At 47.4% G+C, this 286,355-nt stretch overlaps 3 protein-coding genes, 1 long non-coding RNA gene and 1 other non-coding gene across 16 annotated transcripts; all 5 read left to right on the top strand.

Moving 5' to 3' along the window:
- The first annotated feature begins 21,861 nt into the window (after nucleotides 1–21,861).
- SYT12 (synaptotagmin 12) lies at nucleotides 21,862–65,537 on the top strand. Of its 5 annotated transcripts, none has more exons than XM_054523789.2 (10): nucleotides 21,862–22,257; nucleotides 24,982–25,225; nucleotides 36,925–36,969; nucleotides 45,220–45,276; nucleotides 49,738–49,931; nucleotides 54,754–55,146; nucleotides 58,597–58,812; nucleotides 59,552–59,672; nucleotides 60,703–60,836; nucleotides 63,239–65,537. In XM_054523789.2, the coding sequence occupies exons 3-10, from the start codon at nucleotides 36,939–36,941 to the stop codon at nucleotides 63,410–63,412; spliced, it is 1,320 nt and encodes a 439-aa protein (XP_054379764.1). In that variant the 5' UTR covers nucleotides 21,862–22,257; nucleotides 24,982–25,225; nucleotides 36,925–36,938; the 3' UTR covers nucleotides 63,413–65,537.
- A 6,038-nt stretch (nucleotides 65,538–71,575) lies between these two features.
- RHOD (ras homolog family member D) lies at nucleotides 71,576–86,117 on the top strand. The gene is made up of 5 exons (XM_002821453.4): nucleotides 71,576–71,791; nucleotides 80,310–80,397; nucleotides 81,153–81,262; nucleotides 84,503–84,637; nucleotides 85,534–86,117. The coding sequence occupies exons 1-5, from the start codon at nucleotides 71,660–71,662 to the stop codon at nucleotides 85,699–85,701; spliced, it is 633 nt and encodes a 210-aa protein (XP_002821499.1). The 5' UTR covers nucleotides 71,576–71,659; the 3' UTR covers nucleotides 85,702–86,117.
- Nucleotides 86,118–92,573: 6,456 nt separating this feature from the next.
- Nucleotides 92,574–97,415, top strand: LOC129048883 (uncharacterized). Its single transcript, XR_008511543.1, has 3 exons — nucleotides 92,574–92,916; nucleotides 94,150–94,350; nucleotides 96,912–97,415. It is a non-coding gene; the product is annotated as an uncharacterized LOC129048883 (long non-coding RNA).
- A 35,471-nt stretch (nucleotides 97,416–132,886) lies between these two features.
- KDM2A (lysine demethylase 2A) lies at nucleotides 132,887–283,030 on the top strand. Of its 8 annotated transcripts, none has more exons than XM_024255093.3 (21): nucleotides 132,887–133,705; nucleotides 134,914–135,038; nucleotides 203,910–204,048; nucleotides 205,138–205,216; nucleotides 205,661–205,707; nucleotides 231,194–231,372; nucleotides 239,078–239,184; nucleotides 239,594–239,687; nucleotides 241,483–241,636; nucleotides 243,041–243,156; nucleotides 251,951–252,077; nucleotides 255,331–255,725; nucleotides 268,448–268,531; nucleotides 270,646–270,915; nucleotides 271,440–271,571; nucleotides 273,686–273,775; nucleotides 275,504–276,216; nucleotides 278,113–278,276; nucleotides 278,870–279,028; nucleotides 279,620–279,835; nucleotides 280,291–283,030. In XM_024255093.3, exons 2-21 carry the CDS (start codon nucleotides 134,997–134,999, stop codon nucleotides 280,470–280,472), a joined length of 3,489 nt encoding a protein of 1,162 aa, XP_024110861.1. In that variant the 5' UTR covers nucleotides 132,887–133,705; nucleotides 134,914–134,996; the 3' UTR covers nucleotides 280,473–283,030. The 8 variants fall into 8 exon arrangements, with proteins under 8 accessions (XP_024110861.1, XP_063584128.1, XP_054381532.1 ...); XM_054525557.1 differs by lacking the exon at nucleotides 132,887–133,705 and adding an exon at nucleotides 145,224–145,345; XM_024255095.3 differs by lacking the exons at nucleotides 132,887–133,705; nucleotides 134,914–135,038 and adding exons at nucleotides 140,178–140,516; nucleotides 145,224–145,345.
- LOC112135670 (small nucleolar RNA U13) lies at nucleotides 244,679–244,785 on the top strand. The gene has a single exon (XR_002916923.1). It is a non-coding gene; the product is annotated as a small nucleolar RNA U13 (small nucleolar RNA).
- Nucleotides 283,031–286,355: the final 3,325 nt, after the last annotated feature.

The following is a 286,355-nucleotide window of genomic DNA, read 5'->3' as shown; positions in this document are numbered from 1 at the left end:
ACCATGTCTCCCACTCACCATGAGCAGCTCACCCTGTACAGTGGCCGCCACATTGTAGGAAGAAGCATTTGTTGAATGCATTGAGGCTGAGACCTGGAGAATGAGCAGGAGTTGGCCAGATAAAGGGAGGGGATCAATCTTTCATGTGAAGGGAAAGGCGGAGCGGCGTGGGAAAGGTCCAGAGGCTGGAGAGAACAGAGTTCACCTGGGAAGTGCCAACCCATTCAGTGGTCTAGGACGCAGCAGATGCCCCCTGGCTCAGGCTCTGCACACGTTTACTGCAAATGATTCCCCATCTCCTCTCCCTGCTCCCTGCCCCACTCAAGACTTCTTCAGGTCTTGCCCATCCTGGTTTTGTCTGCACATAAGAACATCACGGTCATGGGGCAGGTGGGTGGCTGGGAAAGACACTGACTGGGCCTCAGGCCAGGCTCCGTGACTGCCACCCACACACTCATGCCCTTGGGCCTCCATTTCCTCCTCTGTCAAAGGCAGATGATAATTTTCCTTGCCAGCTCTTAGGGCGGGGTGAGGTGACAGGAGGAGGCGTGGACCGCACTGAGCTGGGCCAGAGCCATAGCAGGGCTGGGTTCAAACCTGGTGAGAGGAAGGCCCCAGGCTGGAGTGTGGTGGCGCGATCTCGGCTCACTGCAACCTCCGCCTCCCAGGTTCATGCCATTCTCCTGCCTCAGCCTCCTGAGTAGCTGGGACTACAGGCGCGCGCCACCACGCCCACCTAATTTTTTGTAGTTTTAGTAGAGATGGGGTTTCACCGTGTTAGTAAGGATGGTCTTGATCTCCTGACCTCGTGATCCGCCCGTCGCGGCCTCCCAAAGTGCTGGGATTACAAGCATGAGCCACCGCGCCTGGCGGTCGAGTCCATTTCTATGTTCTCTTTCAGCTGCCCCCAGTGGGCAGAGCAACCCAGTGGGCAGTCCTCTCCCATGCCATGGGGTCTCAGGTACCCCTCATGGGGTCCTACAGACAGGATCTGGAGGAGCCTGTGACCCCCTCAGTCCCACTCCACCAAGCTCCACTCTCTCCTGCTCAACATCCCAACATCCCTCACCCAGCCTCTCCTCACACGTCCAGGGCTGGGGAGCTCACTACTTACCAGGCTTTGATCTGCGCATATGACGCCTTCCCTCAAGGAGCTCACTGTGGCTAGAGAGGCAGACAGACCGACAGACACATAACCGGCTGCTCTGCTACGAGGCAGAATGGAGTAAGTGTTCACTGGGGCAGCAAGGTGAGGATCACACAGAGGTCCCCATTCCTGAACCAGTGCGACATTCTGAGCCTGGCCAGACATCTTCCCCAGCTTCCTGCAAGCTTCCTGTGAGGGCAAAGCCTTCGAGAGGTAGAAAAAAACCATCTTGCAGGGGCAATGGGCCTGCTCGGCTGCACCAATAGGGGAGGCGGCGAAGCAAGCAGGGAACGCTGTGCCCCCACCCACCTCTCAGAGTGAAGACTGCGAACTCAGGCTGGAAGGGCCCTAGGAGTCCAACAGATGCAGCCCATTTATTTTACAGACGAGGAAACTGAGGCTCCCACAGCAAACCAGAGGCAAAACTGGGGGTCCTCTTCCAGAGCTCCTACCTCCCAGCCCAGAGTTCTCTGCCTGCACTGGGTATCCAAAGCCCCCTTCCCTGGGAGGCACCAAACTCAGGGTGCCCAGCCAGTCAGGAGAGCCAGGAGGGGCTCAGGCTTGGGCGGAAGTCTGAGTCCAAGCCTCCAACCTGCAACTAGCTTGCTGAGTGACCCTGGGGACACCACTGGTCTTCATTTTCTCCTCCGTAAAATGGGATCATGATCTTTGTTTCTCCCTTGGGCTGAAGGACAGATGAGATGCTGAGTGTTGCAAACGCTTTGCAAACTGCAGATGCTGTGTCCAGAGAGGCAACACCACCGTCACCCGCTCCTCACCACCCTCTTCATCATGCTAGAGAGTAAAAGCTCTGTGGCCAAACTGCCCAGGTTTGAATCCTGACTCTGCCACTTGCTAGTTGGGTAACATCGGGCAAGTCACCCGATGTCGGGCAAGTTCACCTTGCTGCCCCAGTGAACACTTACTCCATTCTGCCTTGTAGCAGAGCAGCCGGTTACGTGTCTGTCTCTCTGTCCCTCGAACTAGTTGTCCCTCCTTACAAGGTTGTTGAGTTAATACATGTAAAACCCTTGGAGCAGTTGGTTCTTGGTTCTTAGGAGCCAGTTCCAGGATGTTCTCACCGTGCAACCCAGGGCAGGTCTCATCTCTGAGCCTCAGCAGCCTCCTCTGAAAAATGGGGATGTTAATAATAGCACCTGGCTGGGGGCGACCTGGAGGATGGAGCAGGGCCAAGGCACACACTGTGCTGAGCCCAGGGCCAGCCCACAGAAGCACTGGCTCAATGAGTACCTCAGAAGCCTGGCATTTGGAGCCCAGCGTGTCCTCAGCTCACCTTGGCTGGGCTTGGCCTTGGCAGGCCCATGGGTGGCAGGGAAGGGCCATCAGGATCTGGGAAAGCAGGTCCAGCCCCAGACCAGATGGCCACCCTGGGGCCTCCCAGGAGGTAGGCTCTCCTTTAGTGACCTGCATGGTCATGAGTTTGGGAGGAAGGAGCTTTCTCCCCGCCCCCTGCTCCCACTGTGGCTGCCAAAGAACCCTCCCTGTCCCACCCCAGCCAGGCCATGTCTCCCTTCTCTGAGCTTCAGGTACAAGCCGTCAGTTAGTCAATAGCTGGCAAGGCTCACTCAGAGCCCTGCTAGGGCGAGGACTTCAGCAAAGATGAGTCGCGCCTGCTCACTGAAGTCCAGCCTGGTAGAGCCCACATCCCAGCACAAAGGTGCCCTGAGAAAGGCAAGGTTAGCTCTTGGAGGGTGGGCACCAGAGAGCCTCCTGAGGAGGGGCCGGCAGAGCTGAGTGTGGGCTACCCCAGTGGAAGAGTTGGAAAGGCACATGAGGCAGAGGGAACAGCAGGTGCAAAGGCATGCAGATGTGGAACAGCTGGAATATTGGGAGAACAAGGCAAACTCAGTTTCTTGGGGAAAAGGTGGAACCGGGGAATGTGAGGACAGAGAGGTTGGCAAGGGACAGAGCTCAAAGGACCAGGAAGGGCCGGGTGTGGTGGCTCACACCTGTAATCCCAGCACTTTGGGAGGCCAAGGTGGGTGGATCACCTGAGGCCAGGAGTTCAAGACCAGCCTGGCCAACATGGTGAAACTTCCATCTCTACTAAAAATACAAAAATCAGCCGGGCACGGTGGCACACACCTGTAACCCCACTTACTCGGGAGGCTGAGGCAGAATCACTTGAACCTGGGAGGCAGAGGTTGCAGTGAGCCGAGATCATGCCACTGCACTCCAACCTGGGGGACAGAGCGAGACTCCCTCTCAAAAAAAAAAAAAAAAAATTTAGCTGGGCATGGTTGTGCACGCCTGTGGTCCCAGCTACTTGGGAGGCTGAGGTGGGAGGACGGCTTGAGCCAAGGAGGCAGAGGTTGCAGTGAGCTGACATTGTACTCCAGCCTGAGAGACAGAGCCAGATGCTGTCCCAAAAAAGAGAAAAAAAAAAAAAAAAAAAAGGACTGGGAAGACAAGAACAGGAGTTTGAACTTGGCCTGAGGAGCACCAGGGAGCCATTGTAGAGTGTTCAGCAGAAGAGGGAGAGCAGCAGCTTAGAAAGATTCCTTGCGGTCAGGTGAGCACAGAGGGTGGGTGGGGCCCACTGGGAGGAGTGCAGAGGCTCAGAGGGAGGCGCAGGCTTAACCGGGCCACACACAGCTGAGTGCCCTATACCCAACACCCCATCTGGCCTCCTTGGCATAGCTTTACCTTCTGTCTCGTTTCCACTTGCCTGAGTTCCACCTCCCCCAGTAGCTGCTCCCAGAGGCCAGGAGCACTTGGGCCTCCCCTCCCCGGCCAAGGCATCAGCCCTGACAGCAGGAGGCGGATGTGTCAGTGATGGCTGGTGGCATGCCTGCGCCCCTGCTTCTGCCTGCGCCTGTGTGGGACGCCTCCTGGGCCTTTCCCTGCTCTGTCCCCGTGCCCAAGCTGGAGCCACGGGCCCCACCTCTCCATCCTCACTCTCATGGTTGTCACCTCCTGCACATAGACAACAGACAATGCCTAGTTAGTGTGATGACATTAAATGTCCGCAGACAAGAGACAGTTGGAAGGATGGAAAACTCCATAGTCGGTGACTCTTTCCCGACTGGTTGCTCTGCCACGAAGCAGAACAGAGTAAAGTGCTAACTGGGGCAGTGAGATGAGGGAGATTAAACAGAGGCCCCACTTCCTAAACCAGTGTGACACTCGGCCTGACCAGACACCTTCCCCAGCTTCCCGTGAGCTTCCTGCGAGGACAAAGCCTGAGAGATGGAAATAAACATCTTGCAGGGAAAATGGGGCTGCTCGGTTGCACTAATGGAGGAAGCAGCGAAGCAAGCAGGGAACGCTTTTCCTGGCATTCTACATCCACACCCACCAGCTAACCTTGTCAGCCCCATCTTCAAAATAAAATATATCCACACTCTGAGCTCCTCCCCTCACCCTCAGCAACACAGCCCTGGGCTGAGCCACCGTCATCTCTCACTGGGATAATTTCTGCAGCCTCCTAGCTGGTGGCCCATGTTCAGCTTCACCCTCTGCCATTTACTTACCACACAAGGTCCAAAACAAAAGCCAGGTCCAGGCACTTCTCTGATCAAAATTCAGAAATGGCTTCCCTGTTCATGCAGAGTAAATTCCATGGCCCACGACACTCTACCCTCTGGGTGCCTCGAAATTCATCGGGAGGCCTCTGCCTCGACTCCACTCACCCTGGCCCCTTGTTGTTCCCGGAACCCAACACACATCCCACCTCAGGACCTTTGTACTTACCGTTCCGTCTACCTGAAATACTTTCCCCGAAATGCCTGCCTCACTTCCTTGCCTCTCTGCTCATTAATTGCCTCATCACAGAGGCCTTCCTTGACCTCTACCAAAAACAGGTCTTGGCTGGGCGAGGTGGCTCATCCCTGTAATCCCAGCACTCTTGGAGCCTGAGGTGGATGGAACACTTGAGGCCAGGAGTTCGAGACCAGCCTGACCAACATGGCAAAACCCCATCTCTACTAAAAATACAAACATTAGCCTGGCATGGTGGCATACTTCCTGTAATCCTAGCTACTCGGGAGGCTGAGGCAGGAGAATTGCTTGAACCCGGGAGGTGGGGTTGCAGTGAGCCAAGATTGTGCCACTGCACTCCAGCCTGGGCCACAGAGCAAGACTCAGTCTCAAACGACGACAACAACAACAACAACAACAAACCCAGCTCTCCCCAACCCATCCTTTCTCTCTGCTCCTTACCTGTTTATTCTGGCTGACATTTACTTATTGTCTCCCCCACCAGAATGTCAGCTCCATGAGGCAGGAATTTGATATGTTTTGTGTCCTGCTGTATTCCCAATACCTAGTGCTTAATAGGTGCTCATTTAATAGTTGTTAACTGAGGCCGGGCATGGTGGCTCACACCTGTAATCCCAGCATTTTGAGAGGCTGAGGTGGGCAGATCACCTGAGGTCGGGAGTTTGAGAACAGCCTGGCCAACGTGGAGAAACCCCGTCTCTACTAAAAATATAAAAATTAGCCAGTCGTGGTGGTGTATGCCTGTAATCTCAGCTACTTGGGAGGCTGAGGCAAGAGAATCGCTTGAACCTGGGAAGTGGAGGTTGCGGTGAGCCGAGATCACGCCATTGCACTCCAGCCTGGGCAACAGAGTGAGACTCCACCTCAAAAAAAAAAAAAAAAGTTGTTAACTGAATTGAGTGAATGAATGACTTATTGAATAAGGCTTCAGCATCCAAAAGAGTTTAGGAAACTTCATGGAAGGAGGCTTACTTGGGTCAGGTAGCGGAACTTGCAAACTTGTGGTTCCCTCTCTAATCTTTTGAATTTACTGGCACATGTCTGCCCTGACCCTCTTTTCAAAAAAATATTTTTTATTTATTTTTATTTTTATTTTTTTTAGATAGAGTCTTGCTCTGTCGCCCAGGCTGGAGTGCAGTGGCGTGATCTCAGCTCACTGCAACCTCTGCTTCCTGGGTTCAAGTGAGCGGCCTCAGCCTCCCAAGTAGCTGGGATTACAGGGATGCACCACCATGCCCAGCTAATTTTTGTATTTTTAGTATAGACAGCATTTCACCATGTTGGCCAGGCTGGCCTCAAACTCCTGACCTCAGGTAATCCATCCACCTCAGCCTCCCATAGTGCTGGGATTACAGGCATGAGCCATGGCGCCCAGCCCCCAATATTTTTTTTCAATAAAAAGTAGAGATGAGGTCTTGCTATATTGCCCAGGCTGGTCTCAAACTTCTGGGCTCAAGGGATCCTCCTGCCTCTGTCTCCCAGAATGCTGGGATTATGGGCATGAGCCAACATGCTCAGCTCTCAAGCGTCATTTGTTCATTCAGCAAATGTGTACCCACTTCTGCTCTGGGTAGGACTCTGGGAGCCCAGAACAATCAAGCTCCAGCCCTGTAGCTATGAAAACAAGACAAATACAAGAATGGAAATGAACACTTAGAACACTAAGCAGCTCAGCTGTAAATGATATTTACATAGTAAAATAATGTAATCAACAAATATTTATTTAACCAAAAATCACGACGGAACTCTGTTGGGAGGACCAGAAGAAAGGATAGGTGTGTATGTATGTGGGGAGTGGGAGGGAGATAGAAGAGCTAAGCTCTCATCTTCCATAGTAGGAAGTCAATAGATAGTGTCCAAATTTGAAAAACCAAGAAATTGCAATGCAAGCATATTATCTAGAAATACAGAGGTAAATCTCAGAGGAAATACCTCCCAGAGCAGCTGCCCTGGGGGTGGCATGGGATAGGACCAAGTGCTGCTGGTTTTCTTAAGTCTTCAACTATTTGATTTTTTTTTTGGAAATCAGCTTTCCCAGGTTGAATTCAACTATTTGATTTTGTAAATTAAGCACACAGGTTGCTTTGATAAAAATTTAAATCAGGCCAGGCTCAGAGGCTCACACCTGTAATCCCAGCACTTTGGGAGGCTGAGGCGGGTGGATCACCTCAGCCTCCCAAATCAATCCCAGCACTTTGGGAGGCTGAGATCGGGAGTTCAAGACCAGCCTGGTCAACATGGCGAAACCTCGTCTCTACTAAAAATACAAAAATTAGCCAGGCGTGATGGCTAATACCTGTAGTCCCAGCTACCCAGAAGGCTGAGGCAGGAGAATTGCTTGAACCCAGGAGGCGGAGGTTGCAGTGAGCCAAGATCACGCCATTGTATTCCAGCCTAGGCAACAAGAGTGAAACTCTGTCTCAAAAAAAAAAAAAAAAAAAAAAAAATCAAATCAAATCAAATCAAATAATAGATTTAACATAGATTTATAAATTACTTATGAGGCTATGAATTCGTGGCTGCAAGAATTAGATGTTTTGGAAATAAGTCTTTTAAAGGTCATTTCAAAAGGCAACACAGGGCTGGGCATGGCAGCTCATACCTGTAATCCCAGCATTTTGGGAGGCTGAAGCAGGAGTATCACTTGAGCTCAGGAGTTGTGTTTTTTTTTGTTTTTTGAGATGGAATCTCGCTGTGTTGCCTAGGCTGGAGTGCAGTGGCTCAGTCTCGGTTCATTGCCACCTCTGCCTCCCAGGTTCAAGCGATTCTCCTCCCTCAGCCTCCCAAGTAGCTGGGATTACAGGTACCTGCCACCACGCTTGGCTAATTTTTTCTATTTTTAGTAGAGACGGGGTTTCACCATGTTGGCCAAGCTGGTCTCGAACTCCTGACCTTGTGATCCGCCGACCTCGGCCTCCCAGAATGCTGGGATTACAGGCATGCTCAGGAGTTTCAGACCAGCCTGGGCAACATAACAAGACCTCATCTCCACTGCTAAAAAAATAATTAGCTGGGCATGGTGGTGCATGTCTGTAGTCTCAGCGACTGGGGAGGCTGAGACGGGAGGATCGCTTAAGCCTGGAGATGGAGCTGCAGTGAGCGATTATTGAGCCTGTGAACTCCAGCCTGGGGAACTGAGCAGGACTGCGTCTTAAAAGAAAAAAGGCAACACAGGATAATTGGCAAAATTGCAATATGATCTAGATATTAAAGAATGGAATGGTATCGCCATTACATTTCCCAAATTTGATGGTTATGTAAGGGAGTTCTTACGAGATGCATGCTGAATGAAGTTTTTAGGGGACATAATGTTTACAACCTATTCTCAAATGATTTAAGGAAATATATACACATATACACATATTACATATTCATATAAAAGAATGTGAACGATAAAACAAATGTGGCAAAAATTGGTGGATCAAGGTGAAGGGTATATGAGCATACGTTGTACTACCCTTGCAACTTTCCGTATGTATACATTTTTTTTCAAAATAAGGCCGGGCACAGTGGCTCATGCCTGTAATCCCAGCGCTTTGGGAGACCAAGGTGGGTGGATCACCTGAGGTCGGGAGTTCGAGACCAGCCTGACCAATATGGTGAAACCCCATCTCTACTAAAAATATAAAAATTAACGGGGTTTGGTGGCACGCGCCTGTAATCCCAGCTACCCAGGAGGCTAAGGCAGGAGAATCGCTTGAACCTGGGAGGCAGAAGTTGCAGTGAGCAGAGACTGCACCACTGCACTCCAGCCTGGACCACAGAGGGAGACCCTGTCTCAGAAAAACAAACAAAAAAAAAAACAAAATAAGAAATTAAGAAAATAAAGCAATATGATAACATCACAAAAAGAGAGATAGCCAGACAGTATGTACCTCCTGATGGGAGCAACAGTACTATCTATAAAACATGCTTGCCCAAATAAGTCATGGCTGCATTTTATCAAGCTTCTAGATCCAACCCCAATTTACAAGAACCCCTGGCAATGGATAAACATATTAAATCACACCATGGGGCTGCAACCAGCAAAATGCAGGTGTGGGGATCCCTACAGAACAGCCCAGCTTTTTTTTTTTGAGACAGAGTCTCACTCTCACTCTGTCACCCAGCTTGGAGTGCAGCGGCACAATCTCGGCTCACTGCGACTCCCACCTCCCAGGTTCAAGCAATTCTCCTGCCTCAGCCTCCTGAGTAGCTGGGACTACAGGTGCCCGCCACCACGCCTGGCTAATTTTTGTATTTTTAGTAGAGATGGGGTTTCGCTATGTTGGCCAGGCTGGTCTCGAACTCCTGACCTCAGGTGATCCACCTGTCTCAGCCTCCCAAAGTGCTGGGATTACGGGCGTGAGCCACCACGCCCGGCCACTTTATTTCAACAAATAAATTACGAAGAAAAAAGAGAGATGGGAAAACTCTAGATGAAAAGAAACCTGACCTATTAACCAATTGCATTGCTTCTATTTGGATATTAATTCAAACAAACTGCAAAAAAAAAAAATAAAGAAAATATTTATGAGATATTTGGAACTTTGAACATTGACTAGAAATTGACGAGATATTTGATATTATACAACTATTCCTTTTTTTAGGAGCAAAAATGATATAACAATTTATTTTTTCTTTTGAGACGGAGTCTCACTCACTCTATCATCCAGGCTGGAGTGCAGTAGCACGACCTTGGCTCACTAGCCTGCATCTCTTTGGTTCAAGCGAGTCTTGTGCTTCAGCCTCCCAAGCAGCTGGGATTACAGGTGTGCATCACCATGCCCAGCTAACTTTTTTTTTTTTTTTTTTTGAGACAGAGTCTCTCTCTGTCGCCCAGGCTGGAGTACAGTGGCGCGATCTTGGCTCACTGCAACCTCCCAGCTTCAAGTAATTCTCCCTCAGCCTCCTGAGTAGCTGGAACTACAGGCACGTGCCACCAGGCCCAGCTAATTTTTGTATTTTCTGTAGAGACAGGGTCTCACCACGTTGGCCAGGCTGGTCTTGAACTTCTGACCTTGTGATCCACCCACCTTGGCCTCCCAAAGTGCTGGGATTACAGGCGTAAGCCACCGCGCCCGGCCTAATTTTTGTGTTTTTAGTAGAGACAGGGTTCACCATGTTGGCCAGGCTGTTTTCAAACTCCTGACCTCAAGTGATCCACCTACCTCAGCCTACCAAAGTGCTGGGACTACAAGTGTGAGCCATGGCATCTGGTCTATTTTTTCTTCTTAAAAAATGTTTTGCTTTATATGTTCAGAGAAACTTCTTTAGTAATAAACTATAGAAATGATCCTTGAAATTACAGTCCTTATTTATTCTTAAAAATTTTTTTTTGCTTGATATAATAGTTATGCTGAGGCCAGGCACGGTGGCTGATGTCTGTAATCCCAGCATTTTGGGAGGCCAAGGCGAACGGATCACGAGGCCGGGAGTTCAAGACCAGCCTGGCCAATATGGTGAAACCTCATTTCTACTAAAGATACAAAAATTAGCCGGGTGTGGTGGCAAGCGCTTGTAGTCCCAGTTACTCAGGAGGCTGAGGCAGAAGAATCGCTTGAACCCGGGAGGCAGAGGTTGCAGTGAGCTGAGATCGCGCCACTGCACTCCAGCCTGGGCGACAGAGCGAGACTCCGTCTCAAAAAAAAAAGTTACGCTGATAAAAGACTCCTCATCTTTTAGATTATTTTCCTTGTGATGAATGGAATAATCTAATGTCTGGGATTTGCTTCAAAGGTGAGGGAAATGGACAAGAATGTACATGAAGCAAGATCAGCTTGGGTGCTGGGTGGGGCTGGGAGTATCTAATTTTGTATATGTTCAAAATAGAGAGGGTTTTTGTTTGTTTGTTTTTGTTTTTTGAGACGGAGTCTCACTCTGTCACCCAGGCTGGGGTGCAGTGGTGTGATCTCTGCTCACTGCAACCTCTGCTTCTTGGGTTCCAGCAATTCTCCTGCCTCAGCCTCCTGAGTAGCTGGGATTAGAGGAACAACCACCTTGTTCCAAAACTCACAAAGGGGCTCCGTCTGATGGTGAAGATGCTTCCAAGATGTCTGTGAAGACTTTGCTCACAATTGTTCTATAAAATGTATTCAAGACCTAGCTACTCATGTATGGGGGCTGAGGCTGGAGCATTGCTTGAGCCCAGGAGTTCAAAGCTGCAGTGAGCTAAGAAGGTGGTACTCCCAGCACGGGCAATATGGTGAAACCCCATCAAAAAATACAAAAACTGTAGCCCGGCATTGTGGTGCGTGCCTGTAGTCCCAGCTACTTGGGAGGCTGAGGTGGGAGGATCACTTGAGCCTGGGAGGTCAAGGCTGCAGAGAGCTGAGATCGCGCCACTACACTCCAGCCTGGGTGACAGAGCAAGACCCTGCCTTAAACAACAATAATAACAATAACAAAGGCCGAGCGTGGTGGCTCACGCCTGTAATCCCACCACTTTGGGAGGCCGAGGCGGGCAGATCACGAGGTCAGGAGACCGAGACCATCCTGGCTCACACAGTGAAACCCCGTCTCTACTAAAAATACAAAAAAATTAGCCAGGCGTGGTGGCGGGTGCCTGTTGTCCCAGCTACTCAGGAGGCTGAAGCAGGAGAATGGCGTGAACCCAGGAGGTGGAGCTTGCAGTGAGCCGAGATCGCGCCACTGCACTCCAGCCTGGGTGACAGAGCGAGACTCCGTCTTAAAAAAAAAAAAAAAAAAATAACAAAACAAGGTCCCACTGCATTCCTGCCTGGGTGACAGAGGAAGACCCTGTCCCTAAAAATAAATAAATAAATATAAAATGCATCCAAACCAGGACTGTGGCTGTTAGTTCCTACTACTGCCGTTGTTGATGGTGACTATGCCGCACGGTGCAGGTATCACCTCCACCATACACAAGAGGCCACGTGCTGTTCCAATGACAACTCAGGACCCAGAGCCATCACTAGGAAAAGCAGAAGCTAAATGAGATGTTTAGAATTCCAGCCAGTCTCAGCTGTGGCAAGAGGGAGCACTTATCTCTGTATATTTGGACATCTGTAGGCGGTGTTTATTTGCTGGGAAGTCTGGGTCTTTTCCCCTGGGGCTGCTGGAAGCCATGGCAGCCGAAAGACACAAGCTGGAGGAGGCTCAGGAATGGGCAGCCTGAAGTGGACACTGAGGTCAGGCCTGGCATGGTGGGTGAGAACTAACCGCAGACTCAGTGGTGTCAGAGGTGGCCTGGCCATAGGGAGGGCCCTGGGCAAAGCTTGGACAAGCATCTCTGGGCTTTGATTCTACATTGAAGCTGTTATGTGCAGGGTTACACAGATCCGGGTATGAATCTTGACTCTGCCACTTGCCAGCTCCAGTGTGGCTCATGGCTGGAAGATCCTGTGTTCTCATCTCTGAAAATGTCTCATCTATGACAATGTCGAGACCAAGCTTATGGGTTGTCCTGAGGGATCAGTGAGGTGATGTTCGGAAGCTCTTAGCACAAGGCTAGGTGTGCCAGGAGCACTTGAAACCTAGAGGCTGCCACCGCCACAGCTGCTCTCTTTTAGACGACAGAAGTCCAGCTCTAACAAGACTGAATATGTCAAATTTCTGTATGAAAGGCGCCATAAACACAGTAAAAGACAAGAGACAAGGGAATAAAAGAGTAACTTACAGTAGAGAAGTCCGGGCACAGTGGCTCATGCCTGTAATCTCAGCACTTTGAGAGGCTGAGGCAGGCAGATCACTTGAGGTCAGGAGTTCAAGACCAGCCTGGCCAACGTGGTGAAACCAGGTCTCTACTAAAAATACAAAAGTTAGTTGGGCGTGGTGGTGGGCGCTTGTAATCCCAGCTACTTGGGAGGCTGAGGCAGGAGAATCGCTTTAACCCAGGAGGTGGAGGTTGCAGTGAGCCAAGATTGTGCCACTGCACTCCAGCCTGGGTGACAGAGCAAGACTCCCACTCGAAAAAAAATAAAAATACAGTGGAGAAGCCTGACAAATACTAGCTCAGCCAGGTGACCAAGGCCGACACCAGCAACATCAGGGTTATGATGAAAGAGGCACTTTCCCTCTATGATCTTTTCACCTAAAACCCATAAGCCTTCCCTAATCATGAGAAAGACGAATGCCAATTGAGGGACATTCTGCAAAACAGATGGCAGTCCTCAAAACTGTCAAGGTCATTTAAAAAACAAACAAGGAAACCTGTAATCCCAACTACTCAGGAGGCCAAGGTGGGAAGATCACTCAAGCCTGGGAGTTTGAGACAAGCCTGGGAGTTTGAGACCAGCCTGGGCAACATAGCAAAACCTCCTCTATAAAAAATAAGTAAAATTTAAAAATGGTTTTAGACTTGGCCCGGTGGCTTATGCCTGTAATCTCAGCACTTTGGGAGGCTGAGGTGGGCCGATCATTTGAGGCCAGGAGCTCGAGGCCAACCTGGCCAACATGGTGAAACCCCGTTTCTACTAAAAATACAGAAATTAACCTGGCGTGGTGGTGGGCGCCTGTAATCCAAGCTATTCAGGAGGCTAAGGCAGGAGAATTGCTGGAACCCAGGAGGCAGAAGTTGCAGTGAGCCGAGATCACTCCCACTACACTCCAGCCCGGGCATCAGAGCAAGACTCCATCTGAAAAAAACCCCCAAAGCTGGGTGTGGTTACTCACGCCTGTAATCCTAGCACTTTGGGATGCCCAGGCAGGCAGATCACCTGAGGTGAGGAGTTTGAGACCAGCCTAGCCAACATGGTGAAACCCCGTCTGTACTAAAAATACAAAAATTAGCCAGACATGGTGGTGCACGCCTGTAATCCCAGCTACTCGGGAGGCTGAGGCAGGAGAATCACTTGAATTCAGGAGGTGGAAGTTGCAGTGAGCTGAGATTGTGACACTACCCTCCAGCCTGGGCGACAGAGCGAGAATCCGTCTCAAAAAAACAACAACAACAAAAAACCAAACCCAAAACAAAAAACAAAACCAGAAAAAGGTTTTAAATGAGGATAGCTGAGAAACTGTCACAACCAAGAGGAGCTTATGGAGACATGATGAGTAAATGTAATGTGGTGTCCTGGGAGGGACCCTGGGACAGAAGAAGGACATGTGTGGTAGATGCATCTGACCCAATAATGTAAGCATACCCTGAGAAAGACGTAAGAAACACTTGTGACGGTCCTGAGCTAAGGAATCTGAGAGTGGCTGCTCTAGAGATTCACCCCTTATCTATGAAGAACCCTTGGCCCATCCCTTGGAACTCAGGTCATGTACAGGGTCAAGGCCCTCTGCTTTGGGTTAGGTGGAGGTTGCTAAGTAAAAATGCTATATAAACTGCATGCCGTTTATAAACAGTGCAGTTCTCTTGTCCAGCCTGCTGCCACTGGACTGTTCTTGTATGTAAGTTCCCCTCAATCAGCCGTGTGTCTCAGCCAGGCGTGGTGGCTCGCACCTATAATCCCAGCACTTTGGGAGGCTGAATGGGAGGACTGCTTCAGCCCAGGAGTTCAAGACCAGCCTTGGAAACTCAGTGAGACTCCATCTCTTTTTTTTTTTTTTTTTTTTGAGACAGAGTCTCGCTCTTTTGCCCAGGTCGGCGGGTAGTGGCGCGATCTTGGCTCACTGCAGGCTCCGCCTCCTGGGTTCACGCCATTCTCCTGCCTCGGCCTCCCGAGTAGCTGGGACTACAGGCGCCAGCCACTGCGGCCGGCTAATTTTTTGTATTTTTAGTAGAGACGGGGTTTCACCGTGTTAGCCAGGATGGTTTCGATCTCCTGACCTCGTGATCCGCCGGCCTCGGCCTCCCAAAGTGCTGGGATTATAGGCGCGTGCCACCGAGCCCAGCCAGAAACTCAGTGAGACTCCATCTCTACAAAAAATTTAAAAAATTAGCCGGGTGTAGTGGCATATACATGTAGTTCTAGCTACTCGGGAAGCTGAGATGGGAGGATCACTTGAGTCCAGGAGGATGAGGCTGCCGTGAGCAGTGATCATGCCACTGCACTCCAGGTTGGGCAACAGAGCAAGATCTTGTCTCAAAAAAATAAAAATAAATAAATAAACAAACAAACCCTATGTCTTGTTCACTGCCTCCAGGTCTCTTCTTCAGCCTCTTGGACACGGTGCCATCGCTATTGGCATCAATAGGGGTCAGGCATGACAGGACAGTAGGTAAAAACTAAGGAAATAGAAATAGTTACGGACTTAGCAATAATGTATCAATATTGGTTCATTAACTGTGACAAATGTATAATAATAACATAAAATAATAATAGAGGAAGCTGGGTGTGGGCTATATAGGAACTCTGTACTATCTTTGTGATTTTTCTGTCAATCTAAAACTATTCTAAATTAAATAATATACTAAAAAAGAAAACAGACAAGAGACAGCCTGGGAGAAAATATTTGCCATATAAAAAACAAGGACACTTCATCTATACAAAAAATAAACAAAATTAGCCGGGTGTGGTGGCATCCGCCTAGAGTCCCACCTACTCAGGAGGCTGAGGTGGGAGGATCCCTTGAGTTCAGGAGGTTGAGGCTGCAGTGAGGAGAGCATTTATAGGCAGAAAACATAAGAATGCCTATAATTTTTTTTTTTCAGATGGAGTCTTGCTTTGTTGCCAGGCTGGAGTCCAGTGGCACGATCTCAGCTCACTGCAACCTCCGCCTCCTGGGTTCAAGCAATTCTCCTGTCTCAGCCTCCCGAGTAGCTGGGATTACAGACACCCGCCACCACGCCCGGCTAAATTTTGTATTGTTAGTAGAGACGGAGTTTCACCGTGTTGGCCAGGATGGTCTCAATCTCTTGAGTCGTGATCCACCCACCCCGGCCTCCCAAAGTGCTGGGATTACAAGCGTGAGCCACCGCTCCCGGCCTACAATTTTTTTTTAACCCAGTAGAAAACGATCCAGCAGGAAAATGGGCAAAGGAAGGAAATGGCAAGTTCACAGAGGAGGAGACAAACAGGTCAATACACACATGAAGAGATGCCTGGCCACCCTGTCATCAAAGAATGCAAACGAAAACAACAATAAACCATCATTTCTCCCATTGAGATTGGTAAAAGTTAGAGTAAATTGATGACGTCCCCTGTTGAAGAGGGCGTGGGGAAATGAGTGGTGTAGGCAGATAAAATGGTACCACCTTTGGAGAAGGCAATTTGGCTATAAGATTTTTTTTCTTTTCTTTTTCTTTTTTTCTTCTCTTTTTTTTTTTTGTGAGACAGAGTCTTGCTCTGTTGCCCAGGCTGGAGTGCAGTGGCACGATCTTGGCTCACTGCAACCTCTGCCTCCCTGGTTCAAGCAATTCTCATGCTTCAGCCTCTGGAGTAGCTGGGACTATAGGAGTGTGCCACCAAGGAACAAGGGGACCAAAGAAATCATTGCTCAGCTCTGGGTTTGACCTGATCTGCACCATGACTGGCTAATTTTCGTATTTTTAATACAGACAGGGTTTCATTGTGTTGACCAGGCTGGTCTCGCTCTCCTAACCTCGTGATCCACCCGCCTCAGCCTCCCAAAGTGCTGGGATTACAGGCATGAGCCACCACGCCCAGACTATGACTTTTAAGATAAAAATGCACATGCCCAGTGTGTTCCTTGCTGCATTATTTGTAATAACAAAAATCAGAAACAACCTTAGTCCATCAATAGGAGACTAGGATGCACACACACAATGAAATACTCTGCAAATGACAAAAAGCCTGAGGCGCGCTTACAGTGCTAATAGAGCAATGATCCCCGTTAACACTGTGCAGCACTCATGTGCCAGCCTCTCTCAAAATTAACTCTGTGAGTTAATTACTATTGTTATCCCCATTTTACAGATGAGAAAAACTGAGGCAGAGAGGGGTTAAGTAACTTTTTCAAGATTGCACACTTAAATAGCAGAGTGAGGATTTGAACCCAAGTAAGCTGCTCTAAACAACAACAGGCTGGGTGCAGTGGCTGAGGCCTGTAATCTCAACACTTTGGGAGGCCAAGGTGGGAGGACTCCTTGAGTCCAGGAGTTCAAAACTAGCCTGGGCAATATGGTGAGACACCCATCTCTACCAAAAAAAATTTTTTTTAATTAGCTGGACGTGGTGGTACACACCTGTAGTCCCAGCTACTTGGAAGCCTGAGGCAGAAGGATCTCTTGAGCCCGGGAGGTTGAGACAAGCCTGGGCAACATAGCAAGACACTGTCTCTACAAAAAAAAAAAAAAAAAAAATCACCGAGCATGGTGGCACATGCCTGTAGTCCCAGCTACTTGGGAGGCTAACGAGGGAGGATCCTTTGAACACAGGAGATTGAGGCTACAGTGAGCTATCATCACACCACTGCACTCCAACCAGGGTGATGGATCGAGGCCCTGTCTCACAAAAATAAAAATAAAAACCACGACCACCAACTATATACACTCTCACACACACACGTACTCACACACACATACCCACACAAATCTATGTGCATCTGCATACATATTTGCAAATACATAAACAATACCTGAAAGGTCTCCACAGCCCAGCAACCTGATGAGCATCTTACCTTTCCAGGGCAAAGTGAGAGGATGGGGGAGTGGATAAGACTTTGACCGCATCTGCGTGAAAGAGGATTATTTTGATTCTGTGGTTTTTTGTTTTGTTTTGTTTTGTTTTTCCTTTCATTCCTCTCTTCCCTGAAGCTGCCCCACCCGCAGCACACAGACACTGGCCACTGGACCAGCTCTCCCAGCACTACCTCCTGGGAGGGTGGATGCAGGGGAACAAAGAAGTCGTTGCTAAGCTATGCGTTTCAAATCAGACTTTTTCAAAGCCCACAGCAGGAACGATGGCCTTGAGAACAAGCCTCCCATGTAGGAGCCTTTCATGGCTGGGCTGTTGAGGGAGAAGAGGTTTGTTGAGAAAAGAGCCACAGGCTCACAGCTAAAGGTGTACAGCAGCCGCATAGGAATAGAAGAAGCTGGGGGCAGGTAGGCACATTTTCCTGCTTCTGAGTTAGCCTGAGGCCTTGCCCCAACCCTGCCCCTGGGAGTGCTGAGTGCCTTCAAGCCCCTGGGAGAGTAACTTAGCCATGCCCAAAAAACCAGAAATAAAAAAATAAAACCAGAAAGGTCAGGAGGCTGAGTCTGGGTCCTCAGGCCTCAGGAAGCTGCAGGGGGACCCCTGCCACCACCCTTGTATCCCATGGAGATGGAAGAGCTTCTAAATGTTTCTCGAGCCTCATAAGGATGGGAGAGGGTTGCAGGACTAGAGGACCTGGCACCAGGAAGGGAGGCGGCTGCCCTCCCTCATGTGGCCTGCCTACCTGTTAACAGAGGCCTCGTCAAGCCCTGGCCAGCAGGGACCAAGGCCAATGTTCAGGAGCTGAGAGGCAAGAGGCCCTCAGGGGAAGGACAGAGAAAGGTGTGGGGACTAGGTGCCCCCTTCCTAATGCTAGGACCAACTTAAACCTGCGGTGCTTGGCTCTGCCCTGGGACAAGAGGATAAGGGGCAGGGAGAAAAACTGGTTTCATGAAATTCAGTGGGTTGACAAAATACAATAGAATCAAATCAAATAACAGAGTATTACTTTATGAAACTTTTGCTACATGATTATTGATTAAATGTTGTGCTGGTTTCAAAGTGCACTGGATTTCCCACTGTTAGTCAAGGCCAAAAATATGAGAAAAATTTTCTCAAAGACTACAAAAAGTCTCCTTGTAGGTCAGGCTGGTGAGATGAGTTTGGTTATTAGAGAGTTAGAAAGGGTTACATTTTTCATACCAATTCTTATCTTTAGGATCTTAAACTACAGCCATTTGTTTGATTTTTGGCACAGTGAGGATATAAGTGTACTACTTCTGTAATTTAAAAATGTTACTGGCCTTGTTCGGTGGCTCACGCCTGTAATCCCAGCACTTTGGGAGGCCAAAGTGGACAGATCACCTGAAGTCAGGAGTTCGAGACCAGCCTGACCAACGTGGCGAAACCCTGTCTCTACTAAAAATGCAAAAATAATTAGCCAGGAGTGGTGGCAGGTGCCTGTAATCCTAGCTACTCCGGCAGCCAAGGCACAGAACTGCTTGAATTCGGGAGGCAGAAGTTGCAGTGAGCCGAGATCACGCCACTGCACTCCAGCCTGGGTGACAGAGCAAGATTCTGTCTCAAAATAAATAAACAGATAAATAAATAAATAATGTTACTGAATGTCCCTGACATCAAAAAGGGACTGGTGGGCCCAACAGGCACAAGGTTGGCCATTGTGATAGGGGATGGTAGGAGCTCTAATCGGTGAAGATAAAGGCATATATAAAGGACTCTGAACCCAGCCATGGGGGCAATGGGCAGTGGGTAGAAATGGCACGTGGGATGAAGAGGGGTCTCAGCCGAGTTGAGTATGAGTTAGGCAGATGGGGAAAGCACTATCGAGGCAGATGATAAAGTTCCTGGAGGGCATGAGATCTCCCTGTCCGGTGGAGTACAATGTGTGGCCCCATCCTCCTCCAGGCCGGCCCTAAAATGCTGTGTCGAACAAGGTCCATGATAGACTGGGTAGGGCAGGCGGGTGTCCAAAGCAAGGTAACCAGAGGTCAACCCCAAAGGGCAGTGCCACCTGGGAGATCCAAGGCGTGGGCACCAGGCGAGGCACAGGGTACAAGGTCGGTGTTAGGATTTCATGTGTCCCCCAAAATCCACGTTAAAGCTCTACCCCAATGTGACTATTTTTGGAAATAAGGCTTTTCAGAGGTAATTAAGGTTAAACAAGGTCATAAGAGTGGGGCTCTAATCCAACAAGACTGGTGTCCTTATAACAGGAAGAGGCGGCCGGGCGCGGTGGCTCACGCCTATAATCCCAGCACTTTGGGAGGCCGAGGCGAGCGGATCACAAGGTCAGGAGATCAAGATCATCCTGGCCAACATGGTGAAACCCCGTTTCTACTAAAAATACAAAAATTAGCTGGGTGTGGTGGCTCGTGCCAGTAATCTCAGCTACTCGAGAGGCTGAGGCAGGAGAATCACTTGAACCAGGGAGGCGGAGGCTGCAGTGAGCTGAGATCGCGCCACTACACTCCAGCCTGGCGACAGAGCAAGACTCTGTCTCAAAAAAAAAAAAAAAAAGAAAAGAAAAGAAAAAAAAGAGGAAGAGGCTCCACAAGGCAAAGAGAAAAAGACCAGGTGAGGACATAGGGGAGGGCAGCCCTCTACAAGCTAGGAAGAGGGCAGAAACCAACCCTGATGGCATCTTGATCTTAGATTTCCAGTTTCCAGAGCTGTGAAAAATAGATTTTTGCTGTGTAAGCCATCCAGTCCATGCTGTTTTGTTATGGCAGCCCCAGAAGACTAATATTGTCAGGTTGGGAATAATGACTCAAGATGGCTCAAGAAGAAAGGCAGGACCAGGTATGTAATTTGCAGGGCCTCGTGCCAAATGAAAACGCTGGACTCCTTGTTCAAAAATTATTGAGAATTTCAAGGCACTTTGGGAGGCTGAGGCAGGAGGATCGCTTGAGCCCAGGAGTCTGAGACCAGCCTGAGTAACACAGTGAGATCTCATCTCTACAAAAAAATTTTTAATTAGCTGGGTGTGGTGACACGCACCTGTTGTCCCAGCTACTCAGGAGGCTGAGGCAGGAGGATCCCTTGAACCCAGAAGGTTGAGACTGCAATTGTCAGAGGTGTTTGAACCAGAGCAACTCCATCTTGAGTAGGGGCTCGGTAAAATAAGGCTGAGACCTACTGGGCTGCATTCGCAGGAGGTTAAGGCATTCTTAGTCACAGGATGAGACAGGAGGTCGGAACGAGATACAGGTCATAAAGACCTTGTTGATAAAACAGGTTGCAGTAAAGAAGCCGGCGAAACCCACCAAAACCAAGACGGCGATGAGAGCAGCCTCTGGTCGTCCTCACTGCTACACTCCCATCAGCGCCGTGACAGTTTACAAATGCCATGGCAATGCCAGGAAGTTACCCTATCTGGTCTAAAAATTACAGGCATGAGTAATCTACCTCTTGTTTAGCATAAAATCAAGAACTAATCTCATGCCTGTAATCTCAGCACTTTGGGAGGCCGAGGCAGCCAGATCACTTGAGATCAAGAGTTCAAGACCAGCCTGGCCAACATGGTGAAACCCTGTTGCTATTGAAAATACAAAAAATTAGCCAGGTATGGTGGTGCACACCTGTAATCCAGCTACTCAGGAGGCTGAGACAGGAGAATTGCTTGAACCCAGGAGGCAGAGGTTGCAGTGAGCAGAGATCGTGACACTGCATTCTAGCCTGGATGACATAGTGAGACTCCTTCTCAAAAAAAAAAAAAAAAAAAAGGACCATAAAAATGGGCAACCAGCAGCCCTTGGGGCTGCTCTGCATATTAAGTAGCCATGCTTTTGTTTCTTTACTTTCTTAATAAACTTACTTTCACTTTATAGACTCATTCCAAATTCTTTCTTGTGCAAGATCCAAGAACGCTCTCTTGGGGTCTGGACTGGGACCCATTTCCGGTAACACCATGGGTGGTGCTTGCGCCACTCAACTCTAGCCTAGAGCAACAGAGCTAGACCCTGTCTCGAAAAAAAAAAAAGAGACAGAGAATTTTAAGACAGCAACAGCAGAGCATTAACCATGTACTGGGCCCTGTGTGCAAGCTCAGGTTTTACACCTGTGAAGCCAACCCTAAAGAGAGGTTCAGGATGGAGGCCTTGAACTAGATACAGAGGTCAGGGGTCCGTGCGTAATGCAGGCTGGAATCCTCATATGTGCTCATGCACAGAGGTAGGCACACATACAACCAGTTCAAACAGCAAGCAGAACGCAAGCAGAGAGGAAATCGAGTTGCAAAGGCAGAGAGATTACTTCCACAGGAAAAGTGAAGAATGAGCAGCCATCAGACATGCATTCTTAGCTGTCAATATCCCTCACTCTTCCCCTTGTCAAGGGCAGGCTTCGGCAGCCATGTTCGTATGTATCACGTGACCCCCACTCTCTTGGTCACTGTGGGTTGGAAGAGGGCTGATCACCTGACCCAAGTCAGCCAATCAGAGCTCTCTCCTGACACTGGCTGTGGTTGAAGGTCTAGAAAATGTTAATTGGGAGAGCTGTGGCTGGCAGAGAAGGAAAAAGGAAGCTGAAGGGCACTTGAGCTCATAATGGTCTCTCCAACCCTGATCCTGTCCTTTATGGACATTTGGCAGTGCTGCTGCCTTGAGGTGCCTTGCAATGCTGGATCTTTTTGTTAAAGCCACCTCTGTTGCTTCAGCCAGCTTGAGTGGGTTTCTGTTACTTGCTAGGGGTTGGGAAGGCTTCACCAACGAAGGGAAAATTAGTCAGGTCCTGAAGGATGAGCAAGATACGGGAGTGGACCGCATCGTGAGGGAGTGGACTTCCTGGTGGGGTTAAGGGTGCCTGAACACCTGGGAGGCAAGTTGAAGCCAAGACCTGGAGTGATGGAGAGGCAGGGTAGGCTACCCGGTGAGTAGGAGGCCGAAGGAACCACAGCAGGGCTCCACATCTCCTGGCCCAGAGGGGCTGGGACGTGAGGCCCAGAAGACACTCGTCCCTAAGGGGAGCCTGAGACTGAGGAACTCTCATGCCCTGCATCGGGCTCGTGGGCGAAGGGCCTTCCCAGGGACTGCACCATGGCCTGTCCCCAGCCTTACCCAGGGGCCTGCCTCTCAGGTTCTGCAGGTCCCAGGGGTCAGAGCTGTGTGGGGTGCTCCACTGAGTACTTCCTTCAAACTCCTTCAGGTTTGCTATTTTTATCTTCGGAGTTCTCAGTTCCTGAGTGGGAGGCAATAATAAAAGGGAGTGGGTGGGGAGAAGGAATTCGTATATTTCTTTTCTTTTTTTTCTATTATTTCTTTTGAAACAAAATTTCACTGTTGTTGCCCGGGCTGGAGTGCAACAGGGAGGCCTCGGCTCACTGCAACCTCTGCCTCCCGGGTTCAAGCGATTCTCCTGCCTCAGCCTCCAGAGTAGCTGGACTTACAGGCATGAACCACCACGTCCGGCTAATTTTGTATTCTTAGTAGAGACAGGGTTTCCCTACATTGGCCAGCCTGGTCTTGAACTCCTGAACTCAGATGATCCGCCCGCCTTGGCCTCCCAGAGTGCTGGGATTACAGGTGTGAGCCACTGCACCCCGGCCTATTTTTTGAAAAGTGGATTTGGAAAGAGGGTTTTTTCCTTTTCATTTTTGACAAGGAGCACTTCCTTCCTGATCCTGAGGAAGCCCTTCCTTTTTTTTTTTTTTTTTTTTTTAAGACACAGTGTCGCTCTGTCACCCAGGCTGGAGTGCAATGGCCTGATCTCGGCTCAGTGCAACCTCCGCCTCCCGGGTTCAAGCGGTTCTCCTGCCTCAGCCTCCCGAGTAGCTGGGACTAGAGGTGCGTGCCACCACGCCCGGCTAATTTTTGTATTTTTAGTAGAGACGGGGTTTCGCCATGTTTGCCAGCCTGGTCTTGAACTCCTGAACTCACGTGATCCGCCCACCTCAGCATCCCAAAGTGCTGAGATTACAGGCTTGAGCCATCGCACCCGGCCCGGAAGCCCTTCTTAATCTGATTTTTCCTCCTTTCAGTTCTTTTATTCACGGCTTATTCATCAACTCTTTACTATTCCTTGTTACCATTGGTTTGAATCCCACCTCTGCAACCTGCTGGTGTTTATTCTTGGCTACATTTCTTCTTTTTTTTAGAGACAAGTTCTTGCTCTGTTGCCCAGGCTAAGTGCAGTGTCGTGATCATAGTTCATTGCAGCCTCAACCTCCTGTGCTCAAGTGGTCCTCCCACCTCAGCCTCCATAGTATCTAGGACTACAGGTGTGAGATGGCTACATCTCTGTTTTTTTTTTTTTCTTTTTGAGACAGTCTCGCCCTGTTGCCCAGGCTAGAGTGCAATGGCATGAGCTCGGCTCACTGCAGTCTCCACCTCCTGGGTTCAAGCGATTCTCCCACCTCAGCCTCCCGAGTAGCTGGAATTACAGGCATGCGGCATCATGCCCAGCTAATTTTTGTGTTTTTGTAGAGACGGGGTTTCAACCATGTTGGTCATGAACTCCTGACCTCAGGTGATCCGCCCGCCTCAGCCTCTCGAAGTGCTGGGATTGCAGGCGTGAGCCACTGCACCCAGCCTGGCTACATTTCTTAATCTCTCTGTACCTCAGGTTCCGGATGTGTAACCTGCGGGCTGATAAATGAACCTTGGTGATAAGAGTCCTGGGAGGATTGAATGAGCCAATATGTATAATGCACTGAGAATGGTGCCAGGTATATAAGGACTTCATGCATGTGGGTTCTTGGGGCTTTTGTCGTTGTTGTTGTTGTTCTGGGACAAGGTCTGGCTCTGTCACCCAGGCTAGAGTACAGTGCATCTTGGCTTCCTGCAACCTCGCCCTCCCAGGCCCAAGTGATCCTCCACCTCAGCCTCCCGAGTAGCTGAGACCGTAGGCATGTACTATGACGCCTAGCTAATTTTTGTATTTTTTTGTAAATATGGGGTCTCACTTTGTTATCTAGGCTGGTCCCAAACTCCTGCACTTAAGTGATCCCCATGCCTTGGCCTCCTGAAGTGCTGGGGTTACAGGCGTGAGCCACTGTGCCCCGACCTTGATTGATTTTTTTTTTCTTTTTTTTTGAGAAAGGCTAGAGGGCAGTGGCTTGATCTTGGCTCTGCAACCTCTACCTCCCAGGCTCAAGCAATTCTCATGCCTCAGCCTCCCAAGTAGCTGGGACTACAAGTATGCGCCCCCACACCTGGCTAATTTTTGTATTTTTAGAAGAGACTGGGTTTCACCACGTTGGCCAGGCTGGTCTCGAACTCCTGGCCTAAAGCGATCCACCCACCTCAGCCTCCCAAAGTGCTGGGATTATAGGTGTGAGCCATTGTGCCCAGCCTCAGCCCTTGATTTTTAAATACTGACAAAACACCCGCTATATGCTGGGCCTGAAGGCTAGAGAGATGAATAAGACACCTCCTCTCTGCTTCAAGTTCCCAGCATCTAGTAGGAACAGGCACAGAAACAAATAATTCCAGGACAGACACTATAAATGTGTTAAAGGGAGGGTCCAGCTATTGTGGGAAAAGGGAGTGAGTGGCTTGCTGGAGCATTATGGAAGTCTTCATGGGACAGAGTTTGTTTTTTGTTTTTTGTTTTTTGTGTTTTGTTTTTGAAACGGAGTCTCGCTCTGTCACCCAGGGTGGAGTGCAGTGGCGCAATCTCGGCTCCATGGGAGAGAGTTTGAAAGGATGAAGAGTTTACATCCTCTGGAAAGAAGCAAATAGAAGGCATTCCAGGCAAAAGGAACTGCATTGAGTAAAATCATGGAGGCAGGAAAGGGCTTGGTGTGTTTGAGAAACAGTGATTAGGGCATGGTGGTGGTGGAAGCTTAAATTGTATGGCCCATGGACAGTGACAGCCGGACAAGAAGCTGAAGTGACAGGTGAGAAAACACTGAAACCATCTGACCTTTGATTTCTGGCTTTACGGAGACATGTAGAGAAAAGGTTTTGTCCCTCCCAGGCTAGAAAAAGACAGAACTGAGTCCTAGGGATTACCCTGAAGCAGCATCTCCACTCATCCACTCTGCCCCACAGCAACATCTGTGCCATTTCTCTCCCAGACTCCCTCATGGTGAGGCGGGTGGTGACAGTGTGGCTTCTGGAGCTAGCCACCTTGCCCAGGTCCAGGCTCCAGCTCTAACATGCTGGGCCTCAAGGGCCGGGCAGGAGAGATTGCAGCCAAGACAGGGATAGTGTCCAGACAGTGGACAGCATGATGTAGCCAAGCCCCAGTAACCCTCAGGTCCCCCCCACCCCTCCCTGGGCTCTGTGCCCAACCCTGAGCTCATGCCCCTTCATCTTGCCAGGCCTGTTCCGGCTCTGTGTTAACTGGCTGCCCAGTACCCTGCTGGTGACACCTGCCACCACCTCCAAATGCCTTCTGTGGCTGCCCTGCATCCTGCTTATGTCAGTGAGGCCCTGGGACCTGTCCCTAGGCAACCTGGGAAAGGGCAGGTTCCAGCTGTGGCTCAGAGCCTGGGGAGGGGTCAGGAGATGGGTTCCTGTGGTTCTTCTGGTTGTCCTGTGTTAACAGGCGTCTGTTGGTGATGGTGCCCACACCTTTTTTTGTCTTGACTCCTAGAACAAGTTGAACCAAAGGAATTCCAGACCTGGGAAAGTGGAGAAAGAATTTTGGGGTCGGGGTCAGAGCCATTTACGACTTTGCCTAGGGCCTGGGTCTTCTTTCTCCTAAAGGCCTCATCCCACAGCACGCCACACAAACATGTCACATAACACACAAACACATGTCGTATTTCACAGTAAGTAGAATTCTTTATCACACTATGTTCAGGTGCAGTATTCTAGTTGACAACATATTTGTGTACGGTCAATGTTAAATTTAGCTAGGTGCAGTGGAACCTACCTGTAGCCCCAGCTTCTTGGGAGGCTGAAGGGGAGGGTCATCTGAGCTCAAGAGTTTGAATCCAGCCTGGGCAACATAATGAGACCCCCATCTCTAACAAAATGAAATGAAATAGTAAAGTGTATGTATATTAACTTTTATTTTCTTTTCTTTTCTTTTTGAGATGGACTTTTGGTCTTGTCACCCAGGCTGGAGTGCAATGGCACGATCTTGGCTCACTGCAATCTCCACCTCCTAGGTTCAAGCAATTCTCCTACCTCAGCCTCTTGAGCAGCTGGGATTACAAGCACGTGCCGCCATGTCTGGCTAATTTTTGTATTTTTAGTAGAGATGAGGTCTCACCATGTTGGCCAGGCTGATCTCTAACTCCTGACCTCAGGTGATCCGACCGCCTGGGCCTCCCAAAGTGCTGGGATTACAGGCGTGAGCCACCGCACCCGGCCTGATTTTCTTTTCTTATTTGGAAGCCAATCATTTTCCCCAGATGGCAGGCATTGTCGGCTCTTTCCACACTGGGTCTGAGGCAGTAGGCTATGAAAACGCTTCCGCAGAGGCTCTTGGTATCTGCCCGGTTTCCTCTGCTTGGACTGTCTTTTCCCACCCACCTTGCCTGGCTGATGCCTGATCATCTTTCAGGTCTTGGTTTTGTTTTTTGTTTTGTTTTTTTGAGACAGAGTCTTGCTCTGTCCCCCAGACTGGAGTGCAGTGGCACAATCTCGGCTCACTGCAACCTCCGCCTCCCGGGTTCAAACGATTCTCCTGTCTCAGCCTCCCGAGTAGGTGGGATTAATGACGCCCACCATCACGTCTGGCTAATTTTTGTATTTTTAGTAGAGACAGGGTTTCACCATGTTGGCCAGGCTGGTCTCAAACTCCTGACCTCGTGATCCACCCACCTCAGCCTCCCAAAGTGCTGGGATTACAGGCGTGAGCCACTGTGCCCGGGCCAGGTCTTGGTTTAAAAGTCACCTCCAGCCAGGCATGGTGGCCCAAGCCTGTAATCCCAACACTTTGGGAGGCCGAGGCGGGCGTATCATCTGAGGTCAGGAATTCGAGACCAGCCTGGCCAACATGGCGAAACCTTGTCTCTACTAAAAATACAAAAATTAGCCAGGCGTGGTGGTATGCACCTGTAATCCCAGCTACTGGGGAGGCTGAGGCAGGAGAATTGCTTGAACCCGGGAGGCGGAGGTTGCAGTGAGCTGAGATTGCACCATTGCACTCCAGCCTGGGCGACAGAGCGAGGCTCTGTCTCAAAAAATTTTTAAAAATAATAATAAATAAATAAAAGTCACCTCCTCCAAGAAACCCTCTCTGAAGCCCTCCCACCTCAGACTGACTGAGCTACCCCACCTTTGTGCTGCCACATCACACTGCCTTGTAACTTCTTGGCTACGAGTTGGCCTCTTCCATCAGATTATGAGTCCAAGAGGGTAGGGTCTGTCTCATTCATTGGCCCTCAGACCAGCATCCCTCTGAAAATGTAAGTGCTTATAACTATCAGCAGGGAAACGAGGCAAAAGGACCTTGAAGTCAGCACTGGGGCTGGTTCTCTATCAACCTTAAAATGCTAAGAGCTGTCACATTTCAGGGTCTCATTTCAGCGTCTCACTCATCTAGGAGGTTGGCATGGTTATTAACTACATTTTGCAGTTGAGGAAACTGAGGCACAGAGAAGGTAAGAAACTAATCCAAGGTCACACAGTGACTTTAGTGTTCTGAACCGCACATGCTGTGTCAGGGATTTAGCATGAAGTAACCACACACTGAAAGAGGGCTGTCGTGTTTCTTCCTTCAGATGGAGGGGACTGTGAAGAGAGAAGGCTTTTGAGACCTGGGGGGTCATCCTTTCCTTTGGGAGGACATTGGGAATCTGCCCGTCATTCCTGAGTTCCAGGTCTCCAGGAGTGAGTCCCTGTCCTCACAGGTGCAGGCCCCAGAGTCCAGAAGGAAAGTGGGTATAAGTGGCTTGAGCCGGATCAAGTCAATGTAATTGACACGCAGAGTGGGGAGGAGCAGCCCAGCCAGGCAATATGTAGTGTCTCAGGTTGCAAACGGGTCTTCAGGGACCACCCATAACATAACTTAGTTGGGGCTAGGATCCCTACCAGGCACTTTTATTTACGTATCTCCCTTGATGGGGAGCTTGCCCCAACTCGGGGTCATTTTCACTGTGGGGGCCCTGGCCATGCAAGCTCTTGTGTCTGCCGAGCTGATACCTGCCTCCCTGCAGCTTCCTCAGGGTGCTAGTCCTCAGGGCACTGGTGCTCAGGGCCTGGCAGGGTTGCACCTTCTCTCCTTTCTCCCTGCGGCCCTTCCAGGAGCTGAGTGAGTGTCTGGGCCTTTCTGGTCTTCAGCCAGGGCTCCTGCCTCTCTCCTCTTTGTCCCAGCCCCCAACCCTGACAGTCAAGGCCTTTAGTTCTTGAGCCCATCCCATTCACCCTTCGAGGCTCCTGGCCCACAAGCCCCCTCCCTGGGCCCGGGTCCCACCAGCAGTTACCTCGTTACTGAATGGATCCTCCCCTGTCTGTGTGTCTTCCCATGAGGTTACAGGCCCCTGTCAAGTGTGGCCCCCGGGGCAGGGCCTCCCTACCCTCCACTCAGCTGCAGTCTGCTCAGCGCCTTCAGCACAGGCTGGGGCTAATGCCGTCTGCATTCCTTTCCTGGGGCTGCCATGACAAATTACTGCAAATTTGGCAGCTTACAAAACCAGAAATTAATTCTCTCACAGTTCTGGAGGCCAGAGCCCAGAATCAAGGTGTTGGCAGGGCTGGTTCCCTCCAGACGCCCTCCGGGAGAATCCATCCCAGGCCTCTCTCCCAGCTTCCGGGGGCTGCCAGCAACCCTTGGTGTTCCTTGGCTGAGGGTTTCATAACTCCAGCCCCTCCCTCCGTCTCCACGTGGCCTTCTCTCTGTGCCTTCGTGACTGAGATGTCTCTGTTTTCTTTCTTATAAGGACACCACCCATCGCATGTAGGACGCACTGTAAATCTAGAGTGATTACAGCTTGAGATCCTTCACTTAATTGCATCTGCAAAGACCTTATTTCCAAAAAAGATGACATTCGCAAGTGCTAGGTGTTAGGACTCAGATGTATCTTTTTGAGGGGTCACAAGTCAACTCGCTGCAACCATCCCATCAGCCTAGATGTGCGTAGATGTGTCCGGGATCAGGGAGGGTGTCCCCTTCACCTCCACATCCCATGGAAAGTGCTCATTGGAAGAAGTGAAGATCTTGTTAATGGATTTGATGACTGGGAACCCAAGCAGTACGCCCAGAGCAGATGCCTGGGGGAGCTGAGTATGGGGGCGGGGAACAGGTGAGGACCCACAGATCCAAGGGCTGGCTTCCCTGACGCACCCAGCACCAGCTTCTCTGGAGAGGGTTGGAGAAGCGGCTCCTGCCGGGCTGCCCTCTGCCAGGCACTGAGGCCAGCCTGTGAGCCAGGCAGGGGACCCAGCAACTGGGAGCTGGTGGGAGCTTGGGGCCTTGTGGGTGAGACCCAGACTGGACAATAAGGGGCTGAGGGATCATAGTGGGGGTAGGACTAGGGGTGGAGGTGGGGGTAGCAGGCAGGCCCCAAGGCTGTTTTGACTTATATGGAGGCAGCATCGAGGCATGGCACGGGGGTCTGAGAACCCAGAGGGGCCTAGGTGCTCTGGCTGGCTGTCCGTGGCCCGCAAACCTGGCCAGGTTCCCTGTCCTGCCCTCCAGGTCAGCGGGGATCCTCGTGGCCTCCTCATTGCCACTCTCGACGCTCCCTGGAGGCTGGTGGCAGTCAGGCTGCCTTGGGTGTATGCAGGGTGGCTGGAATGAAGTAAAAAAATTTAAAAAAACATTATTTTTCACTGTAAAATATTCCTGCGTCACGTAGCTCCCGCCACAAACTACTTAAAAGACAGCTGCTTTCTTTGTCTAGTGCCAAACTTTCTAGATGCAAGTCCACTGAGCCAGTGTACACCTTAAATAAACTCTCCTACACCCCATTTGGTCTCTCTGGCCCCTTACTTTCCCGCAACAATGGGAGATCCCTGCCTTGCATCCAGAGCTGCGGCTCCTTCTTAAGCTTCCCCCAACCAAGGGGATCCCGGTGACAGGTGGAAAGGCAGCTCAGGCGTCTTGTGGAAGTAGAGACCAGTAGTCCCTGGGCAGCAGGTCGCAACAGGAGGGCAGGGCAGCCAAGGCCAGTGCTGGGAGAGCAAGTCCCTGCCACCCCTGCTGGCCTCAGCCTGGCCCCATGAGTGCTGGCCCCCAACACAGGCCCAGCTCCTCAGCATCCTCTCTGCACCCCACGGGCTGCTCTCCAACGACCTGTGCTACAGACAGCTGCTTCCAGGGACCACATTCTTACCCTGGCATGGAGGCGGGGGGGCCATCAGGCAGGTTGTGGCATGATGGGAGTCCCAACTGGGAACAAAGGGAAGGGAAAGGGACTTGGAGCCAGGACTGGTGGGCTGCACATGGCCAGGCCCAGGGATTTTCGCTGTCCTGGACGTGGATTCCTCCTTAGCAATAAGAGTTAGAAACAGCATCACCTTCACGGCACCAAGGAGATAATGAATGTGGAGAGGGTTTGGGACATGTGTGACACTTCCCAGCTGTTGTGGCTTTCACTGCTAAAATCCCTTCGTGTGGTAAACGCTGGGATCTTCGTAAAGCTCCTTCATGTTCGTAGCCAGAACCCATGTGAGTGCAGGGGGGTCCACAGCCTCTCCCTCCTCCCTTGCTGGAAAGGAGGACTCTGGATCTCAGGAGGCTGGGAGCAGGAGGAAGGGGGTTTGAGAAGCCAGAGGCCTGGCCAGGTCACACTGGGAAGGCCAGTGGGCTCATGCTAGAGAAAAATATCATACACGAAAAGATGAGGGCCAGGCATGGTGGCTTACGCCTGTAATTCCAGCACTTTGGGAGGCTGGGGCGGGCAGATCACCTGAGGTCAAGAGTTCGAGACCAGCCTGACCAACATGGTGAAACCCCATCTTTACTAAGAATACAAAAATTAGCCGGGAGTGGTGGCACATACCTGTAATCCCAGCTACTTGGGAGGCTGAGGCATGAGAATATCTTGAACCCAGGAGATGGAGGTTGCAGTGAGCCAAGATCGCACCACTGCACTCCAGCCTGGGCGACAGAGATTTCTATCTCATTAAAAAATAATAATAATAAATAAATAAATAAATAAAAGATGATGGGGGAGGGAAGTGGGCTGCTGAGAAGGCGTGAACTGAGGGCCTGGGAAAGAGCTTGGAGCTGGGGCAGAGAGAAATTTGGGGAGCAGCAGAGATGGGTAAGAGACTATGGGAAGAAAGGATTCTTGCCAGGGATTATGAATGCACTTCTTTGGCATTTTCTAGAGAGGCTTCAGAAAGATGTAAATCACTTTTCGGCCAGTGTACATGCTAGACTGGTGTTTCTTTAAATATGCTAAAACAGAGCCTGAAAGTAGTGTATATTATCCAAAAAAAGAGTTTCCCAAAAACTTTCCAAGTTGGGCTTGTTCTGAAACCGTATGCCCTATTCTGTGAGCCTAGTAGAAGTTGGCACGATGGGACGCGGTGCTACGAGACCCAGCTCTGGAACTGTGGGTCTCAGCTGAGGGTGTCTGGGATCTCAGGAAAGTTCTCTGTGGCCAGACTCAGTTGTCTCATAAAGTGGGATCATCTGCCTCAACGGCACCAGCGCTGTGAGGATTACATGAGGTCGTAAATAAGAAAGCACTTTGCACAATGTCAAATATTACATAAATTCTGTAATTATTGTTATTTCAAAGAAAAGATGTGAGGAGGGTCACAGCTGCAGCTGTCATTTGCTGATGACTTGCTCTCTACCAGGCATGAGCTCCTTTAATTGTCCTCCAACCTCATGAGTGAGAACAGCTTCCTCCCCATTTTACAGGTGAAAGGCATTTAGCTCAGGGAAGGAAAGCCATTGGTCCAGAATGGTAATTCAAGTTCATGTTATCCTGACCCCATAGCATTAGGCTGAGCCTCTCTAAAAGTGAAAGAGTTGAGGCCAGGTATGGTGGCTCACACCTGTAATCCATATACTTTGGGAGGCGGAGGCAGAAAGATCATTTGAGCCCAGGAGTTCAAGATCAGCCCGGGTAACATAGGGAGACCCCATTTCTACAATCTTTTTTTTTTTTTTTTGAGACGGAGTCTTGCTCTGTCGCCCAGGCTGGAGTGCAGTGGCGCAAACTAGGCTCACTGCACCCTCCGCCTCCTGGGTACAAGTGATTCTTCTGTCTCAGCCTCCTGAGTAGCTGGAATTACAGATGCCTGCCACCGCACCCGGCTAATTTTTCATATTTTCAGTAGAGATGGGGTTTCCCCATGTTGGTCGGGCTGGTCTCGAACTCCTGACCTTGTGATCTGCCTGCCTCAGCCTCCCAGAGTGCTGGGATTACAGGGGTGAACCACCTCGCCCAGCCACAACAAAAAGTTTTAAAGGCCAGACGCAGTGGCTGACACCTATAATCCCAGCACTTTGGGAGGCCAAGACGGGTGGATCACCTGAGGTCAGGAGTTTGAGACCAGCCCGGCCAACATGGTGAAACCCCGTCTCTACTAAAAATACAAAAATTAGCTGGGTGTGGTGGCAGGCGCTTGTAATCCCAGCTACTCAGGAGGCTGAGGCAGGAGAATCACTTGAACCTGAAGGCGGAGGTTGCAATAAGCTGAGATCACACCATTGCACTCCAGCCTGGGGGACAAGAGTGAGGCTACATTTCAAAGAAAAAAAAAATTTAAAAGGCCGGGCGCGGTGGCTCACACATGTAATCCCAATGCTTTGGGAGGCCGAGGCAGGTAGATCACTTAAGGTCAGGAGTTCGAGACCAGCCTGGCCAACATGGTGAAACCCCGTCTCTATTAAAAAATACAAAAATTAGCCAGGCATGGTGGCACGTGCCTGTAATCCCAACTACTTGGGAGACTGAGGCAGGAGAATCTCTTGAATTTGGGAGGCAGAGGTTGCAGTGAGCTGAGATCGTGCCACTGCACTCCAGCCTGGGGGATAAGAGCGAAACTCTGTCTCAAAAAAAAATTTTTTTTTTAAATAACTGGGCTGGCTACTCTGGGTACACTGCCTATGGGGTAGCCCTGCTCCACAAGGAGCAGTACCAAAAAGAAAAAAAAATAGCTGGGCATGGTGACATGTGCCTGTAGTCCCAGCTCTTTAGGAGGCTGAGGTGGAAGGATGACTTCAGCCCTGTAATTCAAGTCTGCAATGAGCCATGATCTTGCCACCACATTCCAGCCTGGATGACAGAGCAAGACTCTGTCTCTTAAAAAAGAAAAAGAGGCCGGGCGCGGTGGCTCAAGCCTGTAATCCCAGCACTTTGGGAGGCCGAGGCAGGCGGATCACGAGGTCAGGAGAGCGAGACCATCCTGGCTAACACAGTGAAACCCCGTCTGTACTAAAAATATAAAAATATTAGCCAGGCATGGTGGTGGGCGCCTGTAGTCCCAGCTACTCGGGAGGCTGAGGCAGGAGAATGGCATGAACCTGGGAGGTGGAGCTTGCAGTGAGCTGAGATTGCGCCACTGCACTCCAGCCTGGGCGACAGAGCAAGACTCCGTCTCAAAAAAAAAAAAAAAAGAAAAGAAAACAAAAGTGCAAAAGTGAAAGAGTTGGGCCTGGGCGACAGAGCGAGACTCCGTCTCAAAAAAAAAAAAAGAAAAGAAAACAAAAGTGCAAAAGTGAAAGAGTTGGGCCTGTGGGATGCACAGGGCAGAGAAGTGGCTGGTGCCTCATGAGCTGAGCCGGGGCCTGGAAAGTGGAGAACTGAGGCCGAGTGCAGTGGCTCAACGCCTACCGTTCCAACTGTATTCATCCATTTTCATGCTGCTGATAAAGACATACCCAAGACTGGGCAATTTATAAAGAAAGAGTGGTTTAAAGGACTCACAGTTCCACGTGGCTGGGGAGGCTTCACAATCATGGCAGAAGGCGAAAAGCACATCTTACATGGTGGCAGACGAGAGAAAATGAGAGCCAAGCGAAAGGGGTTTCCCCTTATAAAACCATCAGATCGCCGGGCGTGCTGACTCACGCCTGTAATCCCAGCACTTTGGGAAGCTGAGGTGGGTGGATCACCTGAGGTCGGAAGCTCGAGACCAGCCTGATCAACATGGTGAAACCCCGTCTCTACTAAAAATACAAAATTAGCCGGGCGTGGTGGTGCATGCCTGTAATCCCAGCTACTCGGGAGATTCAGGCAGGAGAATCGCTTGAACCTGGGAGGCGGAGGTTGCAGTGAGCCAAGATCGTGCCATTGCACTCCAGCCTGGGCAACAAGAGCGAAACTCTATCTCAAAAAAAAAAAACAAAAAAAAAAACAGATCTCATGAGACTTACTACCACGAGAACAGTATGGGGGAAACCGCCTCCCATGATTCAATTATCTCCCACTGGGTCCCTCCTACAACACGTGGGAATTATGGGAACTACAATCCAAGATGAGATTTGGGTAAGGACACAGCTAAATCATATCACCAACACTTTGGGAGGCCGAGAAGAGGGGATCACTTGAGCCCAGGAGTTCATGACCAACCTGGGCAACGTGGCGAAACCCCGTCTCTACAAAAATACAAAAAATTAGCCATGCATGGTGGTGCGAGCCTGTAACCCAGCTACTCAGGAGGCTGAGGTGGGAGGATCACCTGAGCCTGGGTGGTAAAGGCTGCAGTAAGCCGTCTTTGTGCCACTGCACTCCAGCCTGGGTGACAGAGTGAGACCCTGTCTCAAAAAAAAAAAAGTGGCGAGCCGCTTGCTGGAGCACTGGTCTTGGGGCCCAGCTGTGTGGCCTTGGGCGCCTTTTCTTTCTAGTCTCTTCACCTTTAAGTGTCACTGACTCCACGCACAGCATCTCTGTGGTGCTCAGATGGAGCATCCTTCAGGCCAGACCTCAGGGTGGGGCCTCCCCTGAGGTGCCCTGCTCTTCAGGAACTGGTCCCAAGGGTCCCAGAGGCCAAGGAAGAATGAGTAGGGGCTTTGCTCAGAGGAGGTGACCTCTGTAGGGTGTGATGCATAGAAGATGGAGGAAGCTGTTGGTGACAGCAGGGAAAACACTCCAAGCAAAGGGACCAGCAAGGGAGAGTCCCCGAGGCGGAAAATGGCTTGGCAGGCGTCAGGAAGGCCAGAAGGCCCAGGAGGCAGGAGCTCAGCAGGTGACAGGGATGGTGGCATGAAAGTTCAGAGAGGCCAGCAGGGTCTGTAGGCCCCAGAAAGGAGTTTGGCTTCCATCTCCAGTGCAGCATGCAGCCACATGAGATGTTTTTGTTTTTGTAAATTGTACAGAAGCATATCACACATGCACAAAAGTGTACAAATCATCAGTGTACAATGCCATGAATTTTCACAAAGTGAACACACCCAGGAGATGGGCACTGAGATCAAAACCAGAATGTGACCAGCACCCCAGCATCCTCCCGTAGGCCCCTCTAGTCACCACCCCCATGGGGACAAGAGTCCCATGCACAGAGTAGTTTCGCTTGTCTTTGAACCTCCTGTAAACGGACCCATCAGCAGTGTTCTCTGTGTCCAGCTTCTTTTGCTCAGCAGTACGTTTGTGAGATTCACCCACCTTTTTTTTTTTAGACGGAGTCTCTGTCGTCCAGGCTGGAGTGCAGTGGCATGATCTCAGCTCACTGCAACCTCCACCTCCTGGGTTCAAGCGATTCTCCTGCCTCAGCCTGCCGAGTAGCTGGGATTATAGGTGCATGCCACCATGCCCAGCTAATTTTGTATTTTTTAGTAGAGACGGCATTTCACCGTGTTGCCCAGGCTGGTCTCGAACTCCTGAGCTCAGGCAATCTACCCGCCTCGGCCTCCCAAAGTGCTAGGATTACAGGCGTGAGCCACCGCACCTGGTGGATTCACTCGCCTTTCATCAGTGGTTGTAGTTTTGCTTCTCTTCTTAGTGGCACAGTCTTCCATTGTGTCACTACACCACAATGCATCTATGCATTCGATTCGTAATGGGCATTTGTGTTCTCCTGTTTGGGGCCACTGTCAACATTCTAGCCTTGTCTTTTGGTGCACCCGTGTACACTTTTCTGATCATTGAAGGGTGTTCAACATGAAGTTGACAAGATCTCTCATTTCAAGCTCACTCCCGCCCCTGCATCAGCTCCCCAGGGTGACACCAGAACTGAACCAGCCTCAACTTTGCTTTTTTTTTTTTTTTTTTTTGAGATGGAGTCTTGCTCTGCTGCCCAGGCCAATCTCGGCTCACTGCAGCCTCTGCTCCCAGGTTCAAGCAATTCTCTTCCCTCAGCCTCCTGAGTAGCTGGGACTACAGGTATTTTTAGTGGAGACAGGGTTTCACCATGTTGGCCAGGCTGGTCTCGAACTCCTGGCCTCAAGTGATCCGCCTACCTCAGCCTCCTAAAGTGCTGGGATTACAGGCTTGAGCCACTGTGCCTGGCCTCAACTTTGTCTTTTGTTGCTTGGGTAGAATACCCTATTAGAGTCTGGCCCCTTTTATGCCCTGATGATGTGTCTGACTCCCAGCTCCCTTCCAAACCAGGAACTCAGCCATTCATTCCCCAGGCCTGGGTGTCCTGTGAAGAAAATGGACTCAAATGGAGTCAATCGTACCAAAGCTGCAGCTGGCTGTGAAGGTTGAGTCAAATGGGAAATGGCAGTGAAAGCTCAGGGCCCATTACCCAGGCCCCCCGCCCCATGATAATGCCCTTTCTCTTTGTTCTGTTCCAGGTCCAGGAAATTAAATGAAGACAAAAGCGCCCCCTGTGGGTGACGGTAAGATGCAGCTCTCTTTCTTTTTTCTTTTCTTTTTCTTTTTTTTTTTTTTTTTTTTTTTTTTTTTTTAAGACGGAGTCGCGGGGATCTCACTGCAAGCTCCGCCTCCTGGGTTCATGCCATTCTCTTGCCTCAGCCTCCCGAGTAGCTGGGACTACAGGCGCCCGCCACCACAGCTGGCTAATTTTTTTGTATTTTTAGTAGAGACGGGGTTTCACCGTGTTAGCCAGATGCAACTCTCTTTCTAGGGCTCCCCAGCGTCCTGTCTTCTAGACCAAGGATGGCCGCACTGCACCAAGCCAGCACAGACCCAGCCTCCACTGAGAGGCCAGTGCCCACAGGCTGCCCTCAGCTCTAAAGGCCCAGAGTGTAGATGAGCCAGGAAGCACTGCCACCCTTGCACACTTGCTCCCCATCTGGGATCCTCGCCCCTCTTCTTCACCCCACCCCAGACCGTTGGAGAGGTCTCCCCAGGTGTCCACCCAGCCTGCTCCCCTGGTTACTGTGCCCACAACATGTGGCACCTTCCCCCGCACCCAGCCCCTCCCAGTGCAAGCCGTGCCTCACTGCCAGACTGCGCGGGCAGGGAGGGACCTGTCCCCTGTTCCCGGAAGATGGAAGATCGCCCACACCTGGCACTGTGCCCAGCCCCTGCGGGGGCGTCATAAATATCTCCTGAATGATTCATTCATTCCTTTGGGAGAGAAAGCACGACCCCTTAGTGGTTAAAGATATGGAGTTTGAAGTCACACAGACCTGGGTTCAATTCTGGCTCTGACCTTTGGCTCTGTGACCTTGGTCACCTCTCTGAGCCTGCTTCTTCATGTAAAAAATGGAGTCACCACGATCAGATTAGGCTACTGTGAGGACTGAGATGATGTTGTAAGGCACCAGCACAGAGCTGACCTACAGTTACAGCTCAATCGTGGTGGGAGGGAGTAATTATCCATTCAGAAAAGGGGAAACTTTCCGCTGCGCCTCCTGTTGCTGTTTTCTTTGGCTCCCGGAGGTGCGCAGTATCGGGTCCGTTTTTAAGGTAAAGAAACTGAGGCCTAGAAAGGGAACAGGATAACCCAGGGCGCGGAGGCTGGGGCTAGAACCCAGGCCGGTTGGCTCTGAGTCCAGTGCTTGGCCTGCCTCTCAGAGGCCTGTGGGCACGTCCCCACCCACCCCTGTCCCCAGGCCTGGGAGCGAGGGGTTGGGCTTGGCCTCAGGGCGTCCCTGGATCCCGGACGCGCTTGGGGATCTCCGGCTCGGACCCCGGGAGCAGAGACAGCGCTCGAGCTTGTCACTTTAAATTAAAGAGGGAGCGGGCGGGCGAGCGGGCGAGCGCGAGGGAGCGCGCGGCGGGCTCCTGGGAGCGTGCCCGGACTGCGGCGCAGCTCCGGTCCGCCGCCCCGGCCCGGCCGAGCCCCCGGCCCGCGCCGCGCTCCTCGGAGGCGGGAGCCCGGCGACACTGCAGGGGTGGCGTTGCCGCCGGCGGCCGGACTAGGCGCAGGTGCGTGCGCGCCGCGGGAGGCGGGCCGGCAGCTGGAGCCCAGCCGGAGCGGCGGCCCCTCCGCGGAGCCCGGGTGAGTACGCACCCCGCCGACCCCCGTGCGCGGCCGGGATCGCACCCTGATCGCGGACGCACGCAGCCCCTCCTCGGGCCCTGGGCCTGGGACCCCAGAGCCCCGCTCACTCCGCGCGCCTACACCTCCGCGCCGCGCTTGCACACGAACGAATGCCGGGCACCGGGCACGCCTGGCGCCCTTGCCTGGCCCGGCCACTCCGCGCAGTGCGCATCGCATCGCACGCCCCGAATGTGCACACACGCGGCTCACCCCGCCATTTACACGCCTCCCCGCGCCCACGCTGCACACACGCCCCTCACTTTCGCATTCAGCGCCCTGACGGTCCTCACTGTCCCTACTCTAGCTTCACACCCCCTCCCGACACTCCGGTCCCCATACACCCTGGAGGTTCCCGAGGCAGGAGCGCTGGGTCTGCAGGAACCGTCCCAATCTGGAGGGGAACGTTGCACCCCAGCCCGAGGAGGCCCTGGCTGTGTGAAGAGCCAGATATGACCCTCAGCCGCCTGTGGCAGCAGCCTGAGTGGGGGGCTTTCCAGAGCTTAGGAGAGGGGTATGGCGGGGCAGGGGAGGAAGCTTGCCCAGACTCAGGGCCTCAAGGCTGTAGATTTGGGCTGAAGTTGGGGGAGGGAGGTGGGGGGCCAGGAGCCTGGCCTATGGGTGGAAGGCCCTGAGCTGCCCATCCTGGGAGCCCTCTTCCAGGGGCTGCAGAGAGACTGTGTGCGCCCTCCTTCATTCCCAAAAGCCTGGGAAAGCTGCACCATGGAATGTCAGCTCCTTCTCCCCCTCAGGGGGTGACAGTTTTAGAGAGCAGCAGCAATAGCGCTTCGTATTAGAAATGGGGAAACTGAGGCTCAGAGAGGGCAGGAGACCCACCCAAGTTACCACAGCCAGTGTGAAGAAGGGTTAGGACAAGTCCCCAAGCCCCCAGCCTCCCTACTCTGAAGTCTGAAAGCTTTCCTAAGCAGCTCTGCAGAGTGGGGGCTCCCAGCCTGGGTTTCAAACCCGGACTCTGCCACTCGTCAGCTCTGGTGACTGACTGACAAATAAAACACATCTGTAGGCTGGCAGTGCTGCCCACACTGCACCTCAGTTTCCTCTCCAGTACAAGGAGCAGGGTAGCAGCCCCCTCAGAGGGCTGCGGTGCTGAGATAACACAGGGCAAGTCACACAGTAGGTGCCCAAGAAATGCCAGCCAGCACCTCCCAGCCAGTCTGCCCTGCGGTTTTTGTGGGCTGTTTGGGGGATGGCAGCAGGATGTGGTTATCTCAGAAAGCGGAGGAGGGGTACTTGAAAAGGTTTCAACCTAAAGATCCTGAAGAGACTCACAGCTTGAAGGGTGAGGCTTTCCTGGGCCCACCTCCCGACCCTTCCCATTGCCTTGCTAGCCAGAAAATGATGTGAGGACACTGGGCAAGGAGGTGGGGTGGAGCAGAGGGCAGGGACAGAAGGCCCCTCTCCCCTGCCGAGGCACAACGTTCTTGGAAAGCCAATTCTCTGCCAAGCCCAGGAGGGGCCTCTGCCATGGTCTGATTCCAGCAAAGCTGGGGGAAGTGGGGGGCTCTTCCAACTCCCCACCCCAAAAGCCTGCCTGATCAGGAGTCAGCATGGTGGCCAAGAGCCCAGGCCCAGATCCATTGCACCCTGGCACCAATCCCAGTGTTGCTACTTGTATGCTAGGTGACCTGGGGCCCCAGCTTCCTCATCTGTAAAAGGGGGATCCATTAATCCATTGAATCATCATGTCTGTAAAAGGGGATCCATTAATCCATTGAATCATCATGTCCGCATGATGTACCTACTACAACCAGGCACAGTGCTAAGCACTTAGCACATATTATGTCCACATGCATGCAGCAGTAAGGAGATATTGCTAGGTAGGTATGATCGAGCTGGAATTTGAACCTAGAACTGTTTTCAATGAGTAAGCTCTGTGCAGTTTAGGGTCTGGGGGTTTGGGACTGAACGAATTGGTCAGATGGGGAGGGGTGCTGCAGGGGTAGGGATGTGCGGTCTGGGAGCTCAGTGAGGGTCTGGAGCCACTCTGGTCCCCCATGTTATGCTCTTTGCTGTGTGTCTGGACACGGGGGATGCTCCGGTCACAGGCTGCCCTGGTCCCACTGTACCTCATTGCTATCCTCTTCTAGCCAAAGCCACAGTCCCTCTGCCTGGCAGACCTCCAGGCTGCCAGCGGGAGCCCACTGAGGTCGTCCCAGGTGAGACGGAGTCAGGGGGTCTCGGGGATAGTGAGCAAAGCCCTTGAGAAGGGCACTGGCTGCACAGCCAGCACTTGCGGCTTGGTCTCAGCTTCCTGCTCACTGGTTCGGGCCAATTCACTGCCCTTCTCTGAGCCTCCCTGTCCTCCTCTGTGGAGGAGGGGATAGTAACAGAATTTGCCCCATGGGTCTTACAGGTGATGGGGAAGATGGCATGAGGGTTGTCACTGCTAATGGAAGAGGGGCTGGACTGGGCTACAGGAATGGCTGCCAGGCCCAGCTCTACCACTGCTGGCTGTGTGGCTTTGGGCAAGTCACTTAACCTCTCTTAATCTCCCATAGCTTTGCTGGGCGTGGTGAGATGACGCCACTTCATTCCAGCCTGGGTGAAAGAGCGAAACTCCGTCTCAAAAAAATAAATTAATTAAAAAAAAAAGTAGCTCATTCAAAGTCCCCTTTACCAGGCTTATGAGCAGGGATGCTTCCAGGGCTCAACAGGTTCTAGCAGTGAACGGAAGGATGGGAGCAGCCAGGGAAGGGGCAAAGCTGACTTAGCTCCAACTCCTGTTGGAGTCAGGGGATGCAAACCCATTGTCCCCAAATCTTCTAACTTGCTTTTTTTCTTTTCTTTTTTTTTTTTTTTTTTTTTTTTGAGATGGAGTTTTGCTCTTGTTGCCCAGACTGGAGTGCAATGGTGTGATCTTGGCTCACTGCAACCTCCACCTCCTAGGTTCAAGCGATTCTTCTGCCTCAGCCTTCCCAAGTATCTGGGATTACAGGCATGCGCCACCAAGCCCGGCTAATTTTGTATTTTTAGTAGAGATAGGGTTTCTCCGTGTGGGTCAGGCTGGTCTCGAACTCCCAACCTCAGGTGATCCGCCCACCTCAGCCTCCCAAAGTGCTGGGATTACAGGCCTGAGTCACCGCGCCCAGCCAGATCTTCTAACTTTCAAAGGGAAGCTGGAAATCCTTTTTAAATCAATTTTTAATGGGAAATTCCCCCCCACCGTACACTTTTTTCTGAGGCACAGTCTCACTATGTTGTCCAGACTGGTTTTGAACTCCTGGGCTCAAGAGATCCTCCCACATCAGCCTCCCCAGTAGCTGGGACTACAGGCACGACCCACTGCACCCAGCTACATTTTTCAATTTTAAAATGTTGGCAACTCACTTAAATGTAAGACAAATAAACACATCTGTAGACTGGCAGTGCTGCCCACACTGCCCAGACTAGGGGTTAGGGGGCCTGTGTGGGCCATCACCAGGCTGCTAACCACAGCAACCAATATGTGCCAAGCCTGACTACACGTACCTTCTCATTCCACCCTCCTGGCAGCCTCACATCTGCTTTACAGATGGGGAACTGAAGCTCTAAGAGACTAAGAAAATTGCCCAAGGCCACTGCAGCTAGCCAGGGGCAGATATGGGAGTCAGAGCTGGGTGCAGCTGACTACAAACACTGTGCTCAGGATGATACCCTGTAGGAGCCTCGACCTCTCTTCCAGTTCTCTTCTCCCTCCACTCAGGCAGATGAGCTCTGCCTTCACAGGGCACCAGGCTGGAACATCTGTCTGGAGGCCAGGGGCGGTGGCTCACGCCTGTGATCCCAGCACTTTGGGAGGCCAAGGTGGGAGGATCACTTGAGGTCAGGAGTTCAAGACCATCCTGGCCAACATGATGAAACCCCATCTCTACTAAAAATACAAAAACTAGCTGGGCATGGTGGCTCATGCCTGTAATCCCAGCTACTTGGGAGGCTGAGGCAGGAGAATCGCTTGAACTCGGGAGGCAGAGGTTGCAGTGAGCTGAGATCGTGCCACTGCATTCAAGCCTGGGTGACAGAGTGAGGCTCTGTCTCAAAAAAAAAAAAAAAAAAAGGAGCTTCTGTCTGGGGTGTGCCTAGCAGTCATTCACACCCTCACTGAAATCTCAGCTCCCTGGGAAAGGATGTCGTGTTAAAGGGAGAGGAAAGAACAGACAGCGTGGGAGTCTGGGGTCTGAGCTGGGCCAGCCATGGAGGTGATGGGGCCCCCGACAGCCAGAGGCCTGATGCAGCTTGAGGCTTTGTCCCGTACCATGCCTGTTGTGCTGTGGGGTGTACTTTGCCATTGCATACCTTGCTCGCGTGCTGCTGGCATTGGCTGTCCCAGCTTGGCCCCACTCTTGCAAAGTCAGCTTGTGCCAGGTAAGCAAGAAAAAGCCGATGGCTTATCTGATTCCCGGCAAGGCAGAAGCAGGCTGGGAGGTGCACATTACCATGTGTTTCAGCGTATCCAGACCAGCTTCCGCCAGGAGCTAGGACCACCTTGGGCAGGTACACGGTGACCCATCTGACCTGCAGTTCCTTAGGAAACTTTTTGGAAACCATATGCCCACTTGCAGTGAGACACAGTGGTTAGGAGCATGGAGCCAGACGGCCTGGGTTGAACAGTTTATTAGCTGTGTGGCCTGGGGCAAATTACGCCCCGGAACTCTCACCTGCAAACCAGAGATAATAATAGTACCTACCTCATGGGGCTGTTAGGAGAATTAAATGAGGTCAGATATATGCAAAGTGCTTAGAACGGCGCTTGATGTGTAAGAAGGGCTTGGCAAGGTTGTCTATTACTGTCATTATCTCCAGCCCAGGCCCAGGAATGAGCTTCCACTCTAGTCAGGGTGGGTGAAGCCCTTCCTGGCTTAGCACCACCCTTCCATCACCATGACAACGCACATCTCCTTGTGGGAGTGGGGGCAGCATCAGGAGAACTGGGAGCCAGGAGCTGGCTGTGCACCTTACCTGACCTGCTTCTAGAGGCTCCTGGGCACCTCCAGGACTTAAGGGGGTGGACTAGGACTTATGGCACCCCAAATGTGCTGGATAACCCTGACTGGAGCATGGCACCCCAGCTTCTTGACTCCAAAGCCACAGATTGGGGAGAACCCTGGAGTTCCTGAAAATGTTGAGGGCCTTAGCTTTACCCTCTGATTCGACCCCAGTCCCAAAGGGAACCTACAGGATGCTCCGAGGGGTTGGGAGCTGGTGGGTCACACTCCCCGAGGACTTTTTATACTGCGCCTGAATGGTGTTTGAATTTTTTGCAAATTGGTTACTACCTTTAAAACTCAGGAAATGGCACATAAAAAATTCAGGTATCTGGCTTTTCTTTAAAGTGCCAGAAGATCAAGCCACGGTGGTTGGCATTCCTGCTGGGGCAAAAATGCAGCTGCCCTTGGGCCAGGCCATCACTCTGCAGTTCCTACCTCCCCCTCCCCTTGCCGTACCACCCCGCACCAGGCCTGCAGGCTTACCATGTGTAACCACCTCTCTGAAGTACAAGGGAATCCAGAAACTGGGGTGGGAGTTATCCTGGACCTCGGTGCCCTTGACCAGAGATCAGTGCAGCCCATCCCAATTTCCTTTTTCCAGGACTCCCCCCACACACCCATTTAGAACACATCTGCGAGCCAGATTTACTTCTTAGCACAATAATAAAACAATGAGCAGTCACCTAGGTTCAGGTAATGGGTTGTACGAGCTCCCAGACCTTTCTAGAACAGCTTAAGCCTCAGTCTTTCCTAAAAGCTGGGGGTGAAGGATGGGGTGGGGAAGAAACCATGCCAAGCAGTGAAAGGACTGATAATAGAATATTGCAGACACGCAGCCTTTCCTTCCCAATCGAAATGGAAGCATTTGAAGGAAGGCTCTGGCTCAAGCCAGGGGGTCCTTGCTCTAATGAGTCACCTACCGCGTCGCCGCTGGTCAGCCTGATGTTGTGAGGATGGAAATGAGCTGGGGTTGCCAGATTTGGCAAATACAAAAACAGGACACCCAGGAGCATTGATGTTTTGGATGAACAATGGAAGAGATTTTGGCATAAGTATGTCCTATGGAATATTTGGGACACACATATTAAAAACTTATTTGAAATTTGGCCCGGCGTGGTGGCTCACACCTGTAATCTCAGCACTTTGGGAGACCAAGGCTGGTGGATCACCTGAGGTCAGGAGTTCGAGATCAGCCTGGCCAACATGGTGAAACCCCATCTCTACAAAAAATACAAAAATTAATCGGGTGTGGTGGCACATGCCTGTCATCCCAGCTACTTGGGAGGCTGAGGCAGGCGATCACTTGAACCCGGGAGGCAGAGGCTGCAGTGAGCCGAGATCACGCCACTGCACTCTAGCCCGGGCAACAAAGAGAGACTCCATCTAAAAAAAACACAACAAAACAAAAAAATCTGAAATTCACATGCCACTGGGCATCCTGTGTTTTCTCTGGCAATCCTGAGGAGAGTCTTAGAATGCTTGAAAAGAGCTTTAAACATCATTTCTCAAAATGCCAAGCCTCCCTTTGGTGGCACTCCCCTTATAGCTGAGCGTAAGCTCTGGATGACAGGCACGTGGGTGCCAGGAGGCCAGGACCTAGGAGCGGGACGCTGACTCTCTGCAGCCCTCTCCGCTCACTCTCTTTTCCCTTCCAGTCACAGTCACCGCAGCAGACATCATGGCCGTGGATGTGGCAGAATACCATCTGAGCGGTGAGTGCCCAGGGCAAGCCCCTCCTGGATCACGCCTGCGAGACCCTTACACCAGGCCTGGGTGGGAGGTGTCCATGGGACATGAATGTCCTTGCCATTAATGTCCTTGCCATTAATGCCTTCACTGTCAAGGACAGTCAGTGTCTTGCCCAAGGTCAGACAGCCCTGGGGACATCAAGCTTGGCACAGTCTGAGGTCTCTTCGTCTTGCCACACAAGTGGCCCCTTCCTGTTAAAGTGACTTTCTCTCTCACTTGAAAGGGTCCCCGGGGAGACCCTCGTTCTGCTGCACCCTGGGGATGAGCCTGTGACTCGGAATCCACTCACCGAGGCCTTTTGTGGAGACTGTCAAGTAGGCAGGGGAAAATAAACCCAGGAAGTCAATGTTAGATTCATGGGGCGTTAAACTCAGAGACCACCCAGTCCAGAGGCAGAGGTTATAGTGAGCTGAGATCACACCACTGCACTCCAGCTTTCCAGCCTGGGCGACAGCGTGAGACTCCGTCTCTTTAGAAAAAAAAAGAGGCCATCCAGTCTAGGGCCATGACTCCCACCCTGTCACCCTATGCCTCAGCAGGGAGATGGGAGCTGGCTGGGAGATGCCTCAAGATTCCAGATATACTCCTGCAGCCCTCCCCATGGACGGCGGATGGGGTCAGAGCCGAAACATACCAGCTGTCTTTTCTCCCTTTGTTCCTCTCCTCATTCACAGATGGGAGAAGTGAGGCGCAGAGAGTAACAGGGTCAGGATGTACACTCAGGTCTCCTGACTCCCAGCCCCGTGCTCCCCATCACTCCAGCCCCTACCCTAACGCAGCCCCAGGGGAGCCCAGGGTTGATCTGAAGAGTGTGCCTGGGAATCACCTTTCCCATCACTTTTTCCCGAAAGTGAGCCAGGGAGCCGCACTTTTCACCCTCAGGCTCACAGGTCTTGCCCCCCCACACCCCGCCCCCTACCCGTATGGCCTTGGGCAAATGGTGAAACTTCTACTTACTTATCTGTAGAATGCAAACGATGAGTCTTGCCTCAGGGCCGTTGGGAAGATTTAGAGAGCTGATGGATGTGCAGCGCCCAGCATGGTGCAAACGCCACTCTCCCAGCGGCAGGGCTTTGCACATGCTGTTCTCCTGGCCTGGAGTCCTTCCCTGCCTCTGCCTCTGCCTGCCTGAGTCCTGGCGCCTGGTGGTGGGGTTATAGGTGCAGATCTGGACCCAGTCTGTCTGGAGGCAGATCTCTCTTCCGTCCCTCAGCTTCCTTATCTGTAAAATGGGGACAACGATAGAACCAACCTCACAGGATTGCCTTGACTTGATGGGTTAATGTACGTGACGTGCTTAGAACAGGGCCTGGCAAATCATAAATAGTAAGTGCTTCATAAGGGGAGCTATTCCTCCTCCTTCTCGTCCCACTCGTTTCCGGTCTTCGCCTAGACCCCACTTCCAATATCACCCCAAGACTGGTATTCCATAAAATCAATAATCAAATGAATGCGAATTGTCATTTCATGTCCCTTCCTGGGGCTTTTCCTTCTGTACCCCCAGCCCTGCCCCCTTTTCTGCCACCCCGGGCATGGGCTCCACCCTTCAGCTCCCAAGAGCCTCAGGCACAGGGGAGCCTGAACCTGCTTTGCCACCTGGCTGTGCCCACAGCCTGCTCAGAGACCTTGGGCCTCTGGTCCTGCCCTCTGGCCAACCCCGGGCTACCACCCAGCCCTGCTGTGACCCTGTTCCCTGGACTCCCAGAATACGCCAAGCCTTGGCAGGGCGGGGCCCGGGAGCCTCCATGGATCTCTTTGTTATGGGCATATGTAGACCACAGGTGACATTCTGTCAACAGCAGCAGGAGGAAGGAGGGTTTCTTCACAGCCCTTCCACCGTCATTACCCATTCCTTCTGTTTTTCCCTGGTCTGCGCAGCCCGTGACTATGTGCTGCGTGACTTTTGCGCACGTCACACAATTGCGTGATTAGACCATGTTGGGGATTCATTTTTTTTCCTCTCTTAACAATGCCAGAAATGTGTCTCTGCATTGCCACAGTGCCATCCTAATGACCTCAATTGTCATTCTCGAAGGCCAGTGACATTTCCTCCCAAGACAGAGCCACCAGCCCTCACTGGCCCCCTCAGTGGGACCTTCAGGCTGTTTCCAGATTTCTGCTGTTATAAATACAGCCTCGATGACTCATCCCAGACACAAAACCTGTTGGGATTTTCCCTTTAGAATAAATTCACCAGAGTGGGACCGCTGGATGGGGGATGTTCTTGTCATCCGCATTTTCCAAACGGAGTATGAAGCCCAAAGGTGCTGGGTGACTTGCCTGGAAGCCAAGGTACCGGTGCCCGAGCTCTGCCGTTTCTCACCGCTGGCCTTGAGTGGAGAAACAGATGTGCCTATTACCCTTCCTTGGTCTCAGTTTTCCTCTTTTAGAAAGTAGGGCCTTGGCCGGGCGCGGTGGCTCATGCCTGTAATCCCAGCACTTTGGGAGGCCAAGGTGGGCGGATCACCTGAGGTCAGGAGTTTGAGACCAGCCTGGCCAACATGGTGAAACGCTGTCTCTACTAGAAATACAAAAAATTAGCCGGGCGTGGTGGTGGACGCCTGTAATTCCAGCTACTTGGGAGGCTGAGGCAGGAGAATCGCTTGAACCCAGGAGGCAGAGGTTGCAGTGAACCGAGATCGTGCCATTGCACTCCAGCCTGGGCAACGAGAGTGAAACTCCATCTCAAAAAAAAAAAAAAAAAGAAAAAGAAAGAAAAGAAAGTAGAGCCTTACAGGGTGCTCAGTGCTGGGAGGGTGTCAGGGCTGGAGGCCAGTGAGTCAGTGCTGTGGACTCTGGCCAAAGGCAGCTCAGCAGACAGCAGGGCAGGCTAGGGGGGCTGCCCTACTGTGTGATCCATTCCTGTGTGGCCAGGCCTCAGGGCAGCAGTGATGAGGTACTCCTCTAGCCCCGGGTCCCCTCCCTCCCTCCCCCGGCCACTCTGCCCACTCTGGGCTTTTTATACCCCTCTATTCTTCCCGCCCTTTACTTCCAGCTCCTGTTGCCATGGCCTGGCACACTTCTTGTCCCTCCTCATATCTCAGCTTACATGTCCCTCCTCCGGGAGGCCTTCCCGGACTGCTCCCATTCCCGGTACCCTGATCTGTCTATTTATTTGCCTGCTCCACCCCACCCCCTAGACTGCCAGCTACTTAAGGACAGGGACTTGGCCTGGGGCTGACTCAACCCTGGCTACCCGTGCCCATAGGCTGCTGGCACACCAGGATGGGTGCTCAATGGATGTGCAGTGATCAATCTCCATCCCTGAGATGCCCTTCGCATCTCTCCCCACCTTGCTTCGAGGGAACTGTGCGGGGTCGAGGCTGGGTGGGGCAGTGGTTACCCCACTTGCTTTGGGGTCTGGCTGCCAGAGTTGGGGTCCCAGCACCACCCCTTCTGGGCTCTGTGACCTTGGGCAAGTTCTTTAGCCTTTCTGTGCCTCAGTTTCCTCAGTTGAATTGAGACAGACGCAGTACTAAGAACAGTTTAGAGAACTGTATTTGCCAGCACTGTGACCTGCACAGTGAATCCAGTGCCTCCTTGGCTTCCTTTGGGGAAGCAGAGCCAGGTTTCCTGGGAGAGGAAGGCAAAACCTTGGAACATGTATGGTCCTGCCACGTGCCAAGCACGGTGCTGGGGAGGACTCACTTGCCACAGTTGAGGGGGTTGTTAATTTCCGTTTTCGGGGGCAGCAAGGCTCAGAGAGGGAAGGTTATTGACTCATCAGCAGAGCAAAAGCCTCTGAGCATCTGGATTTGTCTCCAAGCCCTGCACAGCCTGCAGCCACCTCTCACTTGTGGCTGAGTTGTTTGTTTGTTTTGGTAAGAGATTCACAGAGAGATAAGATTCACATACCAAGCAATTTACCCACTTAAAGTGTACAATTCAGTGGTTTTTAGTATATTGTGCAACCAACCACACAATCTATTTTTAGAATATTTTCATCATTCCCCAAAGAAACCCTATTTCTCCCAACTTTCCAGCCCCTGACAGTCACTAATCTACTGTATAGACTGGTGTCAATTCTGTCTACATAGATTTGCCTTTTCTGGATATTATGTACACAGGCTGATCATCCTAAATCCAAAAATCCAAAATCGAAAATCTGAAATATTTTGCGGGCCGACATGATGCTGAAAGAAATGTCCATTGGAGCATTTTGGATTTCAGATTTTTGGATTAGGAATGCTCAACCTATAAGTGTAATGTAAATATACCCAAATCAAAAAAATCTGAAACCCAAAACACTTCTGGTCCCAAGCAACACAGGAAAGTGTATGTCTTGTTCGACATGGGATCTCCAGCACCTAGCACATAGTAGGCATTTAATAAATATCCATTCAATGAAGAAGTCCGTGCTGCTCCCCGGGTGGGGATCTGTATCCACTAGAAATCCCTAATGAGAGGCTGCCCTTGCCTTGCAGTCATCAAGAGCCCCCCTGGCTGGGAGGTGGGTGTCTATGCTGCAGGGGCCCTGGCCCTGCTGGGAATTGCGGCTGTGAGCCTGTGGAAGCTCTGGACGTCGGGGAGCTTCCCCAGCCCCTCTCCGTTCCCCAATTACGACTACAGGTACCTTCAGCAGAAGTACGGCGAGAGCTGCGCAGAGGCCAGAGAGAAGGTGAGGCTTCTGCTCCTGCAGGTGCACAGAGAGTGCAACCCCATGCCCCTACCATCCACTCAGATCAGCCTTCAGCCCCTCTCCCTCCATCACCGCCTCCTGCTGGTTAATGTCCTCCTTTGAATGGGGAGTAGACCTCCCTCCTCCCCTTTCACATCTTCAACTTTTTTTTTTTTTTTTTTTTTTTTTTTTCAGATAGAGTTTCCCTCTTGTTGCCCAGGCTGGAGTGCAATGGCATGATCTGGGCTCACTGCAACCTCTGCCTCCTGGGTTCAAGCAATTATCCTGCCTCGGCCTCCCAAGTAGCTGGGATTATAGGCATGCACCACCATGCCCGGCCAATTTCGTATTTTTAGTAGAGACAGGGTTTCACCATGTTGGTCAGGCTGGTGTCGAACTCCTGACCTCAGGTGATCCACCTGCCTCGACCTCCCAAAGTGCTGGCGTGAGTCACCACACCTGGCCTGCTTTTTAACTACTAAAGTTTTCTTTCTTTCTTTTTTTTTTTTTTCAAAATGCTCCTTGCAGAGCAGGGCTACCCCATAGGCCAAGTGCCCAGAGTAACCTGATATATTCTTCTTACTCTCTTTTTTTCTTTTTCTTTCTTTCTTTTTTTTTTTTTTTTTGAGATGGAGTCTCGCTCTGTCGCCCAGGCTGGAGTACAGTGGCACAATCTCGGCTCACTGCAAGCTCCGCCTCGTGGATTCACGCCATTCTCCTGCCTCAGCCTCCCGAGTAGCTGGGACTACAGGCACCCGCCACCATGCCCGGCTAATTTTTTGTATTTATAGTAGAGACAGGGTTTCACCGTGTCAGCCAGGATGGTCTCGATCTCCTGACCTCGTGATCCACCCGCCTCGGCCTCCCAAAGTGCTGGGATTACAGGCGTGAGCCACCGTGCCCGGCCCTTTCTTTCTTTCTTTTGAGACAGGGTCTCACTCTGTCACCCAGGCTGGGGTGCTCTGGCACAATCTCAGTTCACTGCAACCTACACCTCCTGGGTTCAAGCGATCCTCCCACTTCAGCCTCCTGAGTAGCCGGGATTACAGGCCCAAGCCACGATGCCTAGCTAATTTTTTTTTATTTTTTGTAGAGATGGGGTTTCACCATGTTGGCCAGGCTGGCCTCAAACTCCTGGGCTCAAGAGATCTGCCCGCCTTGGCCTCCCAAAGTGCTAGGATTACAGGCGTGCACCACCATGCCAGGTCCTTCTCTTTTCACCTCCCTTGTAGCTGAAGCATTTTGACATACTGTTGAACACACATCATAAACATTATTTTAATGGCTGTATGAGATTCCTTTTTGTACATGTGCCATGATTGACTAAATGTCATGATAAATAATGCAGTGGATGTTCTGTAGGTAAAACTTTGTCTTCATTTGGGATAGTGTACTTTGGATGGATGTCCAGATGTGGAACTGCTGTATCGGAGGCACACACATTCTTAGGCCTCTCACTATACCTTGCTGAATGTTTTATCATTTAACACATGGCAGGGAATTTTCCGAATGTCATGTAGAGTTCCAGAGAGCACAGCCAAAATCTATTACCAGATTAGAATCCCTCATGTTCACTCACTTAGGGTGTCTGGGGGGACTATCGCACACGCTGTTGGGGGAGTGTAAATTTGAAAAAATTTTTCCAGGCCTGGCATGGTGGCTCACGCCTGTAATCCCAGCATTTTGGGAGGCCAAGGTGGGCAAATCACTTGAGGTCAGGAGTTCAAGACCAGCCTGGCCAACATGGTGAAACCCTGTCTCTACTAAAAAAATACAAAAATTGGCCGGGCACAGTGGCTCATGCCTGTAATCCCAGCACTTTGAGAGGCTAAGACTGGTGGATCACCTGAGCTCGGGAGTTCAAGACCAGCCTGACCAACATGGAGAAACCCCGTCTCTACTAAAAATACAAAATTAGCTAAGTGTGGTGGTGCATGCCTGTAATCCCAGCTACTTGGGAGGCTGAGGCAGGAGAATCGCTTGAACCCAGAAGGTGGAGGTTGCAGTGAGCTGAGATCACGCCATTGCACTCCAGCCTGGGCAACAAAAGCAAAACTCTGTCTCAAACAAAACAAAACAAAACAAAAAAATTAGCTGGGCGTGGTGGCAGGCGCCTGTAATCCCAGCTACTCAGGAGGCTGAGACATAACAATTGCTTGAACCTAGGAGCTGAGATTGTGGCAGTGCCCTCCAGCCTGGGCAACAGAGTGAGACTCCATCAAAAACAAAAACAAAAAACCTTCAAGGGACTGTGTCCTCTGAGCCAGGATTTTAAGAAAGCTATTCAGTATTGCAGTATTTGTATTTCTGAAAAAGTAGAAACAACATAAATGTCCAACAGTAGAGAAGAGTAAATTAAATTATGATTATCTGCTCAATGGAAAATTGGGGAACCATGAAAATTATGGTAAACAGCCAGGTGCAGTGGCTCATGTCTGTGATCCCAGCAATTTGGGTAGCCGAGGCAGAAGGATCGCTTGAGCCCAGGAGTTGGAGACCAGCCTGGGCAACAAAGCAAGATCTCGTCTCTACCAAAATAAATAAATAAATAAATAAATAAATAAATAAATAAAATTAGCCAGGTGTGGCTAGGCGCAGTGCTCATGCTTGTAATCTCAGCACTTTGGGAAGCCGAGGTGGGCAGATCACCTGAGGTTGGGAGTTCGAGACCAGCCTGACCAACATGGAGAAATGCCGTCTCTACTAAAAATATAAAAAATTAGCTGGGCGTGGTGGTGCATGCCTGTAATCCCAGCTACTCAGGAGGCTGAAGCAGGAGAATCGCTTGAACCCAGGAGGTGGAGCTTGCAGTGAGCAGAGACAGCGCCACTGTGTACTCCAGCCTGGGCGACAGAGCGAGGCTCCATCTCAGGAAAAAAAAAAAAAAAAAAAGCAAAAAAAAAAAGCCAGGTGTAGTAGCTCACGCCTGTGGTCAGACAGTTGGGAGAGTGAGGTGGGAGGATCGCTTGGGCCCAGAAGGTTGAGGCTGCAGAGAGCTGTGATCGCCCTCCACCCTGGGCAAGTGAGACCCTGTCTCAAAAAAAAAAAAAAAATTATGGTAATGAAGGCATGGACGATGCTTGTGGTATAAAAGATTCTTGTTTTCTCAAATCCCAAGGTCAATTTAGGGAAAATAAAAATATTTATTTATTTATTTATTTTTGAGACAGAGTGTCACCCTGTCGCCCAGGCTGGAGTGCAGTGGCGCAATCTCAGCTCACTGCAACCTCCGCCTCCCGAGTTCAAGCAGTTCTCCTGCCTCAGCCTCCTGAGTAGCTGAGATTACAGGTGCATGACGCCATACCTGGCTAATTTTTGTAGTTTTAGTAGAGACAGGGTTTCACTTTGTTGGCCAGGCTGGTCTTGAACTCCTGACCTCAGGCGATCCACCACCTCAGCCTCCCAAAGTGCTGGTATTACAGGCGTTAGCCACCATGCCTGGCCAAGGCAAAAAAAAAAAAAAAAAAAATTAATATTTGGGTGAGTGTCACCCAACATGAAAGCTTCCTGTGTTGTAAACTTCCCTTGTGGCTGCTCCATCACCTCTTGAGTGGCTGGCTCCTGGTATTCTTACCCGTTCTTCTTCTGGGACACTTAGATTGCTAGCTGCTTTTCCTTTTTCTAAACATTACTGCAATCGACAACTCGATGTATGGAATTCTGTCCCTACAAATATACATATTAAGAAAAAGTTGAGGGGCTGGGCGTGGTGGCTCACGCCTGTAAGCTCAGCACTTTAGGAGGCCGAGGCAGGCGGATCACAAGGTCAGGAGCTCAAGACCATCCTGGCCAGCATACTGAAACCCCGTCTCTACTAAAAATACAAAAATTAGCTGGGTGTGGTGGCGGGCGCCTGTAGTCCCAGCTACTTGGGAGGCTGAGGCAGGAGAATTGCTTGAACCCAGGAGGCAGAGGTTGCAGTGAGCCAAGATCGTGCCACTGCACTGTAGGCTGGGCGATGCAGTGAGACTCTGTCTCAAAAAATAAATAAATAAATAAATAAACAAACAAACAAACAGTTGGCCAGGCGCGGTGGCTCGCACCTGTAATCCCAGCACTTTGGGAGGCCGAGACAGGCAGATCACCTGAGGTCAGGAGTTCCAGACCAGCCTGGCCAACATGGAGAAACCCCATCTCTACTAAAAATACAAAATTAGCCGGGTGTGGTGGTGTGCGCCTGTAATTCTGGGTCCTCAGGAGGCTGAGGCAGGAGAATTGCTTGAACCTGGGAGGTGGAGGTTGCAGTGAATCAAGATCACGCCACTGCACTCCAGCCTGGCGACAGAGTGAGACTCTCTCAAACAAACAAACAAACAAACAAAAAGTCTCATGTACCCCTAGGCTGGGCACGGTGGCTCACGCCTGTAATCCCAGCACTTTGGGAGGCTGAGGTAGGTGGGCGAATCACCTGAGATTGGGAGTTCGAGACCAGCCTGACCAACATGGAGAAACCCTGTCTCTACTAAAAATACAAAATTTGCCAGGTATGGTGGCGCACACCTGTAATCCCAGCTACTCAGGAGGCTGAGGCAGGAGAATCACTTGAACCCCGGAGGCAGAGGTTGCAGTGAGCTGAGATCATGCCATTGCACTCCAGCCTGGGCAACAAGAGCAAAACTCCGTCTCAAAAAAATGAATAAATAAATAAGTGACATGAAATAATATTAAACAACGACCTTCCTAGCTAAGGGATGCAGGGCTTCTGTGAAAGGGGAACTTGGAGATCCAAGAATGAACAGGCCTTACTCATCTCTTTGCCATCTCCCAGTGACCTTGCCTATGGCCCCCATGATGCTGCCACGTCCCTCTTTCTCACCCCTAGAGAGTGCCTGCGTGGAATACCCAGCGGGCCAGCACGCGGGGACCACCCAGCCGCAAAGGCAGTCTCAGCATTGAGGACACCTTTGAGAGCATCAGTGAACTGGGGCCTCTGGAGCTGATGGGCCGGGAGTTGGACCTGGCCCCCTATGGGACCCTCCGGAAGTCCCAGTCGGCCGACTCCCTGAACTCCATCTCCTCCGTGAGCAACACCTTTGGGCAGGACTTCACACTGGGCCAGGTGGAGGTGAGCATGGAGTACGACACTGCCTCCCACACGCTGCACGTGGCGCTGATGCAGGGCAAGGACCTCCTGGAGCGGGAGGAGGCCAGCTTCGAGTCCTGCTTCATGCGCGTCAGCCTGCTGCCCGACGAGCAGATCGTGGGCATTTCTCGGGTAAGTGGGGCTCAGGGCGGGGCAGAAGGGCGCTCTGGGCTCACTAGATGCCTCCCAGGCAGGCGGGGCGGTGGGGCCCGGCAGGATCCCAGAAAGGCACTAGAGTGCAAGTATGGATGCTGATCCCAGAGCTGAAGCTTCAGACTGTAGAGAGAGCTCTGTGCAGAGCCGGGAGGTGGGGGGCTCCACCTGAAGGCTCCCATTGTGTGGAGTTCTTAGCTCTCCCGCCAAGTGAATACAGAATGTGGCAACTGTCCCTGTCCACACCTGCCCTGTGTCAACATGGGGTCCCGGCAGAAAAAGGATGACATGCTCAAGAAGGCTAATTTAGGGAGAGCTTAATAACAAGATTGGGGCTGGGCACGGTGGCTCACGCCTGTAATCTCAGCACTTTGGGAGGCCGAGGCGGGTGGATCATGAGGTCAGGAGATCGAGACCATCCTGGCTAACACGATGAAACCCCATCTCTACTAAAATACAAAAAATTAGCCAGACGTAGTGGTGGGCGCCTGTAGTCCCCGCTACTCGGGAGGCTGAGGCAGGAGAATGGCGTGAACTCAAGAGGCAGAGCTTGCAGTGAGCCGAGATTGTGCCACTGCACTCCAGCCTGGGCGACAGAGCGAGACTCTGTCTCAAAATAAAAATAAAAATAAAAAAATAACAGGACCGTCCAGGTACAGTGACTCATGCCTGTAATCCCAGCACTTTGGGAGGCCAAGATGGGAGGATTGCTTGAGCCCAACCAGGAGTTCAAGGCCAGCCTAGGCAACGTGGCAAAACCCCTTCTCTACCAGAAAAAAAAAAAAAATTAGCAGGCTGTGGTAGTGCCAGCTAATTTATAGTCCCAGCTACTTGGGAGGCTGAGATGGGAGGATCACTTGAGCCCAGGAGGTTGAGGCTGCAATGAGCCACGATTGCACCACTGCACTCCAGCCTGGGTGACAGAATGAGACCCTATCTCAAAAAATAAAAATAGGGCTGGGCGCAGTGGCTCACACCTGTAATCCCAGCCCTTTGGAGGCTGAGGCAGGTGGATCACCTGAGGTCAGGTGTTTGAGACCAGCCTGGCCAACATGGTGAAACCCCGTCTCTACTAAAAATACAAAAATTAGCCGGGCATGGTGGTTCACACCTGTAATCCCAGCTATTCAGGTGGCTGAGGCAGGAGAATTGCATGAACTCAGGAGGCGGAGGTTGCAATGAGCCAAGATCACGCCACTGCACTCCAGCCTGGGCGACAGAGTGAGACTCCATCTCAAAAATAATAAATAAATAAATAAATTTTAAAAATGAAAATAACAAGACCATTTAGAGTGGCGCGGATGGGGTGTGGGGCATCCTCAGGGATGGCATGGTACCCTGGAAGGGCGTAACAGGAGGGGCGGTCCCACTCTAGATCTGAAGGGGTGAGGGGAAGGTGAGATTACTGGGCCCAAAAGGATAGAGGGCCACCTTGTGTGGAGAGGGCTACCTTGGTGGAAGCTCTGCCCTTTGGCCAAGGGACATGGTCATCCCGCAGCAATACTGCAGAGAGGGACTTCCCTCCCCCTCCAGTTTCCTTCTAGTGACCTCCACTGGCTGACCCAACCAGAAGCCAAAGGCCAAGGGAACCTGTTGACACAGCCCATGGAGGTCAACTCTCAGGGATAGAGCAGAGTGGGGAAGGGTGGAGAATAAAGCCTGAGGGGCAGGGAAGGCGCCCAGTCCCTTAGGCTACCCTCCACACATCGCTGTAACTCACAGAACCAAGCCAACAGAGCCACATCTGGGCTGAAGGGTGGGGATAGCCTGTGAGCAGAGTGCGAGGAGGGCGTGTTTAGGGCATCGAGTTGGGGTGGCCCAGCTTCTGAGACACAGTATAGTGGGCAATTAGGAGCAGGACCCTGGAGCCTGACTGCCTGGGTTCAAATCCTGGTTCCACCTCTTCCTAGCAGTATGACCTTGGATAAGTCAGTTTAGTACCCCATGACTCAGTTTCCCCATCTGTCAAATGGGCATCATGGTTATTGAGGAAGAGATGGGTTAATGTATGTGAAGTTCTTGCCCAGCCTGGGTCAGTGCCTAGCAGGTTGGCTCTCAGGACCGTGCAGAGCTCCTGTCGTGCCCAGCCATGTTGCCTGTGGTTTGGGCTGCCTAGAGGACTTTGGGTGGTTCAGGACACATTCCTTGAGGAGAGACATTGGCAGACAGCAGCCACCACAGCCTGATGTGTGCTGAGAACCTGGTTCACAGAGCCCAGCGCATCCATGATTCTCTCATTAGCCCGTGACGCCAACAGGACGGATTGTTAGGGCATCTTACAGATGAGGAAACCGAGGCTCAGGAAAGTGCTTTGCCCAAGACAACCCCAGTAAGGAAGCAGGAGGTCCGGGACTCGAACCCAGGGTTCCATCTTCCTCCACCCATGTGCGCATAAAGCACACGCTCAGAGAATGGCTGGTTGGGGAGCCCAGGCCCCCATGAACAGGGGACAGCTGAGAGGCTAATTTAGCCGAAAGAGGGAGAGGTGGAGCCAGATCATGAAGAGCCTGAATGCTGAGGTCAGGAGGTCAGGAGGCCAGGTGGGCTTTATCCCTTGGGGGCAAGGAGCCCTTCAAGAGCAAGGGATTGTGTAGGGAACGTGAGCACTGTGCGAGGAGCCTTCCCACGCCCAGGCAGTGACAGAAGAGTGTGGTCATGGTGGCTGGTGGCGCTGGGGGATTTATTCCGGGGAAGGCAAGCTTCCCAGCATAACAGCCTGGGCAATCCCACCAGGGGGTGCTGCCCCCAGGCTAGGCAGCCCCCCAGCCTCAGGCAGGGTCCAGGGATGAGAGCGCCTTTCTTTAAATATCGTCAGGCAGTGACTAAAGCATCCCCCTTACTCCCCAGAGACAGTGCCCGAAATGCACCTTCCCAGGGGGCCTGCCCACGACTTCCTGGGAGGAAGCCAGTGGTGCCCACCAGGCAGGACTGGGCTTGGAAACCGAGTTGGCCCAACCTCGCCTAGTCCTCCCTTCCATCCACCCATCCAGCCTATGGTGTTCAAACAGTCCTGGGCCAGGCTCTGCAGGAACCTGGGACGTCAGTGGCTCGTGACTCCACAGGCAACTGTCCCACTCCACTGCTTGCCTGGCCTAGGGCTAGACTCGAGCAGATGCAAGAAAGATGGAGACCAGCTCATCCAGGGCATCTTGAGGGTTCTGGGGTGCCACGGGCACTGAGGACAGAAATTAGTTGGGATCAGATTGTGGGAGCTTCAAACGCCAGGCCACTAGATTGGCCACCATTGAGGAGAGGACAGGAGGCTTTTACGCCTTCAAGGCTGAGCCACCAAAGGAAAGATTGGCATTGAGGGTGTCATGACAACAGAGCCAGGACTCTAGCCTGGGCCTCTAGACTCCCTGTCCAGTGCTGTCTCCCTGCTGTGGTCTGTCAGGCCCCTAGCGCCCTCCATGGCCTTTTCTCCTGCAGATCCAGAGAAATGCCTACTCCATCTTCTTTGATGAGAAGTTCTCCATCCCCCTGGATCCCACAGCCCTGGAGGAGAAGAGCCTGCGGTTTTCTGTATTTGGCATCGATGAGGATGAGCGCAACGTCAGCACGGGGGTGGTGGAGCTGAAGCTTTCTGTGCTTGACCTCCCGCTGCAGCCCTTCAGCGGCTGGCTCTATTTACAGGACCAGAACAAGGTAAGTGACTTGCCTGCCCGTCCACCTCGGAAGAGCGTGCACACACATACACTTCCAGGAAGGGACTCCATCATCCTCATCATCCTCTGCAATAGCCTGAGCCCCATCATCATTAGGAGAGCAGAGAAGAAGACCTGAGCCCCATCCGAGGAAACTGCTTGCTGCAGGCAAATTTCAAAAACATCCCGACCACTGTTTACAGCTCGTCTGCTGCTTTGCCACCAAAGCTTCAGAGGTTCTACCCCTACTGAGCTTCTGCTACAGAAACATTCCTCTAGCCTTAGAGGGGATGATTTCAGACAGGCCAAGCTGCACTTTAGTTTTATAATTGTAGGAATGCTCACAGAACATCATTGTTGTTTAATCAAAGAATCTAATTCCATTCCGCTCTGATCGCTGTGTATTACTACCGCAGTGTTTTCCTCGGCCTGCAGTGAGGGAACAAAACTACATTTGATAGCTACATTTGACAGGCCACCTCTGACCCTCCACCCCAGGCAGGGCCCACACCCGGTGGAAGGGAGGAGTGGGGCATGCTCCATGCAGTGGCGGGGGGTGGGTGGCTGTCCCCTTCTCCAGGCTGTCCCTGCCTGCCTGGAGCCCTGTGGTAAGGGACCCCCAGTGCAGCCACTTCTCTATGGAGAAGGAAGCCCCAGCCTTTCCTTGGCAACCAAGGCTTTCCCTGGACCCCTCAAGTCGGGTGAGGAGAAGCCCTCTGAGCCACCTGTCTGTCCCCCAGGCCGCCGATGCTGTGGGGGAGATCCTGCTCTCCCTCAGCTACCTCCCCACAGCCGAGCGCCTCACCGTGGTCGTGGTTAAGGCCAAGAACCTCATCTGGACCAACGACAAGACCACAGCAGGTAAGGCCCAGCTGGCAGCCCGGCTCCTCCACGTGGCTCAGTGGAAGCTGCGGCCCAGCTGCTGTGCTGTGGGCACCTGGAGGCATCAGCAGGTGTGGGACACAGAGCCAAGGTCCCCCTCAGCTTTGCTGAGCCCAGAAGTCGTGCAGATGGGTAGGGAGTGGCATGGGGACAATTAATCCAGCCGGGGCAACATGAGATCCCTGGAGGGTGTCAGGGGCCTCTGTGAGGGCAGAGTGAAGGGGGTCAGAGTGATGCGGGGGTCTCAGGGCAGGAGGCAGCACTCAGGGCTGGGGGCACTGGGCAGGGAACCAAGGTGGGCATCTGTTCCCTGGAACTGGAATTCATGGTGGAGGCTCCATTCCCAGAGACAGGGCAGTATCCCAGACTCCAAAAAGGGACCAGGGCCACGGGGTTGGGGTGGGTGCCAGGCAGGACCTGATGCCTTAGGTCTGCAGGAGTCCCCAGTCCCTCTCAAAGCAGTGACCGTGGAGGCAGCTGTATTCTAGAGAACTGAAGACCAGGGGCTGAGGGAGCCTGATCTATTGGGAGTTGCAAGTCTTGGGGTGGGGGTAGGTGGGGAGGCCAGCTGCAGGCAGGTGCGGCAAGGACACCCCGTGGGCAATAGGTGATGGGCAGACGGCAAGTTGTTATTTCAGAGCTGCACACGGTTGAGTCAGGCTCTGCTGTGCAGGCGCCCGGTGACTCAGGGCTGACGTCTGCACTCGGGCCATTTATAGAAGTAACACGGTGGGGCTGCTGAGTTCCCCAGAGCATCCTAGGAGGGGAGCGCGTGGGCTGTGAGGCAGCTGCCTAAGCACAAAGCCCAGCCCTCACCTGACGTGCTGTGTGAGCCTCAGTTTTCTCATCTGTGAAATGAGAAAAATAATAAAAGAGCAAGGTCAGCGCTGCAGGAGGTCACAGCAACAGCAAAGCATTGGGGAGTTTGGAGTCGGTGGGTGGAGCCAGACTGGGCAGGGCTGTGGTGAGTGAGTGTGACGCTGGCCCTCACCTGTCCGCCTGCCCGCAGACCCCTTCGTCAAGGTATACCTGCTGCAGGATGGGAGGAAGATGAGCAAAAAGAAGACAGCCGTGAAGAGGGATGACCCCAACCCGGTGTTCAACGAAGCCATGATCTTCTCGGTGCCAGCCATTGTGCTCCAGGTGAGGGGAGCTGGGAGACGGGAAGGGGCCAGGTCACCCCAGGGCTCTGGGGCTGCCACATCTCTCCACCTTCACTTCTCAGGGCCCCTGCAGGGGTAGTGGTTTGCCTCCAGCCATCACTTTCTAGCAGTTATTGAGTGCCGCTGGGGCCAGCCCTAGGGTGGGTGCTGGGGACACAGCCACAGCTTTCTCGGTGCTCACAAGGGACAGGCAGGAGAGTCCCTAATCCACTAAGAGCGTCTTAGACTCCCGAGGTCAGATAAGGGGGGATTCCTGCAGGAGGGGATACCCAGCTCTGAGGGAGGACCATTCCCGGGGGAGGGAACTGCAGAGGGCTGGAGAGGAGCCGGGGTGACCCAGGCACCCAGAGTTCCTGCTCTGAATCTCCCAGGCTCTATTTCAGGGTTCTGCTGAACTCCCCAAGTTCTCGTGGTCTTCAGAAGGTGACATGCTCCAGGGAGACCTCTCCCAGCAGGGACATCACAGACCACGGGTGGGCGGACTGCAGAAGATAGGGCTTGGGCCCTGCTTGCATGCCTCGGAGGATGGGGCTCGTACCACCTTCCCTCACTATCTCTAGCCCTCCTCGGCACTCCTGACAATGAGAAAGTCCTTTGTGCCTTGAGCCAAAATCTGCCTCCATAGCCCCAGGGCTGTTCAGAACCCACCTAATCTCCCCCAACCCGGGGACCCCGCCTGCATGTAAAGGCCCAGAACTCTGCCTCACTCTGAGTGTTCCTAACCCAGGCACATCCCAGCATCTCTGGCCCATCCTGGGTATCGTAGCCTTCGCCTGCCACCCTCGTGGGGCAGGCTGCCCATGTGTCCTCTGCCTCTCCCTTGGTGTCATAGTGCCACTTCTCCACAGCCTCTAAAAGCAAGAGACTTCTTGGGACCATGGGGGAAGTGGGGGAGGAGAGAGATGGGGCTGGGTTTGAGTTTCAGCTCCCGCTCTCATCTCAAGCACAGTCTCTCCCGTCCTCGGTTGTGAGTGCAACGTGGTGATATTAGTAATAGCAACACAACCTCTAGCATGTTCTGACTGTGCGCAGGTGCCGTTCTACACAGTTCACTTTTTTGTTCCTGAAACAGCCCTATGAGATAGAAACCAATTTTTTTTTTTTTTTTTTTTGAGACAGAGTCTCGCTCTGTTGCCCAAGCTGGAGCGCAATGGTATGAACTCAGCTCACTGCAACCTCCGCCTCCTGGGTTCAAGTGATTCTTCTGCCTCAGCTTCCTGAGTAGCTGGGATTACAGGCACCTGCCACCACACCTGGCTAATTTTTGTATTTTTAGTAGAGATGGGGTTTCACCATGCCGGCCAGGCTGGTCTTAAACTCCCAAACTTAGGCGATCCGCCCACTTCGGCCTCCCAAAGGGATTACAGGTGTGAGCCACCATGCCCGCCCCCAATTTTTTTTTTTTTTTTTTTTTTTTGAGACAGAGTCTTGCTCTGTCACCCAGGCTGGAGTGCAGTGGCGTGATCTTGGCTCACTGCAACCTCCACTTCCCAGGTTCAAGTGATTCTCCTGCCTCAGCCTCCCAAGTAGCTGAGATTACAGGCAAACACCATCATGCCCGGCTAATTTTTGTATTTTTGGTAGAGACAGGGTTTTACCATGTTGGCCAGGCTGGTCTCGAACTCCTGACTTCAGGTGATCTGCCTGCTTCGGCCTCCCAAAGTGCTAGGATTACAGATGTGAGCCACCATGCCCAGCCAGAACAAATATTATCATCGCCATTTCACAGATGGAGAAGCTGAGGTAGCAAGAGCCCAAGTCACTGCCCAAGGTCACACAGCAAGGAAGTGGAGGCCAGGCATGGTGGCTCACGCCTGTAATCCCAGAACTTTGGGAGGCTGAGGTGGGAGGATCACCTGTGGTCAGGAGTTCAAGACCAGCCTGGCCAACATGGTGAAACCCCCATCTCTACTAAAAGTACAAAAATTAGCCAGGCATGGTGGCAGGCGCCTGTAATCCCAGCTACTTGAGAGGCCGAAGCAGGAGAATTGCTTGAACCTGGGAGGCGGAGGTTGCAGTGAGCTGAGATCATGCCCCTGTACTCCAGCCTGGGCGACAGAGTGAGACTGTCTCAAAAAAATAAAAAGGATTGGGGGAAGTGGGGAGGCCAGCATTTGAAACCTGGCAGGAAGGTGCTGTCGCTGTGGCGGGAGGCAGCAAGAGAAACCTGAGGGCCTAGGCAGGCCTAGTTCAAACTCTTGCCTGCCATTTATTTGCTGAGTGACCTGGGGCAAGTCTCCTCACCTCTTAGATCAGAGGTGAGGATTCAGGGAGCTGTGCCTGGCACCCCACTGGGGCCTGACATTTGTAACCTGAAACCAGAGGCCAAGAAGTACCTCTGACTGCTCCTGGTCCTCAGCACCCATGTTGCCTCTTCCTCAGGACCTGTCTCTCCGCGTGACGGTGGCTGAGAGCAGCAGCGACGGCCGTGGGGACAACGTGGGCCATGTCATCATTGGGCCATCAGCCAGTGGCATGGGAACCACACATTGGAACCAGATGTTGGCCACGCTGCGCAGGCCCGTGTCCATGTGGCACGCTGTCCAGCGAAACTAGCAACCAGGGCGGGCTAGGTGGGCAATGGAGCTGCTGGAGCCCGGTACCCACTCAGCTCTGTCTGATGCCCTCTCCATAGCCCAGCTGGAGCCGTGAACACTGGGGTCCCCTGGCAGAGTCCTCATGACCCATCCTGGTCTCTCTGTCCAGATTGCAGCAGAGGAGTGGGCGTGGCTCTGTGTCCAGGGCCCCAGGGTCTTCTCCTGCTGAGGACCAGCTGTGGCAGGGCCAGGACAGAGGGAGGGTGCTGGGCACTGGATGGCTGTGCTGCAACTCAAGCTCACTCAACCCTGCTCCTCCTGGGAGGCCAGCTGCCTAGCCGGGCTATGTTCTGGAACCCAGCGAATCTTGGGGGCCAAGCACTGTGCTAGGCACCAGCAGGGGTAACACGAAGAAGACCCGGCCCTTAGGACATCAGGAAGACTAGCTCCCCTGCCCCAGAGGATCTGCTCAGTGCTGATGGCAGCCCAGCTGTGTGGACTCAGGGGGCTCTGAGGGCTAGGGAAACAGGAAGGGTCTCTTTGACAAGGTAGGAGCTGCGCTTGGAGGGGCAGGAAAAGAACTGAGCATGTTGCAGGCAGCAGGCCCAGCCTGAGCAACGGCGGGATGTGAACTTCCCCATCGCAAATGCAGTCCTCAGCCCACTGCAGTGGATACAAGGAAGGGCCTTTCTTGGGGCCGAAGAAGAGACCAAGAGACCAGGCCCGGGCAGCAGCCTGCCGGCCACGTGGAACACTGGCTCCGGAGTTATTCTCTGTGAAATCTACTCCCCGGACCTCAACCATGGCAAGAACCAGAGGTCCAAAGAGGCCCAGACCCAGGTCCTTGTGCCCAATCCTGCGCAAACCAGGCCCGGGCCCTGCAAGCATTTGTTGATGCCCTTCCAGGCCCACTGGGAGAAAGATGCCTCAGGCAGGTCTCAGCCCGGGGAGTGGCAGGGGTGGGGCAGAGAGAATACTGACAGCAGAGGTCTTGGTGGGCTGCAGGTGCCTGCGAAGATGTGGTGGACAAGGAGGCTCTCGGGCTGGGCCTTGGAGGGGTGGCAGCGGAAGGACAGCCCAGGTGGCTGAGGCCTGATGGGAAGCCGGGGGAGGCCAGGGTGGAAGGGCGGCTTGAGGGACGCCAGGAGAAGACTGAATGCCAGGCTAGGAAGGAGGTGGCTCTTGATCACGGGGTGGGTATCCCCAACCCTGGGTCTCCTAGCTCGAGTTCCCTAGAAGCAAAATCTGAGAGGGGGATTCTTGGGCAAGTAGCTTCTTGCGGGTGAGTGTTCTCAGAGAAACTTATCAGAGCAAGAAGGGGAGCTCAGGCTGGAGGGAGGAAGCCACGCAAGTGTGGCTTCAAGATTCATCGCCTTGGCCTGATCACTGTGGGGGCAGGGGCCTGGAGTGCGAGGGGCACCCTGGGGGCTCCCACCCAGAAGCAGAGGGGCCGGGCTGTTGCACCTCTACTGGCATCAGTCTTTGGTTACCCCCCAGCCCCAGTAGGAGGAGAGCAGGCAGAGCTTGTCATCCCCAGCCTGGTGTCCCGCAGTCCCAGGAAGCCGCTTCTCGCCTTCATAGCTGAGTGCTGGGAAGGTCTGAGCTCACCCAGGCCAGCAGGTGGGGTATCATCTGCTCGGTGGGGCCACCCACAGGTGACAGCATGGACCCTCAGGCTGGCTGCCCTTGTTCCTTGGTCCATAACTGGTGAGCTATGGAGACCCAGGCCAACAAGTTATCCCCAATGATATGGGGGGAGGAAGGGCTAGAACAAGGGCCCAGGGGACTGGAGGCAGGATGGTGGCTTTCCCCACCTGACGCAGCCATGGCCCAGCCCCAAGGCCAGGCTGTGTACCCTGTGGCCACAGCAGGAGGCCAGCCCAGGGCCAGGAGACACATGGCTGGACAAGGCTTTGCAGCCTGGGAGACCCCGACTCTCTCTAACCCAGTGGCTGTGCAGTGCAGGCCACTGACTCCCCCCCCGCCCTCTCCCCTCTCTCCCTCCCCCTAACTGCATGACGTGTTAACTGTGTGCCCAGGACGGCCGTGGTGGGGACCGGGTATGCCAACTGGAATGATTCTAGAACCAAAATAAAGCTGGGGCAGGAAGAGGGGGCTTCCAGGGAGCCCTGCTCGGCCCTGAATCACCTTCGTCTCTTCTCTAGGAATCAGGGACTCAGGCCTCCTATGGGTTACTGTGCATCCTCCTTCCTGCTACCGGGTGCCCAGAGGGGAGTGAGGCCCCGTCTGCTGGGGAGACCATCACAGGGACCAATGCATGCTGAGCATGGTGGCTCACACCTGTAATTCAAGCACTTTAGGAGGCTAAGGTGGGCAGATCACTTGAGGTCAGGAGTTCGAGACCAGCCTGGCCAACATGGTGAAACCCCATCTCTACTAAAAATACAAAAATTAGCCAGGTGTGGTGGCGTGTGCCTGTAATCTCAGCTACTCGGGAGGCTGAGGCAGGAGAATCACTTGAACCTGGGAGGCGGGGGCTGCAGTGAGCTGAAATCGCGCCACTGCACTCAAGCCTGGGTGACAGAGCAAGACTCAAAAAAAAGGTCTCAAAAAAAAAAAAAAAAAGGAAGGACCAATGCATCAGACTCCTCGGGAAGTTCAGAGGAGGGCCACTGAGCCAGCTCTGGCAGGAGAGAGTAGGGTGATGGGGAGTATCAAGGAAGGCTTCCTGGTGGTGACACCCAGCTGAGGCTTCAGGGCCAGAAGGGGGAGATCAGGTAGACACGGCAGGAGAAGAATTCCTGGCAGGGAACCCCATATACAAAAGGGCACAAGGGGGTGAAAACGTGGCCAGTGTGTCCATTTGGCCAGAACAAAGTGAGGATGGTGCAGGGAGTGGGGGGGTGGGAAGAAGGGAGCCAACGGAGAGAAGGGCCTTCCACATTCAGCGAGTGCTGGTGTTCAGCCTGCAACACTTCAAAGTAAGTGCTGCTGCCATCCCCTTTTTTGCAGATGTGGAAAAGAGTTCAGAGAGGTTAGGTAACTAGCCCAAGACCACACAGCCAGAAAGTCACAGAGTTGGGACTCAAGCTCAGCCTGTCTTTGCTACAGAGCCAGTGCTCTGGATCACTCAGCAACAACGCTCCATTCCCCAGCTCCTCGAACGTAGGGCTGAGGACGTAAGAGAAACCCCCCTGGGTCCCAAGCTGCTGACTTCCCCTCCCCACCCCTGGAAGATCACAAGCGTGTGACATCCGGCATGGATAAGGATGAGCTGATGGAGAATTCCCAGCAGCTCCCGGGAGGCCTGTCCACCGCAGGGACTGACTCTGAAGAGCTTCTGAGGCAACCAGTGAGACGGGCTGTGACAGGAGCCCGTAAGAGGGGCAGAGACCAGGGAGGGCTTCCTGGAGGAGGTAGAAGCATGAGAGCTGGCTTTGCAGCAGGGGGACTGTACACATGGAGGAGGGAGGGGGTCTCAAACTGCCTGAGCAAAGGTGTCACAGTGTCTGGGGTGTCACAGTCAGCTGGGCTGAGGCTTGAGAGGCCAGGTGGGGTTGGGCTGTGGAGGCTGTGTGTCCAAGCTCAGGGAGAAGCTCCTTGTCCTGCTGGCAGTGGGGAGCCATGGTGGGGTCTTCAGCGGGAGTAGGTCCAAGGGAGGGAGGGGTCACTCTAAGAAGCTTTGGAGGTGACACAGAGGGACATCAGTGAATGTTACCCTCGCCAGTGAGTGGCAGGACAGGCAGGCAGGAGGCCTCTGAGCCGCCTTTAGGTTTGGGTTCATTCAGCAGGACTCAAACCGAGGTGCCTTCCTGGAGAGAAGCTGGGACAACCCAGGCTCTGAGAAGCTGTCTTGCCTCCTTCTTCTCTCTTGTAATCTTCCCAACCTGTTTCCCTCCTTTCTCAGGCCACCCCACCTCCAGGGTCCCATCCCTCCCCACCCCTTCATCTCCCCTCCTCCAGCCCTGGGCCCAAGGACATGCCTCCAGGGTCCCAGGCCCCCTCTGTCTGGGAGCCCCACCGAAGAGGACAGGTGTGGAGGTCTCTGACCTGCCCAGCAGCATTGCCTGGGCCAGGCCTGCATGTGGGAGAAGCAGAGCAAGCCACTGCATCACAGTCAGCAGAAGCTCTAAGCTCCAAACTTCCCTTCCTCTCTCCCATCTGTCTGTGCCTGCAGACCCCCAAAAGGGACAAATCAAAAGGCTAAATAAGCACCAAGATGGGGCCACCAGACTTCCTCTCTCTCCAGCCCTCCCACCCTATTATCAGCCCTCCCTTCCCACCCTGAAAGATCAATAATGGTTTGGCAGGAAGAGAAGGCCAGGGCAGGAGGGCACGTCCCCGTGGCCCGGGGCTCCAGTTAGATGGCAGCCAGGCTGGAGCTGTCTGGGCGGGCTAGACAAAAGGAAACTTGGGAGCAGAAGCCCTCTGGTTTCCACCTGGCATAGAGCTGAGTCTGCTGCTCACTTGCTGTGTAAGTTCCTTCCCTTCTCAGGCCTCAGTTTCCCCATCTGAAGAATGGGGGTGTTGGATAAGATGGCCTCTAAAGAGCCCTGTACCTCTGACTTTTGGAGATTCTGTTTGTATGGACTCCGGAGCCCAGGGGCCTGGGTCCAAATCCCAGCTTCTCTGCTTACTAGCTGCGGGACCTTGGGCAAATTATCCAGCCTCTTTGGGCCTCAATTTCCTCACTTGTCAAAGGAGGATAAGAATTGAACATACTTCATAGGATGGCATGAAATGACATGTGCCAAGTGTCCCGCACAGGTAGGTGCTCAGTAAATGTGAGGTGAAGGCTTTGGGTGGAGGAGTTCAGGCTGAGGGCAAAGGCTCTTGGGATCCGGTATTTTGGATGAAAGTGGGCCGGGGCTGGGCGCGGTGGCTCACGCCTATAATCCCAGCACGATGGGAGGCCGAGGCAGGCAGATCACCTGAGGTCAGGAGTTTGAGACCAGCCTGGCCAACATGGTGAAACCCCGTCTCTACTAAAAATACAAAAATTAGCTGGGCGTGGTGGCAGGTGCCTCTAATCCCAGCTACTCGGGAGGCTAAGACAGGAGAATCGCTTCAACCTGGAAGGCAGAGGTTGCAGTGAGCCGAGATCGCATCACTGCCCTCCATCCTGGGCAAGGCTCCCCATGGAAAAAAAAAAAAAGAGAGAGAGCAAGCAGAGGACAGGGGATGCACGCAGAACCAAGAGTTTCAGGAGCTACACACCAGGGCCCGTGCACTCTGCCAAGCCACTCCAAGGGGAAAGACTGTATCTCTCCCCTTCATTCAGCCATCCACAAACACCCCACACCCCCAAGCCGGGAACCCCAAGCAGGGAGGCAGCCCCAGGTGATGACTGTGCAGGGAGCTGAGCGACCACATGAGGGCAGTGGAGATGCGATCAGGCCCGCACAGGATTTGGCCTCAGGATGGGGACGGGATGTGAGAAAATGGGGAGAGGGGTGAGGCCAGGGGGCCTTGGAGTAGGCAGAGGCTGGAGAGTGGCGGCCTGTCCACAGACTCCCCATTCATGTCACATGTGGTATTCTTCATCCATGCAAGCATTTGTTCCTTTATTCATTTCTTCAGTTTGTTTATTCTTGTAAGCCAGCCCCTCTTTCGTCCATCCTTCCTTCTTTCCTTCCTCTCTTCCTCACTCTGTTTTTTTCCTTCTTGTCCCTTTGGTTTGTCTGGCCAGGCGATCAACTGGACATACCGTCCTGAGCCACAGCTGGGTGCCAGCCTGAGAGAGGCACTTCTCTAGGGGGTACGGTGAGCCTTGGCCCGCGCCCTTGAAGGGTTCAGGGCAGTAGGCCACGGTGCTGGGCTCCCCACAGATCTTGGCCTGGGGTTGGTGGGGCCTCGAGGGGCCTAAGTCTCCCCCAGGCTGCAAGTCCTGAGAAGCCTCAGTAAACACTAAAACAGTAAACAGTACCCTGGCCAGGCAGACTGTGTGACCTGGGCCATCACTCTAAAAATAAATTCCAGGAAAACAGTACGGTCCCAGGTCCAGCAATGTCTGAGATTAAGGGACATTCCCTGCCGACCAGAGCCGATTTCTGTGGCCCAGTGACTAAGCTCCCTCTCACAGGAGCGTAAGCATGGTGGGGGAGCGGAGGCTGGGGCTTGACGTCAGGAGATTGAATCCTGGCTGTGTCCTGCTGGTCTAAGATACCCCTCTGCCTCTCTCTGAGACTCACTTCCCAAATCTGTAAAATGGGGGGAAGCAGGTCATCTGCTTGGTCCACCTCGTGGTCTGAGAGCTAAACGAAATTGCAATTGTGCAGATGAGGTGTGATGGAGGGAGACCGCCTGGCTTTGGGGTCACGCCTGGATCCAAATTCTAGTTCAGCTTCTTACTAGCTGTGGATGTTAGTCAATGACTTAGCCTTTCTGGGCCTCAGGCTCCTCATCTGTGAAATGGAGCTAAGAGTCCCTACCTCCTAGGGAACAGTGCCTACACGTGGCTTGCAATCCATTAATGGGTGTTGTTATTATTAGGAAATGTTCAGTGAAACTGTACAGCATGACAAACATCAAGTGTGTCATTACAGAGATTATCCCTATAGCAACCAAGGCCAAACGCCTCTGCCTGACTCTCGGCTCCCTCCACCCCCAGTCTGGCCCCACCTGCCTTCCAGCCTTGCCACCCAAGGCCTGATGACAGCAGCAGTGGGGAGGAAGACGCTGACAGCTGATCCGAGGGGGTGGGGCCCCTCTCACCACTCCTTGGGGCGGGGAGCCCTGCTCAGGAGCTACCTGCCCAGCCCGGTGTCAAGTCACTGCCGAGCCCTATGGCAGTTTCGGGGAGGAAGGGGCACCTGGAGGGCAGAGCTGTGCTGGGGAGGCTCCTTCCCTCCAAGTGGGGCTCCATCCAGCCTGCAGACCACACCCCAGAGCGGGAGCCGGGCAGAGGAGTCAAGGAGCTGGGCTCTGCCTCTCCACCTAGTGACTCCTGCCCTGGCTGCCTCTTTAGACCACAGTGAGTTTAAAGGAGGTTGAAGGTGCTTTTTCACCTGCCTGACCTGGAACTCCATGAGGGGTGATGTCATGACCAGCATAAATTAGGGGGAACCTAATGACGTCTGCCCCTTGTTCTTTTAAGCTTCAATAGAAACACGCAGTCCAAGATCTGGGAAGACCCTTGTGCCCATTTTTACAAGATTTCAACTCTGGCTATTAGGAGAATTGGAGAGATCAGGTGACAATGAGTTCCCAGTTCAATGCTGGATTTACTGCTGGCATCCAAAGTGCTCCACTGGGCAAGCACCAGCTCCTCTTGCTGCACCACTGTGCGAGCCAGCCTCACCCTCTGCGGGGGCGGGGTGGGGGGGCGGCATTCCGCTCCGGCCTCCGCACTTCGCACGTGCAGCTCTCTCCTGTGGAACACCTTTTCCCTCCCCCATCTGACTGTGTCTCACTTTTTCCTCAAGACTCTGAAAGGTTTCCTGACTCCCTCAACCTGGGCGAGGAGCTCCTTTCCCCTACTCCCGTCCCGCTGCCTGTCCCTACTCCCGCTGTAGTTCTGATCACACTGATGTCCTGCGTGTCTACCATTCTAAGCTGTGGGCTTCTCAAGGCAGGGCCTGGATTTTGTCTTAAACAGTTCAGGGTCCCCAGGCCGTTGGGCACCAGGGGGACATCTCATGGTGCAATAATAAGAAACACTCACACTTTACAGAGGGAAGGTTCCATCGCTTTCCCTAGATCGTGGCCAGCCAGGGTGTCAGGTGGCTGCCCACCTGCAGCAGAGCTTCCTGGTGCTGGCGGAGGGGGGCAGGCCAGGCCTGGTGGGGCCAGTGAAGCGGGTCATCCCCTTCCCACCTGGCATGAAACGCCTGTGTTGTGCTGCGTCCTAAGACCCCTGGGGAAATGCACCATTCATTCATTCATTCATTCACTAAAGGTCACTGGCTCCTGCCTGGGATCTGGGACCCAGCCCCTGAGCACACCCCCGCCCCCACTATCATGGTCCCGCTGTTTGTCTTCTCCCTTCCGACCTCCCGTGGCCCCAGCGCGGCCCGCTCACAGTAGGGGCTCGGGCAGCGTTTCTCGGGGGCCTAGACGGCCTGGAGAGGAAGGACCCCAGCCCAGCCGCCCGGGCCTGTCGCCTGGCTCTCGGGGCGCCTGGCTCTCGGGGCGCCTGGCTCTCGGGGCGCCTGGCTCTCGGGGCGCCTGGCTCTCGGGGCGCCCGGCTCGCACTTCCTCCCGCCGCCCCGCCCCTTCCACATTCCTGCCCCGCCGGGCCTGCCCCGCGCAGTCTGGGTCTCTGCGCCGCAGCCGCCCGCCCGCCCGCTCCGCGCCCGGCCCCGGGATGACGGCGGCCCAGGCAGCGGGTGAGGAGGCGCCACCAGGCGTGCGGTCGGTCAAGGTGGTCCTGGTGGGCGACGGCGGCTGCGGGAAGACGTCGCTGCTGATGGTCTTCGCCGATGGGGCCTTCCCCGAGGTGAGTGCCCCGCGCCTCCGCCTCTCCCGGTTCCGCTCGCGCGCCCGAGTGTACAGGTCCCTGCCGGAGCGGCCCACGCTGTGCGCCTACCCCGGCCTCCTAGGGGTGTCCCAGCGGGGCCTGGGGTCCAGGGCAGAGTTCTTCCGCCCCAGCCATTGGGAATGAAGGCTTCAGTGATGTTATCTGTAAAGCAGGAGGAATGGCATCTACCGGGGAGGGGTGTCACAAGGACTGAGTGAGGCGACCTGGGGGCACACAAGATCCTAAGACAGCATTTGGCCACACAATTCCGCCAAGAGGGCCTGAGAGCTTGGAAGCCAGACTGCCTAGGTTCAAATTATGGCTTTGCCACTCATAGCTGTGTGCCCTTGGGCAAGTCCCCTAACCCCGCTGTGCCTGTGTCCCTAACTACATCACAGGTGACAGTGCCCACCGCACAGGGTCACTGTGACAGCGAGTTAATAGACGTCAAGCACTCAGCCCCGGCCTGCGCACAGGAAGGACTCATGGAGAGTTGGCACATGTCGCTCCTGGGAAACATTGTCTCCCCTCCAGCTCCTCGCCTCTGGAATGCACATGCCATGGGCTCTGCCTTGGAGTGTGGGAGCACGCCAGCTGTAGCCTCAGCTGCTGGGCCCGCGTCTCTGCTCTCTTCTTATGAGCCCCGTGCCCTTTTGTAAACTGCTTAGCTTCTCTGAGCCTCAGTTTCCTCACAACAACCCTATGGGGTAGAGGGACTGTAGGGCAGTGGTGAGGTGGAGCCCAGAGGAGGCTGACAGGCAGCTCCCGTGCGGTAGCTGGCATGTCCTTGGTGCTGTAGGCATGTCCACCGTTAATCCTTCCTGACATACTCACTGACTGCCCAGGCAGACTCCACAGGCACCAGGTGGCCCCTGCTCTGCCGCCTCTCAGCCCTGTTGTCCTGGGAGTCCATGGAGTTGCTTCCAGCATCTCTTCTTCTTTTTTTTTTTTTTTTTTTTTGAGAAGAGTCTCACTCTGTCACCCAGGCTGGAGTGATATTGGCACAATCTCGGCTCACTGCAACCTCCGCCTCCCAGGTTCAAGCGATTCTCTTGCCTCAGCCTTCTGAGTTAGCGGGATTACAGGAGCCCACCACCACGCCTGGCTAATTTTTAAAATTATTTTATTTTGTTTTATTTTATTTTTGAGACGGAGTCTCACTCTGTCACCAGGCTAGAGTGCAGTGGCACAATCTCGGCTCACTGCAACCTCTGCCTCCCAGGTTCAAGCGATTCTCCCGCCTCAGCCTCCCAAGTAGCTGGGACTACAGGCACGAGCCACCATGCCCAGCTAATTTTTGTATATTTTTAGTAGAGACAGGGTTTCGCCATGTTGGCCAGAATGGTCTCGATCTCTTGACCTCGTGATCCGCCCGTCTCCGCCTCCCAAAATGCTGGGATTACAGGCGTGAGCCACCACACCCAGCCCATTTTTTTATTTTTAGTAGAGACGGGGTTTTGCCATGTTGGTCAGGCTGGTCTTGAACTCCTGGCCTCAAGCGATCTGCCCGCCTCGGCCTCCCAAAGTGCTGGGATTACTGGCGTGAGCCACCGCAACCGGCATTCTTCCTCCTTTTCTTCCCAGCATCCTCTAAGCCCCTATGGTTGTACAGGTGCTGGGGCATCTGAGCACAAGCAGGACGGGTCGGGCCTACCCCGGTTCTTATCACACTGTAGTTCTTATCACGATGATGTCTGTCTGCCTGTCTCCCACCCTTGGCCCATGTGCTTTCTGCTGCAGTGGCATTGAGCCACTTTTGTTTAGTTGTTTGTGGAGCTGGTGTCACCTCCTTTGACCAGTCATACATTTTTTTAAGTTGGGGGAAACATGTTTCTGGGCCCCTAGATGCTGCCCATGGGAACCCAACAATGAGGGCACCCGGGGAAGAGCACCACACAGCGACAGGTGGCCCAGGCCCAGGGGAAGGCACCTGATGGGCGGGGGCTGGAGGGCTAATCCTCACCACCAGCTCTGAGATGTCCTTGATGGTGAGACCATCCCAACTTCAGAGCAGTTATGACGTGGAAATGGGCCTCTTACAGTTGATAAGATGTGAATGCTTTGAGGGACGTGCTGGGGCTGGCCAGAAATGGGGGGAGGGCATGCTTATCACCAGGAAAATGGGCTGGATTTGTCCAGGCTCTTCCCCTGTCTGGGGCCCCGGGTTCCCTGGAGCAGGAGAGTCCTCTTCATTTAAAGAACCCACAATGGGCCGGGCATTCCCAGCTCTCTGGGAGGCCAAGGCAGGTGGATCACCTGAGGTCACGAGTTCAAGACCAGCCTGGCCAACATGGTGAAACCCCATGTCTACCGAAAATACAAAAAAAATTACCCGGGCACAGTGGCACGCGCCTGTAACCCCAGCTACTCGGGAAGCTGAGGCAGGAGAATCGCCTGAACCTGGGAGGCGGAGGTTGCAGTGAACCGAGATTGCACCATTGCACTCCAGCTTGGGGACAACAGAGCAAGACTCCGTCTCAAAATATATATATATATGTAATTAAATAAATAAATTAAAAGAACCCACAATGTGTAAAGTTGGAAAGGCTTCATTTTGCAGATGGGAAAACTGAGTCCCGAACCCAGAGGCTTGCCTCGGGGCACATGGCCGGGCAGTGGCAGCACTGATCTAGAGCCCAGGTCTTCCCCCTCCCGACCAGGGCCTTCTCCACAGCCCCCAGTGCTCTGCCTGCTGGACTCAGCCTCCTCCTGCCCCTGTCCCTAGCACCAGACTCTTCCTCCAGGCAGCCCTCGAAGCCCAAGGGGCCAGCAGCCAGGAGGCTGGAGTCCCATCTCCCAGACTTCCTGCACACAGCAAAGGGCTGAGAGCAGCCTGAGCATTTGGAGGGACCTCAGTGACCCTCATCCGGCTTTGGCCCAACCCTGGATTCAGGGCAGCAGGGGAGGGCAAGGTGGAGAGAGCTCCTAGGACAGGGGGAGCCCCAGGCTGGGGTGCCAGCCTCTGCCCAGTCCTGCCTGGCATTTGGGGCTGTAACCATTCCCACAGGTTCAAAGCCTAGCAGCCCCCACACCAGCATGGGGATAGGAGGTGGCAGGGAGCACCCGGCCCTGCTGGCTAGAGCCCCCTGAGTCCTTCCTGGTTTGCACTTGGACTCCCATGGGTGTCCTAACCAGGGATACCCCGACACTCCCTCTTGAGCCAGGTCCCCCATCTTGGTAATGATCCATTTTCTGTCTGTGAGCCCCTGGAGGGCAGACCCGAGCCTGAGTCATCTCTGTCCTGGTCCAGCACAGGCCCAGCCCTTCTTTTCTGGCTGAGGACAGCTTAACAGATAAGATTAGGTGCCATTGGTCCCATGGACAGAGGGTGACCCTGCCTGGGGGTCAAAGAACAACACAACAAAAGGTACAGACAGAGTCTCTAGGATGACGTCCCGAGTGGGGGAAAGGGCTGTGACAGTTACAAGCCAGAGGGGAAACCCAGCCCCTTTCCGTCTCCAGGAACTGGAGTTGGTAACCTCAGGAAAGGCAGGTGGCTGAGGACAGGGCCTGGTCTCTGCAGCCAGAAAGACCTGGCTCTGTCACTAGCCAGCTATTCAGTGTGTCCCCTTGAACAAGTCATTTCCTCTCTCTGGACATCATCAGAAAGTGAAGGTTGTACTGACGTTCCGAGCTTGCAAGGATCGGAGATGGTGCCAGTACACAGCCACACACAGAAGATCCTTAGAGAATGGTGGATGATGGTGTCATTACCATGGGCATTTGCAAAGCACTGAAACATGTCCCCCAAGAGATTTCCAGCAGGCTGCCCTGCAGCTCAGATCAAGAAGGTGACTGAGTGGGTGGTCAAGCTGGGAGCTCAGATGCAAGAGCACCAGTGCCCTTCACAATGACAGGCCCCTACTCTAGGACAAAGGTCAGAAGCTGCAGAGGGGCTGGGGGTATTAGTCCATTTTCACATTGCTATAAAGAACTACCCGAGACTGGGTAATTTATAAAGAAAAGAGGTTTAATTGACTCACAGTTCTGCATGGCTGGGGAGGCTTCAGGAAACTTACAATCATGGTGGAAGGTGAAGTGGAAGCAAGGCGCTTCTTATGTGGCAGCAGGAGAGAGAGAGAAGGGGGAAGCACCCCACTTTTAAACCATCAGATCTCGTAGGAACTTCTTCACTATTGGCCAGGCGTGGTGGCTCACACCTGTAACCCCTGCTCTTTGGGAGGCCAAGGTGTGCAGATCACTTGAGGTTAGGAGTTCGAGTCCAGCCTGGCCAACATTGTAGAACCCCATCTCTATTAAAAGTACAAAAATTAGGCTGGGCACGGTGGCTCACACCTGTAATCGCAGCACTTCGGGAGGCCAAGGCGGGTGGATCACCTGAGGTCGGAAGTTTGAGACCAGACTGACCAACATGGAGAAACCCCATCTCTACTAAAAATACAAAATTAGCCAGGCGTGGTGGCACATGCCTGTAATCCCAGTTACTCAGGAGGCTGAGGCAGGAGAATCACTTGAACCCAGGAGGCAGAGGCTGCAGGGAGCAAGATTGCACTACTGCACTCCAGCCTGACTCTGTCAAAACAAACAAACAAACAAAAAAACCTCCCTCACTATCACAAGAACAGCATGGGGGAAACCGCCTTCATGATTCAATCACCTCCCACCAGGTCCTTCCCTCGACACGTGGGGATTACAATTCGAGATGAGATTTGTGTGGGGACACAGCCAATCCATATCACTGGAGAAGGTGTCACCACCTGGAAGGATGGACGGGGGCTCGTGTGGACACTGCTCCTGGCCACCAGCTTTCCTGGTGGTGAGCATTTATGCTGGGGCCACACCTGCCAGTCCATCCTGCCTCCCACATCATGGCATGACACTCTCCCCTTTAACCAGTGAGGAGACTGTCCTAAGGACACATAGCTGGTGAGTGCCGGAGCCGGGTCTTAAGCCAGGCACATCTAAACCTAAAGCTAGTGCTCCTAGCTACCAGGTCACGCTGCCCTGGCAAAGGCAAAGGGCCTGAGGGAGGGCACCCTGAGCAGGCAAGGGGGAATGGAGAAGTAGGTGAGGCCCTTGTCTGTTCCTGTTGGTTCCTTTTCGTAGAGGGAGTGACAGCATGTCTAGAGTCTGGGGTGGGGCCAGCCCTTACCTCAAGGCTATCCCGACTTCTCCATCTTCCTCAGCTGCCCACTCTGGGACCTGCCTTTCTCCCCACCCCACTCCCTGCAGCTTACCTGGAGGACAGTGCTGACCCACTGCTCAGGTGCTGCCCCTCCCAGCTGGCCAGGGCCTGACTCAGAGGGCCAGCGGGCAGGCAGGCAGGCAGGCGTGAAATTCTCCTGAGTCACGAGCAGGTGTGGGCCCCACCCGGCATGGGAAGGGAAGAGGATAGGGGACCCCCAGACTGTGGCCCCATCAACCAGCCCTGAGCAGGCAGTCGAGGCTTAGGGACCCAAGAGCAGGCGGCCCATCATGCCCCTCAGAGCAGAGGGCACAGGTTGTGGCAGAGTTTTGCAAACACATCTTGCAAAAGCTCCCTCTTCATTCCTGCATTTTCATCTGTGTACAAAACCTGGCCTGCTGCCCGTTCATCTCACCTTCATGGAAAGGCAGCAGTGAGCTCAGGCTGGGCAGGGCTGGAGTAAGGGGCCTCTGTCCTGGGTGACCTCCTCCCAAGCCCAGGCAGGACAAAGAAGAAAGGCCCAAACATGGGGCACTGGGTTGGGCGTGGTGGCTCACACCTGTAATCCCAGCACTTTGGGAGGCCAAGGCAGATGGATCATGTGAGTCCAGGAATTCAAGACCAGCCTGGGCAACATAGCAAGACCCCATCTCTACCAAAAAATACAAAAAATTACTTTGGGGCTGGGCGCCGTGGCTCACGCCTGTAATCCCAGCACTTTGGGAGGCAGAGGCAGGCGGATCACCTGAGGTCAGGAGTTCAAGACCAGCCTCAACATGGAGAAACCCCGTCTCTACTAAAAATACAAAAAATTAGCTGGGCGTGGTGGTGCATGCCTGTAATCCCAGCTACTCAGGAGGCTGAGGCAGGAGAATTGCTTGAACCTGGGAGGCGGAGGTCGTGGTGAGCCGAGACTGCACCATTGCACTCCAGCTTGGGCAAAAACAGCGAAACTCAGTCTCAAAAAAAAAAAAAAAAAAAAAAATTACTTTGGGAGGCCAGGGTGGGTGGGTGGATTGCTTGAGTTCAGGAGTTCGAGACCAGCCTGGGCAACATGGCAAAACCCTGTCTCTACAAAAAAAGAAAAAGAAAAATTAGCCAGGCATGGTGGCCCACACCTGTAATCCCAGCTACTCGGGAGGCTGAGGTAGGAGAATCACTTGAGCCTGGGAGACAGAGGTTGCAGTGAGTCAAGATCGCACCACTGCACTCAGGCCTGGGTGACAGAGTGAGACCCTATCTTTAAAAAAAAAAAAAAAAAAAAAAAGCCAGGCATGGTGGCTCATGCCTGTAATCCCAGCACTTTGGGAGGCCGAGGCGGGTGGATCACTTGAGGTCAGGAGTTCAAGAGCAGCCTGGCTAATATGGTGAAACCCCATCTCTACTAAAAGTACAAAAATTAGCCGGGTGTGCTGGCGTGTGCTTGTAATCCCAGCTACTCACAAGGCTGAGGCAAAAGAATCACTTGAACCCAGGAGGCAGACGTTGCATTGACCCAAGAGATCACACCATTGCACTCCAGCCTGGGTGACAGAGCAGGACTCTCTCTCAAAAATAAATAAATAAATAAAAAAGCCCGGGCGCGGTGGCTCATGCTTGTAATCCCAGCACTTTGGGAGGCTGAGGTGGGCAGATCACGAGGTCAGGAGTTCGAGACCAGCCTGACCAACATGGTGAAACCCCGTCTCTACTAAAAATATAAAAATTAGCCAGGTATGATGGCACGTGTCTGTAATGCCAGCTACTCGGGAGGCTGAGGCAGGAGAATCCCTTGAACCCAGGAGGCGGAGGTTGCAGTGAGCCAAGATCACGCCATTGCACTGCAGCCTGGGTGACAGAGTGAGACTCCGTCTCAAAAAAAAGAAAAAAAAAAAGGAAGAAGAAAAAGAAAAAAAAGGTGGAGGGCGCATTGGGGCATTCTGGTAAGGGATCAGGAAAGGCATCCCAGAAAGGTGAAGGTAGCATTTAATAGCGGTCTTGTTTGGATTGTGAGAGGTTGAGAGGCAAAGGAGGAACCCCAAAAAGCTGCGAGTTCCCCAGGGCAGGGATTGAGTCTTTTGGTGCCTGCTTCCCAGTGTCCAGAACTGGGCCTAGAGAAGGGGCTAATGCTGCTGAATGAGTAGATGAATCAACAAATGAATAAAGCAAGGAATGAATAAACATGTAGGTTAATGTTGTTCTAGGAAGGGGGGATAACATGAATGAAGGCTCAGAAATGGGAGTCCCAGCGGCGTGTGCCTGTTGTCCCAGCTCTTGGGAGGCAGAGGCAGGAGGATTGCTTGAGCCCAGGAGTTTGGGGTTGCAGTGAGCTGTGGTGCCTGTGAATAGCTGCTGCACTCCAGCCTGGGAAACACAGGGAGACCCTGTCTGTGAAAAAAAAGAAAAACGGGAGTCCCCTGCCCCCAGCCAGAGGGCAATGATAAAAATAACAGTAGCTGGCATGTAGATGTGCTTATTTTATGCCAGGCCCTGAGCTAAGGACTTGCATGGAATATGTCACTGAATCCTTATTGCGGCATTGCGGTAGGGACTTTTTTTTTTTTTTTTTTTGAGACAGAGTCTCACTGTGTCACTCAGACTGCAATGCAATGGCGCGATCTCAGCTCACTGCAACGTCCACCTCCCGGGTTCAAGCTATTCCCCTGCCTCAGCCTCCCAAGTAGCTAGGATTACAGGCATGTGCCACCACGCCTGGCTAATTTTTGTATTTTTAGTAGAGACAGGGTTTCACCATGTTGGTCAGCCTGGTCTCAAACTCCTGACCTCATGATCCGCCCACTTCGGCCTCCCAAAGTGCTGGGATTACAGCCATGAGCCACCACACCCGGCGTTTTTGTTGTTGTTGTTGTTTTGAGACAGAGTCTTGCTCTGTCACCTAGGATGGAGTACAGTGGTGCGATCTCATCTCACTGCAACCTCAGTCCCAAGCAATTCTTGTGCCTCAGCCTCTTGAGTAGTTGGGATTACAGGCAGGCACCACCATTCCCAGCTAATTTTTGTATTTTTAGTAGAGACAGGGTTTCACCATGTTAGCCAGGCTGATCTTGAACTCCTGGCCTCAAGGCCCACCTCAACCTCCCAAAGTGCTGGGATTACGGGGTGAGCCATGGCGCCTGGCTGGTAGGGACTTTTAATATTCCCATTTCACAACTGAGAACAAAGCTGGGGAGGTTCAGGACTTTGCAAAAGCAGACAGGCTCTAGGCCGCCACCCCAGGCAGGCCAAGGAGGACTTCTCACAAACAACTACACTCCACTGACCCCCAAGGAGGGAGCAGCGCTGTGGACAGACCAAGTCCCCAGTGCCTCTCCGAAGCCTCCTCACAGCCTCCCCCGCCCTGCTTCTCCTCAGAGCTACACCCCCACGGTGTTTGAGCGGTACATGGTCAACCTGCAAGTGAAAGGCAAACCTGTGCACCTCCACATCTGGGACACAGCAGGTGGGTGTGCAGGGGTGGGGGCAGGGTGGGAGGGGCTTCCCTGGGCCCCAGATGCCTGGGACAGATTCCGCTCTGCTTCCTTCTGAACCAGGGAGGCCAGCCAGTCTCCAAGGGACAGGTGCAGGCCAGGAGTGGGCCCAGGAGTCTGAGCCCTCCTTGCATCTGCAGCAGTGTCACCTGCACCCCCAGCACCCCAGGGCCGCCCGCTACGTCCTGGAGGCAAGCGGGAGTCCAGCACTTTGCTTTCAGGACTGTTTCTGGCCTTCTGAGCACTCCACCCTGCTTTTAGTTTCTGTAGGATCTGCCCGTCCATGGCCTCTGCCCTCCAGCCTCCTGACCTTGCCTATACCAGGGTGAGCTCTAAGCTAAACTCAGGGCCTCCCAGCAGCACTCTTAGTTGGACGAGCTAAGATGTCTTTGCCAGGTTCCCACCTACCCCTTATTTCTCACTCCTAAGCTCAGGGCAAAGCCGGCTTCTGAGCAATTGGCCCCAGTTCCTCCAGGCGGTGCCAGGCCTGGCCTCTGCCTTGCCTGCCATCCCTTCCAGACATCCCACAGGCAGAGGTGAGCAATGCCCCAAGGAGGCACTCACATGGAGTAGCCACCTCAGAGCCAAATTTGTGCCAGACTCTGAGGCAAAAAACTAGGCCCTGTCCCCAGAAGCTCCCCATCTGATGAGGTGACCTCCTGACATTGGGGCGGTGCTGACAGGGGCCAGGAGCCCTGAAGGCAGTGACCACCCCCACTCTGCCCAGGGCAAGATGACTATGACCGCCTGCGGCCCCTGTTCTACCCTGACGCCAGCGTCCTGCTGCTTTGCTTCGATGTCACCAGCCCGAACAGCTTTGACAACGTCTTTAACCGGGTAGGTACTGGGGGACAGGGAGGCATAGCCCCCATAGCCAGGCCACTCCACTCTGCCACCCACCCTTGACCCAGCTGACTGTCAGAGCTTGGCAGGCCCGAAATGATATTGATTCCAGAGCCTTTGGCATATATATGGGGAAACTGAGGCCCAGAGTGGGGCAGTGGCTTGCCCAGAGTCGCTGGCACAGGGATTTGGTGGCAGCGTCTGCCCTTCTGACTCCCAGTACAGTGCTCCTTGCCTACCCTATGCTGCAGACTCCGAACACTGTGACTCTTCCCACTGCAGCTCTGCCTGAGGTTGCTGGGTGAGCCAGAGGCTGCTGCATCTCCCCAGCCTGTGCCTGCCCGAGGTGCGGGAACCATTAAGTCAGAGTCCAGCAGCTCTGCGTAGCTGCTGGTTCTCAGAGGCTGCTCATGGGCATCAGGGATGTGGCCCCTTGAATTCCTCTGCTCCAGCTGCCTTTAGCCATGGCACAGCCCCTCACCCACTGCTGCCAGGGCCTCTGAGGTTCCGCAGGGTACAGCCCATGACAGTATTTGCAACAACAACAACAATGGTGACAATTTTAAGGACTGACCACGTGCCAGGCAGTGTTCTTGGTACTTGCGTGTATTTACTTATTTACTCCCCCCGCCAACCTTATGGAGTATTATTATTCCCGGATCCAGTCACTCGTCCAGAGATACACATCTATTAAAGTGGTAACACTGGGATTTGAACCCGGGCAGACTGCTCCGTCCATTCACTCAGAACGAATGATTGGATTGAGCACATTCATTCTGGTGCTGTTCTGGGCATTGGGGACCAGGAGAGATGGTGGTGCCTGGGGCCAGGGTGCTAGCAGTGGGGGTGATGAGAAGGGGGTTGATTCTAGAAGGCGGAGTTTGCTGATGATCGGGCTTTCTTGTTGGATTGGATGTGGGTGGGAAGGAGGAGTTTTTACCAGAGCAGCTGGAAGGTGGAGTTGCCCTTGGCCAGGATGAGAAGGAGCAAGCTGGGTTCGGGAGTGGGACATCCTAGTGGAGATGTCCAGCAGGCAGTGCGAGGCATGTGTCTGCAGTTCCTCCAAGCAGGCAGTCCAGCTGGCCAGCCTAAATGCAGCCGCACATTTAGAAGCTACGGGTGCAGTAAAGCCTGGGAGAGGCTGCCCGGGGAGGGAGAGAAGTTAGAGGAGAGGAAAGACCACAGGCTGAACCCCAGGGAGAGGAGGAGGAGGGCAAGGCCCCATAAGACCTAGGAGAGCCAGGAGAGTGGGGTCCTGGGGTGAAGTGCAGGCTCAGTCAGGTAGGAGGGAGTGATGCCCAGGGTCAGGGCTATCGAGGGATGGGTAGGAGCAGGGCTAAGGATTCACTGGTGGTGGCCGGGTGTGGTAGCTCACGCCTTGTAATCCCAGCACTTTAGGAGGCCGAGGAGGGTGGATCATCTGAGGAGTTTGAGACCAGCCTGACCAACATGGTGAAACCCCGTCGCTACTAAAAATACAAAAATTAGCCAGGCATGGTGGCACATGCCTATAACCCAGCTACTTGGGAGGCTGAGGCAGGAGAATTGCTTGAACCCGGGAGGCGGAGGTTGCAGTGAGCCAAGATCGCACCACTGCACTCCAGTCTGGGAGACAGAGCGAGACTCTGTCTCAAAAAAGAGAGGATTCACTGCTGGGTTCAGTGGGAGCCACCAAGGAAACCTTTCTCATGGGCAGTTTCAGTGGATGGGGGGGTGTGTGGGGAACCTGCCAGGGACCCCACAAAGGCCCCATTTGCTTCCAGGAATGAGGTAGTTTGATGCCAATGTTTTTGTTTGTTTGTTTTGAGACGGAGTCTCACTCTGTCTCCCAGGCTGGAGTGCAGTGGTACAATCTGGGCTCACTGCAACCTCCGCCTCCTGGGTTCAAGCGATTCTCCTGCCTCAGCCTCCTGAGTAGCTAGGATTGCAGGCTTGAGCCACCAAGCCCGGCTGATGCCAATTTTTATCAGGCAAGTTTGATGCCTGAACCGGCCAACTTAGTGCTCCTGGAGATAGAAAGCCCCCTCCCGGGATCGCCGGCTCCCCGGCTGTAGTCCAGGCTGAAAGAACTCGGCCCTGGTGGCCTCACATGCCGCAGAGCACCCCTCCCTCCACCAGGCAAGCAGTTGAGGCAGACAGCTGCTGCAACCATTTTGTGAGCGGATTTATTTATTTATTACTTTTTGAGACGGAGTCTCACTCTGTCGCCCAGGCTGGAGTGCAGTGGCTCCATCTCAGCTCACTGCAACCTCCGCCTCCCAGATTCAAGCGATTCTCCTGCCTCAGTCTCCAGAGTAGCTGGGACTACAGGTGCACGCCACCACACCCAGCTAATTTTTGTATTTTTAGTAGAGACGGGGTTTCCCCTTGTTGGCCAGGCTGGTCTCGAACTCCTGACCTCAGGTGATCTGCCTGCCTCAGCCTCCCAAAGTGCTGGGATTATAGGCATGAGCCACCGAGCCCGGCCTGGATTGATTTATTTTTATCTTTCTTATTTATTTATTTATTTATTTATTTTGAGATGGAGTTTCACTCTGTGGCCCAGGCTGGAGTGCAGTGGCGTGATCTCAGCTCACTGCAACCTCCGCCTCCTGGGTTCATGCCATTCTCCTGCCTCAGCCTCCTGAGCAGCTGGGATTACAGGCACCCGCCATCATGCCCACCTAAATTTTGTATTTTTATTAGAGACGGGGTTTCACTGTGTTGGCCAGGCTGGTCTGGAACTCCTGACCTCAGGTGCTCCACCCGCCTCAGGCTCCCAAAGTGCTGGGATTACAGGCGTGAGTCACCACACCTGGCCCAGATTTGTTTTTAAAGGATCCCTTACTTCCTTATATGTTTTGCTCAGTTTGGTGGGTGTCCGTGAGGGCCCTTACCCTGCAGAGAGGAAGGATTCTAGAAGGGCAGGAGCAGGGCTCTGAGCCCCACCCCCAGGCTCAAATCCTGCCATTTCCAGCCAAGGCCAAGTTACATTGCCTCTCTGTGCCTCAGTTACTGCACCTGTACAGTGGGATTGGTTGTGAACTTGCTGCCGGGGCCTTGGGGAATTAATGGGTCCATACATGTAAATTCTTAGATGAGAGTCTGGTACCAAATAGTTTTCCCTAGATGCTGGCTGTGCTGATTATCAATATCAGAGCTCGGGCTGGGGAGCAAGAGAGTGGTCCACTGAGAGGGCCAGAACTCTCCAGGGCTCACACATGCCCCCCCACACGCCCCCTCACCCCCCTGCAGTGGTACCCAGAAGTGAATCATTTCTGCAAGAAGGTACCCATCATCGTCGTGGGCTGCAAGACTGACCTGCGCAAGGACAAATCACTGGTGAACAAGCTCCGAAGAAACGGATTGGAGCCTGTGACCTACCACAGGGTAGGAAACCCAGCCCGAGGTGGGAGTTGGGGAGGGCTGGGTGAGGGGACCTCTGGATGCCCCTCAGTGGCACCAGGCGTCCAGAACGCTCAGGGTGTAGGTCAGAGCTGGGGTTGTCTTAGAGGCTGTCAGAGGTCAGAAACTTCCAGCACTTGGAAATGGTCCCTAGAATATGCTGGGAGCCTCCACCGGCAGAAGGGAGAACAAGGAAGTAGGCATATCAGAGTCAGTTCCACCACCAACCTGAGACCCAGAGAGGGGGCCCAGGCAGGCACCCACATATTCAGACTGTGGGTCCCTCTCCGCTACACGCCTGGGTTCATGGGAAATTCATTTCTTGGTGCCTTGAGAGGCAAAGAGGCCCAGAACGGAGGTTAAAAACACAACGAAGGCTGGCTGGGCGCAGGGGCTCACGCCAGCACTTGGGAGGCCGAGGTGGGTGGATCACTTGAAGTCAGGAGTTCGAGACCAGCCAGGGCAAAATAGCGAAACCCTGTCTCTACCAAAAATACAAAAAATTAGCCAGGTGGTGTGGTGCCGGGTGCCTGTAATCCCAGCTACTCTGGAGGCAGAGGCAGGAGAATCACTTGAACCCGGTTGGAGGAGCTGCAGTGAGCTGAGATCGCACCACTGCACTCCAGCCTGGACGACAGAGCAAGACTCCGTCTCAAAAAAAAAAAAAAAAAAAAAAGAAAGAAAAAAGAAAGAAAGAAAAAAAGAAAAGAAAAGAAAAAGAAACATGATGAAGTGCATGAGGGCGCTTGGGCAAGCAGGGGTACAGGAGCCATGGGTGCTCCGCAGACCCCACCTTCCACTCTTGTCCGGGGGAAGGAAGCGAGGACGTGAGGCCTGCCCAGTGCCCCCTTCACGGCAGCCCCATCCACCTCTCCCTCTAGGGCCAGGAGATGGCGAGGTCCGTGGGCGCGGTGGCCTACCTCGAGTGCTCGGCTCGGCTCCATGACAACGTCCACGCCGTCTTCCAGGAGGCGGCCGAGGTGGCCCTCAGCAGCCGCGGTCGCAACTTCTGGCGGAGGATTACCCAGGGCTTTTGCGTGGTGACCTGAGCGGCTCGGGGCGTCCCAGCGACGCGGGAAGGGGCAGGGCGCTGACCTGCTGCCGAGCTGGCTGGGCTGGACCCGGTCCCTAGGCTGTGACCGCCGAACTGCACCGCAACAGACGGGCGCCACCAAGGCCAGGCCCTGAGGCCTGGGAGTCCTGGACTGAGAAAGGGGGTTCCTGGGCCCACCTGCTCTGTAGGGCTCGTCCTGCGGTGCCCGAGAATCACTCACTAACCCCTATGCCCGGTCCCTGACCGACATCCTGGAGCCGCCTGTGCAGCCTGATGCCCCCTCGTGGCTGCTCCCAGGGCTGCACCTGCCAGGACCTAATGTTCTTAGGTCCCTCCTGCCAGAACCCACACCCGGCCCCTTCCCACCTGTCATACTGGTAACTGTAACAAGGAAAACGACATCACTTGTCATTTGTGTCGTGCCTCTTTTTTCTTTTTTTGAGACGGAGCTCGTTCTGTCGCCCAGGCTGGAGTGCAGTGGCACATTTCGACTCACTGCAACCTGTGCCTCCTGGGTTCAAGAGATTCTCCTGCCTCAGCCTCCTGAGTAGCTGGGATTACAGGCGCGCGCCACCACACCCGGCTAATTTTTGTATTTTTTTTAGTAGAGACGGGGTTTCACCATGTTGGTCAGGCTGGTCTCGAACTCCCGACCTCATGATCCACCCGCCTCGGCCTCCCAAAGTGCTGGGATTACAGCCGTGAGCCACCACGCCCGGCCTGTGCCTCTTGTTTCAAGGTAGCTTTACACACACGCTCCAAGGTAGGTAAAAGCCCACCCCATCTAGGCAGTGGGATGGGACTGCTTGGATCCAAACCAGCTTTATTGCTTCCACGACCTTGGGCAAGTTCTTCTGGGCCTCAGCTTCCTCACCTGTGAAATGGATCACAGACTAAACCATGGAGCTTTTGGATGAGTGAGAGGGTCATGAGGACCAACACATGCAAAGAGCTTAGTAGGTGCCTAGCACGCAGTAAGTGCTCACAAAAGGTTCGGCCAGGGCCGAGCACAGTGACTCATGCCTGTAATCCCAGCACTTTGGGAGGCCGACATGGGCAGATCACGAGGTCAGGAGTTTGAGACCAGCCTGACCAACATGGTGAAACCCCCGTCTCTACTAAAACTACAAAAATTAGCCAGGCGTGGTGGCCCACACCTGTAATCCCAGCTACTCCAGAGGCTGAGGCAGGAGAATAGGTTGCAGTGAGCCGAGATCGCACCACTGCACTCCAGCCCGGGCAACACAGCGAGACTCCTTCTCAAAAAAAAAAAAAGGGTGTAGCCAGGTGCTGTGGCACACCTGTGCCAGCCACGATTGCACCAGTGCACTCCAGCTTGGGCTACAAAGCAGGAAAAAAAAAAAGAAAAAAAAAAGTGGTCGGGTGTGTTGGCTTACGCCTGTAATTCCAACACTTTGGGAGGCTGGGGCGGATGGATCACCTGAGGTCAAGAGTTCGAGACCAACCTGGTGGTCACATGGTGAAACCCGGTCTCTACTAAAAATATAAAAATTAGTTGGATGTGGTGGTATGCCCCTGTAATCCCAGCTACTCGGGAGGCTGAGGCTGGAGAATCACTTGAATCCGGGAGGTGGAAGTTGAAGTGAGCTGAGATCATGCCACTGCACTCCAGCCTGGGTGACAGAGCGAGACTCTGTCAAAAAAAAAAAAAAAAAAAAGGATCTTGACTTCTGACTTCAGAGCAGTTGAGGCTCGTGCAAGAAGAAAAATCTGCAAGAAGTCTGTGTGAAAAGCATAACAGCAAAAAACCCATCAAGGGCTCCAGAAACACAGGGAAGTTACAGAGGAGAGCTGTCTGAGCTAGGTTAAGCTCACTAGGCTTGGGGAGAATAGGGAAGAATATTCTGGGTGCAGGGTATGCTTAGGGGAAGAGCAATCAGGCTAGAAATGGAGGCTGGGAAAAGTTGTTTCCCATCCCTGAGCAGGTTAGATTAAAAATTCAGCGGGGCCTGGTGTGGTGGCTCACGCCTGTAATCCCAGCACTTTGGGAGGCTGAGAAGGGTAGATCACCTGAGGTCAGGAGTTCAAGACCAGCCTGGACAACATGCTGAAACCCCATCTCTACTAAAAATACAAAAAAATTAGCTGGGCATGGTGGTGGGCACCTGTAATCCTAGCTACTAGGGAAGCTGAGGAAGGAGAATCACTTGAACCTGGGAGGCGGAGGTTGCAGTGAGCCGAGAGCACGCCACTGCACTCTAGCCTGGGCAACAAGAGCGAAACTCTATCTCAAAAAATAACCATAACAATAAATTAATAAATAATAATTTTAAAATAAAATATATAAATAATAAAAAAATTTAAAAAAAAAAACCTCACAGTGGGGACTGGAATCCAGGTAGGGTTTTCCACGTTGGCCCCTAACACTATTTCACTTGCTGTAGCTCGGCCCGGTAATCTGAGCTGTGAGACCCCACGTTGCTGAAGCAGTCCCCCACCTGGAGCTGTTTCTGATGAAACTTCTGGGACAGGTGTCAGCAGCTGGTTCTCATTAAGGATCATGTGTATCAGTGCAAAAGAAATGGTCCAGTTTGGCTGGGCACGGTGGCTCACACCTGTAATCCCAACACTTTGGGAGGCCAAGGCAGGTGGATTGCTTGAGGCCAGGAGTTCAAGACCAGCCTGGCTAACATGGCGAAAACCCATCTCTATAAAAAACACAAAAATTAGCCAGGTGTGGTAGCACGCACCTGTAGTCCCAGCTACTCAGGAGGCTGAGGCAAGAGAATTGTTTGAACCCGGGACGCAGGGGTTGCAGTGAGCTGAGAACATACCACTACCCTCCAGCCTGGATGACAGAATGAGACTCCATCTCAAAAAAAAGAAAATATATGTTTGGTTTTGGAACTTCCCAAGAGCTTTAGGCTCACAGTACAGTTGGAGAATATTTGGGTTTGAGTCCAGAGCACATGGCCATAGAGTAGATTAGGGCAGCTTTGGCTGCTGGTTCATGGTTTGGTTCAGATCGAGCCTCCGAGCATAAGAAAGTTACTCATTCAGGCCAGAAATGAAGCTGTGGCAGGGGGGGTCACAAGTGCCCTGCTCACCTTGTGGCTTGGCCAGATGGGTAGACAGTGGGGGTGCTCAAACTGCATCTGATTCAGGACACCCCAAGATCTCTCTTAGGAATGACCTCCCCCTCAAGCCCCAGCAGGATTCTTTTTTTTTTCACAGACAGAGTCTTGCTCTGTTGCCCAGGCTGGAGTGCAGTGGTGCAATCATAGCTCACTGCAGCCTCAACCTCTGGGGCTCAAGCAATCCTCCTGCCTCAGCCTCCTGAGTAGCTGGGACTACAGTTGCACACCACACCTGGCTAATCCCCCTGCAGGGTTCTAAGTGCCATGGGGAGAGGAGATCATGGGGTGGGCTTGTCACTGAATTGGTGTCAGTGAGTTCACATTGACTTAAGACTCACTGAGGCCGGGCATGGCGGCTCAAGCCTGTAATCCCAGAACTTTGGGAAGCCAAGGCAGGTGGATCACCTGAGGTCAGGAGTTCAAGACCAGCCTGGCCCATATGGTGAAACCTCATCTCTACTAAAAATACAAAAATAAGCTGTGCGTGGTGGCACGTGCCTGTAATCCCAGCTTCTAGGGAGGTTGAGGCATGAGAATTGCTTCAATCTGGGAGGTGGAGGTTGCAGTGAGCTGGGATCATGCCATTGCACTCCAGCCTGGGCAACAAAGCGAGACTCTGTCTCAAAAAAAAAAAAAAAGAAAGAAAGAAAAGACTCACTGTGTGCTTAGTGCTGTGCTTAGTCATTTTCCATGAAGTATCTCATTTAGTAGTCACAGGCCCCAGTGAGCTAGGACTGGGTACACACCCACCTCACAGATGAGAAAGTGGAAGCACAGAGGGCTCGGTCAAATGCTCATGACCTTAAGAAGTAGCAGGGCCGCAGCCGGACGTGGTGGTTCAAGGCTATAATCCCAGCACTTTGGGAGGCCGAGGCGGGTGGATCATGAGGTCAGGGGTTTGAGACCAGCCTGGCCAACATGGTGAAACCCTGTCTCTACAAAAAATACAAAAATAGCCAGGTGTGGCGGTGTGTGCCTGTAATCCCAGCTACTCAGGAGGCTGAGGCAGGAGAATCACTTGAACCTGGGACGCGGAGGTTGCAGTGAGCCTAGACTGTGCCGTTGCACTCCAACCTGGGTGACAGAGCAAGACTCTGTCTCCAAAAAAAAAAAAAGAAGAAGTAGCAGGGCCAAGGTTTAAGCCCAGGACAGTCTGACTGTCCAGCATCTTGGCTGTCAACCACTACACTGGACCCCTGTCCTGAGTCACCTCTTCCCCGGACCCCCAGCCCTGGACCCCTGCTTTGTACCAGTATTTCCAGACCCCAAGGAGCTCAGAGTTTACAGAGACAAGAAGGTCTAGAATTGTCTTTCAGGGATTGGGAGCAACATGGCAGGTGCAAAGCTGTGAAGACCACGAGGTTTGCCCCAGACACCAGCAGAGCCACAGCTCACAGAAGGCCCGCTGAAGCAGGCTGAGCAGCACCTGAGGATCCCAGCAGAAGGAACCGGTGCTGGGATTTATTGGGTTCCCACCCCATGCCAGACACTTGATTGATGAGATGCCATTATTAGACCCATTTCAGAGAAGAAAATAAGGCTCAAAGCAGGAGAGTGGTCTGTGTAGGGTCATGTGGCCAGAGGTAGGGCTGAAGTTCAGCTCAGCCTCTCATGGCACTTCACTGAGGACACGTGCTGGGAGATCAAAGTCAGTGAGGAACTGAGCTCTGTGGGCAAAAGAGAAACAGGATGGTCTGGGGAGCTGAAAGATCCAGTGGTGTGCAGAAGTTGGGGAGAGGCATCTGGGGGCCACCACATAGGAGGAGGGAAGTCGGCACCTGCCTGCTGTGCGGGGGAGACAGTTCCTGGGAGAGACAGTGGGACTCAGGAGCACACACATCGGGCTTTCATTCCCTGCCAAGGGCTGCCCTCCTCTCCTTCTTTGAGAGCTCATCACCACCTGAAATGGTCCTGTCTGTCTCCCCACGGTCATGCCAGCTCTCTGAGAGCACAGGCTGGGCTTGTTGCAATCCCCTGTGCTGGCCGGGTGCAGTGGCTCACGCCTGTAATCTCAGCACTTTGGGAGGCCGACGCAGGTGGATCACCTGAGGTCAGGAGTTCGAGACCAGCCTGGCCAACATGGTGAGATCCCGTCTCTACTAAACATAGAAAAAATTAGCCGAGCGTCATGGCAGGCGCCTGTAGTCCCAGCTACTCGGGAGGCTGAGGCAGGAGAATTTCTTGAACCCCAGAGGCGGAGGTTGCAGTGAGCTGAGATTGGGCCATTGCACTCCAGCCTGGGCGACAGAGCGAGACTCCATCTCAAAAAAAGAAAAGAAAGAAAGGAAGGAAGGAAGGAAGGAAGGAAGGAAGGGAGGGAGGAAAGAAGGAAGAAAGGAAGAAAGGAAGAAAGAAAGAAAGAAAAGAAAGAAAGAGAAATTCCCTGTGCCTCAAACAATGCCTAGCATAGAGTAAACACCAAATACACAGTGAGAAATGAGTAAGTGAATGAATGAATGCCATGAATCAGTGCTCCATTCAGACCCTCATCCATTTGGGCTTGGACCATCACATAAGTCTCCCAGCCTACAGGCTCTCGGCCTCCTCCATCCTCCTCACCCTGGCAGAGCCATCCTCCAAAGTATAAGTGCGTCCCTGCACAGAAGCCTTCAGCAGCCCCCTCTGCCCAGAGAAGAAGGGCCGGAGTCCATGGCTGGGGCCTGGGGCTCTCCGATACCTGGTTCCAGCCCATCTTGATCCGGGCCTTATCCCCAGGACACCTCCCTACACCCACTCCGGCCACACCCAGGGGCCACATCCAAGGAGCACCAACCTCCTAGCCTTCGCTCAGACTGCTTCCCCACCTCGGCAAGCCCTGCCTCCCAGTCACCACCTGTTCAAACCTCCCCTCCTCCCCCAAATCCTTCAGGGTCCAGCTGGGACACCACCCTCTCCAGGAAGCTTGTGGGCCGGGCCTGCCGCCTCTCTCCCTCTTCACTGCATGCCCGCCTGTGCACACCAAAGCTCTCTTCGAGGGGCCCCTTGGCTAAGGAACTGGGCTTTTCTTCCTGTGCTGTGGGAAGAGCCAGGTTAGACTCCCTAAGATGACAGGTCTGGTGGTGGGACCAGGTGGGCTATCTGGGAGGACGGAGGTGGGAGCCTGGAGACCAGCTGGGCAACTGCAGATGTCCAGGCACAAGAAACAAGCCACCACAAGTCAAGGCTTGGTGACTTCTGGGCTGGGAGCTGTAGCACCAAGGGTGGACTTTGGGAAGGGTGGGGACGTTGGGAGGGAGGGAAGAATGCAGGCCTCTCCCACCCGGGGTCGGGTCGGGTAGGAGGGAAGAATGTGGGGAGGGCAAGCACTTCTCCCAGACCTGGCACTGGGAGAGGCGGGGACCTGAGTTGGGTGGCCACTTTTTCACTCTGGCCTCTCTCCCTCTGCCCCGCCTGTGTTTCAGGCCCCATCCTGCCTAGCCCGCCACACATAGCTCTCCAACGTGTCCAAGGAGGGCACGGGGGCGGGGGGTGGGGGGTCCTTGGAGACGCCTGTGAGGAGCCAGAGTTATTACTATTCTCCTCCTCCTTCTCCCCCCAACAATCCCCTCTTTCAATTCCTCACTCCCCAGCCTGGTAGGGCAGGCACGGCCAGATGGGTAGGAGCTGGGGAAGGCCCAGCCTGGAGGCCAGCCCAAGCCAAGAGCCACAAACCACCGTCTTCATTTCCCCACGCCGCCTCCGCCCAGCCTTGGGGTTGTCTGCTGGGAAGGCAGAGGGCAGGGGTGGGGACCTCAAGTCATCTCCTCCAGGACAGGCCTCTCCCTGACACTCTCAGGGTGAGGAGGAGGGCGGGGCACACACTGTCTGTGAGTCACAGAGCTTCCCTCTCCCCTGTGCCGGGGCAGCACTCTGCGCCCCATCCCATGTCTGGACACAGGGAGAGGATGGTGGCCAGCAGATCACCCTACTCCAGGCCACCCTCTGCTCTCCAGCTTCCTTTTCCTCCTGGGGTCCCGTCCTTTGGAGGATAACCACTCACAGCCCCCAGGAAGTCATCGCTCAGCTGCTGGCTAGGAAACCAACAAAGCATATGGCCAGGCTGAGGGCAGTAAGCGTCGAACGAGTGGAACAGCTGACCGCCCACCCCTGGATTCAAGGGTGTAATCTCCACGGTAATGCTGCTGATTAATAGGTCAGATTGCTGGGCGTGGTGACGCACGCCTGTAATCCCAGCACTTTGGCAGGCCAAGGTGGGTGGATCACCTGAGGTCAGGAGTTTGAGACCTGCCTGACCAACATGGTGAAACCCTGTCTCTACTAAAAATACAAAAAATTAGCTAGGCGTGGTGGCGGATGCCTGTAATCCCAGCTACTCAGGAGGCTGAGGCAGGAGAATCGCTTGAACCCGGGAGGCAGAGATGGCAGTGAACCAAGATCGCACCACTGCACTCTAGCCTAGGCACGACAGAGACTCCATCTCAAAGAAAAAAAAGGTCAGATTGTGACTAGAAGGGGATTTTCCTGGGCTCAAATCCTGGCTCTGCAACTTACCCGCTGTGTGACCTTGAAGGAGACACTAGGGCTTTCTTATGTGTCAGTTTCCTTATTTGTCAAATGTGGGTATGAGTAGTTCTGACCTCCTACATTGGTTGGATTCAATAAGCAAATAGTGCTTATTCACTCCCTCAGTGCTAACTCCTAACTAGAGCTATTAACTATGAAATGAGGATAATTGTTTACTGTGCAGGGTTGTTGCAGGGCCTGTGAAGCAGAAACAAGCATGTATGTGTTTGATGCTGGCCCCCTCTTCCCAATCTGGGTCACCAAGCCTGGGAGGAGAAGAGAGGGAAGCTTCATCAAGGAGACGGAATGGAACATGAGGCGGACTGCTGTTTGCAGGCCTGCAGGAGGGGGCTGGACCCTCAGCAGAACCAGGGAGGACGGGGCTGGAATTTCCTCCAGGGCTCCTATTTGCACGGGACACACCAAACTGAGCAGTCCTCAAACCAGGGCTGACAATGTTAATACATCTGATTAGGAAATGTGTAGTATCAGCTCCTACCAAAAAAATTTTTTTATTTTTATTTATGGTTTTTTGTTTTTTTTTTTTTGAAACGGAGTTTCACTTTTGTTGCCCAGGCTGCAATGGTGTGATCTCGGCTCCCTGCAATCTCAGCCTCCCAGGTTCAAGCGATTCTCCTGCTTCAGCCTCCCAAGTAGCTGGGATTACAGGCACCCACCACCACTCCCAGCTAATTTTTGTAATTTTAGTAGAGACGGGATTTCACCATGTTGGCCAGGCTGGTGTAGAACTACTGACCTCAGGTGATCCACTTGCCTCGGCCTCCCAAAGTGCTGGGATTACAGGCATGAGTCACCACACCCGGCCTTTATTTCTTTTTTAGCCAGGGTCTCACTCTGTCATCCAGGCTGGAGTGCAGTGGCACAGTCTCTGCTCACTGTAGCCTCAACCTCCTGGGCTCAAGTGATCCTCCTGTCTCCGCCTCCCAAGTAGCTGGGACCACACAGCACACGCCACCACAGGCCCTGCTCTAGTCACTGTGTCTACTGAGCACCAAGTGCAGGATGCAGGGTGCAGAGATGAGGTGAGCAGGATGTGGTCCTTGCCTTCCAAGCTTCCATCTTCCATCCTCCGTGGGAGCTCAGATGTGGATACAACCAGTAGGGGAGGGGAGTGTGCAACATTCACTCAGCAGCCCACAAGTGTGGGTGCCGGCTCCTGCCATTGAGACAAACAGGAGGAGTTCAGCTAAAACAGGGTTAGGTCAGGCACAGTGGCTCATGCCTGTAATCCTAGCAGTTTGGGAGGCCAAGGTGGGAGGATTGCTTGAGCCCAGGAATTTGAGACCAGCCGGGGCAACAAAGGGAGACTCTGTCTCCACAAAAAAAAAAAAGTATTTTTTCTTTTTGAGACAAGGTCTCATTCGGTCATCCAGGCTGGAGTGCAGTGGCAGAGTCGCTGCTCACTGCAGCCACGACCTCCTGGGCTCAAGCGATCCTCCCACCTCAGCCACCTGAGTAGCTGGGATCACAGGCTCAGACCACCACAGCTGGCTTTTTTTTTTTTTTGAGACAGAGTCTCGCTCTGTCGCCCAGGCTGGAGTGCAGTGGTGTGATCTTGGCGGCTCACTGCAAGCTCCGCCTCCCGGGTTCCCGCCATTCTTCTGCCTCAGCCTCCCAAGTAGCTGGGACTACAGGCACCCGCCACCACGCCCAGCTAATTTTTTGTATTTTTAGTAGAGACGGGGTTTCACCGTGTTAGCCAGCATGGTCTCGATCTCCTGACCTCGTGATCCACCCGCCTTGGCCTCCCAAAGTGCTGAGATTACAGTCATGAACGACCGCGCCCGGCCTCCAGCTGGCTAATTTTTAAATTTTTTTTGTAGAGATAGGGTCTCACTATGTTGCCAAGGCTGGTACATTTTTTAAAAATTAGTGGAACAGGCTGGGCGCGGTGGCTGTGCCACCGGGTGTGCTGGTGCGCACCTGTAATCCCAGCTACCCAGGAGGCCGAGGCAGGAAAATCGCTTGAACTTGGGAGGTGGAGGTTGCAGTGAGCCAAGATCACACCACTGCACTCCAGCCTGGGCGACAGAGCGAGACTCTGTCTCAAAAAAAAAAATAAATAAATAAGTGGAACAGAAAAAAATAAGAAAGATAAAGGGCAAGATCAAAAGCAGTGAGTGGCAAAGCTGGGCGCTTGGACACAGGACCCCAACTCTCAGCCTCAGCTCCTGGCCTCCCCCTGGGCACTGTCCAGGTGCTGGACCTCGACCACCAGAGGGCAGCAGGGCCCAAGGAGAGGTGCCCTCCCCACTCCTCTCGAGGCCCATGGGGCAGGTGTGGTGATCTGCCCCATCGCTCCTGCCTGGGGCATGTTTAGCAACACATCACTGCCACCAGCCCCACCCACTGAGCCCTGCCCACCCCACCAACATTTTACAGAAATAAAACTGGGGCTCAGAGTGGCTGAGTAAGTTGACCATTCAGTTAGTCTAGAAAGACCCAAAAGAGAATCATGCTCTCCTGAATCAGTTGTGGTTCTAAGGTCAGAGAGATGCGGGTTTGAATCCCTCCCCTGCAGCTACCAACTGGCAGGATTCTTGTCAAGCGTCAGGCGGGCCTGGCTGGAGTGAGATTAAATGTGGGAAGCGCAATAAGAGCACTGCTGCTGTTCTCTACTGACCCCACCCCAGAATTTGCAACGCAGTTCAGGGAGATGATTAAAATACTTAAGAGTGTTAAGGAACCCCGAGAGAGTGATCCTAAAAAGAGAGGTGCTATGGGCAGGCACCAGGGGGCACGCCCCACTGCGTGTGGCCAGAATAATCCTGGAGGGTTGCCGGAGAAGGGGTGGAGCTGGAGGACCCTGCGGGGCAGGCTGGATGGCCTTCCTGCTGGAAAACAAACCCATGCAGAGACCCAGCCCCTGTGTGGGGCACTGGGAAAGGTTTTGGAGCTGTGAACTCCTCCTCGCCCTCCCAACAGCAAAGGGCTGCTGCCTCCACAGTGCCAAGAGGTGACACCTCTCAGGAGCTTCTGTCTGGCCCAGCCCAGCCTCTTCAGACACTCTCAGCTCTCCAGCTCTTTTCACTTCCCCACCCCAACACCTCTGTTGAGAATCAAAAAAGAAATGGCCTGATAAAGAATTTTTTATTTTTAGCGACAGAATCTCACTCTGTCACCCAGGATGGGGTGCAGTGGCGCTATCCTAGCTCACTATAACCTCAAACTCCCCGGGCTGCAGCGATCCTCCCACCTCAGTTTCCTGAGTAGCTGGGACCACAGGCGTGTGCCAACATGCCTGGCTAATTTTTTTTTCTTCTTTTTTTAAGACAGAGCTTGGCTCTTGTTGCCTAGGCTGGAGTGCAGTGGCGTGACCTCAGCTCACCGCAACCTCCGCCTCCTGGGTTCAAGCGATTCTCCTGCCTCAGCTTCCCCAGTAGCTGGGATCATAGGCACATGCCACCATGCCCGGCTAATTTTTGTATTTTTAATAGAGACGGGGTTTCACCATGTTGTCCAGGCTGGTCTCAAACTCCTGACCTCAGGTGATCCACCCACCTCGGCCTCCCAAAGTGCTGGGATTACAGGCATGAGCCACCGCACTCGGCCAATAATTTTTTTCTTTTCTTATTTGAAACAGAGTCTTGCTCTGTCGCCCAGGCTGGAGTGCAGTGTTGAGATCTCGGCTCACTGCAACCTCTGCCTTCCGGGTTCAAGCGATTCTCCTGCCTCAGCCTCTGGAGTAGCTGGTATTACAGACGCGCGCCACCACTCCCGGCCTGCCAAGAATATTTTATACCGTTGTCACTCATCACATCCCCCAGGACCATCTCCCTGAAAGTTCCCAATCCCCTCACCTACATCCTCCCCTCCCCCCTGCCCTCAGGCCCACCATTCAGGAGGAAGTCATACCACTCTGATTACATCTTGGAAGGTCTCAGCAGAGTCCAGGCGCAGCCTTCACCTAGGGCATTAACAGACGACGTGAGCTTCTCTTTCCCCATTTCCTTCTCCCCCTCCCTCCCTCAATCCTCCTACCCGGGACCTCCTCCTAAATGAATTATCCCTCCTTATCCACAATTTTATTTACCCATGGTTAACCTTGGCCCAAAACTATTAAATGGGAAATTCTAGAAATAAACAATTCATAATTCTTTTTTCTTTTTTTTTTTTTTGAGACACAGTCTCACTCTGTCGCCCAGGCTGGAGTGCAGTGGCGTGATCTCCACTCACTGCAACCTCTGCGTCCCGGGTTCAAGCAATTCTTCTGCTTCAGCCTCCCAAGTAGCTGGGATTACAGGCATGTGCCACCACGGCCAGCTACTTTTTGTATTTTTAGTAGAGACAGGGTTTTGCCATGTTGGCCAGGCTGATCTTAAACTCCTGACCTCAGGTGATCCCCCCGCCTCAGCCTCCAAAGTGCTGGGATTGCAGGCGTGAGCCACCAAGCCTGGCCATAAGTTTTCAACTGTACACCATTCTGAGTAGCGTGATGACATCTCCCCAATTCCCACTCCATCCTTCCTGGTAGACACTACCTATTAGTTAGTATGGAATCATTACATCAGTTACTTAGTAGCTGGCTTGGTTGGGATCCACTGTGGTATGGCAGTGCTAGTTTCAAGTAACCCTTACTGTATTTAACAATGGCCCCAGGGCACAAGAGTAGTGATGCTGGCAATTCTGATATGCCAAAGAAACTGTAGAGAGCTTCCTTTCACTGAAAAGGTGAAAGTTCTCAACTTAAAGAAAGAAAAAAATCAAAAGCTGAAGTTGCTAAGATTTGTGGTAAAAATGAATCTCCTCCCAGGCACGGAGGCTCACGCCTGTAATCTCAGCACTTTGGGAGGCTGACGCAGGTGGATCACCTGAGGTCAGGAGTTCAAGACTAGCCCGGCCAAGACGAGGCCTGAAACCTCATCGCTACTAAAAAATGCAAAACATTAACCGGGAATGGTGTCCTGTGCCTGTAATCCCAGCTACTCAGGAGGCTGAGGTAGGAGAATCCCTTCAACCTGGGAGGTGGAGGTTGCAGTGAACTGAGATGGTGCCACTGCACTCCAGCCTGGGCGACAAGAGTGAAACTCCATCTCAAGAAAAAATATATATATATAGCGCTTACTACATGCCTGACACTTTTTTGAGACAGGATCTTACTCTGTTGTCCAGGATGGAGTGCAGTGGTTCAATCACAGCTCACTGAAGTCCCAACCTCCTGGGCTCAAGCACTCCTCTCACCTCAGCATCCTGAGTAGCTTGGACTAGAGGAGCATACCACCATGCCTGGCAATTTTTTTTTTTTTTTTTTTTTTTTGAGAGACAAGGACTCACTGTGTTGCCCAGCCTGGTCTGAAACTCCTGGACTCAAGCAATCCTCCTGCCTCAGCCTCCTAAATTGTTGAGATTATAGGCATGAGCCCCCGTGCCACGCTTTTTTTTTTTTTTTTTTTAATATAATGTTTAGTCCAGGTGTGGTGGCTCATGCCTGTAATCCCAACACTTTGGGAGGCCGAGGCAGGAGGATCACTTGAGGTCAGGAGTTTGACACCAGCCTGGCCATCATGGTGAAACCCTGTCTCTACTAAAAATACAAAAACCAGCCGGGCGTGGTGGTGGTGGATGCCTATAATCCCCACTACTTGGGAAGGTGAGGCAGAAGAATCGCTTGAACCCAGGAAGTGGAGGTTGCAGTGAAATGAGATGGCGCCATTGCACTCCAGCCTGGGAGACAGAGTGAGACTCCATCTCAAAAAATAAAACAAAAGCCGGGCGTGGTGGTGCTCGCCTGTAATCCCAGCACTTCGGGAGGCCGAGGCAGGAGGATCGCCTGAGGTCAGCCTGGCCAACATGGTGAAACCCTGTCTCTACTAAAAATACAAAAATTACCTGGGCATGGTGGCGTATGCCTGTAATCCTAGCTACTTGGGAGGCTGAGGCAGGAGAATCGCTTGAACCCAGGAGGCAGAGGTTGCAGTGAGCCAAGATTACACCACTGCACTCCAGCCTGGGCGACAGAGCAAGACTCTGTCTCAATAAATAAATGAGTAAATAAATAAATAAATAAATAAATAAATAAATAGATAGGCTGGACACGGTGGCTCCCGCCTGTAATCCCATCACTTTCAGAGGCCGAGGGTGGATCACCTGAGGTCAGGCGTTCGAAACCAGACTGGCCAATATGGGAAAACCCCGTCTCTACTAAAAATATAAAAATTAGCTGAGCATAGTGGCGTGTGACTGTAATCCCAGCTACTCGGGAGGCTAAGGCAGGAGAATCGCTTGAACCCGGGAGGTGGAGTTTGCAGTGAGCCGAGATCCCGCCATTGCACTCCAGCCTGGGCAACAAGAGCAAAATTCCAACTCAAAAAAAAATTATTTTTAACCCTCATTTCTTCTGCAACAACACTTTTAATACTAACTCATTAAACCTTCATGTCCACCCTGCAACGTAGGTACAGTTATCAGCAGCCCCATTTTACAGATGAGAAAACTGCTGAGGGGCAGAGGGGTTAAGAAATGTGTCCAAAATCACAAGCTGACAAGGGACATTTAGGATTTGAATCCAGGCTGGATGGTCCCAGACCGCACAATGTGTTCAGGCCATGGATGGGGACAGCAGGTCCACAGTGTCCAGTGGTCTGTAACCCAGGCTGTGGGGGCCTGCTCCCAGCCCTTTCACTGACTCAGAGTGATCAGATAGCCTTCCCACAAGGCCCTTTTCTGCTGAAATTAACAAGCCCTTTTTGATGTCTGAAGCTTCTTAAGAGCTCTCACTGGTTCTGATCCTATATTAAAGATAAATTCAGGCCAGGCATGGGGGGGCATGCCCATAATCCCAGCCCTTTGGGAGGCCAAAGCAGGAGGATCGCTTGAGGCCAGGAATTGGAGACCAGTCTAGACACATAGGGAGACCCCCATCTGTACAAAATATTTTTTTAAAAATCAGCCAGGCAGGGTGGCACGTGTCTGTAGTCCCAGCTGCTCGGGAGGCTGAGGTGAGAGGATCACTTGAGGCCAGGAGTTCAAGGTTATAATGAATTATGATTGCGCTACTACACTCCAGCCTGGGTGACGGACTAAGATCCCGTCATTTAAAAACAAAAGAAAAGGCCGGGCGCGGTGGCTCAAGCCTGTAATCCCAGCACTTTGGGAGGCCGAGGCGGGCGAATCACAAGGTCAGGAGTTCAAGACCAGCCTGGCCAACATGGTGAAACCCCATCTCTACTAAAAATACAAAAATTAGCCGGGCGTAGTGGTGCGTGCCTGTAATCCCAGCTACTTGGGAGGCTGAGGCAGGAGCATCGCTTGAACCCAGGAGGCAGAGGTTGCAGTGAGCCGAGACTGCACCACTGCACTCCAGCCTGGCAACAGAGCAAGACTCCGTCTCAAAAAAATAAATAAATAAATATAAATAAATAAATAAATAAATAAAAACCAAAAAAAAGAGAAGCTGGGCTCACTGGCTCATGCCTGTAATCCCAGCACTTTGGGAGGCCAAGGCAGGCGGATCACGAGGTCAGGAGATCGAGACCATCCTGGCTAACACAGTGAAACCCCGTCTCTACTAAAAAGACAGAAAATTAGCCGGGCGTGGTGGTGGGCGCCTGTAGTCCCAGCTACTCGGGAGGCTGAGGCAGGAGAATGGCGTGAACCGGGGAGGCGGAGCTTGCAGTCAGCCGAGATCGCGCCACTGCACTCCAGCCTGGGCAACAGCGCAAGACTCCGTCTCAAAAAAAAAAAAAAAAAAGAAGAGGAAAAACTGCAAAACATTTAAAAATAGTATATATATATATTAGACACAGTCTTGCTCTGTTGCCCACGCTGGAGTGCAGTAGTGCGATCTCGACTCACTGCAACCTCTGCCTTCCGAGTTCAAGTGATTCTTCTGCCTCAGCCTACTGAGTAGCTGGGATTACAGGCACCCACCACCACGCCCAGCTAATTTTTGTCTTTTTGGTAGACACAGGGTTTTGCCATTTTGGCCTTGAACTCTTCAGGTGACTCACCCGCCTCAGCCTCCCAAAGTGTTGGGATTACAGGTGTGAACGAACCACTGCACCCGGCCGTTTGTTTTTTTTTTTATTTTTTTTTATTTTAGATGGAGTCTGGGATTACAGGCAAGTGCCACCACGCTCAGATAATTTTTGTATTTTTAGTAGAGATGAGGTTTCACCATGTTGGCCAAGCTGGTCTTAAACTACTGACCTCAAGTTACCCGCCCGCCTTGGCCTCCCAAAGTGCTGGGATTACAGGTGTGAGCCACCGCACCCGTCCATCCAGCTAATTAAAAAAAATTTTTTTTGTAGGCTGGGCGTGGTGGCTCACGCCTGTAATCCCAGCACTTTGGAAGGCTGAGGCGGGCACATCCCCCTCGAGGCCAGGAGTTCCAGACCAGCCTGGCCAACATGCGGAAACCCAATCTCTACTAAAAATATAAAAATTAGCCCAGTGTGGTGGCGTGTGCCTGTAATCCTAGCTATTTGGGTGGTTGAGGCATGAGAATCGCTTGACTCCAGGAGGCGGAGGTTGCAATGAGCCAAGATCAAGCACTCCAGCCTGAGTGACAGAGCGAGACTATGTCTAAAAAACAAAAAATTTGTAGAGATCATATTGCCTGGGCTGGTCTCAAACTGCTAGCCTCAAGCAATCCTCCCACCTCGGTCTCCCAAAGTGCTGGGATTATAGGCGTGATCCACTACATTTGGTCTCAGAATTGTTAAAGGGGATCCAGGACAAAGGTTTGTTTGTTTATTTATTTTGTTGATGTTGTTGTTTTGAGAGGGAGTCTCGCTCTGTCGCCCAGGCTGGAGTGCAGTGGCGCTATCTCGGCTCACTGCAACCTCCGCCTCCCGGGTTCAAGCAATTCTCCTACCTCAGCCTCCCAAGTAGATGAGATTACAGGCACCCGCCACCACACGCGGCTAATTTATTTATATTTTTAGTGGAGACAGGGTTTTGCCATGTTGGCCAGGCTGGTCTCGAACTCCTGGCCTCAAGTGATCTGCCTGACTCGGCCTCCCAAAATGCTGAGATTACAGGTGTGAGCCACCACACCCAGTTATTTTTATTTTTATTTAAAAATTTTAAAATATTCTTTTGTTTTTTGAGACAGGGTCTCTGTCGCCCAGGCTGAAGTGCAGTGGCGCGATCTCAGCTCGCTGCAACCTCCACCCCCTGGGTTCAAGTGATTTTCCACCTCAGCCTCCAGAGTAGCTGAGACTACAGGCACACACCACCACATCTGGCTAATGTTTTTATTTTTGGTAGGGACGGGGCTTTGCCAGGTTGTCTAGACTGGTCTCAAATTCCTGCCCTCAAGTGATCTGCCCCCCTTGGCTTCCCAAAGTTTTGGGATTACAGGTGTGAGCCACCACGCCCAGACCAGGACAAAGGTTTTACAAAATAAACTTACTGAATTTTCCGATGACACCCCTGGTTTTAGATACATTGATTCATTGTCTGATCAAAATCAGATAATTATGGCCAACCCAGTGGCCATAATTAGGAGAATCACTTGAACCTGGAGGCAGTGGTTGCAGTAAGCGGAGATCGCGCCATCGCACTCCAGCCTGGGCAACAAGAGCGAAACTTCGTCTAAAACAACAGCAAAAACAAACCAAACCCTAACAAGCTGGTTGTTTTTTGTTGTTGTTCTTTTGTTTTGTGTTTTGAGATGGATTCTTGCTCTGTAACCCAGGCTGGAGTGCAGTGGCCGGATCTCAGCTCACTGCAACCTGGGCCTCCCGGGTTCAAGCAATTCTCTAGCCTCAGCCTCTGGACTAGCTGAGATAACAGGCATGCACCACCACACCGGCTAATTTTTGTATTTTTAGTAGAGATGGGGTTTCTCCACCCACCTCAGCCTCCCAAGGTGCTGGGATTAGAGGCATGAGCCACCACGCCCGCCAAGCTGGGTATTTTTTTTTTTCCTCCAAGACGGTGTCTCGCTCTGTCACCCAGGCTGGAGTGCAGTGGCTTGATCTTGGCTCACTGCAACCTCCGCCTCCCAGGTTCAAGCAATTACCCTGTCTCACCTTCCCAAGTAGCTGGGATTACAGGGGTGAGCCACCATGCCCAGCTAATTTTTGTATTTTTAGCAGAAACGAGGTTTCACAACGTTGGTCAGGCTGGTCTCAAACTCCTGACCTCATGATCTGCCTGCCTCGGCCTTCCAGAGTGATAGGATTACAGGCGTGAGCCACCGCACCTGGCCGACAACTTGATTTTTATATGAAAAGGTAACCAAGACCAGGCATGGTGGCACACGCCTGTAACCCAGCATTTTGGGAAGCCGAGGCGGGTGGATCACCTGAGGTCAGGAGTTCGAGACCAGCCTGGCCAACATGGCAAAACCCCGTCTCTACTAAAAATACAAAAAATTAGCTGGGCATGGTGGTGGGCACCTGTAATCCCAGCTACTCAGGAGGCTGAGGCAGGAGAATCGCTTGAACCCAGGAGGCGGAGGTTGCAGTGTGCCAAGACTAAGCCACTACACTCCGGCCTGGATGACACAGTGAGACTCCATCTCAAACAATAATAATAATTTTTTTAAAAAAAGAAAAGTTGGCCGGGTGGCGCGGTGGCTCACGCCTGCAATCCCAACACTTTGGGAGGCCGAGGCAGGCGGATCATGAGGTCAGGAGATCGAGACCATCCTGGCTAACACGGAGAAACCCCGTCTCTACTAAAAATACAAAAAAATTAGCTGGGTGTGGTGGCGGGCGCCTGTAGTCCCAGCTGCTGGGGAGGCTGAGGCAGGAGAATGTCGTGAACCCAGGAGGCGGAGCTTGCAGTGAGCCGAGATCCTGCCACTGCACTCCAGCCTGGGTGACAGAGCAAGACTCCATCTCAAAAAAATAAATAAATAGGGCCGGGCGCGGTGGCTCACGCCTGTAATCCCAGCACTTTGGGAGGCTGAGGAGGGCGGATCACGAGGTCAGGAGATCAAGACCATCCTGGCTAACGGTGAAACCCCATCTCTACTAAAAATACAAAAAAAAAAAAAAAAAATTAGCCAGGCGTGGTGGCGGGTGCCTGTAGTCCCAGCTACTCAGGAGGCTGAGGCAGGAGAATGGCGTGAACCTGAGAGGCGGAGCTTGCAGTGAGCCAAGATCACGCCACTGCACTCCAGCCTGGGTGACAGAGCAAGACAAAAAAAAAAAGAAAAGAAAAGTTAACCAAAGCAATTTACCTCTGTGATCTTCCTCCTAAAATCCCACAATCCTTGTCTAATAATGAGAAAAATACCAGACAGATCCAATTAAGGGACATTGTACAAATCTGACCAGTCCTCAAAACTGTCAAGGTTATCAAAAACAAGGAAAAGGCCAGGAGCAGTGACTCATGCTTATAATCCCAGAACTTTGGGAGGCCGAAGTGGGAAGACTGCTTGAGGACAGGAGTTCAAGACCAGCAGTCTCTGCAATGTGGTGAGACCCTGTCTCTACAAACAAAATTAACTTGGTATTGTAGTTCAAACCTCAGTCCCAGGAGGCTGAGGTGGGACGACTGCTTGAGCCAGGAGGTTAACACTACAGTGAGCCGTGATTGTACCATTGCACTCCAGCCTGGGTGACAGAGAGACCCTGTCTCAAAAAACAACAACCAGGAAAGTCTGAGACACCATCACAGCCAAGAGAAGCCTAAGGAGACATGACAACTCAATGCCATTGATGTAGTGTCCTGGATGGGATTCTGGCACAGAAAAGGACATTAAGTTAAAACTAAGGAAATCAGGCCGGGCGCGGCGGCTCACGCCTGTAATCCCAGCACTTTGGGAGGCCGAGGCAGGCGGATCACCTGAGGTCAGGAGATCGAGACCATCCTGGCTAACACGGTGAAACCCCGTCTCTACTAAAAATACAAAAAATTAGCCGGGCGTGGTAGCAGGCGCCTGTAGTCCCAGCTATTCGGGAGGCTGAGGCAGGAGAATGGCATGAACCTGGGAGGCGGAGCTTGCAGTGAGCTGAGATCACGCCACTACACTCCAGCCTGGGCGACAGAGTGAGACTCCGTCTCAAAAAAAAAAACAAAAAAAAACAACTAAGGAAATCAAGCTGGGCACGGTGGCTCACACCTGTAATCCCCGCACTTTGGGAGGCCAAGGCGGGAGGATCACCTGAAGTCAGGAGTTCGAGACCAGCCTGGCCAACATAGTGAAACCCCGTCTCTATTAAAAATACAAAAATTAGCTGGACGTGGTGGCACATGCCTGTAATCCCAGCTACTTGGGAGGTTGAGGCAGGAGAATCCTTGAACCTGGGAGGCAGAGGATGCAGTGAGCTAAGATTGTGCCATTTTACTCCAGCCTGGGCAACAAGAGCAAAACTCCATCTCAAAAAAACAAAATAAACAAAAACTAAGGAAATCAGAATAAAGTACTTTTTTTTTTTTTTTTTTTTTTTTTTTTTTTTTTACTTTAGGTTCTGGGATACATGTGCAGAACGTGCAGGTTTGTTACATAAGTACACATGTGCCATGGTAGTTTGCTACGCCTATCAACTAGGTTTTAAGCCCCGCATGCATTAGATATTTGTCCTAAGCCAGGCGTGGTGGCTCATGCCTATAATCCCAGCACTTTGGGAGGCCGAGGCAGGCGGATCACCTGAGGTTAGGAGTTCGAAACTACCCTGACCAACAGTAAGAAACCCTGTCTCCACTAAAAATACAAAATTAGCCGGGCGTGGTGGTGCATGCCTGTAATCCCAGCTACTCGGGAAGCTGAGGAAGGAAAATCTCTTGAACCTGGGAGGCAGAGGTTGCAGTAAGCCAAGATCACACCATTGCACTCCAGCCTGGGCTACGAGAGTGAAACTCCATCTCAAAAAAAAAAAGATATTTGTCCTAATGCTCTCCCTCCCCTTGCCCCCGACTCCCCAACAGGCCCTGGTGTGGGATGTTCCCCTCCCTGTGTCCATGTGTTTTCATCGTTCAACTCCCACTTAGTAGTGAGAACATGCGATGTTTGGTTTTCTGTTCCTGTGTTAGTTTGTAAAGTACGATCTTTAATTAAAAATAATGTATCAATATTGTATGTATCATTTCTTGTTTTTCCTTTTTTTGTTGTTTATTTGTTTGTTTTTGAGACAGAGTCTCACTCTTTCGCCCAGGCTGGAGTGCAGTGGTGCAATTTCGGCTCATGGCAAGCTCCGCCTCCCAGGTTCAAGAGATTCTCCTGCCTCAGCCTCTCTTTTTTTTTTTTTCTTTGAGACGGAGTCTTGCTCTGTCACCCAGGCTGGAGTGCAGTGGCATTGCAAGCTCCGCCTCCCGGGTTCATGCCATTCTCCTGCCTCAGCCTCCCGAGTAGCTGGGACTACAGGCGCCCACCACCACGCCCGGGTAATTTTTTGTATTTTTAGTAGAGACAGTGTTTCACCATATTAGCCAGGATGGTCTCCATCTCCTGACTTCAGGATCCGCCCGCCTCGGCCTCCCAAAGTGCTAGGATTACAGGCATGAGCCACCGCGTCCGGTCTGCCTCAGCCTCTTGAGTAGCTGGGATTATAGGCGTGCGCCACCATGCCTGGCTAATTTTTTATATTTTTAGTAGAGATAGGGTTTCACCATGTTGGCCAGGCTGGTCTGGAACTCCTGACCTCAAGTGATTTGCCCGCCTTGGCCTCCCAAAGTGCTGGGATTACAGGCGTGAGCCACCAGGCCCAGCCATGTATCATTACTTGTAACACACGTACCACAGTAATCTGAGATATTAATAATAGGGGAAACTGGGTGCAGGGCTATATAGAAACATACTTTTCCTGCAAATCTAGAACTGTTCTAAAGTAGAATGGTTATTTAAAAAATCAGGCCGGGCACAGTGGCTCAGGCCTGTAATCCCAGCACTTTAGGACACCAAGGCGGGTGGATCACGAGGTCAGGAGATTGAGACCATCCTGGCCAACATGGTGAAACCCCATCTTTACTAAAAATACAAAAAAATTAGCTGGGCGTGGTGACATGCGCCAGTAGTCCCAGCTACTCGGGAGGCTGAGGCAGGAGAATCGCTTGAACCAGGGAGTCAGAGGTTGCAGTGAGCTGAGATTGTGCCACAGCACTCTAGCCTGGCAACAGAGTGAGACTCCATCTCAAAAAAAGAAAAATCAAAGTAGCCACCAGAAATTACAGTAGTCAGGTGAAATCCCAAGAGTAGGTTGGAAGTCCTAGGACTTGCGTTAGCCCCCTTTTTAGATTGTCTTATCTGTGCTGGGATGGATCTATTAATCCTTCAGCACTGAAGAACATCTAAAGGCCCTAATCTGTTAGGGCCTGAGTTGCGTCCTTGAGTACCTATTCCTGCCTGCTGCACTGCCCTGGCTGGGTGGGCCACCTGAGGGCTTTCTCTACTGGTACCTAGACGGCATACTGGCTGAGGGTAGGTCCCAGAGACCCAATAGCAACCCATCTGCCTCCCTCAGTGCAGAGCAGTGTTCAGTAAATGCATGTGTGCAGCATAAGATGTGAACTGCCCCAATTCCAGGCAAGACCTATAGGACGGGTGCAATGCACACCTACTTGTGAAATTCTAGTCCTGGGTGGAGCAGTAACCCACCTGAACCGGGGGATACCTCCTGAGGTTTAAACAAACCTCAGCTGGCAGCTGACAATAGAAATGTAAACAGCCAAGCCGGGTGCGGTGGCTCATGCTTGTAATCCCAGCACTTTGGGAGGCTGAGGCAGGCAGATTGCTTGAGGTCAGGAGTTTGAGACCAGCCTGGCCAACATGGTGAAACCCTGTCTCTACTAAAAATACAAAAATTAGTGGAGCATGGTGGGGTGTGCCTGTAATCCCACCTACTAGGGAGGCTGAGGCAGAAGAATCGCTTGAACCCAGGACGTGGAGGTTGCAGTGACCAGAGATCGTGCCACTGCACTCCAGCCTGGGCAACAGAGCAAGACTCTGTCTCAAAAAAAAAAAAAAAAAAAAAAAAAAAAAGCCAGGCGCGGTGGCTCACGCCTGTAATCCCAGCACTTTGGGAGGCCGAGGTAGGCAGATCATGAGGTCAGGAGGTCAGGAGATTGAGATCATCCTGGCTAACACGGTGAAACCTCATCTCTACTAAAAATACAAAAAATTAGCCAGGCGTGGTGGCCAGCACCTGTAGTCCCAGCTACTCGGGAGGCTGAGACAGAAGAATGGCGTGAACCCAGGAGGCGGAGCTTGTAGTGAGCCGAGACACGCCACTGCACTCCAGCCTGGGCAACAAAGTGAGACTCTGTCTCAAAAAAAAAAAAAAAAAAAGGAAGGGAGGGAGGGAGAAGCGAGGGAGAAAAGGAAGGAGGGAGAGAGAGGGAAAAGGAAGGGAGAGAGAGAGAAAGAACGAATGAAAAGAGAAAGAGGAAAGGAGGGAGGGAGGGAGGAAGGAAGGAAGAGAAGGAAAGAAGGAAAGAAAGTAAGCAAGCCCCTGACAGATTTAGATTTGCTCACGCATTTTTCCCTCCTGGTGCTGTTCGCTCAAGTTTCCTTTGCCCACCCATCCTGGGTCTCTGGGCTGCAGGCAGAGCAGTTCCCAGGCTTCTCCAAGCTCACTGGCCCCTCTTCCCACCTTCAAACCAGCTGCATCAGCAGAAGAGATTATGCCAGGTATTAAAAGCCTGCCAGGGGGCGGGGGTGGGGTGGGGTAGGGATTGCCAGGCCAGCATGCTGGAGGCCCAGGCACCTGCAGGGACACCAGGAACAGCTGTCCACCAGCCAGAAGGGCCACTGCTCCCCTCCATGTGCCCAAAACCTGACCTTCCCTGTGCCTCTAGCTGAAGTTTGCTCCAGTCCAGGCTCACAAGGTAGTGGTCTGTGGTCAGCTGTGCATGGGGCTTGGGATGCTAGGGTTGTGGTGGAAGTGAGGGAAAGATTTAGGGCTGAGCCAGGTGAGGGGACACTGGAGAATTTTCACAGCTGGGCTGATCCTGGAGCAGGAGTGAGAGCAGCGGTGGGATGTGCAGGATGGGCTGGAGGGACCTGCAGACCTGTCTGGATGGATGATGCTCCAGCACCCGCTCAGGGTGAAGACAAGCAGGGTTCAGGATGAAGACCTCTCACCTAAGCAGCAAGGGCTGACCCAGCCCCTCTCCCTGCCCCGTCCCCTGAAGCTGCTAGTCAGTTGCAGCGTGAGTACTGGGGCAGAAACTGTCCTCTCTGGAGAAGTGCTCACACTGCAGGGGACACTGCTGGGGGTTCAGGGGAGAATGGGACCCTTGCCCCCATGAGTAACTAGGGATCAGTAACTAGGTAGCCGCCTTCCTGCAGCAGGCCACCCTCTGGCCCCTGCTTCTTAGCTGCAACCTCTGCAAGGTCCTGGCCATATAGGTGTGACCTGTGAGGAGGTTAAAGGAAAGGTACCTTAGCCCCTGGCTGGGGCTCTCTCTCTGAAGTGCACCTGTAGTCCCAGCTCCTCGAGGCTGAGGCAAGAGGACCACCTGAGCCCAAAAGTCTGAGGCTACAGTGAGCTATGGTCACGCCACTGCACTCCAGTCTGGGTGAAAAAATGAGACCCTTTCTCTAAAAAAAAAAAAAAAAAAAAAAAAGGAAGTCCAGGCATGGTGGCTCATGCCTATAATCCTAGCACTTTGGGAAGCCAAGGTAGGCGGATCACCTGTCGGGAGTTTAGAGACCAGCCTGACCAACATGGCGAAACCCCGCCTCTACTAAAAATACAAAATTAGCTGGGCGTGGCGGCACATGCCTGTAATCCCAGCTACTCGGGAGGCTGAGGCAGGAGAGTCGCTTGAACCCAGGAGGCAAATGTTGCAGTGAGCCAAGATCACGCCATTGCACTCCAGCCTGGGCAACAAGAGTGAAAGTCCATCTCAAAAAAAAGAAAGAAAGAAAAAGAAAAAGAAAGGGCACATTGGCCGGGCGTGGTGGCTCATGCCTATAATCCTGGCACTTTGGGAAGCCGAGGCGAGCAGATCACCTGAGGTCAGGAGTTCAAGACCAGCCTGGCCAACATGGCAAAACCCTGTCTCTACTACAAATACAAAAATTAGCCAGGGGTCGTGGCAGGCACTTGTAATCCCAGCTACTTGGGAGGCTGAGGCAGGAGAATCACTTGAACCTGCGAGGCTGAGTTTGCAGTAAGCAGAGATCATACCACTACACTCCAGCCTGGGGTGACAGAGCGAGACTGTATCCCAAATAATAATAATAATAATAATAATAATAATAATAAATAAAGGGCATCTTTAGCTTTGGGTGGAGCCAGGCTGGTGGCTGCGAGGGCCCCATGGGAGCAGGGAGGCCGGGAGACACTGCTACCAGGGGCCTCCACTCACCTGCCTCCTTCCCTCCCAACTCTGCCTTACAGCCCAGCAGGCTGCCTCCCAGCAGGCTGGCTCTTGCAGTGGGATGTGGCACAGGAGGTTTTCTTTCCAGCTGGCTTTCCTTCCCACATCTGCAAGTTCAAACTCAATGCCCATGATCCCTAGAAAGCCTTGGTAAAGGATGACACTAAGTCTGACATACTCTCAAACTGACCTTTTTTTTTTTCTGGTGCCCACCATACCCTACCCTAGTTCTCTCAGAGTATCCAAAGAACTCTCCAGAACTCTCCACTGCCCTCTGTAGCTCTGGATGTGGTGCCTACCATGGGCCATTGGCAGTCCCCATTCTGTGTCTCTTACTCAGGCCGCTGACTCTGCACACACATGGGGCAGCGAGTGTGCCAGGGAGCCAACAGCCTCTGGAAGCAGCCCACAACCAATGGCAGGTGGCCGCAGGTGGATAAGGAAAATGTGGAGTCCCTTTCTACACTGTCTCCCAGAGGTGTCCAGCCAGGCAGCACCAGCAGCCACTGCAGTGGCTTGCTCAACGATGCACCCTTCGTTGGCTCTCTTCCCTCCCTTGTCTTAATTTCCACTCCTCTGTCAGTATTTCCTAGGACCATTTCCCAAATAAACTTCTTGCACTTGAATCCTTGCCTCAAGGTTTGCTTCTGGGTGAATTCAAAGTAAGGCACAGTGGCTCACACCTGTAATCCCAGCACTTTGGGAGGCTGAGGAGGATGGATCACCTGAGGTCACAAGTTCGAGACCAGCCTGGCCAACATGGCAAAACCTTGTGTCTACTGAAAATACAAACATTAGCTGGGCATGGTCGTGGGTGCCTGTAATCCCACCTACTTGGGAGGCTGAGACAGGGAGAATTGCTTGAACCTGGGAGACAGAGGTTGCAGTGAGCAGAGATCACACCACTGCATTCCAGCCTGGGTGACAGAGTAAGACTGTCTCTAAAAAACAAAAACAAAACAAACAAAAAAACAAGACACACTCACTTGCTTACATTAAGAACAGGGTCTGGGCAGGGCGCAGTGGCTCATGCCTGTAATCCCAGCCTTTTGGAGTGTGTGTCTATGCGTATATCTGTCGAGGTGAAGGTGGCTCTCAGAATTGATTGGGGGCAGCTGGGCGTGGTAGCTCATGCCTGTAATCTCAGCACTTTGGGAGGTCGAAGTGGGTGGATCACCTGAGGTCAGGAGTTTGAGACCAGCCTGGCCAACATGGTGAAACCCTGTCTCTACTAAAAATACAAAAAATTTGCCAGGTGTGGTGGCAGACGCCTGTAATCCCAGCTACTTGGGAGGCTGAGGCAGAATTGCTTGAACCCAGGAGGCAGAGGTTGCAGTGAGCCAAGGTCACACCACTGCACTCCAGCCTGGGCAACAAGAGAGAGCAAAACGGGGCTGGGCACAGTGGCTCACGTCTGTAATCCCAGCACTTTGGGAGGCCAAGGCAGGCAGATCATGAGGTCAGGAGATTGAGACCATCCTGGCTAACACGGTGAAACCCCGTCTCTACTAAAAATGCAAAAAATTAGCCTGGCCTGGTGGCGGGTGCCTGTAGTCCCAGCTACTTGGGAGGCTGAGGCAGGAGAATCGCTTGAACCCGGGAGTGGAGGTTGCAGTGAGCTGAGATCACACCACTGCACTCCAGCCTGGGCAACAGAGCCAGACTCCGTCTCAAAAAAAAAAAAAAAATAGAGCAAAACGTCATCTCAATAACAAAAAAAAAAAAAAAAGAAGAAGAAGAAGAATTGATTGGGGGCTGGAGGACCAGGTTTGGGATGGGCAGGAAGCCAGGTGGGAACGATGTCCATCTTTCCCCACTTCCTCAGGCCACCTGCTCGGGAGTCAGCATCCTAAAAAAGGAGGTCTGCTGGGTCAAACCGAATTTGACCCGGTGAGGGAAGATGTCTCTATTCTCCCCAGTACCACCCACGGGGCATCTCCAAGGGAGACTGGGTACCTGTAGGAAAAACCTCACTGAATGGAGTTGGATAGGAACCACCAAGAAATGCAAATGTACCTCGGCCTTTATTACTCTTCTCCCAAACATAAGGCAAAGCTTAGACTACAAGTTTGCCACCACCCTCCACACCCCATGTCCTCTGCCACACTTCACACTGCTCCTTTTCTCTGACCCACTTGGATGCCTCTTCCCATTCTTCCGTCACTGTCTCACTCTAGTCGCTATCATCACTGCCCATTACCACCTCCTCCCTCTGGGTATCTGGCCTCCAGCAACTGCCTGCCATGTGCCCAGTGCTGGCTGCCAAGCTGTTTCTCCCATCTTTAGTGGCTGTCAGTGATCAACCTATTCCCATCCTGGGCTCTAAACTTGCCACCAGCTCTTTCTCCCCAGGGTATCCTGTACCTCTTCTTCCTCCAACTCCACCCCTACCGGCTGGGCCTTCCTGGCAGTGACTCGATGTCTTCCTCCTCCTGATAATTTCACTCCCATTTGAGTCTTTGCTCAGATGCAAATACTTTATGTGTCTGCAATGTACTCCTCCAATAGTTACTTTTACAAATTCCACCTCTTTCCTGGCAAACCCTCGTCTGTCTCCCCGCCCCCAACATCGGCCGCTACACCATGGGCCCCTCTCATGTAACCCTTTGCAAGCATTTAGTGAATGAGGAAAACTATTTTCGGGGCCTGATTCCAGACACGGTGGAGGAAACAGGCACACAGCAAGCCCATTCTGTAGGAAGCTTACTCCACTGGAGAAAGAACCAGACACACTCACTGGAGATTTTAAAACAGAAGTGAGGCCAGGCGTGGTGGCTCACGCCTATAATCCCAGCACTTTAGGAGGCCAAGGCAGGCGGATCACCTGAGGTCAGGAGATCGAGACCAGCCTGACCAACATGGTGAAACCCCGTCTCTACTAAAAATACAAAATTAGCCAGGTGTGGTGGCGCAGGCCTGTAATCCCAGCTACTCAGGAGGCTGAGGCAAGAGAATTGCTTGAACCCGGGAGGTGAAGGTTGCAGTGAGCTGAGATCCTGTCATTGCACTCTAGCTTGGGTGACAGAGCAAGACTCTGTCTCAGAAAAAAACCAAACACAAGTTTGCATGCAGTAATTGCCAAGCTGGGTGAATGGATTTTCAGGGCTGTGGGAATTCACAGGGTGCAGCAGGCAAGGCCTGTGCATGCGTTTGGAGGCAGAGGAAGGAGCAGGGAGGAGACAGTGTATCCAGTGCCTGTTTGAAGGGGAGGACAGCGTAGACCTCATTTCATACAGGAGGGTGCAGGGGAATCTCCAACAGAGAAGTCACTGGCCAGGTGGTGGGGAAAGTTCAGGGCCGTAGCAGCCACGGAAGACAAACCCACAGAGAAGACATCTGAAGTTCTGAGAATAAATGAAAGCCTCGAGAGAGAAGAGCAGAGGGTTGAGGACTAGGCCTTGCAGGAAGCCCAAAGGCAGGGGTGGAGGAGAGGGGCAGAGGGTGAGCCTGCACAAGGGAGAAACTCTTGTTTGTTAGCCTGGGCCATTGTGGCCTGTTTGGGACTCTACGCTCTCCTTCCTGTGTAGGGCACCTGTGCGCAGTGCCTGGACCTGCCTTGGTTCTCACTGACCCTCTGGCACAACTGGTGGTCACAGGAAGTTGGTTTCCTGTGGGCTTTCATGATGCTTCCCGAATCCACCCACTTCTCTCTCCACTTCTGTGGGGTAGAAGACTGTAGACAGAAAGTAGGAAGTTTAAAAAAGGAAAGAAAAAAAAGAAAGAAAGAAGGCCAGGCATGCTGGTTCATGCCTGTAATCCCAGCACTTTGTTTTGTTTTGAGAGAGTCTCACTCTGTCACCCAGGCTGGAGTGCACTGGCGCGATCTCAGCTCACTGCAACCTCCACCTCCCTGGTTCAACCTATTCTCCTGCCTCAGCCTCCAAAGTAGCTGGGACTACAGGCACGCACCACCACTGCTGACTAATCTTTTGCATTTTTAGATAGAGACCAGGTTTTGCCATGTTGACCAGGCTGGTCTTGAACTCCTGACCTCAGGTGACCCACCTGCCTCAGCCTCCCAAAGTGCTGGGATTACAGGCATGAACCACCACACCCGGTCATGCCTGTAATCCCAGCACTTTGGGAGGCTGAGGTGGGAGGACCACTTGAGCCTGGGAGTTTGAGGCTGCAGTGAGCCATGATCATGCCTCTGCATTTCAGCCTGGTCAACAGAGCGAGACCCTATCTCAAAAATATATATATATCATAGTAAGATCTGGCTTCTTTCAGAGAGAAAGGGGTCACCTTATTCACCCCTGTCTCAGTCCCTTTGTGCTGCTATAACAAAATAGCTGAGACTAGATTATTTATTTATTTATTTATTTATTTATTTTGAGAGGGAGTCTCGCTCTGTCACCCAGGCTGGAGTGCAGTGGCGCGATCTTGGCTCACTGCAAGCTCTGTCTCCCAGGTTCATGCCATGCTCCTGCCTCAGCCTCCCAAGTAGCTGGGACTACAGGCACCCACCACCATGCCCAGCTAATTTTTTGTATTTTTAGTACAGACGGGGTTTCGCCATGTTAGCCAGGATGGTCTCGATCTCCTGACCTTGTGGTCCACCCGCCTCAGCTTCCCAAAGTGCTGGGATTACAGGCATGAGCCACCATGCCCGGCAAGACTAAATAATTTATAAAGAATAGAAATTTATAGCCAGGAACAGTGGCACATGCCTGTAGTCCCAGTACTCAGGAGGCTGAGGTGAGAAGATCCCTTGAGCCTAGGAGTTTGAGACTAGTCTGGGTAACATAGTGAACTCTCATAGTTCTGGAGGTGAGAAGTCCAAGATCAAGGCACTGGCATCTGGTAAGGGCCTTCAGACTGCATGGTCACATGGCAGAAGAGCAGAAGACAGTGAACCCGCTCTCTCTTTTTTTTTTTTAAGACGGAATTTCGCTATGTCACCCATGTTGGAGTGCAATGGCGTGATCTCAGCTCACTGCAACCTCCCCCTCCCAGGTTCAAGCGATTCTCCTGCCTCAGCCTCCCAAGTAGCTGGGATTACAGGCACCCACCACCACGCCCGGCTAATTTTTGTAGTTTTCATTAGAGACGGGGTTTCTCCATGTTGGCCAGGCTGATCTTGAACTCCTGACCTCAAGTGATCCACCCACCTCGGCCTCCCAAAGTGCTAGGATTACAGGCGTGAACCACTGGACCCAGCCCCCACTTTCTTTTATAGCAACTTTAATCCACTCCTGAGGGCCCGAGCCCTCACGACCTAAACACCTCCCGTTAGGCCCCACCTCCAAAACTGTCGCACTGAGGATTGTTTCCAACACATAAACTGTGAGGAACACATTCAGACCGTGGCAACTCCCAAGAATATTCCAGGGGTTTTCAAGCCTAAACTCTCTCAATCTCCTGCACCCACATCCTCAAAATGATCAACCTGCACACGGCCCTGGCAACCTCTCCCCAGGTTCCGAGGAAGACATGTCCTCACCCCGCGGAAGTTACCTCAGGCCAGCTGGCTCTTCTGGCTGCTCCAGCACCAAGCACCTCTTGCTCTATCCCTTATCCCTTATTTGCAGTTTCTAGTCCCAGCCTCGCTCGCCCCCATCTCTACTGACATCTTCTTGCGGGCCACACACAAACTCTTTATGTTCCCACTACAACCCCCAGCCTGTCTTCTGCTGCTAGAACTTCTTTCCACAGCCAGCTCTTGAAAGAAGGATGCACAGCCGGGCGTGGTGGCTCTTGCCTGTAATCCCAGCACTTTGGGAGGCCGAGGCGGGTGGATCACGAGGTCAGGAGATCGAGACCATCCTGGCCAACATGGTGAAACCCGGTCTCTACTAAAATACAAAAAACTAGCTGGGTGTGGTGGTGCGCACCTGTAGTCCCAGCTACTCAGGAAGCTGAGGCAGGGGAATCACTTGAACCCAGGAGACGGAGGTTGCAGTGAGCCAAGATCGCGCCACTGCACTCCAGCCTGGCAACAGAGCTAGACTGTCTAAAAAAAAAAAAAAGAAGGCTGCACACTTGACTTCACCTCATGCCGACTCCCCACCCCCAACTTCACTGACACAGCTATCAAAGGTCACTGGTGATGTCATAATGGCTGCATCCAGGGGTGATCTTCCAGCTTCATCTTCCTCTCTGACTTCTCTCCTCTGCACTCTCCTCCCTGCCGCCTACACTCTGCCTCTGTCTTACCCATCTGGTCTTTCCTTCTCAGCTGCTTTCACAGGCTCTGCTTTCTCTCCTGGCTACTTCACATACCCATTCATTTTTCAAGCAGTTACTGGGCACCTACAGTGGGGCTGGGCACAGTTTTCCCTGATGCGCAGTCCCTGTTTTTTTTTTTTTTTTTTTGAGACAGAGTCTCTGTCGCCAGACTGGAGCGCAGTGGTGCGATCCTGGCTCACTGCAAGCTCCGCCTCCCGGGTTCACGCCATTCTCCTGCCTCAGCCTCCAGAGTAGCTGTGATTACAGGCATCAGCCACCACGCCTGGCTAATTTTTTTTTTATTTTTAGTAGAGACGGGGTTTCACCATGTTGGCCAGGCTGGCCTCAAACTCCTGACCTCGTGATCTGCCCGCCTCGGCCTCCCGAAGTGCTGGGATTACAGACATGAACCACCGCGCCCGGCCCCCTTTCTCTTTTTTTTTGAGACAGAATCTTGCTCTGTCGCCCAGGCTGGAGTGCAGTGGCTCAGTCTCAGCTCACTGCAACGTCCGCCTTCCGGGTTCAAGTGATTCTTCTGCCTTAGCCTCCTGAGTAGCTGGGTATACAGGAGCGCACCATGACGCAGGCTAATTTTTGTATTTTTAGTAGAGACGAGGTTTCGCCATGTTGGCCAGGGTAGTCTGGAACTCCTGACCTCAAGTAATCCGCCCGCCTCGGCCTCCCAAAGTGCTGGGATTACAGGCATGAGCCACCATGCCTGGCCTTCCATGCCCTTTCCATGGACCACCTTATTCCTCCCACAACCTGGATCTGGCACTGTGGATGCCCAGACCTCTGACTCCAGCGTGTGCTGCTCCCCTCCATCCCAGGCCTCATAAAGCCAGCAGCAGATGTCTTAGAGCCCCTCAGACTCAGCGTGTGCAAATGTGACCCTGTGTCTCTTGGCCCAACCATTGCTTCTCCTGTATTTCCCATTTGAGGGGATGGCACGGCGGATCAGTCAAGACACACACACACGGCAGACATCCATGACCCCTCCTCCCGCACATCCAATGTGTGCCCACATCCTGTTGAATGCTCCTCCTCCTATACCTCTCAGCTCTCCTCTCCATACTCTGCTTACTGCCTGAGGCCATGTCCTTCTCACATGGGGAAGATAAAACACCTTAATTTTCTCAACAGCATCTGCTTTCTTATCGGAGTTCTTTCTGAAACATAAACTTGACCTTGTCATTTCCCTACTTGTATGATCACCATGGGTTGCTCCTGCCTTAAGAGTACACTCCTGCCGGGCGCGGTGGCTCACGCCTGTATTCAGGCATGATGCAGTGGTTTATGCCTGTAATCCCAGCACTTTGGGAGGCCAAGGCGAGTGGATCACGAGGTCAGGAGATCGAGACCATCCTGGCTAACATGGTGAAACCCCACCTTTACTAAAAAATACAAAAAATTAGCCAGGTGTGATGGCCAGCGCCTGTAGTCCCAGCCACTCGGGAGGCTGAGGCAGGAGAATGGCGTGAACCCGGGAGGTGGAGCTTGCAGTGAGCCGAGATCGCGCCACTGCACTCCAGCCTGGGCGACAGAGCGAGACTCCTTCTTAAAAAAAAAAAAAAAAAAAGAGTACACTCCTGTCTTGCCACAAGCTTCGTGTGACTTGGCCAGCCACTCTGTGACTTCATCTCGCACCATTTTCCACCTTGGCCACTTTGCCCCAGACGCTCCGGCTGCTGCTGTTTGAGTACACCAACACCCGTTCCCACGGAAGGTCTTTGCTCAAGCTGTTCCCTCTGCCTAGGAGGTTCCTTTTTGCTATACAATCTCAACTCCTGTCTCCTGTGTCACCTCCTCAGAGAAGCTGACCCAATTTCTTTTTTTTTTTTTTTTTTTTTTTGAGACAGAGTCTCACTCTGATGCCCAGGCTGGAGTGCAGTGGCACGATCTCACCTCACTGCAGCCTCTACCTCCCGGGTTCAAGCAATTCTCATGCCTCAGCCTCCTGAGTAGCTGGGACTACAGGTGTTCACCACCATGCCCGGCTAATTTCTATATTTTTAGTAGAGTTTTGCCATGTTGGCTGGGCTGGTCTCGAACTCCTGGCCTCCAGTAATCCACCCTCCTCAGCTTCCCAAAGTGCTGGCATTACAGGCATGGAGATGGAGTCTTGCTCTATTGCCCAGGCTGTAATGCACTGGCGCAATCTCAGCTCACTGCAACCTCTGCCTCCCCGGTTCCAGCAACTCTCTTGCCTCAGCCTCCCGAGTAGCTGGGACTACAGGGTTGCGCCATCATGCCCAGCTAATTTTTGTATTTTTAGTAGAGACAAGGTTTCACCATGTTGACCAGGCTGGTCTCAAACTCCTGACCTCAGGTGAGCCACCCATCTCGGCCTCCAAAAGTGCTAGGATTACAGGCATAAGCCACTGCATCCAGCCCATAACCAGTAATTTCCAAGTCATCTCAAATGCTGCTTCCTCCTTGAAGCTTTCCCTGAGTTGATACTCCTCCCTACAGCAGAAGGGGCCTCTCCCACCTTTGCGCCCTCACAGATTCCTGTGGAAACTGTGTTTTTTGTTTGTTTGTTTTTTTTTGACAGAGTCTTGCTCTTGTAGGTTGACCAGGCTGGAGTGCAATGGCGTGATCTCAACTCACTGCAACCTCCCCCTCCCGGGTTCAAGCGATTCTCCTGCCTCAGCCTCCCGAGTAGCTGGGATTACAGGCATCTGCCACCACACTCAGCTAATTTTTTGTATTTTTTGTAGAGATAGGGTTTCACCATGTTGGCCAGGCTGGTCTCAAACTCCTGCCCTCAGGTGATCCACCCGCATTGGCCTCCCAAAGTGCTGGGATTACAGGCGTGAGCCACCACGCCCTGCCTTTTATTATTATTATTATTATTATTTTAAACAGGGTCTCGCTCTGTCACTCAGGCTGGAGTGCAGAGTTCATTGCAGTCTTGAACTTCTGGGCTGAGGGAATCCGCCCTCCTCAGCCTCCTGAGTAGCTAATTGTTTTGGTTTTTCATTGTAAAGATGGGGTCTCACTATGTTGCCCTGAATGGGAGACTTGTCTATATCCTGTACAGACCTGATGTCCATCATGGCACTCAGTCCTGGTTTACAACCGAGATGCACACATAGCTATTATTAGCCCCTTTCATTTTCTGAAAGTGTCTCAGTGTAGAGGCTAATTTCTTTGTTCACCTGACTTGCCCCCTGACAATGTGGCTTCATGTCACTCACACTGCAATCCCAGTGCCCCACACAAGCAGGTGCTCTTTATAGGGAAGGAAAGAATAAATGAACATTTGATCTGGTGGTTAGAAAATGCCATCAATTTGGGGAGTAGCAGAAAGTGCACTGGACTAGCTATCAGAAGACATGGTTTATAGTTCTAATTTCATCACGAAACTAGCTGCATGACCTTGGCCAAGCTGCTTAACATCTTTGGGCCTCAGACTGCCAGTTTTTAAATGAGCAAGTAGGATTAAATGACCTCTGCCCTCGATGCTAGCTCTAAGATTCTGTGATTCAGAGTTATCCCCTTAATAGACGAGGACCTCACAGACCCTAAATGGAAGCAGTTAGTGTAGCACTGAGTACACACACCAGGAAGTCTTGGAAGATGGAGAGTGTTGCTGCTGCTCTTGAAGCTGTGCAGGAACCATCTTCATTTTTCCCTCTGCCAGCTCTGTCATGCTGCTGTCTCTTTGATTAATATGCACGGTGCTGTTTTTTGTTTCTGTTTTTTGTTTCTCTCTCCAATTAAACTGTAAGCTTCTTAAGGATAGGCTCCAAGTCTTATGTTTTAAATCTTGAGGCCCTTTAAGTTAAGTTAGAACCTGGCATGTGTTCTGTGGTTGACAATAATGGTCATATGGAGATCCAATCAAATCAAATGTTAGACAGTGGATGGCAGGATTAGAAATACACCAGACAAGGCTAGGTACAGTGGCTCATGCCTGTAATCACAGCACTTTGGGAGGCTGAGGAGGGCAGATCACTTGAGGTCAGGAGTTTGAGACTCACCTGGCCAACATAGTGAAATCGTGTCTCTACTAAAAATACGAAAATTACCTGGGTGTGGTGGTGGGCGCCTGTAATCCCAGCTACTTGGGAGGCTGAGGCAGGAGAATCACTTAAACCTGGGAGGTGGAGGTTGCAGTGAGCCGAGATCACGCCACTGCACTTCAGCCTGGGTGACAAAACAAGACTCCATCTCAAACACAAGAGGCCAGGCGCAGTGGCTCACGACTGTAATACCAGGACTTTAGGAGGCCTAGGTGGGCGGATCACCTGAGGTCGGGAATTCAAAACCAGCCTGGTTAACATGGTGAAACCCCATCTCTACTAAAAGTACAAAATTAGCCAGGTGTAGTGGTGTGTGCCTGTAATCCCAGCTACTTGGGAGGCTGAAGCAGAAGAATCGCTTGAACCCAGGAGGCAGAGGTTGCAGTGAGCCAAGATCGCGCCACTGCACTCCACCTTGGGTAACAAGAGCGAAACTCTGACACACACACACACACACACAAGATAAAAGAAAAGAAATACACCAGAGAACAAAGAGAAAGCATTGTCCTATCAAAAGCATCAAAATTATATGCCTATGCCTGTGTATTAAGGAGCAACTTAAATACACAAGGAGGCCAGGCGTAGTGGCTCATGCCTGTAATCCTAGCACTTTGGGAAGTTGAGGTGGGTGGATCACCTAAGGTCAAGAGTTCCAGACCAGGCTGGCCAACAAGGTAAAACCCTCTCTTTACTAAAAATATAAAAATTAGCTGGCATGGTGGTGTGCACCTATAATCCCAGCTACTCTGGAGGCTAAGGCAGGAGACTTGCTTGAACCCAGGAGGTGGAGGTTGCAGTGAGCTGACATCGTGCCACTGCACTCCAGCCTGGGCGACAGAGTGAGTAAGGCTCTGTCTCAAAAAAAAAAAAAAGAAAGAAAGAAATATGGTCCCATCAAGAGGCACAATGTGGTTTCAGAAAAAGGAAGCCACTGAGGATTCCACATTATGTTACAGCAAGTCAGAATTGCGTATTCCGTTTGTCCACTTTTCTGAATTCATTGACAAGAAAAATGTATAAAATATATTATAGGATATATTACATGAGTAGTAAATAGTAAAATGAAATAGAAAATACTTCCGGTGGTGGGCATGGTAGTTCATGCCTGTAATCCCAGCACTTTGTGAGTTTGAGACCAGCCTGGGCAACATAGTGACACCACATCTCTACAAAAAATACAAAATTGGCTGGGCGTGGTGGCTCACGCCTGTAATCCCAGCACTTTGGGAGGCTGAGGCAGGCGGATCACTTGAGGTCAGGAGTTCGAAATCAGCCTGGGCAACATGGTGAAACTCTGTCTCTACTAAAAATACAAAAAAAATTAGCCAGGCATGGTGGTGCATGCCTGTAATCTCAGCTACTTGAGAGACTGAGGCAGGACAGTTGCTTGAACTCAGGAGGCGGAGGTTGCAGTGAGCAGAGATTGTGCCATTGCTCTCCACCTGAGTGATAGAGCAAGACTCCATCTCAAAAAACAAAAACAAAAACAATTAGCTGGGCATGGTGGTGTGTACCTGTAGTCCCAGCTACTGGGAAGGCTGAGGTGGGAGGAAGGCTTAAGCCCAGGAGGCAGAGGTTTCGGTGAGCTGAGATTGTGCCACTGCACTCCAGCCTGGGTGACAGAGTGACACTCTGTCTCCAAAACAAAAAAAAAAAAGAAAAGAAAATATTGAATACTGCTGGGCATGGTGGCTCACCCCTGTATCTCCGCACTTTGGGAGGATGAGGTGTGGAAGTCAGGTGGCCTCTCTTGAGGTCAGGGGTTTTGAGATCGGCTTGGGACAACACAGTGACTTGAGCCCAGGAGGTTGAGAGGCTGCAGTGAGCTATGATCGTGCTAGTGCATTCCAGCCTGCCTGGGTGACAGAAGGAGAGACCTTGTCAAAAAAAAAAAAAAAAAAAAAAAGGAAAGAAATGTAAAATACTAAGACATATTATAGAAACTACCAACATTTACGCAAAGCATAAACCTTCACCGATGGAAATATATAAACTAAAAATATATCAGGCCAGGCACAGTGACTCATTTCTGTAAACCCAAGCCAGGCTTTGGAAGGCTGAGGCAGGAGGATCCCATGAGGCCAGGAGTTCGAGACTAGTCTGGGCAACATAGTGAGACCACCATCTCTACAAAAAATTTAAAAATTAGCTAGGAGGCCGGGCGCAGTGACTCACACCTGTAGTCCCAGCCCTTTGGGTGGCCAAGGTGGGCGGATCACTTGAGGTGAGGAGATTGAGACCATCCTGGCCAACATGGTGAAATCCTGTCTCTACTGAAAATACAAAAATTAGCCAGGCGTGGTGGTGTACGCCTATAACCCCAGCTACTCAGGAGGCCGAGGCAGGAGAACCTCGTGAACCCCCAGGAAGCCCCAGAAAGCAGAGGCTGCAGTGAGCTAAGATTGCACTTCCGCACTCCAGCCTGGGTGACAGAGTGAGACTCCATCTCAAAAAATAAGAATAATAATAATAAAAAAATAAAAATTAAAAAAATGCAATAAACAGACAGATGGGTAAATCCTGTCATCAGCTCCAGTAAAAGGAGTGAGGTATAGATGTAGGGTCTCCCACATGTCTTCCACCAATAACATTATGCAGGAATAGAAAGTTAATGATATGAAGCTCACCAATAGGAAGATAATTTGATCAACAGTAAAAGTAGATCTAGAAATTATGACCAAATCGAACATGAACTCTAAGCTATGGCAAATCAAGTATAATTGCCAAAAAAAAATAACATGAAAATCTTACCTTAAACTCAGTCAATATTTTCTTGCAGTCCCCCAGAGAGTGTGAAAATAGATTTAGCCAGAAAGAAGGTAAAGACCAAATACATTTTCAGAGTTTAAATATTTAGCAAGCATATTTTTGGGGAAAAAACAACATTGTCATTTTAAAGTTACATTGTTTAAATATAATGTACATTATAATTAAAGAGATATAATGAAAAATAATTGATTGGAGACATTAAGCTTATAATATCACATCAAAAGCTGCACTCCTGTCTGGGCACGGTGGCTCATGCCTGTAATCCCAGCACTTTCAGAGGCCAAGGTGGGCTGAACACTTGAGGTCAGGAGTTTGAGACGAGCCTGGCCAACATGGTAAAACCCTGTTTCTACTAAAAATACAAAAATTAGCCAGGTGTGGTGGCGTGCAACTGTAATCCCTGCTACTTGGGAGGCTGAGGCAAGAGAATTACTTGAACGCAGAACCCAGGAGGCAGAGGTTGCAGTGAGCCGAGATTACTCCACTGTACTCCAGTCTGGGCAACAGAGCAAGACCTTGTCGCAAAAAACAAAAAACAAAAAACAAAAACAGGCGGGAGCAGTGGCTCACCCCTGTAATCCCAGCACTTTGGGAGGCCGAGGCAGGCAGATCATCTGAGGTCAGGAGTTTGATATCTGCCTGGCCAACACGGTGAAACCCTGTCTCTACTGAAAATACAAAAATGAGCCAGCCATGGTGGTAAGTGCCTGTAGTCCCAGCTACTCGGGAGGCTGAGGCAGGAGAATCGCTTGAACCTGGGAGGCGGAGGTTGCAGTGAGCGGGGATCACGCCACCGCGCTCCAGCCTGGGCAACAGAGCGAGACTCCATCTCAAAAAAAAAAAAGGCCGGGCGTGGTGGCTCACGCCTGTAATCCCAGGATTTTGGCAGGCTGAGGCAGGAGGTCAGGAGTTCGAGACCAGCCTGACCAACATGGAGAAACCACGTCTCTACTAAAAATACAAAAAATTAGCTGGGCATGGTGGCAGGCGCCTGTAAATCCCAGCTACTCGGGAGGCCGAGGCAGGAGAATTGCTTGAACCCGGGAGGCAGAGGCTGTGGTGAGCCGAGATCACGCCAGTGCACTCCAGCCTAAGCAATGGAGCGATACTCTGTCTCAAAAAAAAAAAAAAAAAATCTCGTGGCCAGGTGCAGTGGCTCATGCCTGTAATCTTAGCACTTTGGGAGGCAGGCCAATAGCTTGAGACCAGGATTTGGAGACCAGCCAGGGCAACAGGGCAAAAACCCATCTCTACTAAAAATCCAAATACAAAAATTAGCCAGGTGTTGTGGCATGTGCCTGTAGTCCCAGCTATTCAGGAGGCTGAGGTGGGAAGACTGATCACCTGAGCCTGGGAGGTGGAGATTGCAGTGAGCTGAGAGTGCACCACTGCACTCCAGCCTGGGTGCCAGAGCGAGACCCTGTCTAAAAACAAAACAAAACAAAAAAAGTTGCACTGTGACATGGACTCTAAAGTCAACATCCTAAACTGGAGACAGCAGAGGTAAGTGGAGCAGAAAGACAAGATCACAAGAGGAGCGGGAATAAAAAGACAGTGAAGAACCTGGCCTAAGATTCACATACCTCCTGGCTTGGTTTGCAGTAGTATAGGATTTGGTTTCTATCACTTCTATTCCAGCTGCAATGACAGCTGCAGGAACAGTTTCTCTGGAACAATTACTATTACATCAACCTTCTCTGCTCCAGAACATATGTGCCTCTCTTGCTCTCACAAAACCAAGCTTCTCTGCAAGGATTCAATGCTCTCCAGCCTGCATACTCCTTCCCTCAAAAGCAACACTGCACTACTTTATTGGCTGATTCAATAAATATGAAGGAATGAGTGCCAACTACGCCTGGCACTGTTCTAGGCATTGGGGAATCCAGCAATGAACAAAACTTCCTGCCCCACGGGGCTTATATCCAAGTGCAATTTGAAGACCAGTTCTTATGGTCTAAATTATCTTCCAGCAATTCATTGGAATGATGATTGTTCTCTGAGTATGTCACATCTTCATGGTGTCCTTTCTTTGATATGAAGTCTTCGAAGGTAAAAGCCAAGCCTTCTAATTTTTCAAATCTCCTTTCTCCAAGCACTTAATTTAGCACTGGGCACAGTGTACTCAGTAAGTACCCAAATCCTATATGTAGGAGAAAAAGAAACCGGACAACGTATTGTACACTTAAAACTTTGTTAAAATGGTAAATCTCACATCAAATGTTTTTACCACAATAAAATAAAAATAAATTTAAAATAGGAGAACTGGCCAGGTGCAGTGGCTCATGCCTGTAATCCCAGGCACTTTGGGAGGTCAAGGCAGGAGTATCACATGAGGCCAGGAGTTTGAGACCAGCCTGGGGAACATAGTGAGACCCTGTTTCTATGAAAAAAAATTTAACAACTAAAAAAATTTTAAAAAATAGGAAAACCAGAAATCCTTTCTTTTTTTTCTTTTTTTTGAGACGGAGTTTCACTTTTGTTGTCCAGGATGGAGTGCAAAAGCGCGATCTCGGGTCACTGCAACCTCTGCCTCCCGGGTTCAAGTGATTCTCCTGCCTCAGCCTCCCAAGTAGCTGTGATTACAGGCATGTGCCACCATGCCCAGCTAATTTTGTATTTTTAGTAGAGATGGGGTTTCTCCATGTTGGTCAGGCTGGTCTCGAACTCCCAACCTCAGGTGATCTGTCCACCTTGGCCTCCCAAAGTGCTGGGAATACAGGCATGAGGCACTGTGCAAGACCTCAGAAATCCTTTCTAAAATAAGTTGTCTTTTAGTTTCCAAAGGGTATTCATGTCCATTAGTCCATTTCACTCCACAACAATCCTAGGAGGAAACAGGGCAGGAGTCACTACTTCTGTTTTATTTATATACATTATATATATAAAATATACATCTGTTTTAAATATATATGTTTTATATATTTATATACATGAATTATATATATGTTTTATATATATAATATATATTTATATACATATATTATATATATATTTTTTTGAGACACAGTCTTGCTCTGTTGCCCAGGCTAGAGTGCAGTGGCAGGATCTCGGCTCACTGCAACCTCCGCCCGCCTCCCAGCCTCAAGCGATTCTCCTACCTCAGACTCCTGAGTAGCTGGGAATACAGGCATGTGCCAGCGCGCTCAGCTAATTTTTGTATTTTTAGTAGAGACGGGGTTTCACAATGTTGCCCAGGCTGGTCTTGAACTCCTGACCTCAGGTGATCTGCCCGCCTTGGTCTCCCAAAGTGCTGGGATTACAGGCTTAAGCCACCGCGCCCAGCCTACTCTGTTTTATTAAAGAGAACTGAAGTTCTGACAGGTTCAGAACCTCTCACAAAGTGGCTGAAGGAACACCAGCTTTAGCAGAAACTGATGAAAGGTCGTGAATGCCCTTGAAGAAGATAAACAAAGATCAGACTCATTGGGAGGGGCTGAACAGGTCTAAGTGCTTAAGCATTTGGCCCTTTGGGGAAGTGGCTGGAGCCCTGTATGACTGTCACCACCAACCCAAGCTGGGAAGCTAGTGCAAGGTTGCAAACAGACCCTGAAACCCCAGGGTGCCAGAAACTTCCCCCAGCAAGCACAGGTGTAGCTGAAGCACAGGCTCTGCATCTTTGAGCTCCACTCTCAGGCACAGCAGGAAGTCCCACCCTTTTAGAAGTGAGAAATGAGGGTGGCCTGGCCCCAAAGTGAAGCTAAGGCTGCTAAAGAGCAAGTGGGTCCCAGACACTGCTGCAGTTGTCCCAACAGCCAAAGTCCACCCCAGCGCTCAGGAGCAGTGGGTCTGCACAGCGGAAGGTCACATACCTGGAAAAGATGGCAGCAAGGAAGCACGGGGCCAGGGAGGGTGGTGGTCCCATGGTCCCAAGGAAAGCGTCAGCCACATTCCATGCAAGAACCTCATGTGACACCCATGTTTGATGATTCAAGAATCTGCAGGGCATTTCTGCTTCGTTTTTTTCCCCCTGATCAATTCAGGTTCCAAACTCAAAAAAAAAAAAAGAAAAGAAAAGAAAAAAGAAATAAAACTTTCAGCTGGGCATAGTGGCTCACGGCTGTAATCCCAGCACTTTGGGAAGCTGAGGTGGGTGGATCACAAGGTCAGGAATTCGAGACCAGCCTAGCCAACATGGTGAAACCCCGTCTCTCCTAAAAATACAAAAATTAGCTGGGCGCGGTGGCGGGCACCTGTAATCCCAGCTACTCAGGAGGCTGAGACAGGTGAATCGCTTGAACCCAGGAGGTGGAGTTTGCAGTGAGCTGAGATCGCACCACTGCACTCTAGCCTGGGCAACAGAGCGAGACTCCATCTCAAAAAAAGAAAAAAAAGAAAACTTTCTATCACTTAAAGCTTATAATCACCCCCCAACACCCTTTAACCCTAGGAGAAGTTTTTTTTTTCTTTTTTTCTTTTTTCCTGGGGTGGGGGGCGGGTAGAGGGAGATGTTCAGGAAATGGTTAAGTAACAAAATCAGAGAGCACGGGATTGAGGTGATTAAGGGCACCGAATGGATGGTAAAGGAAAGTGGGAAAGCCATTCAGTCAGATGATACTGGGCCAGGACAGTGAGATGAACATGGAGGAGGGGGTGGGCCAAATGATGGAGAGAAGGCTGGAAAGAAAGAGACTTCAGGAGGCAGGTGATGATGAGAAAGAGGCAGCTGGAGTCAGGGAAGAGGGAAGAATAGAAAGCGGAGACACCAGGGTCGGGGGTCGGGGAGAGAAACCAGGGTTAGGATAGGGAAGAGGGCCGCGTGCGGTGGCTCATGCCTGTTATCCCAGCACTTTGGGAGGCAGAGGAGGGCAGATCACCTGAGATAGGGAGTTTGAGACAAGCCTGGCCAACATGGTGAAACCCTGTCTCTACTAAAAACACAAAAATTAGCCAGGCATGGTGGCGGGTGCTTGTAATCCCAACTTCTCAGGAAGCTGAGGCAGGAGAATTGCTTGTACCCGGGAGGTGGAGGTTGCAGCGAGCCAAGATCATGCCATTGCACTCCAGGCTGGGTGACACAGTGAGACTGTCTCAAAAAAAAAAAAAAAAAAAAAAAGGAGGGGGAAGAGAACCGAAGAATAAGTCATCACACTTAAGGTCTATGCAAACTCTTGACTCACATGAAAACTTCAAGTTTCTTAAATATTGAAGCATCTTTACTTAAAACCTTCCTTCCCTTCTTTTTTTTTTTTTTTTTTTTTTTAGAGACAGGGTCTCACTGTCACTCAGGCTGTGCAGTGGCACAGTCATAGTTCATAGTCCAACTCCTGGGCTCCAGCAATCCTCCACCTCAGCCTCTTTTTTTGTTTGTTTTTTTTGAGATGGAGTCTCCCTCTGTTGCCCAGGCTGGAGTGCAATGGCGCGATCTCGGCTCCCTGCAACCTCCGCCTCCCGGGTTCAAACGGTTCTCCTGCCTCAGCCTCCTGAGTAGCTGGGATTACAGGCAGGCACCACAATGCTCAGCTATTTTTTGTATTTGTAGTACAGACGGGGTTTCACTATGTTGGCCAGGTTGGTCTCAAACTCCTGACCTCACGATCCGCCTGCCTCGGCCTCCCAAAGTGCTGGGATTACAGGCTCGAGCCATGGCGCCCGGCTAAAGCTTTTTAACCACTGATTATGCTACCTCCTGGGGAAACTTCACAACCAACTTCTCTATTTTAGTTTAGACCTACACTGTTTGGGACATCTTTACTTCCTCCTTAACATTTAAGGAGAAATTGGAAATAGTTTAGCTTAACCAGACTAAAGAGTTCTCTTTTCACACCCTAAAGTCTCCCAAAAGAAATGGGTGGGCCAGGCGTGGTGGCGGACGCCTATAATCCCAGCTACTTGGAGGCTGAGGCGGGAGAATTGCTTGAACCCAGGAGGTGAAGGTTGCAGTGAGCCGAGATTGAGCCACTGCACTCCAGCCTGGGTAACAAGAGCTCCATCCCAAAAAAAGAAAAGAAGAGAAAATAAGAGAAAAGAAAAGGGTGACTAGATTTTCACTCTCAGCATTTGTTGAGTCTTAGCTTTGCTCAAAAAGGCAGTGATTTATTAATATCTTATTAAGGTGCCAATTTATTCCAGTCAGGGACCCTGTTCTCAATGCCTCTAGAATGCATTTTTATTTCCTTCTTCCCATATACCATTGTCAGGGTTCAAGCCATAGAGTTCATAGTTGGGGAATCCCCCAAGCTCTATTCTCCCTGCAAATGGCTGTTTTAGGGCAATGCAGCCTCACAGATCCGTCCTTGCCAATCAGAGCCACTGTGATGGAGGGCGGAATCACTAGCCATCTGTCTACCTCTTATCTCACCCTGTATATCTGCTCTGGAATATTAACAAAGCCTGCCTGTGGAGAAACCATTGTGTATATCTGTTTAAATGTCCCATTCCCCCAACGCAGACTAGTTAACAAATGGTTTTCTACTGGAAAAGAGCTGGCTGCAATCTGACAAATCTTGCTCTACTGGCAGTCCCATTCAAAATAAGTACTACTATTATTGTTCTAGAGCCTTTTTTTGGGGGGAGGGCGGGGGGATGGAGTCTCACTCTGTTGCCCAAGCTAGAGTGCAATGGCGCCATCTCAGCTCACTGCAACCTCCACCTCCTGCATTCAAGTGATTCTCCTGCCTCAGCCTCCCGAGTAACTGGGATTATAGGCATGCGCCACCACGCCCGGCTAATTTTGTATTTTTTTTTTTTTTAGTAGAGACAGGGTTTTGCCATGTTGGCCAGGCTGGTCTTGAACGCCTGACCTCAGGTGATCCACCTGCCTTGGCCTCCCAATGTGCTGGGATTACAGACGTGAGCCACCGCGCCCGGCCTGTTCTAAAGCCTTTCTAGGTTTCTCCCAGCATGCCCATCTGAATTAAACTTGCAGGTATCTGTTTGCCAAGGGTGTGCAACTCACCTCCTTGAGGGTTAATTACTTAAGGGGGTCTGAATGTTAAGAAAAAGGGCAAGACCAAGTTGAGCTACTCCCAGAGACTTTCTCTTTGCCGCCAAGTATTCCCTGGGTTATAAGGGTGAGTGGGAAGGAAATAAAGCTGTTTATTTTGCAAATAGCAACAAGGCCCAACACTTAATCTGACAATGGCAAAAGCTTTCTCTCCTGCTTAAAAAACAAACAAAACAAGCTGCCGACATTTTCTACAACTACAGACAGCCAGATGCCTATGGGACCATATCTGGTAGCACCAGTGTGAGAGACTGCTGCTTTTAAAATATATTTTACCATAGTTGGAAAGATTTAAAGAGGCTTTAGATCTGATACAGTTTCTGTGATTATCTTCTTCGTATCAGTGCTCTGAAAATCTAAGAAGTCTGAACAAAACTGGTATCAAAGACTATTTCCCAGTGACTAGAATGCAAGAGGATGATATCTTATTAACAAACCTTTTTTGCTGTTTGTGAGATGTTTCAGTCGGCTGTTGGAGTAATTATGCAAGCTCTTTAACCTTTCTATACTTCAGTTGTCTATCTTTAAAATGAATATAGCGCTAACAGGCACTTTAGCTTGTCTCCTAAGGATGTTGTGAAACAAAGCAGAGAATGTCTGTACAAACTCCCCAAGTTCTGCATGCAAAAAAACCTTCTGTGGTAATAAATAATAATACCTTGCATTTACGTAGCGCTTTTACCTTGGAGTTCAAGCCTTGATAGAATTAGAAGGTATCATTATTTTAATTGTCTCGCTAACGTCCTCCTGAAAGAGTTGATGGCTGTTTATGCAGGTTATATGATTCACTCCATGCCCTACCTCTCTGCTCCATTCTCTGCTTCCAGGAGTCAGAGCTTCAAGAGTGGGAAACCAAGGCAGGGAGAAAAAGATTTGTGTGACACCGCTCAGCAAAGGCGTAGTGGAGCCAATAGTGCCAACCCCGATGTGTAACGCCCCAGCCACCGTCCTTTGTGGGATTTAGAATTTAAACGGGCCCCAGAGCAAGAGATTGGCTGAGGAAATGCCCGGATCGCGGCTGGGCTGCTCGCATGGCACTGCTCGGGTACCTCCGGCCGGGCTCCGTCGACGTTCGGAGCCTGCTGGCCCGTCGGGCAGCTGTCGGGCCGCGGGAGTCGGTCCGTGGGCAGGGCCGGCGCAGCTCGGGCAGCCGCTGCCCTGTCGCTGACCCCCGCGCGAAGCTGCGCGCACCAACAGGAGACATCTTCCCGGCCGGGCCTCCAGCGCCCGCCACGGCCCGGGGCGGCAGGGTCGGCCCAGGGACACGGGGCGGCCCGCGCACCCCTCCGTGGGGGGCGCCCCGACTCGCCGGGGGCGGGGTCACGTCCCACCCGGGCCGCCGGGGGCACCGGCGCGGCGGAAAGCTGAGCGTGGCCGAGGAGCGGGGGCTTCCTGGGCCACCTCGCCAGGCGCCTCCGGCCGGCGGTGGGCGCGCCGGCCGCCACCGCCCCCGGGCCGTCGCGGAGACCGCTCCTGCGCCTGGTACCTGTGGACGCCCTTGTTAAGCGCCTGCAGCTCCCCCGGGGAGCCGAGCCCAGGACAGACATGCTACTCCTGTTTCCTGCCCCTTCGGAGCGACGAGCAGTGGGTGAGGCGGGGCCAGGCCGCTGCAACGAGGAGCCCCCGGGCCCAGGGCAGACGGGCCCCGTGGCGGCGGCGCCGGGGCCTGCCTAGGGATGGCGGGCAAGCCGGCCTCGGCCCACCGGCCGGCACGCGAAGGGAGGGCAGCCGGCGGCCATGCGCCCCTTCCCTGCGCCCTCTCGCCCTGGGCAGGCCTGAGCCGGGAGCCCAGATCCCGCGGGCCCAGCCCGGCGCCCTGACCCCGGGAGACCCTGCTTTGAGGCGGGTATCGGTTGCCCTGGCCCAGGCCTCCCGGCCCTCAGGTTGTGTGACTGTGACGGGCCGCCTGGGGCCAAAGGCGGTTGAAGGGAAAGGGGGCGCAAGTCTCCCACTGCTTGGGGGGGGTGATGTGCTTTGTGGGGGGTCGGGGGTCACCACCCTCCCAGGGGGGTGGGGGAGGGCGGCCGGCGCAGCTGGCCGCGAGGGGCGGGGTCACAGAGGCGAAGTGTGTGTGAGGGTGTGTGGGGGGAGGGCGCGCGGAGGAGGATCGGTGCCCTGCGCGCAGGCGCGAGCAGCCGGCCGGGCCCGAGCCCTGGAAGAACGCCGACGGGGAGCGGGGGCGGCGGGCCAGCGGGAGGGCGGGCGGGCGGCCTGACGCGAGGGGGCGCAGGGAGCCGCGTCGGCGTCGCGGGGCGCGGGCGATTCGAGGCCGACGCATCCGCGCGTGCGCGCGCCGGCGGTGGGTCCGCGTTAGAGGGGAGTGACGCGTGCGCGTTCACGCGCGCCCGGGAGAGCGGTAAGAAGCGCAGGGAGGCCTGAAGGGGGTGGGGGGGTGGAGAGGCGAGCTGGAGGAGGGGTGGGGAGGTGGCGCCTGCGCAGTGCGCCTCGGAGGAGCTGTGTGTATGTGAGAGTCTGACGGGTTCAAAATGGCGGCGGCTGCTTCAGCGGCTCCTCCTGTGTGAGGGAAACAACACCCCTCCCCGGCAGCGGCAGCGGCGGCGGCGGCTCGCGGAGCACCTTCCCAGCGGCTGGGCCTGTCGCCGCTCTGTCTTTCCTGGGCAGGGGGCGCTCCGGGAGGAGGGGCAACGCCAGGGGGCCCATCCCCCGGAATCCCTCCTCTGCGACTGGGGAGTAGCCGGGGGGCTCGTCCCGCAGCGCGGAGCCGGAGCTGAGGGGGAGACGCGAGGGGAGCCAGGGCCCCCATCCCGGCGCGCCGCGCCGCTCCCGCCCTGTCCGCCCCCCGGGGCCGGGGCCCGCGTTCCGGGGGGCCGGGGCGGCGCGGGGAGCCTCGGGCCGGCCGGTCTCAGCTGATCGGCCGCTGCTCCCGGAGGCGACCAGCCCCTGCTGGCCGAGGGCACGGCGAGGAGGGCGCTCCCTGCGGCCGGGGCCGGCCCGGGGCTCGAGCCCGGGCTGCTGACCGCTGGCCTGGGGGAGGCGGGGGCGCCCCGGGCTCGGCGCCGAGGGGTCGCGCTCCCCTCTCCTGACGCCTCCGACTCCCGGTCTCCAAAGCCAGAAGAGGAGGTTTGATTCAGCAACTGTTTGCTCCCTTTTCCTGGTCGCTCTGACCCTCTCTGGTTACTGGGTTGATCCACGGAAAAACCGAAGACGACGTTTGGGATTTAATTATTCCTCTCAGCTTTGGAATCTTTTACTTCTCACTTGGACAAGAACTCAAGAGCAGAATCTCCGGTGAGTTTCCCCCTCCCCCCCTCATTTGGAAGTTTGGTTGACTGTGTTATCCAAAGACTGAATGCAAAGTTTCTATTTCTTTTTCCAATGGGTGAACCATTGAAACGCCTTTTCCTGGGGGAGCCCGGCGAGATTCGCCCTTTTTCCTCTCCGGCCCTGGCTGCTCCATGCCCGGGCGGTCGTCGCCCAGGGGGTGCAAGCACGGTTTCCCTCCCGACTTCGGGCCAGGGCTTCCTCCGGGAGGGCTCTGCCTCCAACTGCTCTGCAAACTGTGTCATCGGGTCCTCTGGTCTCGTAGCAGTTTTGAAAGGATGTTGTTAACGTGGCTGTAATGTAGTGACAAAAACGGGGGGAACCTGCGTTCTCAATGGAAGCCATTATCCACGAGAATATTTAGAAAAAAGGAAACCCTTTCTTGGTATTACGGATTGACCGTCGCGCCGGCCGGTCTTTTATTTAATTTTTGGACAAGATGTGTTTTCCTCGTATCCATAGATGCAATCGTTTATTTTATTACTTTATCCAAAAAGATCAGATGGAATTTTGGTCCTTGATTTGCACCTCTGAAATTTGTTTCAGAGTTGTGCACATCTTGTGTTGGGGTGGAGGGTAGGTTTGAGAATAAGATCCGGCGAGTCTAGAAAGGAAGGCGACGATTGTGCACGGCCTTACAGGAGGGGTATGGGAAATTGTTTTAGGGTCATTTAAATCCTAATTTTTTGTCCTCTTTTTACATATTCAGTCTGCCCTTCTTTCCTTTAGTTTCTGATTACCGGTGAGAGAGAACTAATTTGGTTAGGATCTGGATTAGTTCAGTGGTGCTTCACCTGGTCAGCTCTCTAGAGATAAAAGTCCTGGGCTTTTTTTTTTTTTTTTTTTTTTTTTTTTTTTTTTTTTCTCTTGCTGATGCTGCCACGAAGGGGATCCTTGCTAGTTGTAATCCTGTGGGGAGAAACTGGTGCTGTGGTCCTTCCACAAGGAACTGAAACCAACATCTCATTTCGTCTAGGCCTCCGACAGTTGTAATGTGATTAATGTTGAACATAACATGGAACCACTTGCCCAAGAGCAGAAAGGTCCCAAACTGATGAAGAGGAACCTGATTTTTCAGAGAGCCTTTAACACTTACCTTAAATACTCCTTTCCGTGAACAGAAAGCACAAGTTTGAGAATGAGTTCTCATTTCTGCTTATATCATTATTCTTCAGTGTTGCAATCTGGTTCCTAAGGAGGAAGAGGAAGGCAGCCCTGGAGTGGTTTCTTTACAGTAATTTCAACAGAAGAGTGAGAGATGGAACCCGAAGAAGAAAGGATTCGTTACAGCCAGAGATTGGTTAGTATTTTCTCCCCCCACCACACCCTCTAGTTTTGAAGTAGGATAACTATTTTGTTTCCAGTTGTGAATATACTGTGAATCTGTGATTAAAACTTTTCGGGTGACTTTTGTGTGCACCAGAGGAGGGGGAAAGGTGTATTAATATCGAATTTGGCTTTTGGCCAAAAATATTTTATATTTTATATATTTATCTTGTTTGGGGATGGAGTTATATGTAGCCTTTAGCTTTTATAGAAACCATTGTATACGACAGGATTTTGTGGATTACAATGTGACAAAGATTCCTGATTTTATAGTACTGACGTTGTAATACATCTAATTAAGTTAGATTAGAATATAAATTTTGGGGGCAAAGCTGTTTGAGGAAGGATAGTACAATACGTTTCTAAGATTTTGTTGTCCCAGGATTTGTGACTTGGAGCTGGGGAGAACTATGGATTATTTTCTTTTATTTTATAAATTAACACTTTGGTAGCTTTGAAGGGTTGTTGGGATTGATTGAAGACAAGTAGGTAGAATACTGGATGCTGATAAAGTTCTGTGTTTTGGGAGGAATGTATGAGATAGATCTTGTTGAAAGAAGTTTTAGACATGATTTGAAAGGATTAGCTTATATCTGTATATGAACACTTGGATCCTTTAAGCCATGCTTCCCTTTTAAGGTTTCCCTATTGGAGTTTTAAGAATTCAATTTTTGTTTTTCTTAGCCAAAGAGAGCTTTATTAATAGTCTCACAGTATTAATAAAAATTTGAATTTGTGTTTGAAGAGTGGGCTGTGAGGAAAGACAGAATTGTATGTAGTATGTGAAATTTGCTGAACTGAAAGGCCTAGAAGATTACTAAAGGAATTTATGGTGGTTTTATTTGGCTCTGCATTTTAGACTGAATTTAGAAGAAAAAGAATGGTTCTCTAATACATTTTCTAGTGATCCTTACTCTTTTTGAGAAAAGACTTCTTTATTATTTATTTATTTTTATTGAGATCAAATCTCACTCTGTCGCCCACGCTTGGAGTGCAGTGGTGTGATCTGAGCTCACCGCAGCCTCCACCTCCCGGGTTCAAGTGATCCTCCTGCCTCAGCCTCACAAGTAGCTGGGACTGTAGGCACGTGCCACCACGCCCAGCTAATTTTTGTATTTTTAGTAGAGGACAGGGTTTTACCATGTTGGCCAGGATGATCTCATGATGCACCCACCTTGGCCTCCCAAAGTGCTGGGATTACAGACGTGAGCCACCGCATCTGGCCATGGCCTATTTTTTATTTTTATTTTTATTCATTTATTTATTTATTTTTTGAGACAGAATCTGGCTCTGTTGCCCAGGCTGGAGTACAGTGGCACGATCTCTGCTCACTGCAAGCTCCGCCTCCCGGGTTCACGCCATTCTCCTGCCTCAGCCTCCCGAGTAGCTGGGACTATCAGCGCCCACCACCAGCCCGGCTAATTTTTTGTACTTTTAGTAGAGACGGGGTTTCACCATGTTAGCCAGGATGGTCTCGATCTCCTGACCTTGTGATCTGCCCGCCTCGGCCACCCAAAGTGCTGGGATTACAGGCGTGAGCCACTGCGTCTGGCCTTTTATTTTTATAGACAGGGTCTTGCTCTGCCCAGGGTGAAGTTCAGTGGTGTGATCATAACTCACTGTAGCCTCAAATTACTGGGCTCAAGCAGTCTTCTGTTCCAGCCTCCTGAGTAGCTGGGACTACAGGCGTGTTCCACCATGCCAGGCTAATTTTCAGATTTTTTTTTTTTTCCTTAGTGACAGGGTCTTGCTGTGTTGCCCACGCTAGTCTTGAACTCCTGGCCCCAAGCAATCCTCCCACCTTGGCATCCCAAAGTGCTGAGATTACAAGCGTGAGCCACAGAACCTGGGTTTGTTTGTTTGTTTTTTGTGACTGCTAGAAAGGTTTGGTGTGTATTGGGAAATACATATTCAGCATGCATATATTCCGGTGAGCCTAATTTCAGAGATTTGTCTTGTTCCCAGTTCATATGTTGAGATTATAATTCTTTATCTCTAACTTTGTAGAAATTAAGCATATCCGTAGTAGAATATTATATCGTTGGGATTTATTTTTATTTTTACATTTCTTGAATTTAACTTTTCTTTGGGAACAGAAAAAGAGATGATGCCATAAAACTCCTTTCCCAGGTAGTTATTGCTATATGGAATTCACTTTTATCATGTCAAGTTGTTAGGTAGATATCTAAGGAATTTTGCAGTCCAGACTTTAAAGGAAGAGCCTTTCCAGCAAGCAAAACTTTTAACTTTTTTTTTTTGAGACGGAGTTTCACTCTTGTCACCCAGGCTGGTGTCCAATGGCATTATCTCTGCTTACTGCAACCTCTTCCTCCTGGGTTAAAGTGATTCTCCTGTCTCAGCCTCCCGAGTAGCTGAGATTACAGGTGCCTACCACCACACCTGGCTGATTTTTGTATTTTTAGTAAAGAATGGATTTCACCTTGTTGGCCAGGCTGGTCTCGAACTCCTGACCTCAGGTGATCCGCCTGTCTTGGCCTCCCAATGTGCTGGGATTATAGGCGTGAGCCACTGGACCCAGACTTTTGGGTTTTGTTGTTGTTGTTTGTTGGTTTGTTTTGAGACCGAGTCTCACTGTGTTGCCCAGGCTGGAGTGCAATGGCACTATCAGGGCTCACTGCAACCTCTGGCTTCCGGGTTTAGGTGATTCTCCTGCCTCAGCCTCCCGAGTAGCTGGGATTACAGGTGCCCACCACCACACCCAGCTAATTTTTGTATTTTTAGTAAAGATGGAGTTTCACCATGTTGGCCAGGCTGGTCTCAAACTCCTGACCTCAAATGATCCACCCACATCAGCCTCTCAAAGTGCTGGGATTACAGGTGTGAGCCATCGTGCCTGGCTTCACTTTATTTTTATTTTTGTATATATATTTTTTGAGACGGAATCTCATTCTGTTAACCAGCACTGCAACCTCTGCCTCCCAGGTTCAAATGATTCTCCTGCCTCGGCCTCCCAAGTAGCTGCGATTACAGGCGCCTGCCACCATGCCTGGCTAATTTTTTTGTATTTTTAGTTGAGACGGGGTTTCGCTATATTGGCCAGGCTGGTGTCGAACTCCTGACCTCAGATGATCACCCACCTCGGCCTCCCAAAGTGCTGGGATTACAGGTGCGAGCCACTGCGCCTGGCCCACTTTTTTTTTTTTTTTTTTTTTTTTTAAACAAGGTAGGGAGGAGTAGTGGGAAGGAGAGTCAAGTACTCTTGACTGTTGTCTTGGCAAGATTTTTTTTTTCTTTTTTTCTTTAAGTCGTAAGGTGATTGCTACTTGTTGCATACATTAACCCTTAACTAGCATTATGTTTTTTGTTTAATGTGCTATCTTAGCAGTGTTTGTATAAGAGGACACATTATATATTTGGAGATAACTTTCTTTTTCTTTCTTTTTTTTTTTTTGAGACAGAGTCTCGCTCTGTTGCCCAGGCTGGAGTGCAGTGGCACGAACTTGGCTCACTGCAAGCTCCGCCTCCCGGGTTCACGCCATTCTCCTGCCTCAGACTCCCGAGTAGCTAGGGCTACAGGTGCCTACCACCATACCCGGCTAATCTTTTTTTTATTTTTTAGTAGAGATGGGGTTTCACCATGTTAGCCGGGATGGTCTCAATCTCCTGACCTCGTGATCCGCCTGCCTCGGCCTCCCAGAGTGCCTGGATTACAGGCTTGAGCCGCCGCACCTGGCCTGGAGGGAACTTTCTTTTTTCTTTTTTTTTTGAGATAGGGGTCTCTCTTTGTCGCCCAGTCTAGAGTGCAGTGGCATGATCACAGGTCATTGCAGCCTCGACATCCTGGTCTCAAGTGATCTTCCCACGTCAGCTTCCCAGGTAGCTAGGACTACAGCTCTGGCCACCATGCCGGGCTAATTTTTGTATTTTTTGTAGAGGTGGGGTTTTGCCATGTTCCCAAGGCTAGTCTTGAACTCCTGGACTCAAATGATCTGCCCACCTTGGCCTCCCAACAAGTCATTTTTTGAAGAAGAAGAAAAAAAAAATCAGAAATAACTAGTTAAGGGCTGGGTGTGGTGGCTCACACCTGAAATCCCATCACTTTGGGAGGCCTAGGAAGGAGGATCACCTGAGGTCAAGAGTTTGAGACCAGCCTGGCCAACATGGTGAAACCCCATCTCTACTAAAAATACAAAAATTAGCTGGGCACTGGGGGTGGTGGTGCGTGCCTGTAACCCCAGCTACTTGGGAGGCTGAGGCAGGAGAATCGCTTGAACCTGGGAGGTGGAGGTTGCACTGAGCAGAGATTGCGTCACTGCACTCCAGCCTGGGCGACAGAGTGAGACTTCATCTCAAAAAAAAAAAAAAATTAGCCGGGCGTGGTGTAGGGTGCGTGTAATCCCAGCTACTCAGGAGGCTGAGTCAGGAGACTCACTTGAACCAGGAGGCAGAGGTTGCAGTGAGCTGAGATTGCACCATTGCACTCCAGCATGGGTGACTGAGTGAGGCTCCACCTCAAAAAAAAAAAAAAAAAAAAAGGCGGGGTGCAGTGTCTCACACCTGTAATCCCAGCTACTCAGGAGGCTGAGACAGGAGAATCGCTTGAACCCGCAAGACAGAGGTTGCGCTGAGCCGAGATCATGCCATTGCACTCCAGCCTGGGGAAGAAGAGCAAAACTCCATCTCAAAAAAAAAAAAAAAGGAATAATTTTAAAAAATTGTCTTTTGCCAGTTATGGTGACTCACACCTATACTCCCAGCACTTTGGGAGGCCAAGGAGGGAGGATCACTTGAGCCCAGGAGTTCGAGACCAGTCTGGGCAACATAGACCCCCATTTCTCACACAAAGATTGTTTTTCGGCCGGGTGCGGTTGCTTACACCTGTGATCCCAGCACTTTGGGAGGCTGAGGCGGGTGGATCACCTGAGGTCAGGAGTTTGAGACCAGCCTGACCAACAAGGTGAAACCTTGTCTCTACTAAAAATATAAAAATTAGCCAGGTGTGGTGGCAGGCGCCTGTAGTCCTAGCTACTCAGGAGGCTCAGACAGGAGAATTGCTTGAACCCGGGAGGTGGAGGTTGCAGTGAGCTGAGATCACACCACTGCACTCCAGCCTGGGCGACAAAGTGAGACTCCGTTTCAAAAAAAAAAAAAAAAGTTTTTTTTGCCAAGCTTCATTATTTACCTATTACGTGTGGAAAAGAAATGCACCTTTGAAGATGGTGTATATGTGTAGATTTGGAACATAAGCTACACTTTCTGGAACTTGGAACTAGAATATTTTGCAGTGTTGGAGTTGAACAGCTAGGAAATGACAAGGGTGGATAAACAATGTTTGGCTTCTCTTAAACAAGACTTAATTTTTTTTTAGGTAATGAAAATATTAGTGCTTTTGTATATAGATTGCCAGAACAAAGCCAGATCTCTGAGGCAAGTTTGTATACCTGAGATGGTACTCAAGTGGGAGGGATAGAAGCTTCCTTTTGATGCTGGGGTGAGTTGTTCTGAGGTAACTGATTTATTTCTGTATTTCTTTTTCTTTTTGGAGACAGGGTCTCACTCTGTTGCCCAGGCTAGAGCGCAGTGGCATGATCATACCTCTTTGCAGCCTCAACCGCCTGGCTCAAGTGGTCCTCCCATCTCAGCATGTAGCTGGGACTACAGGCATGCATGTTCCACCATGCCTGGCTAATTTTTAATTTTTTCTGTAAAGGCAGGCTCTCCCTGCTCAGGCTGCTCGGGCTGGTCTGGTTCTTTTTTTACTCAGTCTGGTCTTGAACTCCCAGACTCAAGTGATCCACCTTGGCTTCCCAAAGTGCTGGGATTATAGGTGTGAGCCACTATGCCTGGTGTGCTTGTCAATCTTGATGAAATTGAGAGTTTTTAGCACTTTCACCTAGCAAAAAAAATTAAAAATAAGAAATTGAGAGCTTTTCTAAAGGATGTTATTATGTTATCGCGTATTCAATCCTGTTAACCTGTCTTACATATAATTATGAAATAGCTAAATCGTTTATCTGTTCCAAGGAACTGGGGCCACTGAAACTCTGGCAATAGTCCCACCTTTTCTTGGGTTACCTTTGAAAGTGCCTCCCCAAATTCAGCAGCGATTACCAGATTATCTTTTTTTAAATTAATTAATTAATTAATTAATTAATTTTTTTTTGAGATGGAGTTTTGCTCTTGTTGCTGAGGCTGGAGTGCAATGACGCAATCTGGGCTCACCGCAACCTCCCCCTCCTGGGTTCAAGCGATTCTCCTGCTTCAGCCTCTGAGTAGCTGGGATTACAGGCATGCACCACCATGCCCGGCTAATTTTGTATTTTTAGTAGAGACGGGGTTTCACCATGTTAGCCAGGCTGGTTTCAAACTCCTGACCTCAGGCAGGCGATCTGCCTGCCTCGGCTTCCCAAAGTGCTGGGATTACAGGTGTGAGCCACCACACCTGGCCTTTTTTTTTTTTTTTTTTTTTTTTAAGGTGGGGTCTTGCTCTGTTGCCCAGGCTGGAGTGCAGTGGCACTACCACTGCAGCATCAGCCTCCCCAAGTGATCCTCTTACCTCAGCCTCCTGAGTGGCTGGGACCACAGATACATGCCACCACACTGGCTTATTTTTAAATTCTTTCTAGAGACAGGTTTTCACTGTGTTGTCCAGGCTGGTCTCGAACTCCTGGGCTTAAGTGATCCTCTCTCCTGCCTGGAGGCCTCTCCAGCCTCCCCAGGTCCTGGGATTATAAGTGTGAGCCACTGCGCCTGGCCCCGTTCCCACTCTGAGGTCTTTCTGACTGGGAATGGACTAGATAAAATAGAATATTTATTTTAAGCCTTTTTTTTTTTCTAGTATGAAAGTATAATGTTAACTAGAAAAAATTATATGTGGTCTACATTGTTTAATTAGTTTATTTCTAATTATTTTATGAGATTTAGTCTTTAGTCTGTGTTGGTAGAGAGCACACTGGTCTCGTTGTTGCGGCTTCCCTCCTAATAATGTAGGAAAAACTTGACCATTTTTGGGTGATTCAAAAATGCAGATAATGACAGAACTAATTTTTTATTCTTATACATCAGTCTTCCACAGTAAGCTATATTTTGGGACCCTAGAATGAGGATTAAATTTAAGCCCTATTTTCTGTTGTTTTATTTTGCTGAGCACTAATGACTACTGTACTTTGTGTATAGCTTTCCACTAGAGTATAAGCTTCTTGAGAGTTGGGGCTTTGTTTTTGTTTATGCTGTGTGCTAGATGCTTCAAATAGGGCCTAACGCATAGCAAGTGCTGAATAAGTACTTGTTGATATTGTTGAAAGCCCGGATATATGCTCTTCTTTGCTACCAATTTTCTTGAATGCTAGGAGTAAGCCACTAGAGTGGAGGAGGGTCTGGAGCCACTGTGGTCCCAGCTACTCAGGAGGTTGAGGCAGAAGTATCATTTGAGCCCAAGGGCTTAAGGCTGTGGTGAGCTGTGACTGTGCCAGTGCACTCCAGCTTGGGCTACAGAGCAAGATCCTGTCTCTAAAAAAATGAATAAATTAGAATGGAGGACACTTTGGCAGATAGCGATGAGGAGGATATGTGGATATTGGGTCTTGCAGTGTAGATAAGAAACAGAGACCTAAACTGTAACAAATAAAAACGTATGTGTAGCACACATGTCAGACTACCACATTGATGATATTTGGTATTTGGACCATTTAGGACAAATAATAAAGTGTCTAGTTGACTTTAAAAATTTAGTCTGGCCGGGTACAGTGGCTTAGGCCTGTAATCCCAGCACTTTGGGAGACCAAGGCGAGTGGAATGCTTGACTTCGGGAGTTCAAGATCAGCCTGACCAACATGGTGAAACCTCGTCTCTACTAAAAATACAAAAATTAGCCAGGCATAGGCCGGGCGCGGTGGCTCATGCCTGTAATCCCAGCACTTTGGGAGGCCGAAGTGGGCAGATCACAAGGTCAGGAGATCGAGACCATCCTGGCTAACACGGTGAAACTCCGTCTCTACTAAAAATACAAAAAATTAGCCGGGCGTGATGGCGGGCACCTGTAGTCCCAGCTACTCAGGAGGCTGAGGCAGGAGAATGGTGTGAACCCAGGAGGCGGAGCTTGCAGTGAGCCGAGATCACGCCACTGCACTCCAGTCTGGGTGATAGAGCAAGACTCCATCTCAAAAAAAAAAAAGAAGAAAATTAGCCGGGCATAGTGGCACATGCCTGTAATCCCAGCCACCCAGGACGCCGAGACAGGAGAATCGCTTGAACTTGGGAGGCAGAGGTTGCTGTAAGCCGAGATCGTGCCACTGCACTCCAGCCTGGGCAACAGAGACTCTGTCTCAAAAAAAAAATTAAAAAAATTAAAGTTTAGTCTGAATGCTAAGCTCTCCTATTCTTTTTTTTTTTTTTTTCTTTTGTGAGACAGTTTCACTGTGGTCACTCAGGCTGGAGTGCAATGGTGCGATCTCTGCTCACTGCAACCTCCGCCTTCCGGGTTCAAGCGATTCTTCAGCCTCAGCCTCCTTAGTAGCTGGGATTACAGGCGCCCGCCACCCCACCTGGCTAATTTTTGTATTGTTTTAGTAGGGACAGGGTTTTACCATGTTGGTCAGGCTCGTCTCAAACTCCTGACCTCCAGTGATTCGCCCACTTCGGCCTCCCAAAGTGTTGGGATTACAGGCATGAGCCACTGTGCCCGGCCTTAAGCTCTCCTGTTCTAATCCTGCCCTAAACTGTGCCTAGGTTTTGCTGACCTTTGGACAGCCTTAAAGCTGTGAAGTTGCAAGTGATGATGTTTGTGTTACTCTTGGGTCTTGGTTTTGGTTATTAAGTCAAGGAATTGATACATTATGTATATCATGTAGATAGACATACATTCTTTGTATCTTTCTATTTTGGGCGGGTAATGGACACCCTTAATTAGGTTTCATTAATTTTCTCTGTTTATCTCACTTTTGGAATAATACTTTATTTTTGCATTGCACTTTCACATCAAAAAGGGTTAAAATTCAGTAAACATTTATTATATGCCAGATAGTAGGCTAGGTTCTTTCATATATATTACCTTATTTAATTCTCAAAACAATCCTGTAAGGTAGATGGTATAGTTTTAAACCTTGATTTTTTTTTTTTTTAATTGTGGAGAGAGAGGCCCAGGGAGGGGCCATGACTTGCCCAAGATCACAGAGTTGGTAAGAGGTGAAACCAGACCTTGAACTCAGGTACCCTGACTCCAAACTCCAGGTTTCTTCTCTCATACCATCCAACGTCTCTTATGTACTTTATACAGAAAACAGGCCAGGTGCAGTGGCTCACGCCTGTAATCCCAGCACTTTGCGAGGCTGAGGCGGGCAGATCACCTGACGTCAGGAGTTCAAGACCAGCCTGGCCAACATGAGGAAACCCCATCTCTACTAAAAATACAAAATTAGCTGGGCATGGTGGTGCACGCCTGTAGTCCCAGCTACTCGGGAGGCTGAGGCGGGAGAATCGCCTGAACCCGGGAGGTGGAGGTTGCAGTTAGCTGAGATCACACCATCGCACTCCAGCCTGGGTGACAAGAGCGAAACTCCGTCTCAAAAAAAAAAAAAAAAATAATAATAATAACCACTCTTACGCCACTGTGTGTAGGCTGAGTACTTTCTCTCTTTTGAGGCTACTTTAATATTTTCTTTTCGCTTTTTTTCTTTTGAGATGGAGTTTCGCTCTTGTCGCCCAGGTTGGAGTGTAGTGGTGCGATCTTGGCTCACTGCAACCTCTGCCTCCCAGGTTCAGGCGATTCTCCTGCGTCAGCCTCCTTAGTAGCTGGGATTACAAGCATGTGCCACCATGCCTGGCTAATTTTTGTATTTTTAGTAGAGATGGGGTTTTACCATATTGGCCAGGCTGGTCTGGAACTCCTGACCTCGGGTGATCCACTTGCCTTGGCCTCCCAGAATGCTGAGATTACAGGCATGAGCCACCACTCCCCGCCTACTTTAACATTTTCTTGCTAACGTCTGTCTGCTTAACATCCTGAATTAGATAGCTATAAATATTTGATAGCCAGTGTTTGATTATGTTTCAAACAAAGATGGCACATTCTTTCTTTTCATGAACTTTGAACTTATTGCACTTGATCTGTTAAAATGGCAGTATTTTGCAGTTTGTGTGTATGTCAAGGCTTTTATTTATGTATGTCACTCATATCCTTGTTTTCTGTTTTAAATTTTAGGTTCTTGGGGTTTTTCTCTGTCTGTGAGTACTTGGTAAAAAGTTAAACCCTAAAGATAAAAGGCAGCAAATAGTGACCAAACGAATGTTTTTGGCAAATACATTGGTGAAGGCCTCCTTCAGGTAGGTAGAGAGGAGGAGGGAAGAGGGTGGCCTTTCAGGTGGTAAAGACAGCATAAGCTTTATACTACTACTATAAGGTCTATTCTGTGGATCTCTGATAGATGAGCAGTAGTACTGAAGTAGGTGGCGTCTTTTGAGGGGCACTGCTGATAACCTTGGGTAGAAATTTTAAACAGCTTTGAAAGCCAAGTATGGACATAGCCATTAGAAGTTTTGTTTTTTTTTTGTTTTTTGGATATGGAGTCTCACTGCGATGTCCAGGCTAGAGTGCAACGGCATGATCTCGGTTCACTGTAACCTACACTTCCCGGGTTCAAGCGATTCTCCTGCCTCAGCCTCCCAAGTAACTAGGATTACAGGCACGTGCCACCACGCCTGGCTAATTTTTGTATTTTTAGTAGAGACGGGGTCTCACTATTATTGGCCAGGCTGGTCTGGAACTCCTGACCTCAAATGATCCACCTGCCTCGGCCTCCCAAAGTGCTGGGATTATAGGCATGAGCCACTGCACCCAGCCGGTTTGTTTTTAGTATAACAGTGATTTGGCCAAAGTGGCATTTTGGGAGTAATGTCTCCAGTTTCAGGTCAGGGGGTGGTCTAGAAGGATATTCAAATAGCTTACCTTTTGAGGTGAGAGGAACCCTGAACTCTTAAGGCAGTGGTTTTCAAAGTGTAGGTCTCTCATTAGCAGCATGAGCATTAACTGGGTGTCTGGGAACATGTTAGAATGCAAATTCTTGGGTCCCACCCCGGACTTACTGAACTAGAAACTCTGGAGTTGGGGCCCAGCAATCTGTGTTTTAACAAGGCAGGTGATTTTGATTCATGCAAAAGTTTGAGAACCATTGCTGTAGGTTATAGGTAGAAATGGAAAGAAAGAGATTGAAGCAAGACACATTGGCAGTGAAGGACTGACTGAACTTTGTAACTGATGGATAGCAGCATGTTATGATACAGAAGAGTACTTAATTGGGGATGTTGAGCCTTGAGTTTTAGTATCAAGTCTCTTACCAATTGTGCTTTTATTTGTATTTATTTATTTATTTTTTGAGAGGGAGTTTCACTCTGGTTGGCCAGGCTGGAGTGTAATGGTGCTATCTCGGCTCAGTGCAATCTCCACCTTCCGGGTTCAAGCACTTCTCCTGCCTCAGCCTCCCAGGTATCTGGGATTACAGGCGTGTGCCACCACACTGGGCTAATTTTGTGTTTTTTTTAGTAGAGATGGTGTTTTACCATGTTGGTCAGGCTGGTCTCAAACTCCTGACCTCAAGTGATCCACCCACCTTGGCCTCCCAAAGGGCTGGGATTACAGGTGTGAGCCACCGTGCCTGGCCTATTTTTATTTTTTGTTTTGAGGCAGAATCTCACTCTGTTGCCCAGGCCTGCACCACCACGCCCAGGTAATTTTTGTATTTTTAGTAGAGACGGGGTTTCACCATGTTGGTCAGAGTGATCTCGAACTCCTGACCTCATGATCCTCCTGCCTTGGCCTCCCAAAGTGCTAGGATTACAGGCGTGAGCCACCATGCCTGGCACCAACTGTGGTTTTAAACAAGAAAACTGACCTGTCCTTGTCGAAGTTGTACAGTGTGCTTTCTGAGGATTTTGAAGGCAAAGACAAATGAAATATTAAGGTAGACTTTTTGATTTAGCTTGGATTACCAGGAAGACTGGGGGAAAGATTTTTTGAAACTGTGAGGAGAGAATATGAGTGGATGAGGCTTTAGACAGTTGGAGATACTAGAACATTTATTTAAAGCAGATTCTCAACTAGGGATGATTTTGGCCCCAAGGAAACATTTAGCAGTGGACATTTCTGATGGTCAGACTGGGGTAGTGCTACTGGTATTTAATGAGTAGAGGCTAGGGATGCTGCTAAAGCATTCTGCAGTGCACAGGACAGCCCTAACTACAATGAATTAACAGGTCCAGAATGTCAATAGCACGAGGTTGACAAACCCTGATATAAAGGGAAATACCCAGTAGATAGGTTGTGTGTTTCCATCCTGATTATCTGCTATTCGTTTTATAATTTTATTTTTTAAATTTTTATTTATTTATTTACTTATTTTTGAGACAGAGTCAATCTGTTGCCGAGGCTGGAATGTAGTGGTGCGATCTCGGCTCACTTAAACCTCTGCCTCTTGGGTTCAAGTGATTCTCCTGCCTCAGCCTCCTGAGTAGCTGGGATTACAGGTATGCGTCGCCACTCCCAGCTAATTTTTGTATTTTTAGTGGAGACAGGATTTCGCCATGTTGAGTGGGCTGGTCTCGAACTTCTGACCTCAGGTGATCCACCTGCTTCAGCCTCCCAAAGTGCTGGGATTACAAGTGTGAGCCACCTCGCCTGGCCTTGAATTTTAGATACATCTAACACAAAACATCTCAAAAGCAGTCTCACATTGTGTTTCCCACATCATGCTTTGCAAAAGTAAGCATGAAGCCCTTTTTCTGTTGTTGAATTTTCACAAAACTAACTTCATGGTCGTGACAATTCTCAACCGAGTTGCATATTTTCTTTACTCCTTTTAACATACACAAAGATCAACTTATTTCGGTAACATAAGCATTCACTGTCTAGACATCAATCATTAAGCTACAGCAGATAAGATTTTCTTTTTTTTTTTTTCCCCCCCTGAGACGGAGTTTCACTCTTGTTGCCCAGGCTGGAGTGCAATGGCGCGATCTCGGCTCACCACAACCTCCGCCTTCTGGGTTCAAGTGATTCTCCTGCCTCAGCCTCCCGAGTAGCTGGGATTACAGGTATGCACCACCCTGCCCAGCTAATTTTGTATTTTTAGTAGAGAAAAGGTTTCACCATGTTGGTCAGGATGCTCTCGATCTCTTGACCTCGTGATCCACCTGCCTCGGCCTCCAAAAGTGTTGGGATTACAAGCGTGAGCCACCGCGCCCGGCGCAGATTTCCTTTTGATGATCTCTTTGAAGGATAGGGAAATGAGATAAAAGTTGTGATGCTGTTGTGAGCAAATGTTAAAATATTTTTAATTTCCCTGTAGCTGAAGACTGCATGATCACTCTAAAAAACTGCCTCATGAGCTGGTTGTGGCCCTCAGCCTTAATTCATCTCTTTGGATCCTGGATCACAGACGTTAGGAACTTTTTTGTTTGTCAAGGCAGTAATCTGGCTAACTGACTCGTTTCTGAAAGTGACCTCAAGATAATATATATTTATAAATGTAGTGATCGTTTTATAGTAGTTTTATAGTTTGCAAAGTACTTCTTTGTCTCTTGTGTCTTTTTGTCATCTTAGTCTTTTGATCATCACCATCTTAGTCTTTTGATCATCAACATTCTTGGGGTTGCCAGAACTTGTGAACAGTGCTACATGTTGGATAATCCCAAAAGTTGCCATTCACATATCTTAATCTATGTGAATAAAGATGCCCTTGGAATTCAACGGTGCACACCCTGTAGAACTATGAACTGATGTTTCTACCCACTACTGAAGTCTAGATTCTAGATAGCTCACCCTGTCATATACTTTCATTGCATTCTGTGTTTACCTTTGTTGCCTTTGTGTAACTATAATTAACATTACTAGTGTAAGCGTTTGTTTAATATCTGACTTTTTCACCAGGCCAGAAACCTTTCTTGGGGGATAAGGTAAAGGAAAAGTCACACTGCATATTTGAAAGTAGGAGATAAAAGCCCAATCTCATGGATAATAGCACACATTGATTGAATGTATACTGTGTGCTTGGTACTGGCATTTTCGATATACTCACTAATTTAATTCTCAAGAACCCTTTGAAATGGATTCTTAGACTCCCATTTTACAGTTTTGGGAACAGATCCAAAGTGCAGTTAAGTGTCTTAGGTTATCCAGTTAAGGGACAGAGCCAGGATTCAAAGTAAACAGTCTGGTGATTCCAGAGCATACTAAGCTATACTGCCTCTTCATCAACTTTGTTGGGACACAGTTTATAAATGTTTCGCTGATGAATTCAGGGTGTTTCCCAAGTCATCTGTTCTCATTCAGGAGATTCGTTCACTTAAACAAATGTTTGTTGAGTGCTTATGTTGTACTAAGCATTTTATTTGGGTATTCTAAATGCTATGGTTTCAGATAATGCTGAGTACTTTGAAGAAATTACGAGGATGATGAGATACTTGTAGGATGGAGAATTCCTTGAGATTGAGTGATCAGTGAAAGGCTTCTTGAGAAGGTGGCATTTTGTACTGAGACCTGAGTGATGAACAGCCAATCTTGTGATGTTCAAGGGTTCCGGGGACCAGATCTGGGACCCTAGGTATAGGGAACAGGCAATGCAAAGCCCTAAGGTAGGAATGAGAAAATAATACTGAGCATTTAACCATGTTCAGATACCATGTAGGGTTCTGGCATACAGTAATAGATAAGACAGGTATGGTCCCTCTGTCATGGAGCTTCTGGTCTGGTGGAAAAAAACAAATACTAGTAATGTTAATTACAGTTACACAAAGGGCTACAAAGGTAAACATAGGCTGCAGTAAGAGTATATGATAGAATGAGCCAATCTAGACTTCAGTAGTGGATAGAAACATTAGAGAACACTTTCCTGAGAAAACCTTTGAAGTTGAGACCTAAAGGGTGACTAGGAGGTAACTAGGCAAAGATACAGAGTGATTAGCACATGCAGAAACTCTTAAGGTTGGAAAGAATTTGACATGTTTGAGAAACCTGCCAACCAAGCCAACCAACTAAACAAAACACCAAAAAGCCATTGTAACTGAAGAGACATAAGTGAAGGAGAGAGTTAAAATCTTGACAAGGTAGACAGGTCAGATCGAATAGGGCATTATCCTGAAGCCATTGGGAAGGCAGAAGTTCAGCAGAGTAGTAATGCATTTGGACTAATGTCAGTGGTTGCAATGTAGAGAAAGGGTCAGGGAGAGGGCAAGAATAGATTTGGGGAGATTAATTAGGAGGCTACTATATTGGTTCAGGTAAGACAATGATGTGGTATGGTTGAGTGCTGACAGAACTAGAGAGGAGATTGATTCTATGATTGAGATTCTATGATTGATTCTATGATTGAGAAATATATATGAAATAGAATCATAGGACTTTTCATTGAATGTTTTGAGGGTCAGTGTAAAGGAGGTAAATATAACTATGACTCCCAAGTTTTCCTAGTGCATGGCTTATAATACAGTTCTTTTAATGAAATAGGGTACACTGAAGGAAGAGCAGGTTTGGGGACTGAGCAAAGGAGCATAAGTTCAGTTTTGAGAAAATTTGAAAAGGTTGAATGTGAAGTGCTTGTGAAATATCACAGTAGAACTGTTAAGTAGGTAATTGGGTATGATTCTGGGTCTAAGGAAGGACTTACTGGCATATAATTGGGTCTTTTTTTTTTTTTGAGAAGGGGTCTCGGCTTTGTCGCCCAGGCTGGAGTGCAGTGGTGCGATCTCAGCTCACTGCAACCCCCCCTGCCTTCCAGGTTCAAGGGATTCTCCTGCCATAGCCTCCTGAGTAGCTTGGCCTACAGGTGCATGCCACCATGCCTGGCTAATTTTTGTATTTTTAATAGATACTGGGTTTCACCATGTTGGCCAGGCTGGTCTCAAACTCCTGATCTCAAGTGATCTGCCTGCCTTGGTCTCCCAAAGTACTGGGATTACAGGTGTGAGCCACCGCCCCCAGCCCCAAATATCTTTTCTATTATTTATTTATTTATTTTTTCTTAAGACAGAGTCTAGCTCTGTCCCCCAGGCCGGAGTGCAGTGGCGCGATTCAGCTCACTGCCACTTCCGCCCCCTGGGTTCAAGCAATTCTTGTGCCTCAGCCTCCTGAGTAGCTGGGACTACAGGCGCACGCCACCATGCCCGGCCAATTTTTTGTATTTTTAGTAGAGATGGGGTTTCACCATGTTGCTCAGGCTGGTCTCAAACTCCTGAGCTCAGGCAGTCCACCTGCCTCAGCTTCCCAAAGTCTAGGATTACAGGCGTGAACCACTGCACCTCGTCTTTTCTATTATTTCTTAATTTTTTTTTTTTTAAGACAGAGTTTTGTGCAGTGGTGCGATCTTGACTCACTTCAACCTCTGCCTTCCAGGTTCAAGCGATTTTCCTGCCTCAGCCTCCTGGGTAGCTGGGACTATAGGCGTGCGCCACCACGCCCGGCTAATTTTTGTATTTTTAGAGACGGGGTTTCACCATCTTGGCTGGGCTGGTCTGGAACTCCTGACCTTGTGATCCACCCGCCTCAGCCTCCCGAAGTGCTGGAATTACAGGCCTGAGCCACTGCACCCGGCCTTTTATTATTTCTTTTTGTTGTTGTTGTTGTTGTTTTTGTTTTGAGACGGAGTCTCACTCTGTCGCCCAGACTGGAGTGCAGTGGCGCCATCTCGGCTCACTGCAAACTCCACCTCCCAGGTTCACGCCATTCTCCTGCCTCAGCGCCCGGCCATCTATTATTTCTTATGTTGTGCTTTCAAGGCTCTGATTATGGTGCTTCCATCTTCTGTGACTTTCCCACTCTGTAAAGTCACTAGTGATGTGGGATGGACATTGGACTTCAGTTCATGAGACCTGCTGTTGAATTTCAGCATATAAACTCTGTAATATTACTTAACCTTGATAAACTTTTTCATTTGTGGAATAGTGAAAAGAAAACTCACTGTTTGGGGCCAGGTGCGGTGGCTCATGCCTGTAATCTCAGCACATAAGGTCAGGAGATCAAGACCATCCTGGCTAACATGGTGAAACCCCGTCTCTACTAAAAAAAATGCAAAAAATTAGCCAGGCGTGGTGGCAGGCGCCTGTAGTCCCAGCTACTTGGGAGGCTGAGGCAGGAGAATGGCCTGAACCCGGGAGGCGGAGCGTGCAGTGAGCCAAAATCGCGCCACTGCACTCCAGCTTGGGCGACAGAGTGAGACTATCTCAAAAAACAACAACAACAACAAAAATTAGCCGGGCATGGTGGCAGGTACCTGTAATCTCAGCTACTTGGGAGGCTGAGGCAGGAGAATCGCTTGAATCTGGGAGGCGGAGGTTGCAGTAAGCCAAGATCGTGCCACTGTACTCCAGCCTGGGCAACAGAGGGAGACCTTGTCTCAATTAAAAAAAAAAAAAGCTGGGTGTGGTGGCTCACGCCTGTAATCCCAACACTTTAGGAGGCCGAGGCAGGTTGATCACAAGGTCAGGAGTTCGAGACCAGCCTAGCCCATATGGTGAAACCCCATCTCTACTAAAAATACAAAAATTAACCAGGCGTGGTGGCAAGTGCCTGTAGTCCCAGCTACTTGGCATGCCGAGGCAGGAGAATTGTTTGAACTCGGGAGACAGAGGTTGCAGTGAGCTGAGATCACGCCTCTGCTCCCCAGCTTGGGCGACAGAGCAAGAGACTCCATCTCAAAAAAAAAAAAAAAGCATGATAGTATTTAAATTATTGAGACTCTTAATTTTATTGGTTGGTTAATAATGCATATTTCATGACAGTAAAGTAGAATGTAATAAAATTAATTCACTTCATTCAATGGTTACGTGCTGATGGTAATACTATAATTATTATTAGGAAGGTGGTGGTCAGAATACAGTCAGAGAGAAGGGGAATCAAGGACTAAGAATTTGCTGTATCTAATTGCCCCACTTACTGTAGTCATTAGTGAAAAGAGGAACAAGACTGTTCATGTCCCTTGAGACTGTCCAGTTAACTTTGTCTTACTCTGTGCTCACTAGACTTTTCTTTTTTTTTTTTTTTTTTTTTTAAAGAGATGGGGTCTCACTATTTTTGCAAGCTGGTCTCAAACTCCTGAGCTCAGGTGGTCTTCCCACCTCGGCTCTGGGCTACTTTCATAATTAGTTTGTTTCTTTTTTTTCTTTTTTTTTGAGATGGAGTCTTCTTCTGTCACCCAGACTGGAGTGCAGTGGTGTGATCTTGGCTCCTTGCAACCTCTGCCTCCTGGTTTCAGGCAATTCTTCTGCCTCAGCCTCCCAAGTAACTGGGAATACAGGTGTGTGCCACCATGCCCAGGTAATTTTTAAATTTTTTGGTAGGTGTTTCACCGTGTTGACCAGGCTGGTCTCAAACTCCTGGCCTCAAGTGATATGCCTGCCTTGGCCTCCCAAAGTGCTGGGATTATAGGCATGAGCCACCATGCCCAGCTTGTTGCAAGTTCTTACAGTATAAAATACTTCTTATATATAGCACTTACCAAGGTTGCAATTTTATATTTCTTTGGATTATTGTATGATTGTCTGTTTCACTATTAGGGTATACACATCGTTAAAGGCTGCTGTCATGTCTTTTCTCACCATTTCATCACTGTGCTTGATATAATGCTTTATTAGGTGCTTAATGTTTTGTTTCCTATGAATGTTCATATCTAAAATGCTCTTTCTCCAGCCTCATTCTTTTTTCTTGGTAAGTTCCTAATTACCCTCCAAGGTTCCCAGAGATTGACCTTCTCTTGCATTCTCCTCCATTATATTCCCAGGATACTTTATATGTATTTCTGTTGTGGGACCAGTCACTTTGTATTATGTGTTGCTTAATGATGGGGCTATGTCCTGAGAAATGCGTTGTTAGGCGATTTCGTCATGCAAACATCAGAGAATATGCTTGCACAAACCTAGATGGCATAGCCTACTACACACCTAGACAATATGGTACAGCCTGTTATTCTTAGGCTACAAACCTGTACAGCATGTTACTTTATATTGAATATTGTAGGGAATTTTAGCACAATTATATGTATTTGTGTTTTCCTAAACATAGAAAAGGCACACTAAAACTATAGTTTTTTTGGTGGTGTTGTTTTTGAGACGGAGTCTTGCTCTGTCGCCCAGGCTGGAGTGCAGTGGCGCGATCTCGGCTCACTACAACCTCTGCCTCCCAGGTTCAGGTGATTCTTCTGCCTAAGCCTCCCAAGTAGCTGGGACTGCAGGCATGAACCACCACGCCCGGCTAATTTTTTGTATTTGAGTAGAGACGGGATTTCACCATGTTGGCCAGGATAATCTCTGTCTCCTGACCTTGTGATTCGCCTGCCTCGGCCTCCCAAAGTGCTGGGATTACAGGCGTGAACCACCGCGCCCGGCCAAACTATAGTATTATAATATTATAGGACCACCGTCACATATACAGATGTTGACTGAAATGCCGTTAAGTGGCACAAGTCTGTATTTGACTGTGAGTCTCTTTTTACCTAGTAAGAGTAGACTTCTTTAAGACAAGGAATATGTTTTATTCAAGTGCTCAAAACTTGTCTATTGAATTGAACAAAAATGTGTTACGTAGTCCTAAAAATACATAAAATATAGAGAACATAGTAAGTGAATTTCAACAATGAAAAGAACCTTAGATTGCTAATCAGGAAGCATAGGTTAGTTATCTAGCTTTATTTTATTCACCTACAAGGTTCTTAGTTCTAATAATTTAAACCAGTTGTTTTCAAAGTGTGCTCCCCAGACCACATTACCTGGGAACTAGTTAGAAATGGAATTCTTGGGCTGGGCGCGGTGGCTCACACCTGTAATCCCAGCATTTTGGGAGGCCGAGGTGGGCAGATCACCTGAGGTCAGGAGTTCGAGACCAGCCTGACCACGTGGCAAAACCCCATGTCTACGAAAAACACAAAAATTAACCAGGTGTGGTGGCATGCATCTGTAATCCAACCTGCTAGGGAGGCTGAGGCAGAAGAATTGCTTGAACCTGGGAGGTGGAGGTTGCAGCGAGCCAAGATTGCGCCACTGCATTCTTGGATCGTACCCCAAACGTACTGAATCAGAAAGTCTGGCAGTGGGGACTCAACAGCCTATGTTTCAACTAGTTCTCCAGGTGATTCTGATAGATGGTAAAGTTTGAGAACCATTGGAATTGTTGTAGCAGTTTTTCTGTTTGTTGGAAACAAAAAATTAACTAGAGGTAGCTACCTTAATTTCACACTTCACAGCTTAAAGTTATTTTAAAATCGTTTCTTCATATTTCCTGCCAGTTGAATTTGCTGACATTTTTCTAAACCACTAATGGTATCTTAGGCACAGTATCCTTGAATCACAGGCAGTAGTATTAAGTTTTTGAAGACTGCTTCTCCCCCCGCCCCCCATGCTCCTTAAGTCTTAAGTCTTATTTAAATAACCTTCAGTGAGTACAGAAGGGGCCCATTACTGCGCCCTTCCTGGTGACACCAGTTAACCAAGCCAGGACAAGTAAGTGTACCCTGCAGCCCTGCCAGCCAAAGGTTGCTACTTTTTTTTTTTTTTTTCCTTTTTCCTTTCTTTTTTCTTTTGAGTCAGAGTCTCGCTTTGTCCCCCAGGCTGGAGTGCAGTGGCGTGATCTCAGCTCACTGCAACTTCCGCCTCCCAGGTTCAAATGATTCTCCTGCCTTAGCCTCCCAAGTAGCTGGGATTACGGGCATCCACCACCACGCCCAGCACATTTTTGTATTTTTAGTAGAGATGGGTTTTCTCCATGTTGGCCAGGCTGGTCTTGAACTCCTGACCTCTGGTGATCTGCCCACCTCGGCCCCCCAAAGTGCTAGGATTACAGGCATGAGCCACTGCACCCAGCCTCTTTTTGTTTTTTAGAGATGGATCTGTCTACGTTGGTTGCCCAGGCTGGTCTTGAACTCCTAGGCTCAAGTGATCCTTCTGCCTCAGCCTCTCAAAGTACTAGGATTACAGGCATGAGCCACCACGATTGGCCCAAAGGTTGCAAGGTTGCTGCTGCTGCTTTTTTTTTTTATATATTTTTTGAGACAGAGTCTCGCACTGTCACCCAGTCTGGAGTGCGCTGGCACAATCTTGGCTCACTGCAACCTTTGCCTCCCGGGTTCAAGTGATTCTTCTGCCTCGAGTCCTGAGTAGCTGGGATTAGAGGCATGCGCCACCACGCCTGGCTATTTTTGTATTTTTTTATAGAGTCCGGGTTTCACCGGGTTGCACTGGCTGGTCTCCTGACTTCAAGTGATGTGTGCATCTTGGCCTCCCACGGTGTTGGGACTATAGGCGTGAGCCACTGCACCTGGCCTACTTCTGTGTTCTTAGCTTGAGTTCCTGGTTGATGGGTGGTGCCACCAATTGAGAGAGATACCATGGTTTGTGGATTGGGTGTGGTGGCTAACACCTATAATCCCAACATTTTGGGAGGCTGAGGCAGGAGGAGGTCAAGGCTTGAGCCCAGGAGTTGGAGACTAACCTGGGCAACATGGCGAAATCCTGTCTCTCCAAAAAATACAAAAATTAGCTGGCCGTCATGGCGTGTACCTCTAGTCCCAGGTAATTGGGAGGCTGAGGTGGAAGGATCACTTGAGCCTGGAAGGTCAAGGCTGCAGTGAGCTATGATTACGCCATTGTGCTCCATCGTGGGTGACAGAGTGAGATCTTGTCTCAAAAAAAAAAATCATGGTTTTATACAAAGTTAAGAATATAGGCCGGAAGAACCCCTGAGCAACATAGCAAGACGATGTCTTAAGAAAACCTTAAAAGAAGTTACAAGTAGGCTGGACGCGATGGTTCACCCCTGTAATCCCAGCACTTTGGGAGGTGGAGGCGGGTGGGTCACCTGAGGTCAGGAGTTTGAGACCAGCCTGGCCAACATGGTGAAACCCCGCCTCTACTAAAAATACAAAAAATTAGCCGGGCATGGTGGCAGGCGCCTGTAATCCCAGCTACTTGGGAGGCTGATGCAGGAGAATTGCTTGAATCCGCGAGGCGGAGGTTGCAGTGAGCCAAGATTGTGCCATTGCACTCCAGCCTGGGCAAAAACAGCGAAACTTTGTCTCAAAAAAAAAAAAAAAGTTACAAGTATACTTTAGATTTATTTATATTAACCTTTCTGTCTCTAGTAGCATATTTAATTCACTAGTTATTTATTGAGTCTACTTTATGAAGAACCTTACCAGAGATTCTGAGTTAACGTCATGAGGTATCACCATAGATTTGGATCACTTTTTATTAGGTAGAACTAGTTAACACTATATTTTAATTACTACATGGATTACTTAATTTTTCTCCAGACCTCTTACCTCATGCTTGCCCAAGTCAAAGATTGATAAATACTACTCATTTAGCTTGTGGGCACTTTCTCAGTTTATCCCCCTCTCTTTGGAATGTCACTCCACGTTGTCTCATTGATGAAAATATTAGGAACTCTCCTAAACATTATATTTTGGGGAACACAAGCATCTGAAGATACCCATCCATTTACTTCTGTCCCTTATTATTTAACAATTTCATATGTGAAACAATTTTTCCATATTGTTTTGGGAGTACATGTGATACTTTATTAGATGCATAATATTGTAATGACCAAGTCAGAGTATTTGAGGCGTCTTATCACCTTGAATATTTAATAGGAACATTTCAAGTCCTCCCCTCAAGCTATTTTGAAATATACAATTCATTGTTACTGGCCGGGCGTGATGGCTCATGCCTGTAATCCGAGCACTTTGGGAGGCCAAGGCAGGCGGATCACAAGGTCAGGAGATCGAGACCATCCTGGCTAACATGGTGAAACCCCGTCTCTACTAAAAAATACAAAAATAAGCCAGGTGTGGTGGCGGGTGCCTGTAGTCCCAGCTACTTGGGAGGCTGAGGCAGGAGAATGACGTGAACCTGGGAGGCAGAGCTTTCAGTGAACTGAGATCGTGCCACTGTACTCCAGCCTGGGCGACAGAATGAGACTCGTCCCCCCAAAAAAAAAAAAAAAAAATATATATATATATATATATGTAATTCATTGTTATTAATTATAGTCATCCTACTTACTATTGAGCATCAGAACTTATTCCTTCTAACTGTATGTTCATGCCCATTAACCATCCTCTCTTTATGCACCGCCTTGCCCCTCATACACACCCTTTCCAGCCTCTGGTGTCCATCATTCTGTTCTCTCTTTATGAGATCAGCTTTTTAGTTCTTTAATATTTGAGTGAGAACACGTGATACTTCTCTTTCTGTGCCTGGCTTATTTCACGTTATTTAATATTCTCCAATTCCATCCATGTTGCTGAAAATGACAGAATTTCAGGCTTTTTTATGGCTGAATGGTATTTCATTCATTGATTGATTGATTCATTCATTCATTTATTTATTTTTGAGACAGAGTCTTGCTCTGTCGTCCAGGCTGGAGTGCAGTGGCACGATCTCCGCTCACTGCAACCTCTACCTCCCAGGTTCAAACGATTCTCCTGGCTCAGCCTCCTGAGTAATGGATTACAGGCGTGCATCACCACGCCTGGCTAATTTCTGCATTTTTAGTAGAGATGAGGTTTCACCATGTTGGTCAGGCTCGTCTCAAACTCTTGACCTCAGGTGATCCACCCGCCTTGGCCTCCCAAAGTGCTGGGATTACAGGCGTGAGCCACCGCGCCCACTCTATATCTACTTTTTTTAGGGCATTAAAAATAAGGCTGGGTGTGGTGGCTCATGCCTGTAATCCCAGCACTTTGGGAGGCCAAGGTGGGCCGATCACCTGAGGTCAGGAGTTCTAGACCAGCCTGGCCAACATGGTGAAACCCTGCCTCTACTAAAAATACAGAAATTAGCCGGATGTGGTGGCGGGCGCCTGTGATCCCAGCTACTGGTGAGGTGCGGGGGAGGGGGGAGGGTGCCAAGGCAAGAGAATCACTTGAACCTGGGAAGCGGAGGTTGCAGTGAGCCGAGATTGCGTCATCGCACTCCAGACTGGGGGACAAGTGTGAGAGACTCCATCTCAAAAAAAAAAAAAAAGTTAGAAATAAAAGTACAAGGAGCTTAATTATATATTTGTTTTTCTGTGTTTCCTATTAAATCGTGATTCCTAGAAGTACAGTAATTAGAAACATGTAAAAAACTAAGGAAAAATTAAACATATATGAAGTAAACAGTGGTGTGATTACCACCCATATACCCATTGCCAAGCTTCAACAATTATCAAATCGTGGAAATCTTCTTTTATCTCTGTCTTCTACTCCCTCTCAGTTGTCTTGAATTAAATCCCAGATAGTATTATTTCATCTGTAAACACTTCAGTTATATATATATCTATTCATTTCTTTTTTTTTTCTTTTTTTTGAGATGGAATCTTGCTCTTGTCGCACAGGCTGGAGTGCAATGACATTATCTCAGCTCATTGCAACCTCTGCCTCCCAGGTTCAAGTGATTCTCCTGCCTCAGCATCCTGAGTTGCTGGGATGACAGCCATACACCACTACACTTGGCTAATTTTTGTATTTTTAGTAGAGACGGGGTTGGCTGGTCTCGAACTTGTGACCTCAGGTGATCTGCCTGCCTCCGCCTCCCAAGATGTTGGGATTACAGCCGTGAGCCACTGCATCTGACCTGTCTGTTCATTTCATAAACATCTGAGAGGGTCTTTGCTACAGGACTTTAGGAGCAGTAGCATCGGTATGAAATAGTGTTGGTTCAGTTTCTGAAAATTTCTTGGGAAGAAGCACCTGCAGAAAAGTCCGTAAAACATAAATTTATATGTTGTAGTGAATAAGCATGAAGCAGATACCTGTGTAACTACTACTCAGTCAAGATTTGAAATTGCCACCACTTCAAAAGCTTCTTTACAACCTTCCCAATCACTACTTTTTCTTACTCAGTGGAATTATATTTTAGTTTTGCTTTTGTCTGTCTTTCTTTTTTTCTTTTTTCTTTTTCTTTTTCTCTTTTTCTTTTTTCTTTTTTTTTGAGATAGGGTCTCACTCCGTCTCCCAGGCTGGAGTGCAATGATGCAATCTCGGCTCAGTGCAACCTCTGCCTCCTGTGTTCTAGAGATTCTCCTACCTCAGCCTCCTGAGTAGCTGGGATTACAGGCGTGTGCCACCATGCCCGACTAATTTTTGTATTTTTAGTACAGATGGGATTTTCCCATGTTGGCCAAGCTGGCTCAAACTCTGTACTTCAAGTGATCCGCCTCCGTCGGTCTCCCAAAGTGCTGGGTTTACAGGCATGAGCCACTGTGCCTGGCCTTAAAAAAAATTATTTTTTTTTTGTGAGACGGAGTCTCGCTCTGTCGCCTAGACTGGTGTGCAGTGGTGCAATCTCGGCTAACTGCAACCTCCACCTCCCGGGTTCAAGCAATTCTCCTGCCTCAGCCTCCTGAGTAGCTGGGATTATAGGTGCTCTCCACCACTCGTGGCTATTTTTGTATTTTTTTTAGTAGAGTTGGGGTTTTACCATGTTGCCCAGGCTGGTCTCGAACTCCTGACATCACGTGATCTGCCCACCTCCCAGAGTTTTGGGATTACTGGGGTGAGCCATCGTACCTGGCCCTTGGCCTTAAATTTTTTTTTTTTTTTTTTTTTGAGACAGAGTCTCAACTCTTGTTGCCCAGGCTGGAGTGCAGTGGGGTGACCTCTGCTCACTGCAACCTCCACCTCCCAGGTTCAACTGATTCTCCTGCCTCAGCCTCTCAAGTAGCTGGGATTACAGGCATGCGCCACCATGCCTGGCTAATTTTGTATTTTTAGTAGAGTTGAGGTTTCTCCATGTTGGTCAGGCTGGTCTCGAACTCCTGACCTCAGGTGATCCACCCACCTCAGCCTCCCAAAGTGCTGGGATTACAAGTGTGAGCCACCGTGCCCGGCCCCAACATTTTTTTTAATATAAATTTTTTAGAGACAAGGTCTTGCTCTGTTAGCTCATCCAGGCTGGAGTACAGTGGAACAATAATAGCTCACTGCATGCACAGTCTCCTGGGCTCAGTTGATCTGCCTCAGCCTCCTGAGTAACTGGGAGTACAGGCGTGCACCACGAAGCCAAGCTAATATTTGGTATTTTTTTGTAGTGACGGGTTTCTCCATGTTGCCCAGGTTGGTCTTGAACTCCTGGCCTCAAGTGATCCTCCTGCTTCAGCCTCCCAAAGTGCTGGGATTATAGGTGTGAGCCATCGTACCTGGATTATTATTTTTATTTATTTTTTTTTTTGAGACAGAGTCTAGCTCTGTCATCCAGGCTGGAGTGCCAGTGGCGAAATCTCAGCTAACTGCCAACTTTGTCTCCTGTGTCATGTGATTCTCCTGCCTCAGCCTCTCAAGTTGCTGGGTGTAGAGGCCCCCGCCGTCACACCCAACTACTTTTTTCGTATTTTTAGTAAAGACAAGGTATCACCATGTTGGTCAGGCTGGTCTCGAACTCCTGACCTCAGATGATCTGCCAGCTCGGCCTCCCAAAGTGCTAGCATTACAGGTGTGAGTCACCGTGCCCGACCATTCACCTGGTTTTTAAAATTTGATCCTGGAGGCTAGGCGCTGTGGCTCATGTCTGTAATCCCAGCACTTTGGGAGGCTGAGGTGGGCAGATCACCTGAGGTTAGGAGTTTGAGACCAGTCTGGCCAACATGGTGAAACCCCGTCTCTACTAAAAACACACACACACACACACACACACACACACACACACAGAGTGGAGTGTGCCTGTAATCCCAGCTACTTGGGATGCTGGGGCAGGAGAATTGCTTGAACCTGGGAGGTGGAGGTGCCAGTGAGCTGAGATTGCGCCACTTCACTCCAGCCTTCCAGAGTGAGACTTCATTTTAAGAAAAAAAGAAAAAAAAATTGATCTTTGAGCCATCCCTTTGAGGGGAAATATGGTAGCATCCCATTTTTTTTTTTAATTAGGAAATAAAGGCTCGTAGAGGCAAAATTACTTACCCTAATGTTATACTAGTAAGCAGTAGAACAAAGACTGGACACCTGGTATTCTTTGTTCAGGTTGAATTTCTTTCCGTTATACCATATTCTCCCTTTCTCTTTTCTCATTACCTGATAATGATACCATACTCAGCTACTTCTCTTTTCTTAATGTTTTATGCCCTCTTATTTACTTTTGGACCTTTGCGTATGCTCTTCTTTCTGAATCAAACATTTTCCTTCCTCTCTAACTGTGCCTTTCAGGTTTCAGGTTTCAGCTTAAGTGTTACATCCTTTGGAAATTTTTTTTTTTTAATTCCTGCTTTTCATGAACTGTATCTGGGAAGTTTTCGACATCTTTCTCTGTTTCTGGTATATAAAATGCCTCTTCTTCCTGTTTCTTTTTTTTTTTTTTTTTTGAGACAGAGTCTATCTCTGTTGCGAGGCTGGGGTGCAGTGGCGCGATCTCAGCTCACTGCAACCTCCACCTCCTGGGTTCAAGGGATTCTCCTGCCTCAGCCTCCTGAGTAGCTGGGATTTCAGGCACACGCCACCACACTCAGCTAAATTTTTTTGTATTTTTAGTAGAGACAGGGCTTCACCATGTTGGCCAGGATGGTCTTAGTCTCCTGACCTCCTGATCTGCCTGCCTCAGCCTCCCAAAGTGCTGGGATTACAGGCATGAGCCACCGCACCTGGCCCCCATTTCTTTAACATTTGATTTTTCTGCTGTCATTGGAAATTACACCGATTGTCTTTTTACTTATTTTTATAGATCCTGAGGGCAAAAATCATGGCAGTCTTATTTATGAGAGCATTGACAGTGTTTGGCACATGGTAGAAGTTAAAACATTGAATGAATTCAGTTGAATATAATTTTTTTATCTCCTGTGACAGATGTCTCTGTCTTCATTTTTATTGTTTGAGACAGGGTCTCACTTTGTTATCCACGCTGGAGTGCAGTGGCATAATCTAGGTTCACTGCAACCTCCACCTCCCAGGCTTAAGCGATCCTCCTGCTACAGCCCCACAAGTACCAGGGACTACAGGTGCTTGCCACTACACCTGGCTAATTTTTTGTAATTTTTGTTGAGACAGGGTTTTGATGTGTTGCCCAGATTGGTCTTGAACTCCTGACCTCAGGTGATCTACATGCCTCAGACTCCCAAAGTGCTGGTGCATGAGCCACCGTGCCTGGAACATTCTTTAATATTGGTTATAAACTCTAATGCCATGCTTTCCTCACTCACTTTAGTGGATTTTATCTATTTATTATTCCTTAACTGGAATATAAATATGTTTCATGGAAGTTTATCAAAGGCACATAGTTTACTGATCTCATTTGAGATCATGTTAATGTTTGAAAGTCTCTTGAACTTCACTGGAGACTAAGGTTAATTTGTAGCAATAACAGTTAAAATTTGCTTAGTCAGATATAAATAGCCAGAAAACCTAACAGGATGGAAGTTGAAACAGAGCTAAGATTTATGAAAGTGTCTGCCATGTAAGTCCGATGTATGTCATCAACTTAAAAATGAACACTGTTGTTGACAGTTTGGTATAAGAGAATAGAAATACGCCTGTTTGTATTTCATCCAGGCTTGGCCAGATCTTTTGTGCCACTCTGGGAATGGTCAGGTTAAAAAATATGACTTTCACTGGGCTGGGTACGGTGGCTCAAGCCTGTAATCCCAGCACTTTGGGAGGCCAAGGTGGGCCGATCACGAGGTCAGGAGATTGAGACCATCCTGGCTAACACGGTGAAACCCCGTCTCTACTAAAAATACAAAAAATTAGCCGGGTATGGTGGCGGGCGCCTGTAGTCCCAGCTACTCAGGAGGCTGAGGCAGGAGAATGGCGTGAACCTGGGAAGTGGAGCTTGCAGTGAGCCGAGATCGTGCCACTGTACTCCAACCTGGGCGACAGAGCGAGACTCCGTCTTAAAAAAAAAAAAAAAAGATATAACTTTCACTGGATTTCAAGAGTCAGTGAACCTAGCTAAACCTTATTAAAGCAGGAAGAAGTGAGAATTTCAAGGATCAAGGGCTTTCTCTGGAGACTGAGTAGTTCCCTTTCATTAGAGATTCTTTTTTTTTGAGATGGAGTCTTGCAGTGTTGCCTGAGCTGGAGTGCAGTGGTGCAATCTCAGCTCACTGCAACTGCCGCCTCCTGGGTTCAAGCGATTCTCCAGCCTCAGCCTCCCGAGTAGCTGCGATTACAGGCGCCTGCCACCACACCCAGCTAATTTTTTGTATTTTTAGTAGAGACGAGGTTTCACCATGTTGGCCAGGCAGTTCTCAAACTCCTGACCTCGTGATTCACCTGCCTCGACTTCCCAAAGTGCTGGGATTATAGGCGTGAGCTGCCGCGCCCGGCCCTCATTAGAGATTCTTGTAGCAGATGTCTCTAGCTGATCATCTAGTGGTAATGTAAATCAGCTCAGTACATACATATTGATTGATTTACTTAAAGTATTTACTAGATCACTGATTTGTTACAAGCATTTGTTACTTTTGCATTCCTTTAAGAAAACTGTGGGGCTGGGTGCAGTGGCTCATACATGTGATCACAACACTTGGTAGACCAAATTGGGAGGATCATTTTTGAACTCTGGGGTTTGAGACCAGCTTGGACAACATCGGAAGACCTCATCTCTATTAAAAAAAAAAAAATTAGCTGGGCGTGGCGGTGCACACCTGTAGTCTCAGCTGCTTGGGAGGTTGAGGCTGAAGGGTTGCTTGACCCCTGGAGGTTGAGGCTGTAGTGAGCTGTGATTGCACCACTGCATTCCAGCCTAGACAACAGAGTGAGACCTAATTCAAAAAAGAAAGAAAATAAAATTATGGTTTTTTCATGGGGTAAAACTCAAATAATAGGTAACAATCATATCTTTTTTCCCCCATCAGAAACAAGTAATCTGGCCGGGCGTGGTGGCTCATGCCTGTAATCCCAGCACTTTGGGAGGCCAAGGTGGGTGGTTCACCTGAGCTCAGGAGTTTGAGACCAGCCTGCCTAACATGGTGAAACCCAGTCTCTGCTAAAAATACGACAATGAGCTGGACGTGGTGGTGGGTGCCTGTAATCCCAGCTAATTGGGAGGCTGAGGCAGGAGAATCACTTGAACCCGGGAGGTGGAGGTTGCAGTGAGCTGAGATCATGCCATTGCACTCCTGTCTGGGCTACAAGAGCAAAATTCCGTCTCAAAAACAAAACAAGACAGATAAAAAAGAAATAATCCACACCCTAAAGTGCAATTCAGCTGAAATTGTCTATGGTACGTTGCCTAGAATTAACCAAAAGAGCTGGGGTAGGGGCTGGTGGCGCATAGCTCAGCATTACAGATCTACTTAAATCTTGTAAAGTATTTATAGGTTTGGGTTGTTACAACATGTTTAGCATGGTTAATAAGCCAATCAAGAAATATCCCAAAACGTTCATTTTTGCTTCCTTTACAGATGGTGGCAGATGAAAAAGCAGATTTTTTCCCCCTGAAGCTCTTTAATAATGGCAAAAGTTAAAAAGTGTTTTCTCTGTACTCCTGAATTTATTGAATGAATATATTCCCTTTCTGAATAAATTGACTGTTCCCTTAGTGTAGGACTATAATCTGGTTTTGGTGGAGTCCCTTCCAGGTTCTAACATTTGTGTGACCTTGAACAGGGTACTTAACCTCTCTGAGTCTCAGGTTTATTCATTTCTAAAGTGCGGGTGGTACTGATACCTTTTAGGGTTGGTTGAGGATTTAATGGGATAATGAATGTAGACTGCTGTGCCAACAGTGAGCTTTCAATAAAAGGTATCTGTTGTAACTCTCAAAGCTTAATACGTTATTATATATAACAAGCCAGTTTTATGCCTTTTAAATCTGATTTTTTAGTTATGCAGATAACACATATCTGTATTATTGTAGAAATTAAAATTTTACAGATAAGGCCCCTTAGCCACCTCAGTCCTAATCCCTTCACCAGATGTAACCATTTTATTAGTTAATATATCCTTCCATGTCTTTTTCTTTGCTTTTATGCATACATACACTTGCATTTTTTATTTTATAGATGAAGAATAGAAAAGATAGTAATCTAATTTTATAAATATTAAATTACTAGGTATTAGAATCTGGTTTTTTTTTTTTTTTGATGGTGTTTTGCTCTTTTTTGCCTAGGCTGGAGTGCGATGGTGTGATCTCGGCTCACTGCAACCTCTGCCTCCCAGGTTCAAGTGATTCTCCTACCTCAGCCACCCAAGTAGCTGGGATTACAGGCAGGCACCACCACTCCTGGCTAATTTTGTATTTTTAGTAGAAGGACGGGGTTTCAACATGTTGGCCAGGCAGGTCTTGAACTCCCAACCTCATGTGACCTGCCCTCCTCAGCCTCCCAAAGTGCTGGGATTACAGGCGTGAGCCACCGCGCCTGGCCTAGAATCTGTATTTTAGGTACTCAGTAACCAAAAGATAGCAAAATTCAACAATTTGTTGTGTAATGGCAGATCTTGCACGAAATCACAGAATTCTTTACAACCCTAGACAAGTTTAATTAAAGGGAAGACACTACAAGAAGTAGGAAACAGCTACAGCTGTTTAGCCCAGAAATATGCATTTGCTTTTCTAGCCGATAAATAGATCAGAACTTAAGAAATTCACTGCCTCTCAGTTTACCTCAAATTTTACAACTAAGGGCCACAGGTATTATTTGTTAGTCTGACAAGTAAAAAATGATGTTTTCTTTTCTCAAAAATGTGAAAAATTTACCACTACCTTGTTGGGCCAAAGGAGAGGTTGGGGGAAGTTATTAGAGAAGAGTAATTGAAACTGCTTTCTGCATATCATTGATTCTCAAGTGTATTTAAATTATTTTTGTAGTAATCTATAATATTTTTGGTTTTCGTTTGTTTACTATTAGTACACATTGGAAAGTGGATTCCAGGCCACTTAGGGAAGGAGATTGATTTTGAAATGATGTTAGTTCTCTGGAAACCACTTGTTTAAATAAGGGAATATCAAGAGGAAAAGGGCTGGCCATAGTTATTAATCCTTTGAGAGGAGGGATCTAAGAGTTGGAGGATATGTCAGACATGATCTCTCTTCTCTTCTCTGGGGAATTAGAGGTGAGTTGGAGAAAACTGTGGGAGAGAGGGTCAGCAGACAAGGTGGAAGATCACTTGAGTCTAGTAGTGTGAGACCAGCCTGGGCAACAGAGCAAGACCCCATCTCTACAAAAATAAAATTAAAATGCCAAGGTAAATGGTGTTAATTCTAACCATTTTGGAGGTGGGGGTGGGGTGGAGAATGGAGCATAGCATTCACCTCTTCTTTCATCTAGTCTTCAGGCTGAACCTGGTGTTGAAGGCCAAAGGACAATACTCCCATACACAGTGTGAGTGGGAGGGAGTATGTAGTAAACCCCCCTTGTATGCAGTAGAGATGTGATATTCTCCTTTGTTTGGAGGATATCATGGAGGATACTAGAAGCAGGGGTTCAGTATAGTTTGTAAGTTATACCTTGGTAACTGTATGTTTGACCAATTATGCTGAAAATATAGAACTGTTTCAGCATATGTTGCTTTAGGAGATTCACATACATACATTAAATCACTCTCTTGGTGGCTAATTTTTTCAGCTTTGGTTCTGCTGCTGCTTCCAACAGCCTAGAGTTGTGTTGTACACTATGGTAGCCGCTAGCCACAGGTTGCTAGGGAGCATGTGAAATGTGGCTAGTATGATTTAAGATGTTGGTGTAAACTATACGCACCACATATTTTATTTATTATTTTATTTTATTTTTAAATTTAATTTTATTTTATTTTGAGACAGAGTTTCACTCTTGTTGCCCAGGCTGGAGTGCAGTGGTGCCATCTCTGCTCACTGTACCCTCCGCCTCTAAAGCAATTCTCTTGCCTCCGCCTCCCGAATAAGTGGGATTACAGGTACCTGCCATAATGCCTGGCTAATTTTTTGTATTTTTAGTAGAGACTGGGATTTCACCATGTTGTCCAGGCTGGTCTTGAACTCCTGACCTTAGGTGATCTGCCCACCTCCACCTCCCAAAGTGCTGGGATTACAGGTATAAGCCACTGGACCCGGCCTCAAATCCTGAAGACTTGGTATGAAAAAAGGATTAAAATGCCCAATAATTTTTTACATTGATGACATATTGAAATGGTATTATTATTATTTCTTATTTTTTTATTTTTATAGAGACAGGGTTTCACTCTTACCCAGGCTGGAGTGTAGTATGGCCTTATCTAGCTTACTACTAGCCTTGAACTCCTGGGCTCAAGCAGTTCTCTTACCTCAGCCTCCTGAGTAGCTAGGACTACAGGCATGCACCACCATACCGGGCTAATTTTTTTAAATTTTTGGTAGAGGCAGGGTTTTATTACATTGCCCTGGCCTGAAATGGCATAATTGATTACATTTGAAGTGATTTACTGGGTTAAATAAAATATATTATTAATTTCCCGCTGGGTGCAGTGGCTCACACTTGTTACGCCAGCATTTTGGGAGGCCGAGGCAGGCAGATCACTTGAGCCCAGGAGTTGAAGACCAGCCTGGTCAACATAGTGAAACCCTGTGTCTATTAAAAAAACCAAAAAAATAACCAGGCTTGGTGGTGTGCACCTGTGCTACTTGGGAGGCTGAGGTGGGAGGATCACTTGAGCCCAGGAGGCAGAGGTTGCAGTGAACCGAGATTGCACCACTGCACTCCAGCTTGGGTGATGGAGTGAGACCCTGTCTCAACAAAAAATTAATTTCCCTGGGCTGGGTGCAGTGGCTCACACTTGTTATTCCAAGTATTTTGTGAGGCTGAGGTTGGAGGGTCGTTTGAGACCAGCCTGGACAACAGAGCAAGAGACCTCATCTCTACAAAAAATAAAAATTAGCTGGGCATGGTGGTGCACATCTGTAGTCCTTGCTACTTGGGAGGCTGAGGTGGGAGGATCACTTAAGCCTGGGAGGTCAAGGCTGCAGTGATCTGTGATCATGCCACTGCACTCTACCTTCAGTGACAGAGTAAGACCCTGTTACAAAAAAAAAAAAAAAAAAAAACTCTTAAAAATTGGCTACCAGAAAAATTTAAATTACATATGTAGCTTATGTTTTGTTTCTTTTGAGCTCCACTGGCCTGGAACAACCCGTACCAGGGATAAGTACTTCTTTTATCTTGCTGTAGAATTTCATATGGATCATTCCATAGATGTTTAATGATTTCAGTTCAGTAAGAATATTTAAGTTATTTAGCTTTTGTAGAATCAGATTTTTTTTTTGCTAGCAAAACAAAAGCATTTTTAATTTTATGTATCAGTGAGACTATAGGATTATAGTGCCAGATTGTGTGTGTGTGTGTATGTGTGTGTATGTGTATGTGTATGTGTTTTCAGGAATTCCTCTTATAGTGCTCATGGTATGTCTTTTTTTTTTTTTTTTTTTTTCTTAGAGACTGCGTTTCACTCTTTCTGCCCAGGCTAGAGTGAAATGGCATGATCTTGGCTCACTGCAACGCCTGCCTCCCAGGTTCAAGCCATTCTCCTGCCATATCCTCCTGGGTAGCTGGGATTACAGGCGTGTGCCACCACGCCCAGCTAATTTTTGTATTTTTAATAGAGACAGGGTTTCGCTATGTTGGTCAGGCTGGTCTCGAACTCCTGACGTCGGGTGATGGACCAGCCTCGGCCTCCCATGTGCTGGGATTACAGGTGTGAGCCACTGCACCCGGCCGGTGTGTCTTAATATGCATGTTTACAAGGACCTGTAATTGGAAAGGTGATGCTTTTCTGTCCAAGAAAAGATTCTGGAACCAGGTGTATTCCTCAACCCAGTTTTAGACACCCTGGCTCCCAAAGAATGAGGGAAATTTGGTTTATTGTGTCATCAAACTTTGTATTCAGCTGTCTAGAGCCATTTTCTGCATTCATGCAATACATTTTCCCCAAACCCTTTTTATTTTGAAAAAGCTCAAACACAGAAAAGTTGAAAGAGTAGTGTAAAGAACATCTGGATGTGGTGCAGGGGCTCATGTTTATAATCCCAGTACTTTGGGAGGATTATTTCAGACCAACCTGGGCAACATAGTAAGACCCAATGTCTACAAAACTGTTTACAGATAAACCAGGCGTGGTGGTGAGGTAGTCCCAGCTACTCAAGAGGCTGAGGTGGGAGGATTGCTTGAGCCCAGGAGTTCAAGGTTGTAGTGAGCAATAATCACATCACTGCATTCCAGCCTTGAGTAACAGTGAGACCCTGTCTCAAAAAAAAAAAAAACCAAAAAAAAAGAAACAACCAACTGCGTATATCTTGCACTGAGAATCCCCATTTTTTATTTTTAATTGCCACATTTAAAATTTTCTGTTGTTTTTGGCTGAGTTATTTGAAAGTAATTTGCATACATCATGACACATTATTCCTAAATATTTTAGCTGCCTCTCCTAAGAATAAGAACATGATCTTACCACAAATTTATGGTTATACTGAAGAAAATTCAAATTCCATAATGTCTAATATTTAGAATTTTCCAATGTCCTAAATAAAATTCTATAGTTCTCACTTGACTTCAGTCCACGTTTATGCATTATATTTGACTGTTGACTCTTTAGTCACTCAGTGTATTAATAGAGTAGAGGTGAACCCACGTACCAAATCTGGCTCGTCATTTGATTTTGTACAGCCCATCCAATAAGAATGGTTTTTACGTTTTTTAATATATCATTGTTTTAAATTGAGGTAAAATTTGCATAACAAAAAATTAACCATTGATCATTTAAAAGTGCACAATTCAGTGGTATTTAGTATATTCAAAATGTTTTGCAATCATCACCTCTGGCTTTCTATCTGTATGGATTACCTATTCTGGATGTTTCTTTCTTTCTTTTTTTTTGTTTTTTTAAGACAAGAGTTTCGCTCTTGTTGCCTAGGCTGGAGCGCAGTGGCATGATCTCAGCTCGCTGCAGCCTCTGCCTCCTGGGTTTGGGCGATTCTCCTGCCTCAGCCTCCTGAGTAGCTGGGATTATAGGCACCTGCAACACACCTGGCTAATTTTTTTTTTTTTTTTAGGTAGAGATGGGGTTTTGCCATGTTGGCCAGGCTGGTCTCGAACTCTTGGCCTCAGGTGATCCACCTGCCTTGGCCTCCCAAAGTCCTGGGATTACAGGCGTGAACCACCATGCCCAGCCTGGGTGTTTCGTATAAATGGAATCATACAATATCCTGTAATACGACCTTTTAGCATGCGTTCGAGGTTCATCTATGTTTTGGCATGTATCAGCATCTCATTTCTTTTTATGGCTGAATAATATTCCATTGTATGGATATACCACATTTTGCTTATTCATTCAGCCACTGATGGACATTTGGGTTGTTTCTACCTTTTAGCTATTGTGAATAGTGCTGCTATCAGCGTTTGTGTGTAAGTATTTGAATACTTGTTTTTAGTTCTTTAGTTTTCTGTTTGTTTGTTTTGAGACAGTCTCACTCTGTCACTCAGGTTGGAGTGCAGTGGTGCCATCTTGGCTCACTGCAACCTCTGCCTCTGCCTGCCAGGCTCATGCAGTTCTCGTGCCTCAGCCTCCTGAGTAGCTGGGGTTACAGGTGCCTGTCACCACACCCAGCTAATTTTTTGTATGTTTTGTAGAGATGGGGTTTTGCTATGTTGGCCACACTGGTCTCGAACTCCTGACCTCAAGCAATCTGCCTGCTACGGGCGTAAGCCACTGCGCCCCAGCCTAGCAATTTATACATTTATTATTGTTTTAAGAGTCAGAGTCTCACCCTGTTGCCCAGGTTGGAGTGCAAGCAGTGGACTGATCATGGTTCATTGCAGCGTCATACTCCTAGGCTCAAGCGATTATCCTGTCTCAGCCCCCTGAGTATCTGGGGCTGTAGGCAGGCATCACCTTGCCTGGCTAAGTTTTAAATTGTTTTGGAGGCAAGGTCTTGCTATGTTGCCCAAGCTGGTCTCGAACTCTTGGCCTAAAATGACCCTCCTGCCTCAGCCTCTCAAGTTGCTGGGATTACAGGAGTGAGCCACTGCACTGGCTTGGTTTTTATTTTTATTTTTATTTATTTATTTTTTGAAACGGAGTTTTGCTCTTGTTGCCCAGGCTAGAGTGCAATGGCTTGATCTCGGCTCACCACAACCTCTGTCTCCTGAGTTCAAGCGATTCTCGTGCCTCAGCCTCCCAAGTAGTTGTGATTACAGGCATGTGCCACCACGCCCAGCTAATTTTGTATTTTTAGTATAGATGGGGTTTCTCCATGTTGGTCAGGCTGGTTTGGAACTCCCAACCTCAGGTGATCCGCCTGCCTCGGCCTCCCAAAGTGCTGGGATTACAGCTGTGAGCCACTGCGCCTGGCCGGTTTTTATTTTTTAAATGGCTAAAAAATAAATAAATAAATAAATCACAGGAAGGGGCGGGCGCAGGGCTCACGCCTGTAATCCCAACACTCTGGGAGGCTGAGGGCAGACGGATCACCTGAGGTCGGGAGTTAGAGACCAGTCTGACCAACATGCAGAAACCCCATCTGTACTAAAAATACCAAATAGCTGTGCGTGGTGGTGCATGCCTATAATCTCAGCTACTTGGGAGGCTGAGGCAGAAGAATCACTTGAACCCAGGAGGCAGAGGTTGTGGTGAGCTGAGATGACGCCATTGCACTCCAGCCCGGGCAACAAGAGCAAAACTCCGTCTCAAAAAACAAAAAAAATCACAAGGAGGATAATATTTTATAACATATGAAAGTATTGGCTGGGCACGGTGGCTCACACCTGTAATCCCAGCACTTTGGGAGGCTAAGGCAGGTGGATCATGAGGTCAGGAGATCAAGACCATCCTGGCCAACATGGTGAAACCCCGTCTCTACTAAAAATACAAAAATTAGGCTGGGCGCGGTGGCTCTTGGCTGTAATCCCAGCACTTCGGGAGGCCGAGGCGGGCGGATCACAAGGTCAGATCGAGACCATCCTGCCTAACACGGTGAAACCCCATCTATACTAAAAAAAATGCAAAAAATTAGCCGGGCGTGGTGGCAGGCGCCTGTAGTCCCAGCTACTCGGGAGGCTGAGGCAGGAGAATGGCGTGAACCTGGGAGGCGGAGCTTGCAGTGAGCCGAGATGGCGCCACTGCACTCCAGCCTGGGCGACAGAGTGAGACTCTGTCTCAAAAAAAAAAAAAAAAAAAAAAAAAAAAAATACAAAAATTAGCTGGGCGTGGTGGTACGTGCCTGTAATCCCAGCTACTCAGGAGGCTGAGTCAGGAGAATCGCTTGAACCTGAGAGTCGGAGGTTGCAGTGAGCCGAGATCGCGCCACTGCACTTCAGCCTGGCGACAGAGTGAGACTCTGTCTGAAAAAGAAAATATGAAATAGGAGCTTCAGTGCCTACAAATAAACTCATGCTCATTCATTTAACATGTTGTGGTAGAGGCTGTATGGCCCACAAAATTTAAAATATTTACCCTCTGGCCCGTTTCATAAAAGCTGCCTAATCGGCTGGGCGCAGTGTCTCACACCTGTAATCCAGCACTTTGGGAGGCCGAGGAGGGCCGATCACGAGGTCAGGAGATCGAGACCATCCTGGCTAACACAGTGAAACCCCGTCTCTACTAAACATACAAAAAATTAGCCGGGTGTGGTGGCGGGTACCTGTAGTCCCAGCTACTCAGGAGGCTGAGGCAGGAGAATGGCGTGAACCCGGGAGGCGGAGCTTGCGGTGAGCCGAGATCGGGCCACTACACTCCACCCAGCCTGGGTGACAGAGCAAGACTCCGTCTCAAAAAACAAAACAAAAAAAACACAATTGGCAAATTTTGAGTAGTCACTCGTGTGTGTGTGTGTGTGTGTGTGTGTGTGTGTGTGTGTGTTTTAAGTAGTAAACTTTATTTTTTAAAAGCAAAAAAATTCCTGGTTTCTCTTATTATTAACATCTTGTGGCCGAGTGCAGTGGCTCACGCTTGTAATCCCAGCACTTTGGGAGGCCGAGGCGGGCGGATCACCTGAGGTCAGGAGTTCAAGACCAGCCTGGCCAACATGGTGAAACCCCGTCTCTACTAAAAATACAAAAATTAGCCAGACACAGTGGCGCGCGCCTGAAATCCCAGCTACTCGGGAGGCTGAGGCACGAGAATTGCTGGAACCCGGGAGGTGGAGTCTGCAGTGAGCTGAGATGGCGCCACTGCACTCCGGCCTGGGTGACAAGAGTGAGACTCCGTCTCCAAAAAAAAAAAACAAAAACAAAAAACTTGCATTAGTGTTGTACATTTGTTACAATTGATGAACCAATAATGATACATTATTATAAGCTGAGTGTGGGTGCCTGTCGTCTCAGCTACTCCAGGTGGGACTCACTTGAGCTTAGGAGTTGGAGTCTAGCCTGGGCATCATAGTGAGACCCCATCTCAAAAGAAAGAAACAGATACATTGTTATTTAACTATAACTATAACCTCATGTTTATAGTTTAAATTAGGTTTCACTGTTTGTGTTGTACAGTTATGAGTTTTGACAAATGTATCCACCACTACAGTATCATATAGAATAGTTTCACTGCCTTAAAAATCTACTGTGCACCACTTATTCATCCCCTTTCCTCTCCCCCATACACCAGCAACTACGGATCTTTTTGCTGTCTGTAGTTTTGCCTTTTCTAAAATGTCATATAGTTGGAATCATACAGCCTTTTCAGACTGGTTAGCAGTATACATTTATGGTTCCTCCATATTTCTTTGTGGCTACATATCTCATTTCTTTGTATTGTTGAATATTGCATTGTATGGATGTTTCATAGTTCATTTATTCATTTACTTATTAAAGGACATCTTGGTTGCTTCCAGGTTTTGGCAATTATGTATAAAGCCGCTCTGAATATTTGTGTGTAGGTTTTTGTGTGGACATGAGTTTTCAATTCATTGAGTCAGCACATTTTATGTAAGAGTGTTTAGTTTTGTAAGAAGCTGCCAAGCTGTTTTCCAAAGTAGCTATACTATTTTGTGTGCTCACCAGCAATGAATGAGAGTTCTTATTGCTTTATCTCCTTGCCAGCATTTGGTGTTGTATTTTTCAATTTTGACCATTCTAATAAGTGTGTAGTGGTATCTCATAGTTTTAACTTGCAACTCCCTAATGATGTACGATGTTCAGCATCTTTTTGTTTTTCTTTTTTTAAAATAGAGATGGTGTCTCACTATGTTACCCGGGCTGGTCTTGAACTCAGGTGATCCTTCCACCTTATATGCCCAAAGTGCTGGTATTATAGGCGTGAACCACCGCCCCCAGCCTGAGCATCTTTTCATATGCTTATTTGTCATCTGTATATCTTCTCTGTTTGGATCTTTTGCCTACTGTTTTATTGTGCTGGTTTTTTTATTGTGATGTTTTAAAAGTTCTTTGTAAATTTTGAATACTAAGTCTTTATATAAAATATGTGTTTTGCACATTTCTCCCAGTCAGTGGCTTGTCTTTTCATTCCTTTGACGATGTCTTTCACAGAGCAGAAGTTTTCAGTTTCATTGAAATCCGGTTTACTAATTATTTTTTCATGGATCATGCTTTTGGTGTTGTACCTAAAAACCCATTACCAAACCCAAGGCCACTTAAGCTTTCTCCTGTTATCTTTTAGAAGTTTTATAGTTGTGTGATTTTCATTTAGGCCTATGATCTTTTTTAAGTTAATTTTTCTGAAAGGCATAAAGTTAGTGTTTAGATTTATTTAGTTATTTTGCTTGTGGATGTTCAGTTGTTCCAGCACCATTTGTTGAGAAGACTACCTTTCTACATCCAAGTTACCTTTGGTCCTGTGTCAAAGATAATTATCTGTAGTTACATGGGTGATACTGTCTTTTAAAATGTCCTCCTTCCTGGGTTGTCTGTTTTCTCATTGTATAGATTAATTTGTTTTCCTAAGCTACATTATTTGTAAACTGGAAGTTGGATCTAGAAGACTAGATTCATCTTAAACATTTTGGCAAGAATGTTTCCCAGATGATTGAGCACTTCAAATTATATCAGGTCAGGAGATACACAATGATGGATGTTTGGTTGTCCCGCTGGCAGTGATGGTAAAAATTGATTAAGGTGGTAACCTGCAGATTTTCCCGTTGTAATGGTACATTTTGCCATTTGCAGTTAGTAAATAATCTGTGGGGTGATTCTTTGGCCATAAACACAGAAATATTTGACTCAATATTTGTCAGGCATTTGATAGGTACTGGGAAGACAGTGGTGAAAAAGAGATTTCTACTCACATACCTTACCTTTTTCCCTCCAGAGTTTGAAGACAATAGTGGGAATGGATCTGTTTTTGCAGCAGGGAACATTGGCAGTTTAGGATATGTTCATATCAGAAAAATAGAATCCATGAAAAGGTATATGCCAGTGAATACAGAGTTGTAGTATGAGATGATGAAAAAATTCTGGAGATGGATAGTGGTATTGATTGCATAACAATATGAATGTATTTAGTGCTGCTGAACTATACACTTAAATTCGGCTAAAATGGTAAACTTTATGTGTATATTACCACACACACGAAAGTATATGTCACTGTGATGGCATACCACTGAATTTAGCCCTGCCTCACTGCCTCTTCCCTGATAATTTTCATCAGGCTTCTTCTTGGTCTATTAGGACTAATTGGGAGAAAAACTCTTCCTGAAATAAAATTCTATAGTTCAGTTCTGTTAGGAACAGGCAGTGATGTTGTATTTTAGCAATTGCGATCAGTAGAGTTTGTCTTTGTAGCCTTGAGGGATCGTTGTTGATGTCTCTCGGTGTGCTGTTGCCATTTGTTGCAGTTCCCCAGATGCTGGCCTGCCTTTGCCAGTTTAGGAGGAGATTATAGCTTGAGCCATTGTCTGAATGCTGCTTTGACCTAGTAAATCCTAGGTTCAGGATGAGAGCAGTAACCTTAATGCCAGCAGGAAAGAGATTTTGTGACCAGTTTGTTAGGGAGGAAGCCCTTCATTTAAGAAATAGATTTTCTGGGCCGGGCGCGGTGCTCACACCTGTAATCCCAGCACTTTGGGAGGCCAAGGTGGGTGGATCATCTGAGGTCAGTTCGAGACCAGCTCAGCCAACATGGTGAAACTCCGTCTCTACTAAAAATACAAAATTAGCTGGGTGTAGTGGTGCGTACCTCTAATCTCAGCTACTCGGGAGGCTGAGGCAGGAGAATCACTTGAACCTGGGAGGCAGAGGTTGCAGTGAGCCGAGATAGTGCCATTGCATGCCAGCCTGGGCAAAAAGAGTGAAACTCCGTCTCAAAAAAAGAAAATAACAAAAAAAATGAGACCTTCTGATTAATAGGAGGAGCTAGCGGGGCACTGAGGCATGTGCCTGTAGACCCAGCTACTTGGGAAGCTGAGGCAGGAAAATTGCTTGAGCCCAGGAGTTCAAGTCCAATGTGAGAAACAGCCAGAGCCTGTCTCTAAAAATAAATAAATAAATAATGAACAAAAAATAGCAAATTAGGTGGAAGGAAAGAATGCCTTTATTTGTGGCTGACGGAGCTTGGACTTCTCTTTCCTTTCCTTTTTGCCTGAGTTAACTGTAGACAAGGTGGTGTTAGGAAAGACTAGTGGCCAGGCACAGTAGCTCACACCTGTATTCCCCACACTTTGGGAGGCCAACTCGGGAGGATCGCTTGAGGCTAGGAGTTTGAGACTAGCTTGAGCAACACAGTGTAATCCTGTCTCTGTTAAAAACTTTTTTTTTATTGAAACGAAAAACAAAAGAAAAACGAGACTTTAGTGATGACTGTGATGACAGTATGATCATGGTAAACTGTGACTTTTTCAATCTATAGAAATTGTATCCACATGAAACCTTTTAATTGTCTTCACTTTGGAGAGTATCCAGTGTATCACAAATGTTTAGTTTTCAGTCTACAGATCATACGTTATGTGCAAGCTTTTGCTTAGACAGTAGGTTAGGAAAATTAGTATGTTGTAGTACAGTGTTTTGCACAGTTTTTAACTGACCTGTAGCAGGAAATACATTTTATATTACTACTTATTACTATTATATGCATGGATATATGTAACTGTAACAAGTGTTTCAGGAAATGGTATTTACTCATGGTGTGTTTTCTGATTTACTCAAATTTCATTTAAAAAATACACACTATTGTGACCTAAATTGATTTTTGTGACTCATGCTTTAAGATGGTCTGGAACAGTGGTTCTTAACATGTGGTCTGGGGATATACACAAGGATTCTTTTATTAGGGGTTTGTGAAGTCAAAACTATTTTCATAATAGTACTATTATTTGCCTTTTTTGCTCTCATTCTCTAATAAGTGTAGACTTTCCAGAAGTATAGTAGAGCTTTCTAGAACTATATCATGTGTGATGATAATGCTCTCAGGACTAATGGAATGTATATTTGTATATTCTTTGTTTTCTAGAGTTTCCTAAGGTAGTAGGTTTAATATATAAATAGGGCTTTTTCAGAGATTCAACTCAGTTTTCAGTATTCATATTATGCTCTTAGTAGCTGTCTTTGGTTATATCTGCCTAATCTGTACCTCACTGTAGTACAGTGAATTGTTCTGGACTACAGTTTTGATTCTTTAGTACTGTTCTGATTCTTTACTTTGCCTCTCAGGAATTTCCTTCCACTACTGAATAGGCTCCCTAAGAAATATAATGATGGATAAATTATAGTTTATTAAATCATTTTGGTTTATTTGATAAATCTTCTGTTTCTCTTGGCTGTATGAAATTCTAGTGTAGGTGGCATATTTTTCACCAGTTTCTCTTCTTACATCCCAATAATACAAGAAAATCATAGCAGTAAGTGCCAAATAATTCAGGTAAAGTTTATTTAATTCTTATTGCCTGTAAATATATAATGCTCACTTCTCCTGAAGCACCCACTGAGATTTACAGCAACATAGGAAAGTAGATATGATTTTTATTTTATTTTATTTGTATATATTTTTGGAGACAGAGTCTCATTCTGTCACCCAGGCTGGAGTGCAGTGGCATGGCCTCAGCTCACTGCAACCTTCATCTCCTGGCTTCAAGTGATTCTACTGCCTCAGCCTCCCAAGTAGCTGGTAATTATAGGCATGCGCCACCACACCCAGCTAACTTTTGTATTTTTAGTAGAGATGGGGTTTCACTATGTTGGCCAGACTGGTCTCGAACTCTTGACCTCAAGTGATCCGCCTGCCTCAGCCTCCCAAAGTGCTGGGATTACAGGCATGAGCCACGGCCCCCGGCCCGCGATTTTTATTTTTATTTTTATTTCCTAGACAAGGGCTTGCTCTTTTGCCCAGGCTAGAGTGCAGTGGTGTGATCATTGTTCACTGGAACCTAAAATTCCTGGGCTCAAACAGTCTTTCCACCTCAGCTTCCCAAGTAGCTGGGACTGTAGGCATGTGCCACCTTGCCCAGCTAATTTAAAAAATTTTTTAGAGATGGAGTCTGTCATTGTGTCCAAGCAGGTCAAACTCCTGGCCTCAAGTGATCCTCCTGCTCCAGCCTCCCAAAGTGTTGGGATTATAGGCTTGAGCCACCAAGCGTGGCCATGATTTTTTTTTCTTAAAGTTAGGAATTGAACTGTATCCTACTTTTGTTAGTTACTTTTCTCCTTTAGTTTGTTTTCAGCCTTCTGCCCTAGTCGGACTGATATCCAGAAGTTTGCTCTTGTATAACTTCATTGCTACTCTGTCTTCTAGCGCTACACTTTCGCATTTATGTTTGACCTTTCCTTCAAACTCTCTTGAAGGATCAGCAGCTGCATAACCAACTCTACCAGTTAGGGCAGGGCCTTCTCAAATAACATCTTGCAGAGATGGCCACTTCATATTAAATTGCTGGCAGGATACAGTTGTTGAATTTCATAAAATTTCATCCCTAGGATTAGACATTTGATATGAGGAGTTTTAGAGATGGAATCATAAAAGAGTTAATCCCAAAAGGTATGGACTTGGAAAATTCTATGACTTGGAATGATAAAGAAGGACATTTAATGCCATTGGAGAAGAGGCAAGTATGATTCGTCTCTAGCCACTTAGGCCATTCTTTTTGGGACATACAGTTGATTTCCAGTCCAATGTAGAATCATGTTCAAAATCACAATTGCTGGGCCGGGTGCCATGGCTCACGCCTGTAATTCCAGTACTTTGGGAGGCCAAGGCAGGCAGATCATGAGGTCAAGAGATTGAGATCATCCTGGCCAACATGGTGAAATCCCGTGTCTACTAAAAATACAAAAATTAGCTGGGCGTGGTGGCACGTGCCTGTAATCCCAGCTACTCGGGAGGCTGAAGCAGGAGAATCGCTTGAACCTGAGAGTCGGAGGTTGCAGTGAGCTGAGATCGCACCACTGTACTCCAGCCTGGTGACACAGCGACATTCCATCTTAAAAAAAAAAAAAAAAAAAAAATCACAGTTGCTGATATTTTTTGAGCATGTGCTAGATACTTTACATCTTTTATTTAATCCTCATACAACGCTGTGGAATGGCTTCTGTTATTACTAGTTAAGTAGGTCAGACACAGTGAGAGGCTGAACCAGGATTTGAACTCTGGAAACCTGGCCTGGACCCTGCCACTACTCTGTACAGCCTCTTTTTATATAAAAGGCCATGTTTGCAAAGTATTTGTATGTATGTTTTCATTTAAACATCACAGCCATCCTGTGCATTAGGTGACATTCTTGACATTTTCACATGAGAAAATGGAAGCTTAGGGAATTTGAAGCTCAAAGTGGCAATGCCTAGACCTAGACCTACTTCTGACTCTAATCCATTTGTTCTTCTGATTATGTAGTTTTGCTAAACATAGTAAATATAGGTTCATACCTGAAAATGAATTTTTGATTTCAGATATAAGAATTTTAGCTTGATTGAAGATGATTTCCTAATATTTTAGATGGGATGCTTAAATCTGGAGAAGTTTAGCAGAGATGTGATTATTAACTTACATTTTTAGTTTCTTTGGTGGCTTGTGTATAACTGTTCATTAAGTGTTGATCTTGCTATTGGACTTTTTTTTGTTGTTTTTTTTTGTAGCGATGGGACATTGCTCTTTTACCCAGGCTTGGTCTTGAACTCCTAGTTTCAAGTGACCCTCTACCATGGCCTCCTAAAGCACTAGGATTACAGGCATGAGCCATCACACTTGGCTGCTGTTGGACTTTTTTTTTTTGGAAACGACATCCTGCTCTGTCGCCCAGGCTGGAATGCAGTGGCACAATCTCAGCTCACTGCAACCTCCACCTCCCAGGATCAAGCGATTCTTCTGCCTCAGCCTCTCAAGTAGCTGGGACTGGTTATTTTTTGTATTTTTAATGGAGGTGGGGTTTCACTATGTGGGCCAGGCTGGTCTCGAACTCCTGATCTCAAGTGATCTACCCACCTTGGCCTCCCAAAGTGCTGGAATTACAGGTGTGAGCGCTGCGCCCAGCCTGCTATTGTACTTTTTAATTATGTTAGTCAGTTTACCTTTCTTAGGTAATTTCAGCAATGAAGACACAGTTTTCTCTGCTTTAACTTTAGTTGGTGCAGATGGGGTGACTGAACACATAGAAGGAAAGAGGTCTTGCCAGGACTATAACGTAATGGTGGTAGTGGGAGGGGTAGGAGTATATGTGTTTGAAGGGAGTAATTTAGAATACCAACTTTTTTTTTTTTTTTTTTTCCGAGACCGAGTTTCGCTCTTGTTACCCAGGCTGGAGTGCAGTGGCACGATCTTGGCTCACCACATCCTCCACCTTCCGGGTTCAAGCGATTCTCCTGCCTCAGCCTTCCTGAGTAGCTGGGATTACAGGCATGCGCTGCCACACCCGGCTAATTTTGTATTTTTAGTAGAGACGAGGTTTCTCCGTGTTGGTCAGGCTGGTCTTGAACTCCTGACCTCAGATGATCCACCCACCTCAGCCTCCCAAAGTGCTGGGATTATAGGCGTGAGCCACCGCACCCGGCTTAGAATACCAACTCTTGATCTTATGCCAGTTCCTTCTAAAGCTTCTACTCCTAGATGTGAAATTTCATAAATCTTAAGTTTGACAGTTTGAAATAGAGGTCATTTGTTGATTAACAGATTGACCTTTGTCTATGAATCAAAACATTAATCACAGCTCCAGAGAGAAGGATCATGTAGGAAAGCTTCCTGATGAGAGGAATGTAGCAAAGCTGGAAAATAGGTGCATTTATAGACTGTCTTCTGGTTTCAAGTGACTGCTTGCTGTCTCCCTTAATTCACTTAAAGACTTACGAGAAACAGCATATGTGACAAATTTCATGGTTTTTATCATTAACCAAGCAAAGATCTAGAGTTAGTGTTTTTTAAGACAAGCTGTCCTTTCAGGTTTATAGTACCTTTCTTGACTGGCAAAAAGAAAAGTCACTCTTACTTCCCCTTTAGATTCACGGTAAACTTTTAGGGGTTTTTTCTTTTTCCATAAATTCTTATTTGTATAATACTTTCATTAATCCTTATCTTCTAAGAACTAAATTGGCATGACCAGTACCATGTATTATACTGATGACTTAGAGTTGCATCAATTATAAAAGGTGGTGAAAAAACTAGGCATTGTCTTTGTTTCCCTTTTCTGTGTTTGTTGATACAGAAACAAATCAGGCAGTAAACAGAAGTATTCAGGGAGTATTTGTATTTCAGTAGGTGTTTCATTAGCTAATGAAAATCAAGTTAAAAAATTGGTTGACTTTCAGGAGAAACAATATTTCTCTCTCTTTTTTTTTTTTTTTTGAGACAGTCTCACTCTGTCGCCTAGGCTGGAGTGCAGTGGTGTGATCTCGGCTCACTGTAATCTCTACCTCCTGGGTTCAGGTGATTCTCGTGCCTCAGCCTCCCAAGTAGCTGGGACTATAGGCACATGCCACCACGCCCGGCTAATTTGCACATTTTTTAGTAGAGACGGGATTTTGTCAGGTTGGCCAGGCTGGTCTCGAACTCCTGACCTCAAGTGATCTGCCCGCCTTGGCCTCCTAAAGTGCTAGGATTACAGGAGTGAGCCACCACGCCTGGCTGAGAAACTGAATATTTGTGAGTTATATTATTGTTTCCAATAGTAGTATTTGTGTATGAGGGTGGAGTGGGGGTGCTTTAAAGATTACTTCTTGCCTGGCATGGTGGCATAAGGCCTGTAGTCCCAGTTACTTGAGAGGCTGAGGCAGGAGGATCTCTTGAAGCAAGGAGTTCTGGGCTGTAATGCAGTATACTGATCAGGTATCTGTGCTAAGTTTGGCATCAATATGGTGACCTCCCAGCAACTGGGGACCAAGAAGGGAGTATACTGGTTCAGGTTGGAAACTGAGCAGGTCAAAACTCCTTTGCTGGGCTAGGTGTGGTGGGTCATGTCTGTAACCCCAGCAATTTGGAAGGCCGAGGCGGGCGGATCACTTGAGGTCAGGAATTCGAGACCAACCTGGCCAACATGGCGAGACCTCGTCTCTACTAAAAATACAAAAATTAGACGGGCGTGGTAGTGCGCCTGTAATCCCAGCTACTCGGGAGGCTGAGTCAGGAGAATTGCTTGAACCTGGGAGGTGAAGGTTGCGGTGAGCCGAGATCGCACTACTGTGCTCCAGCCTGGGTGACAGAGCGAGACTCCATCTCAAAACAAAAAACAAACTCCTGTGCTGATCAGTAGTGTGATTACACCTGTGAATAGCCACTGCACTCCAGCCTGAGTAACATAGTGAGACCCTGTCTCTTAAAGTAATTTTTTAGATTATTTATTAGTGATTAGGCCTTCTAAAATCCCCTTCTTTTCTGCTCTAGGAGGCAAATAATTAGAAAAAGCAAATATTTTATTTTCCTTTTGAGTTACGATTTCATTTAGCTCTTAGGCTAATTTTAAAATGTCAGATATTAAGAGTGCTAATTTTAAAAATTGTTTAGGGGCTATAAAAAGAAAGTGAAGGTTTGAAATAGTGGCACAGAGGAAGAGTGAGGAATTACACATTTTTACTTCATAGTTACTTAAAAAATACAACCCTGGCTGGGTGCGGTAGCTCACGCCTGTAATCCCAGCACTTTGGGAGACTGAGACGGATGGATCACCTGAGGTCAGCCTGGCCAACATGGTGAAACCTTGTCTCTACTAAAAAAAAACAAAAATTAGCCAGGCGTGGTGGCATATGCCTGTAATCCCAGCTACTGGAGAGGCTAAGGCAGAATCGCTTGAACCCAGGAGGCAGAGGTTGCGGTGAGCTGAGATCGCGCCACTGCACTTCAGCCTGGGCGACAGAGTGAGACTCCGTCTCAAAAAAAAAAAAAAAACCCTGTGTGGGCTTGAACACTGACAAATGCCATTACTTGCCTGCTTTCAGTTTCTTTGGTGATTTAACTAGACTGTTTTTGGAGGATAAACTGACTGAACACTTGCTTGTTGGTAGAGTTTGATATTGGCCAGGTGTGGTGGTTCACGCCTGTAATCCCCGGCACTTTGGGTGGCTGAGGCCGGCGGATCACTTGAGATCAGGAGTTTGATGAAACCAGCCTGGCTAACATGGTAAAACCCCATCTCTACTAAAAATACAACAAATTAGCCGGGTGTGGTGGTGCACGCCTGTAATCCCAGCTACTCAGGAGGCTGAGGCAGGAGAATCACTTGAACCCGGGAGATGGAGGTTGCAGTGAATTGAGATCACACCATTGCACTCCAGCCTGGGCGACAGAGCGAGAATCTGCCTCAAAAAAAAATTAAAAAGTTCAATATTGTGAGTTACTGCTTTTGTTAGCACCCAAGGAGAAAAATATATGCATATTCTAGTAAAAACCTTTGGAAAAACCAAGAATGTGCCTTAGATATAACATCTAAACTCAGATTGCTTCAGGATGATGTTGAGATGCCTTATCCTCATCTTGAATTGATAGCCACATTTTGTTGTTGTTGTTGCTGCAGAATTGTGATGATATCATGGTTAAATGTGCAGCAAGCACACTGAACAGTTGATTATACCTGATGGTATGCAGGAAAGCAGGCAACAGTGATGGGAGAGGTCTAGCACTTTTAAGTCATTTCTTGACCAATTAATTTTGTGGAAGGCTTGTTTGTGGTCAGGGTAAGTGTATCCCGACTCTTTTAGGGAATTTTAGGAACATTCTATATATAAGTAGCTATTTGACACTAGTTCTTGGGGGAACTTTTTAGGGAATAGTTTATTTTTGTATATTCATCTTTTCGTCTTCTCTTGAACATTCTGCCTTCACAACTATCTTTTTTTTTTTTTTTTTTTTTTTTTTTACCTTAAAGGTCCTACTGACTAAATATTTTTTTTTTAATCAAGAGACTTAGGTACGCATAAGCTTCCTGCTAAATTCTGTAGATGATGCCTTCTATTTATGGGTTACACTGTCTGGTTGTTGGAATTACTGTGATCTAACGTTTTTCATGTATGGAAACTGTTCTATGTACTGTTGATCTCTGTAGAATTTGATCTTTTTCCAGAATGTATTTGAAGGCTGACCTTTCAATAAAAGAAATGCAAGCTTTTCAGCCATGTTAATTTATCACTGCATCTTCTTTGTAATATATATGGCAGTTATGTTAAAAGTAAACATATGTTTTTCCTTATTCTCTGTGCTCAGGCCATTTATCATTTAGGGACAAAAAGTTTTATGTAGATCAAAAGATAAAAACTTGGGCCCAAGGCTTAGTCATTGTAAGGCAGTGATTCCAACTCTTTTTATACTTCCTTGCGGCATTTTAATTAAACTCCCTCATGAGATATAATGAAATTATCAAACTTTGTATAACCTTTTATTTTAGAAAAAAGTTTTATATATATCTTATTAATAAGGAGATACTGATAAATCTAGTAAGTGAAGATAAACCCCCCAAAATTTGAAGAGATCACTGCTATAGAGGAGCAACACCGTCTGTATCTATAATCTTTGGAACTTGGTAGATGTCCAGTGAAGTTATGCTGAATGAATCAGCATTTTTCTTATGTGGCTTCTTACATGGAGCTTCCCCCACACCCTCTGTGTTAGTTGTTCTTCCTCCTGGGCTTCAATAACATTTGTGTCTACCTGTCTTAATACGTAGCACATTAAATTGTAATTCTATAATTTATTTACATATTTGTTGCCCCCTACTGGCCAGCAGTCTTCTTGAGTGCTAGGACTGCATTTTAATTTTTGTATACAGAGTGTCTGGCTATTTTTTCTATATTCAGCATGGTCTTGTATGAATTATAATACACACACACACACACACACACACACACGGTCGGAGGGATAGACAGCAATGTCCGTCTACACACACACACACACACACACACACACACACACACGGTCGGGGGGGATAGACAGCAATGTCCGTCTACATACACACACACACACACACACACACACACAGAGCAGTGTCCGTCTATACACACACACACACATGGTCGGGGAGACAGCAATGTCCGTCTATCCACATATGGCCCACTGTGTGACCTGGCAGCAGTGTTGGGTTTTCAAAAGGTTGCAAAGAAGAAAATGAGAGCAACAACATTTTAAAGTTCAGTTGATTTTTTGGATATGTATGCATTCATATGTTGTGGGGGAGCAGAGTGAAAGCCTGAGGTTGCTTCTTCCTTTAAAATGTATTTATTTATTTAAGTACATGTTAAGGCTATGAAGTGGGGATTTGGTATATGTTGCAAAGATTCAGATTTAATCCATGTAGTTGTTTTTTTTTTTTTTTTGAGATGGAGTCTTACTGTTGCACAGGCTGGAGTGTAGTGGTGTGATCTCAGCTCACTGCAACCTCTGCTGCTGGGGTTCAAGCGATTCTCTTGCCTCAGCCCCTTGAGTAGCTGGGATTACAGGCACCTGCCACTGCGCCCGGCTAATTTTTGTATTTTTAGTAGAGACGGGGTTTCAACATCTTGGTCAGGCTGGCCTTGAACTCCTGACCTCGTAATCCACCTGCCTCGGCCTCCCAAAGTGCTGGGATTACAGGCGTGAGCCACTGCGCCTGGCCTAATCCATGTAGCTTTATATAACTTTACAAAACAATGCCCTAAATTTATTTTTTTAAATGGTATCACAGTGTGAGACATGAAAATCTAGTAGTGACAAGATTGGTTTCTTTCTTTTTTCTTTTTTTTGAGACGAAGTTTCGCTCCTGTTGCCCAGGCTGGAATGCAATGGCACCACCTCGGCTCACTGCAAACCTCTGCCTCCCGGGTTCAAGCGATTCTCGTGCCTCAGCCTCCTGAGTAGCTGGGATTACAGGCTTGAGCCACCACGCCTGGCTAATTTTTGCTTTTTCGGTAGAGAAGGGTTTTCACCATGTTGGCCAGGCTGCTCTTGAACTCCTGATCTTAGGTGATCCTCCTGCCTCAGCCTCCCAAAGTGCTGAGATTATAGTCATGAGCCACCACGCTCAGCCCATCACTTGGTTTCTTTTTTCTCTCTTTCTCTCTCTTTTTTTTTTTTTTTTTTTTTTTTGAGACGGAGTCTCACTCTGTCACCCAGGCTGGAGTACGGTGGCGAGATCTCGGCTCACTGCAACCTCTGCCTCCTGGGTTTAAGCAAGTCTTCTGCCTCAGCCTCCTGAGTAGCTGGGATTACAGGCATGTGCCACCATGACAGGCTAATTTTTGTATTTTTAGTAGAGATGGGGTTTCACCATGTTGGTCAGGCTGGTCTCGAACTCCTCTCGAACCCCCACCTCATGATCCTCCCGCATTGGCCTCCCAAAGTACAGGGATTACAGGCATGAGTCACCACACCCAGCCTTTCTCTCTCTCTCTCTCTCTCTCTCTCTTTTTTTTTTTTTTTTTTTTTTTTTGGCGTGGGGGTGGGTGGGGGGGTCTCACTCCTATTGCCCAGGCTGAAGCGCAGTGGCATGATCATGGCTCACCGCAGCCTCAACTTCCCAGGCTCAGATGATATCCCACCTCAGCCCCCTGAGAGCTGGGACTACAGGCACATGCCACCACACCTGGCTAAGTTTTTGCATTTTTAGTAGAGGTGGGGTTTCACCATGTTGCTCATGCTGGCCTTGATTCCCTGGGCTCAAGAAAACTGCCCATTTCAGCCTCCTAAAGTGTTGGAATTACAGGCATGAGCCACTGCAAGCCGTTATTTGGTCTTATACCATCACCAGCAAGAGGCTTCTGTAATTAAAATTTCACTCACAAGCAGTGGAATAAGATAAGAATTTTTAATTCCTTAGAGAAAATAAGAGATGACAAATTAATCTTGATAGAAAATATCAGCCAACTGGGCGTGGTGGCTCATGCCTATAATCCCAGCATTTTAGGAGGCTGAGGCGGAGGGGATCACCTAAGGTCAGGAGTTTGAGACCAGCCTGGCCAACATAGCAAAACCCCGTCTCTAATAAAAACAGAAAAATTAGCTGGGGGTGGTGGAGTGGGCCTGTAATCCCAGCTGCTCGGGAGGCTGAGGCAGGAGAATCACTTGAACCCGGGAGGCAGAGGTTGCAATGAGTGAAGATTGCGCCACTGCACTCCAGTCTGGGTGACAGAGCGAGACTCCGTCTCAAAAAATAAATAAATAAATGAAAAAGGCAGTTTCATCTTTTTGAGACGGAGTCTTGCTCTGTCACCCAGGCTGGAGTGCATTGGCATGATCTTGGCTCACTGCAGCCTCTACCTGCTGGGTTCAAGCGATTCTCCTGCCTCAGCCTCCCAAGTAGCTGGGACTACAGACGGGCGCCACCATGCCCGGCTAATTGTTTGTATTTTTAGTAGAAACAGGGTTTCACCATGCTGGCCAGGCTGGTCTCGAACTCATGACCTCGTGATTTGCCCACCTCGGCCTCCCAGAGTGCTGTAATTACTGGCATGAGCCACCATGCCTGGCCCGCAGTTTCATCTTTTTAGAGGACTATAGTAAATTATAACTACAAATATAGGAAGTGAGAACACGTTTTCATGGCATACACACAATAAATGTACTGAGTTCAAACAGTTTGTGATATAAAATGCTGATTAGAAATAGCAGTGTTTTCATTTCAGCCGGAATGGTTGAACGACCAGTAGTTTGTCAAAGAAAAGCTAGAATTAGAAACCAGGAATGGTGGAATATTAGATAAACAATGATATAGCTAGAAATGTGTGTCCCTTAACAAATATCAGAAATCTCTTACCCCAGGGAAGATCCTTTGCTAATCCTTTATCCTACCAAGCATGTTTTTTTTCTTCCTTTTTTTTTTTTTTTTTTTTTTTTTTTGAGGTGGAGTCTCTCTCTGTCGCCCAGGCTGGAGTGCAGTGGCGCCATCTCAGCTCACTGCAAGCTCCACCTCCTGGGTTCGCACCATTCTCCTGCCTCAGCCTCCTGAGTAGCTGGGACTACAGGCACTGGCTACCACACCCGGCTAGTTTTTTTGTATTTTTAGTAGAAACGGGGTTTCACCGTGTTAGCCAGGATGGTCTCGATCTCCTCACCCCGTGATCCACCCGCCTCAGCCTCCCAAAGTGCTGGGATTACAGGCATGAGCCACTGCGCCCGGCCCCAAGCATGGTTTTCTGACTAAAAGACATTCTTCTTTGTTGCTGACTGGTCCCACCACTACACCTTCTCTCTCTCTGCCAGACCCATTTAAGCTGTGTCTGAGGTTGTTCTTGACAATTTCTTCTGGTTGCCTTAAGAGACTGGTCTGGTCGAAGTCTCAAGTGGATTTTTGTAGTGTAGAGTAGTGGTTAGGACTGTCAGCTCTAGAACCAAAGTGCCTGGGTTCAGATCCTAGCCACATCAATTACTAGCTTTGTAACTTGGGCAAGTTACTTCTTTCATTTTCCTTGCTTTTGTAAAGAGAGTATTAATATCTCATAGGGATGTTGGATTTAAATATATTAATACATGAATAGTGCTTGTTACAGTACCTGGCACATGGTAGGTACTTAAACATTTTGACTCCTTTGTGCCTTTTGGAATGGGAATTGTTTAAGCTGTCCTGAAAAAATAGCCTTTAACATTTGTTTGATTGACATTTGTGATACATAGAAGTTGAGAGGAAGATGTGGAAAGCCCTAGGAGAGCTACTTGCCAACCCAACATCAGGTCTCCCTCAGTGTTCCTAGTCAGGACAGACGAGGCTGAGTCTGAAATTAGATAGTCTTTGAATACAAGATAAACAGACCAGAGAGACTGGTATGTAGCAAATTGTCAATATATAATGTAAATAGGAATGAAATTGAAATGATGTGAGTTGGATTCAGAGTGTAGAAGACTTTATTTTAGAACATAATAGGGCCTTAAGTTGCTTACTTCCAAGGGAAAGTTGAGATCTGAGAGGTTAAATGATTTATTAAACTGCCTATAGTTTCACAGCAAAATAATAGTAAAAGTGACACTAGATATATTTTCCCTTTGGACACATTTGCTTTTTTGTTGTTTTTCTGCTATTACCCAAAAAGGTTAACTTCGGTCAGCTTTACCTTTCTGTTTCTTCATCTGTAAAATAAATCCATCATTCGTCTTAATTCTCACAGTGTGATTATCTTAGGCAAGAAAAACTATTTGATATAAACTAGGTCTCAAACTCCTGACCTCAAGTGATCCTCGTGCCTTGGCCTCTCAAAGTGCTGGGATTACAGGCGTGAGCCACCACGCCTGACCAGTTTAAAATATAATTTTTATTTTTTGTAGAGACAGAGTCTCACTGTGTTGTCCAGGCTGGTCTTGAACACCTGGCCTCCAGTGGTCTTCTCACCTCAGCCACCCAGTGTTGGGATTACAGGCATGAGCAACTGCACCTGGTCTTGTAGAAAAGTTTTAAATTTTGATGAAATACAGTTTATCTGTTTTTTTCTTTGTTGCTTGTGCTTAAAGGGTATCATTTAAAAAAAAAATCTTGCCAATCCACTGTCATAAAGATTTTCCCTACTATTTTCTTCAAAGAGTTTTATAGTTTTACCTCTTAAATTTTGTAGTTCTAGCTCTTACATCTTTGATCCATTTGTGTTTGTTTTTATTTTTCTGAGACAGGGTCTTGCTCTGTCATCTAGGCTGGAGTGTAGTGTTACAACATGGCTCACTGCAACCTGTACTTCCTGGGCTCAAAAGTTCCTCCTGCCTCAGCCTTTCATGTAGCTGGAACTATACAGGACATGCCACCACTTCTGGCTAATTTTTAAATTTTTTGTAGAGAAGAGGTCTCACTATGTTGCCCAGGCTGGTCTTGAACTCCTGGACTCCAGCGATCTTCTTGCCTCAGCATCCCAAGTTTCTGGGATTACACACGTGAGCCCAGCATTTGATCCATTTTGAAGGTTGTTTTGGTATATGGTGTAAGGAAAGTAAGATTTAACTTCATTGTTTTGCATGTGGATATCTAGTTTTGCCAGCATCATTTGTTGAAAATGTTTTTAATCATAATTAATTTAAATCCAGTAGCCACATGTGGCTAGTAGTGGGGCAAGGGTTTTGTTTTTTTTTTGAGACAAGAGGTCTCACTCTGTTGCCCAAGCTGGAATGCAGTGGCCTGATCATAGCTTACTGTAGCCTTAAACTCCTGGGATCAAACGATCCTCCCATCTCAGCCTCCTGAGTAGCTGGGGACTAGAGGCATGTGCCACCTTGCCCAGCTAATTAAAAATATGTATATATTGTGTAAAGACAGGGTCTTGCTATGTTGCCCAAGCTGGTCTCAAGCATTCCTCCTGCGTCTGCCTTCCAAAGAGGTGGAATTGCAGGTGTGAGCCACCGCACCCTGTATAGGGAGGATTTTTTTGAAAATGATACTATATTGGGCAGCACAGATCTAGATGATCATGTAAGTTTTCTCCTTTAATCTGGTTAGGTGGTGAATTATATTTATAGATGGAGTTGAAATTCTCATAACTAACAAGCTGCTTTTGCATTCCTGGCATATTATACTAGTTAATTAAACAAAGTACCTGCTTTTTTATTTATTTATTTATTTAATGGCTATGGAAATTGTTTAGAAAGATTGTGCTTTCTAAAAATATGTTCTTAAACAAGTGTGCCTTCTCTTGGACTACATCACCCCTTATTCTCATATTATAAAAATACATTGATTTTCTTAAATATGTACATTGCAGCCTGGTGTGGTGGCTCACACCTGTAATCCCAGCACTTTGGGAGGCCGAGGTGAGTCAATCACCTGAGGTCAGGAGTTCGAGACCAGCCTGACCAACATGGTGAAACCCTGTCTCTACTAAAAATACAAAATTAGCGGGGTGTGGTAGCACATGCCTGTAATTACTTGGGAGACTAAGGCAGGAGAATCACTTGAACCTGGGAGGCAGACGTTGCAATGAGCTAAGATCACACCATTTCACTCCATTCACTCCAACCTAGGCAACAGAAGCGAAACTCTGTCTCAAAAAAAAAACCTATATATATATATGTATATATATATACACACACACATACATATATACAGACACATACATATGTGTGTGTGTGTGTGTGTATGTGTGTGTGTGTGTGTATATATATATAGCATTACCTTTTATCCTTTTTCAGACTGCCTATTATGGCTGGGCACGGTGGTTCACGCCTGTAATCCCAGCACTTTGGGAAGCTGAGGAGGGCGGATCACCTGAGGTTGGGAGTTTGAGATCAGCCTGGCCAACGTGGTGAAACCCCGTCTCTACTAAAAATAGAAAAATTAGCCCGGGCGCGGTGGCTCACACCTATAATCCCAGCACTTTGGGTGGCCAAGGTGGGTAGATCACTTGAGGTCAGGAGTTCAAGACCAGCCTGGCCAACTTGGTGGAACCCCCATCTCTACTAAAAATACAAAAATTAGCTGGGTGTTGTGGCTGGTGCCTGTAATCCCAGCTACTCCGGAGGTTGAGGCGGAGAATCACTTGAACCCGGCAGGTGGAGGTTGCAGTGAGCCAAGATCGCACCATTGTGCTCCATGCACTCCAGGAGACTCAGTTTCAAAAAAATAAAATAAAAAATTAGCCAGGTGTGGTGGCACACAGCTGGTATCCCAGCCATTCGGGAGGCTGAGGCATGAGAATCACTTGGACCCAGGAGGCAGAGGTCTCAGTGAGCTGATATCACGCCACGGCACTCCAGCCTGGGCGACAGGATGAGACAACATCTCAAAAAAAGAAAAACCAACAAAAAACAGATTGCCAATTTTTTTTACTACTACTACTATTATTATTATTATATAGTGACTGAATCTGGTTTTTTTGAGACGGAGTCTTGCCCCGTCGCCTAGGCTGGAGTGCAGTGGCGCGATCTCGGCTCACTGTAGCCTCTGTCTCCCGGGTTCCAGCGATTGTCCTGCCTCAGCCTCCTGAGTAGACTAGCTGGGATTACAGGCGCACACCACCGCGCCTGGCTAGTTTTTGTATTTTTAATAGCGACGGGGTTTCACCATGTTGACCAGGCTGGTCTCGAACTCTTGACCTCAGGTGATCCGCCCGCCTCAGCCTCCCGAAGTGCTGGGATTACAGGTGTGAGCCACCGCGCCCGGCCTGAATCTTTTAAAGTTGCCCAGGCTGGAGTGCAGTAGCTATTCATAGCACACTACAGCCTCCAACTCCTGGGTTTAAGCGATTCTCTTCCCTCATCCTCCTGAGTAGCTGGGACTACAAGTGCATGCCACTCTGCTTGGCTTGCCAGTTATTTTTTGAGACAAAATTTATGTGCCATAGAATTCACTCTTTTAAAGTATGCAATTCAATGTTTTTTAGTATATTCACAAAATTGTGCAAACATCAGTCACCACTGTCTAATTTCAGAACACTTTCATTACCCCAAAGAAAACCAGTACACATTTAGCATTTATTGCCCATCTCCCTTCCTCCCAGCCCCTGGCAACCACTAATCTACTTTCCGTATCTGTGAATGTACTTATTCTGGATATTTCATATAAATGGAATCATATGTGGTCTTTTGTGACTGGCTTTTTTCACTGAGCATGATGTTTTTGGTTGTAGCATTTATCAGTAATTAATTCCCTTTTGTTGCTAAACAATACTCCATTGTGTGAATATACTACATTTTATTTATCCATTCATCAGCTGATGGATATTTGGGTGCTTTCTACCTTTTGGTTATTACAATTATGTTACTATCAACATTTATGTGCAAGTTTTTGTGTAGATGTATGTTTTCCTTCTCTTGGTTAGAGACCTAGGAGTGGAAATTCCTAGGTCATATGGCAATTTTATGTTTAAACAATCTGAGAAACTGCCAGATTGTTTTCCATAGGGATTGCTGTGCTATTTTGCATTGTCACCAGCAGCAAATGAGGGTTCCACTTTCTCCACCTCCTTACCAACACTTATCTGACTGGTAGGTATGAAGTGGTGTCTCATTGTGGTGTTGATTTGCATTTCTTTAATGACTAATGATGTTGAACTGATTACTATAATAATATTTCATATACTTATTGACCAGTATATCTTTGAGAAATAGCTATTCAGATCTTTTACCCATCTTTGAATTGTCCATTTTTTTGTCCTTTTTATTATTGAGTTATAATACTACTTTCAGTATCGTAGATACTGGGTCCTTATTAGATATATGATTTGCAAATGGGAGAAAATCCTATTCTATAGATTATCTTTTTACTTTCTTAACAGTGTTTTTTGTAGCATAAAAGGTTTGAGGAAGTCACAGTTAAATTTTGCTTTCGGTGTCATATCTAAGAAACCATTAACTAGGCCAGGCATAGTGGCACACACCCATACTCTTGTAATCCTGGTGCTTTGGGAGGCCCAGGGTGGAGGACTGCTTCAGGCCAGGAGTTCAAGACCAGCCTGAGCAACATGGTGAGACCCCCTTCTTCACAAAAAAATAATTAGCCAGGCATGGTGGCAGGGGCTTGTAGTCCTTGCTACTTGGGAGTTTGAGGAAGGAGGATTGCTGGAGCCCAGGAGTTTGAGGCTGCAGTGAACTATGATTGTACAACTATACTGCAGCCTGGGAAACAGAGTGAGACGCTGTCTCTTAAAGAAAAAGTACTTTGAAAAGAGGCCGAGGTGGGTGGATCGCTTGAGGTCAGGAGTTCCAGACCAGCCTGGCCAATATGGTGAAATCCCATCTCTATAAAAAAACACAAAAATTAGCCAGATGTGGTGGCACACACCTGTAGTCCCAGCTACTCGGGAGGCTGAGGCAGGAGAATCGCTTGAACCCAGGAGGTGGAGGTTGCAGTGAGCCGAGATCGTGCCACTGTACTCCAGCCTGGGCTATAGTGATACCCTGTCTCAAAAAGAAAAAGAAAAAAAAAACCCCCAAAACCATTGCCTAATCCAGGGTCATGACATTTACAACATATGACCTTCTAAGAATTTTTTAGTTTTAGATCCTTCATTTAAGCTTTTCATTTATCTTAAAGTAATTTTTATGTGTGTGGTGTGAGGTAGAGGTCCACTTTCATTCTTTGACATGTTGATATCTGGTTGTCCCAGCACAGTTTCTTAAAAAGACTTTTTCCATCAAAATGCCTTGGCATGCTTGTTTTTGTTTTTGTTTTTTTTTCTTTTTCTTTTTTTTGAGACGGAGTCTCGCTCTGTTGCCCGCAGGCTGGAGTGCAGTGGCACGATCTCAGCTCACTGCAGCCTCAGCCTCCTGGGTTCAAGTGATTCTCCTACCTCACCCTCCCAAGTAGTTGGGATTACAGGCATGCGCCACCATGCCTAGCCAATTTTTGTATTTTTATTAGAGACGGGGTTTCACCATATTGGCTAGGCTGGTCTTGAACTCCTCATCTCAAGTGTTCCGCCTGCTTTGGCCTCCCAAAGTGCTAGGATTACAGGCGTGTGCCACCGCTCCTGGTCTTGGCATGCTTACTGAAAATCAATTGACCATAAGTGTAAGAGTTTATGCCTGCATTCTCCCTTCTGTTCCATCAATCTATATGTCTGTCCTTAAACACCAGTACCACCCAGTCTTAATTACTTATACCTTTATAGTAAGTTTTGAAATTACTATAGTTTTACAGTGAGTTCTTCATTTCTTCTTTTTTCTTTGGAGACAGGATCTCACTCTCTTATTCAGGCTGAGTTCAGTGGCATGAACATGGCTTACTGCAGCCTCAACCTCCTGGGCTTAAGCCATCCTTCTACCTCAGCCTCCTGTGGAGCTGGGACTACAAGCACACACCAGCACTCCTGGCTAATATATATTTTTTTTGTAGAGGCAGTGGCTGGTCTTGAACTCCTGGATTCAAGTGATCCTCCCAGCTTTCTTTTGTTCCCTTTAAGGATTGTTTTGGCTATTCTGGTTTCCTGGTATTTCCATATGAATCTTGCTAATTTCTGCCAAAAAAAAAAAAAGGTGTGATTTTGACAAGAATTGCTTTGAATTTGAAGATAAATTTGGGAAAGTATTGCTATCTTAATAATGCCTTTCAGTTCATGAACACAGGACATTTTTCTATTTAGCTACCATTTAATTTCCTTCAGCAATGCTTTGTAGCTTTCTGGTATATAAGTCTTGTACTTATCTTGTTAAATTTATTCTTTAGGTTTTTTTTATGCTATTATAAATGGATTTTTTTTTAAACTTGGGATTTTTCATTGCTAGTATATAGAAATAGAACTGATTTTATTAGCTCTTATAGTTGTGTGTGTGTGGATTCCTTATAGTTTTCTGTGTACAAGATCATATAATTTGTGAATAGAGGTAGTTTTACTTCTTCCTTTCCAAACTTTTCTTTTTCTTGCCTAATTGCCGTAGCTAGAAATTTCTTACCTAGTTGCCCTAGCTAGAAACTTCAATACAGTGTTGAATAGAAATGGGGAACAAACATATCTTTGTCTTGTTCCTAATCTTAGGGGGAGAGCTTTCAGTCTTTCACCATTAAGTATGTTTTTTTCTTTTTTTTATTTTTGAGACAGAGCGAGACCCCATCTCAAAAAAGAAAAGAAAAAAATTATGGAATATTTATAGACATAATGTGATGTGCTGGTTTTTATTTTTATTTTTTTTTGAGACAAAGTCTCTCACCCTGTCACTCAGGCTGGAGTGCAGTGGTGCTGTAACAGTTCACTGCAGCTTGGACCTCCCCAGGCTTAGGAGATCCTCAGTATTTTTGTTTTTTTTGTTTGTTTGTTTGTTTTTCTTTTGAGACAGAGTTTCTTGTTGCCCAGGCTAGAGTGCAATGGCGCAATCTCAGCACACTGCAACCTCTGCCTCGCGGGTTCAAGCAATTCTCCTGCCTCAGCCTCCCAGGTAGCTGAGATTCCAGGCATGCGCCACCATGCCCGGCTAATTTTGTATTTTTAGTAGAGACGGGGTTTCTCCATGTTGGTCAGGCTGGTCTCAAACTCCCTACCTCAGGTGATCCGCCCGCTTTGGCCTCCCAAATTGCGGGGATTACATGCGTGAGCCACCGTTCCTGGCCTAATTTTTGTATTTTTAGTAGAGAAGGGGTTTCGCAATATTGGCCAGGCTGGTCTCCAGTTCCTGACCTCAATGATCAGCCTGTTTTGGCCTCCCAGTGTGCTGGGATTACAAGTGTGAGCCACCATGCCCAGCCAGTTTTTGTATTTTTAGAAGAGACAGGTTTTGCCATGGACCAGGCTGGTCTCAAATTCCTGGGCCAAAGTGATCCGCCCACCCTGGCCTCCCAAAGTGCCAGGATTACAGGTGTGAGCCACTGCACTTAGCCTGGTTTTTAATTTTTATTATTTTTCTTTTTTTTATTTTTTATTTTTATTATTTTTCTTTTTTTATTTATTTTGAGGCAAGGTCTGGCTCTGCTGCCCAGACTGGAGTGCAGTAGCCCCATCATAACTCATGGCAGCCTCAAGCTCCTGAGCTCAAACAATCCTGCTGTCCTAGTCTCCTGAGTAGTACAGGCGCACACTACCTTGCCCGACTAATTTAAACAATTTTCTTTTCTTTTTTTCTTTTTTTTTTTTTTTTTTTTTTTTTTTACAAGATAGGGTCTTGGTATGTTGCCCAGGCTGGTCTTGAGCTTCTGGCTTCAGAAAGTGATCCTCCTACCCCAGCCTCCCTAAGTGCTGGTATTACAGGCATGAGCCACCATGCCCACTTTGAGAGGCCACGGCAGGCAAATCACCTGAAGTCAGGAGTTCGAGACCAGCCTGGCCAGCATGGTGAAACCTTGTCTCTACTAAAAATACAAAAATTAGCTGGATGTGGTGGCGTGTGCCAGTGATCCCAGCTACTTGAGGGGCTGAGGCAGGAGAATTGCTTGAACCTGGGAGACAGAGATTGCAGTGAGCTGAGACTACGCCACTGCACTCCAGCCTGGGCGACAGAGCAAGACTGTCTCAAAAAAAATAAAAAAGAAAGAAAGAAACCGTTTCCTAAAAACAGTCTCTTTCAGCTTATTCTACTTTTCTAGATAACTCAGGCATATTGTTACTGACTCAGTGAATATTCTCTGCTCAAAAGTTCTGATTTCCCAACTCTTACCTGCTTTTTTACTTTTTAAATGTCTGACATAGTTTGAGAAAATACCCTTTCCACCATTCTATTTTCTGGCAGCTTTAGAAAAGAATGTCAGAAATTTCTGTAGAATGATTAATAGATGAATACCTACTTGCATCTAGTGTTGCTTCCTCATAGTTCCTCTGCTCACCACCTAGGAGAGTGATACAACTAATACTCCTGCAGTTTGACTTATCTACCAGTACTTGAGTTAATCTAAGTATTCCATTTATGTGGCCATTTTAACCATTTTATATAGTTTACTATGACTAAACTGGGAATGCTGAATATTTTTTAAGACATTTAAAATTCTTCGTATTATTTGGATTCTAAATAACATGATTTTGCTATATTATTTGGTCATCTAAGTAGAATAAAGTAATTTGTTGTTGGTTATTCAGGAATACAATTCCCTGTTAACCCTGGGAAATGCAAATTGCTTTTGAGAGGAAATGTGGTTGAAATGATGTCATTGTTCAGTTTATGTTTGTTACTTACTGTGACACTGGGCCTAGTGAGGACTGGTACCTACAGAAAGCCAGTAACTCCCTTAAGGCTGCCTAAAATCACGTATATGAAAAGCATCTAGAATAAAAGCATAGCATGCTACTAAGCCAATTTGTATTATTTGGTAATGTTGATGGGCTAGGGGAAATCAGTAGCTGATTTCCTTACTGTTAAACTGGCCTTACCTTTTGGGTTTCACCTATAGCAGAGATTGTGTTATTGCCTACTGATATCCAGGGTTACTGTGAGGATTGAATGTTTTTAAAGCATTTGTGAGATATGTTATAGAAGCTTACTCTGACTAGGGTTTACATTAAGATAGGATACAGGAAAAACAGACATCCTTGACAGTGTTAAAATTCACACAGGCCAGGTGTGGTGGCTCACACCAGTAATCTCAGCACTTTGGGAGGCCAAGGTTGGAGGATCACTTGAGCCCAGGAGGTCAAGGGTCAAGGCTACAGTGAGCTGTTATTGTGACACTGCACCCCAGCCTAGATGACAGAGACTCTGGCTCCGAAAAAACCCACACACACACACGCACACACACGTAATTTTCACACTGTTGCCAGCTTTCCAGTTGCAATAAGCAAAAAGAGATCAGGAATTCAAATTCATTTTTCTGTTGTCTTTAATAAATGGGAATGGCTTGGAGACAGAAGCCTTCCCTGTATCCTTACATTCTCCCTATTGAAGGTGCAAATGAAAGAATTTAAGGAGAAGAAAAGCATGAAAAAGATCAGGGGAACTTTTTGTCTATCATATTAGAAATGTTGGGATAATCAGGATGATTACTTTCTCCTGAGTGAAGAAGAATCAGTTATGGTAGACCTAATAAAAAGGTTGAGGTTTGAAAACATGAGAGATTTTTAAAACAAGCATATTAGAACTAAAAGTGTGAGTGCTTTCTAAAAGTGATTCTGGGAAACTGTGCTTATTCTAGTAGCATTGCTTTTGCTTTATAATGTGCTTCGAACTCATTTTTTGTAGTTCTTCGGAGACACATATACAAAATAAGGTGAGGGAGAGAACTGGATGATGTTTTTGGGGAAAACAATGTTAGGAATTGTCAGTGAACACCCTGCCCTGCACCAAAAGATACCTAAAAATACTTTGAATGATGATGGCATTATTGGTGTCAGTGAAGTCTTATCAAAATTAAACCTTCTTTTGGCTTTTGAACTGTGATTTGTGGCAGCCAAGTTACTAGGTAAGAGAGTGTTCTAAGGCTTTTTACTAAATATGGAAAAGATACTAGATTTCCTTTTGTGTTTTTGCCTAAAACTGGTGAGTTGAATCTTGCTTTCCTCTGGTATGTAATAGTCAAGTTTATTTCTTTCATTTTTTATGACTTATTTCTGCCCTTTCACAGACTTCTGCTCCCTAAGAGACCTTTCTCCAGTGTCTCATTTTCTTATGTGTTTATGTACATTCAGGTGCTATGTAATCAATTCTAGATCATCAATACTTAGCTTTAAATTCTAGATTTGGTGTTCCTAGCACATATAAAGGTAGAGTGACTTTATCCTTACCACTACCACTGGCACATCCAGTTGCCTGTTGGGTATGTATTCAATAAATTTCAGCAAATTTTAACACTGGCTGAAGTAAAATACCACCACTCATTGCTTAACAATGGGGATATGTTCTGAGAAGTGTATAGGCAATTTCATCATTGTGCTAACAATCTAGAGTGTACTTACACAAACCTAGGTGGTATAGCCTACTACGCACCTAGGTTATATGGTATATCCTATAGCTTCTAGGCTACAAATCTGTACAGCATGTTACAGTACTGAATACTATAGGCAGTTATAGCATGCCAGTAAATATTTGTGTATCTAAATGTAGAAAAGGTACAGTGAAAATATGGTATAAAAGGCAAAAAAAAAAAAATGGTATACCTGTATAGGGCACTTCTTGTGATGGATTTTGCAGGACTGAAAGTTGCTCTAAGTGTCAGTGAGTGAATAGTGAATAAATGTGAGGGCCTAAGACACTTTTGTAGATTTTTATGAACAGTGTTTTATTTTTTAATTTATAAAAATTTTTTTTCAATAATAAACTAGGCTGGGCACGGTGGCTCATGCCTGTAATCCCAGCACTTTGGGAGGCTGAGGTGGGCGGATCACCTGAGGTCAGGGGTTCAAGACCAGCCCGGCCAACATGGCGAAACCCTGTCTCTACAAAAATACAAAAATTAGCTGGGCATGTTACTCGAGAGGCTGAGGTGAGAGAATCCCAGCTACTCGAGAGGCTGAGGCGAGAGAATCGCTTGAACCGGGGAGGCGGAGGTTGCAGGGAGCTGAGATCACTCCATTGCACTCCAGCCTGGGCAACAGAGCAAGACTCCGTCTCAAAAAAATATTACTACTACTGCTAATAATAAAACTAAGCTTAGTCTGTAACTTTTTAACTTTATATACTTTTAAATGTTTTCTAATTTTCCACTTTTGTAATAATACTTAGCTTAAAACACAGATACATTATACCATGGTACAGAAGCGTTTTCTTTATATCCTTATTCTATAAGCTTTTGTCTATTAAAGTTTTCTTTTAACTTTTTAAACTTTTTTGTTAAAAACCAAGATATAAACATACACATTAGCCTGCAGAGGGTCGGGGTCATCAGTATCACAGAGCGGCATCATTGTCACTGTCTTCCGCCTCCACATCTTTTCCCACTGGAAGATCTTCAGGCACAGTAACACAGATGAGCTGTCATCTCCTGTGATAACAATGCCTTCTTTTGGATACCTCCTAAGAGACCTCCCTGAGGCTGTTTTACAGTTAATATTAAGAAAAAATAAGTAGAAGGAATGCATCCTAAAATAATGATCAAGTACAGAATAATAAATATATAAACCAGTACACAGTCATTTATTATGTACTATTCCTAACGGTATGTGCTACACTTTTACATGACTGGCAGCACAGTTAGATTTACACAAGCATTGCCACAAACGAGTAGTGTTGTGCTATGATGTCCTGACGGCAACAGTGTCACTAGGAGATAGGCATTTTTTAGTTCTACTGTAATCTCATGGGAACACTGTCATATATGTGCAGTTCATATATATTGACTGAAATGTCATTATACTGTGCATGACTGTATTAAAAGGTAAACTTGCAGTATAAGCAACATTTTGAAAGTAACTGGTTATTAGATAGAATTCTCATACCATACAGTCTCCTTATTTAAAGTGTACAAGTCAGCTGGGTGTAGTGACTGAAGCCTGTAATCCCAGCACTTTGGAAGGCTGAGGCGTGCAGATCAGTTGAGCACAGGAGTTCGAGACCAGCCTGGCCAACATGGGGAACCCCTGTCTCTACTAAAAATAAAAAAATTAGCTGGGTGTGGTGGTGCACACTGGTGGTGTCAGCTATGGGAGGCTGTAGGTGGGAGGATCACCTGAGCCTAGGAGTTTGAGGTTGCAGTGAGCCTTAATCAAGCCACTGCATTCCAGCCTGGGCAACAGAGGACAACCCCATCTCAGGAAATAAAAAATAAAATAAAGTGTACAATCCAGTGGTTTTTAGTATATTCACAGGGTCGTACAAATGTCACCACTATCTAATTCCAGAACATTTTCATTGCTCTTGAAAAAGACCCATACTATTAGCAGTCACTTCTCTCATTCTTCATTTTCTCTAGCCCCTGGCAACTGTGAATCTACTTTCTGTCTCTATGGATTTGCCTATTCTAGACATTTTATTTAAATGAAGTCATGCAATATGTGGTCTTTTATGACTGGCTTTTTTTTATTTGGCATAATGTTTTCAGAGTTTATCTATGTTATGGCACATAGCAGTATTTCATTCCTTTTTGTGGTTAAATGACATCCCATTGTATAGGTATACCACATTTTGTTAATCCATTCATCAATTGATTGACATTTGGGTGGTTTCTATCTTTTGGCTGTTGTGAATAACACTAGTGTGGACATTTGTGTATAAGCTTTTGTTTTGAAAAGAACATATGTTTTCAGTTCTTTGGGTTATATACCTAGGAGCAGAATTGTTAAGTCTTACGATAACTTTGTTTAACTTTTTGAGAAACTTTCAAACTGTTTACCGGTGTCTGCACCATTTTACATTCCCACCAGCAATGTATGAGGCTTCCAGTTGATCTACATTCACATCAGTACTTCTTATTGTTTATCTCTTTGATGTTAGCCATTCTGGTGGGTATAAAGTGGTATTTCATTGTGGTTTTTGGTTTGCATTTTTCTAATGACTAATGAGAATTGAGCATTTTTCATGTGCTTATTGTACATTTGTATATCTTCTTTGGAAAGACATGTTATCTTTAAAGCTAAATATTGATGGTATGCTGTTTGGAATGCTGTTTTTTTTTGGTTTTGTTTTTGTTTTTTTGAGACGAAGTTTTGCTCTTGTTGCCCAGGCTGGAATGCAATGGCGCGATCTCGGCTCACTGCAACCTCCGCCTCCCAGGTTCAAGCGATTCTCCTGCGTCAGCCTCCTGAATAGCTGGGATTACAGGCATGTGCCACTATGCCCAGCTTATTTTGTATATTTTTAGTGGAGACATGGTTTCTCCATGTTGGTCAGGCCGGTCTCTAATCTCGAACTCCCGACCTCAGGTGATCCGCCTGCCTCTGCCTCCCAAAGTGCTGGGATTACAGGCGTGAGCCACCGCACCCGGCCTGGAATGGTGTTCTTTAGATTAACTTTCTTCCTTTATCTGAGACAAGGGTTTTTGATCCATTCATTCAAATGTCTGTTTTTGAGATTGCTTTACAAAGCTAATTTTAAATACAGCTCTCCCTGTGAAAAAATTATATTTTGTATCCTGGCTTGAAATTTCTATGAAGACAGTTTGTCCCCACTCTGATAAACAGTGATAGACAAATGAAATATTTAGTAGACCCTCTTTGGTCCTGTTTTTATTGTGAATTTATATCTCTAGGCTCAAAGAATTAGCAAGAGTAAAATTCATAGAGGACCCAGTGGCTCATTAAAACTTCATTATATTCTGTGGATTCTGAGAATATCAGCTATCTTGAGAGAAAGAAAAGATCCATAAGGCAAGGAAAATAGCAGCTGAGTTTGAAAGTAGCACTTTGCACATGTAGGGAAATCTACGACCACTTGTAGGTAGGCATGAAAAAGTGCATGATTTCATCAGTAGTTCCTTTCTTTCCCAGCGTGGTACCATGCGACGACGCTATGAAGATGATGGCATTTCAGATGATGAAATTGAAGGAAAAAGAACTTTTGACTTGGAAGAGAAACTGCACACCAACAAATATAATGCCAATTTTGTTACTTTTATGGAAGGAAAAGGTCAGTATCGTTTTGGTTCCAGCGTACAGTCCTTTGATGTGGGAAGCCATAGACTCTGAGCACTGGGGGTTTAGCATTTATCCAGCTAAAATATTGCTTGTTGATGTTATGTATTTTCTCTTGTTATACAATGCCACTTGTATGCACTTATCCCCCAGTCCTCCCACCCTGTGAGTCATTCTCTGCTATATTAGAAGTAATCTTTTATTAGGGCAGGAGTATTGTTGGATTTTTTTGCCTAATGGCCTCTTCCTCCTTCTATCCCTTGGTTTGAATTTAATTAAAAATAGTACAATAAAAATCCTTTTATGTATATATCTACCCCACCAAAACTGAGGGTGGGATTGCATGCGCACCATGCATCTTTGATCCTTGGCAAACTGACAAGGATGTCATATATGTATTGTAGTGGTCAAAATTAATTTTTTTTTTACTTTTTTTTGGAGACGGAGTCTTGCTGTGTCACCCAGGCTGGAGTGCAGTGGTGCGATCTCGGCTCACCGCAACCTCCATCTCCCAGGTTGAAGCAATTCTCCTACCTCAGCCTCCTGAGTAGCTGGGATTACAGGCACGTGCCACCACACCCGGCTAATTTTTTGTTGTTGTTGTACTTTTAGTAGAGACGGGGTTTTGCCATGTTGGCCAGGCTGGTCTCGAACTCCTGACCTCAGGTGATCTGCCCACCTTGGCCTCCCAAAGCGCTGGGATTACAGGCATGAGCCACCACACCCGGCCTTTTTTTTTTTTTTTTTTTTAACTCTTAAGAGACAGGGTGATGATAATTTCTGTTTAGCATTTATGAGATGACTCACTATTAGTAGTACTATCCCCATATTGTTTAAGCTCTAAATTTCCTGTGGAAATATATAGACTTGGAAAACCCCTCAAGCCTTGCTTCTCAATGTGCTGTCTATATTTTCTAAGAGATGCTTCTTACTAAGCATATATTTTATTGACTAACAGCATAACTATATACACGGAATAACAAACACCATTTGTACTGTATTACTTAGGATCCTTTTTATGGTCCTTTTATCATTTTTAATTATACCACTTATCTTTCTAATAATTATTTTCCTATGGTGACAGATTTTAATGTAGAGTATATTCAGCGGGGTGGCTTGAGAGATCCTCTGATTTTCAAGAATTCTGATGGACTCGGAATAAAGTAAGTGTTTTCAGCCTGGCTGGATGTAGTTGTGAAATGGCCTTGTTACACCCAGGGCTATAAACGGTGGTGGTATTGATAACCCAAAACAGTAGTAACTGAAAATAATTTCTCACTTTGTTTTAAAAGTGTATGCTTTTCTTTTGATACACAAGTGTTTCATATTAGAGGTAAATGAGAAAATATAGATGAACGAGAAAAAAAACAACAAATTTAAATCTCCTGAAATCTACCACCCTTAGGTAGATCATTAACATTTTGTTATGTATTCTTTTTTCCTATGCATATGTGTAAATATATAATCACCTATATTTTTAAAATAATTTCAAACCTGATTGTGAATATTACTGTGTCTGGGGAGTTCTCAGTACTTTAAGAAAAAAAACACACATTTACTAGAGAAATTGTGTTTTCCATATATACTTACTGGTGTTTGTTTCATAGAATGCCGGATCCAGACTTCACTGTGAATGATGTCAAAATGTGTGTGGGTAAGTGTCAAGCTTTTGGCCTCTGTCTTTAAGGCAAAGATTTAAGACTTAGGACTGAATTAAATCTCTGACTGAGATTTAAGGCCTAGGAACATTGAAGTATATATTTGATTAGAAACTACATTTTCATTAGGAACTGAGAATTTTATCAAAGAGAGTTACACAAGTTGCCTTATTTAATACACATTAAACCTAGAAAGTTGGAACCTCTTTTTCCTACCTTCATACTTCCTTCTCTCCATGAAGAGTGTGCCTTCTAGGGCAACCTTTCCAAGAAACTGAACACTTACATCTCTGAGCCAAGAATGAAGTTTCATTAATATCCGTGATTCCCTTCCTTCCCCTAAAAGCAGTAGAGAAATTTCCAGGAAATGCTTGCCAGTGCTGCATTTGGAAACTGGCTTAAGACTTGAAACTTTATAAGCTGAGAAGTAGACACATTAAAATTGAGTCTTTTAATTATTTTATTATATTCAAAATTTAGGAAAAAGAAAGCAAATTAGATTAATCTAATTAAAGAAGAAAATTCCTGGTGTTAGTAAAGTTTCAGCCTAGTTTTCTGCAGACAGTGGTGTTCATTGTGGCCCTGAGGCACCCCAGCATCCTTAGGAGTTCAGGGATGGTCAGTAAAATTGAATAAGTCTTTTTTTCTTTTTTGAGACGGAGGCTCCCTCTGTCGTCCAGGCTGGAGTGCAGTGGCACAATCTTGGCTCACTGCAACCTCCACCTGCTGCATTCAAGCAGTTCTCCCACCTCAGCCTCCCTAGTAGCTGGGATTGCAGGCATGTGCCACCACGCCTGGCTAATTTTTGTATTTTTAGTAGAGTTGTGGTTTCACCATGTTGGCCAGGCTGGTCTTGAACTCCTGACCTCAAGCAATCCGCCCACCTTGGCCTCCCAAAGTGCTGGGATTACAGGTGTGAGCCACTGTGCCCTGCTGGAATAAAGTCTTTTTGAAATGCTTCCAATAGGACTTAAAACGAAGGGACTTTTTTGATTTTCTTCCGAGTACTAGAATTTCTATTAACTTTTGTCCTCTGTACTAAAGCTCCAGTGCCATTCCTTTGCTTTGAAAATTAAGTACGGCAGTACTATCTCCTGGCCACTTGAGGGTCCTTGTTAGACTACTGACTCTTCTGTTTATCTAAAAGGTGAAAGTCACAGATATCCCAGGTAGAGGAAAGTTCCCGAATCTCTGTTTTATTCATCCCCTTACTGTTTCTGTGTTAAATCCTGGCCATCTGCCTGTTGCCATGTATTCCCTAGTACTTAGCACAGTCCCTGGAATATAGTAGGTGCTCAGTAAATCCATTGAATAATGAAAATGCTCTCCCACTCTTCACAAGACAGAACACTCAGGGGACCTCAGAAAACCTACATGAATATGTAATAGTCTGTCATTTGACCTCTTTTATTAAAGAGCCTCCAGGACAGTAATTCCCTGTTTAAAGCTTCCCTCTTGATGAGACATTCTTACAGATTGTGGTCCACAGATGACCTGCATTGGTATTATTTGTGATATTGTTAAAAATGTAGACTCTCAGAGAGGATTGTAGGAAGATGGCAGAGTAGCAAGCACCAGGAACTTTTCTCCTTACCTAGACAATAATTGCACTGGCAGAATCTGTTTGATGCAACTGTTTTGGAATTCAGGAGTCTATTGAAGGCTTGCAAATTTCAGGGACAGCTTGGACAATAAAGTACAGTTAATTTCAGTCAGTTTCAGGCCTTAGCACAGTAACAGCTTCTCCATTCTTCCCTGCCAACCAAGCCCATGACAAGCAGCTGTGCGTATGTTTCCCCGAAAAACTTGCACACGGCTTATAGGAGCCAGGGTGAGCAAAGAGGAACCTCTCCTCCAAATAATGGGATCCATGCTGTGGTCACTGAGTGCTGCTTCTGATCACAGAAGTACAGACAGAGAGGCAAGTGGGGCCAGGCACAGTGGGTCACTGCTGTAATCTTAGCACTTTGGGAGGCTGAGGCAGGTGGATTGCTTGAGTCCAGGAGTTTGAGATCAGTCTGGGCAACATAGCAAAACCCTGTCTCTACAAAAAATACAAAAATTAGCTGGGTGTGGTGGCATGCACTGATAGTCCCAGCTACTTGGGGGGCAATTCTTTGAGCCCTGGAGGTTCAGACTGCAGTGATATGTGATCACACCACTGCACTCCAGCCTGGGCAACAGAGTGAGACCCTGTCTCAAAAAAAAAAAAAGGCAGATGGGGCAATTGTTGTTGCATCTTCTCCTAATTGTTGCAGGCCTCTTCCCCTCAGCTGAACTGACTTCCAAGGGATTTAAAGGGCTATTGTGGCCGGGTGCAGTGGCTCACGCCTGTAATCCCAGCACTTTGGGAGGCCGAGGCGGGCAGGTCACTTGAGGTCAGGAGTTTGAGATCAGCCTGGCCAACATGGCGAAACCCCATCTCTACTAAAAATACAAAAATTAGGCCGAGCGCGGTGGTTCACGCCTGTAATCCCAGCACTTTGGGAGGCCGAGGCGGGCATATCACGAGGTCAGGAGTTCGAGACCAGCCTGACCAACATGGTGAAACCCCATCTTTACTACAAATACAACAATTAGCCAGGCGTGGTGGTGGGCGCCTGTAATCCCAGCTACTCAGGAGGCTGAGGCAGGAGAATTGCTTGAACCGGGAGGCAGAGGTTGCAGTGAGCGAAGATTGTGCCACTGCACTCCAGCCTGGGTGACAAAGTGAGACTCATCTCAAAAAAAGGCGAGTGGGGGGTGGCTATTGCCCACCCCCACCCCAATTTTAGTTTTCTCTTTTCCCCTTTAAGAGCCAGACATTAAAGACTAGCACATTCAGAATAGGAAGCGACTGCATATGCATATGGAAGGTGCAGGCTCAGAGAAGACGTAAGAAAACTTAAGTGTATACCTCAGATTGATCCTTGACACAGAGATAGCCTATAAAAAAAAAACAAAAACAAAACACAATAATAAAACACAAAAAATCCTGGGGAAGGGAGAGAATTGGATTTCAAGAGTTACCACATTATTAAATTCAAATGTCCAATTTTCAACAAAAAATCATAAGGCATGTGAAGAAAGAGGAAAGTATGGCCCATTCAAAGGAAAAAAAAATCAACAGAAAATGTCTTTGAAAAAGTCCTGATTGTGGATCTAATAGACAAAGATTTTTAAATAGCTGTCTTAAAGATGCTCAGAAAACTAAGGAATGTGTGGAGGAAGTCAAGGAAGTAATGTATGAACAAAATGGAAATATCAATAAAGAGATAGAAAACCTTAAAAGGAAATTCTGGAGCTGAAAAGTACAGTAATTAAAATGAAAATTTAGATTCAAAGGCAGGTTTGAACAAGCGAAAGAATCAGCAAAGATAGGACAGTGGAGATTATTAAGTCTAAGGAACAGAATGACAGAAAATTGAACATAGCTTGCTATAGGTTAAATGTTATCCCTGCCAGGCGTGGTGCCTCACACCTGTAATCCCAGCACTTTGGGAGACCAAGGCGGGTGGATCACTTGAGGTCAGGAGTTTGAGACCATCCTGCCCAACATGAAACCCTGTCTCCACTGAAAATACAAAAGTTAGCTGGGCGTGGTGGTGGGCCCCTGTAATCCCAGCTACTTGGGAGGGCTCAGGTAGGAGAATTTATTGAACCCGGGAGGTGGAGGTTGCAGTAAGACAAGGTCACACCATTGCACTCCAGCCTTGGTGACGAGCGAAACTCTGTCTCAAAAAAAAAAAAAAAAAAAAAGTTATCCCTTCCAAAATTTATGTTGAAATTGAATTGCCATTTTGACAGTATTAAGCAGTGGGATCTTTAAGAGATAATTAGGCTACAGGGACTCCACTCTCATGGGTGGGGTTGGTGCTGTTATAAAAGGATGAGTTCGGCCCCTTCGTGCTTTCTCTCATTCTCTTACTGTCTCACTTTTCACCATGTGATGATGCAGCAAAAAAGCCCTCACCAGATGCTGGCACCTTGATTTTAGACTTCCCAGCCTCCAGAACTGTGAGCCAATAAATTTCTGTTCATCATAAATTACCTACTCAGGTATTCTGTCAACAGCAACACAAAATGGACTAAGAGCCTAAAGGAACATTTTGACACCATTAAGCAGACCAACATACACATTATAGAAGTACCAGAAGGAAAATAGAAAGGAGCAGAGAGAATATATATTTGATCAAATAATGGCTGAAAATTTCCCAAATTTGATGAAAGACATGAGTATAAACATCCAAACAGCTCAATGAACTCCAAGTAAGATGAACTCAGAGACCCTCACCAAGACACATTATAATCAAACTTTCAAAAGCCAAAGACAAACTCTTGAAAGCATCAAGAGAGAAATGACTAAATGATTCATTACATAAAGGTATCCTCAGTAAAATTATGAACCAATTTCTCATCAGAAACTTTGGAGGCCAGGAGGCAGTGAGCCAGTGTATTCAAAGTGCTAAAAGGAAAACAAAACAAAACTGTCAACCAAGAATCCTATATCTGGCAAAACTGTCCTTCAAAAGGGGCGAGAAATTAAGACATTCTCAGAAAAACAAAAGCTAAGGAAACTTGTTACCACTGGACCTGCCTTATAAGAAATGCTCAGGAGAGTCCTGCAAGGTGAAATGAAAGGACATTAGATTGTAACTTGAAGCCATATGAAGAAATATCTCGATAAAGGTAAATACATGGGTAATTGTAAGAGCTAGTATTATCTTAACAATGGCTTGTAACTCCTTTTTGTTTTCTCCATAGTTTAAGAGACGAGTATATTTTTTAAAAGACAATTGTTAGCCTAAAATCTAATACTGAAACTTTGAGTGTAGCCCCACATTTTATTTTGTACATAATTTGAGAGATCAATACATTTAAAATAATTAGTAGAACGGGGTATAGTGGTATATGCCTGTAATCCCAGCTACTCAGTAGGCTGAGGTGGGAGGATTGCTTGAACCCAGGAATTCAAGACCAGCCTGGGCAACATAGCAAAGACCCATTTCTTCCACCCCATGAATGAATGAATGAGTTATTAATTTATGTTTAAGGGCATAAGCTAATAACAATAGGGGCACAGTATATAAGGATGTGGTTTTGTGACTTCAGTAACCAAAAGGGGTAGAGGCAGAGCTGTAAAGGAGCAGATTCTTTGAATAGTAGTGAAGTCAAACTGGTATTAATTAAAAATAGAATGTTTAACTTTAGGATATTAGATGTAATCACTATGATAACCATAAAGACAAGATCTATAGTATATATACAGAAGGAAATGAGAAAGGAATTTACACATTTCACCAAATGTATCTAAGTACAAAAGAAAACAGTAATTTAGGAAAATAAGGAACAAAGCTAAAGGATATAGAAGTCAAATACCAAAATGACAGAAGTATGTTCCTCCTTACAAGAACTTTAAATATAAATGGATTAAATTCCCCAATGAAAAGACAAGAAATTGGCAGAATGGATAAAAATGGCATGATACAACTATATGCTCTCCACAAGAGACTCCCTAAAGATCCAAAAGACAGAAATAGATTGAAAGTGAAAGGATGGAAAAAGCTATTCCATGCAAACAGTAACCAAAAGAGCAGGGGTAGCTATACTTATATCAGATAAAACAGACATTTATTCATTTATTTAATTGATTTTATTTATTTATTTATTTATTTGTTTATTTTGAGATGACGTCTTGCTCTGTTGCCCAGTCTGGTGTGCAGTGGTGCAGTCTTGACTCACTGCAACCTCTGTCTCCTGGTTCAAGTGATTCTCCTGCCTCAGCCTCCCAAGTAGCTGGATTTACAGGTGCCCGCCACCATGCCTGGCTAAATTTTGTATTTTTAGTAGAGACGAGGTTTCGCCACGTTGGCCAGGCTGGTCACAAACTCCCAGCCTCAAGTGATCCGCCCACCTGGGCCTTCCAAAGTGCTGGGGATTATAGGCGTGAGCCATGGCACCAGGCCCTAAAACAGACCTTAAGTCAAAGAATGATTTCAGGAGGGGCCTGGTATGGTGCCTCACACCTATAATCCCAGCACTTTGGGAGGCCGAGGCAGGACTGCTTGAAGCCAGGAATTTGAGACCACCCTGGGCAACATACCAAGACCTCATGTCTATAAAAAAAATAATAATAGTAATTTTAAAAGTTGGCTGGGCATGGTGGTGCATGCTGTGCTGCTAGCTACTTGGAAGGCTGAGGCAGGAGGATCACTTGAGCCCAGGAGTTTGAGGCTGTTCTGATCACACCACTGTACTCCAGCCTGGGTGACAGAGCAAGACCCTGTGTGTTGAAAGAAAGAGGCTGGACGCAGTGGCTCACGCTTGTAATCCCAGCACTTTGGGAGGTCGAGGCGGGCAGATCACGAGGTCAGGAGATGGAGACTATCCAGGCTAACACGCTGAAACCCCGTCTCTACTAAAAATACAAAATATTAGCCGGGTGTGGTGGCAGGCACCTGTAGTCCCAGCGACTCGAGAGGCTGAGGCAGGAGAATGGTGTGAACCCGGGAGGTAGAGCTTGCAGTGAGCCGAGATCGTGCCACTGCGCTCCAGCCTGGGCGACAGAGCGAGACTCTGTCTCAAAAAAAAAAAAAAAAAGAAAGAAAGAAAGCAAGAAAAAAAGGTTGGGCATGGTGCCTCACACCTGTAATCCCAACTTTGGGAGGCCAAGGCAGGAAGATTGCTTAAGCCCAGGAGTTTGAGACTACCCTGGGTAACATGGTGAGACCTTGTCTCTACCAAAAAAATAAAAATAAGCCAAGCGTGGTGGCACATGCCTGTAGTCTAAGCTACTCAGGAAGCTGAGATGGGAGTGTCACTTGAGCCTGGCAGGTCAAAGCTGCAGTGACCTGAGATTGTGCCACTTCACTCCAGCCTGGGTGACACAGCAAGACACTGTCTCAAAAAAAAAAAAAAAAAAATGGTTTCAAGAGGCAAAGACATATATTAATTAAAGGTTTAACTATAGCAAGAAGATATAACAATTACAAACATTTATATACCTAATGACAGACCATCAGTATACCCAAAGGAAAACCTGACAGAACTGAAGCGAGAAGTAGACATTTCTATACAGTAACACTTGGAGACTTCAGTACCCCCTCTCAATAATGAATAGAACAACCAGACAGAAAATAAGTAAGGAAATAGCGGACTTAACACAATAAACCAACTAGATCTCACAGACACAGACAGAATCCTACCTAACAGCAATAGCATACACATTCTTTTCAAGTGTATGTAAGACATTTTCCAGGATACACCATATGTTAGGCTACAGATTAAATATCAATGGATTTAAAAAATAGATATCAAAGTATCTTCTCTAACCACAATGGGATGAAGTTAGAAATCAATAACAGATAAAACTGGAAAGGTCACAAAATTGTGGAATTTAACAATCAGTGAATCAAAGAAGAAATCACATGGAAATTAGAAAATACTTACAGATGAATGAACACAACACAGCATACCAAAACTTACAGGGATCAGTGAAAGCAGCATTAAGGGAGAAATTTGTAGCTATAAATGCTTTGATTATAAAACACGGAATCACTGATTGCAGTAGCATGCACCTATAGTTCCAGCTACTTGGGAGACTGAGGCAGGAGGATTGCTTGAGCCCGGGATTTTGAGGCCAGCCTGGGCAACATAGCAAGAGCCTATCTCAGCCGGGCGAGGTGGCTCACGCCTGTAATCCTAGCACTTTGGCAGGCTGAGGCGGGTGGATCACCTGAGGTCAAGAGTTTGAGACCAGTCTGGTCAACATGGCGAAACCCCATCTCTATTAAAAATACAAACATTAGCCAGGCATGATGGTGCACACCTGTAGTCCCAGCTACTCGGGAGGCTGAGGCAGGAGAATCATTTGAACCTGGGAAGCGGAGGTTGCAGTGAGCCAAGATCGCACATTGCACTCCAGCCTAGGCAACAAAGTGAGACTGTCTGTCAAAAAACGGACAAACAAACAAACACTGATCTCTTTAACAAAAGAAGAGAAACTTAAAATCAACAACCTAACCTTACAACTTAAATAACTAGAAAAAGGACACATTAAACCTAAAGCTAAAGGAAGTAATAAAGATTAGAGCAGAGATAAATGAAATAAAGAATAGAAAAACAATAGAGAAAAGTCAAAGAAACCAAAAGTTGGTTCTTCTTTGAAAAGATAAACAAAATTGACAAAGCTTTAGCCAGATGGATTAAGGAAACAAAGATCAAATTACTAAAATCAGAAGTGAAAGTGAGGGCCGGGCACGGTGGCTGACGCCTATAGTCCCGGCACTTTGGGAGGCTGAGGCAGGTGGATCACCTGAGGTGAGGAGTTCGAGACTAGCCTGGCCGACGTGATGAAATCCTGTCTCTACTAAAATTACATAAATTAGCTGGATGTGGTGGTACATGCCTATAATCCCAGCTACTCAGGAGGCTGAGGCAGGAGAATGGCTTGAACCTAGGAAGCCGAGGTTGCAGCAAGCCAAGATTGCACCACTGCACTCCAGCCTGGGAGACAAGAGCAAAACTCCGACTCAAAAAAAAAAAAAAAAGTGAAAGTGAGGACATTACTTCAAATTCTGTAGAAATAAAAAGGATTGTAAGGGAATACTATGCGTGGTGGCTCATTCCGGTAATCCTAGCACTTTGGGAGGCCAAGGCAGGTACATTGCCTGAGCTCAGGAGTTTGAGACCAGCCTGGGCAACATGGTGAAACCCTGTCTCTACTGAAAATACAAAAACTGAGCTGGACATGGTTGCATGTTCCTGTAATCCCAGCTACTCAGGAGGCTGAGTCATGAGAATCGCTTGAACTGGGGAGGCAGAGGTTACAGTAAGCCCAGATTGTGCCATTGTACTCCAGCCTAGGCAACAGAGCGAGACTCTGTCTCAAAAAAAAAAAAAAAAAAAAGCCATGAACAATTGTTCATCAATAAATTGGATAACCTAGATGAAGTGTATAAATTTCTAGAAACACAAAGCTTATTAAGACTAAATCACTAAGAAATAGAAAATTTGAATAGAACTATATTGTAGTTAGTGAGGAGATTGAGTCAATATTCAAAAATCTCCCAACAAAGAAAAGGCTGGGCCTGATGTCTTCGGTGGTGAATTCTACCAAACATTTAAAGAGGAACTAACACCAGTTCTTCTCAAACTTTTCCAAAGAATTTAAGAGGGAACACTTTTTTTTTTTTTTTGAGATGAGTCTCGTTCTGTCGCCAGGCTGAAGTGCAGTGGCGCGATCTCGGCTCACTGCCATCTCCACTTCCTGGGTTCAAGCGATTCCCCTGCCTCAGCCTCCCAAGTAGCTGGGATTACGCCTGGCTAATTTTTTGTATTTTAGTAGAAATGGGGTTTCACCATGTTGGCCAGGATGGTCTCGATCTCCTGACCTCGTGATCTGCCCGCCTCGGCCTCCCGAAGTGCTGGGATAACAGGCGTGAGCCACTGCGCCTGGCTGAGGAAACACTTCTTAAGTCTTTCTGTGAGGCCAGTATTACCCTGATACCAAAGCAAGACAAAGACAGTACAAGAAAACTACAAATCGATATCCTTTTTGAACAATGCTGTAAAAATCCTCAACAAAATACTTGCATACTAAATTCAGCAGCATATTAAAAGGATTATACACCATGACCAAGTGGGATTTATTCCTGGAATAGATTGTTTGACATGTGAAAATCAATCAATATAAATTTCATTAACAGTGAAGGAGGAAAAAAGTTACATGATCATCTCAATTGACACAGAGAAGATATTTGACAAAATTCAACACCTTTTCATGATAAAAACACTTAACAAACCAGAAATAAAAGGAAACTACCTCAACATAATAAAAGCTTTATATGAAAAACCCCCAGTAAATATCATACTCAGTGGTGAAACACCAAAAGCATGTAAGATCAGGAACAACGTAAAGATGCCTGCTTTTACTGCCTCTATTCAATGTAGCACTGGAAGTCCTAACACAGCAATTAGGCAAAAAAAGGAAAGAAAAGGTATGCAAACTGTAAAGGAAGAAGTAAAGTCACCTCTGTTGGCAGATGATATGACCTTTTTATTTGCTGTTATTAGTATTTTTCTTTGGTTCCTTCTATCATGTGCATCTTTACACTTAGTTTTGCTCTTTATCAAATATTTCAAATATACATAAAATTACAGAGAATATCATTAACAAAAATAACACCCATCTATAAACCCAAAATGAAGATCCACTTGTGTACAACTTAGTAAGAAATTAACCTTTTGCCATATGTACTTCAGCTCTTTTTGCAGAAGTTTGTTAGAGTTGACATCCACTGTGTACCATTCTTCCCATTTTCAATCCCTTTTCCTTCCTCCTCTCTCCAGAGATAGGCACTCCCTTGGTTTTTAATGCATAGTCTGTAGACACAGATATTGCTTTGCATGTTTTTAAACATTAACAAATGGCATCGTAGTGTACAAATCATTTTGCACCTTGCTTTTTCACTAAACATTGCATTCATTTTAACTACCATATAGAATTCCGTTGTATGAATATACCATAATTTACCCATTCCCTTACCAATGGACATTTACTTTGTTTCCATTTCTTTTTTTTTTTTTTTTTTGAGATGGAGCGTCTTTCTTGGTGCCCTGGCTGGAGTGCAGTGGCGCGATCTTGGCTCACTGCAACCTCCACCTCCCAGGTTCAAGTGATTGTCCTGCCTCAGCCTCCCGAGTAGCTGGGATTACAGGCATGCACCACCATGCCTGGTCAATTTTGTATTTTTTAGTACAGATGGGGTTTCACCATGTTGGGCAGGCTAGTCTCAAACTCCTGACCTCAAGTGATCCATCTGCCTTGGCCTCCCAAAGTGCTAGGATAACAGGCATGAGCCACCGTGTCCGGCCTCTATTTCTTGTTTTATAAATAATGCTACAATGAAGGTTTATAAATTTCTTCTTGGGTACACATTTGAGAGTTTAGAAAGTATAAGCCTAGAAGTGGGCCAAAGAGTATACATTTTCACCTTGTCAAATTCCTCTCCAAAGTGATTGTTCCAGTTTGCACTTTGTTAGTCAAGTATGAGAGTGTCCTTTGTTCCATATTTACTCAAACACTTGATATTATGAAATATTCATTTATTTTTTATTTTTATTTTTTGGCGAGGGGGCATCAGAGTCTCATTCTGTTTCCCAGCCTGGAGTGCAGTGCCGCAATCTCGGCTTACTGCAACCTCCGCCTCCCAGGTTCAAGCGATTCTCCTGCCTCAGCCTCCTGAGTAGCTGGGATTACAGGTGCTTGCCACCACGCCCAGCTCATTTTTGTATTTTTACTATAGGCAGGGTTTTGCCATGTTGGCCAGGCTGATCTTGAACTCCTGACCTCAGGTGATCCACCTGCCTCAGCCTCCCAAAGTGCTGGGATTACAGGCATGAGCCACCGCACCTGGCCGAGACTTAAACTTTCAACAACCTGATGGGTATGAAAGAGAAACTTATAGTTTTTAGTCTGCATGTCCTGTAAGGATAATCATGTTCTCAGAAATGTTTATTGACTATTTGGGCCATCTATTTAAATTTTTTAAACTTTTATGTTCCCTTTTATTCTGTTATCACTTTCTTATAGTGATTAATAGTAGAAACTCTAGTTTTAAAAGTTAATACACATAAAGTGCTCAGAAGAGTCACAGCCATGTTGTTGGAGACAGTATTATTTTTATCCTTTTAAATACGTATATATTGGCTGGACGTGGTGCCTCATGCCTGTAATCCCGGCACTTTGGGAGGCCGAGGCAGACAGATCACCTGAGGTCGGGAGTTCGAGACCAGCCTGACCAACATGGCAAAACCCCATATCTACTAAAAATACAAAAATTAGCCAGGCATGGTGGCGGGCGCCTCTACTCCCAACTACTTGGGAGGCTGAGGCAGAAGAATTGCTTGAACCCGGGAGGGTGAGGTTACGGTGAGCCGAGACCATGTCATTGTATTCCAGCCTGGGCAACAGAGTGAGACCCCATCTTAATAAATACATACATACATACATACATACATACATACATATTTATTGAGACAGGGGTCTCGCTGTGTTGAAGAAGCTGGTCTCTAGCCCCAGGCCTCAAGCTGTGCTCCTGCCTTGGCCTCCCAAATTGCTGAGATTATAGGCGTAATCTCACTGTACCTGTCCACCATTTTAGATATTAATCTTGCCAAAGTTATTTTTAAAATTTAATCTCATTTCTTTGAGTGTTTCTACTTATATTTTCTAATCTTTTAGGATAAATTATTTCAGCAGTTTTAGCATTCGTGACTTTAATCCTTTTGTTTCTTTTCTAGTATTAGTTTAAAATGTTCCATTTCTGTTCTCTTTGTGTATCTCAGTTCTTGCTTCAATGACAGCAGATAAGAATCCTGGCCTTGTGGAACAGCTGAGGAGTACATCCTTGCCCAAATTGGGGGAGGGTGTTTGCTTTACCCCCAGCTGTCCCAGCAGCTGCTCAGCCAGATTCCCAGATCTAGCATCTTTCAAAACATCTCAACCTTGGTAACTCAGATAAAAGTCTTTTTGAGGCATAGGTCCTCCTGTGTCAATGGCACATCTGAATTACTAACTACATGTTCTTTTCTTAAGTTATGTTATCTAGTCAGTTGATCAGGAGTTATATATACTGTGGGCCCTGAAAACATTATCCTTGCATTATTGAGTAAATCATGTAAATACTGCGAGAAGGTAAGAAACACCACAAAAGCAATGTGGCATAACACTTTGTGCATTACATAGGCACCCAATACATATTGGTGATTGCCTAGTAAAAAATAGAGGGCTCTCAGTGCTGCTTACCTGCCTCTAATAAAAATGTAGGTGGTATTAAACCACAAGCTAGACCATCAGGAAGGAGGTACAAGGATAGATCCACAACCTGCTCTTGGCCTTTACCTCAGCAAGCTACCTGGCTTCTGTACTCCTACTTTGATTCACCTCCTGTTGCAGCAGGGTTTTAGGAGGATCCTATTTGTGTGTCTGAAATTCAACATTCATGAAGGAGCAGAAGTACTTGGATTTGCCTCTTAACTCTTGGAGCTGGAGAGTGGATGACTTCTTGCAAGGCACGATTTTTGGATTGGCTTCTCAATTATTACAGGAATCCTCAACTTTTAGAAGTTGCCAGCCTATTCATCTGATCTTGAAAGTGTACAAACTTACCTTCAAACAGTGTGGAATATATGCAATTCTGGACCTAGACAGAGGCAATAACCTAAAGACATATGCAACTCATTTCTTGTCAGAACCTGTTGAGAATAGTGGTATTGATGGAAGACTCTGTCAAGCCCATCCAGTTCTCTAGTCTAAATAGTCTCAGTTTATCCATGACTTGAGCCATCTAAAAGTTGCATAACAAATTAGCCGGGTGTGGTGGCGCATGCCTATAGTCCCAGCTACCCGAGAGGCTAAGGCAGGAGAATCACTTGAACCCAGAAGGTGGAGACTGCAGTGAGCCGAGATCGCACCACTGCATTCCAGCCTGGGTGATCAAGTGAGACTCCATCTCAAAAAAAAAAAAAAAAAGTTGCATAACATTAATACAGCAATATTCTTCAAGGTGGTTGGATTACTGGTGATTTTTATTTTCTTTTTAAACTCTTCTATTTTCCAAATGTTATACCATGGGACTGTGTTCTAAACTGTCCAGTATGAAGAAAACAAAGAGCTCTGTTACTATAAAGAAAATGGTTTTCAGGTCTCTATTCAGTGGCTCTGGTGTAATAGAGCTATATCAAGTCTTTCTTTGCAAAACTCTTCATTTCCTTTTATTTTTATTAGTTGTTCATGCTCTATGCAGTCTGTATAACCTTGGGTTTTAAATTCTTCAAGCAAATTGCAGTTTTCTGTTAGAACTTTAGTTATATTGTACTTATATTCAGTAAAGAAAATACTTAACATAAGCCAACAATTGCCAGCTTGTCCTAATTTAGTTAGAATTGTTATATTGCCTGTGTGTTTACCCAGTTCAAAGCTGGTTCCGTTGCCAGTATTTTATTTTCTATTTTATAACCAGTTCTCAATAGCCTCCAATAAGGAATGAATAATTTTTCTACCACTTACAGCAACTTTCTTTGCCAAATCCACAATATCTTCTATCAACTCAAGATGTTGTGATTTCTTCAAACTTATGTCAGAACCACAAGAATTGCTAAATGTCTCTCACTTAGATGTAATCTTTATATTGCGAACCCACCCCAACCCAGTTAAGCTGAGTCACACGAACATAATTGTCGGTCATAAACTGAGGAGCAATGACACGGTCACCCATATTAGGGCAATTTTCTAACAAGACATAATCCACTACAGTGAAACTTCCTTTGGCAAAATCATCCATGGTGCACGAGCATGGGCATGTGGCCCGTGAGCCTCAGATGCAGGCTAACACTGCTGCCACCTCCAGTTCTTCATGTCAGCCAGATGGCAGGAGGGAGCAAGTGGGCCTATTATAGTTTTAAGAGATGAGGTCTCACTGTGTTGCCCAAGCTGGCCTTGAAATTGTGGACTCAAGTGATCTTCCTGCCTTAGCCTCTTGGATAGCTGGGACTACAAGCACGAGCCACAGCGCTTGGCTGAATGATTATTCATAGTAGCTAAAATGTAGCAACCTAAATGTCCATCAGCGGTGAATACATAAGCATAATGTGCTATTTCCATTCACTGGAATATTATTTAGCCTTAAAAAGGAAGGGAATTCTGATATGTACTACACATTACATGAATCCTAAGGACTTATGCTAAGTGAAATAACCCAGCCACAAAAATGTAAATACTGTGTAATTCCACTGACATGAAGTATGTAGAGTAACCAAAATCATGGAGACAAAATAGAATAGTGGTTACTGGGAAGAAGGGCAATGGGGACTTAAAACGGCCATAGTTTCAGTTTTATAAGATGAACAGAGTTACGGAGATGGATGGTGGTAATGGTTGCACAACATTGTGAATATATTTAATAACACTGAACTGTGCTCCTAAAAGTGGTTAAGAGAGAACATTTTATGTTTTTTATATTTTACTACAATTTTTTACAAGTTGAAAAAAAAGAAAATAGACTCCTGGATATAGTATTCAAATTTCTGAGCTATACAAATGTGTAAGATCTTATTCAGTCATCAGTCTTTCTTCGGTTTTCTTCCCACTTCCTTACCACTTTTCCCGTCCTCAGTAATCTTCTTACTGCTAATAATGATCTTTGGAAGCCCTTTGTAACCTTATATTTTCTAAATAAACCCAAGGGTGAACACAAATATCTTTGCTGTGATTTAAAATAAAGTAGCAATTATATCTAACCTAACAGACCTTATCAGAAATTAACTTTTTTTTTGAGACAGGGTATTTCTTTGTCACCCAGGCTGGAGTGCAGTGGGGCAATCATGACTCCCTGCAGCCTTGACTTCCTGTGCTCAAGCGATCCTCCCACCTCAGCTTCCTGAGTAGCTGGGACCACAGGTGGGCACCACCATGCCCAGATAATTTTTGTATTTTTTTTGTAGAGATGGGATTTTGCCATGTTGCCTAGGCTGGTCTTGGAACTCCTGAGCTCAAGCAGTCGGCCTGCCTCGGCCCCACCAAAGTGTTGAGATTACAGGCGTGAGCCACTGTGCCCAGCCAGTGACTAACTTTCTATCCAGGTTTTTTAAAGTCTAGATGTTTTTTTGTTTCTTGGATAGCTAATCATTGGCAAAATGCAGTGAAAAAGCTGATCCAGCTCTTCTTTCAGCCTGTGGTGGAATGTTACTTCTTCAATGTCAGTTTATGTCTCAGAAAGAAGCCATTCTGTCTTGTAAACTTTCTGTGATAGGATGTATTTGGTTGAGAATATGGACTCTGTAGCAGAACTGTCCCGAGCTACACTAATTACTAGCTGTGTAATCTTGGACAAGTTACTTAAACGTGAAGTGCTTAGAACAGTGTCTGGCATATACAGTTGACCCTTGAACAATGCAAGGGCTAGAGGCACCAACCCCCAGCAAGTCAGAAATCTACATATAACTTGGAACTCCTCAGAAACTTAACTACTGATAACCTACTGTTTACCGGACGCCTTATGGATAATGTAAACGGTTGATTAACATATTTTATGTTATACATATTATATACTGTATTCTTACAATAAAGTAAGATAAAAAATTCCTTAAAATCATAAAAGAACCTATGTTTACTATTAAGATCGAAAATATATTTACTGTCTTTTCATCTTCATGATGAGTAGGCTAAGGAGGAAGAGGTGGGATTGCTTTTGCTGTCTCGGGAGTGGCAGGGATGGAAGAAAATTCATCTGTAAGTGAACCCATGTAGTTCAAACCAGTGTTGTTCAAGGATCAACTGTGCCGAGTTCTCAGTAAATGTTAGCTATTACTTTGACCATCACAATTTTATCTTAAGTGCTCTGGTCCATACCCAGAGTATGAGCGCACCTCATTTTATTGCACTTTGCAGATAGTGTTTTTTTTTTTTTTTAACAAATTGAAGGTTTTTGGCAAACCTTCACTGAACAAGTCTGTAGCCGCCATTTTTCCAATAGCATATGCTCACTTCATGTCTGTCACATGTTAAAACCTTTTCATTATGCCGGGCGCGGTGGCTCACGCCTGTAATCCCAGCACTTTGGGAGGCCGAGGCGGGCGGATCACCAGGTCAGGAGATAGAGATCACGGTGAAACCCCATCTCTACTAAAAATACAAAAAATTAGCTGGGTGCAGTGGCAGGCGCCTGTAGTTACCAGCTACTCAGGAGGCTGAGGCAGGAGAATGGCGTGAACCCGGAAGGCGGAGGTTGCAGTGAGCCGAGATCCCGCCACTGCACTCCAGCCTGGGCGACAGAGTGAAACTCCATCTCAAAAAAAAAAAAAAAAAGAAAAGAAACCTTTTCATTGTTATTTGTTAGTGGTGATCAGTGGTTTTTTTGTTTTGTTTTGTTTTTGACGGAGTCTCACTCTGTCGCCCAGGCTGGAATGCAGTGGCGCAATCTTGGCTTACTGCAACTTCCACCTCCTGGATTCAAGCAATTCTCATGCCTCTGCCTCCCAAGTAGCTGAGATTACTGGCATGCACCACCACGCCTGGCTAATTTTTGTATTTTTAGTAGAGATGGAGTTTCACCATGTTGGCCAGGGTGATCTCAAACTCCTGACCTCCAGTGATTCACCCGCCTCGGCCTCCCCAAAGTGCTGAGATTACAGGCATGAGCCACTGCACCCGGCAGATCAGTGATCTTTGACATTACTGTTATACTTGTTTTGAGGTGCCATGAACTGTATCCATATAGGAGAACAGACTTGAAATGTTGCATGTGTTCTGACTGCTTTGCCAAATTGCTATTCCCCTGTTCTCTTTCTCTCCTCAGGCCTCCCTATTCCCTGAGACACAACAATATTGAAATTAGGCCAACTAATAACACATGGCCTCTTAAGTGTTCAAGTGAAAGGAAGAGTCCCACGTTTCTCACTTTTAAATCAAAAGTTAGAAATGATTAAGTTTAGTGATTAAGACATGTCAAAAGCCAAGATAGGCCTTTTACATCAAATAGTTAAGCAAGATGTGAATGCAAAGGAAAGGTTCTTGAAGAAAATTAAAAGTGCTACTCCAGTGAACATGGGAATAAGAAAGAAAAATAGCCTTATCACTGATACGGAGAAAGTTTTGAGTGGTTTGGATAGAAAATCAAACCAGCTATAACATTCCCTTAACAAACCCTAAGCCACAGTAAAGCCCTGATTCTCTTTAATTCTGTAAAGGCTGAGAGAGGTGAGGGAGCTGCAGAAGAAAAGTTTAAAGCTAGGAGAGTTTGGTTTATGAAGTTTAAGAAACCATCTTTGTAACAGTGAAATGCAAGGTAAAGCAGCAGCACATGCTGATATAGAAGCTGCAGCAAGTTATCCAGGAGAACCAGCTAGGATCATTGATGAAGGAGGCTGCACTAGACAACAGATTTTCCATGTAAATGAAACAGCCTTCTATTGAAAGAAGATGCCATCTAGGATTTTCATAGCTAGAGAAAAGGCAGTTGCTTCAATGGACAAGCTGACTCTCTTGTTAGGGGCTAATGCAGCTGGTGATTTTAATTGGAAACCAAATTTACCATTCCAAAAAAGCTCATTTACCATTCCAAAATCCTAGGGCCCTTAAGAATTATGCTAAATCTACTCTATTAATGGAACAACAAAGCCTAGATGACAGCACATCTGTTTTACAGCATGGTTTACTGAATATATTAAGCCCACTGTGGAGATGTGCTCAGGAGAAAAGGTTCCTTTCAAAATGTTACTGCTCACTGGCAATGTACCTCTTCACCCAAGACCTCTGATGGGAATGTACAAAGAGATTAATATTGTTTGTTGTGTTTTTTTTTTCTTTTTAGACGGAGTCTCGCTCTCTTGCCCAGGCTGGAGTGCAGTAGCGCCATCTCAGCTCACTGCAAGCTCCACCTCCTGGGTTCACGCCATTCTCCCGTCTCAGCCTCCCGAGTAGCTGGGACTATAGGCGTCCGCCACCAGGTCCGGCTAATTTTTTTTGTATTTTTAGTAGAGACGGGGTTTCACCATGTTAGCCAGGATGATTGCAATCTCCTCACCTCATGATCCGCCCACCTTGGCCTCCCAAAGTGCTGGGATTACAGGCATGAGCGACCATGCCCAGCCTGTTTGGTTTTTTAAGACAAGGTCTCATTTTCTTGCCCAAGTTGGAGTGCAATGGTACAATCATGGCTCACTGCAGTGTCCCTGGGCTCAGGTGATCCTTCCACCTCAGCCTTTAGCTGGGACTACAAGTACATGCCAACACACCCAGTTAATTTTTGTATGTTTTGGTAGAGACACAGTTTCACCCTGTTACCCAGGCTGGTTTAGAACTCCTGGGCTCAAGGGATTTGCCTGCCTCAGCCTCCGAAAGTGCTGGGATTACAGGCATGAGCTACCATGCCCTGCTTGAGATTAATATTGTTTTCATGCCAGATAACAGTATTCATTCTGTGACCCATGGGTCAAGGAGTAATCTCAGCTTTAGTCTTATTATTTAAGAAATATATTTCATGGCCGGGCACGGTGGCTCACACCTGTAATCCCAGCACTTTGGGAGGCCGAGGCAGGTAGATCATGAGGTCAGGAGATCGAGACCATCCTGGCTAACACGGTGAAACCCAGTCTCTACTACAAATACAAAAAAAATTAGCCGGGCGTGGTGGCGGGCACCTGTAGTCCCAGCTACTGGGGAGGCTGAGGCAGGAGAATGGCGTGAACCCGGGAGGCAGAGCTTGCAGCGAGTCGAGATGGCGCCACTGCACTACAGCCTGGGCAACTGAGCAAGACTCTGTCCCAAAAAAATATATATATATATATGTACATACGTACGTATGTATATATGTATGTACATACGTACGTATGTACATACATACGTATATATATGTATGTACATATGTACATATATATATTTCATAAGGCTATAGCTGACATAGATAGTGATTCTGCTGGTGAATCTGGACCAAATAAATTGAAAAACATCTGGAAAGGATTCACCACTGTAGATGCCATTAAGAACACTTATGGCCAGGCATAGTGGCTCATGTCTGTAATCCCAACGTTTTGATAGGCCCAGTTGGGTGGATCCCTTCAGGCCAGGAGTTTGAGACCAGCCTGGGAAACATAGTGAGACCGTCTATACAAAAAATTAGCCATGGCCCAGTGCGGTGGCTCACGCCTGTAATCCTAGCAGTTTGGGAGGTCAAGGCGGACAGATCACAAGGTCAGGGGTTCAAGACCAGCCTGACCAATGTGGTGAAACCTGGTCTCTACTAAACATACACAAATTAGCCGAGTGTGGTGGCATGGGCCTGTAGTCCCAGCTACTTGGGAGGCTGAAGCAGGAGAATCGCTTGAACCTGGGAGACGGAGGTTGCAGTGAGCCAAGATCTCACCACCACACTCCAGCCTAGGGGACAAAGCTAGACTCCATCTCAAAAAAAAAAAAAAAAAAAAATTAGCCATGCTTGGTGGTGTACACCTGTAGTCCCAAATATTTGGGTGGCTGAGGTGGGAGGATTACTTGAGCCCAGGAATTCGAGGTTGCAATGAGCTCTGATCTTGCCACTCTATTCCAGCCTGGGCATGGGAGTGAGACCCTGTCTCTAAAAAAAATAAATTAATTAAAATGAAAAAGAGCATTTGTGGTACATGGGAGGAGGTCAAAATATCAACATTAACAGAAGTTTGGAAAAAGTTGATTCCTACCCTTATTGATGACTTTGAGGGGTTCAAGACTTCAGTGGAGGAAGTAACTGCAAATGTGGTGAAAATAGAGAACTAGAATTAGAAATGGAGTTGAAGATGTGACTGAATTGCTGCAATCTATCATGAAACGAGCAGATGAAAAGTTGCTTCTTATGGATGAGCAAATAAAGAAGTTTGCTTTTTTAAGATGGAATCTACTCCTGGTGAAGATGCTGTAAACATTGTTAAAATAACAACAAGGTATTTAGGATATTACATAAAGTGAGTTTGTAAAGCAGCAGTAGGGTTTGAGAGGATTGACTCCAATTTTGAAAGAAGTTCTACCATGGGTAAAATGCTATCAAACAGCATTGCATGCTACAGAGAAATCTCTTTGTGAAAGGAAGTATCCATGTTGCAAACTTTATTGTTGTCTTATTTTAAGAAATGTCAGCTGGGCATGTTGGCTCACGTCTGTAATCCTAGCACTTTGGGAGGCCGAGGCGGGTGGATCTCGAGGTCAGGAGATGGAGACCATCCTGGCTAACATGGTGAAACCCCGTCTCTACTAAAAATACAAAAAAAATTAGCCAGGCGTGGTGGCGGGTGCCTATAGTTTCAGCTACTGGGGAGGCTGAGGCAGGAGAATGGCGTGAACCCAGGAGGCAGAGCTTGCAGTGAGCCGAGATCGCGCCACTACACCCCAGCCTGGGCGACAGAGCGAGACTTCGTCTCAAAAAAAAAGAAAATTGTCGACCTGAGAAACATAGCGAGATCTTGTATCTGCAAAAATTAAAAGATTAGCCAGGCATTGTGGCACGTGCCTGTAGTTCCAGCTACTCCGGAGGCTAAGGTGGAAGGATCACCAGAGTCCAGGAGTTTGTGGCTTCGGTGAGCTGTGGTTACGCCAGTGCACTCCTGCCTAGGCAACAGAGCACGACCCTGTCTCCCCGCCGCCAAAAAAAAAAAAAAAAAAAGAAAAGAAAAACGGTTTACACTTCAGTGAAAGAAAAAGAAGTTGCTATATCCACCCCAACCTTCAGCAGCTCTCAACAATGAGACAAGTCCCTCCACAAGCAAAGATTATGACTCACTGAAGGCTCAGATGATTGTTAGCATTTTTAGCATAAAGTATTTTTAAATAAAAGTATGTACCTTGTTTTTTAGATACAGTGCTGTTGTACACTTAATAGCCTACAGTATAATGTAAATATAACTTATATGCACTGTGAAACCAAAAAGTTTGTATGACTTGCTTACTGGAATATTTGCTTTATTGCAGTGATCTGGAACTGAACCCACAATATCTCCAAGATATGCCTATACTAAGTAGTCTAGTAATAAAAGAATACCAGCCTGGGCAACATGGTGAAACCTTGTCTTTACCAAAAATACAAAAAATTAACTGGGTATGGTGGCATGTACTGTAGTCCCAGCTACTCAGGAGGCTGAGGTGGGAGGATCGCTTGAGCCTGGGAGGCAGAGGTTGCAGTGAGTCTAGATTGTGCCACTGCATTCCAGCCTGGGTGACAGAGTGAGGCCCCATCTCAAAAGGAAAAAAGAATAATGCTTTCCTCTGCATTCTTTTTTTTTTTTTTTTTTTTTTTTAAGGCAGAGTCTTGCTCTGTCGCCCAGGTCGGAGTGCAGTGGTGCGATCTTGCCTCACTGCAACCTCTGCCTCTCGAATTCAAGCGAATTTCTTGCCTCAGCCTCCTGAGTAGCTGGTACTATGGCCACGCACCACCACGCCCAGCTAATTTTTGTATTTTTGGTAGAGATGGGGTTTCACCATGTTGGCCAGGCTGGTCTGAAACTCCTGACCTCAAGTGAGCTGCCTGCCTCGGCCTCCCAAAGTGCTGGGATTACAGATGTGAGTCACCACACCTGGCCTCCCCTACATTCTTGAAGGAAAGCATTTACTTGTAATTTCTTAAATTATGGTTACATACAGATAATATAAAGTTTACCATCATAACCATAACATTTTTTTCTTTTTGCATAGAACATTTCATTGTCATGTACCCATTTTAAAGCATACCAGTGTCATCAAGTTTTTTCACAGTGTGCAACCATCACCACTATCTAGTTCTAGAATTTCATCACCCCAAACAAACTCCATACCATTGAGCAGTCATTCTCTGTTTTCTCCTCCACTTAACTCCTGGCAACAACAAATCTACTCTGTCTTAGTGAATTTGTCTATATATTTCATATAAATGGAACTATATAATATGTAGCCTTTTGTGTAGGCTTCTTTGATACAGTGTGTTTTCTTTTTTTTTTTTTTTTTTTTTGAGACAGAGTCTCACTGTGTTGCCCAGGCTGGAGTGCAGTGGTGCGATCTCTGCTTACTGCAAGCTCCGCCTCCTGGGTTCACGCCATTCTCCTACCTCAGTCTCCCGAGTAGCTGGGACTACAGGCGCCCGCCACCACACCTGGCTAATTTTTTGTATTTTTAATAGAGATGGGGTTTCACCGTGTTAGCCAGGATGGTCTTGATCTGACCTCGTGATCCACCCGCCTCGACCTCCCAAAGTGCTGGGATTACAGGCATGAGCCACCGCACCAGGCTGATACAGTGTGTTTTCTTGGTATATCCATGTTGTAGCATGTATTAGTACTTCATTCCTTTTTATGGCCAACTATTTCCTTGTATGGATCGACCACATTTTGTTTATTCATATCATGGTAAACATTTGTGTTATTTCCATCTTTTAGCTGTTTTAAATAGTGCTGCAGTGAATATTTATGTACAAGCTTTTGTTTGAACACCTTGTTCAATTCTTTTAGATATATGCCTAGGAGTGGAATTACTGAGTCACATGGTCATTCTGTGTTTAGTTTATTGAGGAGCTGCAAACCCAATTTTCATAGCGGCTGCACCATCTTATATTCCCACCAGTAGATGTATGAGGGTTCCAATTTCTCTGCATTTTTGCTAGCACTCATTATTTTCCATTTTAAAAATTATAGCGATCCTAGTAGGTGTGAACTGGTATTTCCTGGCAGTTTTGATTTGACATTCACTTTTTATTTTAAAATATGAAGTGTAGGTTCTGTCCATTGCCTTATATTATTAGTTATGTTTTACTATTAATATATATATTCTGCCTTGTCTACTTCACACTGGCCATATTCTTCTCTTGGGTATTATCTTTTATCTTTAACTAAACTATAAATTCCTTAGAGACAGGGAATCAGGTTCTAATGCTACCTGATATATCCAGCCACGGCAGTTGTTTATTTGTCTTACAAGGAAGACAATATATATAAAATCTTTTTTTTCCACAGCCTCGACCTCCTGGGCTCAGGTGATTCTCACACCTCAGCTTCCCGAGTAGTCGGGATTACAGGCACACGCCACCGTGCCCAACTGATTTTTTGTATTTGTATTTGTATTTTTTTGTTTTGTGTGAGTGTGTGTTTTAATTTTTTTGTATTTTTAGTAGAGACGGTGTTTTGCTATGTTGCCCAGGCTGGTCTCAAACTCCTGGACAGAAGCAGTCTGCCCGCCTTGACCTCCCAGAGTGCTGGGATTATAGATGTGCACCACCGTGCCCGGCCAGGCGTACAATATTGTCAGCTTTTTATTCTCTCTCCCTTCCTTGACCACCATTTTCTGAATCTTTTAGCTTATGCCTTTACCTCTGCATGGAATTGTCCCTGTTGAATCATCTCTTATTAGAATTCTACTTATTCTTCCCCCTCTTTTCCTAAAGCCTTTTTTGATCAGTCTAATAAAAATATGATACTTTCCATTTGTTTTTACTGCCGCTTGAGCACCTACTTTATATTAAACATTTTACTTTATCGACTTTAAATCTTCACAGTGGCCCACAAGGTGATATTCATTCTCCACAAGATATTAATGTTCAGAGAAATTATATAACTTGTCTAAGTAGTATAGGAGCTGAGATTTAAACTTAGGTCTCAGGCAGTGCAGTGGCTTACACATGTAATCTCAGCATTTTGGAAGGCCAAGGTGGGCAGATCACCTGAGGTCAGGAGTTTGAGACCAGCCTGGCCAACATGGCAAAACCCTGACTTTACCAAACATACAAAAATTAGGCAGGTATGGTGGCACACGGCTGTGTTCCCAGCTACTTGGGAGGCTGAGCCACAAGAATCTCTTGAACCTGGGAGGTGGAGGTTGCAGTGAGCCAAGATTTCGCACCACTGCACTCCAGCCTGGGTGACACAGTGAGACTGTCTCAAAATAAAAATAAAGAAATAAATAGGCCGGGCACAGTGGCTCACGCCTGTAATCCTAGCACTTTAGGAGGCTGAGGCAGGTGGATTGCCTGAGCTCAGGAGTTTGAGACCATCCTGGGCAACACGGTGAAACCCCGTCTCTACTAAAATACAAAAAATTAGGTGGGGTAGTGGCGTGTGCCTGTAGTCCCAGCTACTCTGGAGGTTGAGGCGGGAGAATTGCTTGAACCCGGGAGATGGGAGGTTGCAGTGAGCCGAGAGCGCGCCACTGCACTCCAGCCTGAGTGACGGAGCGAGACTCCGTCTCTAAAAAACAAACAAACTTAGGTTTCTTTGACTCCAAAGCTATTGTTTTCTCTCCACTACTATTTTATGCTGACTCTTGTGGTCTTCTGCGTTTTGTTGTAGTTGTTATAGTTAACAAGAATCTGATATAGAGCTTCGTGTCCATCCTGGTGTCTTTATCATTCTATAAATATTTGTGGAATAAATGAAAAGGGGACTTTGCTCTTCATGAACTAGTATAATTATGGTCGTGGGCTAGGATATTAGCGACAGGTTTGTGAAATAGCCCTGTTTAACAAAAGAATATAAATTCAAAATCAGTCTATTACCCAGTAAATTGTGGATCCTTTATTCAAATTATGAGATAGATTAGGTCAACCTGCATCAAATCAGTATAGCTCAGTAAATAAGAGCTTGACTCTAGAGTGAGCCTGCCCAGGTTCTTTTCCTGCTTTGTTCTGTAATTTACCTAACATCTGCTTTCTCATGTATGAAGTGGAGATTAGTATTTAGCATTTAGAATTGTTAGGATTAAATGAGACCTTAGATAAAAGATTCAACAACTGACTGTATAGTAAACATGCCTTAGAGAATAATTATTATTAACATTATCCATTGTCTTTCCCATTCTTTGTGATTTGATTATGATTATGTTGAGTGAGAACTTTTTCTTGTCTATTATTGAAAATAAGAAAGGATAGTATTTTTTCTTCTACTTTTTTTTAAATATTCTTATCATATTTAAGGATATTAGTGGCTCGATAGAGATGATCAGTGCATCTTTTATGGCAGGGAGTCGTCGCATGGTGGATGTCATGGACGTGAACACACAGAAAGGCATTGAAATGACCATGGCTCAGTGGACACGCTACTATGAGACCCCAGAGGAGGAGCGAGAGAAACTCTATAATGTCATCAGCCTCGAGTTTAGCCACACCAGGCTGGAGAATATGGTGCAGAGGCCCTCCACGGTTAGTGTAATCATTTTCTTCATATTGTCATTGTCACCAAAAGGGTTGTTTTCGGCTGGGCATTGGTAACTGATGCTTGTAATCCCAGCACTTTGGGAGGCCAAGGCAGGCAGATCACTTGAGCTGAGGAGTTTGAGACCAGCTGGGGCAACATGGTGAAACCACCTCTCTACAAAAAGTACAAAAAAAAAAAAATTACCTGGGTGTGATGGCACATGCCTGTAGTTCCAGCTACTCAGGAGGCTGAGGTGGGAGGATCACCTGAGCCCGGGAGGTTGAGGCTGCAGTGACTGGTGATTGCACCACTGCATTCCAGCCTGGGTGACAGAACAAGACCCTGTCTCAAAAAATTAAAATAAAATGGGTTGTTTTTATACTGGGAAATTTTATAACTTTTTGCACATATCAAGATTAAGCTGAAGGTAAACAAGACTATTTGACAAGAATAACTTGTATTTTTATAAAGATATATTGATATTGTATTTTGATAAGAATAACTGCATTTTCTGAAATCACTTAAAGTTTTATGGAGGGGTGAATTTTTAAATATATTATAATTAAAAAAAATTTTTTTTTTTTAGAGACAGGGTTTCACAATTTTGTTCAGGCTGACCTTGAACTCCTGGGCTCAAGCAGTCCTCCCACCTTGGCCTCCCAAAGTGCTGGGATTACAGGCGTGAGCCACCGTGCCTGGGCGTGAAATACTTAATTTTATATAGGGCAGGATTATTCTGATTTGTATCACAGTAACTTAATGTAGGAACATTGACCTTTGGATGTAACGGAGAGGAATATTAAAGTTCAACCTTGGGGCCAGGCGCAGTGGCTCATGCTTGGAATCCCAGCACTTTGGGAGGCTGAGGTAGGCAGATCGCCTGAGGTCAGGAGTTTGAGACCAGCCTGGCCAACATGGCGAAACTCCATCTCTACTAAAAATACAAAAATTAGCCAAGCGTGGTTGCGTGCACCTGTAATTCCAGCTACTCGGGAGGCTGAGGCATGGGAATCGCTTGAACCTGGGAGGCGGAGGTTGCAGTGAGCTGAGATCATGCCACTGCACTCCAGCCTGTGTGACGGAGTGAGACCCTGTCTCAAAAAAAAAAAAAAAAAATTCACTCTTGACCAGGCATGGTGGCTCACATTTGTAATCCCAACACTTAGAGAGGCTAAGACAGGAGAATTGCTTGAGGCCAGTAGTTCAAGATCAGCCTGGGGAATGTCACGAGACCCCCAAAAATAAAAATAAACATTTTTATTTATTTTATTTTTTTTTTTGAGACCGAGTCTCACATTGTTGCCCGGGATATAGAATGCAGTGGCACGATCTCGGTTCACTGCAACTTCCACCTCCCTGGATCAAGCAATTCTCCTGCCTCAGCCTCCTGAGTAGCTGAGACTACAGGCCACCATGCACTGCTAATTTTTGTATTTTTTTGGTAGAGACGGGGTTTCATCATGTTGGCCAGGCTGGTCTTGAACTCCTGACCTCAAGTGATCGACCTGCCTTGGTCTCCCAAAGTGCTGGGATTACAGGCATGAGCCACCACACCCAGCCGAAAGGAACTATTTTTGTATTAGTAATCATGTTTATTTGGTCATACGGAAGTATAGGAAGAAAGGTGGTTAGAATTTAGCCTTCTTATTAGCCTAATGTGATTTGCTAAATAGGAATTTAGTGAGAGGGATGGGATGTAAGAATTCCAGTAACACTATTTATTTGTAATTTTGTTTTCTTAATATTTCTAGAATTTTATTTTATTTTATTTTTTTATTTTATTTTATTTTATTATTATTTTTTTTTGAGACAGGTTCTCGCTCTGTTGCCCAGGCTTTAGTGCAGTGGCACGATCTTGGCTCACTGCAGCCTCCACCTCCCAAGTTCAAGCAATTCTCCCACCTCAGCCTCTCAAATAGCTGGGATTACAGGGGCACATCACCATACCCGGCTAATTTTTGTATTTTTAGTAGAGACGGGGTTTCAACATGTTGGCCAGGCTTGTCTCGAACTCCTGACCTCAGGTGATCCACCTGTCTCAGCCTCCCAAAGTGCTGGAATTACAGGTGTGAGCCACTGTACCCGGCCATTTTCCAGAATTTTAATTTAAAAATAACAAGATTGGCCATGCACGTTGGCTCGTGCCTGTAATTCCAGCACTTTGGGAGGCTGAGGCGGGAGTATCCCTTGAGCCTAGGAGTTCAAGACCAGCCTGGTTAACATAGCAAGACCTCATCTCTACAAAAAATTTGCAAACTTAGCCAGGCATGGTGGCATGCACCTGTAGTCCTGGTTACTCAAGAGACCCAGGTGGGAGGATTGCTTGAGCCTGGGAGGTTGAGGCTGCAGTGAGCTGTGATCACTGTAGCCTAGCCAACATCACAAGAATCTGTCTCAAAAAAATAATAAAATGATAAAAAATAGAAATAGAAGCCGAGCATGGTGGCTCATGCCTGTAATCCTAGCACTTTGGGAGGCCGAAGGCAGACAGATTGCTTGAGCTCAGGAGTTTGACACCAGCCTGGGCAACATGGTGAAACCCTGTCTCTATAGAAAAATTAGCTAGGGGTGATGGCATCCCCCATGTAGTCCCAGCTGCTCAGGGGGTTGAGGCAGGAGGATTGCTTGAGCCTAGTAATTTGAGACCAGTCTGGGCAACATAATAAGACCCTGTCTCTAGTTTGAAAAGAAAAACCAAGCAGTAACAACAAAAATAACATGATTGTAGCTATAAATGTAAAACTTGACCTGGTCAATACTTTACCATTATTAAGGTTGTGAAATGTCTCACTATTCCACATGAAGCCTTTTTTGTGGCATCCTGAATTTATTCACTCTGTCCCTAGTTTTAATCGTTAAAATGTGACATCATTTTATAAAAATTAGAAAAATATATTAACATTAAAGGGAAGAGAAGAACCTATGAGAGGGCTCAGAAATAGAAAATTATTAAGAGAGCAGAGGCCACAATACTAATATCTTACAGGGACCTAAAACATGAAAGATTGAATGAGCTATTACCAAGCTCATATTCTAAAAGCAGGTAAGCTTTTTGTGACCTTGCTATGTAAGCAATAACATTTATTTTATTGGTAGAATAAGATAGAAGACTTCATGTGGAATAGTCACACATTTCAAAATCTTAATAAGGGAAAAGTATTGACCAGGTCAAGTTTTACATTTATAGCTAGAGGCCTGGCACAGTTGCTCACATCTCTAATCCCAGCACTTCGGGAGGCCAAGTTGGGCGGATCACTTGAGCCCAAGAGTTCGAGACCACTTGGGAGGCTGAGGCACAAGAATCGCTTGAACCCGGGAGGCAGAAGTTGCAGTGAGCTGAGATGGTGCCACTACACTGCAGCCTGGGCGACAGAATGAGACCCTATCTCAAAACAAACAAACAAAAACATTTATAGCTACAATCATGTTATTTTTGTTGTTGCTGTTTCTATTGGTAGAATTCTTATTCTCCCCATAGTATATCCCTTCATTTATCTAGGTCTTTTCCAGTATATTTCACTAGTGCTTTTTTTTAAAAACCAACTTTATTGAGGTAAAATTAATGTTCAGTAAAGTGGACCCCCATTTTAAGTGTGCATTTCAGTGAGTTTTGACAAACGTATTTATTCATGTAAGTAACCACCACAATAAAAATGTAGAAAATAAACCAGGTGTGGTGGCTCACGCCTACAATCCCAGCACTCTGGGAGGCCAAGGCGGGCAGATCACTTGAGGTCAGGAGTTCAAGACGAGCCTGGCCAACATGGTGAAACCCCGCCTCTACTAAAAATACAAAAATTAGCTGGGTGTGATGGCGCACAGTGTGATCCCAGCTACCTGGGAGGTTGAGGTGGGAGAATCGCTTGAAACCAGGAGGCAGAGGTTGCAGTGAGCCATGATCACACCACTGCACTCCAGCCTGGGTGACACAGCGAGACCCTGTCTCAAAAAAAAAAAAAAAAAGAAAGAATATATATATATATAATAGCCTATTCGTAGTTCTTTTTTAATTTTTTAATATTCAGAAACTTAATCTTCATTTCTAAAAACTTAATCTTCATTTCTAAAAACTTTGATCTGTCACTTCTCATTTTATATCCTCAAGTTCTAACCTATTTGCATTTCTTAATCCTAGAGTTATATAATCTGTTTGTTCCCTGTGATCTTCACAACCTTCAGGGTTTGCCTATTCATTTATCAGGTGCCTACCACATGCTAAGCACTGTCTAGGTACTAGAGATACAGTGGAAAATGAGATCATTCTTGTCAGAGACTCAAAGAAAGACAAGAAAATACGCATTTATATAAACTATAGTATGAGCAGTGCTTCAAAAGTGAATAAACAGCCAGGCACAGTAGCACATGCCTTTAGTCCCAGCTACCTGGGAGGCTGTGCTGGGAGAATTGCTTGAGCCCAGGAGTTTGAGGCCAGCCTAGGCAATGTGGTAAGACCCAGTCTTTTAAAATTAAAAAAATTGAATAAATGCAGGATATTGTGGAAGCATTTTGGAAGGATGACCTAACTTAAACTATAGGAGAATTAGGGGAAGCTCTTTGGAAGAAATGGTGCCTAATGTTGACATAAAAGAAATAATGAAGCAAGGAGAGGGAGACCAGAATTACGGGCAGAAGGAATAGCATTTGTAAAAGTAGGTTCCAGGAGGTAAGAAGGGCAACTTTTACATGCCTATTATAGGAGCGAGCATAAAGTAGAGTTCTATGGTGAGAAGAGATTACTTAGTGCTGCCATTCCAGCAATAACTGAGAGGTAGATTTAAAAATGGCACAAATAAGGCACATTTGTTTGGTGATGGGGAAATAAGTTCATGGAAGGCCATGAGTTGTTTATGAATAGACTAGGTTCATGATATTGGACTTCTTACCAGTTTGGCCCTAGTTTTGTTGCAGAACAGATTATAATTGGGATCAGGGTATTTAGCAAAGGATCTATCCCAAGGCTAAAGATTAACCTAAGAAGAAAAGCACGAACATGTTACCACAAATTCTCTCTGTAGTCTGAAGGTACCTAATAATACCAAAGAAAGGCAGGCAAAAATGACTGACTTTCTTGCTGCAATTAAGAAATTCTGCTTTGTGTGAATGAATGTGTGCTAAAAAAAAAATACTTATATGTTCTGAACCCTTCCTCTCCCCATTCAGACATGGGAGCTTACAGTGTATTAAGCAAGTAGTTTATTCATTATTCTGTTAAAGACATTCCCATGGACAATACACGGAGATGGGAGATGGTGGCTACTACGTTAAGAAACAGTAAATTTTATTTGAAGGAAAGAAAGGCATTCAGGGCTTATTCAGTGTTCTGGGACTGGTGGATGCTTGTTTAAAATTGCTGGCTCCCTGAGCAGAAATTCTTTGAAATGGAGCAGCAGGTTAACCTTAACCGTTGCTCCTCGTCTTGTTTGTTTCTTCCATGTCAGTGGTGATGCTTTCTAAACACTCTCCCACAGTTAACATCTGAGTATCCTCTAGACAACTGCTTCATATCATGCACAACTGTATGCATTTGTCTCCATTCACATAAGGGAAGTAAGTGATCAAATACATAGATATTGTTACAAAGCTTACCAGATACATGTTTTTTATAACCATAAGTTAGATATTTACCACATCAGCACTGTACTGAATTCATGGTGGTTTGGCTCTCAAGTTTTACCTACCTGGAGTTCATTGGTTGAGTGTAGACACTTGAAGGTACAGGACATGTTATAATTTAGTGTAAAATGTTGCATATTGCTTTCACTTCTTTTTTCAGCCAATATTATTTAAAAGATTCCTGGCCAGGCATGGTAGCTCATGCCTGTAATCCCAGCACTTTGGGGTGCTGAGGCTGGTGGATCGCCTGAGGTCAGAAGTTCGAGACCAGCCTGGCCAAGATGGTGAAACCCTGTCTCTACTAAAAAATAAAAAAATTAGTTAGATGCGGTGGCGGGTGCCTGTAATCCCAGCTACTCAAGAGGCTGAGGCAGGAGAATTGCTTGAACCTGGGAGGCAGAGGTCGCAGTGAGCTGAGATCACACCACAGCATTCTAGCCTGGGTGACAGAGCAAGACTTCGTCTCAAAAAAAAAAAAAAAAGATTTCTGTATTCTCACATTATTTCAAAATTTTAAAAGTGTTTACATTTAATCCTTACAACATATCTTTGAAGTAGTTATCTTAGTTTTTTTGTGTTTTGGGGTTTTTTATTGAGACAGTCTTGCCCTGTTGCCCAAGCTGGAGTGCAGTGGTGATCATAGCTTACTGCAGCCTCAAACTCCTGGGTTTAAGCAAACCTCCCATCTTAGCCTCACAAGTAGCTAGGACTATAGGCACATGCCACAACGCCTGGCTATTTTTTTATTTTATTTTATTTTATTTTATGTATTTATTTTTTCAGACGGAGTTTCGCTCTTGTTGCCCAGGCTGGAGTACAATGGCACCATCTCGGCTCACCAGAACCTCCACCTCCTGGGTTCAAGCGATTCTCCTGCCTCAGCCTCCCGAGTAGCTGGGATTACAGGCATGCCCCACCATGCCCAGCTAATTTTTTTTTTCTTTTTTTTTTTTTTTTTTTGAGATGGAGTCTTGCTCTGTTGCCCAGGCTGGAGTGCAGTGGCATGATCTCGGCTCACTGCAAGCTCCGCCTCCCAGGTTCATGCCATTCTCCTGCCTCAGCCTCCTGAGTAGCTGGGACTACAGGCGCCCGCCACCACACCTGGCTAATTTTTTGTATTTTTAGTAGGGATGGGGTTTCACCGTGTTAGCCAGGATGGTCTTGATTTCCTGACCTCGTGATCCACCTGCCTCGGCCTCCCAAAGTGCTGGGATTACAGGCATGAGCCACTGCACTGGGCCTAATTTTGTATTTTTAGTAGAGACGGGATTTCTTCATGTCGGTCAGGCTGGTCTTGAATTTCCAATCTCAGGTGATCCGCCTGCCTTGGCCTCCCAAAGTGTTGGGGATTACAGGTGTGAGCCACTGAGCCGGACTATTTTTTTATTTTGAAGAGATGGGTTCTCACTGTGTTGCCCAGGCTGGTCTTGAACTCCTGGGTTCAAGTGATCTTCCCACCTTGGCCTTCCAAAGCTCTGGGATTGCAGGTGTGAGCCACTGTGCCTGGTCTATCTTAGTTTTGTAGATGAGTTCCAGAGCCTTATATGGTCTTGAAAAGACATGACAGACCTGGAGCTTCTTATTCCTAAGCTGGTAGTTTCTATAGCACATTGTCAATGCAAGGCTATAAATCTATACTGGATTTTTTTTCTTTTTTTTTTTTTTTTTTTTTTTTTTTTGCTTAACTTTTGACATCTTAACTGTTCTAACAATGGTATATATTTTGCTGAGTTTATAGATACCTTCCAGACAACACCTTTTATTGGATTAAAAAATAAAGCAAATTATATGAGTATTGACATAGAAGAGAGTTCATAGTTATACACTATTGCATAATTAATGATTCCATGTTGACTAGTGCTGTCTTTACTATTATCATTTGATGGAATGATTAATCTTTATTCTCATATAACAGTTATTTCTAGGATGGTTGCCTAGTAATCCTAAGATTCACCAACAGATTGTTTTAATTTGGTTATAATTAAATTATAGTTTTTTGTTGTGTATTTTCAGAAATTCTGCTTTTCTTGACTTTAAAATTATCTTTGACCCCAACCTTTCCCTTGGAGCCCAAGTGTTTCCTCCTTCTATTTAAAGGTGGATTTCATTGACTGGGTAGACAACATGTGGCCAAGGCACTTGAAGGAAAGCCAGACTGAATCAACCAATGCCATCTTGGAGATGCAGTACCCTAAAGTGCAGAAGTAAGTGATGCGCCCTGCCTCTTCTCCGTGTGCTGTGGGAGACCAAAGTAATAGCAAGGATTGGCTTCTCCCTTACAAGCTTTGCTCTGTATCCTAAATGATTAAAAAGATGAATTATTTAAAGATGAGACTTTACAGTTCCACAAGGAAGAGTGTATGTGAGCATACCATAGCACACAACCACATGGCTAAAGGAAAAAAAAAACTTACATTTTAGTCAATAGGGTAGAGGGAAAAAAAAACCTTTTTCTGATAACGTGATGACTTGAAAACACATTGCTTTTTCTCCTTCTGGAACTTAATTAAGTGGAAGATAATGGGAGTATACAAGAGGAGAGTATGGCATTTTGGTGGGGCAGATGTACTTTTTTCCATCAGTACACTAATGCTGCTGCTTTTTTTGGGTCAGGTACTGTCTAATGAGTGTTCGAGGCTGCTATACTGACTTCCATGTGGACTTTGGTGGTACCTCTGTTTGGTATCACATCCATCAAGGGGGAAAGGTATGGTCATAGTTGTGATAGGGGTTGGAATCTGAAGTTGATTGTATAACTTTGCTTCAGTTCATGTATGCTTAATATACCCTGGAAATGAATCTGTTAGGGAATTGTCCCCATTCATATCTGGAAAGAATTATAGATTAAGTTCACCTTATTGGCTAGTGTTCAGTAGAAATTAGTATTCATCTAGTTCACTATCATTACACCATTGGCACAGCACTCAGTAAATCTCAATAGTCCTGTTTCTAGATTCCTGAATCAGAATTCTCCAAATGAAGCCAAAGAAGTGATTTTAGAAGGACAAGATAATTTCTGTACTTGGAAGTATAATAAATAGTGGAAGGGAACACGAATTTTGGATAGATTCACTGTGAAATCAGCAAATGAAGATCTAAACCAATTTTCCCTCTATGTAGCCATTGGTCTGAAATGTGGCCAAAGGGAGCCTTTAAGTCCTTTTTGAGGATGTAAATAGGTTTTGAAGGATTATCTTTATTCATTCAGTTATATTCCAGCTTGTGAAAATGCTTCTGAATGCTATATGCAAATGGAAATCTAGAATTAATACCGGAGGTTTATAGTATTATACTCTTGTTACTCTTTTTTCTGTTACTTGCAGTGAATGCATTTGTAAGAGAAAAGTAGAACTAGAATGAGAATAGATAATGCCTTGTTTAAAACATGAGGTCTTGGCCGGGCATGGTGGCTCATGCCTGTAATCCCAGCACTTTGGGTGGCTGAGGCGGGCGGATCAGCTGAGGTCGGGAGTTCAAGACCAGCCTGACCAACATGGAGAAAGCACGTCTCTACTAAAAATACAAAATTAGCTGGGTGTGGTGGTGCATGGCTATAATCCCAGCTACTCGGGAGGCTGAGGCAGGAGAATCACTTGAATCCACGAGGTGGAGGTTGCAGTGAGCTGAGATTGCGTCGTTGCACTCTAGCCTGGGCAACAAGAGCAAAACTCTGTCTCAAAGAAGAAACAAACAACAACAACAAAAAACATGAGGTCTTGGCCAGGCACAGTGGCTCACGCCTGTAATCCAGCACTTTGGGAGGCCAAGGTGGGCGGATCATAAGGTCAGGAGATCGAGAACATCTTGGCCAACATGGTGAAACCCTGTCTCTACTAAAAATACAAAAATTAGCTGGGCGTGGTGGCGCACGCCTGTAGTCCCAGCAACTCTGGAGGCTGAGGCAGGAGAATCGCTTGAACCCAGGAGGTGGAAGTTGCAGTGAGCCAAGATCGTGCCACTGCACTCCAGCCTGGACTACAAGAGTGAAACTCCGTCAAAAAAAAAAAAAGTCTTAATCAGAACAACTATGTCTCCAAATCCAAAAGTCATTTTGTTTACTTCAGATCCCTTTAAGCCCTGTTGATCTTAGTTACTACCTTGGACAAAACAACCTGAGCCAGTCTCTTGAAGATACTGTGCCTAATTAACTGTGCTACTTAGGACTCTGGAAGCCAGACATGTCTGGAAGCCAGACATGGAAGTCAGAGGTGTTTAAGGGACTGCCCAGGTAATGAGCTGAATGTCCCTCTTCTCTCCGAGTCCTGGATGGTGTGTAGTCAAACCCCAGGGAAGCCTTAATGGTGTTGGATCAAGTGGAGGATAAGAAAGATCTACTGCCTTGGACCTTCTAGGGTTTACCAAATAGTCAAGTTCTATAGGCTGGGAAAAATGCTTGCCTTTCTTCTACCTGGTGGTCTTAATTTTGTACCTGTTTATCAGTTGAGGGAGACGACTGGGTCATGTCAATGGCTGTTAACAGACTAAAGTTTTTTAACTCACAGGTCTTCTGGCTCATCCCCCCTACAGCCCACAACCTGGAGCTGTACGAGAATTGGCTGCTGTCAGGGAAACAGGGAGACATCTTTCTGGGTGACCGGGTGTCAGATTGTCAGCGCATTGAGCTCAAGCAGGGCTATACCTTCGTCATTCCCTCAGGTAAGCAAAATGGGAAGAGTGGGTTATTTAGCCATTTTTTTCTTCATGAAAAAGAAATTGATGGATTACCACCCAGAATAGTTATGATGCTGGGGTCTGCAGAAAACAACAGTGTTTCTTCCTGTCATTACGGAGTAGATGCTGAGGTTTTGTTTTGTTTTCAGTTTGAAAAGGCAGTGGTTTTCCAATAAAGTATATAAGAATTGCCAACAGAGGCTTTTCAGATATACACGTTTGGGCTCTGCATTAGCCCTAGTAATTTAGAATCTCTATAGATAGGACCTGTTCTGCAGGTGATACACAATCTATGTTGAAGAGCTGCCTACTATTCTAGGGAATGGCCGTGAAGGCTGGAGTGCTTAGTCAGGGATGTTTTTGATCAAGTCATTAAATCAAAGTAAGTGCTTACAAAGATCACAGATTTTGGAGTCACAGACCTCTATTAGGATTCTGACTATGTATTTACCTGCTAGATACTACGCTTAGAGCAAATATTTAAATCTGTGTCTGATTTTGTTATAAGGAATATAAATGAGAACACATGTAAACCAAGCTTATCCAACCTGCAGGCCACAGGCCTCATGCAGCCCAGGATGGCTTTGAACGTGGCCTAACACAAATTCATAAGCCTTCTTAAAACATTATGAGATTTTTTTTTTTGCAATTTTTTTTAAGCTTGTCAGCTGTCATTAGTATTAGTATATTTTATTTATTTATTTATTTATTTATTTATTTATTTTGAGATGGAGTCTCGCTCTGTAGCCTCAGGCTGGAGTACAGTAGCGTGATCTTGGCTCACTGCAACCTCCACCTCCCAGGTCCCGGTTCAAGCAATTCTCCTGCCTCACCCTCCTGAGTAGCTGGGATTACAGGTGTGCACCACCATGCCTAGCTAATTTTTGTATTTTTACTGGAGACGGGGTTTCACCATGTTGGCCAGGCTGGTCTTGAACTCCTGACCTCGTGATCCACCTGCCTCAGCCTTCCAGAGTGCTGGGATTATAGGCGTGAGCCACCGCGCCTGGCCATGTTAGCGTATTTTATGTGTTGCCGAAGCAATTCTTCTTCCAGTGTGGCCCAGGGAAGCCAAAAGATTGGACACCCCTGAATTGTAAACTATCTTGTACAGAGCCTGGTTTATAGTTGGTGCTCCAGTAAACGTTTATTATGTGCTAAGCATTTGATGTGCATTTTCTCATTTAATGCTCACGAGCAACCATAAGAGGTATTATTTATCCTGGTTTTATAGAGGAAATTGAGGCTTTGAGAGATTAAGTAACTTGACAAACCACTAAGAAGCAGAATCAGTGAAGAGTGTGATCTAGGGGTCTTGTACTAGTTCTCTGAGAGAGACTTACTGTAGTGTGTGTTTTCAGCCACTGCCCTCTGTTCCCCTTCTTCTAGGCTGGATTCATGCTGTGTATACTCCTACAGACACATTAGTGTTTGGGGGCAATTTTTTGCATAGCTTCAACATCCCTATGCAGTTAAAAATATACAACATTGAAGATCGGACACGGGTAAGTAATCTTATGTAACAGTTGGATGTGAAGAGGTTTACTCCAGTTAAGATAGATGTTACAAGAGATTCATTGATGGTTTATCAAAACTTCCATTTTTCTTTCAGTTAAAATGTAGTGTCAATGTTTTGGGAGCACACAAAACTTTAAATTTAATTTTTTTTTTTTTTTTTTTTTTTTTTAAGGCAGAATCTTGTTCTGTTTTCCAGGCTAGAGTGCAGTGGCGTGATCATGGATGACTGCAGCCTCAACCTCCCAGGCTCAAGCATCCTCCTGCCTCAGCCTCCCAAGTAGCTGGGACTACGGGTGCACACCACATCTGACTAATTTTTAATTTTTTTTCGTAGAGACTTGGTCTCACTGCGTTGCCCAGGCTGGTCTAGAACTCCTGGTTCAAGCAGTCCTCCCACCTCAGCCTCCCAAAGTGCTGGGATTACAGGTGTGAGCCCCTACGACTGGCCAAATAAAAATTTTAACACGATTTACATACTCGGTTTTGGGGACTCCAATTCTGTGAGGTTTTTGGTATCTTGGATTTCTTTTTCTTTCCATTTTATTTTATTTTATTTTATTTTATTTTTTAGCCAACACCATAGTGAATGGGAAAAAGTAACATTTTTTTCTTTTAATATTTGGGACAGAGTCTCACTCTGTTGCCCAGGCTGGTGTGCAGTGTCACAGTCATGGCTCACTGCAGCCTTGACCTCCCTGGGCTCAGTTGATCCTCCCACCTCAGCCTCCCAGGTAGCTGGGACTACAGGCACATGCCACCACACCCAGCTAAGTTTTTTGTATTTTTTTGAGATGGGTTTTTGCTATGTTGCCCAGGCTTGTCTTGAACTCCTGGGCTCAAGTGATCTGCCCGCTTTGGCCTCCTAAAGTGCTGGGATTACAGGTGTGAGCTACTGCATCTCACAGTATCTTGGATTTTTATAAGGCCAGACATTTACCTCTGGTAATCTCTTGAGCCATGTGTTTCATTTTTATGCTCACAGAATAATTTGGTGTAATGGGGCTTATCAACTCAAATTTCAGAACTTTAAATTCATGTATCTTTTTCTACACTGATGATTATACTCAAAGCATCTTACTTTAATTATATAAATGTATATACTGTCTTTCTCCACTGGGGTTTTAAGAGAGAATTAAGCCCAAAATAAAATAATTTGTGTATCTTATTTTCTCAGTTTTCCCTAGGATGATACACAGCTAATACCTTTCTAGATGCATAGAAAAAAGTTAATTTATTATACACAATGGATACCTTAAGGCAAGAGTTGACAAACTTTTTCTGCAAAGGACCAGATAGTAAATATTTTAGGCTTCGTGGGTAGTAAATATTTTAGGCTTCGTATCTGTTGTAACTGTTTAACCCTACCTTATAGCATGAAATACTTAAATGAGTATGGCTCAAATAATATAAAATTTTATTCATAGACACTGAAAGTTGAATTTCAGATAACTTTAACAAGTCACAGAATACTCTTAAATTTTTTTCAACCATTAAAAAATGTAAAAAACGATCCTTTTATAGTTCATGATCATGATTAGGTGTTCATGCACGTATGTGAAAGACGCCACCCTTGAACCTTGTTACTGTTAATACGTCAGCACATTACTTGTCTGACCCGAAAAAAAAAAAAAGGTAAAAAACACTCTTAGTTCACAGGAATCATAAAAAGAGGCAGCAGGCCAAATCCACTAAGTGTTGTTTGCTGGGTAGCCTCCACCTTAGATAATGAGGGCTTATTTTTTTTAGCAGACTTCTAATTGGTAAGGGCTGAATCCTATATGGAAGTATAGATGATACTGGGATTAAATAGCAATTAGAATATTTGGGGGTTGTGATGTTTGTAAGTTACTCTCAAGTAACTTAGCAGAATACTAAGCTAGTATGAAGATCAGCAAACGTGGAGAAATGTTAACAGTTGGAGAATTGCAGAGAAGAGTGTAGAACTATTAGTGCTACTGCTCTTGAAACTTTTTGGTAGAATTAAAAGTATTTAAAATTTAAAAATAGCAATTAATGAAGAATTCACAACTTTTATAAGGATTGGTCACTGACCTATGTACTGCGATAATAGTCAACCATTATGGTGCCTATTTTGCAACATTTATTTTGGTGTAGGAGTTACGTATCACTATACACACCATTGATATTATTGTTGGAGTTACAGGAATTGCCTTATTAGTAGAATTAAGAGAGGAAGCCAGTGCTGCTTCAACACATTTTATAAAAGTACATTTCTTTTTATTTGTTAAGAGTAACAAAAGTACAGGTCAGGCACAGGGGCTCATACCTGTAATCCCAACCCTTTGGGAGCCCAAAGTGGGAGGATTATGTGAAGCAAGGAGTTTGAGACTCTCCTGGGCAACAAAGCTGGGTGTGGTGGCGCATGCCTGTAATCCTAGCTACTGGGGAGGCTGAGGTGAGAGGATTGCTTGAACCTAGGAGTTCCAGGTTGCAGTGAGCTATGATGGTGCCACTGTACTCCAGTGTGGGTGGAAGAGTGAGACACAGACTGTTAATTTAAAAAAAAAAAAAAAAAAAAGATGTCTATTCTAAAATAGGTAAATATTCTAAAATAGGGAAAATGTTTCAAAAGAAAAAAAATGTGTAATTCCATAGTAAAATACTCCCATTTAACTCTGTCATTCTTAGAGGTAATTATGTACCCATTCTAAGATTTAGTCTGAAAACTGGTTTTTAGAATGTGTTCCCTTTTTATGGTTAAAGATGACTCTTATACCTGGGGCTTAACTGGTTCAGTTTCAGGGAAGAAAAGGAAAATATACATTCAGTAACATAAAGTGAGCACCTTATCCCTGCATGAAGAGTTTTCTACGTAAAGAGAAGAAAAATAAGAAAAAAAAAAAAAAAAAAAAGGCCAGGCACAGTGGCTCACACCTGTAATCCCAACACTTTGGGAGGCCAGGCAGGCAGATTACCTGAGGTCAGGAAGTTGAGACCAGCCTGACCAACATGAAGAAACCCTGTCTCTACTACAAATACAAAATTAGCCAGGCGTGGTGGCACATGCTTGTAATCCCAGCTACTCAGGAGGCTGAGGCAAGAAAATCGCTTGAACCCGGGAGGCGGAGGTTGCAGTGAGCCGAGATCGCACCATTGCACTCCAGACTGGGCAACAAGAGTGAAACTCCGTCTCAAAAAAAAAAGAAAAAGAATAAGAGAAAAAATAAATAAAAGGAAAAAAAGAGTCCTACAAACTCTTAACTGGTAAAAATTCATCTTGATTTATCTAATTCCTAGACTTTATCAAAAATTTCAGTGTCTAATCATTGTTTTCTATTTTTTCCAAGAACGGCTTAATTATTTAATTCCAAATAAAATCTTTCTGTAGTCCCATAAAATTTCATTGTGTTTACTATATTGGTACACACAGCAATTTTTTATTGCTTTCCATACCAACCTTTTATGTGAAAATACCAACCTGGCATTCATTTGATATGTTACTAATCTCTAGAGTTATAAAAATCTCTATAAAGTTAAGAGAATGTATAGGGAATGCTTTACCAAAGAAATACAAAGCATGTTGCAAACAAGACAATGTTCTGGTTACTTCTGCCATACCAATGTAGAAATTTACTATTTAAATTTAAGTGTTGGTAATTATTCTAATAGTGCTTAAAGGCTCAATAATTGTATAATGGGGAGTTTTAAAAATTCTTTCCGTGGCCGCGTGTGGTAGCTAGTGCCTGTAATCCCAGCACTTTGGGAGGCCAAGGCAGGTAGATCACCTGAGGTCAGGAATTCGAGACCAGCCTGACCAACATGGAGAAAACCCGTCTCTATTAAAAATACAAAATTAGCCGGACATGGTGGCGCATGCCTGTAATCCCAGCTACTCGGGAGGCTGAGGCAGGAGAATCGCTTGAACCCGGGAGGCGGAGGTTGCAGTGAGCCGAGATCGTGCCATTGCACTCCAGCCTGGGCAACAAGAATGAAACTCCATCTCAAAAAAAAAAAAAAAAAATTGTTTCCAAAAAATGCTAACCCAGTCTTAGAAATTGATATGCAGCATAAGTAAAAAGCAATGGGGTCAGGTTGGGTATGTGGTATCTCTTGGCTATAATTAATACAGTCTTATAAGTTACAAGTAAAAACTCAAAATTTTAATGCCTGTATTTCATATTTTCTTCCTTTTTTCTTTCTTTCTGTTTTATTTATTTATTTATTTTTGACACAGGGTCTCACTCTGTCTCCCAGGCTGGAGTGCAGTAGCATGATCTCAGCTCATTGCAGCCTCAACCTCGTAGGCTCAAGTGATCCTCCTGCCTCAGCCTCCTGAGTAGCTGGGACCACAGACGCACACCACCACACCTGGCTAGTTTTTTTATTTTTATTTTTTTGTAGAAATGAGGTTTTACAATGCTGCCCAGGCTCGTCTCAAACTCCTGGGCTCAAGCAGTCCTCCGGCCTCAGGCCCCCAAAGCCTTGGGACCACGGGCGTGAGCCACTATGCCCAGACTCTTCTTTTTTTTAAACTGTCATTATTACTCAGCTTTCAACTGATTTCCAGAGGGCTTTAGAATTTGGAGTTGTCCTGAACTCCTAATAAAAACTCTTCCAGAAAGTGTTGCTATACTTAAAAGGCTAATGGAGAGGCATAGTGTATTATATTTAATTTTGAGGGACCAAATACCTATTAGTTGTTGTCTGTCTCCTCTGTCTCCCTTAGTCAGAAATAAATAAATTTTACTTTTGTGTAAGAGAGTCATTCTTTTAGTTGTTAAAGTTTTAGCCACATAAGAACCCAGAATCGGGGTCTGGCTACTGTGCATTAGAAAATTGATTGGGGCTAACTATGAAAAGTACATCTCCTCTCCTGCCTTGCCATGGGGAGAGTGATCTCCTTATTCCCCAGTGATGCCCTGTGGCCTGGTGAAGGTTTTTGAAAAGGGACTGCTATCCAGTTCTCCATGATTCAGGAAGACTACCTGATATAGAGTTTGAAAACGGGTAGGTGAAGTCATCCCTACAATATGGGAGGAGATGGGAACATTCTCAGGAGCTGCATATTCAAAACAATATCATTTGGCTTATCCTTTTGAAATATGGCCTCTCTAAAAACTGTATGGCCAGATATGGTGGTTCGTGCCTATAATCCTAAGCACTTTTTGGGAGTTTGAAGCGGAGGATCCCTTAATCCCAGGAGTTTAAGTCCAGCCTGGATAATATAGTGAGACCCTGTCCCTACCAAAAATTAACCCTTTTCTTTTTTTTTTTTTGAGACGGAGTCTCCCTCTGTCCCCTAGGCTGGAGTGCAGTGGCACAATCTCGACTCACTGCAAGCTCCGCCTCCCGGGTTCACACCATTCTCCTGCCTCATCCTCCTGAGTAGCTGGGACTACAGGTGCCCGCCACCAAGCCCGGCCAATTTTTGTCTTTTTAGTAGAGATGGGGTTTCACCGTGTTAGCCAGGATGGCCTTGATCTCCTGACCTTGTGATCCACCCACTTCGGCCTCCCAAAGTGCTGGGATTACAGGCTTGAGCCATCACGCCCGGCCAAAATTAACCTCTTTCTGATTTCCCCAATGATACTCACCGGTGGCACTTGGCAGCTGCAGCATTTTTTTTTTTTTTTTTTTTGAGACAGAGTTTTGCTGCTGTTGTCCAAGCTGGAGTGCAGTGGTGCGATCTCAGCTCACTGCAACCTCCACCTCCCAGGTTCAAACAATTCTCCTGCCCCTGCGTCCTGAGTAGCTGGGATTACAGGTATGCGCCACCACGCTGATTTTTGTATTTCTAGTAGAGACAGGGTTTCACCAGGCTGGTCTCGAACTCTTGACCTCAGGTGATCCACTTGCCTTGGCCTCCCAAAGCGCTGGGATTACAGGTGTGAGCCATCACGCCCGGCGGCTGCAGCATTTACCCCAAGATAACTTTGCCACGAACTATCTCACTTTTATTATTTTTACATCACTCTAGTATACTGACTTTGAAAACAAAAGATATCATTCTATTTACAGCATTCTGTTTTTAGTAGTGGTATTTCCACTTACAAAATATAGTTATTCTTGATTGCTGAAAATGTCAAATCCTAGAAAACGTAGCATTCCTATGCGTGATGTTAACATCATTCTTGGGCAGGCGTGATGGCTTATGCCTGTAATCCCAGCACTTTGGGAGGCTGAGGCAGGCAAATCACTGGAGGTCAGGAGTTTGAGACCAACCTGGCCAACATGGTGAAACCCCGTCTCTACTAAAAATACAACAATTGGCCAGGTGCGCTGGCTCACACCTGTAATCCCAGCACTTTGGGAGGCCGAGGTGGGTGGATCACCTGACGTCAGGAGTTCGAAACCAGTCTGACCAACATGGAGAAAGCGTGTCTCTACTAAAAATACAAAATTAGCCAGGTGTGGTGGCGCATGCCTATGATCCCAGCTACTCGGGAGGCTGAGGCAGGAAAATCACTTGAACTCAGAGGCGCAGGTTGTGGTGAGCCGAGGTCACGCCACTGGACTCCAGCCTGGGCAACAAGAGCAAAACTCTGTCTCTAAATAAATAAATAGCTGGGCATGGTGGCTCATGCCTGTAATCCCAGCACTTTGGGAGGCTGAGGCGGGTGGATCACCTGAGGTCAAGAGTTCGAGACCAGCCTGGCCAAGATGGTGAAACCCCATCTCTACTAAAAACATAAAAATTAGCTGGTCATGGCGGTGCACACCTGTAATCCCAGCTACTTGGGAGGTTGAGGCAGGAGAATCGCTTGAACCCAGGAGGTGGAAGTTGCAGTGAGCCAAGATTGCACCATTGTAGTCCAGCCTGGGCAACAAGAACAAAACTCTGTGTCAAAAAATAGTAAAAATAAATAAATAAATAAATTTAAAATAACAATTAGCCGGGTGTGGGGGCACACACCTATAATCCTAGCTGCTCAGGAGGCTGAGGCAGGAGAATCGCTTGAACCCAGGAGGTGGAGATTGCAATGAGCCGAGATCCCACCACTGCATGCTAGCCTTGGTGACAGAGCGAGATTCCATCTCAAAAAATAATAATAATATATCATTCATGAACAGTTGTTGGCCAGAGATTCATTTGATGGATCTGATTTTTCTGAAATAGACGATCCTGATGATTCAGACCATCCTGCTGTTAGTTTTGTTTAGAAATAACTCCAAGGACAGTTTTTATATTTTATGTTCACCTTGAAAATCAATCAGATTTCCGGCCAGGCACAGTGGCTCACACCTGTAATCCTAGAACTTTGGGAGGCCAAGGCGGGCAGATCACGAGGTCAGGAGATCGAGACCATCCTGGCTAACACGGTGAAACCCCATCTCTACTAAAAATACAAAAAATTAGCCGGGCGTGGTGGCAGGCGCCTGTAGTCCCAGCTACTCGGGAGGCTGAGGCAGGAGAATGGCGTGAACTCGGAAGGCAGAGCTTGCAGTGAGCCGAGATTGCGCCACTGCACTCCAGCCTAGGCAACAGAACAAGACTCCGTCTCGAAAAACAAACAAATGAAAATCAATCAGATTTCCTTCAGCATCAAAGAGCGTGTTTATGTAAAATTAAATGAGCTCTGGCCGCGAGCTGCTCTTTTATTTTCTAAAAGGGAAATGGGTTAATAAATTAGCCAGGTGTGGTGGCATACACCTGTAATCTCAGCTACTGGGAAGGCTTTGGTGGGAGGATGATAGCCTGGGTGAAAGAGCAAGACCCTGTCTCTAAAAGTTAAAAAAAAATGGTTTTAAAAAAAGGCAACCAAATATATTTAGGATAGTCCCCATCATTGGTCTTCCTCACTGATTAATCTGTGCTGATTTGTCCTTTCCTGGACTGTGATATATCTAAAGAGTACTTTTTAAAATTAGTATCCAGCTGAAATAATAATGAAAATGCTCTTTTGGGAAGAATGGAGAGAAAATAAAGATAGTGATTGATTAAGTCATATGGAACATTAATCTGGTTTGTGGACATACCATTTTGGCAGACTACAAAGTATGAGGCAGGCAAGCTGAGCATCGATAGTGGAGAACATACCCAACCTGGTGCCCTAGACTAGACATGGTCTGAGAGTGAGTCTCCAGTCAAATTTTAGTATTTGTAATAGCCTAATATGAACATGTCACTTCATCTCATGTCGTGTTTTTCCATGAGATTCTTTGTTCCATGGCGTTCTGATTCAGGGGCAAATATAGTAAAGCAAGAGTACTTTGCATGCCTTTTTCTCAAGTATTTTGTGTCTTACTCTTACATTTCACTCTGTCCCAGAACCGAAATTTTCATTGTTTTGATGCTTTCCCACTCAACAAAGACAGCTTCTTGGTGGTTTTAAGTGGTCTTCCTCAAGTACCTTTTTTTGTTGTTGTTGTTGAGACGGAGTCTCACTCTGTAGCCCAGATTGGAGTGCAGAGGTGTGATCTCAGTTCACTGCAACCTCCGCCTCCCAGGATCAAGTGATTCTCATTCCTCAGCCTCCCGAGTAGCTGGGATTACAAGATGTGCACCACCACACCTGGCTAATTTTTGTATTTTTAGTAGAGGCAGGGTTTCACCATGTTGGTCAGGCTGGTTGCGAACTCCTGACCTCAAATGATCCACCCATCTGGGCCTCCCAAGTACCCTTTATCTTTAGTGATTGTTTCTCAAGACCAACATTTTCTAAGTTGATGGTTCTACTTAAGTTTTTGCTTCAGATGCCAAGCTGGGTTTGCAGGTTGACTGGTGAGAGTATTTCCTGGGTTAATGATTGCAGTAATTCCATTTGTTGTACTCTCTTTCCTTGAAAATCATCATCTTTTCTCTATTGTATTCCTCTGTAGGTTCCAAATAAGTTTCGCTATCCATTCTACTATGAGATGTGTTGGTATGTGTTGGAGCGCTATGTGTACTGCATAACCAACCGTTCCCACCTAACCAAGGAATTTCAGAAAGAGTCCCTCAGCATGGGTAAGTATTCTGCCTATAAGGAGCTTTGAAGACACCGCTTAGGACTGAGGGTGAGGCCCGAAATACTCAGTAGGCTGTCACTCAATATGTTCTTGGTTTTTTAATTGCTCTGCTTGGAAGTACCAAATTCATTCATTGGAATTGAATACCAGTTACGTACCCAGCTGTGAGTTAATGGCCAAATGAAATACTCTGGATCTGGTCTTTGTCTGAGTTGCTATTACTTAGCTCCTCAAGAAGGATGATCAAGCCGGACACACTGGTTCACGCCTGTAATCCTAGCACTTTGGGAGGCCAAGGTGGGCGAATGGCTTGAGCCCAGGAGTTCAAGACCAGCCTGGGCAACATGGCGAAACCCCATCTCTACAGAAACTACAGAAAATTGGGCAGGCATGGTGGCTCGAGTCTCAGCTACTCACGAGGCTGAGGTGGGAAGATCACTGGAGCCCAGGAGGTTGAGGCTGCAGTGAGCCGAAGATCATGCCACTGCACTCTAGCCTGGGCGACAGAGTGAAACCCTGTCGTGAAATAAAAAGAAAGAAAGAAAGATGATCAGTTGTCTAATATGCTTTTTGTTTTTGTTTTAGAGACAGGGCCTTGCCCTGTCGTCCAAGTTGAATTGTAGTGGCGTGATCATAGGTCACTGTAACCTCAAACTCCTGGGCTCAAGCAATCCCCCTCCTGAGTAGCTAGGATTACAAGCATACACCACTACGCCCAGCTAATTCTTACTTTCTGTAGAGATGAGGTCTTGCTGTGTTGCCCAGGCTGGTCTCAAACTCCTAGCCTCAAGCTGTCCTCCTGCCTCCACCCCTCAAAGCATTGGGATTACAGCTGTGAGCCACCACACCTGGCCCAGTTGTCTAATGTGTTTTATTGTATAAAGAATGGTCTTTGGCACAATAAAAACTAGGAATACATCATCAAAATAACCTGTTGTATTCTAGGGACTATACTAAGCAGTTTACATTTATTAAATTCTTATTATTACCTTAGAGATAGGTATTATTATCCTCATTTTACAAATGGGAACATTAAGGTTCAAGGATATTTAAAAACTTGTCCATGAGCTTAAAATTAATAAGTGGCAAAGCCACAGCTTTTAGAGTCTGACCAGCTTGGTTCAGCTTCACAGCTTAAACCAGGTTGGTCAGACTCTGCAGTTTATGCTCTTTATCGCTGTGCTTTCAAGTTTCCCCAACATCTATCAGAGAAATATTTTAATTAGATGACAGTATAGTTTCAGTATACATTTTTAGACTCTTCTGTGTCAGAAATTGGTAAGGACTCAACACCATAATATCCTGGGATCACATGTTCTTATGGAATCTTTAATCCAAGCAAGATACTTTTTGCTTTAGCATTTTACTTTTACTGCATAATTTTACTCATAGTTTATATTCTCAGTTGAAAATAAAAAATGGGCCGGGCGCAGTGGCTCACACCTGTAATCCCAGCACTTTGGGAGGCCAAGGCGGGCGGATCATGAGGTCAGGAGTTCGAGACCAGCCAGGCCAATATGGTGAAACCCGGTCTCTACTAAAAAATACAGAAATTAGCCAGGCGTGGTGTCACGCGCCTATAGTCCCAGGTACTCGGGAGGCTGCGGCAGGAGAATCACTTGAACCCAGGAGGCGGAGGTTGCAGTGAGCTGAGGTCACGCCACTGCACTCCAGCTTGGGCAACAGAGTAAGACTCCATCTCAAAAAAAAAAAAAATACATCTAGGCCGGGCGTGGTGGCTCACGTCTGTAATCCCAGCACTTTGGGAGGCCGAGGAGGGCCGATCACGAGGTCAGGAGATCGAGACCATCCTGGCTAACATGGTGAAACCCCATCTCTACTAAAGATACAAAAAATTAACCAGACGTGGAGGCGGGCACCTGTAGTCCCAGCTACTTGGGAGGCTGAGGCAGGAGAATGGCATGAACCCAGAAGGCGGAGCTTGCAGTGAGCCGAGATCACACCACTGCACTCCAGCCTGGGCGACAGAGCGAGACCCTATCTCAAAACAAACCACAACATAAAAAAAAAACCCACATCTAGGCCAGGCGCAGTGGCTCACACCTGTAATCCCAGCACTTTGGGAGGCCGAGGTGGGCGGATCACGAGGTCAGGAGATAGAGACCAGCCAGGCCAATATGGTGAAACCCCATCTCTACTAAAAATACAAAAAATTAGCCGGGCGTCGTGGCGGGTGCCTGTAGTCCCAGCTACTCGGGAGGCTGAGGCAGGAGAATGGCGTGAACCCAGGAGGTGGAGCTTGCAGTGAGCCGAGATTGCGTCACTGCACTCCAGCCTGGGCAACAGAGGGAGACTCCGTCTGAAAAAAAAAAAAAAACCCACATAATCATACACATCTGTTAAAACATGTTAAATCTGTTAAATCATACAAATCTGTTAAAAAGAAAATATATTGTACTGTTTAGTTGTTATCGTAGGGTGGAGGGATAAGGGATGACTTATTTACTGCTTTGCACCTTCTTGCATTTTCTAAATTATAATAGAAAAGACCGGTGAACATTATCACGGTGTTTTGACTATCAAAATCTTCCTTTTCAAAAATAGTCACTTCGTTTTGTTAATGTTGTTAGGAGTTCAGCTCCAAAGCTTAATTTTAAGACCAAAACTTCAGACAAAAAAAAGAAAAGTTTTTTTGTTGTTGTTGAGACAGGGTCTCACTCTCTTACCCAGGCTGGAGTGCAGTAATATGATCACAGCTCACTGCTGCCTCAACCTCCCAGGCTCAAGCAGTCTTCCCACCTCACCCTCCCTAGTATCTGGGACCAGTCATGCATCACTATACCCAGCTAATTTTTTTAATGTAGAGATGGGGTTTCACTATGTTGCCCAGGCTAAAACTATTTTTTAAACATATGTGCTTCTTAGTGTCTTCTCTTTTAAAAGGTAATGAAATTATAATCCCAGATTCAAGCTTTAACTTGAAACTGACTTACAACCACTTTGATAAGTAACTGATTTCTAGTACACAGTTCAAAGACTAGGTCCTACCCAAACTTTAAAAAATCCAATTGACTATTACCTAGATGTCCTCCTAGGTCAGGATCCTGTTTCTACCTGTAACTGTGATTTTCAACAGTGGACAAATGGGTTGGAATAAAGATAGACTATTTTTTTAAATGTGGTAATTTTGTCATTTATAGCCTCAAGGCCCCTATCATGCCACCTATTTCTCTTGCTGATCACATGGCAAAGTGAAATGTTCTTACTGCATTTTTCCTTCACATTGACAGATTTGGAGTTAAATGGGTTGGAGTCTGGGAATGGGGACGAGGAAGCAGTGGATCGAGAACCCCGACGCTTGAGCAGCAGGCGTTCTGTCCTCACTAGCCCTGTAGCGAATGGAGTCAACCTGGATTATGATGGACTGGGCAAAACCTGCCGAAGTCTTCCAAGTCTGAAGAAAACTTTGTCTGGGGACTCATCTTCTGACTCTAGCCGGGGCTCCCACAATGGACAAGTGTGGGATCCCCAGTGTGCTCCCCGAAAGGACAGGCAAGTGCATCTGACCCATTTTGAGCTTGAAGGCCTTCGCTGCCTTGTAGATAAGTTGGAGTCTCTGCCACTGCACAAGAAATGTGTCCCCACAGGGATAGAAGATGAAGATGCTCTCATTGCTGATGTAAAGGTAAGGGTTTGATGTGTTACATAACAGCTACTGATCCGGCTATGGCAGTCAGTTTCCAGATTCAGAGGGAGAAAATATAGGAATTTTGGGTGATCTCTGGTTCAGTCAGAGAGAAGTTAATATGCATGTGTGTTTGTTATTGCTGCTCAGTGTTTTCATTCCTAGAATGAGGTTATGTCCCTGTTTTGAAAATATTAACATTTATGTGTTCATTGAAGACTTATAAATTTAGTCTTAAACATAGGTTTCAGGCTGACCCCAAAAATAAAGTGACCCTAAGAAAATATTTATATAAGAAATGTTACATTAAACTTCAGTTACCTTGAGATAAAACGCAGGACAAAAGTGACTGATAGGAGTCTCATCCTAAGCAGATTGAGAGAAATGAAATTGTTCTATGCTGGGTTAATGCTGAGTAGCTTTAGCATCTTTAGATTCAAATTTATCTAGCATCAAGACTTAAATACATTGGGAAAAGCGTCATTTTAAAATAATTCATCCCATTGCTTTATCAAGTTTTTTCATATTGTATATTTTTTTATATTTATTTATTTTTAATTATACTTTAAGTTCTAGGGTACATGTGCACAACATGCAGGTTTATTACATAGGCATACATGTGCCATGTCAGTTTGCTGCACCCATCGACTTGTCATTTACATTAGGTATTTCTCCTAATGCTGTCCCTCCCCCAGCTCCCCTTCATATTGTATATTTTTCTTAAGGAATCTAGACTTGAGCTTTTTATTTTATTTTATTTTTATTTATTTATTTATTTGAGACAGAGTCTCACTCTGTCGCTCAGGTTGGAGTGCAATGGCAAGATCTTGGCTCACTGCAACCTCCACCTCCCAGGTTCAAGCAGTTCTCGTGCCTCAGCCTCCTGAGTAGCTGAGATTACAGACACCACGCCTGGCTAACTTTTTTATATTTTTGGTTGAGATGGGGTTTCACCATGTTGGCCAGGCTGGTCTCGAACTCTTGACCTCAAATGATCTGCCTGCCTCAGCCTCCCAAAGCGCTGGGATTACAGGCGTGAGCCTCCACACCCAACCTTGAGCTATCTAAACTGGAGGAAATTATTTTAAGTCTTTCCTCCTAAGTAACAATTAGTGTGAAGACCAAGAATTGTAAAGCTAGAAATAGCAATTTTCTTTTTAAATCAGTGTTTGGAACAATGGGTATGTATATTAGAAAGCTAATCGACAAGTTGTAATGTTATTTTGAAAACCTTCTCACATAGATTATTTTAAGCTACTTTTAAGCCATTTTATAAAGTTAGGGGGGCCGGGCACAGTGGCTCACACCTGTAATCCTAGCACTTTGAGAGGCCAAGGTGGGCGGATCACCTGAGGTCAGGAGTTCGAGACCAGCCTGGCCAACATGGTGAAACCCCATCTCTACTAAAAATACAAAAAAAGGCTCGGTGCGATGGCTCATGCCTGTAATCCCAGCACTTTGGGAGGCCGAGGCAGGTAGATCATGAGGTCAGGAGTTCAAGATCAGCCTGGCCAAGATGGTAAAACCCCGTCTCTACTAAAAACACAAAAATTAGCCAGGTGTGGTGGCAGGTGCCTGTAATCCCAGCTACTTGGGAGGCTGAGGCAGGAGAGTCGCTTGAACCCAGTTGGGGAGGAGGTTGTAGTGAGCCGACAGAGTGAGACTCCATCTCAAAAAAAAAAAAAAAAAATTAGCTGGGCATGGTGGCGGGCACGTGTAATCCCAGCTACTGGGGAGGCTGAGGCAGAATCTCTTCAATTCGGGAGGTGAAGGTTGCAGTGAGCTGAGATCACATCGTTGCACTCCAGCCTGGGCAACAAGAGCAAAACTCAGTCTCAAAAAAAAAAAAAAAAAAAAAACTTATAGGGAATAATTTTGTGACCTCAGTGAAAATGGACTAAATGTCTCATAGTAGGTCTTTTCCATCCTTGATTCCTCATTCAGGTTTTCCGTGGCCACCACATAACCAGATGAGGTGCTTCTCAGCTTCTCCTGGCCACCTCAGGAAAGAATTCCAAAGACTAGGATAGGACTTCATCTTTTATTCTTTTTAAAATCGACATTTTAATTAGATCTTATATTGTTTATGCGTCAGTGAAAAGGTAAAAAATAACAGAGGCTTAAAAGGGGCAAAAACCTGGTGAAGTTGGTCCTTCTTAGTAGTGATAGAAACTAGACAGTTAGTGTTATAGTTTGGTTTTATAATATTTGCTATAAGAAGAGGCAGTTGATATCATCATGGCTTTTATTTATGGGAGGAAATGACAAAGTTCCAGGTAGGTGTGGTCCTACTTCTATAATGATTCATGTGTGCAACAAAACAAATTTAGCCATACTTTCCCAGACTTATTTCATACCCTTAAATGAACAAAGGACATTCAGATTTTTCATTTCCATTGTGGTAAGACTTATATTCCATTATGGATGTATGTGGGAAACTTTAAATTGTGACTTTTTTTTTTTTTTTTTTTTTGGAGACAGAGTTTTGCTCTTGTTGCCCAGACTGGAGTGCAGTGGCGTGATCTCGGCTCACTGCAGCGTCCACCTCCTGGGTTCAAGCAATTCTCCTGCCTCAGCCTCCTGAGTAGCTGGGACTACAGGAGCATGCCACCACGCCCGGCTAATTTTTATTAGTAGAGATGGGGTATCACCATGTTGGTCAGGCTAATCTCGAACTCCTGACCTCAGGTGATCCACTCGGCTCAGCCTCCCAAAGTGCTGGGATTACAGGCGTGAGCCACCACGCCCGGACTAAATTGTGACCTTTGAGACTTTTAACTTGTGTAATTGTCTTAGGGACCCTAAGAAAAAAGAATTCTAAGGTTACACCTCATAACATTCTTTTGGCCTGGGTATCTGCATTTCTAATTCATGATTTTTAAAAATGTCTTTTCAGCCCTAGGGGATGTCATAACATTCTGTTGGCCTGGGTATCTGTGTTTCTATTTCATGATTTTAAAAAATGTTTTTTCAGCCCTAGGGAATGTCTATAGATAGATTTGACTCCATTAAATTCAGTTGTAAAAAGCCATATAATAATCCGCTAATCAATTATACAAGGTCAAGTGCGGTAGAAATATACAAACTCCCTCAAACTATTGGAGGCTGAGCGTGGTAGCTCACGCCTGTAATCTCAGCACTTTGGGAGGCTGAGGTAGGCGGATCGTTTGAGCCTAGGAGTTTGAGACCATCCTGGCCAACATGTTGAAACCCCATCTCTACCAAAAAAAAAATATATATATATATGTATAAATTAGCTGGGCATAGTGACGCTCGCCTGTAGTCCCAGCTACTCAGGAGGCTGAGGCAGGAGAATCCCTTGAACCCAGGAGGCAAAGGTTGCAGTCAGCAGAGATTGCGCCATTGCACTCCAGCCTGGGTGACGGAAGTGAAACCCTGTCTCAACAACAACAACAAAAAATCCATTGGAGTAGTTTAACTAAAGTAGCTAAATAAGGAGATTTGAGGTGACAGAGTGGTACAATGGTATACCAAGGGAAAAAGTAGAAAGATTTGGGTTAAATATTAAGCAGAGTCAGCAAGAAGAGAGAAGAGTTAAGAAGAGACATCTAAAGAGGAGGCTTAGCATTATGAAAAGTGTCCGGAGATAGCTTGCTTGTGTTTATCAGGGACCACTGAAAAACGTGACTGCCATCACTGGCTAAGATATAGTGGCAGAGGCCAGAGCATGAGGAACAACTAGCCAGTGAGATGACTACACAGGCCGACAGTGTTTGAATTCTCCCTCCAGAGACTTGTCCACAGCTTCTCGTTTACCCAAAACCACAGTCAAAATGTAGCTGAGGTCAGAAGACAACAGATTTAGATTCCAACTTTGCAGGTATAGTGTCACTTAAGATCAAATAGATTAATTATTCCTATATTTGATCAGTTATGCTAAATCTCAGAAAAGATATAGCAAGCTTAGAGCTTGCATACCTTGAGAATCTGAGCATCACTCAAAAGAAAAAAGCATTAGATTGGGTAGGTGCTGAATCACTGCACAGCTGGGGACTTTGAAGTGCTAGAAAACTTGGTGCTTATAGCACTGGTGGCTATACTTCAGCGGGGGACAAAGCTAGTACAGTTTACCCTTCCTGCAGAGAAAGGAATTGTTTGCTGTTGTAACCTATCTGGCTTTCAGAAATAATTAGTAGAAGAGATGAGGGGAAAAGTGGTAGATGAGATATTCATAATATTCCAAGGAAAAATAGTGCATTTCAGTGCTGTGATAAAAGGGCTTTTTTTAGATTCTACAGTGTTGAAGAACAAGTCATAGAATATAGAGTTGGAAGGGGATTAAGTGAAAAAATAGGACATTAAAAAGTACTGACTTGGGCTGAGCCCAGTGGCTCACACCTCTTGTCCTAGTGCTTTAGGCGGCGGAGACAGGCAGATCGCTTGAGACCAGCCTGGGCAACGTGGCGAAACCTCATCTCCACAAAAATACAAAATTATCCATGTGTGGTGGTGTGTGTTTGTGATCCCAGCTACGTGGAAGGCTGAAGTGGGAGGATCACTTGAGCTGGGCAAGTTGAGGCTTCAGTGAGCTGTGATCTCACCACTGCACTCCAGCCTGGGCAAAAGAGTGAGACCTTGTCTCAAAAAGAAAGAAAGTAGGCCGGGCATGGTGGCTCATGCCTGTAGTCCCAGCACTTTGGGAAGCCGAGGTGGGCGGATCATGAGGTCAGGAGATCAAGACCATCCTGGCTAACACGGTGAAACCCCATCTCTAGAAAAATACAAAAATTAGCCAGGCGTCATGGTGGGCGCCTGTAGTCCCAGCTACTTAGGAGGCTGAGGCAGGAGAATGGCATGAACCCGGGAGGCGGAGCTTGCAGTGAGCCCAGATGGCACCACGGCACTCCAGCCTGGGTGACAGAGCAAGACTCCATCTTAAAAAAAAAAAAAAAAAAAAAAGAAAGTAAAGTATTGCCTTACTGGTAAAGCTATCAGCGTGTGTATAAGGTTCTGTTTGGGAGGAGTTGTGGGTAATGTTGACTCCTGAAAGTGTACATAGGTAGAATGGGGTTTTCCTACTATGAGATTTTTTTTTTTTTTTTTTTTTTTTGAGACTGAGTTTCACTCTTTTTGCCCAGGCTGGAGTGCAATGGTGCAGTCTCGGCTCACCACAACCTCCGCCTCCCAGGTTCAAGCAATTCTCCTGCCTCACCCTCCCCAGTAGCTGGGATTACAGGCATGCGCCACCACCCCGGCTAATTTTGTATTTTTAGTAGAGACTGGGCTTCTCCATGTTGTTCAGGCTGGTCTTGAACTCCCGACCTCAGATGATCCACCCGTCTCTGCCTCCCAAAGTGCTGGAATTACAGGCATGCTATCGCACCCAGCTGCTTTTTTTTTTGAGACAAAGTCTCGCTCTGTCACCTAGGCTGGGGTTTAGTGGTGCCATCTCGGCTCACTGCAGCCTCCGCCTCCTGGGGTCAAGCAAGTCTCCTGCCTCAGCCTCCTGAGTAACTGGGACTACAGGCACGCATCACCACCCCAGCTAATTTTTGTATTTTTAGTAGAGACGGGGTTTCACCATGTTGGCCAGGCTGGTCTTGAATTCCTGACCTTGTGATCTGCCTACCTTGGCCTCCCAAAATGCTGGGATTACAGGCGTGAGCCACCACACCCGACCAAGATACCCTTAACATTTCTAAAATTGGAAAGTTGTATTCTTGATATATGTTGAATAAAAAGGTAGGACATGTAACAGTATGTATAGTACCATCCCACTAATGTAAGAAAAAGTGTATGCTTATTTGTGCATTGCAGAGGAATCTAGTAGGGTACATCCCAGCCTGCTGATAGCAGGGCACAGTAGGATGGTAGTAGTCAACTGGAAGAATTTGTGGTTTTTTTGTTTTTTGAGATGAAGTCTTGCTCTGTCACCCAGGCCAAAGTGCAGTGGCGTGATCTAGGCTCACTGCAGCCTCCGCCTCTCAGGTTCAAGTGATTCTCCTGCCTCAGCCTCCTGAGTAGCTGGGATTATAGGTGTGTGCCACCACGCCTGGCTAATTTTTGTATTTTCAGTAGAGATGGAGTTTCACCATGTTGGCCATGCTGGTCTTGACTCCTGACCTCAAGTGATCTGCCTGTCTAGGCCTCCCAGAGTGCTAGGATTACAGGCATGAGCCACCACGCCAAGCCAGAATTTGAGTTTTTAATCAGATTGTTGTTTTTGTTGGTATTTATTTTGGCGATAAAGTAGTTCTTAATATATATGCATATATAAAAGAAGCTTTTTATATAATAGTATATCTGGCTGCCCAGCTCACTTAATAAAGCAAATTCAGTGTTGTTGAATACTTTTCTACTTTCCTATTTTCTCTAAACATTTTGATAAGCCTGCCAATCATACTTTGTGACTCTTGGGTAAGTTACTAAATTTATGAAAACCTATTTTCTCCTCTATAAAATATCTCTGTGAGATTGTTGTTAAAATTAACAAGATTAGTAAAATACTTAATAAGCAGTGCATTATTACAGCCAGAAAAAAGTTAGATGTTACAAATCTATGAAATTCACTTATTCCACCGCTCTGAATAATGCCTGCCTGCTCTGTCAGGAATCAGATTGAATGTTAAGGAAACTATGCAGACATGCCGTGGTCCTAGCCCTCAAGAGCCTTAGAGTTCAGTGGCAAGGCAGATATAAAAGTGGGCTAAGAAATAGGAAGTAAGTGCAGTCCAGGTTTGCAGGTGCCTGGCATGACACAGGGCACAGAGCAAATGAGTGAGAGTGGCAGAGTCTATCCTGAGGAAAAGAGATGTTCCAGTCTTCTTAATTCACCAGCTAATAAACTTTCCTGTTACAGGATATAAATTTATTACTACAACATTATATAAATGGTAAAAGCTTTCAATTTATAAATTGGAAAATTGTTATTTGTGATGTAATAGGCTACTGATACTCTTATCTAAGAATCTTAACATTTTATTTTGGAACTATGATCTAAAAATTTATATTAGGCCCCATCCCAGGAGTATGATGAGATGGAAGCAGAAAGAGTTATGGTGCAAATAACTCCAGAAATACTAATTAGGAATTCTCTTCAGCTGATAATTTGGGGGTTATTCTGACACTGATAAAAGAACTAGTAGAAGACCCATTATAGTTAGCTCTTATTCCATTAAGCCAGATTTTTAAATGTTTTTAAAATTTTCTTTATTATTATTATTATTATTATTATTATTAGCAACGAGGTCTTGCTGTGTTGACCAGGCTGGTCTTGAATCTTGAACTCCTTGCCTTGAGCAGTCCTCCTGCCTCGACCTCCCAAAGTGCTGGGATTACAGGCATGAGCCACTTTACCCACCCAACGCAGCTTTTTGTTTGTTTGTCCTGGGTCCAGGCTTACAGATTTTTTTTTTTTGTAAAGCAACCTAGGCCAGATGTGTTAGCTCATGCCTATAATTCCAGCACTTTGGGAGGCTGAGGCAGGAGGATCACTTAAGGCCAGGAATTCAAGACCAGCCTGGGCAACATAGTGAGACTCCATCTTCAAAAAAATTAAGAAATTAGCCGAGCATGGTAGTGTGCACCCGTAGTCCCAGCTACTCGGGAGGCTGAGGTCTAGACTGTAGTAAGCTGTCATCGTACCACTGCACTTTAGCCTGGGCAACATAGCGAGACCCTGTCTGAAAAGAAAAAAAAAGCCAACCATATAAATAAAACTTTATTTGCAATATTTACTAACAAGATATTTGTAATAATTCATACATTCTTACTGAACAGAAAGTTTTAAGTAATGTAACTCATTTATGAGGCATATATGGTTAAAGTTACATATAATTATTTTAAATCTTTTCCTTATATTCTTGTATTATGTAATGTCATGGTCTCAGTAATTCTTATCTTTTTTGCCTATCTTTTATTCTCAATTAGCAGAAGGGGGGAAAGTTAGGCCTTGTTTAATTTGATTTGTGATTTGGAAACTTACTGGGAGTGAGTTTCCTAGTGCCCTGTGTGATTTTTGTCCTTTTCTGGTGGCCTCTAGAATTTGCACTTGCTGCAACTTGAACTTATGTTTGTTTTAAAGTAATATGTTTTCTCTTAAGTATTCATACTTTATTATCTCTATAATATAGATAGCACTGAAGATCAAAATAAGCATTTTGCAAGAAGACCTCTCAATAGCTAGATCACTGTTAAGGAAAGCTTTTCAAACAAAATAAGCCGATTGCACTGAGTCTTGAGTCTTAAGATACAGTGCCAGGGAGAAGTTTAGGGTTAGGATGACCATGTAAGCATTTCCAGGAGGAGCTCAGCCGAGAGCACAAAAGTCTGTCCTTCCCCTGGTAAACTACTATAAAAATAACATATGTAGCCCCTGGCAGCAAAGCTCCAGACTTTAGAAAGCCTAGTTAGCCACTGAATCTGTACCAGAAACTCACTGAAACAGCTGTCCTGGAAATAAATAAGAATGCTTAAGAGCTAGATGTTTAAATCAAAGCATCTGCAAAAAAGGCACGTTACATTTGTAAGGGTCTAAAAATCACATAAAAATCACATTGGCTCTAAAAAAGACCCAAACTGTTTCTGCTAAGTATTTGATTCCTACTCAGGTTCTCCCATGCTGATGTTTTGCACACTGTGGATCACTAGAAACTCAACCAGAGTGTGCACCCTCCCTTCCTCCTGTAGACTGAAGGGAGTGTGTGTTCAGTCTGAGCTTCATCCCAGCTGGGGATCCGGGGATCAGGGTTTGGTGTGCAGAGGTGTGAGCAATACCTGTCAGTCCGAGTGGCTGTGAGAAGGCAGTGAGGTGTCTTGACAGGATGCAGGACTGGCTGCTTCATCTGGGGAATATCAAGAATGAGACAGGCCAACAGACTTGAATAGAAATGGAAATCCAAGAGTACAATACTGGTATTCTGAGGGTAGGATAATCTTACAGGCGGAGGAGACTGCTGGAATTGGGAGAATGTGTGTTTCCTGGCTTCCTGCACCTTGTTTAGAGGCAGGAGGGCAAGGTGTGTTGCCCTTAGGTTGTGCCTCAGTTGTTTGACTTGGTCACGGTGGAACTGCTGCAGGATTGCTGCGCAGACATTTCTAGTACTGTACTGTGGGGGTGGAGTCCTTGTCAGAATCAGAAGCAGGCATCTGTTTTAGATGTAGTTGATGTTAGCCGTATTTTATTGAATATCTCAATATTGGCTGACATGGGCCATTTCTGAAGGTTTTTTGGAACACATAGGCAGATTCTGGACTGTGGGCTGGGAGCAAGTCAGCGAGGGCAGGTGAAGCAGGCAGTGTGCCAGAGAGAGAAGATAACTCAAGAGGAACTCAGCTCCTGTGCCTAGTTCATCCAGAGAGGCGGAACTTTGGGCGACCCCCTCTACTTGCTGAGAGGGGAGAGATAAGTGTGTGTGCAGTCAGCCAGAGAGCTCTGGCAGTAACAGTGAGAGGTGACCCTGAGGGGAAGGGTGTGGACTGAGACAAGGACAAATGTGGGCCAAGGTGCCTAGTGTAACCCGCAGAATGAGTTAAAGCCTTCCCTTTGGCTGGCGCCTTCAGAAGTCTGCCACCGGGAGCCCTCAGGGGGCTGGCCCTAGGTTCTCCTATTGCAGTGGTGGTGGGAGGGAGACAGGGCGGGGGCTGTGGCTGAGCTCCCCTCCCTGGCAGGGCCTCTTCCAATCGCGAGGAAGAAAGCAGTTGCTGAACACACCCCCTCCCGGCTCTGCAGCAGAACGGCTGGGCCCTCTGCCTGGCTCGCTCACTCTCGCTCGGCTCCCCCTCCTGCCATCTTCCGTTGCAAAGCATTTCTGGGAGCTGCATGTGGGTGACGCAGCAGCATTGTTCGCAGGCACAGGAAGCCGCGGCTGAGCTGAAGGGCTCGAGAAGGAGCCCAGATCGCTGCACGCTGCTCCCTCTGGGTAGTCTGAAGGGTCAGAGCTGGACTGCCCTGCCCTATGTGCTCTGGGAGATTCCAGAATATTCAAGTAAATCCGGATTTTCCCAGAGGCAGAATATCTAACTCCTTCAGGAGAACTTCCAATACAGAAAACAAAACAAAGACGCTGGGGAAACTTCACCAAGAGCCTCGGCAGCTCCAGAGCGACGGGAAACGAAAGGTCAGGGGGTCGATCGGCAAACCCTTTCTGGTTTGGGGTGCGTGTAACTATAGGGACTTTTGTCTCAGTGAAGAGGCAGAAGAAAGTGCCTGCCGGGCGAGTCCAGGACAATGCTATGTTACTTCGTGTTGCTTGAGCCGTCATTGCACTTGTTCCCTCACCTGGTGGGATGTGCTTTTGAATTGGGTTGGTTGGCTTTTGAGAATTCTTTCCCTCTGCCCAGGCACCTTCTGTTCTCTTTCCCTTCCTGTGATCTGTAGGGTGTGGGCCTATGTTTAAATGTTCTCCCGAATGCCTGGAGCCGAGATAGGCGTCAGCCTTTCCCGCACTCCACCCCCGCTCTCCTATCCCAAACCCCCTCTAGTGAAGGGTGGTGGCTTCTTTATATGGTTTCTTGTAGGGCCTCAGCTGGAGTCTGCCTTTTTTGATGAAAGCAGGGCGTGCTTGGTTGAATGGCCCCAGCAAAATCAGGCTTGGAAGGAAATCTGCATTTCCCTCCACACCCACACATACCCCAGTAACTGAGTCGTGTATGTGTGAACAGCTGCCGCCCCCCACACACACACCGACACAGTTTTCCGCCTACCCTTCCCTATTCCCCACAAAAATCTTGCAGGTAGAATTAGACTGCTTTTGGTGAACAGTTAAGTTCCTTTTCTACTCTTGAACAATCGCAGATCTTACTGTGCAGTCTGTTTTGCTGAAAGTGGAAAGTCCCCGTTTGTGGACAGCTCAGTTCACTTCAGCAGAGGAAATGGGCAGAGTCCTACTCTTCGGCAGTGCGAAGTGGGGGAGGGGAGCCATGCACTCCCTAGCACACATTTTGAATGGACCTGAATTTTTCACCCTAGGGAGATTAGGAGCCCATACCAGAGCCTTCTCCCACGTGGCACCACACCCCGCCTCTTCACCCCCACACTGTATGGTACTAACAGAAAAGGATGCCATAGCAACTTGAAGTAAATAAAACATCCGCAAATGAAATGAGTTTGGGGGAAGGTGAGAGGCATCTGGAGACTTGGCAGAAGGGGATCTTAGTAGAGGAGCTTCTTGGCTATGAGTTAAAGGGTCTTTCTGAGACCCAACTTTGGGATTTGGAGCAGGTTAAGAATGAAAATACATAAAAGTCCTGGTCTGCGGGGCAGAGCACACAGGATTATGAGAAAAATTATTAGCAATGGCCTAGACTTGCTAACCTGTCCAGGATCAGAGTTTAGTATTTGCTGAAACAGTTACCATCCTGTACATACATACCTAGGGTAGCCAGAATAGGAATCATGTAACTTGTCTCCCAGATTTGAGTTATTTTGCTGTTGGTGTTGCTTTAGGGCTCATAAGGTCAGAAGAAGAAGGAGTCCATTATACTAGAAGATTTGGGTTTCAGGAGTTTCTGTCTAAAACAAAAAGATTTGGCCAGGTGCGGTGGTTCATGCCTGTAATCCCAGCACTTTGGGAGGCCGAGGCAAGCGGATCACCTGAGGTCAGGAGTTCGAGACCAGCCTGGCCAACATGGTGAAACCCCATCTCTACTAAAAATACAAAAATTAGCCGGGTATGGTGGCAGGTGCCTGTAATCCCAGCTACTCAGGAGGCTGAGGCAGGAGAATAGCTTGAACCAGGGAGGCGAGGCGGAGGTTGCAGTGAGCGAGATAGCACCACTGCACTCCACCCTGAGCCACAGAGTGAGACTCCATCTAAAAAATAAAAATTAAAAAAAATATATTTGTTTCAAAATAACAGTCAACCAGTGTGATTCACTTAAGTGGCATTTTCTCACTGTAGCATTCTTCGTAAGTCATTTAAATTTTATTGGTAATGCCATGAGAACTTTTGCCCCTAAGATTGTTCCCTTCCCCATTTAGAGGAATAAAAGCAAATAGCAGACTCTGTGTGTGTGTGTGTGTGTGTGTGTGTGTGTGAGAGAGAGAGAGAGAGAGAGAGAGAAAGAGAGAGATTTGAGATTGAGATTTCTGTAATCAGCCTTAGAAGAAAAGAGCCCTGGGTTGAATCTGCACATTAGGCTGTACCATTCATCTCATTAATTCTGTATTAGCCAATCATTTTTATGCCACTTGGTTCACATCTGAGAAATGAAGGCAATACTTAATTACCTGATAATGTTCACTAACTGGTGTAGAAAAGTGAAGAAGCAATAATAAAGTTTTACTGTCATATGTAGAACTGTATGAGAAGTAACACTTGTCGCCACAGTAGGTTAGTTGTTTCAGTGTGTTAGTATAATTAGTACACAAGTAAGGGATTGGGAGCAAAGGTGAGTTTGAAGTCCTTTCTGCTCCCCCACCACCACCACCCCGCCCCCAGTAGAGATGCGTCTTGCTGTGTTTCCCAGGCGGGTCTCAAACTCCTGGCACAAGTGATCCTCCCACCTCTCACAGGCATGAGCCACTGTGCCCAGCCTCAAAGTTTTGATAATATTGCAGCAGCCTAAGTTTGAGTTTTCTCCTTCACCTTTGATTTATTTGTTTTCCAGTGAGTCTCTATATGAAGGGCGAATACAGACAGTTGCCACCCTGCCTCCCTTGCTACTCAAGGGTACTGAGGCAGAGTCTGGATGCTGTTCAGGGTGGTTGGCTCTTTGTTCACCCTGCCCTGATTTTTCCTTCTTTCCCCTCCTACCCTTAGATTTTGCTGGAGGAGCTTGCCAACAGTGATCCCAAGTTAGCCCTCACTGGAGTTCCTATAGTACAGTGGCCAAAAAGGGATAAGGTAAGAAACTATTTTGCTTGATCTTTAGGCTGCTTAAGCCTTTTGTTAGTTGATCATTACCGTTCTGGGGAAAACAAGAACAACTAGAGGCAGATGGCTTTTGGTGCATTAATACAAACTGACAGAAAATCATTACTCAGTTCTGTTTTGACTCGTAGGTCAGGGTAATTGGCTATCTTTGGAGGTGACCTCTCAACAGAACTATCAAACTGGGAGGCCTCCCTCCAGGTTCAGATGCCAAATTGTGCATTTGTTCACCAAAATGCATCCGCTTCTATCCTTGTGACCAGTTACTCAGTTATCTTCACAGATATGATTGAAAGCCAGTTCAAATAATTACATAGATATCTAAAAGGAGCAGAGTTTTTCTTTGACATAGTGAGATCATTCTCTCAAAAATCCCCTTACCTTGGACTTTGCAGTATGGAATGGAAAAGAGAAGAAAGGGGCCGGGCATGGTGGCTCACGCCTGTAATCCCAGCACTTTGGGAGGCCCAGGCAGGTGGATCACCTGAGGTCAGGAGTTCGAGACCAGCCTGGCCAACATGGTGAAACACACCGTCTGTACCAAAAATACAAAAATTAAGCCAGGCGTGGTGGCATGCGCCTGTAATCCCAGCTACTTGCAAGGCTGGGGCAGGAGAATCGCTTGAACCCAGGAGGCGGAGGTTGCAGTGAGCCAAGATCGCACCATTGCACTTCAGCCTGGGGGACAAGAGTGAAACTCTGTCTCAAAGAAAAAAAAAGAAGAAGAAAGGAATTACTGTCAGCTAATAATTGTCGATTAGAAATTTTCATGCCTCTTCAGTTTAGATCCTGTATAATTTTTTTTCCCATACTGTCCTCTATCAAGGTTATGTATTAAATAAATGATAGCATTCTGATCCTGGCCGTGAATTTGGCAAATAAATGAGGCTTCTGTTTCTTGTTCCCTAGCTGAAACTTGCAAAGCCATCACATTCCAGGGGTGTTTAGGCAGAATATAAAGGTATGGAGTTGAACAGTATATTTAGAGAATCACCTCCTCGTCCCTAGTGGGAGGAGTCCTACGTGGCCTCTGCTTGGCCACAGGTGACTGCCTTAAAACAATTCAGTCATTTCTGGTTGTTGAGTATTTTGTGTCAGAAAAGTGTTTAAGATATGGTAAGAAATTAAAGTAGTAGAAAACATGGTCCTTGTCCTTGAAAAGGTCACCAGCAGGGTAAATGCGAATGCTAAGAAATGTGTTCCACACTTAAATATTATTGGAGTGTCTGTTATGTACCAGGTCATATGCTTGGATTTGGAGTACTAAAGAAATGAACAAGACTAGTTTCACCCTAAGGGAGTTTACTGTCTTCTTTAGGAGTATAATCTGAGAAGTCAGGATGAGGAAATATTGGAGGGCTCCTGGAGTGACTTCGGTACATGGCACTTAACACAGAAAGCTCAGGGAGGGGTGAATCTTAACAGCTCTGCAAAAAGAAAGGGAAGCAGCTGAATTAGTAGGCCAAAGGGCTAGGACAAGGGCTGGTAAATTTTTCTGTAAAGGTCAAGATAGTAAATATTTTAGGTTTTGTACACCACACAGTCACAATTTCTCAGTTCTACCGTGGTAGCATGAAAGCAGCCATTGATTGGCCGGGTGTGGTGGCTCATACCTGTAATCCCAGCACTATGGGATGCCAAGGTGGGTGGATCATGAGGTCAGGAGATTGAGACCATCCTGGCTAACGTGGTGAAACCCCGTCTCTACAAAAAATACAAAAAAAATTAGCTGGGCGTGGTGGTGGGCACCTGTAGTCCCAGCTACTTGGGAGGCTGAGGCAGGAGAATGGCGGGAACCCGGGAGGCGGAGCTTGCAGTGAGTCGAGATCACACCACTGTATTCCAGCCTGGGCAACAAAGTGAGACTCTTTCTCAAAAAAAAAAAAAAAAAAAAAAAAAAAGCAGCCATTGATAATACATACACAAGATGAGTTGTGTGTCAATAAAATTTATTCTAGAAACAAGCAGTGGGCAGATCTGGCCATAGTGGGCCAAGCCCCAGGCTAGGTATGCTACCACGTAATCTTCTACCCTCTCCAGTCTTAAAGCAACCTGATATATTTGACCTCACTGCTTTCTCTTTCCAGCTTAAATTCCCCACTCGGCCAAAGGTGCGGGTTCCTACCATCCCCATTACGAAGCCTCACACTATGAAACCAGCTCCACGGTTAACACCTGTGAGGCCAGCTGCTGCCTCCCCGATTGTGTCAGGAGCCAGACGGAGACGAGTGCGATGTCGAAAATGCAAAGCCTGTGTGCAAGGAGAGTGTGGTGTTTGCCACTACTGCAGAGACATGAAGAAGTTTGGGGGGCCTGGACGCATGAAGCAGTCCTGTGTCCTCCGACAGTGCTTGGCAGTGAGTGATCTGCTGGGTAAAGAATTTGGGGGAGGGGTGGCAGTGCCAAAGGAACTGAAATACATATAGTGTAGAGTTAAAGAGACTTCAGAGTTGGAAAGAAAAGGTTTATACTCTTTTTTTGGCTTTATTTTGTACCTTTTTCCCCCAGGTTTAGATGGAAGATATCTAGTACTAAAAATCCGATTTAATCTTTAGGCTTTACCTAATTTTCAAACAAGAGACCAGCATTTGAAGGGCAAATCATGGCTTTCTTTCCCCTCTTCAAGTAGATTAGAAAGGACCAGGGAGGGCAAGTATAGGCCAACTGAACATAAACTAGTCTCTGGTGCCCAGGTGGTTGAGTCCTCCTCTTCCTCAGTCATTTTTCCTACCCAAAACCTCCGTTCTCCACCCTGCCTCCATGCTTCCAGGTATTTACTAGAGAACTATAGGACCCAAATCTCCCATCTTCAGTTTAAGGGAAACTGAAATGATAAGGATCTGAGTCAGTTCTCTTGGATTCTATCTTTGTCCTCTTGTAGCCCAGACTGCCTCATTCAGTCACATGTTCCCTCTGTGGAGAGGTGGATCAGAATGAAGAGACACAAGACTTTGAGAAGAAACTCATGGAATGCTGTATCTGCAATGAGATTGTTCATCCTGGCTGCCTCCAGGTGAGGAGAGCTATAAGGGGTTCCTGAAGTCTCAGCTAATGGAGCGAGTGACGCAACAGAATGGGACACTTGTGATGGGAGTGCCAGCATCCCTACTGTAGGCCATCAGCTCTGTGGTCACATAATGCAGTGGTCTAACATCAGCCCTTGATTCATATATGTACAATGTGTCAGGCACTGCGTTAGACCCTGAGGATAGAACAGTACACAAAATAAACCCAGTTCCTGTCCTCATGGAGCTTAGAATCTGGACTCTGGATTGGGTATGTAGAGTTCCCAGGCCATAATGGAACTGCATGGTGTGTTTTGGGATGCCTCAAGCCTTTAGGCATCTCTGATACATACTTCAGTGTACCTCTGGATATTAGTTCCTAAGGGAGAGTGAGGATAATAATATCAGGTAACATTTAATGTATCAGACTCAGTGCAGAGCTAAATAGCTTTAAAAAAAAAAAGTAATAAAAAGTAATAAATTCAGATCTCAGCCTCAGAGATTGAGTCCAGCATGGGCCTTGTGTTCCAAAAGCTCCTCTACTGATCCGAATTCTGCAGCCTGTGTGGAGAACCACTGTTTCCTTGGCCTTCTCAGAAAGTATCAGCTAAAATCATGACTGTCGCCTGACAGTGTTAATAAGACACTGTCATTCGTGAGAAGCAGCCCAATTTCAGAAAGGTTAAAATGTGAAAAGTATACCTTTTATAGATTTTTGGTTTTTTTGAATACTATGTAGCAGCAAATCTATAACAGAAACAATAGTAGGTCAGTATTTGGAGACATTAAGCATATGTTGAATGAAGAACCAGCTTTTTATTTTGTTTTGTTTTTGAGACATAGCCTTGTGTTGTTGCCCAGGCTAGAGTGCAGTGGCACGAATATACATTTATTCATTTAATGTTATAAATGATTCTTACGATATTTCTTTTTTTTTTTTTTTTTTTTGAGACAGAGTCTTGCTTCTGTCGCCCAGGCTAGAGTGCAGTGGCGTGACCTAGGCTCACTGCAACCTTTATCTCCCGTGTTCAAGTGATTCTCCTGCCTCAGCCTCCCTAGTAGTTGGGATTACAGGCACGCGCCACTGTGCCCAGCTAATTTTTGTGTTTTTAGTAGAGATGGGGTTTCACCGTGTTGACCAGGCGGGTCTCGAACTCCTAACCTCAAGTGATTCACCCGCCTTGGCCTCCAAAAGTGCTGGGATTACAGGTGTGAGCCACCGTGCCCGGCCTGATTCTTACGATATTTTTAACAGCATTACAATCTTTTTTTTTTTTTTTTTTTTTTAAGACATGGTCTCCCTCTGTTGCCCAGGCTGGAGTATAGTGGTGAGATTTTGGCTCACTGCAGCCTCCATCTCCTGGGTTCAAGCAATTCTTCTGCCTCAGCCTCCTGAGTAGCTGGGATTACAGGCATGCACCACCACACCCAGCTAGTTTTGTGTTAAGTAGAGATGGGGTTTCACCATGTTGTCCAGGTTGGTCTTGAACTCCTGGCATCAAGTGATCCGCCCACCTTGGCTTCCCAAAGTGCTGGGATTACAGGCATGAGCCACCATGCCTGGACAGCTTTACAATCTTAAAAGTTTGTTTGATTAATTATAACTTGGTGAAGATTTAAATGGTGCATATTACATCTATTAACATATCTCAAACCCACAGAATTAGTGAAATAGGGTATTAATTCCATGATGATGATAATGGCTAATACAAAGGGTTTTCTGTATGCCAAGTCCTTTGTTAAATTCTTTACACAATGAATAATCCTCACCACAACCCTATAAGGTGGGTTTTGTTGTATCTCTGGCAATTATATTGTTGTATCTCTGTGTATTAGTTCCTGAGGGAAAGTAAAGGTAATAATATCAGCCAGCATTTTACAGTGGAGAACACTGAGTCACAGAGACTAGAGCATTAGTCCCTAAACCCAAGCTATCAGAACCTGTGCCCCACTGTCAAGATCAGGTTCAGCACCATTGGCTATTTGGGGCTGGATTGCTCACAGTTTTTCTCCTTTATGGACCAATGTTGTTGAGACATGAGTAACTCTTCCCAACTGTGTTATTGTTGGATAAAGGAAGCTTGAGAGACAGGCTTTTAAAAACATCTCTGTCTTCCTATAGATGGATGGAGAGGGGTTGCTTAATGAAGAATTGCCAAATTGCTGGGAATGTCCAAAGTGCTACCAGGAGGACAGCTCGGAGAAAGCCCAGGTAAAGGAACCTTATCAGATTTGCACTGTGACAGAAAGGAGGCATCAAATGTGGGGGATTGCTACACGTTTGCCTTTGCATTAGTGTTCATACGGTTTCTCTGACCTAGGAGATTATTTTTGTTTAGTTTGGTATGTTTTTCCTTTGGTTAATTTTTAGTATTTTCTTTGTTAGAGTTTGTAGCATTGTGTGTGTGTTGTATTACTAAATACTAAATATTGTTCCACTTGGGATCTGCAAATTCCTAAGGTCCTTTTATACTCTGGGGCCCTACAAAAAGAGGAACCACCGCTGGGCTATTTGAGGAGAGAAATTAGGTGAGTAGGATCCCTCCTGAGGAATGTTAACTAGAGGAGAGGCAGTGGCCTGAGGCAGGCAGTGAGTGCAGCAGTGTACTTGAGCTTCCAGTTAAGCAGGTTCACATTTTTGTCATCTTCACTTTTGTGGCCTGACAGAAAGCCCTGCCCTGACCATCCCACATGCCCAAATGTGTCATGTGGAAGCAGCCCCTCCCCCAGAGAGGACCAGTGCTATGACCTTGGCCCAAAGGAGCTGAGGTTGCTGACCAGTGGTTGCCAATAATGTCAAAGGGCCAAAAGGACTGTAGTTACTCAGGCTGACAAGGCAAGACCAGCTGTGGACACACCTGCAAGAGGAGATGGCTTTCCAAGTGCCAGCCTTCCAAGGACCCTTGCACAGGAGCGGGGAAGGGGGCAGAAGGGAATTTTCTTACCTTTTTATTTCTTCCCACTTGGATACTAAGATAGTTGAATTTTTCAATCTATTTGTCTTTGAGGGCAAGGATTTTTGAAGTTGACTAGGGCCAAAGTTCTCCTAAGCTCTTGCACTAGTGGCCTTTACATGTGTCTTCATTAGTGATGTTGAGTGTTTGCATCTCTGCTGTAGCAGATGTGTTGGCAGATGGCTATGTTTTAGTATTACCTTCTAATACATTGGAAAAGGTACCACCCAAAAGGTGGTCATTTTCTTCCAACCATAATGATTAAAAAATGTAAGGAGGAAAAGGAGCAGAGACCAGGGTTGTTGCTTATAGACATAAAATGTCTCCTTGCAAAAAACCTGAACTACTGATATGGTTCCTAGTGGAACATGTTTACTGGGCTTTGTCATAGCATAGTCATAGTGGGCTCCAGGAAAGGGCAAGTATCTGGAGCGCACAAATGCCACAGATAAAGTTGGGGGCTCTTGTGGGATTCCTTACCATAATCATGAGTGAATCTCTCTGTAGCAACCCAGTTTCTCACAGAGGTTCTTGTTATCTGCTTTATTATTCACGTGGGGGATGGAGTGGAAGATGCAGCCTGGTGGAGTCAAACTTAGACTGTGGTAGAGCTGGAAGCCAATGGTGTTTACCACTGTCAGACTCAGGATCTTAGTTCAAATGGTATATGTGGGCTTTTTCCACCATGAAACAGAAATACGTCTCTTTGGTGAAAAGAGGTAAGTCAAAGACGCAATTAAAAATGGTCAGGCCAGGTGCAGTGGCTCACACCTATAATTCCAGTACTTTGAGAGGCCAAGGCAGGCGGATCACTTGAGCCTAGGAGTTGGAGACCAGCCTGGGCCGACTCTGAGGGAATGACCCCCTCTCCAACAGTGACCTTTCTTCTCTCTGGTCCCCTGAGAGCAAGGGAGGTTCACCCTGTCTGTTTAGAGGGTATGGAAGAAAGGAAGCACTGATGTTGCTTTTCTGGGCCTGTTTTGCAGAAGCGGAAAATGGAAGAGAGTGACGAAGAAGCTGTGCAAGCCAAAGTCCTGCGGCCCCTGCGGAGCTGCGATGAGCCTCTCACGCCCCCGCCTCATTCACCCACTTCCATGCTGCAGCTCATCCATGACCCGGTTTCCCCCCGGGGTATGGTGACTCGGTCATCCCCTGGGGCTGGCCCCAGCGACCACCACAGTGCCAGCCGCGATGAGCGCTTCAAACGGCGGCAGTTGCTGCGGCTGCAGGCCACAGAGCGCACCATGGTACGGGAAAAGGAGAACAATCCCAGCGGCAAAAAGGAGCTGTCTGAAGTTGAGAAAGCCAAGATCCGGGGATCGTACCTCACTGTCACGCTACAGAGGCCCACCAAAGAGCTCCACGGGACATCCATTGTGCCCAAGCTGCAGGCCATCACGGCCTCCTCTGCCAACCTTCGCCATTCCCCCCGTGTGCTAGTGCAGCACTGCCCAGCCCGAACCCCCCAGCGTGGGGATGAGGAGGGGCTGGGGGGAGAGGAGGAGGAAGAGGAGGAGGAGGAGGAGGAAGATGACAGTGCAGAGGAGGGGGGTGCAGCCAGGCTGAATGGCCGGGGCAGTTGGGCTCAGGATGGAGACGAAAGCTGGATGCAGCGGGAGGTCTGGATGTCTGTCTTCCGCTACCTCAGCCGCAGAGAACTTTGTGAATGTATGCGAGTGTGCAAGACGTGGTATAAATGGTGAGCAGGGATTCAGGGGGTCAGGAATTAGGGGTATGGGAGTAGGTGGCAGGTTTTCCATATGAGAACAGCATGCACCTTGGCATCTGAAAGCCTGTGGGGTCCCATGAGGAGTGAATTGACCCTTTTTCCCAAACTTTGGGTCCTGTTTAAAGATGTAGCCTGTTGTACCCGCAGATGTCATTAGGGAACTGGCCATTTGCCTCCTGGCCCTGCTCTATACTTTCCCATGTCTCTTTGTTATGGGGAGGGAGACTGATTTGGGGGATAGATTTGTAGTCTGTGCTAAAACTTGAGAGTCTTGCGGGCTGAAAATTTCCTCCTCAAGTCAGCTGAACTCATCACGTGTTGGTTGAGAGCCTATGATGTTCTAGTCACTCTTCTGGTGCTGATAACACAGATAACCTCACTTAAGCCCCTGACTCAATTACCTCTCCATTCAGTGAGAGAAGTAGGCATGCTTTTCAAGATGAATTTGAAGGTGCTTAACATTTTTCTTCAGTTTTAATGCTCATCCCCCCAAACCTGGATCAGAATTCCCTTTTCCAGCAAGCAGAGTCCAGTTTTGAAGCTTCCTTAATGAGAGCTACCATTTCTTCTTAAGTTGGACAGACAGTTGGGGGAAAAAATTCCTAGTGATGATGAACAAGGAGCTTCCCATTGGGCATTGTTGGTTTTTCCTTAAACTCTGGTATATATTTACTCCAGGATATATCCTTGTTATCTGGGTCACACACATCCTATTACAGTAGTGTTGGTGTCCTGACCAATGGCATTCACTCAGGAACTTTTTAGAAATGTCAACTGTCAGGACCCTCATAGGCCTCTTAAATCAGAACCTCTTGGGTGGGCCCAGCAGTCTGCTTTAACAAGTGCTCCTCCAGGGGACTCTGATGCATGCTCGAGTTTAGAGCAGCAAAATCTGCTGTATTGTCAGCAGCTTGCTTCTGCCATAGAAGCTTCATGTGGCACTGGTAAAATTGTTTCAGTCTCTAAATAGACCCTATTCTTTGCAAACATGAGTTTATTTCCCAAATCTGAATTAATGTGTAGTGTATCTAAATTCTCCTTAATATTTCTCTATCTAGGGCTAGTAGGACTGCTTGGCTCTACCTCTTGGTTTTCAGGGCAAGGCACATCAGATTTCCATTATGTGCTGTCTCTCTTCCCCTGCCAACCAGGCTAGGGGGCAGGGGCTATAAAATATTAAATGGAAGCCAGCATGTTGTGGTTTGTGGCCTGTAGATTTGTAGACTGCAGTGGAAAGCCAGGCCTATCCCTTTCAGTTCTGGTCTGGCCTGGCTAGAAAATGTCAGGATAGCACTGAGGCAGAACTTGAGGGTGAGAGAGGACTCTGTAAGCCTGATAAAGAGCCTCTTTTGACCTGATACAGTAATGGGCTGAAGGCAGGGTGAATTGTGGATGTGCTGAGTAGCACCCTGCATTTCAGGCAGCTGCGAGTGACTGCCAAGGGAGGGAATGGAACAGGCCTTCTTAGCTTTAGACAGTAAGAAGTCTAGAAACTTTAAGAGGCTTCCTTATATACACTTCAGCAAGAACCATGCCATTTTAATGCAGATGAAGGAGTTATAGACTGTTGCTTGCTGTGGGTCCCTAACAACTGTTGTGTTCTCAAACACTCCAGAATAAATCAGGGTAAAGTGGTCAAGTTATATACTATCAATATATAGGTTTGCAAAGCGTCTAGTTGTTGTAGAGTTCAAAGCAATTTTTTGCCTATTCTGTGAGGCAAAAAATGATAAGGTGTGATCCCTGTACACTTGTAGAAGAACGATCCTCCAGGTACTCTGCTTTTCCCAGAAGCCATAAGCAGCCTGTGATGGGAGCTCCACTGATCAAGTTAATGAAGGCGAGTTCTCTTCCCTTCTATCACAGGTGCTGCGACAAGAGACTTTGGACAAAAATTGACTTGAGTAGGTGTAAGGCCATTGTGCCCCAGGCCCTCAGTGGCATCATCAAGAGGCAGCCAGTCAGCCTTGACCTCAGTTGGACCAACATCTCTAAAAAGCAACTGACATGGCTTGTCAATAGGCTGCCAGGTAAGTGAGCAGCCCTGCCGCTGTCTTTCCAGGGGCCCAGAAGAAGCGGGCAAGAAAAGTTGCATTATTGGCAGTGCTTCTTAGCATCACTTGAGGGCACTGTAGGGCAGCAGTCCCGTGCCATTGTTGCTTAGCAAGAGGTTTACCCAGGGCCATCTTAAGTGCCAGTCTCCCAGGCAGCACTCTGGACTGGCAGGCTAATCACTGCAGTGGACAGCAAAGAGAACGGAATCAGTGTTGCTGCCAGCCCTGCAGTTCTCCTCAGCATAACCACTAAAGAGGAAATTTGAGTCAGATGTTACTTTGGTCAGCTCCTTATAAGCCCTTGTTCTCTTCAGCATTTTGAGCTCTTGGAAAGACAGGAAGTCACTCCTTCTTGTATTGCTCTGGTGGGAACTAAGCAATCAATTTACCACTAAAGCTAGAAGATGTAGTATAGGATACCATGGAAATCTTTGAGCTGGATGACTAAAAGATTAGGCATAGTCCTTCTCTCCTATTAGACTGGAAGTTTGTTCACTGCTCAGATCGTTAGGGCTCTGAGTATGCTGGGAAACAATGTATTATTACGTGTCTCATTCCATCCATTGCAGGACTGAAAGACCTCCTCCTAGCAGGCTGCTCCTGGTCTGCAGTCTCTGCCCTCAGCACCTCCAGCTGCCCCCTTCTCAGGACCCTTGATCTTCGGTGGGCAGTAGGAATCAAGGACCCTCAAATTCGGGACTTGCTTACTCCACCGGCTGATAAACCAGGTATGCTCTGGACCTGACTTCTCTGTGCTTGTCTTGGGGTAGCTTTGTCTTCCAAACAGACCTCGTCCTCAGAAGCTAAGGTAGTCTCAGAAATGATGCTGTGGAAGAATAGAAGAGCACAAAATGAAAACAGAATGATGGACTATGTACAAGAATAGGGTAACTATAAGCAGATAACTACCTACAAACAGTGGAGTAAGTCCATTTTGTGAGTTGGTGGAGTTTGGGGCCCAGAGAGTGTAAGCCTGAAAAAGTCTGAGAAGGCTTTATGGTTGAGGTGGAATCAAAAGCTGTTTGCATGATGGTCTAGAAAAGTGTGGTGGTATTGGAAGGGGAGGAGCATTCTGCACATAGCCTTTTGCTGTGTGCGTGAGGCATAATCTAGCAGCTTGAGAAGAAAGAAAACTTGTCTGGTTTCCTAGAAACTGCCTACACACAGTGCTCACACCCTGAAGGCAGGGCTGGGTGTGGGCAGTTCTACTTAACCCCTTCAAGGGGGCCTGGCCAGCAAGTAGCTGTTGCTGCCTGGAGCCTTGAAGCTGGATTAGAGAATTGAGTGTTTTGATCTAGGCTCTTCTCTTGCCTGTACAGGTCAGGACAATCGCAGCAAGCTCCGGAACATGACCGACTTCCGGCTGGCAGGCCTTGACATCACAGATGCCACGCTTCGCCTCATCATTCGCCACATGCCCCTCCTGTCTCGACTCGACCTCAGTCACTGCAGCCACCTTACAGATCAGTCCTCCAATCTACTCACTGCTGTCGGGTCTTCCACTCGCTACTCTCTCACAGAGCTCAATATGGCAGGTATGCCGCTACAGTTGTTCATAATCAGTGGTGCCCCCTGCCTCCAGCCCTCCCTGGAACTTGATCAGTAAACCAGAATGACCTTGGGTCTGTTGATTGACCCACATTAGCTCATTTCTTCACATCTGGACAAGGACATGGATTTCTATTCCTTTTTTAACTGATGGGGGACTGAGGCCTTGAGTAGTTAAGTCGGTTGCCTGTGTGCACAGCCAACATCCAGCTGGAGTTTGGTCAGCCTTGCAGCCCTTGTGCTTGTTGTCATATGGTGATGGGATTGAGGCAGCAGGGTCCCTTTGGAGGTGTTGATGGCACTTCTGGTCTCTGAGCCAGCTAGTTGTGGGACAAAGAGGGCTTTTGTTTAGCATTTTGAAGGAAAGATGGCTACAGGAATTGAATGGCAGAGGAAAGTTGTGTGTATGTGAGCACTGTCATTATGTCCACTTTCCCGACAGGTTGCAATAAATTGACAGACCAGACCCTGATCTACCTACGGCGCATTGCCAACGTCACCTTGATCGACCTTCGAGGATGCAAGCAGATCACTCGAAAAGCCTGCGAGCACTTCATCTCAGACTTGTCCATCAACAGCCTCTACTGCCTGTCTGACGAGAAGCTGATACAGAAGATCAGCTAAGACACACCCAGCCCAGACTCAACAGGAAACCGATCTTCCCCTGACTCCCCACCGAGGAGAGCCTCTCCTCGACCCTGCACGGGCTCTGAGGCCAGCGTCACACTCCCTCTCTGCTCTCCTGTCCCTTGAGCTCTTCCTCTACAGGTGGGGCAGAGAGGGTGGTGGACACCAGGCTTACCTGCCTGCTCCTCTCCCTCCTAAGGAAAAGGGAGAAGCAGATTGATCTGAGGGGAAAGCACAGGCTGTGCTGTCAAGGCGCCTGCTCGCTTACTCGCCTGCCAGGAGGCCGGGCTCTCAGTTTGGGGTGTTTGTGCAACCTTCATCTGCACTGGGCCCTGTGCCCCTCCTCCCCATCCATGGTCCCCAGCAGTGCCTGGTTCTGAGCAAACTCCCAGGGAAGAAAACGGCCCTGTCTCCATGGCCAGGTTCTTGTGGTGTCTAGTGCGCGTCTCTCCTCCATCACACTCTCCCGGCTTGCGCAGGAGGGGCCGGCAGCCCCAGGAGTCCCAGACCCGTGCCGATCACACTGGTGCTGTTGAGATGTCCCAAACCTCACGTCCTTAACTGTGCTCTCCCTCCTTTCCTCTCCCTTGAGCTTGGTTCTGCCCAGCACTCGTGCTCGTTCATATAATTAGGTTTCCCACCCCAGCCTACCCGACTTACTTGCTAGTCTCTATGAGGTCCTTATTGCACTTATTGGGGTTGAAGCTCTTCAGAGGAGCTGGAACTGTCTACCCCAGGGACACACCCATTTCGTTGCTACCCAAGTGGATTCTGAGACAGGCACCATCTCCTTGTTCCCCCCTCTCTCTTTTGTCTCCCACTGACTGCCCTTTTCCATGTGTCTTCATTCTGCCTGAAGAAGGCTTTCCCAGGATGCACGTCCTCAGAGGGAGCAGCCTATCTCCCCCAAGCTGGAGGCGGCAGAGGACTGGGCCAAGCCCCAACCTGCCTGTGTCTAGCCCCAGTGGCTCACTGACCTTTCAGGGCAGTCAGGGGGTCCTGCTTAGAAGCCAGTCACCTGCCCTCTGCCTGCAGCCATGGAAGGGGGTGTGCATGTGCCTCTGTGTGTGTGGCTGAGTGTATTCCGCGCGTGTGTGTGGAGGGAGGGAGCGAGGGGAGCATGGTGTCTCCCGCTCCACCGCCCTTTGTCGAGCCCCATCAGCTGCCCCCTTTTACTTTGCATTGAACGGCCTGTCCAAAGATCCTCTCTCTAGGGCAGCAGAGAGCTTTTTGCACTTTAAAAAAAAAGAAAGAAAGGTCGGAATTTCTTTTGGGTCAATATTTTTAAGTGTGTGAGGAGATGCTCAGTAGCAGCAGCCTATGGCAAGAGCTTATGATTGATGCAAATTTGCACTCTGCTCCCCCTCTGTAAGGATACTGATAGCACAACCTCTTCTTCCCCCCACCCCTGCCCCGCCTTCTGGTCCTCCATCCCTGTCCCTTTCTGGCCCTCTCCCTGTAGCCCAGTCTCAGGCTTTCCTCTTCCTGAAGCCCTACAGAGGTAGGGAATGGAGCCCAGGCACCAGGGGTCTGAAGTGTGAGCCACTGAGAAGAGAGACGCCAACTGCACCCTTGCCACTTCCAAAGCAATAGAGGCAGAGTGGTCCCCTCTTTGCCACCTAGGCCAGTTTTGACCCTGGCATTAACTGGCCTTAGAAGAAACTGGGTCCTGGTAGGGGGTGGCATTTTGTCTGTTTCTTCCAATCTGCTGAATCTTTTGACTGCACCTTACAAACAGCAGTCTGTTCCCATGACCCTCTGCCCACTTCCATTGGTCTCCAGGCCCCAATAATCTGGGGTTGAAACTTTGAGGAAATGCCAGTGACTTATTCCAGAGTGCCTCAGTTAGGGGAACTTCTCTGTAAAGAACCCTGGGTATTGAGCAAAAACCTTATTATTGTTAATGACCTATAATTGGAAGCTTCCTGCCTTTTTCTTTGGTTGCTCCTGTGGAAAATACTGAAAAGATTACTTTGTTTTATTTTGTTGTCTTTTTATAAAAGGGGAGGTGGAGAGACCCCTTCAGAGCAGGGATTGTGCCGGGAGAGTGCCTCTGACTTTGGGACATTTCATCCACAGAAATTTCCAAGCCAATGGTTTCTTTTGGGTTTTGGTTTTTATGTTTGTTTTTTGGGGTTTGGAAAAACATGCATTTTTACCGTGCACGTAAATTGGTCAGCAGAAAAGGGAGCCCAGAAGAGGCAGCAGATGGACCATGCCTTTGCTGGGTTTTCCTTTTCTTTGGGACTGTGAGGGGAAATGGTTTTTAGAGGTGAGGGTTGGTCCATGTGGAGGAAAGAAGTGTCTCTGTTGGGGGACAGAGGAACCTGGGGAGTCCATCGCATGTCCTACAATCTGCTCTTAGACACGGCCTTGCCAGGAGAGCCTGCCCTCAGACTGCAGGACCAGAACCCCTGCCTCCATCTTTCCAAGCACCGGGGCGAAAAACCACAAAGGAAAGGAAGAAAATTTATATATATATAATATAAAATCACTTGGTGATTAAAAAAATAACTGCTCCATAAATAAAACTCCTAAAGTCACTTATGTTTAAAGGGTTTGGTTGTGTTTTTTGTTTTTCGGAGAAATATTGTAAATATATATTTTTTTGTTGCTGATTTAGAGTCAATCTCCAATGTTGTGCTAAAAAGTTTAAATTAAATGTAAGCATTAAGGGGATAAGTCTTATGCTATCTCAGTTGACACATTGAGGTTATTTTGGGCCAGAGAAGGAGGAAGCTAGTTGGACTTTGTTTTGTTTTCCAAAAGTTCTCCACTATTGGTTTTAGAGAGAGCAAGGACGTCTTTCCTCTGACACGTGGGAATGGGTGATATTTGTGTAATAAAATTTTTAAAAGACAAAAAAAGAAATAGCCTCCAATGGGAAATATTTTAATTTAGGTTTTGTTTTTGTTTGGGGGTTTTTTGTTTTTGTTTTTTTAAAAAAATAAAAAGGCTTTAAAAACAAAAACTAAACCTTTTCTGCTTCGATGTGTGCGTGTGAGCAAGTCAGAAGGCTAAGGCCAAGGAGCCCTTGCTTCACCTCTCAGCAGCAGCAGCAGAACTAGGGGGCATGTTTACTGCTTGGATTTTCTTAGCTTATTTTTTAAACACCAAAAAGCAGCACTTGCTTCTAGAAACACAACGTTTACTTCATCAAGATGAACTGTTTTTTGTTTTTTTGTTTTTTTTTTTTTTGAGATGGAGTCTCGCTCTGTCGCCCAGGCTGGAGTGCAAGGGCACAATCTCGGCTCACTGCAGCCTCCGCCTCCCGGGTTCAAGCGATTCTTCTGCCTCAGCCTCCGGAGTAGCTAGGATTACAGGCACTCACCATCATGTCCAGCTAATTTGTGTGTGTGTGTGTGTGTATTTTTGTAGAGACGGGGTTTCACCATGTTGGCCAGGCTGGTTTTGAACTCCTGACCTCAGGTAATCCGCCGGCCTCCGCCTCCCAGAGTGCTGGGACTGTAGGCATGAGCCACTGCGCCCAGCCCCAAGGTGAACTTTGTAATGGATGTGAACATTTTAAGTGTGAGATTACCTGACATTCTCTCACCCAAAAAGAGCAGCCCTGCAGAGGCACCCAGGGGTACACTCCTTAGAATGGGCTGGGGCATCTCTAATCTTTCATCCCCACAACTGCCAAGCCATCCGCCAGGGCCAATTCCATCTGCTAAAGATGCAGAAAGTCGCTGAGCAGGGTCTGGCCCAGGCAGGCTGTGACCAGCGTGTCTCCCACCTCATCCTACTGCTTCTCATCGCCGAGCATGTTGAGTCCAAGTTTCCAGTCTTTAAATACGTGTGCCAGATGCTGCCAGAGAACTGCCTCCTTACCTGACTGCTGAGTCTCAGGAGGGATGCAGTCCCATCTGGGAGGGCCTGAGCAGGCTTCCATCACTACCTCCAAAGGAATCTGGGGATCTCTGCCCATCCTACTCCCCATACTGATAGTAAAGGACCATCTCCGATTCTGGAGCACAGTCTAGAGTGGACAAGGGCGTTGCACAATGGGCTGATTTAATGTTGGTTCCCCAAGGACAGATATGGATGTGGCCATGTTTGGATGTTTCCAGGGAAGGAAGAGTGTCAATTTTGCCCCTAAATATCTCAGAAACCCATCTGCCTCTTACTAATCTCATCCCTGCCACCCTAGTGGAAGCCACCACTGTCTAGAACCTCAACCACAGGAAAAGCCCCAAGGACCCCAGTCCAACCCCCTGTCCTCCATGTTGGTAGCCAGACATTTATCTTAAAAGATTGATTTGGCTGGGCACAGTGGCTCATGCCTGTAATCCCAGCACTTTGGGAGGCCAAGGCAGGCAGATCACCAGAGGTCAGGAGTTCAAGACCAGCCTGGCCAACATGGTGAAACCCTGTCTGTACTAAAAATACAAAAATTAGCCAGGTGTGGTGGCACATGCCTGTAATCCCAGCTACTTGGGAAGCTGAGGCAGGAAAATCGCTTGAACCCCGGAGGCGGAGGTTGCAGTGAGCTGAGATCGCACCATTGCACTCCAGCCTGAGTGACAAGAGCGAGACTCCATCTCAAATAAAAAAAAGACTGATTTGACTACTTCCCTCCCCTGCTTAAAACCCTTCATTGTGTTCATCTCAGGATAAAGTCTGAACGTGGCATGTAATGTGGCCCATGAGGCTGCCAGGCCCTCAGGCTTCATTGCCCATCATTTGTCCCTCCTCTTCCTCTCCACTCATAGCCAATTAACACCATCTCTGGGTCTTTGTATGTCCTGTTCACTCCACCTGGTACAGCTAACTCGGTTTACCTATTACTTTCTCTGGGAAACCATCTCCTCCTTTACTCCAGACTGGATCAGGCCAGGCACAGTGACTCACGCCTATAATCCTAGCACTTTGGGAGGCCAAGGTGGGAGGGGCACTTGAGGCCAGGAGTTCAAGACCAGCCTGGTCAACATGTCAAAACCCTGTCTCTACAAAAACACACAGCCGGGCACAGTGGCTCACACCTGTAATCCCAGCACTTTGGGAGGCCAAGGCAGGTGGATCATCTGAGGTCAGGAGTTCCAGACCAGCCTGACCAACATGGTGAAAGCCCATCTCTACTAATAATACAAAAATTAGCCAAGCGTGGTAGCGTGCACCTGTAATCCCAGCTACTCGGGAGGCTGAGGCAGGAGAATTGCTTCAACCCGGGAGGCAGAGGTTGCAGTGAGCCAAGATCACACCACTGCACTCCAGCCTGGGTGACAGAGCGACACCCGTCTCAAAAAAAAAAAAAAAAATTAGCCAGACAAGGTGGCATGTGCCTGTACTCCCACCTACTCAGGACGTTGAGGCAGGAGACTCACCTCAGCCTGTAGTGAGCTATGATCGTGCCACGGCACTCCAGCCTGGGCGACACAGTTGAGACTCTGTCTCAAAAAAAGACCAGTCTGTTCACCATCTTTCCAGGCCACAACTCTCAGAGCCCAGGTCCAGAAGGAAATCTCAGCGTTGACACCCATGTATGTGCAGGAAACTGACGGCAGGCCCCAGAGGTCAGGGACACCTGACTTTCCCCCGTCAATGCTGTCATCCAGCCTCTGCCTCCCACTCCACATCCACCCCAATCCAATGGGCAGGGAGTTCTACCTCCCCAGAGCGTGCCATAGGATAGCAGGCAGAGGGACAGGGAGAGAAACATACCTTGAAAGACCCAGAAGAGGAAAGGCAAAGAGGTAGAGAGGGACGGAGAGAAAAGAGACCATGGAGGAAGACGGGGGGAGACATAAATGAGGCCCAAGATAGTCTAGTGTGACAGTGGCCACTCGGCGCGTCGTCTCCCCAGCCCAACGCTTCACACATCTTTTTTTTTTTGAGATGGTGTCTCACTCTGTCGCCCAGGCTGGGGTACAGTGGCGC

The sequence above is a fragment of the Pongo abelii genome, chromosome 9 (assembly GCF_028885655.2).
Source record: "Pongo abelii isolate AG06213 chromosome 9, NHGRI_mPonAbe1-v2.0_pri, whole genome shotgun sequence".
In the NCBI taxonomy this organism is placed as follows: Eukaryota; Metazoa; Chordata; class Mammalia; order Primates; family Hominidae; genus Pongo; species Pongo abelii.
The sequence above is the reverse complement of the archived record's forward strand: the minus strand, read 5'-3'. Positions and strand labels throughout refer to the sequence as shown.

Coding starts and splice junctions, on each gene's coding strand:
- KDM2A (XM_024255093.3), top strand. CDS start 134,997: ATGGAACCCGAAGAAGAAAGGATTCGTTACAGCCAGAGATTG. Junction 255,726..268,447: donor CTCTCATTGCTGATGTAAAG/GTAAGGGTTTGA, acceptor TCCTACCCTTAG/ATTTTGCTGGAGGAGCTTGC. Junction 279,836..280,290: donor CACAGAGCTCAATATGGCAG/GTATGCCGCTAC, acceptor CTTTCCCGACAG/GTTGCAATAAATTGACAGAC.
- RHOD (XM_002821453.4), top strand. CDS start 71,660: ATGACGGCGGCCCAGGCAGCGGGTGAGGAGGCGCCACCAGGCGTGCGG. Junction 71,792..80,309: donor CCGATGGGGCCTTCCCCGAG/GTGAGTGCCCCG, acceptor GCTTCTCCTCAG/AGCTACACCCCCACGGTGTT. Junction 81,263..84,502: donor TTGACAACGTCTTTAACCGG/GTAGGTACTGGG, acceptor ACCCCCCTGCAG/TGGTACCCAGAAGTGAATCA.
- SYT12 (XM_054523790.2), top strand. CDS start 36,939: ATGAAGACAAAAGCGCCCCCTGTGGGTGACG. Junction 58,813..59,551: donor ATTTACAGGACCAGAACAAG/GTAAGTGACTTG, acceptor TCTGTCCCCCAG/GCCGCCGATGCTGTGGGGGA. Junction 59,673..60,702: donor CAACGACAAGACCACAGCAG/GTAAGGCCCAGC, acceptor GCCTGCCCGCAG/ACCCCTTCGTCAAGGTATAC.